This window comes from Brachyistius frenatus, unplaced genomic scaffold (assembly GCF_029030835.1).
Source record: "Brachyistius frenatus isolate BFR_SWC_R1_liver_20210118 unplaced genomic scaffold, ASM2903083v1 Contig_41, whole genome shotgun sequence".
Lineage (NCBI taxonomy): Eukaryota > Metazoa > Chordata > Actinopteri > Embiotocidae > Brachyistius > Brachyistius frenatus.
The window spans coordinates 2436982-2684135 of NW_027210640.1; the positions used below are offsets into that span (position 1 = coordinate 2436982).

At 41.0% G+C, this 247154-nt stretch overlaps 18 protein-coding genes and 2 long non-coding RNA genes across 29 annotated transcripts; 14 read left to right on the plus strand and 6 right to left on the minus strand.

Annotated features, from left to right (window-relative positions):
• Nucleotides 1-3133: 3133 nt before the first annotated feature.
• comp (cartilage oligomeric matrix protein) lies at nucleotides 3134-16420 on the minus strand. The gene is made up of 19 exons (XM_069702330.1): nucleotides 16279-16420; nucleotides 12365-12438; nucleotides 12188-12239; nucleotides 11741-11889; nucleotides 11285-11422; nucleotides 10347-10424; nucleotides 9758-9910; nucleotides 9410-9514; nucleotides 8847-8954; nucleotides 8545-8704; nucleotides 8064-8182; nucleotides 7026-7078; nucleotides 6753-6946; nucleotides 6485-6663; nucleotides 6331-6379; nucleotides 5219-5415; nucleotides 4637-4809; nucleotides 3859-3998; nucleotides 3134-3528 (listed from the first exon to the last, which is right to left on the minus strand). Exons 1-19 carry the CDS (start codon nucleotides 16343-16345, stop codon nucleotides 3470-3472), a joined length of 2247 nt encoding a protein of 748 aa, XP_069558431.1. The 5' UTR covers nucleotides 16346-16420; the 3' UTR covers nucleotides 3134-3469.
• A 3492-nt stretch (nucleotides 16421-19912) lies between these two features.
• Nucleotides 19913-27495, minus strand: tmem38a (transmembrane protein 38A). Its single transcript, XM_069702331.1, has 6 exons — nucleotides 27266-27495; nucleotides 23525-23681; nucleotides 22706-22890; nucleotides 21824-21911; nucleotides 21239-21356; nucleotides 19913-20627 (listed from the first exon to the last, which is right to left on the minus strand). Exons 1-6 carry the CDS (start codon nucleotides 27387-27389, stop codon nucleotides 20424-20426), a joined length of 876 nt encoding a protein of 291 aa, XP_069558432.1. The 5' UTR covers nucleotides 27390-27495; the 3' UTR covers nucleotides 19913-20423.
• LOC138623007 (small integral membrane protein 7-like) lies at nucleotides 27418-30756 on the minus strand. The gene is made up of 7 exons (XM_069702222.1): nucleotides 30746-30756; nucleotides 30116-30178; nucleotides 29869-29910; nucleotides 29729-29781; nucleotides 29556-29646; nucleotides 27909-29184; nucleotides 27418-27667 (listed from the first exon to the last, which is right to left on the minus strand). The coding sequence occupies exons 1-6, from the start codon at nucleotides 30754-30756 to the stop codon at nucleotides 29169-29171; spliced, it is 276 nt and encodes a 91-aa protein (XP_069558323.1). The 3' UTR covers nucleotides 27418-27667; nucleotides 27909-29168.
• On the plus strand, nucleotides 30749-32677 carry smim7 (small integral membrane protein 7). Of its 2 annotated transcripts, none has more exons than XM_069702334.1 (5): nucleotides 30749-30839; nucleotides 31098-31139; nucleotides 31231-31283; nucleotides 31377-31467; nucleotides 31859-32677. In XM_069702334.1, exons 1-5 carry the CDS (start codon nucleotides 30814-30816, stop codon nucleotides 31872-31874), a joined length of 228 nt encoding a protein of 75 aa, XP_069558435.1. In that variant the 5' UTR covers nucleotides 30749-30813; the 3' UTR covers nucleotides 31875-32677. The 2 variants fall into 2 exon arrangements, with proteins under 2 accessions (XP_069558435.1, XP_069558434.1); XM_069702333.1 differs by lacking the exon at nucleotides 31859-32677 and adding an exon at nucleotides 31628-31849.
• Nucleotides 32678-38927: 6250 nt separating this feature from the next.
• LOC138623059 (mediator of RNA polymerase II transcription subunit 26-like) lies at nucleotides 38928-44297 on the plus strand. Of its 2 annotated transcripts, none has more exons than XM_069702335.1 (3): nucleotides 38928-39266; nucleotides 40480-40557; nucleotides 40663-44297. In XM_069702335.1, the coding sequence occupies exons 1-3, from the start codon at nucleotides 39186-39188 to the stop codon at nucleotides 42220-42222; spliced, it is 1719 nt and encodes a 572-aa protein (XP_069558436.1). In that variant the 5' UTR covers nucleotides 38928-39185; the 3' UTR covers nucleotides 42223-44297. The 2 variants fall into 2 exon arrangements, with proteins under 2 accessions (XP_069558436.1, XP_069558437.1); XM_069702336.1 differs by having other exon boundaries at nucleotides 40483-40557.
• A 539-nt stretch (nucleotides 44298-44836) lies between these two features.
• slc35e1 (solute carrier family 35 member E1) lies at nucleotides 44837-54587 on the plus strand. Its single transcript, XM_069702337.1, has 6 exons — nucleotides 44837-45199; nucleotides 49057-49127; nucleotides 52186-52323; nucleotides 53145-53270; nucleotides 53399-53644; nucleotides 54161-54587. Exons 1-6 carry the CDS (start codon nucleotides 44872-44874, stop codon nucleotides 54395-54397), a joined length of 1146 nt encoding a protein of 381 aa, XP_069558438.1. The 5' UTR covers nucleotides 44837-44871; the 3' UTR covers nucleotides 54398-54587.
• Nucleotides 54588-60860: 6273 nt separating this feature from the next.
• Nucleotides 60861-63486, minus strand: LOC138623008 (prostaglandin E2 receptor EP4 subtype-like). Its single transcript, XM_069702223.1, has 2 exons — nucleotides 62554-63486; nucleotides 60861-61658 (listed from the first exon to the last, which is right to left on the minus strand). The coding sequence occupies exons 1-2, from the start codon at nucleotides 63484-63486 to the stop codon at nucleotides 61296-61298; spliced, it is 1296 nt and encodes a 431-aa protein (XP_069558324.1). The 3' UTR covers nucleotides 60861-61295.
• Nucleotides 63487-77665: 14179 nt separating this feature from the next.
• On the plus strand, nucleotides 77666-81966 carry LOC138623010 (uncharacterized). Its single transcript, XM_069702224.1, has 6 exons — nucleotides 77666-77671; nucleotides 77999-78085; nucleotides 78176-78223; nucleotides 78362-78424; nucleotides 78973-79075; nucleotides 80831-81966. Exons 1-6 carry the CDS (start codon nucleotides 77666-77668, stop codon nucleotides 81232-81234), a joined length of 711 nt encoding a protein of 236 aa, XP_069558325.1. The 3' UTR covers nucleotides 81235-81966.
• A 422-nt stretch (nucleotides 81967-82388) lies between these two features.
• LOC138623061 (FYN-binding protein 1) lies at nucleotides 82389-93746 on the plus strand. Of its 2 annotated transcripts, none has more exons than XM_069702339.1 (16): nucleotides 82389-82486; nucleotides 85487-86141; nucleotides 87042-87156; nucleotides 87984-88039; nucleotides 88224-88261; nucleotides 88616-88647; nucleotides 89162-89291; nucleotides 89445-89607; nucleotides 90440-90590; nucleotides 90796-90812; nucleotides 91272-91332; nucleotides 91563-91605; nucleotides 91871-92033; nucleotides 92463-92496; nucleotides 92842-92879; nucleotides 93007-93746. In XM_069702339.1, exons 1-16 carry the CDS (start codon nucleotides 82484-82486, stop codon nucleotides 93033-93035), a joined length of 1728 nt encoding a protein of 575 aa, XP_069558440.1. In that variant the 5' UTR covers nucleotides 82389-82483; the 3' UTR covers nucleotides 93036-93746. The 2 variants fall into 2 exon arrangements, with proteins under 2 accessions (XP_069558440.1, XP_069558439.1); XM_069702338.1 differs by lacking the exon at nucleotides 82389-82486 and adding an exon at nucleotides 84018-84038.
• Nucleotides 93747-94640: 894 nt separating this feature from the next.
• Nucleotides 94641-99270, plus strand: pex11g (peroxisomal biogenesis factor 11 gamma). The gene is made up of 5 exons (XM_069702343.1): nucleotides 94641-94795; nucleotides 95257-95454; nucleotides 96163-96341; nucleotides 97122-97184; nucleotides 97359-99270. Exons 1-5 carry the CDS (start codon nucleotides 94733-94735, stop codon nucleotides 97585-97587), a joined length of 732 nt encoding a protein of 243 aa, XP_069558444.1. The 5' UTR covers nucleotides 94641-94732; the 3' UTR covers nucleotides 97588-99270.
• Nucleotides 99271-99416: 146 nt separating this feature from the next.
• On the plus strand, nucleotides 99417-109391 carry LOC138623062 (amyloid-beta A4 precursor protein-binding family A member 3). Of its 2 annotated transcripts, none has more exons than XM_069702340.1 (11): nucleotides 99417-99851; nucleotides 100909-102042; nucleotides 102670-102700; nucleotides 102816-102961; nucleotides 103308-103394; nucleotides 104854-105033; nucleotides 105821-106000; nucleotides 106892-107104; nucleotides 107990-108109; nucleotides 108413-108553; nucleotides 108663-109391. In XM_069702340.1, the coding sequence occupies exons 2-11, from the start codon at nucleotides 101029-101031 to the stop codon at nucleotides 108732-108734; spliced, it is 2184 nt and encodes a 727-aa protein (XP_069558441.1). In that variant the 5' UTR covers nucleotides 99417-99851; nucleotides 100909-101028; the 3' UTR covers nucleotides 108735-109391. The 2 variants fall into 2 exon arrangements, with proteins under 2 accessions (XP_069558441.1, XP_069558443.1); XM_069702342.1 differs by having other exon boundaries at nucleotides 101016-102042.
• A 660-nt stretch (nucleotides 109392-110051) lies between these two features.
• On the plus strand, nucleotides 110052-139470 carry abca7 (ATP-binding cassette, sub-family A (ABC1), member 7). Of its 2 annotated transcripts, XM_069702344.1 has the most exons (50): nucleotides 110052-110134; nucleotides 111434-111532; nucleotides 111760-111853; nucleotides 112958-113099; nucleotides 114226-114350; nucleotides 115575-115693; nucleotides 116470-116667; nucleotides 116780-116872; nucleotides 117174-117411; nucleotides 117724-117863; nucleotides 118016-118132; nucleotides 118218-118415; nucleotides 118680-118885; nucleotides 119227-119403; nucleotides 120258-120480; nucleotides 120638-120859; nucleotides 121034-121238; nucleotides 121798-121911; nucleotides 122489-122660; nucleotides 122979-123110; nucleotides 124190-124329; nucleotides 124432-124569; nucleotides 124989-125233; nucleotides 125479-125536; nucleotides 125661-125863; nucleotides 128518-128647; nucleotides 128763-128786; nucleotides 129324-129469; nucleotides 129697-129821; nucleotides 129994-130101; nucleotides 130492-130684; nucleotides 130942-131036; nucleotides 131298-131330; nucleotides 131475-131580; nucleotides 131678-131752; nucleotides 131917-132086; nucleotides 132283-132460; nucleotides 132713-132828; nucleotides 132931-133075; nucleotides 133183-133306; nucleotides 133524-133653; nucleotides 134073-134199; nucleotides 134748-134810; nucleotides 135200-135306; nucleotides 135396-135537; nucleotides 135866-136000; nucleotides 136148-136251; nucleotides 136460-136552; nucleotides 137407-137656; nucleotides 138271-139470. In XM_069702344.1, the coding sequence occupies exons 2-50, from the start codon at nucleotides 111467-111469 to the stop codon at nucleotides 138745-138747; spliced, it is 7161 nt and encodes a 2386-aa protein (XP_069558445.1). In that variant the 5' UTR covers nucleotides 110052-110134; nucleotides 111434-111466; the 3' UTR covers nucleotides 138748-139470. The 2 variants fall into 2 exon arrangements, with proteins under 2 accessions (XP_069558445.1, XP_069558446.1); XM_069702345.1 differs by lacking the exon at nucleotides 128763-128786.
• A 488-nt stretch (nucleotides 139471-139958) lies between these two features.
• On the minus strand, nucleotides 139959-142810 carry LOC138623065 (uncharacterized). The gene is made up of 2 exons (XR_011311059.1): nucleotides 141889-142810; nucleotides 139959-140516 (listed from the first exon to the last, which is right to left on the minus strand). It is a non-coding gene; the product is annotated as an uncharacterized lncRNA (long non-coding RNA).
• Nucleotides 142811-144306: 1496 nt separating this feature from the next.
• r3hdm4 (R3H domain containing 4) lies at nucleotides 144307-153224 on the plus strand. 3 transcript variants are annotated; one of them, XR_011311060.1, is made up of 9 exons: nucleotides 144307-144523; nucleotides 146172-146329; nucleotides 146656-146777; nucleotides 147128-147245; nucleotides 147334-147419; nucleotides 148498-148583; nucleotides 149614-149669; nucleotides 149811-150003; nucleotides 150143-150229. XR_011311060.1 is itself a non-coding variant. In XM_069702346.1 (8 exons), the coding sequence occupies exons 1-8, from the start codon at nucleotides 144483-144485 to the stop codon at nucleotides 150244-150246; spliced, it is 771 nt and encodes a 256-aa protein (XP_069558447.1). In that variant the 5' UTR covers nucleotides 144307-144482; the 3' UTR covers nucleotides 150247-153224. The 3 variants fall into 3 exon arrangements, 2 of the variants coding, with proteins under 2 accessions (XP_069558447.1, XP_069558448.1); XM_069702346.1 differs by lacking the exon at nucleotides 149811-150003 and having other exon boundaries at nucleotides 150143-153224; XM_069702347.1 differs by having other exon boundaries at nucleotides 149811-150236.
• Nucleotides 153225-156895: 3671 nt separating this feature from the next.
• arid3a (AT-rich interactive domain 3A) lies at nucleotides 156896-195516 on the plus strand. Of its 2 annotated transcripts, none has more exons than XM_069702348.1 (9): nucleotides 156896-156983; nucleotides 170981-171755; nucleotides 171851-172133; nucleotides 189265-189337; nucleotides 191046-191229; nucleotides 191882-192129; nucleotides 192747-193037; nucleotides 194328-194417; nucleotides 194785-195516. In XM_069702348.1, exons 2-9 carry the CDS (start codon nucleotides 171421-171423, stop codon nucleotides 194931-194933), a joined length of 1653 nt encoding a protein of 550 aa, XP_069558449.1. In that variant the 5' UTR covers nucleotides 156896-156983; nucleotides 170981-171420; the 3' UTR covers nucleotides 194934-195516. The 2 variants fall into 2 exon arrangements, with proteins under 2 accessions (XP_069558449.1, XP_069558450.1); XM_069702349.1 differs by having other exon boundaries at nucleotides 192750-193037.
• Nucleotides 195517-203406: 7890 nt separating this feature from the next.
• Nucleotides 203407-212712, plus strand: ctdspl3 (CTD (carboxy-terminal domain, RNA polymerase II, polypeptide A) small phosphatase like 3). The gene is made up of 12 exons (XM_069702352.1): nucleotides 203407-203632; nucleotides 205456-205570; nucleotides 206131-206271; nucleotides 207024-207138; nucleotides 207646-207757; nucleotides 207892-207978; nucleotides 208659-208721; nucleotides 208986-209065; nucleotides 209200-209326; nucleotides 209941-210036; nucleotides 212141-212215; nucleotides 212254-212712. Exons 1-11 carry the CDS (start codon nucleotides 203498-203500, stop codon nucleotides 212204-212206), a joined length of 1137 nt encoding a protein of 378 aa, XP_069558453.1. The 5' UTR covers nucleotides 203407-203497; the 3' UTR covers nucleotides 212207-212215; nucleotides 212254-212712.
• Nucleotides 212713-214581: 1869 nt separating this feature from the next.
• Nucleotides 214582-222655, plus strand: LOC138623069 (transmembrane protein 79-like). 2 transcript variants are annotated; one of them, XM_069702350.1, is made up of 5 exons: nucleotides 214582-214809; nucleotides 217112-217399; nucleotides 218883-219449; nucleotides 220033-220246; nucleotides 221923-222655. In XM_069702350.1, the coding sequence occupies exons 2-5, from the start codon at nucleotides 217123-217125 to the stop codon at nucleotides 222176-222178; spliced, it is 1314 nt and encodes a 437-aa protein (XP_069558451.1). In that variant the 5' UTR covers nucleotides 214582-214809; nucleotides 217112-217122; the 3' UTR covers nucleotides 222179-222655. The 2 variants fall into 2 exon arrangements, with proteins under 2 accessions (XP_069558451.1, XP_069558452.1); XM_069702351.1 differs by lacking the exon at nucleotides 214582-214809 and adding an exon at nucleotides 215430-215550.
• Nucleotides 222656-224705: 2050 nt separating this feature from the next.
• On the plus strand, nucleotides 224706-230588 carry ndufs7 (NADH:ubiquinone oxidoreductase core subunit S7). The gene is made up of 8 exons (XM_069702355.1): nucleotides 224706-224749; nucleotides 225309-225345; nucleotides 225925-225996; nucleotides 226087-226204; nucleotides 226905-227084; nucleotides 227437-227483; nucleotides 229150-229238; nucleotides 230365-230588. Exons 1-8 carry the CDS (start codon nucleotides 224734-224736, stop codon nucleotides 230460-230462), a joined length of 657 nt encoding a protein of 218 aa, XP_069558456.1. The 5' UTR covers nucleotides 224706-224733; the 3' UTR covers nucleotides 230463-230588.
• Nucleotides 230589-234094: 3506 nt separating this feature from the next.
• Nucleotides 234095-238246, minus strand: gamt (guanidinoacetate N-methyltransferase). The gene is made up of 6 exons (XM_069702354.1): nucleotides 238069-238246; nucleotides 236156-236301; nucleotides 235949-236012; nucleotides 235664-235731; nucleotides 235264-235374; nucleotides 234095-234363 (listed from the first exon to the last, which is right to left on the minus strand). Exons 1-6 carry the CDS (start codon nucleotides 238244-238246, stop codon nucleotides 234223-234225), a joined length of 708 nt encoding a protein of 235 aa, XP_069558455.1. The 3' UTR covers nucleotides 234095-234222.
• Nucleotides 235370-243449, plus strand: LOC138623073 (uncharacterized). Its single transcript, XR_011311061.1, has 2 exons — nucleotides 235370-235478; nucleotides 235833-243449. It is a non-coding gene; the product is annotated as an uncharacterized lncRNA (long non-coding RNA).
• The last annotated feature ends 3705 nt before the right edge of the window (nucleotides 243450-247154 follow it).

Below are 247154 nucleotides of genomic sequence, written 5' to 3' on the forward strand. Positions count from 1 at the left end.
CAAAAAAAAAAAAAAAAAAATGCAGGATCATTTGACCGGAAGCTGTTTTCTTGACGTTGTCGCTTGACGTTGGATTTTTCCTTTAAGTCTCTGAAACAAATGTGTAGAACTTCACAGATTCGACGTCTCCGACGGTTTTAAGTGTTCAAAACCTCTTCAGTCGTGATTTCACGTCACCTCCTTCCTCACATCCCGCTGAACACTCGCCCTTCACGCTGACCTTGTACATACGCTACAGCTGAAACGAAATGCATGACTACGCCGACAGTCAGAACCTCCTAAGTGAAGGCCTTCTATAGCTCCGCAGGTTTGATTTGTGGAACATAACGCCATCACAAATTCTCAAATGGATGCATGTCTGGGTTTCTCCTGTGCGACGGCGAACTCCTGTTCTGTGACTCTGTTACCTCCATCTCTGTACAATGCTACTTCACGAATGATAAAAGAATGTATTTTCTGTGTCCTAGTTTTTAGCCTGTTGCCAAATGACCCGATGTTTTGGAGTTTTTGGTCCCGTCGCAATCGGACCAGGCTTCTTCTTCTTCTTCTTCTCCTCCTCCTTCTCCTCCTCCTCTCTGCTCTTCAGTCGGCCCTTTCCCTCCTCTGAAGAATCCGACTGTTGCTTATTCCAATCTCCCTCCTCCTCCTCCTCCTCCTCCTCCAACCGTAGCATCTCTCTCGAGTGTAAAACAGCTGATTCGCGTACAAAAAAAAAAAAAAAAAAAAAAGACCCCACAGTCGATCCTCTTCCTCCTCCTCTCCGTCAGCACAGCCTTTTTTGGCTTTCTCGAGAAAAAGGATGCAGGTTCTGTCTTGCCGAGGTTGCAGATTGCACTGATCGTTGGCATATGTGGACTTGAATCTTCTGAAGTTTCTGCGTTACGCAGTCAACTGCATGACATGATAGACACGTCGGGCGGAGTCTCCTCCCGTGTTCTGTACAGGACTCTCGCTATGCTGAAGTGGAGTGTGTTTTAAGATATCAGATATGATTGTTGGTTTTTTTTTTGTTGTTGCTGTTGTTGTTGTTGTTGTTGTTGTTGTTGCCTATCATGTCAGGTTCTGGACTGGGTAAAGTTTTTGTTTGTTTGTTTTTCGTGCAATGTTTTAGTCCACTAGTTGCTTCGCACTTTATTTGTGACTTTCTGGCTTTTTGAGCAGGGACTGTTCTGCCCGATGTGAATGCTGACTGTTTCGCACCAGATGTATAACTCCTGAGATATTTTCATGTCAGAGAAAAGATTTTCTCTATTTTTTTTTTCTTTGTAAACTACATTATAGCTCGTCTTTTTTTTTTTTTTTTTTTTTTTTTAAATCTGTGAAGATTTTAAGGGGATGCAAAACCAGAAAGGGCTTACTCCAGTGCAGCTTACACCCGTGTTGGAAAGGAACGGCGCTCTGAATGTATTTCTTTGTCGGTCATTTCTCCCCCCCACCCCCCAACGTTGAGTTTGAGCGAGTTCGTACGCTGGGTCAGATTTATTGTAGTTAATTCCAACCTCGAACACGCTCAAGTGAAAGCAGTTTGTATCTTGGCTTCAACCACACGTACTGCCACTCACAGGTGCTGCAAAAGGTCTCACTACAGGGAAGTAGCGCAAACTCTTAAATGTTTAGGTTATAACTCTTCTCCAGCACGCCGTGCTTCATCTAACACTTCCAGCCGCCCGAAACATCTGGACGAGGAGGATAAAGCGTGTCATACGGGAGAGGAGTTTTTATTTAGGTGCAGTGAAGCTCACGCTGGTCTCTTATGTACGCGTTGGAAATGAATGAATCGATGAAGGGTTTTCTAACAGCAGGTGGAACACCGGTTAAAGACTTGACTTCAAGTTAGTCTGCTAGTAAACTTCCGAATGAAGCGAGGAGTTAAAAAAAAAAAAAAAAGGCAGTTATGAGAGTAAAAAAAAAAGTAAATGTTCTTCACCAGAGTTGAGGTTAAGACTGAACTGTAAGCTGCAGGTTCATTTTTTCGAACATGAGATGCACACATCATCTGAAATGTATCCACTACGTCTTGTCGACAGCTTAGTTTTGACTCGTCTGCTCGTTTTACTCTGAGACACGACCGACTTACCTTCTCGACCCAACCTCCTTGATGTTGTGTTGAAAAGCTGAACTTCGTCTCGAGCTGAAAAGGCAGACGCTCGAACAGGAGTCCTGCGTGCAAAGGTGTGTCCTCAGTCCCAGAATAAAAGGAAAGAGCTGCTGCTCCGTCTTTACCGCTTGTTCCCAGAGTGTTTTAGGCCTGAATAAAACGTCCCTTTAAAAACATGGGTTTTGGTTTTTTTTCTTCTAAATGACTCAACCATCCACTGAAACGTGTAAACGGCTCTGGAAAACCAGTTTAAGTTCAAGCTTATAGTGAGAATAGCATTATATCACTGTTGTCCTGTAAGTCGTAGTAAAGAGATCTGTAGTTATTTCTTTGTTGCCATGTGATTCTTCTTACGTGACCATTTGTTTATAAGATGAAAGAAAAATGTCAATTAAATTGAATGTGGAAGACAGATTTTTCTCTGCACATAGTCTTTGATTTGCAGAATATGTTGATTAAGAAACTGTCCAGTGTCATTTTACAACATCGCAGCGTGTTGCTGTGGACATGCATGATGTTTCAATCCTGTTGTATATTGTCTTTGCTATCGTTTCTATTTTGTAATCTGTATTTCCAAATGCAAATTTAAAAGATTATTTTGGATATGTGCATGCTTGTGAAATGTTCAGAATGTTGATTTCCACTAAAAGATGTTGAGTTTGAAAAAAGTCACGTCTGTTACTTGAAATCAAATGGTTTGGCCTTTTGTGTGGCAGCGTTAGTATAGCGGGGCTTCATAATTCACATGTAATGATATATAATACATCTCATTAACAGAGAACTTTCCTAGAGTCTCAAAGACGCTTTTCATGACAAAATCAGGCACTTTTTTTTTTTTTTTTTTTTTTTTTTTTTTATCATCTGCATTATCAAACAGAATTTACAGGTTTAAAGAATAATTTTACCGATGCATCTGACATCTTTTAATTTAAAGCTGCTTCCAAAATAAACTATTTTACTTTTACTTAATTGTAATGAATCGATATATTTGAATCTGCACAATCATCTTTGCATCCAAAGAAAATTCACGCACAACCAGAATTTACTAAAGTCCACATTTATTTATTACTGACAGCTAAATCTTTGTAAGAGGTCTTCTTTCAAAAGTCAGAATTAAAATGTAAATATACAGCGGACAATGCTTTGTAGCAACGATATTCAAGACAGAAATTTCTGTTTGTAAACAATCCGAGCATTTCATGTCATGTTACGGCTTCTCTCTGAAGAGTTTTTACAATCTGGGAGGTTTCCTCTTTGCGCAATCAGTTTTCTTCTTTGAGAAGTTTCAAACTCGTCTGGTGGATCTTTTAATTCCTCGTTTCCATGGCGATGGTTTTCTTTGCGCGTTGGAAAGTGTTTTGTTTGTTGTCATCAGACCGCCAGCTGGACCTGCTGGGCTCTGTAGGTGTCAAAGTCCTCGGGGAGAGTGTCTGAACGGAGACACGGCAGAAAGTCAATTCACAGCTTGAAATTCATTTGTACCTTTAGCTTTTATTTACGACCTTTCCAATTAGCACAAAATCGGTGAACGCGCATGAGGTGTCATGGTAACCCTTTCGCCTTGGGGTTGCCTGTATCTGTTGGAAAACCCAAACCAGCAGCTGCCGGGCTCGTCTCATTCACCGAAGACTAACTTTGACTTTTTAAACTGGAACATCTCAAACCAGAGATAAGGTAAGGTGGCTGTGATTGATTGAATGAATGGAGAACACTTTGCGGTCACAGTTCAGCCTCTCAACCCTTTTGAACACGTCACTCACCGTTGCAGCGATAACGCAGGTTGGCCCAGATGATGTTCTCCTGGGAGAAGCAGAAGACTCCCAGTCGGCCTCCTCTCATCGTGACGTCTATGATGACGCCCGTGTCCGCCACCATCTGAGGACCCTCGAAGAAACGAACTCTGCTCACCGACAGAGAGCGGGAAGAAACATCACGGTGAGAATCATAAATTCCTTCTTCGTGAACAAATTTGGATCAGATCGCGTCTCCATTTTCTGCCGCTCTTCAGGCTTTAAACCCGTCTTTTAGTGTGCTTGTTTGGTCCAAACCAAAATATCCTGACTTTTCGATGGATGGCGTGACTTTTTAAAGGCGGTAACGTTTCCCAGAGGATGAATCCTCCTGACTTTGGTTGATCCTCTGCGAGTTTCACTCCAGCAGAGTGGTTCACATTTTGGCTTTTTCCCGAAATGTCTGAACAGCTGCAAAATGGATTGCTGTTAAATCTTCTGTGCGTATTCGTAGTGGTCAGAGGCTGAATTGTCTGGTGACCCACTAACTTTTCAAGTAGCACCATCATCAGGTCAAAATGGTTTACGAGCAAATACGCGAAACTGAAATGGTGAAAATGGATTAAATTACCGTCAGTTTGTTTTATGTTGCGCTTGTAAACATTTTTAGCATGCCGACATAAGCATTTAGCTCACTGCGCCTCAAATTCTACTGGATAAAACTGGTACTGGTCCTCTCATCTAACTCTCAACAGCGTCAAATACGTTTGCCTACATGCCTCAGTTAAAGATTGAAGTCAGTCAGTACCTGATGTATCCGTCAGCAGGCCGGTGCTGCAGGAACCAGCGGTACGAAGTCTTGTCCTTCCAGCCAACATTGCGAGCGTCCTTCCAGAGAAGTTTCACCTGGTCACCGGTGTCGCCGGTGTGCCACAGGGCGTTCCTCAGATTTTCACCTGGACCCGTGTTTGACTTTACTGCCTTTTCAAACACAACAAAGGACAAGGAGTCTGAGCGTCTGGACGGTTTTCTTGTTGTCGTCAACTTCAAAACTGCACAAAATAAATTTACAGAGCTTCTGGCTGACAGCTGGACATTGAGGTTTATTTATGAGGGTTTTGTTTAAAAAAAAAAAAAAAAAAAAAAAAAAAGGATTAATAAGCTGTAATTAAATAGTCTATATAGATCTGTTATTATGAGTAATAGACGGTGATCGGTAGCATTAAAATCTATTAATGAAGCTATCAAACTTAAAACACTGTTATACGTTTTCTTTATCCAACTGGTATTTCTTATAACTAAACTGTTCGACCACAAAGTTTAATATCTGCAAACTAAAAGTCTAAAATGTGTGTGGGGGGGGGGTTGGGTACATTTCGGAGCAAACTACCTTCAGCTGTATGCCTGGTTCTGCCACGGCTCTGAACGGGTTTGCCTGCCAGTAAATCTGCTCCACCTGCTTCCACATCACCACGTAGAAACTGGAGCTGTCCTGGTAGCCGAAGATAAATCCAGCGTAGTCGTCGTCTGTCACCGTATTAACATGAAACGTCCCTTCAAAGTCCACGCCGCTGAAAGCAGTGTAACCTGTGGGACAGACCGTTGCACACAGTAATCAGACGTGTAATGTGGAACTCGTGAAAAATATACCTTGGTGCTGGTTTAGAACAATATCGTTATCAACATTCAAGTCTATGGTGCTTATTTTAAGTTTAGTTTGTTCCCTCACCTGCTCCCAGTTCCCCAATCAGCCCCAGCTGCTGTCACTTGACAATCAACCAGCCAGTACACATACCCCCATCCTTCGGTCAAAACTAAGTCGTGAGCCTCCATGTCAACCTGTGCATGTACCGGTTTCCTCGTGTTTCGGCCTCTGCATTTCCCCTATGTGTGTCCCTAAGGCTTGAACTTCGTGTTTGACCACAACTGTAAGTAAAGTGCTTTTGTTTACCCGTAGACTGTATATAAAAGTGGACATATAGCTTCAGGGTCGGAAAAACGAGGCAGACGCGGAAGTGCCTCCAACTGCAATACCACCGAGGGCCACTAGGACATACAAGGTCAATAGATTTTAGATTAAAGTCACTCCTTCATACTCATTTTCTGGAGGTCTACCTGAAACGAATCCCATCATTTATCAGATATTAGGCTTCAAAAAGTGATATGTTTCGGGGTCGTGTCTATTTGATTGACAGGTCTGTGGTGCAGTCAGGATTCCGCTATAAGTGGGCGAAGCGTGGTGTCCTCTGAACGAGTCAGATCCTTTGCTCGCTCCTCCCCAGCTTGTCCAGGTATAAGGTCATTTCTGGCTCCAAACTAGCAAGATGGTGACGGCCAAAATCCGAATTTGAAGCTTCAAAACTGCAGTTAACAAACGGATGGTTGACATCCCGGTTGGTTGCCACTTGGTTTTACCTCATCCGTGTGTCAGTGTCATGCTCTCTAGTCCCTTTCCCTGCGAAGCCTGTCAAAACTATTACTTTAACTATGAGATGTTCTTACCAACAGCCAACCCGGGGTCACTGTTCATAGTCTGGACGATCTCTCTTCCCTGAACAAACAACAACAGTTTTAGAAGAATTTAATTTGATGGCAAACTATTTTTGGACATGAAAGTGCAACAACAAAACAAGCAAAAAAAAAGCCGTCACTTGACCTGGTTCAGCACCACCCAGTTGGGGTCGATCTGTGCGTCTCCCTCCGGGTCTAAAACGACGGTCTGGTACTCCCTGAAGTCGGTGAGGGTGACCTCAGCGTTTTCAGGACAAACGTCAATGGTGTCGACTATAGTGTCATTGTCGAAATCCTTCTCGCATACATTACCCACACCGTCCCCTGGGAGGATATATAAATAGGTCTTTTATTACATACTGGGTATAATAAGAAATTCATTTCTGCTTTAATATGTCAATGACTTTACCCACCGTCAGAGTCCTCCTGCAGGGGGTTTGGGATCAGACGACAGTTATCAGGACCGGGGGGCAGCAGGTCTGGGATGCCGTCATTATCATCGTCCTCATCGCACTCGTCACCCTTTCCGTCTTTGTCGGTGTCCAGCTGCGAGCTGTTGATGACGGCAGGGCAGTTGTCCCGAGAATCTTGATGACCATCACCATCGCTGGACGAGAAAAAAGTAGATGTTTTATGACAGATGCCACAGATAAACATATGCAATGATTGATGAGGCGACACAGTACCTGTCCTTGTTGGTGTCACAAGGGTCTCCAATCAAGTCATTGTCCGCATCCATCTGAGAAACATGACGTGAGTTGGTATTAACATGAGATTTTAGAAAGGTCTGCGCTACCTCTGACACAACAGGAAGCATCCGGGTGTCACACCACGCCATGATAATGATCATCTCAGGGGACACTATTCCAAAATGTACAGTACATTTTGTTATGTATTTAGTATTTGAGAAAGTTTCGGAGCAGTTGCAGCTGTTGTGTGATGTCAGAGAGTACTTATACACTCAGGTGTACGCTCCTACATCACTGTGACAGTGAGAAGTTAAACCACTGGAGGTCAAGACTTTTAGTTTCTGTTAAATTGCTCTTTAAGTATTTTCTGCAGATTTTGTTCAGTATTGTTTGTAATAAATTGCTTATACAGTGAACCCTCGTTTTTCGCGGGGGTTACGTTCCAAATAGAAACCGTGATAGGCGAAATCCGTGAAGTAGTAACCTTTATTTTACAATTGAAATAGATAGAACTGGACATTAAATATATCTACGTTACATATAGTCGTAATGTGATTTCAATGCATGATGCAAATCCGTGAAGCAGCGAGACCGTGAAAGGTGAACCGCGTTATAGCGAGGGTTCACTGTATTGTAGGGTTTTTTTTTCCCACCGTTTCTTACATTAATTTCCATTTGTGTTTGTATATTTGGCCAAACAGACTTGCAAATCAAAAGAATAATTTGTGTTCATTCTTATGCGACATTCATGTCATGTGCCTTAAAACCATTCATGTTCCTGGATGACTCGAGATGTTCATTGGATTACAGAGTTGGTCTTGTGAGGGTTAAATAATCTGTGCAATAATAGTTATAATCAGTCCAAAATGACGTGAAAACTGGTAAAAATAAAAAATAAAAAAAAAAAAAAATTCCTGCAACCGACAGAAACTATAACCCGAAACTCCAACCACTGTGTAAAAGAGTAGCATTGTGACCCTGTTTACAATATGAGTCGAAGAGCTGTGTATCACCGAAACAGAAGAGATTTGTCACCTGGTCGGGGTTGGGTATGTAAGGACAGCTGTCGCAGGCATCTCCCACATTGTCTCCATCTCGATCTTTCTGGTCGGCGTTGGGAACTCTTATGCAGTTGTCCAGGTTATTGGGGATTCCTGAGATTAAAGTGAACGTCAGTAGATATTGACAAGCACATGGCCTTGATTTGGTTTATGTACTCCGTGTCCACGACAGCTACGGGTGTAACTCAAATTATAAAGCTTTTTTAAATAAATATTTAGAATTAATCCAAATGTTCAGCTTTTTATTTACTTCTTAACTGACTTTAAAAATGATCACATGCTCTTCATAACTCAAAATATAAATGATTAAACTACAAACGTCATTGCTGAAGAGACAGAAGGCGATAGGAGGCTTCATTTCATCATTAAAGGTTTATTACTATTAATATTACTATTATTAATTATTACATTACTTATTACAATTCTTACTATTGTAAATGAGTCAGAGTGCTCACCATCCCCGTCAATATCTTCATCACATTCGTCGCCAAATTTGTCCACGTCTGTGTCCTTCTGGTCGTTGTTTTTGACTGCGCGGCAGTTGTCGCAGGCGTCGCCAAAGTCATCCTCATCAATGTTCCTCTGGTCCACGTTAGGCACCAGCACACAGTTGTCCTGTAAAAAAAAACGTTTTAAATGGAAATGAAATGTTTTATTTTCTGCAAGTAAAGTGACATGAAAAACAAACGCCCACACAAGTTTCTTTGATTTGTTTTAAAACTCTTTGAAACATTTTTATTGTCTTTTCTGCATGAACCTGCATGTTTAGGATCCCATCCCCATCTGCGTCTTCATCACAGGCGTCTCCAAGTCCATCACTGTCAGCGTCCTCTTGACCAGAGTTGGGCACAGTGAGACAGTTATCCTGAAAAGCAAAGCACTCATTAGTAAAGAAGATGCAATGAACTAGAGACTGCAGATCTCCCTTGGTTTGTATCTCTTTAGAGAAGTTAGTGTCTCCTCTAATAAGTAGAAAAACAATAACTATTGTGCCTTAAATTCTAATACTTTCTAAAGCAGTCTTGTCTCGTCTTAAACCTTTGGTCTGAACTGGGATGAAGATGTTCGGAACAACCTGCCTTACAAGTACCTTTTAAAAAAAAATTGTTTACAGCACTTTGTATAAAGTTTACTTTTCATGGCATTATCTTTGAAAACATCCTCACTTTACTTATAATGCCGAAACCTTTTCCTCAGAACTGTGAATCACCTTTTATCCTCAGCAGCTACATAAATTGGGATGTTTTATGCAGATTACTTTTTTTTAATATATATATCAGTAATTTACAGAGATGTCTTGCAGTCATGAAGGAGACTCACCTTGTCACAGTTCCTCTCAGGACAGCCCAGTTTGTCATCAGGGAAACCATCGATGTCAGTGTCAGGACCGCAGAGGTAGCCGTTACCAGCCCATCCAACTCCACACTGTGAGGATGGAAAATGTTTCAGTAGCTGCACAGGCTGTTTTCATTGGAAATGCTGCATCCAGTTTCAGATGAGAGTAACTGCTCCAACAGATTTCACAACATCTGGCACACAGACTCAAACATAAATGTTTCAAAGTGACAGGTCGTAAATGTTTTTAAAGGCTCAGTGAAGTGAACGTGACAGCTTTTCAGTGAGAAATATGACCCGAGGATGACAAATCGGAACATTTTATTTGCTCACCTGACACTCGATGGTCCCCTCTCGATGGACGATGCAATCGGCGCTGGCGTGGCAGGGGTTGGGTTGGCCATTCCCGCAGGCTCTCTCAGGCTTACAGCCCTGTCGTTGATCCCCAATGTAGCCTGTCTTACATGGACCACACCTGAACGAGCCCTAATGATACACAGAGGGATCAAAACCATCCCACGAGGTCACGGGGTCAGCCAGTGTTCCTACAACAGTATTATAATTATAGACCTGCAAAGGTTAGACTTGGACAGTTGTCATAGGGATTTAAAGATAAATGCTAAAATGGAGCATTAGTTATTATTAGTATATCTAGTTAATATTTGCCAAATATAAACTTCAGGGGCGGGTTTCTTACAGTTTATTGAATTCACAAAGTATCGGTTAGCATCTCAAGTAGAACTAATTTGCTCAGATGTTTGGGTAAATCAATACTTTTTTATTAAAACTAAAAAACATTGCTGGCTCTTTTTGAGTGTGCTGAAGTCTCTTTCTTATAGGTTAGGAGGTACTATATTAGCAGCAGCTTTACATAAATGTGACTATCAGTGATTTACTACAAATTCATAGTGTTGATACTCACAGGGGTGTTCATACACACAGAGTTCTCCACACAGCCTCTATTGGTGGGATCTTCACACTCATTGATATCTTTGCATACCTTGAATGGACAAACAGAAGAAACTTTGTGGGTTTCCACATTAACAGTGAAACAAGAGACAAACAAATGAGAAGTGAAGCAAAGTCAGTTCCGCAACAAGGATTAAAGTGGTGTTGAAACGGCACCCTTTGTTTGTACTACAGACAGTGAGCAGGAGTTGCTAATGGCTAAAGGAAGAAGCTGGTGAGAAGCAAAAATAAGCTTGCTTCCATTGGGAGAATTCCTTCTTCACCAAAAACTACCAACAAACTTAGAAAGGTGTGAAGATATTTTAAATGTTTCTAATTAAATCCATATCCTCCACATATTTTTCACGATATTGATTAGATGACATGATTTTTCAGGATTATTGTAGGTAAGAAAGTTCTTATAAACTTAAAAGTTCGATTTTGTGCAATTAATATTGAAATGATCCTTTGGTTTCGGTTTTCTGCTGTCCTGGTGTTAATATGAGGTAAGTTGGACGCAAAAACTCCCAAAGCTGGAAAAAATAAGAGCTTCGCCCGATGCCATGTCAGTAAATGACCATCCGAGACTATTTTCTTTTTCGATTTTAGGCCTGGTTCTTGCTCCAGTTTCAATTCCTCGATATTTGAAAGCATTCCTACAGCCGTTTATATTGCTTCATCTAGGTTTACAACCACAAACACAGTTGGAGCTACATTTTGAAACAAATCCTTGACTTCAACGCGCTTAGCCCCCCCACTTGTTTCTGATTGGTCCACCCTTCAGAGTGACTGAGTAAACCTTGATGCGAACAAGGTTTCCAGACTATAATCACTATGTTACCACTACTGAAACAATACATTATAAATAAGTAATGCAGTTTAATCAGAGTGTTTCTCATCATCAATACTGACCTGTTTATTGGCAGTAGCGTAGGTGAGGCCGAAGCCCTGGACCTGGGGGCCGGTGTATCCAGCAGGACAAAAACCACAGCGGAAACCCGGTGAGGTGTTAATGCAGCGAACACCCATGTGACAGGGCATCACAGTACACTGTCGATAACAGAGGACACACACACATAGGGACATTATCAAAGTATCAGGACCTGTCTCTTCCATCAGTTACTCAGGATTTTGCTTTCAGTTCTGTACCACACAGGTGTTTACACTTATCTTAGCTCATTAGGCCTTTGTTCAGGTACAAGTTGGGAGGATGTATGCTGGGTAAAATACGAGGCCACCAAACCTCAGAAACCAATAACAGTGACAGAAGTGCAACAAACCAAACATTAAGACATTGCTGGGAAAAAACGGGGGCTCGTCCGGGATTCGAACCCAGACTTACCCATTTAGTTTGTCAAATCTGTGTACCTCGTCCACGTCAGTGCAGTGAGTGCCGTTCCCCTCCATGCCATCAGGACAGGGTCCACACTTTATACCCTGAGGTGTCTCCATACACTTCACCCCCGGGTGGCAGGGGTTGGGCACACAGGAAGGACGAGGCTGCATACCTCCCATCCCTGAGGAGAGAGGAGATCAGCTGTCTTCTGTTTCAGTGCAGTAAGGCATCTAAAAACATTATACTGATTTCAGTTTATTCTAATGTTTCATATCTCATCCAGTTTGTTCAGATTTACAGTATATGATGATGACACTACCATCAAAATACATGACTAATACTGCAGTCTATCCTTATCACATTTTCGTATATGTATTCCTATGCAGGTCTTCAACATATGGAAAATAAGTTGTATCAGGTTCAGATGTATTTTTGGACATTTGTAAGTGAGTTATACATGAGGAGGCTGATCAACTCACCACAGGCTTCACACTCCATCACTGTGTTCTTCAGGAAAACTATCTCTTTAATCTGGAGAATACAATGGATCAATAGATTAAATTCATGTTTTGCATTCCCTCAACACTTCAGATTAGGAAAAGTCAATTTAGAAAAAAGTTACGACGTTATTTTCCTCCTAAATTAGGTAGGTTTACCTGTTGTTTGAGAAGCTCTTTAATTTCAGCCAAAGCGAGGTTAGTCATTTTAATCTGACTGATAATTTCTCCATCTAGATTAGAAAAGAAAACACAATATATTCAACCTATGGAAAATCTTTGTCATTTATCGACATGACAACATTGTAATATTATATATTGTATATTGTTACTTTGATGAGTTTCTATTTGGATTTTGGCCCAACCACAATATTGAGCGCTCCCATTAAGATATTTTTTACCTGATTCAGGTAACATTTCAGATCTGGTCTAGTTAGATTTATGTGCTTCCTTTGATACAGTGGATATAATATACTTCCACTGGACAGAACAGAAAACTGGGTCGGCCTCCATGGCCACAGTAGTGGTGTCAGCTGTGGGCTGGAGAGATGGTGGGAGTGGTTCTGGGAACAGTGCCAGGGAGGGAGATAATTAGCACAGGTGTTTCACATTGACTGATTACTCTCTCTATATATATGGGCAGCAGTGTGGTGAGACTGGTTTCTCACACACTCGTTGTCAGAAGATATCAAGAAAATGGCATGGAGAGTCTGATTAAAAGTGACCAGTTCAACTTAGTGTGTGCTCTGAAGCACACAGCTCTTTGAGTTTCTGGATTTCCCTGGTGTGTGAGTCACTAATGGTTTCTTTTATTAAACGTGTTGCACATTTTACCCAGTTGTCCTGTCTTGTACTGAGGTAAACCAAAGTAGTACTTGCAGTTTTGCTACATGTATCATCAAGACTGGAATTGTTTAGTCTTTATCCTTCTGAGCAGGTGAACATGATGTGTGGGGTTCCCCAAGGCTCAATCCTTGGACGTCTTATATTTAACATGTATTTGCAGCCATTGGGCAATTTTTAAGAAAACAACAAATTAAGTGTCATGCTTATGACATCCAAATGTACCTTTCTCTGGGACTAAAATCCCATAGATTATTACAGCAAGCGAAATGAAAAAAATACAGCATTTAATTGCCCTTGAATTAGACTAAAACTGAACAAAAAGACATCAATGCACCTCATTATGATCACACTGAAAAGCAAAACAGGCAGATAATACTGATATTATACTGAAGGTGTGAGCCTACTGTATGTAATAATAATCATTACTTTATTCAAAGGGCACCTTTGTATTTTACATTAAAAGTTAATACATATATTTAGTGCATGTGAAGACCAGTTTTGCTTCCAGATTCTTCTTTGCACCTCATCAGTTTTTTCTTGAAAGCCTTCCTGGCTGAACATCTGGACTTGAAGCTCACCGAAAAGCAAATATGGACATGTGGGGGTATCCTGTTCAACATGATCCACTGCCTCAATAATACCAGAGTCTATAATACACGGCATTCCTCAGCCACCACAGGCCTCGTTTGTATCCACGACCTACGCATTCACTGGACTCCGCGATGTTTTGATTGCAGCAGCAGAATTGACTTTCCAGATATGGAACGATACAAGATTTGCTGGAAGATACATTCTTCAAGCTCACATGCTGACAGGAATTAAACTCTGTGCACATCCTGGCGTTTCTACAGTGTAACACTGTGAGGGTTCCATGTCTGAATATCATCTGGATGTTTGATGCAGATTATCGTCTTTCAACCATCTGTTAACTATCCAACAATAACTATCCCACAAATAAAAAGAAGATTGTCTTTAAAGTTAGACTGGGAAAAGAAATTCATCCTGGGAATGATAAGTTTGATTTATACACAAGAAAAAATACAGTTGCCAGAACTCACTACTACAGTAGTTTTGCAGCTATAGTTATTACTTGGTTTGGTACAAGTTTACGTTATTGTTGTGTAACTGATATTACCGTCAGTCAAACTGCTGACTTCAGTATATGTGCTACAGACATATTTCAGTGGTTTTATAAATTTTTATCCCAGAAATTAATCTAAATTTGTTTAGTGTTATTTCTGTCTGCAAACTGTGTTTATTATATAGAACACTATCTTTACTATCCACTGTTTTATTTTTTTCTGAAATCTGAGTGAAAGTGAAATTCTTTTCACTATAAATTGCTTTTAAAATGCCTGTTGGTGATGATCTTCGATTACTTTTGATGAATAAACTATTCAGCATCTATTGACTAGAGAGCAGTGAACAAGGGAGTGATTTCAATATCCTTAAATGACAGCATAGTTCACTCTAATTCTATTTTAATGCCTCTTTCCTCTAACTGGAGACAATAAGATAAAATGAAGTGAAAACACAAGCATTTGAAGGAACAGAAATGTGACTAATAGATTACCAAAAGTCTCTCAAAAGAGTAAACTACTTGTGACTCAGTGTGGCTTGTTTGTGAGGTTTGCTGGACTTAAAACTTCAAACACAAAAGTAAAGGCTACAATAAAAGAATATTTAATTTGATGAACTTGTTAGTGAACAGTTGATTATTCACATATCCAACAGTTATGGAGGAACATTATCATTAATTTAAAGTATTGTATCATCTGATGATATCAAGTTCAATATTTATTGTCTTTTTGCTCTGTTTTTGGTCTCCACCAACTCCTGAGGGAAATAGCTGGTTCCTTGGCTCCCATCGGTGCTTCACTATGTTTACCAGATTGTTGCTAACTGTGTCTGTGTGCTGTTTGGTGCTGAGCAGATTGTGTACAGTAGGGTTTTTAGAGCTTTTGTCTGTGGAAAAAAAACCCTGCTACTTCCAGAAATGGCTGAGAGCAGTGAGGGTGAACTGAAACAGTACAGTGCAGTCGGACTGTTAAACAACAAGCTGAAAATAACTGTTAAAAGTTCATAAAGCTAAGAGGAGCTCCATAATCAGGTGACAAATTTATCTAAATCCACTTACAATGGAAATATAAGTCATAGCTGCTTTAAAAGCTCTTCAGTTACAGCAAAACGAAAACGAAAAAACACAGACATCATCATTTTTACAGATTCGGCAGATGCCACATGCATAAACCTCCACTCATGACGGGCTGTGTGAGTTCAAGTTTGGTTGTATCCTGGAGGATCATACTGCTTCTACTCATTAGACCCCAACACCCCCCCCCCTCCACACACACACACCCACACCCACACCCTCAAACCCCCTCTTTAACCAGGCACCACCACCTCCCCCAGAGGAGCTGTATGAGGGCAGAAATCTCCTGAGCCTGAAGCGCAGGAAATATGTTCTTCTCATTAGCAGCAACTCTGCTTACTGAATGAATTCCACAGCAGAGAGAAAAGATACTGGAAGTAAATCACTCTCACCGCTAATAGAGAGGAGGCTGAAACCTGGACGACAGACCTCAACAGTGATTGTGATTTCTTTCATTGTGCTAAGATTTGCACACAAAATGTCCTCTGAGCTCGTTTAGTATGTTTACAAGTCAATTTTGTGTTCCCTCAACTTGTTTATGTGATGAAATAGTTGACTAATTTTTGATAGAGAATAATTTTAAAAGTAAATGCTTCTTAAAAAATATAAGCTTTATTTGTACTAAATTTCATTCATAGCATTCATTTTGTCAATTTTTCTCTGTTTCTTTATGTTCACAACTTCTCTGCTGTATGGATTCCATCTTTGTCTCTTTTTTTTTTTTTAAAGCTGCATTCATCCTATTTGATATATTCAAACAAATAACTGAGACTGATAGCAACAACTCCAATAAAAATCTATGAAAGTAATTTCCCCTGAGGGATCAATCAGTTTTCATTTTGTTGTTTCCTGGCTGCACAGCCAAAAGCAGAAATGTATTTATACTTTTTAAATCATGTTATTTGTTGTATCTGCTGTTTCTCAACCTCAGTTCTCATGTGTTGTGTCATCTTTTGATATTTTTTTACACTGCGTGGTTAAATTTGGACAATCGAGTTCCTCACGAGCTGACTAAATAAAATTAAAAAAATCACCATTAAAAGTCAAACAGAAGAGAACAGAAGATATTTCTCACCTCTCTGTGCTGCCACCGCGTGCCCTCCCAGGCAGAGCGCACAGGTCAGCCTGACAAACCACAGCATGGTTGGATCTCTGACTCAGAAGAATCAGTTCAGGTACAGCAGGTCCGTCTCCCTCCTTCAGCTCGGCCCCAGCGCTCCTCCTGATAACCTGGTTCCAGAAGACTTCTTGGAGCGTTTCCTCCCCTGCTTTGTTTTTTATAGCCCCACTGTCAACCCCCACCCCTCTCCCGGTTTAAATCTGCATCCATTCCCCTAAAGCTACCAGAAAGGGGAAGAAGAATAGGTTTTACTGCACAGCACAATGCACTCCCACATACAGTGTAACAGAAGCATCAGTCATTGTGTTTTCATGTCACTTTGATGCTTCATTTAGTGTAAAGTGTGCAGGGGTACATGTTGCAGAACAATATGGCTTGTGTATGCTGAGCTTTAAGGTTGGTGTTAAATTTATTATGGACACTTAATGCACCATAAAACTGCCTCGAGGGTTGGTTTCCTTTTGGCTCACTGGACTGTTTTTTTCTCAGCTGGTTTTTAGTAGTTTGTTGCTTAAAACTGTCTTCTAGTGAGACATTAATATTTAACCAAAATGAGCCAATACATGTCGTGTTTCAAACTTGTGTTTAGCTGTAAAAATAGTCTCCTGTAGCATCATGTGTGAGAGGAAATAGGAAATAGAAAATAAAATCCAGACGTTAACACTTCATAATGTACATAACCTTTGATCTGCAACATTTCTAAGATTATTACTTTTTCTCTTTCATGTCTTCCCAAATATTGTGTTTGATATGCTGCCATACAACCATACAACATATTTTGTTAAATTATATTTAACTATTTAAATATAAAAGAGTTTATATGCACAACTGGACTTATTGTTATTTTACCCATGAAGTTGTGTAATTCTGATCTATGTCTTTGACTTTTTTTTTTTTTTTTTTTAATCCTATTGATTTAATATGTCAAACTGTTTTAACAACAATTTGGCAAGTAAAGTTCTGCAAAAAAAAAAAAGTATTAATCGATCCATCTATCTCATTATAAGAGATACTAGTTTTACAAAACTAATAAAAGAAATAAATCTCTTTTTTTCTTTAATGTCTAAATGAATAAAAGTGAAACTAACAGAAAAGGCTCAATTTGGTTTAAACAAAAAGAAAATAGGCTTTAGATTTCATAATAAAACCCTGTTTACCAGTTCATAAATTCATGATTACAGCTTCATTTGAATGTGAATGTGTGTGTGTGTGTCTCTAATGGGATCAGCAGATGTTGCTTGCATTCTTTGCACTCAAGGTTTTTGGGGTTTTGGTCCCGATCAGTTTGGCAAACTCTCACCACTTCCACTCCTCTGTCTTCTCTCCGCCCTCCGCCTCCTTGCTGCCTTGCCCAAAGGAGCAGGGAAGTCACAGCATGGGCCTCTGTCTGGCAAGCAAACGGCAACTCGTTTCTGTCGTCGTTTCTGGACTCATTTCTCTGTGTGTCAAAGAAATTTAAATCACATAATATTTCTGTAATTAGCTGGAAATTTGATTCGGTATTGTGTTTTATCCGGATCAAAGGAACCATTGATCAAACCTGTTAACATACATACTTGTTTCCTTTCCTTTGTTGCACCTTAAGTTGCTTTACATTGGCAAACATCATCTTATTTCAAACTGTGATTGAGGAATGGAACAAAATAATAACCCAATACTATATCTGAGTAAAAGATAAAGGTATTTGCACTTCATTTACCTTTTCACGGCACATTATATATCTACTCAATTACATTTCATGGGAAAGTAGTGTGAGGCTATAGTACGAGTTATTCTAAGACTTTTCAAATTGGATACATTGTGCAAAAATAAAACTATTCAACAGTTGCTCAAAATTTGTGCTTAAACACTCAGAAATAAAATATTCAGCAATTGTTTTGCTAATAGATCAACCATTTTTATGCAAAAAACACCAAACTGATGATGGTTTCAGCTTCTTAAATGGTGTCGAAAAGTTGATTTTCTTTGTCTTCAATTACAGTTAAATTATTTTGAGGTTTAGACTAGATGTCATTTTTACATGTCATTGGATTGGTGCCGAATATTCCCCTAAACCATCTATAAGATGTAGATATATAGATAGATAGATAGATAGATAGATAGATAGATAGATAGATAGATAGATAGATAGATAGATAGATAGATAGATAGATAGATAGATAGATAGATAGATAGATAGATAGATAGATAGATAGATAGATAGATAGATAGATAGATAGATAGATAGATAGATAGATAGATAGATAGATAGATAGATAGATAGATAGATAGATAGATAGATAGATAGATAGATAGATAGATAGATAGATAGATAGATAGATAGATAGATAGATAGATAGATAGATAGATAGATAGATAGATAGATAGATGTCATTTATCTGCATTGGATACTTCAACGTTTGATACTTAAAGAACATTTTCAGATAATACTGACATTCTTTTACTTGAGTAGCTGAAGCTTCTTGAGATCTGTAACGCTCGGCCATCAGTGCAACAAATGTAACCTGAAAATGCAGCGAACAGACACCTTCCCTGCCTAAACTTTGCTGATGTGAGGAATGTTGAAGGTTGAAGGCTGCGTGTAACAACCTCCTGCAAACTTCATTAGTGATGTTTTATTGCCTTTTTTACATGAGTCTGCGAACATGGCGGGGGGTTTCTCAGGACGTGACCTCAGGTTGACCTCCGACCTTTCCTGTCACCTTGTAGCAGCCCCAGAGTTACATAACGCCGGCTGATTCCTGCAGCAGCACGGGTGAAGCTGCTCTGAATGGAGTTTTGGTATCCATAGCTCTTATTGTAAATTTTTACGGTTAAGAATAAGAGTCTGGCTGCATTACTGCACAAGGAAGCGTCACGCTGTTACATAAAGAGGTCCGCCCCAGTCCTTAAAAATGCCCACAAAACACGAAGCAGTTCATCTGATGATGACAATCGAATACTCGTGTTGCACATGATTCTTCCAAATGTTCACTTTAACATATATGAACTATATACTACTCCTCTTCATATAGAGAAAGTACAGCAATGGCAATGACTAAATATAAAAACCTGGTCTAAACTTTCTTGCACACTGAACTATTGCTGTAATTCAGGAAATACCAACTACGTACTGGGCTTCCCGGCAGCCACCTTTGAGGGATTCTTCTTCTCTAATCTTTGCATTTGTGCGAGACAAATCTGATATTTTACTTCTTAAAATGAAACCCTGAGAGGTCTTGAGGGGAGATGGTTCAGGTATCTGAAATGTGACAAAGGGCTCCAACTAGGCACTGCTTTTATGTAACAATAACAAGCCAAAAAGGTTGGGAACCATTTAATCTTGACAATGAATTATATCTGTATGCTTTCCATGTTAAATGTTAATCTGAAAGGTTAGCTGCTTGAAAGATGGAATGTGTCTGATCCTTTTATTCTTAAAACCTAAAAATGATTTGTTTTTCATCAGCTCTCACTGTGAAAGCACTTTTTTTGCTCAATCACCTGACAGCAATTGATAGTGCTTCATCTAAAACTGTACGTAAAGCAAAGAAAAATTGTAATATCAAAGAGTAGGCAACATATAGACGACACAGACACCACCCAGACACAAAGTTTCTCTAACTTTTATTTAAAGTTTAAGTTGTTTTCATCTCAGTGGAAAAAGCAGCACTTTTTTTTCACAGTGCTTTATTCTCATTTAAATTTCTGATTCAGATGTATTTGTATTTTCTGTTTCTTTCTGATTGAAATAAGGTTTGGTGAACGAACAGAAATCGCCCTTACACCCAGTAACACAACTACTGATGTGGAGCGAAGGCCGTCCGAAGGCGACCCTGCAGCTCCTAAACGTGGATCACCACACAGCGTTGAGCACAGATGTTCACAGACACATAAATAAACAGGTTTCAAATGTCCAGGTTGGGCTGCAACGTGAAACATTTGTCATGGTATTTACAGAGTCCTCGTGCTGTGTAAAAAACACCGAAAGCACCTAATAGAAAGGGTCTCATTTGGCAAAACATCAAACTGCCCCTTTCCTTGGAGAGGAATGGGAGGTCCCATCATGCGGAGGCCATGAGGGCGAGTCAGATGCAGTTTCATCGGGGCAGCGTGGCGTCCTACTCGGCTTTCTTGGCCTTCCTCTTGCGACCGCCGTCGCTCAGCTCCTCCTTGGTTTTGAGAGGTGAAGACGGGGCGACAGCGGCGACATGGTGGTGGTCTTCCTCACCACCACCCAGAGGAGAGCCGAACAGCAGATGGCAAATCCAGGACTCGATGAGGGCGAAGGGAGAGCCGTGAGAGTGTCGGGCGGTCATCGCCACCTGAGAGGACACAAAGAGAGGCTGATGGTTAGAGAAGACTTGCCTCATTTTGGATTATTAAAAAGGCACTGAATTTATACATTGAAATCAGTTTCTTGGAAAGTCTCCACTGTGATTTGTGTTTGGGATTGAAACTGAGACTGAAAAGTGTGAGGACTTTGACACTGAACACAGTTCAGTTCAGCTCAGTTTTATCCCTCATGTAGGTTAACACAGGATCAGCGGTACCATGAGATGCATTGGACGAGAAAAGCAGGTCAGTTTAGCAATAAGAGAATTAGAAATATATACAATTTTGAATATAAAATAAAGACAGTAAAATATGAGACCACATACATGTATGAAAATGAGGATTTATTAGATCAAATTTAAAGTGAAGGGTGTAGTTGTGCATTTGCAAATGTGGATGTTTGAAAATATTTTTCCACCAGGTTTGATGTCCTGAATTCAATTACAAACTCAAGGCCACAAATCACGACAGATTTTTACCATTAATTCATCCTTTCCGTAAGTGGTATTTCGGCTGTAATCACATGACCCGCTCATAAAGTAAAAACATCCTGGTTTTAAATGAAACAAAACCAATATCAGAAATTTAGTGCTAAACATACCTTGCTTGTGGCCATGAAGAGGGTGAAGACGAGGATGAGGTTGCTCTTGGACACGGGCAGCCAGTGAGCCTCCTGCAGGGTGAAGAGGATGGCTCCGTACAGGCTGGCTTTGGTCGGGCTGCCGAGACGAAAGACAAACCATCATTAAAACACACGACGGAAGCAGAGATTAAAAGATGATAACATGAAGTCTATTTAACATTCGGTAAGAAAACCTGCGGTGCTTTATTTACATTTTCATTTCATGTGAGAGGATTGAGGATTTGATGTTCCTCTGTGGATGGAAAAATCAATGTGACAAAGATAAATAATAAATTGTTTTCGAGATAAAACTCAGACAATTTTTCTTATTAAAGATAAAAATCTGTCTTCTAGTGTCATTTTAGATGCTACCACTGGGGGGCATCAAAGTCATTAAATGTCAAATTGTATACATGATTGACCTCAACAAAGTGTTTTATGTCCTGTTTTATGTCTCTTCTGATCACAGTCACCTGATTTTGTGAATGATAGTGTTTTTTTGTGTGTTTTTTTTACACATCCAAGGTGGCAGTAATTATGAGTATATTATCACCGCACACTCACAATGACATGTTGAGGATCTCGTTGGTCTCGGGCCGCCACACACCGCGCAGCAGCTGCTCAAAATTGGAAATAAGAGCCACTCCAGATCCTGGGAGGGTAAAAATAGACAGTGGAAAAATGAGGACAAAAAAAGTCTTGTGTGTTTCGAGTCACTGCTCTTATCTTGCTGCAGCTGCCCCCCCCCTCCCCCTTCACACACACACACACTCACACACACACACACACACACACACACACACACACACACACACACAGATCTGCCTCCATAAGTTGTTGCACATGAACATTTTACTTTGTTTCTGATTTCAAACATCAGACTTGTCGAACAGTTTTATGAAATGACATCTAAAATGTTAATATATGATTTATATAAATCTAGTGAGCTACTAAGCAGTACAGATTGGTCATTGAGAACATGTGCACGTGCACGCACCACTTGAGCCTGCAGCTTTCAAAGTCCCTCCATGCACATGTGCAGCTCATTCATGTTTAAATCTGCCTGTGAACTGATGGTGTTGCTCTGCCACTGAGCGCAGCTGTCAGCTCACAGCCACAGCAAGACAAGGCTGCAGATGCACGTAGAAATACTAAAGACGGTCTTCAAGTTAAAGCAGCTGCCACAAAACAGTTGATAGATTGACCACTCAGCTGATTTTTAAAACAACTGTCAATGAACAAGTTTGTCATGTGTCACCAAATGTGTGTCTGGTCATCAGCTCACTTTCAGGTACTTTGTTGTTCGTAAACATCATAAATCTCTCATTCAGTGATGGCGTAAACAACAAAATCTGATTGCCGTGACATTTATAAGAGCCACATTTAAGGTTGATTCATTTTCAACTGTAATGCTCACACTTTAGAAACACACAAAACAACACCGACCTTTGACGTATCCAACGATCACCATGATGAAGAAGCCGTGGTGGTAGGCGTGGGAGGCGTGGTGAACACCTGCGGCGATCTTACGAGAGCGTACGACTTCCTTCAGGGCGACCAACACCAGCTTGACGGGCAGGAAAGCCACACATTTATAGAAGAGGTTCAGCGGGCAGTAAAAGATGAGGTACCTGCGTTTGTGTTTGACAGCGACACAGAGAAATGATGGAGAAATAAATATTAGATTTGATCCTGAACTTTCTATTGAACAATAAAGGGTCAGTTCACTCAAAAACTCATTTCCTCAATAATAATAGAAGCACTGTGCAAATAGATTAGACTTTACCTGCAATCCCCCTAAAAAACTGATGTGAATGGCATCTGAAAATTACATTTAAAAGCTTGAGGATATTGCTTGATTTACAGAAAACAATATTAAAGAACTTGCAATGAAAAAACTTTCTGAATGTTTGATTCAAAAGAAAATAGTTCCGAATGAAAACTGACACAGAGGATCTCAGAAAAGTGTCTCGTGACAAAGATGCCCCAAAATTTTGCTGTTAAGTAAAAACAAATACTCCTAAATCCCTCCAAAATATGCATTATCTGAGTATCCTTTCTGGTATTTGGTCTCCTGGTCACACTGCAGGTTTAAATCCTGACCTAAGTTACTACGTTTGGTCAGACTGACTGATCAAACAATCACAGAGAGGGACTACTTTATCACGACCTGAAAGCAGGTGAAAGCAGATTTATCCACGTGACCTCGAAAGAGAATCTCCTCCTCTGTGAAGGCTGAAGTTGCTCTAGGTTTCTTTTTCTCACCAGACAGCTGAGGCCAGCAGGATGTGGCTGTTGTGTTGGAAATAGTCTAGGGGGCTGCTTCCAAGCATGATGTCCGCCAAGATGTAACTACCAAAGCAGTAGAGCATGGCGCAGAGCCAGGAGGCCACGGGACTCCTGCGAGAAACCTCCACCGAGCCTGCAACAGAGCGCGCGAACTGTCAGCAACACGATAAAATGAAAGGGCGGGAAAATGAAAATATCACAGCAGGTGGACGAAAGGGACTCTAAGTTTAAGGAGGCTGATAACACTGGCACTTTGTGTGTGTGTTTGTGGTTGTGTTTGACTTATATTTTCAGTTTCCCCCATGGCACAGAGAAGCAAACAAAAACAATGCACAATTTTGTCCTGCCTTAAGGAGCTGCAGGGGCTCTAACTTATAATTAGAGGGTTGTTTTTTTTGCCCACTCGGTTGATTCATTTATAAAACAATGTATAGATGTGATTAAATGCAGGTAAATAATTCCAACGAAGAGAAGAAAAAAAAAACGTATCATTTTGGCGACTCCTAGTGGTAGGATCCAAAAGGACATGAGCAAAATGTTTTGCCTAAAATGTAATTTGAAAAAAAAGTCTGTCAGCTCCTTCAGACCAAACTGTTCCTGCTGACCTTCAGAAATGACTATCAGTGGAGACCTCCCGTGTCTGTGAGCTGTATCTTTGTCTACACCCAGTCTATCACTTCAGGTCACGCCCTGATAATACGCCTTTTTATCCTAAACTAATAATGACTGAAGACGACTCATTCACGAGTTGACAAATGAGTCTTCAAAAGACACAGACTCGAACAGCTGTTTCAACTGACTTTATGTTTTATGTCAGGTAATTTACAGTTGATTAAAAAAACAACCATACATGACGACTGACAATGTGCAACACAAGTATTTGTTAAAATTATTAATCAAACCAATTTCTAAATAAGAATGCAAAGTACAATAAACTGCAGCAGAAATGTTCAGGCTTCATGCTGTGCAACAACTAACTGCTACCGACAAACTACAGTCTGTCAAACTGACCTAAGGAAAGTGAAGTCAGCCATGTGGCTGTAGTACAAATGAGCATGCAGCAACACAGTCTGAGGCGCAGGAAGAAGAAGAATTCAGAGAAATAACTGAATAAATGTTATATTTATCTTTAAAAATATTGTCACGGCACGTTTATTTACATACTGTAGCACCATTCAGACACAAGGCAATTCAAGGTGGTTTACAGAGGCATAGAAATACAAATGTACATTAAATAATAATTTAATTCACGTAATTGTTAATTCTTTTATTTTGAAGGTGCTGGACAGCTCAGGCACATCAGGTGAAGGCAGGTGGTTTGTTATCAGGGCAAGTGAGGCAGCAGGCGCCATTGTTTTTGTTTGCTAGAAATAAACTGCATGAACCTTTATACTCGGCCGGACAAATGACTTATTTTCCCTGCGTAAGATTTATTCCTTTGTGCCTCAGTGGCTGTCTGAATCTGACTTTAATTTATTTGATTTATCATTTAGTTTGCGGACAATTGCGACTGCAATGGCATTAAATGAATATACTTAAGTTCAGTACCTCAAAATTCTACCAAGCTTGAGTGAATGTACTTTGTTACTCTCCATGAAAGTCCTGTAATTCCAATAATGTTGCATGCAACCTCTATGAACATGATAACATCAGACAAACCACACAAATGTTAAATGTTTATATGTATAAAGTATGACATAACTTAAAGACAGTATGTATATCCTGTGTGAGTACAGACTTACAACATTGTTAAACAGTAAATGGAGATGTGAGCGCAAATCTCCAACAACAGGTGGGTGAGGGTGTCGCGGCGCGACTGGCGCTCCGTTTGAAAGCAACCCGATCCTGAGGACCGTCGCCCTAAAAATACCCTCTGCTCAACTGCTCCTCCTGCCTCACAACTGTCGATCCTGCCTTAACCTTTGACCCCACACTCGCCTCTCCTTCCTCCTCCTCCTCCTCCTCCTCCTCCTCCTCACGTCACCCGATAAAAAACTCATTCATGTGCTCTCCTAGCATATGGTGTGAACTCTCTGCTCACACATGTATGCAGGGAGTGGTGAATGTAATGTTGGCAGCGTCAGTCATTTGACTGTAAAATATTAGATATGAAAATAAGACACAGTATAGCAGTTGCAGTCACGACGTCGGCCACATGCGTCACTCAGCCGGTGCTCTGATGAAACTAAAATACAGGTGAATGACCTATAACTTTAAAACAAGCATCTTCTGCGTGGTTTTGACCCGTTTGTATTTAATACAAAATGCAACAATGTGTTGACAAAAAACTGAGCCGACTACCATGATAATGTGAGCATCAGTGTAGAGATGCATCTGCTTTTTTACGCCATTAAAACGTTGACGTCGCTTGAGGCAGCAGCAGTTCGAATATGCAAATATCAGAAATGTAAATCAGATGAGTAAAATCTTTGGAGTTCCCTTTTGAAGGTGACACTGTGCACTAGCTTAGATGAAGAGATCATTTACTCCTAACCAAACCTCATTCATTATTTATTCACTTTTAACACAGTAACGTGATGACTTCGCCACAGGCCACTTAACTAATTATTGCAGATATATTGTAGATCAAAAGACTGCAGAATATCTATTAACTTTCCCTAATAAAATTGGTTTAAATCAAGTTTCCAAAAGCCAAATGGTTACATTTTGGGGGCCCAAATGGTTTTTTTTGTGACTCCTCATTGCAAAGTGACTGGAGCACCACAGTTGAGGAAAACATGGGAGATGATCAAATGAAGATTACATTTTTGCTCCAAACTACAAAATACAACTCATGTTGTATGAAGTTTTAAGGGACTCGATGGACCTCTCAGGCTCCTTTTATAACCGGTTAAGAGGCTGGGATGTGTCTCATGCTGTCTCACAAGTGACAGGAAAGTGACTGAACCTTCCTGTCACAGTGAACTTTTACCTCAGGGTGAGGAAAACGTGTTCTAATGGCTCTGATGGACCTTAATGTCATGTTCGACTGTTGGCTCAACAGCTTATTCCATGTTTCCCATGCAGCGCAAACACACCCAAACTGCAGCCTACAAGTGTGAGGCCCACTGACTCTTGTCTATTTCAGGCTCTTCTATTTATTACTTAAGTCACTGGTATGCACAGGCCGTCTCTCGGGTTTCATCCTCCTCCTTGGAGTGCGTTGCTCAAAAGACGTTAAATCTTGGAAAATATCGAGCTCCACCTAAAGCTGAGTGCCTTAATCTCCTCCAGTGATTTCCCTCAGAGTGAATGAGGTCAGGCTGCTGCAGCAACACACATTCCCCCACAGAAAGCAAAGCAGGCAGAGCTGCAGCCATGGCTTTATGTAACAGGTCATGCTTTATAAGGATAGGGCACTATAGAGATAACAGCACGGGAAAGTCCTTGTAGGGGTATCCAGGGCAATGTACAGGCTGCACAAAAATTTGATGCATAATAAAATGCACTTATTATTCAAATGACAGAGTTTCTCATCTCAGTTCATACTTCTAAGTTTTAAAGTGTTTACATGTTGTTGAAAATATGTTATTCTCGACATATTTTGACTTTGTGTTTTTATAAATAGCTGTGTTTACACACAGGTCTGTTAGTGCGAAGCATGGACCTGCCACACAGCATGCAGTATGGATTCTAATAATTATGTTGATTAAATAGTAATAAAGTGAATAGATACGCAGTGAAAGCAAACAGAAAAGTGTCAACAAACAAACTCACCCGGCTCATATTTGAGGTAGAGGATGGACACGATGTAATAAGCGAGGTCAAACACAGGAAACATTCCCATTTTGGAGAAAGCTTGGGCAAAATCGCCCAAATTAAGAACCGCCAGCACTTCCATGTTGCCTATCTGACAAGTAACGGATTAATTATTTTTTTTTAATTTTTTAATTCCTGCTGCGCAGTCTGGCTCGGAATACCCTCCAAACCCGGTCCACCGATTCTCCACCAAGCCCCCCAGTCTCGACAGTGAAAGCCTGTGACACTCAAGCTCGCCTATTAATACCACTCATCTCCACAGCCTCAGCAGCAGCATCATCATCATCGTGCCAACTGCTCCGCTTCTTTCTTTTTTTTTTCGACGGCAGGAAGGTTTCAGCTGCTTCAGCCGCTCCAAACCTGCGGAGAAAAACAAAAAGCTCGTCCGGCTGTCTTCATCGTGTTCAACTGGGTCACATGAAGACGCTGCGGGAGACGCGACAAAAGCCCCGATACACGCGTCCGCGCTTGATACGGACAAAGATTCATTCACTCGGTCATAAAATCAACAACAGCATCCCACAATCCGCATCGGATCCTGCACCGAGTCTGACTCAGACAAATGATCGCCTCTAATTCATTCCCACATTGTTTGTTTTACCTTCTTCCGGCTGCTGCAGACATGTTGAGGTGAAAGAAGCAGCAGTTTTACCAAACCTGCCGAAATAAACAGCAACCCGATATGTTTTTGTTGTTTTAAAAATGAATTAATTTTTTTTATTTTCTCCGTTTTTGCCTTTTTAATTCTCGTGATTATTAATCAAAGCAGTGACCTCTACCTCCACCAGGCGGCGTCACAGCTACACATTTAAAAACGGGTTTTCCAGGAGCAAGAAAGAAAGGTTGAAATAATAGGCTGTATATTTGTCATCTGCCGAACAACACCTACCAGTTTTTGCATCCTCATTTTAAATCTGTACCTCAGACATCGACTTGTAGTTATTAAAGTAAAAAAAATAATTTAAAAATCAATATTGGAGATGTCAAATCCTCATCACTGCTGTGAATACAGGTGAATCACTTGTTAAAGAAGTCTTTAAACTTTGCTGAAAATAAATAATTCACTTTGTAAATAGATTATTTCCTTTATTGAATATTGTTCACACTATAGAAATATAGATCCCAGTTCTTGTTGTTTTATGTTAGTCTGTTGTTAATGAGCTGGAAGAATCTTTTCATTCTGACTTCATTTTTTTCTTCTGTACTCCTGACTGCATCTGTCTATGTTAAATGATGAATGAGTCTCATACTTTGTTGTATTTTATAGAATTTTTTTTTTTTTTTTTGCTGTTGTTGTGAAGAGCAGGTCTGGAGGTGGAGCTGACAGGAGGAACAGGAAGTAGGAGGAGACTGATTAAATACAGGCTTGAGTTCACCTGCAGCAGAGCTCTGTGCTTTCCTTCTGGATACAATTGTTTGGCTGACTGAAATGTGAGTTTCTTAGTTATTAGGACATTTATATTTACAGTACTTGATAGTCAGGATGATAGTGATGGCGAGTACATTATGTTAGTTTTTCTCAAGCACCGTGTAGACAGGTATTCACTTCTTTTCTACGGTCGTATATGGTGGTGGATCGTTGTGGCCCTGCTGCCAACAAAGGGTGATTTATTATACTTTTAATATGAAAACTTATTTTTTTATTAAAAAATAATAACACATTTAAAACAAAGTGTGTTTACACTTACTTACAGCGCACTGATAGAAATATATTCATGAAGCCGGGACAGTAAACAAAAAGGATGCATACTAACAATTAAAAGGCCCAAACAGAACAGACAGTTCACATCAAGTTGACGTTGATCTCATCTGTTGTAACAAGTCAGGATCCCGGTGGAAGTCCAGCTGATGCAAACGTTGATCACGATCCAAACAATCTGCGTGGATTGAAGACATTCAGCTGGTTAGAAAAGCATCAAGTTCACAGCTCTTTTTCTTTGTAAACTCTATTTTGGAAAAATGTCAACCGCAGGACGAGACGGGATGAAGAAATGTGAGGTGGAGCTGACTTTTTTTGATGTGCTGGTAATTAAGTTTCCCACAACGATGGAGCTTTGTGACACAGAGGAAGCTTTCTGAAAATCAAGTCTTCAGCCACACAATCAAACACGCGTTAGTGGGATGGACTCGTCGTTGGTTTCAGCTCTTCGTGGTATTTACCAACATCAAGAGATGTCAACACACCGAGTCAGAAACTGTCAAAACTTAAGGTTTGTTCACTGGTATTGACGAACAAAGTCTCACTCACAGGACCATGCAGAACATGATGAAGATGTTCCACAGAGCGATGAAGATCCGGAAGTAGCGCAGGCTGAGCAGAAACTCTCTGATGTTGTCACCTGAAAGACACACCGGTTATTTGAAAACGACACACACACCGGTTTCATCTTGTTCGATCTCTTTTTCTTTTGCAACGCGCACCTGTTGTCGGTGCTCTGGACTCATCTCCAAATCCCTGCGTCGCCTTCTTTTTGCTGCAAAAAAACCCAAAACATCCACAGTTAACCTCCATCTTACTGCTCCGTTACACGGGTCGAGTTCAAAGTAGGAAACGTACTCACAGCTTGAAATTCAGCACAGCCCCTGCGTTCACCAGCAAAGTTCTGCAGAGAGAGAGAGAGAGAGAGAGAGAACACGTGTTTGTTGACAGGTAATCGTTGTGTTTACCTGCCGTGCTAACGAGCGTGACACGTTGTGCCGTTGCACCGCTATCTACCTGGAAAAAAAAAAAACAAAAAAAAACAGTTCTCAATAATCCACACACGGAACAACTCGGATAAATAATGTGTGACAAACTGAATAAATTACCCGAATATCAAAAGATCCGTGGTCGTCTTGTTCACATCGTAGAAATGGTTCAAGTCAAAGGCGCTTCACTTCCGTGTTTTGCAACGCAAGCAGGAATGTGACCAATGAGATACCAGTAACCGTGACAACGTACATGAGGGTTTTGTGACCAATGAGATACCAGTAACCGTGACAACGTACATGAATGAGGGTTTTATGCCCTGACTTTTGACTGCAGCTTACAATCTTCCCGAACAGCACCAATTGATGTGAAGGTTACGGTTAAGTGAATGAGAGGACCCGGTTTTTTTTTGGTTTTTTTGCCACACAAATGACCAGTCTGTCTTAAATTATATTTAAAAAGAAAATACTAAATGTGTCTTTGGGTTACACAATGTTTATTTTTTTTTTTTACATAATTTGTAATTTAATTTTAATGGGTATTCGTATGCTTGCTTTTGGAAACATTATTAAAAGAGAACAAAGATGGTAAGACAGACCAGCAATTTGGTGGGACTTTTCTTTCTTCTTCTTTTTTTTGTCCATCCATTAAATGAACCGGATCCGTCACAGTCGCGCTTTATTCGGGAATGTTGTAACTTGCAGTCAAAACTCAGGGCACGAAAACCCTCTTCCGGTTTGTCGGGTCACTGGTCTCCCATTGGTCACATTCTTGATTGCGTTGCCAAACACGGAAGTGGGGCGACTGTGATGTGAAGATGATCGCTGATCTGTTGATATTCGGGTAATTTATTCCGTTTGTTACACATTTGACAGAGAAACGCATTTTATTTCGCGGACGTGTTCTGCGTGCGGGTTGTCCAGAAATCAAGCAAACTGTTTTTGTTTCGTTTTATGGCGGTGCAACGGCACAACGTGTCACGCTAACTAGCTCTGTTGCTAACGCCAGCTCAGCAGCTAACGACGTTAGCACGGCAGGTAAACACAACGATTACCTGTCAACAAACACGTGTTCTCTCTCTCTCTCTCTCTCTCTCTGCAGAACTTTGCTGGTGAACGCAGGGGCTGTGCTGAATTTCAAGCTGTGAGTACGTTTCCTACTTTGAACTCGACCCGTGTAACGGAGCAGTAAGATGGAGGTTAACTGTGGATGTTTTTTTGTTTTTTTTTTGCAGCAAAAAGAAGGCGGCGCAGGGATTTGGAGATGAGTCCAGAGCACCGACAACAGGTGCGCGTTGCAAAAAAAAAAAAAAAAAAAAGAGATCGAACAAGATGAAACCGGTGTTGTGTGTCGTTTTCAAATAACCGGTGTGTCTTTCAGGTGACAACATCAGAGAGTTTCTGCTCAGCCTGCGCTACTTCCGGATCTTCATCGCTCTGTGGAACATCTTCATCATGTTCTGCATGGTCCTGTGAGTGAGACTTTGTTCGTCAATACCAGTGAACAAACCTTAAGTTTTGACAGTTTCTGACTCGGTGTGTTGACATCTCTTGATGTTGGTAAATACCACGAAGAGCTGAAACCAACGACGAGTCCATCCCACTAACGCGTGTTTGATTGTGTGGCTGAAGACTTGATTTTCAGAAAGCTTCCTCTGTGTCACAAAGCTCCATCGTTGTGGGAAACTTAATTACCAGCACATCAAAAAAAGTCAGCTCCACCTCACATTTCTTCATCCTGTCTCGTCCTGCGGTGCTGCAGCTCTGCTGCAGTTTGACATTTTTCCAAAATAGAGTTTACAAAGAAAAAGAGCTGTGAACTTGATGCTTTTCTAACCAGCTGAATGTCTTCAATCCACGCAGATTGTTTGGATCGTGATCAACGTTTTGCATCAGCTGGACTTCCACCGGGATCCTGACTTGTTACAACAGATGAGATCAACGTCAACTTGATGTGAACTGTCTGTTCTGTTTGGGCCTTTTAATTGTTAGTATGCATCCTTTTTGTTTACTGTCCCGGTTTCATTAATATATTTCTATCAGTGCAGACTTCATATATTTATTTTCTCCTTTGGAAGTCGTATTTCAGTTACGTTGTAACTGTACTGTCTTTGCTGGATACGTGTTGGTTTGTGCTTCATAATGGATCATGAGCCGTTTTCTGCAGCAGTCTGCGTGCTCGTTAAAGAAACACCAGACTCATCCTTTTATTCCTTTTATCTGCACAACCGTCAATTCAGATGGATTCAACAGAGGAGTCAATGACGTTTGTCTCTGTATGAACTCTACGTCTCGTTTGTCAGTGAGAAACGGGACAAACGCCTCCAGTTTTACTCGTCAGCTGGTACGAGTGTTGTGGGTAGTCTCTTAATCAAAACCAATCTCATTTTCTTTTATTCTGGGGAATATGTGCTGTAAGTAAATGTATATACACGGTTTTAAATGTCATAATTCTTAATAACAAAAAATAGAAAGTTGTGTATTAAAAGTTTGTTACCTGACTCTGTTGACAGTAGGGACACAACGATCCACCTCTGACCTTAATAAGTGGATCAAGTACTAACTTTATATAGTATGAAACATTTAACGTACCACTGTACAGTGTCATGTATTTTTAATATCAACATTCAATCAAACTGCTTCTGAGAATGAATAAAAAGTGGTTTCAGACATTTAACTGTTCAGCTGTAAATGCTGTCTGCTCCTTTTGTGCTTCCTGTTGATGAGATAACATTGTTCATAAACATAACTTAAGTACTGAAGTATTTCAACTAGTCAGTGGGTTGTGATGGAGTTGGTGTACACTTTAATGTCCTCCTCTGACTGGAATAACTTTGAACCCTTTTCACCTTTGGTGTGTTTGATCTTTGTATTCAGTGCCAAAAAGGAAACGCTACCCAGTTAGCAGATCATGCTCGGCTTGTCATCGTGAGCGTGGTCATCAGTGACTTTATATAAAGGTGGTAGTATGCTGATGCAACATTTAGCCCGTACTGCTGTTCATCAGTGCAGCCTCACTACAGCCTCTTGGTTTTATCTGAATGTTTTCAGCATTAACATCTAACTTTTATGCAGGCTATTAGGAAGGAGGCAGATATTTGAGAGGTTTGAATTTCAAAACTTGTCCAGAGTAATAACTCAAAGATCACTTCAGTCTTTAACCCTGTAATGTGTTACAGTTTGTCACAGTGACCACAAGAGGTCAATATATTTCTTTATTGTGATATTTCTTGTCAGATTTAATACCAGAAAAATTCTATTAATAAACTTTAAAAGAGAAAATTGATCATTAAAATTAAGCAATAATAATATTTATTTGCTGACAGACATGGACATGTTTCACAGGCTTATACAAGAGCAGTTTTACCGGCACATGAAAGAAAGCAGCCTGTAAATCTTTTCTTTCTCTTACATAAAATAAAGAAAAAGACTCATTCATCATTCAAACATACAGTTTGCAGATTCAGTCAAGAATACAGAAGAGAAACTCACGTCAGACTGAAAAGATTCTTCCAGCTCATAAAACAACAAGTACTGGGACTATATATTACTATAGTGTCAACAGTATTCAACAAAGGAAAAAACATGTATTCATAAGCAAAGTTTATCAGTGACCTTTAACAAGTGATTCACATGTATTCACAGAGCAGTGATGAGGACTTAATCTGCCACAATTTACTTAGTGGTCGAAATTTAATTTGAATATTTGAAGAAATTTCCCCTCGGGGATTAATAAAGTGTATAAAATCAAAATCAAATAAAAAAAATTTTTTTTTACAGAAGTGTGAAAGTTTCCTGACACAAGAGGAAATCTTAAAACAAACACAGACAAACGTGAGCAGATTGAGGCCAAACTCCAGGTAGAAACTTTGCAGTGGAGGCGGATCAGCGAGTCAGAACTGCAGAAAGACAACTGCCAGTGAGTCCACTTACACAGAGAGTCAGAGGAGAAGGAGGAGGACGAGTTCTCTGGAACACAATATAATTTGACCTGTTTCTCGAATAAGAAATTCAAATTAAATTCAATAGCATTTTACACATTGTAACGTTTAGATTGAATTGACTGCATTACCTGATTGTCTTGTATTGTCAACAACAACAAAAATCATAAAACTAAGGCAAAGCTGGCACCAATGAAAGATTGCCCGATGGCCTAATAGCTTCACACTTAACACTTTATTGATGAGTAAATGGATTTTGATTCAATTTGAACATCTGAAAATTTGAATTAGAATTGAAAAAAAAAAAAAAAGTGTGGCTGGGTGTGTGGGCGTGGCCTAATGTAGGGTTTGTAAGGAGGCGTGGCTAATGGGGTGTGTTTACTTTATAGTGTGGGCGTGGCCTTGTGTGGGTGTGGCTCTATGGAATGTCTTCATCTGTGATGTCATAAGTCTCAAATAGCATAGATAGAATCTTGGAGACATTCAGTTTTCATTCTTGACAGTAAAACACAACCACAGTAACAATTAAGACACTCAGAGCATTTACAGAAGTTCAAGAAGAAAATCAACCCCACGAAAGAAAGGAAAAATGTCTGCGATGGAGCAAATCCAGTTGGCCGTTGACTCCACCCTTATCTCCTGGAAGAACCTGCAGCCCATCGTCAACAAACATTTGGAAAGAATCTCTGAAGCACAATGGGGCATGCTAACTACAGGGAACTGCGAGTCGGACACAGCCGCCACACTGGCTGATATGATCACTGATATCATACACACTTTCTCCACAGACACCCTGAACATTGTCCTTCCAATGTTTCATGAGAGTATGATTTGTAGCAAGTCTAAGACTGACTTACCTATGAAGAGTCTCGCCGTATCCCTGGGAGGTTCTCTTTCTTCCAGCTTTGCTGTTGCTCTCCATGTCCCAGAAGAGAAATGTGAGAGTGTTGTAGCGCTGACAGCACTGGTTGAGAAGGAAGTTTCACACAAGGTAAATGCCGTCCTATCTTACGCCATAGACAGCCGTGCCTGGCCCTTTGATTCAGCCATTCACGTCAGTGGCTCCACGTCCGACATCAAATCTATGAATCGCATGGTGTTTCACGCTACCACATGTCTTCGAATGTATGTCGGTAAACTGAAATTCAAGTGCATAGGGTGGCGGCGGCCAAAAACAAATCAGAACATCGAGTCTCAGATCTCTGTGCACTCAGCAATAAAAGCTGTGGGTGAAATTCTCCTCAAATATTCTGGAGAGTCACCGGACATCACAGAAGGGGCTTTTCTCCTGTCTGAGTCCTTTGAGGCTTGTCAGGTAGCATCTGACATTGTCAACACTGTAATTAGTGACCTGCCTTACTGTGACTCTGCAGATCTTGCGGAATCTAATGGGAGAAGTAGACCTCACTTTAGATGGATGCCGATAGTTAATAAGCTGAAAAACTTTTTCAGCTCACAGTCTGTAGCTTCAGGAGACACCAACAAAACAGTTTGTAAAAACGACTTTTTCAAGTTTGCCCAAAATCAATTTGAAAACATGAAGACAGAGCTGGAGACGGCATTAGAGACAAGAGAAACAAATTTCCTGTTGAACCTCAAACAGGGTTTAGGATCATCTAAGTTTATCGAGGAAATTTCTGAAGATTGTCTGCCAGGATGTGTTCCAGAGACTCCCAAGTCCAAAGCTTGCAGTCTGTTCGACATGCCGACACTGACACCGATGAGCAAACTTAAATCCTCCACGTTTGATTTTCACACCATCAAACCTGATGTGGACAGGTTGTTTGATCACCTAAAACTGCTGGATCAACCTGCGGATTACGTCAGCAAAATACTGGAAAGCAAGAGCAGCGGCCAAATTAGGACGTTTTCACAGGAACTTACCGATAAAATGTACGATCATCTGATGCCTGGTCTCAGATATCTACTTCCTGTTCCTAAAATGAGAAAGTGTCTTTCTGACTCAGTCATCCTTATAAAGAGGAAGGCTCGCAGCACTCAGTTTGACCTTTCTCCTGAAGTCGTGTACACCATGACAGAGGACGCAGTGGGAAAGTTCCTGCAGCAGGTGCTCCTTTGGATTGAGATGGAGCAGACGGATAAAACGAGTCACATTGAGAAACTGTCTGGTGCAGTAATGGAAATCGAAAAAATACTTCAAACAATACTGTCTTCAGAAGAAGACTATTTAGACTCCTCCGAAACCGACGAGGAATTAACAAATCTCTCTTGGTCTCCTGTATCAGATTTGAATAATGCTGAATACGAGGAACCAGAGGAAGTCACCGTCATCAGGACAGAGTCCCCTAGAGTCATCATCAAGAAGTTGAACACACAATCTTTCCCAACTCCTGTTCATCTTTTTAACGTTGCTGAAACCAAAAAGGAAATAAAAGGAGATGCCATCATCAGGACAGAGTCCCCTAGAGTCATCTTCAGAAAGTTGAACACACAATCTTGCCCAACTCCTGTTCATCTTTCTGACGTTGCTGTACCCAAAAAGGCAAAAGGAGATGCCATTATCAGGACAGAGTCCCCTAGAGTCATCTTCAGAAAGTTGAACACACAATCTTGCCCAACTCCTGTTCATCTTTTTAACGTTGCTGTACCCGAAAAGGAACCAAAAGGAGATGCCATCATCAGGACAGAGTCCCCTAGAGTCATCTTCAAGAAGTCGAACACACAATCTTGCTCAACTCCTGTTCATCTTTTTAACGTTGCTGTACCCGAGAAGGAACCAAAAGGAGATGCCATCATCAGGACAGAGTCCCGTAGAGTCATCTTCAAGAAGTCGAACACACAATCTTGCTCAACTCCTGTTCATCTTTTTAATGTAGCTGTATGTAAGGAGAAACCAAAAGAAGATGCATCGCCACCGTCAGCTGGTAGTCCGTCTCCTGCAACTGTGAAAATGATCAGCGACCTCATTGATGCTCTATTAATACAAATACTCTTCAAATCCCCAGAGGAAAGCGTCAAGGACTCTACTGGCAACATTAACGATGACAAGGAAAAAATCAGCAAGGCCATATTTAATGACCTTTGTAAGGAGTTTGGATCTCCAGAAAAACTGCTGGAGTCTGCAATGGCATCAGATGCATATTTTAATGATGCTGTTGTGAAGTCTCTGAGAAGCCATCTGCCTTTGATTGTCCGGCCAGCCAAAAAGAAGTCCACAGTTTCCAGGTTCTTTTCAGCTGTGGGAAAAGGTTTTCAGTCATTTCTCTACTGCTTCAGCGAGTGACTGAATTAACTTTAAATCTCCCTGTGCTTACATGGGTTTTCTCCGGGTACTCCGGTTTCCTCCCACCGTCCAAACACCTCCATCTTAGGTTAATTGGCAAAAAAAAAAATTCCACCTTGAAAAATTGAAGTATTTTATCACAGAGGTAAATAAACTGTGGCCTCAAGCAAGAAGTATCGCGTCCGAAACCTCGGCTGGAGCCTTTCTGTGTGGATTTGCTCCCCCTGCGCATTTGTGGGTTTTCTCCGGGTACTCCGGTTTCCTCCCACCGTCCAAAAATCAATAAAATAAAATTTAAAAACCAATATATATGTTTGAATGTATTTCTATTGTGGTTATTTTTAATCTGCTGTTACATCTCGCTAAAGCCAGGTTGACTGTGAAACAAAATGTTACATGTTTAAAAATACTGTTACTCATAAGTTGGCGAAAGGTTCATGTAATTCTGAGAATATTTTGGGGTGGTTATAAATCATCACTATACATGTACTTGAGAGAGCAGGGTGTTGGCGCTCTCTGATTTAATGTAATAATCATGAGTTTGAATTTAAATGGTTTTTTTTTCCAACAAAGTATTTTGGAAAACCTTGTGTTGAAATTCCACAGGAGATCTAACGAATCAAAATTTGAGATTCTTTTTCAGAAGTCATGGATGCTGCATTCTCCGGGCTAAAGAGAGGAGCTTGTTATCAGCGCACAGTTCAAAAGCCAGCATCCATGATGGTATGGGGGTGCATTAGTGCACATGGTATGGGTAGCTTGCATATTTGTGAAGGAACCATTAATGCTGAAGGACATATGCAGGTTTTGGAGTAGCATATGCTGCCAACCAGACAACGTCAGGAAAGGCCTTACTTATTTTCGCAAAACAATGTCAAACCGCATTCTGCACGTATCACAACAGCATGGCTCTGTAGTAGACGAGTCCGGTTGATAAACTGGCCTGCCTGCAGTCCCGACCTGTCACCCATTAAAAACATTTAGCGAATCATGAGTAAAAAAAAAAAATAAAATAAAAATACAACAAAGGAAACCCCGAAATGTTGAGAAGCTAAAATTCTATATCGGGTAAAAAAAAAAAAAAATGGGACAACATTTCACTTCCAAAACTCCAGCAACTATGAGCAAGTTCAACATAACCAGGCTTTCTTTGTCTAAGATGGCTCGAGAAAGCTGATTTGAACTCCGATTTGATTGTAGGCGGCGGAGGCATACAACCATGGTGGTAATTTTGGTATTAATTCAATTCAGAGCAGCCAAATCTGGGGCCCGCAGTCCAAGTTTGACCCAAACCTTCTTTGTTTTGCCCCCATCACGGCATTGGATAACCTTGTGCTTATTCTCCTTATTCTTAAATGGCTTGAAATGCAAACCATTTTAGGGGAAAAGAATTTGCGGAACTTTGTATTAAATTGACAAGGTTTTTTTTTCTTCTATTTTTAAACAAACTTTGTTGCAAATCTCGTGAGAACAACACCATTAATATTAAATGTATCTGCCAAGGGCAAAAGAAAGTTCAGCATTTCAGACAATTAAACAGTTTACCAGAACTAACAGTAGCCTGTTCATGGATCTGGGGTTTGTAAAGTGTTGAATGGTTTGTAGTATTAATTATTGACATCTCGTGAGCGGCACGCGGAATTGACGCAAACCGACGCCGGTTGCGTAAAAGTCTCCCATCATGCTCTTCGCGAGCGCTTGACGAAAAAAAAAAAAAAAAAAACCGAAAAAAAAAACCCCGATGAAAAGGCCGAGGAGGAGGAGGCTACCAGCCGAGGGGGGGTAGCCGATTCCCGGAGAGGGTTTTTCTGTCCTCGTCGTCCACATTAACAAGGTACTTGACGGGCGACGAAAGAAAACAAAGATAAAAGCATCATAAAACATGATGCCCGCTCCAACAGAAGATCTTCCGTCGGGCCTGTGAGTGTCGGCCGGTTCGCCACCGCCGCCTCTTCGGGGGATTCTGCTGTCTTGAGTCCGTCCCGACCCGCGACACTGCCAGGCGATGACAGCCGCCCCAGCCGCTCCAGCCACTCCGCAGGTGATGAGAGACCGGCTGCTGCAGGCCATCGACGGCCAGAGCAATGTGAGTACGCCCGCCAGTGTTTAAGAGGGAACGACGCGGGTGGAGAGCGTGAGACAATAAAGCCGAGCCGGCCTCAGGTTGTCACGGAGGGGGTCGAGCAAGTCGAGCCGACTTATTATTATTGTTTGCCTGCTAATTAGCTGGCTAACAAGTCTCGTCAGCAAAAGTAACTACTACCAGGGATACCGGAGCCCCGGGCTAACTGGGTGCTGTTGGCTGATGTCGGTGTAGTCAAGGTACCTTATTTGTGTACATTTAAGTGCCTTCAGGAGTGGAGACTTGCTCAACTGAGCTACCAGGTAGCAAATGGAAAAACTGTAGGCAAAGTGTGCCCCAGTGGCGAAGAGGTTTCAAATGAAATGAAAAGACTGCTTCATGTTGATTTTTTTTTAATTTTTTTAATTTTTTTTTTTTACACACCTTTCAGGAGCATGCTGAGATTTCTTTGGGCATTTTTCCCCAAAGATCTTTTACACTGCATCCCTTGCCTTTACTTAACATGAGTGATGACACTACCATCGTGTGTTACAGCACTGGAAAGATCCAGTACAGAAGTGTAACACTGATATTATAGTTATTCTGCACAAGTGGCATTGCCAAGTATTGAATAAACCACCAGCTTCTTGCTAAAGCCAGAGATGATATTTGCTTACGTTAGGAAATCCAAGTTAACTTCTGCAATACATCACTGTCATCCTTTGTCAGAAGGTTTAAACAGATGAAATCTTTATTCCTGGATGTTGCATGTGTAATCTTGTACGCAGAGGCAAACAACTCTACAAACAATGCAATTTAAATCTTGTCCTGTTAATAAGCACACAAATTGCCTGTATTGCATTAAAAGTCAACACACAAATTAAGGACAATAGTATTCTTCTGTGTTCTTGTGGTATTAAAATGGCACATTTGCATCAACTCTCAGTTTGTCACATTGAGCCTGAAACCATCATTTCCAGACATGCAGGTGCAGATTTGAGAGTGTATTCAAATGATGTCTTGTCCTTTTATTAGCCTATCTTTCTCCCTCTATTGAACCTTTACATAGTTGTCCTATTAAATGTTGGGCCATATTTGCAAAAACAGATGTGTTTACTGAAAAGATTCTGAATGGTACCATCCGTGTACACAACTCTACGTGGACACTGTTATTGTAATTCTGACAACAACTATAATATCTCTGGATTGTGATTTACAAACCATTGTGTATTTTCAGCAGATATGCAACATGGTGGTCGTTGTGGAGGTGATCTCTTTTTTGGAGAAATATCCTATCACCAAAGAGGCACTGGAGGTAGGTTTCATTAAGACGTGCAATCAAAATGTAATGTAGTGGAAGTCTTGCATCTCAGAAGTCAAGCTGCAGCTGCTGTTAAACATCAATCGTATCTTCTTAAAGGAAACGCGTCTTGGAAAGCTCATCAACGATGTCCGGAAAAAAACCAAGAACGAGGACCTCGCAAAAAGGGCCAAGAAGCTCCTGCGAAATTGGCAGAAGCTAATTGAGCCAGGGAAGGGTGAAGTGTTGTCCAAAGGACTCACTGGTGCATCATGGTCTTCCATTGGTGGTGCTCATCCCTGCATCGGCACTCCAGCTGCCACCCCACCATCAGGTAAAACAGGTCCCGAGCTGAAGAACAGAAATGATTTCAACAACTGCTCCCCACGACGGGAAAAGGCGAGCAGCAGGAAACGGAAGGGTGACCAGAAGGACGGACAGCTCTTACCAGCCAAGATATCCAAAACGACTCTTCATGATAAAATACAGAACTCGAAACAGCTGCCAACCAATGGCATTGGTGGCGTCTCTGAAATTTTTACAGATGCTCGTGCGCGCCAGCCTTTAGACAGGGAGATTTCTGAGCCTTTGGACGGTGACATGCCGAATAAAATCCCTGTCAATGCTGTAAAACCTCATTCAAGTGCCCCGGGATACAGCAAGCCTCCTAGCACTTCTTCTTTGCTTAAAGCATCAGTTCTGCAGCAGCAAGCCAGACAGGAGCAAGCCGCCTCTGGGGGGCAGTATCGACCCAGAAGCCCACGCTGCTCCTTGCACAGTCCTCAGAGTCCAAAGCAGGAAGCGGTTGTCAAACAAACTGCACCCCAAGCACAGAGTATTTCTAGCTCCAGTGCGAGGCCTGGGACTGCGGACACCTCTGGGCTGGGTCCGTCTCCGCAGCCATTCAATGTTTGTGTTCAGGGTTTTCACACTGATGGTTCATGGTCTACAGATCTGGACTCTCAAAGCAGGCCTCCCAATACTTCACTTCACAACTCAACTGCCTCCCCCTGCAGTGACACGGTCAGTTTGGAAGATGAGGGTCCTGCAAGCAATACAGGGAAAAGACAAAAATACAGGCCGAAGGATTATGTGGTAAATTTAGATGGACAGACTGTAGAAGACGGCACTAAACCAGTCAGGTTAAAAGACAGGAGACTGACTTTTGACCCCGTAACGGGACAGATCAAAACCTCCTTTCAGAAGGACTCTCTCCAGGAGGGGGGGGTCAGACTGGCTGGTCAGTGGTCTGAACAGCCGAAGCAGAATCCACCAGTTCCTCCCAGTCCCTTCCAGCAGACAGAGTGGAAAGAGCTGTCGAGGAGCGAAATCATCAAGTCGTACCTTAGCCAGCAAAGCAATGTGCTGTCATCATCGGGTGCCCACACGTCCGGCGCACATTTTTTCATGACAGAGTTCTTGAAAAAGGAGGAACACAGGTGTAAAGATGCCAAGAAAACACACGCGTTGGCTTCAGACGTCCCAACTAGGGAGCTACCGGGAGTTAGCAGGGAGGTCAGCAATGAAGACCTGAGCAGATTAAACACACAACACTGGTCTGGGGTTAACGGTTGCTACGACACAAAGGGTAGCTGGTACGACTGGACACAGTGCATCTCCTTAGACCCGCATGGAGATGAGAGCAGGTTAAACATACTGCCCTACGTCTGTCTAGACTGAAACTGAAGGCAAGTGTCTGATTTGGGAAGTTGTAACTTGCCTTCGCCGTGCAGCAGCGCTGCTGCTTCATACCGTAGGTGGAAATGAAATAAATATGCTGCCTGCTCGTGTGCGCGTGTTGGAGCACAGAGGGTGTTGATTAGTGTTTTTCTAAGTGGGTGAACATTGTGTGTGGACAGGGCGGAGGGGAAAGGCTATGCATTTTCTGACCTTTTTCGTTATTAGTGTTTTAATAACTGTACAGAGTAAGTTTACGAAGCCAACAGAAGAGCAGCTCCAATACCCGCCATGTTTTAAATGGGAGAGATCGTACACGGATTCATTTTAAGTTAATCTCCTGTCTCGTGGAATGTGACTTTACCGAACCTCCTGCATCCAGTCACGTTCAGTTGACAGTACAGTATTTTTTAATTTACATTTTATGTATCAAAAACTGTGACCTAATCAGCTGTCCTTTTACAGCGTACAGTTGTAAGCTGAATAATCGGAGCAGACATCCGATGATACGTCCGCTGGGGTGGTTTTCGTTCGCATTAGCTTCCGCATCATGAACAAGGAAATTTAGCCGTTAAAGCTTAAATAAATGCCCTCCTCATTACCAATGTTATTACCAAATTATCAGCTGTTAGTTCTGTGAAAAACATGTATCATTGCCTCTTCTTGAACTGCTGTCCCCATGTTGCATGCCTGCCTCAGTGACTTTTAGTAGAATGAAAAACTGACAGATGAGTTTTAAAACATTTGAATATTTTTCTCGTTTGCTGTTGGAGTGACATGATGCCAGATGTGACAGCAGATTGAGCCAAAAGGAGAAAAAAAAAAAAAGCGGGGAAGAACCATTACAGCTAATACAGAAATGTGGCTGTCGTGTATGATATTTATTTACATATTCATTTTTTTTTTTTAGGATTTGCATACATGTTCCGGGTACCTGAAATCATCTTTTGTTGGATTTCTTTGTTCAGATTTGGTTCAGTGATGCAGCAGTGACTTTCCAGATTTTGCCTGCTGGTATACTAACCTACTCTGTGTTGCACAGAAAACAAAACAAAAACTCCAGAATGACACATTTTTATACTGATTTTATTTTAAACTTGCCTTTTCCCTTTACTGTGTATCTAGGTTGTAAAATATGAATCGGAACAGCACGGCAGATCATGCTTAAAGCTTGCATCTTTGTACTGTCAGGAAGAAGTGAAGAATAAATTGACATGCTGGATAAAGTACTTAAAAGCATTCCTTTAGATATTGTTTGCCTTATGGAAATCTGTGTTTTCCCTAAAGACAGAGCCTTAGTGAATGTACAGGTATTAGCCTTTTGCGTTCAGTCGAATGCAGAAGAGAACATATTTGCTACCTAGTCCTTTAAGTGGACATGTTAATATGTGTTAATAAAAAAAACTGAAGGAAGGATTTATGATTATTTGTCTTCTCTTTAGGTGTTTCGAGGGAATCTTTACAGATTGCAATTAATCACAATACTCCCAACAGAAAGATGAATGTCCACCGTGAAGGATCTGTGCTGGTTCTGCACATGATTCACTCTTCTCTGAATTTTCTTTCATGCTCAGGATGTGGAGAATTTGGAGGAAAACAAGATTCCCATGCTAATGACAAAACTGAACAATTACCAATGCACTCTTGGATGCCTTTTTTCTGGTGTAAATGCAATTGGAGCTGATTTAATGACTTAATCAAGCTTAATGTTGAACTGAAAAAACACAATTGTTGACAACTTTTTTTTAAAATAATTGTCATTTTTCAGAAAAAAAAAATGCCCAAAATACACAATATCTGAAGAGTGTGTTTTTTGGATTGTTTTTAGACACTGAATGGACTAAACGCTTAATTTAGTTAATTGCAGGTCAAAATTGCCTTTAGGCCTTTTCCTATCTTGTGTATGAGAGTTAATCAAATTCTGTTTTAAGGTCTGAGCATGTGAGCATGAATGAATGTTCAAAGTGCTCAGTTCCCATTTTAGGTCATTCAAACTGAAACTACAGTCCGTTACACAGCTAGCTCCACCCCTGCTCATTTTGCAATTGCTTTGTAATGAAACGTGGCATTATGAAATAAAAAATAAATCATAATAAATGGTCATTAGTTGGTGTGACATGAAAACAGACTTTGCAAAGATGATATTTTTCAAGACAAAGCTGGGATGAAATAAAAAAAATGCAGTAAACTCAGAAGAAACCAGCTGAAATAACATTTTATAATAGTTTTAAGAATGTCTCGGGGTTATTTTACCCTACTATGGTACATATTTAATTGGATTTGTTATTTTATACCTTGTTTTTAGTTTATTTAACTACATTACTTTAATATTCAGCGAACGGGTCTGTCCAAAAGAAAATTGCTTTTTTTTGTGTGCACTTCTTGCTGTGGTGAGTTTTTGTAAAGTTTTGAAGCTTTTGATGAAATTTTAAAATGGTAAGATTTTACATTTCCAATTCCAGTTCATAAACGCACGTTCACGTGGGCACTTTTTTTATTATTATTTTGAAGGGGGGGGGGGGGTTAACCGGAAGCGGCGCGCTTCACTCTCCCGTTGTTCGGCTTTGACGACCTGACTGGGGGAAGCAGCGCCGCCCTCCCCCCGGCGCAGGCACGACGCACACCGCCGCTGACTCGTCACTCCGCTGGAAGATGGCTGCGGTGGAGCGGACCCCGGTCAGGGAAGGGATCCGGATAGTGTCGCTGTGCGTGTGCTGGTACACGGTCAGCTCGGGGGGCAACATCGTGAACAAAATCATCCTCAATGGATTCCCGTACCCGGTCACGGTCTCTCTGTTCCACATCATCTCCATCGTCGTCTTCCTCCCGCCGCTGCTGCGGGCTTGGGGAGTCCCCAAAACAGAACTGCCGAACAGGTACTACCGGTGGTACATCCTGCCTTTAGCTTTCGGGAAATACTTCGCGTCGGTGTCGGCTCACTTCAGCATATGGAAAGTGCCCGTGTCGTACGCGCACACCGGTGAGTACTACGGCGGCTTCTGTGTGAATGTGGTGGGAGAAAAAAAACAAAAAAACCCGCGCGGCCACCGGAGAGCCCGCCGGCGGCAACTTGATGATGTGTCTCCCCGTCAGCTGACGTTAGCTCCGCGGCTAGCAGCTAACGCTGGGCATTTAACTAGCTCGTGGGCCACGGGTGGATTTGTCCTTCAGCTCGTGGACAGACGGGCTTTCATGGGAGTCATTAATTATTTTATTTTTTTTACCTCGTGTCCTTTTTTTAGCTATAAATTGCTGCGCTTTTAGACTCCTCCTTTTTAGAGGAACTAAGTGACTCCTGTTAGCTAGCTAGCCAACTTAATTACACGGCCGGTGGGGAGGGGGGGGAATAAAGGGGGTGGGGGGTCCATGTCCGCCGGATAAAATCACATCACTGATCCTCGTGTAATTGATTTTCCTCCACGTGGAAACAGTTTTGAAGTTACCTACTGACGAATTCAGTTAAGTAACCCCCACATATACAAGAGTCCTTTGATAAATCCTTTTTATTTATTTTATTTATTTTTTTTAATCAAGAGTTTTAACCTTCAGAGGTGGAAGACGCAACAACAGTGTAGAAATACAAGTGAAGCTCCTGCATTTAAAGTTTTCTATTTAAGTAAAAGCATCCAAATATTATTAAAAGTAAATTAACCCCTTATGCATAGCTGCTCATTTAAGAATAAATTAAATTTAAAAGGATTAATTTCTGCATTATTTTTGGTAAATGTTTGGGTAACTTTAACAGCTGTTACCCAGTTGCTTAATCTGCACGTTATAATTTATTCAGTCATACATATATAGTGATACGGTGTGTTGTATCAAGTTGAGTTTTATTTATTTATTTGACTCAAATATTGTACGAAGTACAGACGGAACCAAAACAAATCATACTTGAAACCAATTAAGCTATTAGAAATGTATTAAGCCCTGAAACAATTAAGCAATAAGAACAATATCCAGCAAAAAATAACACATGGGGATATACATTAGCAGCAATTAATATTAAAATTCATAATAAAAATGGATTTAAAATTAGAATCGGCCCGAATCAAGAAACGCCAAGTACGTTTTCAGTCTAGTTTTGAACATTGGTGGAAAAGTTGATGACCTGATCTGAAGCTGGAGGCAGATCCAAAGTTAAGCTGGGGCTGCTCGATTTTAGCACTTATACACAAACAATAAAATCTTGAAATGAATATGAGATAGATAAGGCTATTGAGACCAGCGAAAATTCACATGACATCAGCATAAAAGTGGGAAACGGAAGGGATAAATACATTTCAAGAAATATAAATACTAACTCTCGAAAATTATATACACTTGTCAAATTAACGCAAATATTTAAAACAGGACGGCGGCAACAGTGTTAAAGTAAGCGATTACTTCTCTGATAAACGTGGTGTAGTTAAAAGTACATCACTCCCTCAATAATGTAGAAATATAAAGTAGTATACTAACTGCAGTAGTTCAGTAAATCTACAGTTACTTTTAGTTCAATGTTTGTTCTTGTTGGAATAGATCAACTTTGATTACATCAGCAATGGTAAACTTGATGAATAAAATGCCTCATGCCTAAAATGTGATATAAATGACGGTCTTCAGAATCTGCACATTAGCGGCTTGAAGAACAACCGATCATGAATGAATGTCATCGTGTTTCTCGCAGGCTGCTGTTAGTCTGCATCACCTAATAAGAGGTATCCGACTCTATAGTAAGACCTGCGAGTAAAACAGTTCTCATAACTATTGATTTATTTTGATCCCTTTTATCCACTACATCTTCCGGAGATCCACACAACCAAACATTACATCATGCAAACCTCATGATAATCTCAAATCATCCGTGTTGCCCTGAAATAGAAGTACGTACACCTGAAAAGACAAAACTTTTTTGCAGGTCGGACCTCCTCTTAACCAAAGATCCGGTTGTGTTTTAAGAGCATCCAGCAGCCACTAGATTTACGGCAGGGCTGTTATCTTTAACTTCATGTACCTAAATAAACCCACTGTTTACTAATGCCAGTACTTTGTTTTGAACTCAAATCATGTAAGATACCTTGAAATCGGGCTGTGCGACGTGGACAGAATCAAACGTTCTTTAACAAATATCTCGAATTTTGATTTTGCGGCAAAATTTTAGGAATGACAGCCGGTGCTTTTTTTTTTTTTAAATAAAATATTGGCACAATGATTGTTTGATTAATAATCAACAGTAAAATGGATAAACACAACTAACGGAAGAACTAGAGCAGTCTGGTCAGTTTAGAAAAGGACATCACTTTTTTATTGTAATGCAGCCTTAAAGAAAAAGACAACACTAATACACGTCACGATGATTCCCATGATTTAAGACTTTTCCAGTCTCATATCACGATATCGATATAATGTCAATATACTGGCCAGCCCTAACTTGAAATGAAACTCATTTTTCTCATTGTGAGCCTCTTGTCACGCCACTTTATTTTTGTACCCAATTTGAGAACAATATCTGTCAACAAAAACAAATTCCATTTGTGATCATGGGCTAGCGTCTCCTCTCACTCCTTTAACTGGTTTTGCCGGATTGTTCTAGTTACCTCGATAAATCCCATCTGGGCCGATTCAGCTGCATACAGTCCTGCAGTAACGCCGACCTTCATGGAGGATATAATGCTCCCGTTTGTTGTCTGAGAGAGGTTTTGATTCAAGGGGTACAACTTTCGGTGCTAATGAAGTGTTGCATTTTATAGTGAGAGGTGTTTCACATGAAGTGTACCCTTAAGTTGACCAGCTGCCAAGCGCCTCCAAATTGATCAAGGTGGTGAAATAACGCCTCTAAAATAACAGAAACTGAACATTTAAAGCATTCAAATTTACTACATTTGGTCCAGACAGATGTAGCTACTTGAACTTGAAACTGAGTGTTTGGTCAAATCTGTAAATAAAATGTCCGTCTGCTCTTCTAATAGTTTGTTCTGACTTCAACTCAAAGTAAACTTTAAATGAAACTATTCCACATCTGTTCAGACCTCGAAACTATTTCAAAGGTTGTCTGATTTGGGCGCCACAGCAGCCATGTCAAGGTCATTACAGCCTGAAAGTCCTTGTTTTACTTTAGTGACTCTCCTCTGTCTTCGTGCTCTTAACAGTGCTGACTCGACGGGACGTCACAATCTTAACTATTAATAATCATTCCAAATATTTGCGATTAACGATCTTATGGTGTTTTTTAAAATGATTTTTATGCCACTGTTAAACATTAAGAGAAAAAAAAGAAGACATTTATTGGCATTGAACATTGAAATATATAAGTACAAATTTCTTTGTAAACAAAAATTGCACAGGTCAGATATGACTTCAAGAACTGTGGTGTACAGTTAATACATACAAACATAAAACATGACGTTTCTGTTTGTTTCAATCAGCCATTTTAATACAAATGAACAGAAACAATTCTGATTTTGATTGATATAGTTGCCGTCTGCTCCCGTAATTGCGATTATGTTAATAATTGTGACGGGCTTAGCTGACTCCAGTTGTGCTAGTTTTAAAGTACGTACGTACGTGTTGATCATTAAAAGTACTTTGCATATCTCCGCTGTCGAGTCATCGTCTTGCGTTATTCATGGCACACGCAGGGACAAACCTAATCGTACGTCAGTCGCCGCTCAAATGAAGCACCAGTAGAAGAGCTGTGTTGACAAGTGGAGTGTTTGACAGAGGCGTGTGCCCTGCCCTGACGCAGGAGCCTTTTACAGTTCAAGACTTTTATTCTGCACCTGCCGCTGTTGGCTTGTTTGTTCAAGAAAACACACTGACACTGTCTCTTTTTTTCCCCGTCTCTTGTTACTTTCACAGTCAAAGCCACAATGCCAATATGGGTTGTGCTGCTATCGAGAATAATCATGAAGGAGAAGCAGACCACAAAGGTGAGTAGGTCCAACACGGCAAACACAGCACAAGGCCCCCTCTGTTTCAGCCCGTGTCCGAGACTCAGCAGTGGTGATGTGGCACAGCGTTGCGCCTCCGCTGCAGCTCGTATTACGGCCATCTGCAGGGGCTTTTGTCCCTGGAGTTGATGGGACGTCCTGTGGGAGAACTTTGTATTTACACCAGCCGGCCGCTTGATAAATCCCCATGTTAACGGACTGCTTTTTATATTTTAGGGGGCAGTTTGTGTTTATGCATGTCTGTTATCTGTCATGCATAGTGTGATGGTATGCAGTTGTGCGGGTGGCTTAATATTTCCAGAGCAGCTGGCACAGTTCTGTGAGAACCAGAGGGAGAGCTAGCTTCCACTTTCTGGCTGAAGGGTCCGGTGTTATATGCAACTATACTCCTCCACAAACAAAAGGCAACACTGTGGGAGGAATTTGCGGTTGATGAACAGGTAGTTCAACTTGAATGATTGTAATTAAGCCATTTTGTTAGCAAGACATATTTGTTACATGGTTATGTGGACAGTATTGAAATGATATTGCTGGATTGTGTTGCTCTGCAGCTAAAGATTTTTTTTTTTTTACTGTTTTGCCGGTTATTTTCTCAACTAATCAATTGTTTGTGTCAATAAAGTGTAAGATAAAAGTGAGAAATGTCCATCACAATTACCAATACCCTGAGGTGATGTCATCTCTTTGGACTGTCATCTCTCATCATAATAAAACAACAAACACTCAGAGGAGAGGCTGGAAGAAATCAATATTTGGATTGTTTTTTTTCTTTAAACTAACACCAATTAAGAAACCTTACAAGTTAATTGACAAACTATGATGAACATCCACTGTAGTATTCTGTCAGACTGTTGATCATAATGTAGTTCTACATTTATTCGAAGTCGTTTTTATTGAGGTAGTTAGTTATTGGTTTCATGCTGAGGGTAAATGCCCAGGCCACCTGGAGACACCCGAACACCCAGTAGCAGTGTGATACATTAGTCGCACATAAACAAGAACAACACTTCTTACATTATATCGCAGACCAAGAGCTCCGAATCTCTTTTCCTGTCTGTACAGCATATAACACCCTCTGACTTTAGACTGTGCCGTTATAACGTCTATAAAAAAAATTGACCCGGACTATTATTGATGAATCAGTGTTTCAAACAAAAACAAAAAAACCTCATTGGGGCCCGGGGCAACTAAAATATCAGACACATCTGAGGTGTCACTTCATTTTCGGTCCTGACGGGGGAAGATTTGAGAGTCTGTGTTTGCTCAATGTGAATGAGGAGACTGAGAGACTAACATCAGCTTGTCATGTTTGCCTGACAGTTGAGCGGTCAGACAGGACGGGCCCACAGGCAGCAGCAGGTTACACTGTACCACACTGAGAAACCTGAAGGTGTATGAAACGCATAAGAACATGTGACAGACTAAGTATGCACTTAACCAAATTATTGAAACTCAAATTAGTGTCTATATATACATGACTCACCTTTACCAGGCACACATGTACAATCTAATGCAGTCCAATATAACTGCTCAGCCACAACATCTATCCTTATGACACTCTTTATGTTGATTTTTTTTTTTCAATATGCAAATTGAAATACATGAATTATATGTTTTCTATAGAGTTATTTGTTGAACATGGTGGACTGTTTGATATTGCCGGTGTTTCCAATTTCCTCCCTCCATCAGGGAGGAGATTGGAAACCCCTTAGTCCAATACAGTGAAGTACAACAGCAAAGAGCTAAAACATGCCATTTAATTATTATCTAATGTACCCAATAAAATGGGCCCTAGGTCCGTTTGATTGAATATTATCCTTCTCAAATGCACTTGTTTCAGCTGCACCTTTTCCTTCTTCAGTGCAGAAAACCTTCAGGAGGAACTTTTCAAAATAAGTCTGATCGTCTAAAATGGGTCAGAAATGTAGGTCTCTACCGAAATAGACGAGGCCTCTCCTGTTGTTCAGGGTTGCCAGCCTTCGTGTTCTTGTCTTATAACAATAAGTGGATTGGCATTCATTGGATACGGCAGCATGTTTGGTGTGTAGACGGAAGATAATCCTGTTAACGTTTGAACATGTTGCTCCAGGAAGCTGCTTCCTTGTCGCGCGTCCCGTTAACAGACTGTTTAAAGGGTCAGTGGTTTTGTGTTCCAGTCAGTACTGCCTGGGTGACAATAAATACTTGTATTTTGGGGGAAGAGGGGGGTGAGGGGGCGTTGGGCCCAATTTCTGTCTGCCAACCTGCTTTTTCTTTCTTTTTTTTTTTTTTTGTCCGTCTGACTCGTGTTGTTTTATGATTCTCAGCTTTTTGCAAGTACGAAAGGAATAACCTGAACAATGAAACTGTGAGAGTTGAATCATTTGAGGGCTTTAAATTGGTGCTCTGCACTGTAATTTCTCACTTTCACGCTGAGTGGTTGGTTGAGTAGAGCAGTGGGTGCACAAGTGGGTTTCATAACAAATGCAGGTCACTTCTCATGATCCAACAATTTCTACATGCAAATTAAACTGGCATCTCCACCTGTTAGTTTAATTTCCAGGAATGTCTAACAGAGAAAAGCAAATCATCAGGAATTATAAGCTTGAATAAGAGCGTTTGTGGAAAGATCTAGCACCATTTGCACCAGGTGCAATTGCACCATTGTTTAGGTGTATATATGTATATATTCATTCATTTCTAGGCTGTAAATATGTCTGTTTATGTTTTATATGTCTATTTATGTCTTGTCTGTTTTGTTTTGGACGCTGAGAGCGAAGCTACAACCGGAGTCACATTCCTTGTATGTGTTAACATACCTGGCCAATAAAGCGATTCTGATTCTGAAAACAATTAAGTAATTGACGAATCACTGCAGCTCTACACTTCAGTATAATAACCACCTGGGTCTTTCTTGGACTACAGATTGGGAAACACTGTCAGCAGCAGGAAGTGATATTTGACGAGTAAACTGCCTTTAGAAATAAGCACCTTAAGGTGCTGTATGTATTTGTTTCTGCTGACTCGGCCCTCTGTCTCTGTGCGGTCCTGGTCGTAGGTGTACGTCTCGCTCATCCCCATCATCGGTGGAGTGCTGCTGGCCACCGTGACCGAGCTGTCCTTCGATGTTTCGGGACTGATCAGCGCTCTGGCCGCCACCCTCTGCTTCTCTCTACAGAACATCTTCTCAAAAAAGGTAAATCACCCTCATGTTGACATGCGCCACGTGATCAGCATCTTCCTCACGGCCCCGTTACAACTCGTTGTTTTTGGGTTTTTTTTCCCCTGGAGAAAATCATAATCAATCAGCAACAATTGGAACAGACATGCCAATTCTTTTGTGCAGATCAGACAGATCACACAGTTTCACCGACCATGTTCTGTGTCTCCCTCATGGAGCTCCAAGCTCAACTTTGGGCTGCTGTTGCAACTCTTCTACAAAGGGATCAGGTTCCAGTCGCACCGGGATTGGCGGGTTTCACAATCAACTTTGTGTCTTTCGCATAGAGCCGTTTTGAAGCTTGTTTTCAGTGTAGTCAATGTGTGTTTCTCCGTGGCCCACTAGCCACATAGATTGTCCATGACTAAAGAGGGACAGTCCTACTTGCTTACATCCTCATATGTCTATGGTTCAGACATCTGAAGCTCAAAGATGTTTAACTGAGCTTTATCCATCATGTCACACGCACGGCAGGCAGCCTCTTGTGGGCTATAAAAACATTGAAAAGGTTGATATCTGGCCAACTGACTGCCAGTTTAACAGGGGCGGGTCAAGTTGACTCATTTTCTGGTCCACATGTTAATAGTTAGTTTTTTCCCCCCCATTTATTTGCCAAAATAATTGTTCTTTTTCTGCTAAAACACTTGCCCTCTTTGATTTTATTACTTTCAATATGTCTATAGAGGACAACAGAAAGATCCAACACTTAAAATAACCATTACATCTATTTTATGTGAGTCTTATTTATTCTTTCACCACCTTTTTTTTTTTCTAACTGATTGTTTTTCCTTTTGAAGGTACTGCGTGACACAAGGATCCACCACCTGAGACTCCTCAACATCCTGGGCTTTAATGCTGTGATCTTCATGCTTCCCACCTGGGTTCTGGTGGACCTCTCTGTGTTTCTGGTCAACGGGGACCTGGTGAGTTGCAGTAAAAATTATTTTAGTATTGGTATATGTTTTGGTGGCTGAGTGCAGCAGCTTATAAACTTTTTTTTTTTTTTTTTAATGACTGTGAACGCTGTCTTTAAGTAACTTCTCCTTTTCAGTCTGAAGTCTCAGAATGGACGGGCACCTTCGTCCTCCTGCTCATCAGCGGCTTCTGCAACTTTGCCCAGAACGTCATCGCCTTCAGCGTGCTCAACCTCGTCAGTCCGCTCAGCTACGCCGTCGCCAACGCCACCAAGAGGATCATGGTCATCAGCATCTCGCTGTTTATGCTGCGCAACCCCGTCACCCTCACAAATGTCCTGGGTATGATGACGGCTATAGTCGGGGTGTTCCTGTACAACAAGGTGAGTGTCCCCGACCACTGGATGTTAACTGGTAAGGCTGGGATTAAGGAAGAGGAACACATGAGACGAAGAGCTTAGAATTAGAGGGAAGGTGTCGCGGGGAAATGTTGGCGAGACGGCAAAGAAAAACTCACCTGTTGGTCCTTTACATGAAACCTCTTTCTTTTGCAGCACGAGCTCATTGACTTTCTTCAGCTAACGTTAAATGCAGTGTGTTTTAAATATAGATATTCCTCTTGAAACGCCACAACACAGATGTTGTTCTCCGTACTGAGTCTACATGGTTGTGATCTGCTTCTTTACCGGCCTTTAGGTCCCTGTGCGCCCCTTATTGTGATTGTAGCTGCTCTTCATTGGCTTTAATATAAATTGGGACTTTATTTACCCACTTGGAGAATTGTTTGAGCCACCCAGACTCTTCAGGGTCAATGGGCTGCCACAGTGCAGCGCCAGAGGAACAACATTAAAGACACCCAGTCATTTAAAACCCATTTGCCCTTCTCCTCTGCCAAACAGGCCAAGTTTGACGCCAACAGGCAGAAGAAGCTGCTGCCGAGCGACAAGCAGGACCTGATGTCCTTTGACAACCCGGCGCTGGAGAAGATCCAGGCCAACGGGTCAGTGCCTTTCTCCCACGGCTCAGAGCAGCAGCAGCAGCAGCACAACTGGAACAACGTGCTGACCGACCACTTCCAGTACAGCCGGCAGGCCTACACGACAAACTCCAGCAGCAACCACCAGTACGTGGTGTAAAGGTGGAGTCGTCCTCGCTGCGGGTAGCTGTCATAGACATTACTGTGTGTAGCCGCCCTCTCTGCAGCAGGTCTTCACCGCCCGCTCACAACCCGAGACTGAAGGCAAGTGCTGTTTGTTCTGGATATTAAGAAAGAGTCGGTCATGACGGGCCAGAGATGTGACCTCTGCCACCACCACCACCACCACCCCCACCCACACACACACACACACACACACACACACACACACCTCCCTCTGAAATTTATTTTCTGACAGCTTTGCTGCATGTCACTGTTTATTTATTACTTTGGTACCGACAGTATGGGATGGTTTGAGAGAAAACAAAACTTAGATAAGCCATTTTCAGACACGTTGATACGGATTAAGCCATGATATGCAGACACAGAAGTGTGCCACAGCAGGTAGACGCATGGAAGGCAGGTGAAAAACCTTTTCCACGTAACTGTCTGGAAATGTTTGAGTTTTGTTTTCACATCCAGCCGGGATTTGTTTCGGGGTTATTTTGTTAACTTTCAGAGGAAAAGGCTGTCATCTGTAGAATCAGTCGGGTCATGTTCGGTAAAAGGCCTTCCATGTTTTTGGGTTTTGGCATTTTATGTTCAGGATATCATCATTTTTCTTCATCGGGCACTTGTCATGATTTGAGGAGAAACAAACTGTTCACACTGTCCTCAGTGAATAAACGTTTAGGCCTGAGGCTGACGGTCAGGTTTAGTAGATTCGGTTAGAAAACCCACAAACCATTTTTTTCCCCACCACAAAATGAAGTACTTTAAACCTGTAATACTTCTTTATGCTGAATTTGAAAAAAAATAAAATGTTTTTTTTACATTTTTCTAGTGAGAATGGTTTAGTAGTGACAGCTTGCATTAAAAAAAAAAAAAAAAAAAGGCTGTTGCTACACGTAAAATATGTACAAACTCACCTCGAAATGTTCTGAAATGCTGAAAACCTCGATTAGGCACCTGAAATTATATAAGCAACAGATATTTTTTTGCATGGGATCTTGGTGAGCCAGTGTTATTTGATCAGAGGCGGCAGCGTGGCTCGACAGACGCAACTGTCAGTCGGGTCGCTGTTTTGGTCCCGAATGAAATGTATTCACATCAACTTGAATGCATTATTACCATGAGACGTGGCACTTGCGCTCATGTCTCTGCTTCAGATGACTTCTAATAACTTTGGTGATTCCTTTTTAAATCTAATCAGGCCAAACTTGACATTTGTCTCTTATTTTGGTTTGTGACTAAAAAAAAAAACTACGTAAAGCATTTCTTATCTGCTTCAGCTGTACTTTCTTTCGTGCTAATTAGCCAATGCTAACATGGTGAACATTATACTTTAATAAATCTCGACACGTTAGCGTTGCCATTGTGAGCGTTTTAGCATGCTAATATTAGCCATGATAAAACACAAGTTCAGCCTTCGAGCCCTCTTGCTTGGCCGTAGACTGTCGACACGAGACGCAACTGCTGATGTGACTTTGACCGCTGCAACCCAATAAACGCTCTGGCATTACAAGCTCGTTCACAAATGCAAGTGCCTGATGAACAAAAAAAAAAAATCTGTTCACCGCGTCTGCCAGAAGCGGATGCTCGTGAACGTTTTTGCACATGCAGACAGAAAACACACACTACGCGTCCACGTCTTTGATACGAGAGCGAGACCAGATAGGCTGTCCAGAAAGGTCAATGACCTCTTCCACATCTGTTGTTTCCTCCAATGAAACAACAAAAGTCATTTCCGGTTATCAGGAAGTGTAAATGTAAAAAGTTTGGTTTTTAAACTAGATTCTCCAGAACAACGACTCTGCAGCAGCTGCATACAGCAGGGATGCCCTTTTGTTTCATCTTTGCCAGCCGGCCTAACCATGTAAAAGAAATTGAGATGTTAAAATTGATTATTTTGTTGTCATAGTTTGGAGGTAAAGACTTGATTTACAAACGATGCACAGTGGGGTTTTTTTTTTTTTTTTTAAATGGATTATTGGTATTTATTTATCTGTGAAGCTTCCCAGGCGGAGTAACATTTCCAGTCCTGTCAGGTGACTTTTTTTTTTTTTTTTTTTTTCAGCCTGAACCAAAGCTGCTCTGTCATCTTTCTGTTTTTGTTATTTTATTTGTATTTTTTTTTTAAACAGAGGCTTGCGTCTAGTTTGCGCATAATGAAACAACTAAATGTGTTTTGCAGATTTTGACGGGTCTGTCGAGTGACCGCACTGTAACGGTGTCAGAGAGTCACCGGACAAACATGCATGAAGTCAAGAGGTTGCAATTAAAAAAAAATAAAAAATTCAACCGTTCATTTCAGGTGGGCTTCATTATCGTCATCGATTGCAAGGTCAGCTAAATTTATATCTATAATCCTGTTTTTTTTTTAAGATAATTTCTGCTGCTTGAAAAAAACGATTTGATATAGGAAATACTGCTCACTTGTATTTTCTCCTTGCAGGATAGCTTGTGCTTTCTCTAATGCACAATGATCCTCTCACTGCAGCAATATCAAGTTTGTATCTTTTTTTTTCTTTTTTTTTGTGACTCCGTGCTTCAGCATCAAGCGCCAGTTGTAGCCTGAGAGCTTGTTTTCTCAGCTGTAATCCCCTCGTGGATGTGTGTGAGGGGGTAGTGTGGTCTAATAACACGCTTTTTGTGTACTATTTGCCTTTTTTTTTTTTTTTTTTTTTTTTTTAACATTTAAAACACTGTCACAGTATTTAGTCTGAAGAAAAACCCCTGAATGTTCTGCGAGGGGCTCTGAGGGGACACAAACTGCTGTCTCAAATAATTGTCTGTTTACTCCTCTATGGATTCACGGAGACAAGCTTTTACTTCTGACAAATGAGAGGTTGGTTAAGAAAAAGATATGAAGCTGACTATTTTACATTGATCGACCAGAGAAGTAGAAACACCTGTGTGATGAAGAGAAATTTAACGATGCTGGAATAGTTACTATTTTACTCGTATGTCTTTTATTTTTTAATTTTTTTTAATTTTGTTTTTAATATATTTTTATTATTTAGACTCACACTGTAGTTATTTGTGTTTTCATTTTTGGTCCCTTTGAGGCTGTATTTTGTTGCGATTGGGCTGCTTTAGATTAAAACATAACAGCAGAAGTAACAAACGGCTAATCAGTCAGATATTTCCTGAGGAGGAGGTGGAGCCCAAAGCAGAGCTTAACGACGAGTGGAATTCATTCGACAGGTGGCAAGAAACATTTATTATTTCGCTGTAACATGTTCCCAGTTTCTACCACTGTTATATGAGGACCTGAATATATCTAAAAGACTGATTTTCTGATGTATAACTAAACTCTTAATCTTGTGCAATCAGAATGTAAACGCACAGGACTTCAGCTCTAAATCTTATATTTAATTTTTTTTTTCAAACGTTTTTGCAACCTACAAATTTGCAGACTTTAACGTAGTAAGAGGATTTTCAATCAGACCAGCTTTGTAAATAGGAAAAGGGAAATCTCCACCTCTTTAAAACAAAATGCTTTTGGAAACGGATGATTTCAAATGAAAATTTTGCTAATGCAGGATTATCACTGCTCCTCTCGGCCCAATCTTTGCTCAGATGCCGGAAACTTTATTAAAAGTGATACACTGCACGGATCTAAGTGTGCTGATATCTACCAAGTCCAAATTTGCTCAAATAAAATACACGGGTGAAATGCGACGGCTCGTGCACTCTCGGGTGATTAGATAAACATTTTACGTCGGGAGCAGAGGAAAATCCATTATCAAGTTGTGAAGGCTGACTTGATTAACAAAATAAAAGGATATCAACTGCCGAGAAATACGATGAACAGTAGTCTGCGACTGAACTAAAACTATTCAACAAAGAAACATCACGATCACGTCACGGTTTAAGAATATCTGGATGGGAGTCTGCGTCTCAAAAGTTGTATTTTCTGCGGTTCTATCCAGAGTTTTGGATGCAGCTTTATGTGAAGCTGATGGACTAAAGCCCTCAACTTCACAGTATTTGGGAGACTTGAATTACAGCCACGTTTTTAATTTCTCATGATCAATCATACCGTCTACAGCCGCAGCTAATGTTTTTTATACTGTCTGGAGTTTCTTCTTGTTCTCATTCATGTCCTCCGTCATGTTGCCAAAAGCAAAGTGTAACCCCTTCTTGATGCTCCGCAGGATAGAGGCCTTGTTTTCAGGTTGTAGGAAAAGGTAATAGTTGTTTTCTTTGTCACGCTGGGTGTTTGTTTGTGTACAGCGAGCTAACTGGCGGGACATTTTAGGGAAGGGTTGATGTAGACGTTGGTTCTCTGTTGTAAAGCTTTTCACTGGGATGTAAATGTTAATGAGCGGAGAAAGGGGAGAATACTTTGTAAAACTTGTACAATTATTATTTTTGTGTGTCTTTAATGGATCTTGAGACAGAATTTTTACTTAACCGATGTTTCTAGATTTTTATTTATGGTGTCAAGGTACAAAAATGTTGTACAGAGGTGCAGCTATGCACAGTCTTGTCTGCTTCTGTTTAGTAAATGCTATTTTTAAATGTTGGGGGGGGGGGAATAAATGCATTATGGAATACTGAAATAACATGAATGTCTTTTCTCTTGACTGATAATTAGCGGTGGAAACTACTCGCATCCTTTCTTAATTAAATACGACAAAGTAAATGGTTGTGAAAGTGAGGTTTTCCATAAAATCCGAACTGAATAAAAATACACAACTATTATCAGCTAAATATGTTTAAAAGTAGCACAAATAAGGAGTCCTAGATGCGTCTAGTTTTATTGTTGTTCATATTGTTCGGTAATTAAGTCTAGTGGTTTCCAACCAAGAGGTCGGGCCCCAGCAAAGGGTCACAAAACAAGCCTGCGGGCTCTTGTGAAGATTAATTGCAAAATACAGAAACAACATTTTTGAAAGCGTTTTGCTTTCTTGTGAAATATTGGGATTAGTCGGCCTTAAACATTTATTTGAATGAAAACTTCTGAGGAGTTTAAAGGCATAATGTCATTTTAGTAGAACTAAAAACAACGCATACATGTCTGAAACATGACAACTAGGCAGTGTTTCTCGTTGATGATATTCATATGGTTGTCAAGGGATTTTTTTTTTTTTTTTTTTTTTTAGGTTGTATGCCCCCTAGTGGCCACAAATCGATTGATGGAGCATAAATGCAAGTATTATTCAGGTGGGTGTAGAGAATTCAATTCCAGCACATTTTTTGTAGATTTGTAAGAGCTTTGGTGCATGTTTGTTTTCACGAGCTGTGTTTACAATGACTTCTCTGTCAATTACATATAATCTTCTCCAAATCTTTTACCGAAAGATGTTTTCAGTGGGCTGCATCTTCCATATAATCTTTCCGGGAAGGAGAACCATCTGCAAAATGAGGAGTCCTGGAAAGAAACTCTCAGCTCAGTCACCGTCTCTATTCTGCTTGCATGGGACACACTCAATTTTACTTGTATGCTGTCCCCCTGCATGGTCAACACATGAACCACTGCTACTCCAACTCTCCCGGTGGTTTTATACACAGGGGTGTTCAACAATTACAAGGTAGAAGTGTTTCATTTGCATAAAGATAATCACCTTAAGTGCCCTGCAACTGGCTGCTTACGAGCTGAGATTTAGATTTGTTTGACTTCATTTGACACCGTAAGAGAGAAAACTGGCCAACAGAAGTTTTAAATATAAATGTTTGTTTGAACCATTATAAATTCAATTTGAATTTATCTGCTAAAGCATACATTTTCACATAGAGCTCAAAAATAGTTTTACATGAATTTGAACAGGTCAATGTTAACAATTCAGAGTGCAAATAGGGGGGGGGGGAATTGTTTGCAGAGCAACACTGGGATAAAGAAATTATCTGGAATCGTGACAACCACTTTAGCTGAATGTAAACTAGACAAACATGGTTCTGAAGCCCTGACCAGGGTCAAATGAGGTCGAGACCAACAGAGATAGGAGCCGTGTGAGTTCAATTCAAGACAAAAACAGTCAAATAAATACTACAAGACACACAGCTAGGCTTACTGCATGAATGAATCTTTAATACAAACATCACCAGCATATTTTGGTTGGTGCTTTATTTCGTTCATATTTTTAAAAATGTCTCCAAATGTAAAAAGGACTCCAGGGGATTTTCCCATGGACACCGATGTAAATAAAAGAAAGGGTCCAAGATCACCTATTCACCACATGAAACGTGTCTTAAAGGAGCAGTATTTAGACACAAATAGTGGTGAATCTGCAGATTGTAACCAACTGAACACCCCTCACCTCATACGATTCTTAGTTTAAGGTGATTTTATACTGATGAAAATATAATTGTGAATATTATGTTCTGTTTCTGCCAATAGATCCCCATAAATTCTGCACACTGAACCTTTAAAAACATTTTTACTTTAAAATAATTTTTTGATGTCCATATACAGTTATTACTGTTAAATGGAAAACATGACTTTTAATAGTGTAATAACTAAGTTTCAATCGGCAGGATCAGTAACTGGTGGAAGCAGGAGCTGAGGGTGGAGGTCAGCTCCATGAGAGATAACCGAGAGAGCGCATTGAAAAAAAAAATGTACCTGGAGAAAAAGTGTGGCAGTAAGGCGGAAGTCTGGAGGAGAGGGTGGACAACTCTGAAAGGCACAAAGTAAAGGCTCAGTCGTGTCTTGTTATTGCACTTCAGTAACAACATCAGAGTCCGTTTTTTCTCATCAGTCCTGTATGCTGGAGGTGTCTGCTGGAATCACAGCCCTCCTCTACTTTCACGTAATAAATAATCCTCTGAGGGTCCCATCCAGATGTGGGTCCACAAAGTTGTCACCGTCTTTCCTTCTCAGCTGCTCTGAAAACAGAATCTGTGGCCTGCAGATGCTTTCAGCACGAGAGAGCAGCAAACATTCATAGATGTCAAATATGCGCTGCATCCGCAACATTTTTTAAAGTCTGCCGGAGGCTCTCTGTATCGTACGGAGTGAATTTGACAGTAGCCGGCAACTGACTGATGAGGTTTGTGTTGCACATCAGCTGGGTGAACACATGGCTGTCCCTCATGATATCAGGACAAAACAGATTCCCTTGTGGTGAAGGAGGGGAGCTTCTGCGAGTGCTGCTGCATCGCCTGGATAAACTGAGTATCCGTCGGAACAGGGACCTCCGCAGGAGGATGTAGATCCAGGGGTCAAGAATGGGATTCACTGAGGCGATCCTGATGGCAGTCAGGTCTGCTTTGAGGTCATTTTTCAGAATGAAGCGGTTGGCAAACACTCGCACCTTCAAAGGAAAAACAAGTTACAACTCGCGTCTTTATATTAATAAAGTTTTAAAAATGCAGCAACGTGGTGCAGGTATACGTCTTCTATTTCAGTATTTTTTTTTTAGTTTGTATGACTCAAACAGTTATCATTTCCAAATGTAAGAAGTATATTAAGTTAAAAGTTTTGTGGGCAGCAAAGAAAAATGTTCCCTTCAAAAATGATTACATTTAAAAAATATTTTGGAGGTCTTAAAGGGCAAAACTAAAGTGTTTACCTACAGAGATCACTATGTATCAGTATCATAACAATAGGGAGAGCGGATTTGATTAAAAAATACAAGAAGCTAAGTCTTTTTCATCTCAATCTAGCATGCAAAGAAATAATGTTGGTAAAATGTCGTAAATGTAACACTAAACTGTAGGCATACAATTCCAGTAGTAACCCCTTTTAATATTATTTTTATTACACGCCAACATGGATTTTAGTTTCACTCTGTCTATTGGTCTCCTGAAGCAAACAATCCCACTTTTTATTTTATTTCTGGTGGGCAGGGTTCAGTTGAAAGAGGTTTTAACCAAAAGCAACTATTATGGTAAAATATAATACCTATACAAGTACAAAAGAAGGAGTTTTGAGGAAACCTGCTTACTTTTTTTTTTTTTTTTACATCGTTTTAACAACCCAGGATACAAAGTCGGGGAAACTGGCTCCAGCAACAACCTACAGTCTATGGCAACAGACACATTAAAGCATCTGTATCAAACAAAGCCCCCCCCCCCCTCCCCTCCCCTCCCATGTGCTTCACGAATAGTTGCACCTGCATAAATTTGTTCAAGCAACAAGAATTGTAAGAAACAAAATCAACCATTATAAACCAGTTAGGCTACTGTTTAATTGATTAATTGACTCACCACTAGTGGGGCTGAACATGTCAGAACCACCGCGGAGGTCATCACCAGCACCGCGATCATCTGCGTCTCCGCGGCTGACGACAGAGCCCTCCACCTCTCCCGGACGCTGGCTCTGGTGGCGGATCGCTGCACGGTCCTCTGCCGCATCAGCAGCAGCGATCCGCACACGGCCAGGTTCAGCACGATGGTGCCCAGGATGAGCAGCAGGCTGAGGACGCCGTACAGGACGGTGTACGCGGTGGCCACCGGCTCGTGTGTCCTCCAGTCGATGAAGCACCAGGTCCTGGACGTCTGTAGCTTGCTGCTCGCCATGCCCGTCATCGGGAGGCAGCAGAAGAGAATGTGACTGATGTAAATAAAGAAAAAGAACTTTTGCGCAAAGCGTCGGTCCACTCCCCACCTCTGGTAGGTGTAAGGGCAGCATATAGCCAGGTAGCGCTCTGCTGCCATGGTGCATATGATGCTCAGTCCGGCTAAACCGAAAAACAATAGCAAGAAGGACTGAAACTCACAGACATGTCGGTTCTTCAGCACATTCTGGTCCAGGTAGTTGGCTATAGTGAGCGGACTGGCCAGGCAGGTGCCCAGCAGGTCGGTCACTGCCAGGCCACACACCAGCGTGTAGAAAGCGGAAGACTTTTTCGCCTGTCTTGGAACTGAAAGAACAATTATTGCAATTAAATTCCCAACGGCGCCCCCAGCAAACATAAAAATCGGTAAAGCGATTGCTGTCTCGACCCTGGTTGCTTGTGAATGCAGAGCCACCGTCTCGTTTATGGAAACAGATCCGTGCGTAAAGTTATGCCTTTCCATCGCCAAAAACACCCACACGCCGGCGTTTGTTAGGGAGACGTCCTTTGCTCTGTTTTGGGTTTGCGAGCGCTTTTCCTCTTCAGCCCCCTGCAGCAGAATATAAGGAGTCAGCAGGGGCATGTTCTCTGCAGTCTCATCCCCTCAGCGTTCCAGTAATCCAGAAGTCAACCAGAGGTCGTGGCGTGAGCTGAGAGGTGGGCTGGCACTACTGAAACACCCTGAAGACTAACAGGACAGATGGAAGGGATGGGTGCTCTGAGCTACACGAGCAGAAGAAAAAAAAAAAAAGATGCTGGTTTCTCACAATTTCCCCTTCGTCATCACAGACGTGTTTCTGGCAGCAGTATCTGGAGTTCAACTGGACTGGCCGGTGAGTAAACGACAGGGAGGCAGAATCAATTTCAACTGATTTTGTTTCTCTAATTTGAGTCATGTTTGGACGCTAAACATTAGATCGATTTCTCAGCTGACTCAGATGTTTGGATGGGAAGATGATGAAAAATAAATAAATCATAATGAAGGAATGGATTTTATGCACACAAACAAAATCCATCAAGTTTGCTCCAAAGTTGAAAGTTTTGAAATGGAGAGGTCTGTCATTCAACAACAGTTTTATGTTTTAATATGAATAACTTTTGTTGAATGTGCGCTTCATAAAAATTACAACAGATTTGGTTTCATTTGCTCAGGAGTTGAGATATTCGTCTTTAAATCGTTGCCACCACACCTGTAAGAGGATGGTGAGTGGTGCGAGCTGGCGCATTTCATTCAAAGAAATGCCACAACAAATACATACATTTCACTGTGAACACTTTTTACTGAAACAACAGTGCATCCTGTGGATTACCCAGAACACTGCGGGAAAAAAACCTGCAAAAAAAAAGAAAAAAGGTCATTGATGAATTTCTTTAAATCAAATTGCCACTTCTTGCAGTAAAATTGTCAGACATTTAAGTAAAATAGTTTGCATGCAGTGAACTCTTCCTCAACGATGCAGAAAACTCCATGAATGTTGTAAAAATCTCCAAATAAAACAAACTATAAATTGATTCCACTCGTGCATAATCCGGATTTGGAGACAAACCATATCACCTGTTCACTTTTTAAAATTTGAGTTTCGAACACCATGTCACAAAGCTCGTGCAGTGCTGTTTTTGTCACCTTCGAAATATCTCAAAAATCTGTCCTATTTAGGCATTTGATGATGCTGAGAACATTATACATGCCTTCATCTCCTCACGCCTAGACTACTGCAACAGCCTCTTCACCTGCCTCAATTAAAAAGCCATCAATCGACTTCAAACTTCAGAACTCAGCTGCCAGACTTTTAACTAAAACCAGGAAAAGGGACCACGTCACACCCGTTTTAGCCCCCTTGTGTTGGCTCCCAGTATGTTTTAGAATTGATTTTAAGATTTTACTGGTGATTTTTAAGACACTTCACAGCCTCTGTCCCTCCTATTTAGCTGACCTGATTGTCCCGTACAAGCCTGCCCATAATCTGAGATCCTCAGACAAAAAACGTTGATCTGTTCCGGAGACGCGTCTTAAAACTAAAGGTGACAAAGCATTTTCAGTCAGAGACCCCAAATAATGGAGCGAGCTGCCTGAGGAAATAAGGTCTGCGGGGTCAGTGACGTCTTTTTAAGTCTCTTCTTAAAACATACTTTTATCGGAGAGCCTTTGCTGATTTTAGTTGATTTTAATGATCAACTCTTATTTCTTATATACCCTGTTTTAATTTGTTTTTAATTTGTTTTTATGGTTGTTTTATACGATCATTGTGTTGTTAAAACTCGTTAGAATTCACTTGTTGTTGGTTTTTTTTAATGGCTTATTTTATGTGAAGCATTTTGTAAGTTTAGAAAAATGCTATACAAATAAAGTTTATTATTATTATTATTATTATTATTATTATTATTATTATTATTATTATTATTATTATTATTCCCAGATAGATCTCTCTTTCCAGAAACCGGGTGCACAATGTTTTATTTCATGTGTAGTTTGATTAATTCCAGTGTATGAGGGCGGAAATTGGAATTGTGTCAGGAAGGTTGTCATACTACCCTAATGTAATAAAACCAGTGTTGACTGCAAATAAGAAGCAGCATCAAAACATATAAATACAGAAAAATGAGTTGCAGATCTGCATCGCTTCTGTTTCCATTTTTCTTGACTAAACTAAGGATAAAGTCCCCGTTTCTTCATGCTTATGTCTTTCTTCAACAATGGTAAAAACTATCTGAATGTTACATCAAGCGCAAAAGCTTTCCTCCATTGTGCTGTTGTGGTTGATATTTTCCCGGTGACCATCCTCTGTGTTCAAACTGCAGCACACAAACGTGGATGACTGTAAATGGTTGTGAGGAACAACAAAGGGCTGATGGACACAGAGGAACACTCAGTGCACTTTGCCTGCTCCGACTCTTGGCGGTCACACATTCATTACAGTGTGACTTATGTTTACAGAGAGGAGCAGCGGAGAGGGGTCTCTGTCTGCAGCCAACCTTTAAAGACAAAACACAACACCTCTCCGAAAGGTAAACCATAGTCACTGCTCATCTCTGCTGCAGATGAAAAGGAGCTGGCAGACTGCAGAAACAATAAGTTGCTTAAGTGATGCCAGGCTTGGAAACGCCAACTCCAACTCCAACTCCAACCGGAATGTCCTTCAGTTCACCGTGAATTACGGGATGTTTTAGTTCTCGCTGCGTGGTTTATAGTGCTCTTCAGATTCCTGTGCAGTTAATGCATTTATTGCAAATACACCTAAAATACGTTATCTCAGTCTGTGGTCTCAGCTGTGGTCTCAAGCTATAAAAATGTCTGTGACTTTACCGTATGACTAATCAGCCAAAAAGAACTTGTCTCAATATATCCCTAAAAGGTCAATATCTAGAGTTTTTCCTGGTCACTAACCTGTCACTACACTCCTCTGACCAGTGAGTCAGCACGTAAAGTCAGCCTCTGTTCTAAAAACATTTAATGTTGATGACGTTACAGATCGCTGATAAAATATCAGATCTTTTCAACAGTCTCGTTCAACTTAGTTCCCGTTGAACACTGTACTTTGAGAAGTTATTTCAGCCCTGTTCCCAAATTGGTGACGTCAGTGAAGCTCTAAACACAGGTGTTTGTGCAGCCCAAAATCACTGGGATGAGACACTGAGACCAACCAGGCCTCAGGATAACTGCCTTCATTGTTGCTCGCTTAAATGTCCAAACATTTTGAAAACTGTCCAACACAGTATTTCAGTGACCATGTTGATCTCTTTAAATTGCTTGTTTTTGTCCAATCAACTGTATGAGAACATCTCACTTCTGATGTATTTCTGAAATACACTAGGTTGAATCATTAACAATTTGTTCTTTGATATAAATGAGAAACAAAAACACTTTAACCCAATATTGAATTGTAAAGTTACCACAATTTGAAGACTTGCATCAAGTCACGCATGTAAATTGTACAACACTTTAAAATATACAGTAATTACAATATGAGAATACAAATCTTTTACCAAATCTGAAACATTTCAATTTTGAAAAATGTTGGAGGTCTGACCCCTGATTAAGACCAAAAGAGGTATAAACAACAGCCATAGAGCGGTCCAAGCATTTCTATATCGATCTTTCCTGTAACTGTAAATAGTATAACATATTTCTCATATCCATGTCGTTGTATACATTGCACTCTGGATAAGTTAAGAAAATATTTTTAATCTAGAGCAACAGATTAGGATAAAACCTGTTGCTGAATCTCCAAATGTTGGTCTTTTTGTTCCATGTCAAGCTGTTTGAAAGATATTCTAAGAGATGGGATGATATTAGTTATATATATATATATCATATAGATAGAAACTTCATCCCCATCTTCTGGGTAATCCATCGACTTCCAGAGGGTGGCTCCGTGACTTGGCAAATATTGACCCGTTGGGATTTATATTGTGGTAACCTGCAAGACCTGGGTTTCTGTTGTTATTTGATAATGGCTGTGAGGATGTGTGTGCACTTACCGGACATAGCATCTTATCAAACATTATATTACGCACCGTATTGGGATTTATTTTCAAATTAATTTCCGCTGATGAAGTTGGAGCTGCTGTGGACCGATTATTGCTGCTCTTAAAAACTGATGAAATTGAAAGCACTGAAGAAGCACTGATGAAATTGAAAGCACTCTATACAGGGGATTTTCTCCCAATGTAAGGGTTTGTTTATGGTCGTAAAGAGTCATAGGAGCTTGGCATTCAGCAACACTGTTCCTGTTTACCTTCACCCACTGTGGTATTTACAAGCCAGTCAGATTGTTCATATAATGTACCTGCAAAACTGAGCAGGTGATTATAAATGCTTTTAAATCACATTCACGGTCATTTATGACAATATGATGGACACCAAATAGGCCCTGTGGCTTTAGTACAGAAATATGAAGGGAAAAAAAATGCTCTTAACGTGGACATTTTAAAAAACAATATTAACAAAAAGGAAAAAAATATACGTACATTTTAACGTGTGAAAATGTGTCTCTTTGGGTAACCACCAAACGTCAGAGAAACCGAGCCTCGTGTTTAGCTTGATCACAGAGCAATGTTTTAGTTTATCCAGAGGTCATACGGTTTCCACAACACACACACAAGAACATGTAATCCTTCAGTTTAACTTTGAATATGAAACACGCAACTGCAGCAGAGTTATTGTCCCTCACGACATGAAGTGGGATGTGGGAAACACTTAACCGCAGTGGTTGGAGTAATCCTACTGAAGCTCATGCAGATCCAGATGTTAGAAAGTTCCTGGTGTATTTGTTATCATCATTCATGCTTTTGAGGTCAAAGTTAATTATTTGGAAAATAATCTATCTGCATTTATACTGATCATCTTCACATGACATTACAGGTTACATTACTGACACTGACCACTAAAAGTAGAAAAACAAACTGGGGGATGAAAAATGTCTCGCTGAGTCAGTGTGATTGTTGCAGATTCTTGATGCTTTCTCACCATCAGACAAAATTTGATTCAATTCAAATTCATCTCGCTATCATTGTGTGCAAATGTTTGGAGAAACTGTATTTTGGCGTTTGGCAACGTTGTTTTTGAAACTTTTATGCCAAGTCCTTTGAAATAAATTAAACAGTACAGTGTAAGTCGGCTTTGGCTCATAAATGGCATTTCAATTCAGGGGTACTTTATTGCCAAACTGCACCGGTCCGACACTGGAATCATTCAGGTGGAGAATCCACTCCATTCGGCAGCACATGGGTTAAATTTAGACCAGTGTCTAACTCTTCTGGTGAGTCAGTCATCACGCGCCTGGCATTTATATCAATTTGGACACCGAGGTCTTGTACTCAGTCAGTTTATGTTTTTGTTTTTTTTCATGTTGCTGTTGGCAGCGAGATGGATGGTACAGTTAAGATATTACACATGGTGGGTATTTTTTTAATTTTTTTTTTATAAAAAGGAAACGAGGGTTCACCTTCCTGCTGTGCAAGATGTACATCAGACTAACTGGCTTGACTCCAAAATCAGCCAGCTGATGGCAAAGCAACCCAAACATTATAAATCCTTGACACAATGCATGGCAGTAAATCCTCCCACAGCCCAGCCCTGCTGTCTGTGTGGTTCTTTCTCAAATATCTTTTGACTTTTTCACCGTCACTGTTGGGAAATGTGAGCGTAACGGGTATCCCCCACTTGTTCTTGTTTAAAAGGAAACTTGAGGCGCCGTAGGTGCTGCGATGACAGCGTTCTGCATAACCTTTGGTGCTTTCTGCAGATTGGCTCGTAAAGTTGATTAAATCTGGTATTTAATGTCCTCTGGTTATGGAAGTCTCTACCGCTCTGCCAAATCTGTCATTCTGACCTAAATATTCTGTGCTTGTCTATTATTTTGACTTAAAATGAATCCCTCTCATTTAGAAGAGATGTTAGGGAAGCTGTGCCTAATCTGATATGAAACGCTTCCTGTTTCTGGGGATTTTCAGGAAATTAGCTCCCTGAGAAAATGTTTGTGTATTCAGAAAAGACTTTTTTAACAAAACTATCATGTCACGAGTGACCTGGGCCATAAATATTTACTTCAGAAAATGCATCATTTGCATTTTGAACTCTCCTACCAGGAGGTGGGCCTTGCAGTTTAAGAGAAAGCATTATTACTGAGACCTGTCAGGTTTTCTTTGGAAAAACAGCCACTTTCCTCTCGGTAACATTTCTGAGTATGTTGGAAACGTAAAAACAGCAATAGAAAAATATTGTACTCGGATTCTTTTTAATCAGTGAAAATGTGTAATCACAACTCGAATGTAATAAAAATACAAATAATATACTATTGACTACATACATATAAAGTAATTATCAGTAAGCACATGAGAGAATGTGTCTATTTACACTCCAGATTTCATTGGTTATATTTTCAAGAAGATATCTGCATGCGCAGTGTGTCTCTCAACAAGCATTCCTGAGTGAGTGGACAGTCAGTATTGCTTTTAAGGATTCCACGTGGTGTTTAGTTTACTCATCAACAGCCGTACTCCTCGGCTTGTGAAAACAGTTGCGTAATATCCCCTGTGACACAAGAGGAGATACATCCAGTCTGAGAAAATAACCCTGATGATGTCCCGGTGATGTCATCAGGTTTATCTTGACTTCAGTTTGAGATCTTGGCTGTTCACTTATTCATTGCTTCCTGTATAACGTACACATGCATATAGTTTCCTCAATAGAGAGCCGGGGTGAAACCAGAACTTGAATTGAATTTCCCGTAAGCGCTAAAAGTTCATTGGCTAAAGGTCGCAGCTCGACAGAAGCAGAGAGATCATGAATGAGTTGAGGGGTCGCAGCTAATTCATATGTGTGTAATAGAGAGGAGTGAACTCTGTGGAAGTTGTTGTCATTCGTTAATTGACTATATGAGGGTGTTGTTGAAAGGAAGATGGATGAAAGAAATGCTAAATGAGAGTCGGCACAGATTTATTGGGTTCTCTCTCCTGCTGCTGTGAATACAAAACGTGACAGATGTCATGACTTCGACTCTGTCGGGATCAGTATGAATGCAGATGTTGGACACTTCGTAATCATCATCATTTTGCGTCATTGCCACCAGCAGTTGAATTGTGCAAATGTAATTTAAAATCTATAAAATGCCAGGCATTGCATTGTGGGATTGTGAGCAGAAGATCGCACATGGCATGTATTCTTGGGCTTTTTTTTTTTTTGCCCCATTGTGGACATTTTTAGGGCAAACAATAAATTGTGTACACCACATAGTAAGGAATGATTTTACTTCATACTGCGTCATGAAAGTGAACAGTTAACTGAAATATCACAAAACCTATTTGACAGATTGCCATGAACATGAATGAAGTACAGATATTCATGTTCCCAAGAGGATGAATCCTAATTGCTTTGGTGAGCCCCTGACATCTCCTGCAGTGGCATTAACTGGTCAAAATTTGTATTATTCAGTGAAATATTTTTATCTAACGGGTGGATGTGTGCAAGACTTTGCACAGACATTCATGGTTTACAGAGGCTGTATCACACTGACTTTTCTTCTCCTGGTTTTGAGAGAAATGTCCCAAAATGCTGATGTTAGCATTTAGCTGTAAACTCATGTTTTAATCTGATACATGCATAATGAAATGCAAAGTTCTTCCTGTCAGATCCACACTACAGTTTATCACCAACCAATTAAAAGTCGTATTTAAAGTGTGGCACATGAGTAATTACATAACATCGTTATCAAGTGCAGTTATTTCTGGAGTGAGGTGTTCTGTCTCTCTTTGATGTGTTCATGAAGTGTTGTGTATCAAATCCTCAAAATTCTTTTCAAATGATTTATTAGCTGTCGTTTTCTTATATAGAACTTGTTCTGTTGTCTATTTTTCCGCTATCGCTCTTATTTTTAAGACACTTGTAGTAATCCAGCTGTTATTTCCATAAACTACCACCCAAAGCCTGTCATGACCTCACATTCTTCCAGGGAAAGCGACATGCACTTTCTATCCCTTATGTTAGAGCCTCTTCAGTCTCCCGCTAAGAGTTCCCATGTATTCGGTCCTCCCAGCGGACGTTAATATATTACTAGTGAGTCTGCAGCCTGACCTTTGACTCTGAGAAATTAAGGATAATAGTCAAACGCAGCAGAGCAGCTGGATCAGAGCAGAGACAGGTGAGGCGGATGAAACAACTTCTCTCCTACCTTTTAGACAATACAAATACAAAGTCCTTTTAGAACTTTTGATGTTTTTTTTCTTGCTGTTTAATCTGATATTCATTGATATTTTTTTGTTTCAACCTACTCAACTGATGCTGCATTCTCTTTTGCAGCCAACAAGTGACAGCCTTATTGTGTCCACGGGATCCCTGAGCCCCCTCAGCCCTGAATTTTCAAACAGACGTTATCATGATGGAGACGGAGCAAACAGCTGGAAGTTATCCTGCACCGGTCCAAACAGCTGCCAGAACCTGGCTGCCCTCCAACGCTAGAGGTATGAATGCTTGGCCACTGATCTCTCAGAAAACAATAAATTCAGAGTTGTTTGACTAATGTCAGTGGGAAAAGTTCCCTCCAAACTGAATAGAGGTTCAGACAGAAAGCAAAGACGGTTTGCACCTTGCGTCAGTTGTCCATATTTAAATGCCGGACACACCGTGCAGTCTGTGTTTATTTGCCTCTAACTGAACTCACCAGACTCTTTATGTTATTTTCCTGCAGGCTCGCCCCTGTTTCTCCTCAACTCTGCAAATCTGACACAAATGCATAAAGCACAGACATAAAAAAAACATAAAGTTGAAACTTTTTCGAGTCATGTCAGTTCATGTCATACAAGTGGATGCACATCTAACTTTTACACTGATATTGTCACACTGGACACAGTCCAGTAAAAGTTAAGATCTCTTGGGCTCTGTCCATTAACTTTATTGAAAGTCAATACTAAACAGCTGTAGTAATAATTAGTATAAATAGATTACATTAAATCATTCAATCCTGTTAAAGCAAAGAAACACCATTATTTTAACCACATTAGAACAAATGATGTTTTTATTGGCAAGAGTGCTGATACAGTACAGTTTGTCCAGGAGTCAGCTGTGGGACAGTAAATTAACATCTGATGGGAAATTAGATGTTTTCAGGTGTTTGTTTTGTGTTTCTTCTGTGTTCTTCCTTCTGGAATGTGTTCAGCTGTTCCAGCTATTTTAGAAACACAATTGATGTCACTTGTTGACTTTGACATGTAACACACTTCCAACCCTGACAAACTTTCATGTCTGTTTATCTGGTGTAAACTTTCCATTTAACAAAAATAGCTGTTGAATCAACAAACTGATGGATTGTTGGTGAAACTTGTAAAGTGTAATTCTTACATATTACTTTTTATAATCCTCTTTGACATGTCAAACATTAACCATTATGAGCAATGATGGTTTTATGAGAACGTGATTGCTTCATATTCAGGTTCTCTGCCTATAAAAACAAAAGTGCACCTTCAGGAGTCACACTTTTATGATAAAGGACTGGAGCAAGGATTGTAAAATCTTTTAAAACCTTGAATCTGAAGTTTTGTTCTCATCGTTGGCTGTTTTTTTTTTTTAGTTTAGACCAAAGTAAAACGTAAAATAAGTCATATTTTCAATGTTACAATTGTATTTTCATTTAAGGTAATGAGAAGACCTGGTCATTTTTTATATTTGCGAAGTCTCACAAAGGTAGCTACTGAACAGATCTGTTATTTTTTATTTTTTCTGATAAAACATCTGATCTTGCGGTTTAATATTCACTTGTCATGACTACTACACTTTTTTATGCTTGTGTTTAAGCACTCACGGCAGTTTGTTAAGGTTATGGAAAGATTTAACAAAAGCCGTGATCTTTGATTATTCAAAAGTGCCTTTGCTGCCTAAACCAAATCACAGACAGGACTCCGGATTTTAACTCTGGTCTCTGGTGCGACATTGATGCGCTTTGTACAACCATCAACCATCACAACCACCTCCTGCTGATGGTTCATAATTATAGGGCTCATGTGAAGGTTTCCAACCTCACAACACAAAATAGTTAACAAGAGTGAAAATCTCCAAACGACTTACACAAAAAGATGGATTGGATGCTGCTCATTAATCTTAAATTATAAAATATGTTTTTAGATTTAAAAAAAAAAAGTTCAGTAGGAGTGATTTTTAATGTTCAATTGTCACAACACAAAAGATAGTCACAAAAGGTACGATCTGCTCGAGCTTTAAGTCTGGAGCAAGGTGTAACAAACAAGAAGATCAACGAGCCACTTAAATCTTCAGTCTGCTGTAAATGACATTTATATACAATAAATGTGCAACAGTAGTTTCAGAGAAATGCAATGCTACCTGGATAATTTTTTAATCTAAAGAATGAGCTGTTGAATCAACTAAATGAAGGTATTTGATAAGATGCAAAAATATACATTAACCAACATAATTTTATTTTCTACGTGTCCATTCTTGTGACGTGTCCACTCATAAATACTAAAGCATGATTCACAGCACTTGTGAAAAGATTGTCGTCGATATTGTGAAATATTGATGAGTAAAAATGACCTACAGAGCACAGACAGGAACCGTTTCATACAGTGGGTACGGAAAGTATTCAGACCCCTTTACATTTTTCACTCTTTGTTTCACTGCAGCCATTTGCTAAAATCAAAAAAGTTCATTTTATTTCTCATTAATGTACACTCAGCACCCCATCTTGACAGAAAAAAACAGAAATGTAGAAATTTGTGCAAATTTATTAATTTAGCGGAAATCAGTCTGGACCACTTGTTGGTTCAGGGATGTGTGCTGCTTGAGCCAAGTCAAACTTCTCTGTTTATAATTCCTGACTTTATCCAACTCTCTTTTTTTAACTCTGACATGATGAGAAAATACCAGTGTCAGTATCATATGAGGGACTGCTTTGCCCTAGTTTGGTTTGGTTTTTGGAAAATATCCTTGGCTATTTGTAAAATAGATCAGACTTTCTCTACGATAGAAAGGCTGAGTTGTGTCAGATGTCAAACTAAACAGTGACTAAAAGCCCATAAACTGTTGCATGAGGCAAGTGAAGCTGTTTAAGAGTCGACCTTTGCTTCAACAACATCCTGACATTTCCATAATCGCTGAATTACCTGTTTTCATTCCAGGAAATGAGATGAAACATTTACTAAGGATCATGCAAGGGCTCATTCAGCAATTTGCTTACACACACAAAACACGCATTCAATGCATTCCTGTGCAGATTAGTCATTTAGAAACATACACACAAATATTTACTCATATTAGCACACAAAACCACATGTATTACACGTTGTGCAAACACAGACACACAAACAGATGCAATTACAATTAAAGACGTGCAAACTAATTCAGTGCATAAATACACAAATAGTTTATGACACACAAACATGAACAAACATCTAATTAAACCAAATATACACAGAACTCCTCACTCTCACAGATTCCCACACCACACTCATGCAGATTTATCATCTTGGTTTGACCTCCTCTCTTCGTGTTTCCCAGGAGCCTCCAGAGCACTGACTGACACTGTGTCCCGTTTCCATGGGGACGGGGTTCGCTACAAGGCCAAGCTGATCGGCATGGACCCGGTACTCGATGCCCAGGGAGAGAAGATGTGCTGGGACTCTATGATGAAGCTGAAGGTAGTCTGTCCTAAATTCGCCAAAATAAATGTACCTCAGGTTTTTCATGATTAAAGATGCTTAATTATCTGTGAGATAGATATTCTTGTCCTCAGCAGTCATGTGAGAACAAATTCAAAATAATCACCGGGCGTCTCATATCAAATGACGAGTGACATTATAATCTGTCATCAATGGATGTTATGACTTTAAGTGACTCCATATCAGAGACCAATGTTTTATTCAGACCTTCACAATAAAAGGCTTTTTTATCAAAAGGAGTAAAAAAAATTTTTTTTAAAAAACCTGCTTACAGCTCTAAGGATGACAATCCAACAGTCTGACTGTACACTTCAGTCCACACTCACACATCTCAATGATAATGGATAGAATGATTGCTCCCCTAACCTTTTATCTGCCTCCATCATCAGGTCCATGTTTTACATTTGTTCTTTATGTTTGTTCTGGTACAAAAACATGTGACAGGATTTGTAGAGCAGTCTGCTGCCAGATCTTCAGTCTTTGCTGTACACTCAATCAGTGTGTTGTTAAGTGTATTTACTCAGTTGAGAGGTCAATGCTCCACCCAGACTTTTAAAGACTTTCAAAAGTGTTTTTGTTGATGAAAACTATCTTCATGTGTAGTTTGTTGGTTCTTGGTAGGTTTTAGCTGGTCTTAAGGTTTGATGAAGCTTTATTCTTGAACATCAAAACAATATAAACCATGAGGTACCCCCTACAGCGTACAGGAGTCAGAGCTTTGGTGAAGGAACTGGTTTTCTCAGATAAGAAAAGAGTTGTGGGAAAATTCCTGCTGTGGAAAATTATCTTTTGATGTGTCTGACATCCTGCTGACTCCTGACATGTCAATGACTTCAGACCCTGTAATCTCTCTGGACTTTATATGATCCAGTGAGAGCTCATATCTATCAATCGGCAACAACTTCAAAATAGGACAACAACAAAACATAACAAAACAATAACAAACAATATAACAGTCATGGTCTACAGAAGCCGAGTTAGGGTCATTGAAAAATATAGCCATAGCTGTGTAACTCTTGTAAACATGTCGTACATCAGTATGAATTCATGCTGGTCCCACAGTAGCATCTCTGCCTCAAACTCTCTGGACATTAATTTGATAGATTTGTTTCAGCTTCTCATTGGAATAATATGTTTTTAATATAATGTTTACTTTTTATTCCTGTCACCTGCACTGTGTGTGTGTGTGTGTGTGTGTGTGTGTGTGTGTGTGTGTGTGTGTGTGCGTGCGTGTGTGCGTGCGTGTGTGTGTGTGTGTGTGTGTGTTGAAGGGCTTCGAGCAAGCAGCGAGGAGACAGGGGAAACACAAGCAGAGAGTTTGGTTGAAAATTTGCTCCAGCGGCTTGAAGATTGTGGATGAGAGGACTGGGGTGAGTCACTCGGTTTACAACTGTCCCAACTGTCTCTCTCCTCATTGTGTTGTCCTGAAGTTGTAGCACCCCCTTCAAGTTAATCTTGTCCACAAAATTGGACAATTCTTAGGATTCCTTCAGGAGGTGAAGCTGATATTTATGACGCTCTTAAACGCCTTCTGAGTGCCAATCTACAAATACAATTAAATCATCCCGCCTTAGTTAAAGGTTAAAGACTGTATTTTGTTCAGCATTTAAGACAGTTTTGTTTTCTGATAAAAATCTGTCAAACGGTTTCTTAAAAGTGGTGGAGGAGGACGCAGCATTTGCAATGTAAAATGAAAGCTGTGCTTTTTGTGGAAGTTGGTGTTTTGAGATGATTTTAGTTTTGGTTCCACATCTTCCCTTATTTAAGTCCCATTTTTTGTTTCAGTTTCTTGCAGCGACACCAAGAACACACTCAAACATTAACAATGCTGTGTTGTACTGGCAACTTCAACAAGATTCACTTTAGAAAATTGATTTTCTCCCTCTGCAAACATAAAGCAGTCCTTCTCGCTGTTGTTTTGAGGCCTGGAATCAATGATCACATTAATGATGAAGAAATAACAGAAACAAAACGCAAAAAACAAATGTTCCTCCACAAAATTGTAAAAACAGAAAATAGGCTGACTGCCTTTTATGGCCATGATATCTTATTATTTGTTTTTTTTTCTTGCAGTAATTATAGTTTTCTGTTTAACCATCAGTGTATTTATAACTGAATGTTGGTGTAGTGGTTAACTATTCCTATATGTTGTTGTTATACGTTTTTTTTGTGAAGCACATTTTAACGACAAGACGTTTCAAAGTGGTTTACATGAAACATAACATGTATCAAGACAAAACTAAAGGCTGGAATCCTTTTATGTATCCCGTGTTTCAGGCAGTCATTCATGACCACGAAAGGAGCAGTATCAGCTCTTTAACAAAAGATGAGACCGACTCAAGAGCTCTGGCCTACGTTTACCAATACCAAGACACCCACATCCTGTTCTACATCAAGACAGCCAATCTGGTAACAACACACAATACTTAGAGGGAAACATGTCTTATTAACATATGAGTACTGTTATTCATAAAGATTTGCAATGGTTATTTGGTAACACTTAAGAGCAGTGCTCAGCAATGTATAGCTATTTGATACATGGTTTATAACACTGTCACATCAAGTAGTTATAATAATGGTATAATCTGTATATAAAAATGGATGTAGACTCTGGGTTTGAAAAGTAAAACCAGTGTCTTGGAGTGCAGTACCACTCAGGGCCACTAGGGGCTGGCTTAAAAACACAACAACCTCTGGCTCCAATTGACTTCTATTCAAAAAGCATCAACTTCTCTCTTGAAATACAAAATGAATATTTTTTTTCCCACAAATCATTATGGTGTTCTTGGCCATATTCACTCGTTCTGATCATTGTTCTGGTGGTTTGTTTGAAATAATTCCATAATTGATTAGATGTTAGGCTTCAAAGAGAGGTATGTCTGCCACCCTGCAGATTGTGTGTTTAATGTGATGTTTTGTTTTTCTATCAGGCAGATCCGGTCCTACTTGACATCAAGGAGGTTTGTCAGGGTGTGGACCAAGAGGCACTTCAGGAAACGGCAGAGACACCGACACAAGTCAGAGAAAACCTTCACAGGTCTTTGTCAGTGTGTTATTGGTTTATTTGTTTATTTGCTGTCTATACTGTTTGTTTGTTTGGTTTTCAGAGTGCTTCCTTACTGGCTCTAGATGACAGTTCAGCCTCTCCAACCGAGGTAATAAATAATCACAGTTTTAGTCCTAAATGTTGAAGAAAACTTTTGAAAAACTGCAATCTTTTTCATCACCATTCAACAAGTTTTTATCTAATTTCTTTAAATTGTGGAAGTCACATCTCACCTGTTTTATTTCAGGGACCAGCTCTTAAAGATGTGTTCAGCCCACAACTGGACTCTTCATCAGGACAATCAAACCAGGTACACTACAACACAATATTCATACATGTGGGTGTTTTGCTGCACGGTGACGCACAGCACCACAATGGTGCAGCTCTGAACAACTCAAACCATAGCAGTCAAGGTTTCCTGCTGTACTGACAACAACAAGAACATAAATAACAATAGGGGTTTCGCACCATCGGTGCTCGGGCCCTAATTAATTAGTATTTCAGAAATTATTTTGTCTCTCTCGGAATGTATACGTTATCCCAGAAATGAAAGATAATTATTTTTAAAGATAGAATGAGGTTTATGGATATAAAGTGAACTAGTTAGATGTTCATCTTCTAAGATGTGAAATATGAATAGAAATGAGTTACGCAGTATTTCTGTTTAAGTTAGATTTGTTTTTATCATTAGAATATACAGTACCAAAGCTTTGTCATTCATGATGTTATCCAATCAACTATCGTGGTTCTTCCTCAAAGTCCCCCACTATAACTGAGCTCCAGCTAAAAGAGTCTGTTGGTTAAACTGTAGGTGAGACATTGAAATGCATCTTCTGTTGTTGTTTTTTCTGTCCACAGGCCTCTTCCACTAGTGATCTGATGGAAGTGTTTTCCATCAAGTTAGAGGACTCTCTGACACCAACCCAGAGCTCACCGGTCCCACCACCAACCTGTCCGCCAGGTTAGTGGTAACACATGAATGTTTTATTTTTCCTGAGCAAAGTCAAACAGGTTTTTTCTTAAAATCAGCTGATTTGGTGGAGTAACACTTGACTCTGGTTGAGTTAACTTGCTTGCCATCATATACTGTATATTAGAACATTAAAATTGTATTCAAATACACACAGCACCAAACATATTAGGGATAAGCTTAACACCATTTACCTTACAATTTACAATTCCGCAATCAAACAACACAAACATCTTTTCAATTTTTTTTATAAATAAATGCAAAACCACCCAGAGAATCCAAAACTTACCATCACATGTTTACCGTTGATGATTCAAGTTTGAAGAGGTTCTGCTTTAAAATAGTCGGCTGAATCTCCTCCTCTCTCATGTTTTATTAATTGAGAGCATCCACATCTCTATGCTGTGTTAAAACACATCATACTGTGTAGTTCAAACTGTGCTCGGTGAAGTGATGTGCAGTCTCCATTGACATGTTTATTGAAAATCAAAGGGCTGTGTTTCAGTCTTCAGCAGACTAAATTTAAACCCTTTTTCTTCACCCAAATATAATATTGGAAAACCTGTTATTTGCAATGAAACCCATTATGTCTCGTTGCAGTTGAGGTCTGTAGACACCAGTGGGCGTGACAAATGAATGACATGAAAATGTTAAATACTCGCCGCTGGATGTTTTGCAAGAAAACTATTCTTAACAGCAGCGATGCAAATTTGCAGACAGTAAAAAAAAAATACAAAAGAGAGTTCGATACATTTGCATTAGCACATTTTTCAGAATAAACTCACACTAAATAAAAGCGCCTGAGTGTGTAAAAATTTTTATACATAATTATTAAGACAAAGAAGGCACTACAACTACTCTGATATAAACAGCAATACATCTCGATCAATTCAAAAGATCAGGCTGCAGGATAAATCATTTAATTTATATACAAGCGTGATTCCGCAGCTTTTGCTTTGTCACTGACATCTGACCTTTGACCTAGAGGTCCAAGAGAAATGACTGTGTTCCCCGAGTGTACATGGAGTATGTTCCCATGATAGCTCTGTGTAAGTTCATGACATTTTTAATGGTGACAATACCGTAATTCCCAGAGCGCTGCTGATAAAGAGACGAGTTTCAGTCATGTTTGATATTTTATACAAGACAAATGTGGAGGGTTTGTGCTGTGTATGAGTCTCTCATATCGTCTATCAGATAATCACTGCCTCACAGCAATCTTTCCCTGATCCCAAACAAGTGATTTTAGTTCAGATCTTTATCGTCCAAAATTATCTTTGGCCTCAGCACATAGCGTTAAAACGGTACGAACACTGGGTAACGAAAAATACATGACAAGGGTGAAGACAAGTGATGGGAGCTCAGGAGCAGATTACTGGCTCAGTGTCACTAACTTATTTGTATCTTTCAGTATTAGGCTTTGTATACTTAAGTTGTTATTTATCTCATATCTGCCCTGTGCAGAGACTCCAGGAAGCGCTGCAGAAATGATTCGATTGACCAAACAACTAGCTGACTAATTTCTTTGGCACCACCATCAAAGTTTTGTATTTGGAAACGGTTGTGACAGATAATCTGCAAAGGTTGCCTTGAATAGTTTTTCTTTTTTAATTAACAGGAACAACTTAAATCAAAACTTGCTTCTGAAACAGCACCAATTAAAATCGTACACTTGGCAGGATTATTTTTGTTGGGTTCAGATTTAAAGTTTCACCTCACTTTATTTCCCTTCTTCTTCTCTGTCAGAGCCGACACTCTCCACCTCTCAGATTCTCTCCATGTTCCCCACACAGCCAGCAGGGGGTTCTCCGTACTGCTCCCCCCCATACTCTCCCAACAATATGCCCTGGGGCCAGCCGGGGATCCTGGGTAACCAGTGGGCAGCTCCCTGGCCCACCATGCCCGGCAATATGTCTGCTTGGGCACAGCCAGGTGTCACGGCGCACCTTCCAGGAAGTCAGACTCAGGCTCACAGCGTGGTGAGCCCTCAGCTCGGGGTCACAATGGGAGGAAACACAGCGGGCTTCCTTGCTCCACCCTCTGCTCTTAACGGGTACCCGCCCCCTGCAAACTACCTCTCCCATCCTACTGGATCAACCGGAGGACTGCAGTCAGCGTCCCCCACCACAGATAACCCCTCCCTCCTGTGATGAACTGGTTAAAATGGGAAATCTCAGAATTTATACAACTCTTATTTTTTGTCATTCATTCGAGAATGAGCCTGTTTCCAACATGACCACTGAAAAAAATTCTCAACTCTGATTGGCTAGGAGATTTATTATAACTTTAAATAATTGGACAATATTACTGCACGGCAAAGTTCAAAATTAGTGCAATATTATTATTATTATTATAAACTATATTGGTAAAAACAGCAGCAGTGAGCGTTAAATCAAGCTCTCGAATGTGAAAACTAAAAAATTCTGTAAATAGCTGCACTTAAAAAAAAAAGACACAAATTTAATTTCAGATGTTTTAAATTTATATGAATCCAGACATTTACTTTTTGTTTGCTGTGAACATATTCTCAGATATATGTACTGTCTTAAAAGGAACCTGGAAAATTAAAACACGTCATCAACTCTCATAAAATGAATCCACAGTTTTAATTCATAAATTGCAAAGTAATTTTGATAATTATATCAGCAGCTGATACGAATCACATTTTAGTTTTCCTGCTCATTTACTTGATCCATTGTGTTCGGTTATTTTGAATGTGTCTTTCACTTTCTTCGTTTGGTTTCTGCTAGTTACTAAACTTGACATTAAATCACTGTGCTACTACTACAAAAACCCAAGAATATCTGCTAAACAAACTGTGAAGTCCCTCAGGCAATTTTGTGATTTGTGATATTGAGTTATAAAGAGTTTACTTCACTTGTATGGACAAAATAAAGACCATAACATACGAGGAAAAATATTTGACCTCACTTCACTTTTCCTTAACTATATTTTTCTTCAGACCCTCACTTCGTCTTGTGTTTTCTAAATTAAGTTTTTTCATTCTTTTTTGCTCCCGTTTCTGCACTCAGACATACAGATAATAAAATACACTAATGACAGAGAACTACTGAACTACTACCCAATGGGACTTTCAGGATTATTTTTGCTCCGCTTGAAATGTGCACATTATCAGACAAACAATGAAAAACGTGACCTTTTTAAGGAGAAATGAAACAAACTGTGACATCATGTTAACGTTTCTGTTGTTAACCCCGTGTTGCGTCGCCGTCAGGTGCCCACATTGAATTACTGAGCATTTCCTCATTTGCAGTAAGTTTAGTAGCAGGTGTCATGCAGCAGCGGCAGCAGCAGCGGCAGCGGCAGCGTGGATACTGAGGACAGAACCACTGGACATGGAGTACTTTATCCGCCAATAGAACATCACTCAAGGCAAACATGGTAAGACATTGTTATTTACTATCTTATTCAGAAAGTTTGTTGTTGTTTTAAATATATTAATCAATGAACTGACTAACTTGTCTACAGCCTTCACAGCTTTTCTTGTGCTCTCTCATCATTTCCTCCTGACCACTGAAGAGTTTAAAAATTACCAGATTTTTCTAGAAAGAGCCTCAGCAGGTTTTGTTGTTTCACTGTAGCTTATGGTTTCCTTCCTCCTGGGTTCCTTCCCATGTACCATAACTATAACAAAACTCCCTGAAACAACTGTAATACTTTTCAACTTGGTTCACAACTCACATCTCGAAACGATGTATCCACAAATTCAGTAAGATATTCATGTCCTCAGTGACACTTGCGCTTTATCTCGATCATTTAGACAGTTTTCATTGGAAAAAGGGGAAGTTGGAGTTTAGAAAAATGAATATTCATGCTGACACTGATGAAAGAAAGCTTTATTACACAGCTATCACTGGTTAATGATTCACAGTGTCATTAATGCCGCTTTATTTTTACTCGCCCGTTGTGGTATTTCCTTCTCATATATCCTAAATCATACATGTCAACAGTATTTTAAGACCTTTTTTAAATAGAAAAAGGTCACTGTTTGCTGATAATTTGTTTTTAAAATGTAAAGGATCCTCCATGTCCTCCAGGTTTTTCTTTTCATTAGGATGAATATAAACTTTTGATTATCATGACTCCTGTGGCACCACTGAAACCAGACTAAATATTTGATTTTTGTCAGCTGTTGAACACAGCAACAATTAAGTCAATTAATTACCACCAATGTCTTCTTTCTGCAGCAGAGCCTTGCTGCTACCTAATATCTGATAATAGGCTGTTTTAACCTACTTTAGTCAATCAAACTTTTTTTTTTAATACCACCTTTTGTTCATGTTAGTGCAGTTCATGTTAGTGCAGTTCAAAGCTGATTTAGGACAATACAAACGAAAACGGTTGGTTCCCTGGTTATCTGTGTAGCCTTAATATTAACAGACATTATCAAAGTTGCACAATATACCAGAAAACTGACTTTATCACACCAAACATATTTAAAGGAATTGTACAGAGTATCTCTGCAAATGATTGCAATGTACTTTCCCTGCAGCACATCTGTACAGCTACAGTCTGTGGTGAGAATGTTTTAAAACATTGGGTGAGTCGTGTGTCGCTGTGCGAAAACTCTTTTGCACACACACGCACACACGCACACGCACACACACACACACACACACACACACACACACACACACACACACACACACACACACACACACACACACACACACACACACACACACACACACACACACACACACACACACACACACACACACACACACAGTTTCTGTGCTGCAGGCGCTCTCTGACTGAAAGTGGAACCCCGTATCTGTGTTTTGTGGTGTAGAGAAAAAAAAAATGTTGTCAGCTTCCTTTGTTCCGTGTAATGAGAGACAGCGACCCAGTCAAAAGAGAGCTTGCAGCTTATTGCTGCAGGATTGGTGACAGGGGGTGTTTCTATGGCAACCGGTGCAGGATGCTGGCTGAGGTACGGAGATGTGTGGTTGGGAGTACTTCCTGCTCATCATCTTCTGTTTGACTTCATGAAGGTGACAGCTTTAAGTGTTCCAACAACAGATGGTGGGAGACTCTGTTTTCATTTTGTCAAAAGATTATCAGAGATGTTTATTCGTCATGTTTCACAGCACTCCAAATTCATGGTTGCTTCATCGCTCTCTTGATGCTGATGACGTTTAGAAATCAGCTAACTAGTGCTCTGAAAAAGAGTTCTCTGACTCCACCTGCTAAAGATTTATTTTATTTTATTTAGTCAGACATATAGTCCGACAATATGTGAAATATGGACTCATCATCACATTTACATACAGTATGTCATATGTTTTAAAACTCAATGATGTCCTAATAAATCCAAAATCCTTTAAATGAAACCAAAGGAACTTGAATTGTTGCCCTGATATCATATATTATATATGGTGCCAGAATGATGCATGGACATTTTTAGGGGAACATACTTAGCCTTAGTTACATTTAGCATGAGATGTGATTGATTTAGTCCTGTTGTAATATAGCTCATTGTGTGAGTGAGATTGGGGGCGATTGTGGCTCAGATGTTGCCAACTAAGCCCCGGGTCCTCCTGTCCACATCCCAAAAGGTCTTTGGTTAAGACACTCAACCCCAAGTTACTCCTGGAAGGCGAGCGCCTTGCATGGCAGCTCTGTCGCCACTGATGTGTGAATGGCAGGCAAACTGTAAAGGGCTTTGAGACCCCTGAAGTGATAAAGTTTATTATAAATGCAGACTATTTACCCTTTACCGCGATTGGAAGATGCATGGTTTGTGCAACTATGCACATAAATCACTGTATTGTCAGCATAATGCTCGATTTCTACTGTTTCAAAAATGTTAGGTGCGTAACAACACATCCTTACAAGCTTTGATAAAAATGACAATTAAAATAAAAGAAACTGATTTTTACAGGTGTCAGATTGGGACTTGGCATTAGAAGCTACTATGCTATGTTTTTGGATAGAAAAGGCAGGATTGGTTCATCCTTACTTTTGTTTCTATGAAAATTGTTAGTAAAACAAAATTAGTAATTACCTGTTTTAAAAAAATTATATATTTTTAATGTGCAACTGTATACTTTGTGACGATTTGACTTGGTTTTATCTTATAAATCCTATCTCTAAAAAGAGTTATAATTACTAATTGCTGGTTTTAGTTCATTGCTGTTTAGAGAGCCACGAGAAGATTTGTGTGTCTGTGTAGACGCTCGTCTGCTCTGTGAAGATCAAAACAACCAGGAAACTGTGTTGTTGCACGCTGCATTCTCACTTTGTAAAGATAGCATGAGGTTTTGATGAGCGGGTGTTTGTGAGCGTGGGGGGTATGCCTTGCTGTATGCTCTGCTGCTAACTTCCTGTTTCTAAAGCAGAGTAGCTGCAGCTGAGTGTGTGCTCCTGTGCTTTTTTCAGGAGGAGAGCATTGATGTGAAGGGTCTGAGGGCCCGGTTCATCAACAACACCTGCACCTCGGACACCAGCAGCCGAGACAGCAACTCACCTAAATCTCCACGACCTGGGTTCGGGAGGCCGTTCGTCCCGATGTCAGATAATGAGCTGGATCACAGACTGGCTCCCACATTTCCTCCTCCTTCGGCTAGCCCTGGCCTGATGAGGTTCCCGAGGGCAGAGCCGATGGCAGCCCCCATCCACTCCAAACCTGCGTCCTTCCCTCGACTGCCTCCCACTTCTAGAGTCAGAGTATCCATCCAGCCGGTAGACACCAGCACGGTCAGGCAGAAAGGGGAGATGCTACAGAACATGATGGTGAGGCAGCAGAAGCCTCCAGGTGTCCAACTGCCCCCAGCTCTGGTACCAGCTTTGGCACCAGCTCTGGCTCCGTCTACGGCTCTAGCTAAGGTTCCAGCTAAGGCTCCCATCTCCACCCATCTTCAATTCAGAAATCAGTCCCGACAAAGCAGCACAGGAGATGTAACGCCGCTGAGGAAGGCCTTGCCCCCTGAAGGGCCCTTGCCTTTGAAACCCAAACGGCCCCCCACCGTCAACCTGGAGCCCTTCTTGAGGGTCAAGCGAGGACCTGTCTTACCTGCCCTGAGAAAAAGTGACGGTACGTCCCTCTGGCTTATTATCGCTCCGTTTTTTAATGGAGTACAGCTCACCTAATTAGTTCGGAGGTTTCTGCATTCAGGCCTGTGCTGAAATGTCTTTGCTTTTATCTCTCTGACTTCATGTTTTTTGTTTTGATGCAGATTCAGGTTGTTTCTGTTTGAAAATAATTGGCCCAACGAAACCATGACAGTGTCCTTTGTTACTGGGAGATCAGTCAATGTCACTCAAGGACAAACTAATTTATTTCCTGTCCTGCAATTATTTTGTCATGTCAGTTGGAAACGAAGGTGGAGATAATAAAGCTAATGATGACTGAGTCCTTTTTATGGACTACATCTGAAGGGTTCTGGTGTTGGTCACACTGTCATGACTCACTGGGACACTTTAATGTAGCAGAGCCATTTGTCCATGTTTTTAGAAACACCTTTAATTGTCTGCTGTGAAACAGGCCGAGGAAATCATACATGTTATCGTGTTGTCCATGTGGAATAATCTTTTTGTGTTATTGTATCCAAGTCTTTTTAAATCACTAACCCCTGGTGCAATTTTTATTATGTGCTTGTAATATTTCTTTAATGTCAGGGATGGAATTTAAAATGGAGAGGTAAGTGCATTAATTGATAGATTTTTCAGATGTAAATGTTGCTGACAGCTTATCAAATACCAGAAAGAGAGTCCTTTCATTTTTCAGAGCGAATCTTGTAAGAATTGTTTCATCAGACTCTATAAGAAAAGTCGTGTCACTGACTAGCCGCAGTGAGCTTCGTCTTTGTGCGAAAATGTGCAAACAAACAAATATAACTATTGAAAAAAAGGAAAAGGTTTCAGCATGTCTTTCATGACATGATTCGTCTCATTTTGCTTCTTCATATAAAGACGTTCTCTTTGCTTCTCACAGCAGGTTCGCCAGGCTCAGCACACAGAAGGATTTTTTCACCAGAAGTGATCAGTCCTCCAAAACCTCCACAAAGATCCAGCAAACCCAGCCGACTGCCGCGCCAGATCGCCTCCGTGTGAGTATTTACAAGTTAACAGCATTGTGTCCTCAAAGAAGACCCGACATGTCAGTTCTGTTAAATCTTTAAATACACAACCAGCTTCTTATTTAAGAGTCGTATTTACTGCTGCAATGACGGCAGTCAGGAAATGGAGTGAGAATAAACTGAGACTAATTTACAGAAACAGTAAACATTTTTCACAATTGTTACAGTATCCAGGTATCAAGTGGTCTCAGATCCATGTTGGGTAACCATGACGTCTGACAGTTCCAACTATCTAATGGAGGAAAACTGGAACCGTCACGCTTTTATCATACTTTCATTTTCATGATCTTAAGCTTTTTCAGTCTGTCAGAAGTTTCTCTATAATTACACTGAATGAAATGTCTTGCATGTTGCGGCAATTTGAGGAGGGGTTTTTAAAAAGAATGAAACATAAAAAATAAAAAAAAAGTTAGTCAGTTCTACTGACTGAAAACAAAGAATTCAAGTAAAGACGTAATGTCATAGGAAATACCGATGTGTTGTAGGGAATAAATCGGATGTTTTGTTGTCTGTTTGCTACATGTTCTGTTGGTTTTGTGTCTTTCGTTCCTGTTTTTGTCTCTAATATAAGCACGGCAGTGCTGTATCATAAAGTTTATATACAAATAATCTGCTACTCCAAATATAATCTTAAATAAGCATAATGCTGCCCGGATGATAATTATATCAACATTTTTGGAGATTAGGTTGAGCATTTTGAATTTTCAACATTTATAAAGGAAAATAAAAAAAAATAAAAATAAAAAAATAAGATGTTGAATAATGACCAGGGAAACATGTCTGTTTATTGTTTGCAGCGACATTGACGATGAACAGGACCCCTACGATGATATCGCAAGTTTTGATAAAAATGGTAAAAAAAAAAAACAATCACAACTTGTTTTGTTCTTAAAGCTCTTCTGACACCAAATGTTTTAAGGAATTAACATTTCATATTCATTATTTTTGTTTGTGATACTAATTGATATGTATTTTGTGGAACAATATAGTTTATTTTAATTTTTTTTAAAACATCTGTATATCATGTGACTTTACAGAGTCGTGCAGTGACCACAGCTCACAGTGTATGGACGGGGTAAGTACAGAAAAATAAAACTGAAATCTAACTTATTCTGTCAGGAGAATGCTACACATGATAAGAAGCCCAGACCACGTGGCTCCTATTGAGAGAACATGTTGCACCTTTTCCTAAATTATGAATAAAGGTTGCTGGAATACCAACTTGATATTGGTACAGCCAATGAAAATGTAACTTCAGTCTGTATCTGCATGTTTTATTTGATTTAATCTTTGAGAAGTATTGATTTGTTTATTAGGGGACTTCAAAGTATAACAAGTAAATTCAAACACTGGGTGGTGAAACCCATTGATTTAATCATGCTGTATATCTGACAGTTTTTCAGTGCAAATAAAACCTTTTCTCTTGTAGGACTGTGATGACGTGTACGAGTTTATTGATGAGTAAGTATAAAGTTTCTGCAACTACCATTAAACCTGTCATGTGTCTGTATTTATTGAACACTGTATTGGCCTGCTGCTGTTGTTACCCACCGCTCACAACACTGCTACTGAAAATAGTCACTAAAAAGCCTGTTGATTCTCTCACTTGTACAGCAGGTGGTGTTGCATTTATTACACAGTGCTACAAATGATGAAGTAAAATTACATCTGCTTCTGTAGTTATCATTTTCTATAAACAGTTAGTTATTACAGTATTTCCTGTTAAAGCAGGATACTGTGACAAACCTCAGGGATGGGCTGCAGAAATGTGGGCAAGATGGAAAATAATCAAAGGTTATGTTCAGCTTTTACAGTATATTACATAAACTGGTGATTTAATATAAACAGTTGAATTATGCGCCAGTAAAGTAGACCTTTTAGAGGAATTTAAAGTGAGGAAACGTCAATAGAAAACTAAACATGGAGCCACTGAATAGGTGACAACTCTATTTCAATTTTCATTGCTGCTTCGTAGGGACCTGTTGGAGTTGAACCGCAGCAGTGCTGAGAAGAACAAGAAAGAATCAAAGAGGCAACAGGAGCAGGAGAAGAAAGAGCAGCTGGAGCATCAGAAAAAACTGAATGAGTTGGGGAAGAACTTTCAGGTAAGACAGTAAAAATGCCTGTCCACCAAGAAAGCAGAGTAGAAAATAGAACTTTCAGTTTATCCTAACCCAAAATACATCTGCTCACTCATCTTCGGCCACGTTTTTTTCAATTATATCAACTGTTACAGCTTTATTTCTGTTTCTCTGTAGCTGCAGGGCGAGGTGGAGGTTCTTCATACAGCCAGAGCCCGACAAGACTGGATGGGAGAAGGAAAACTGGACCTCAGTGTCCGACAAGGAGACAGCGTGGAGATCCTCCGTGTGAAGAACAACCCAGGAGGCAAATGGTTGGCTCGCTCTCTGAATGGAAACTGTGAGTTTCAATTTAAGTTTCAATCAACTGCGAATAGAAAACTCAAAATCTGAACCATTGTTTTGTAACCTTCCAGCAAATCCACTTACCCACATCAAGCTGGTAGACAAAGCAAAGCAAAGTCTGTGAATATAAAGGCTAGACAGTTTAAAGTTTCCATCTGATATGCTGGCTCTTGTTGCTGTTATGATATTCTGCCTTTCAAATGTGGAAAACGGGGATGTCATTATTTCAAATATCCAGCAGCGTTTTGTGTGCGTGTGGCAGACATCACCATACCTTGAGTTTCTGTCCACCTATTTGATCTTTTTTTTCTTCTTTCATTTTGTCTAATAAGAAGTCGGGCGGAAATACTGGAAATTGACAAAAGAAAAGCTGAGAGATTGGATTTTTCATACTTGGTTTGGGGAGACAGGTTTTCATATCAACAAATGAAAACATACCTTTTTTTTCATATATGCCTTAACGCTGCAGTAGCTTCTCCTGATTGTTGGGCTTTTATCTTCTCTGTGTTCTTGTAAGTACGACATCCAATTTAAGCTTACATTTTCAGAGTTTCTTCTTGAAATAACTGTGGTTACAGTTTAAACTTAAAGATAAAACGTATCATGTTATGCAGATGATGCTCAGCTCTGCCTGTAAGATGACGAAACCTTGGTGGCTTTGTGTCTCTACCATAAACCAAAGCAGAGCAGCATTATACTTAATGTGTTGGGGTTTTTTCTGCACTAATACTGATTGTCGTTCTGAGTGTTGGACATTTCTGTGTTGACAAACTGAATTATCATGATATAGCCACAGAACCTCATTGTGTCAATGTGTTTCGTTTCAGACGGCTACATCAGCAACACGTGTGTGGACATTGACTACGAGGCAGTGAAGCGAAAAATGCTGCAGTCCAAAAAAATTGACAGATCGCCGTTACCTCCACCACCTCCGGACCCCCCACTGAAGTTAAATGTGGAATCCAACAACAGAGACAGGTACAGGACAACAGACTATGTCAACACTCTACTAAATGTATGTAATTATTTCACTGTGAGAAAATTGTTTTAGCACTTTTCTTTCAAAGTCTTTAAAGCTGTGTTGAGTGTATCAATGATTTGTTGCTCTGTAGCTGTAGCTTTATTTTTCAGTTTCACTTACGTCTGTTCCAACTAACACGTTTGTGTTTCCACTCATTTGCAGCATGCTTGAAGATGACGGTAAGTGGCATCACACTGCACGGAAACATTAGGATCAATACCAAGTAATATCTCACAATTCTTATACCTTTATCAGTTGTAACTTTATTATTATTATTTTTATTATTATAATATTATAGCTATTTATTATTTCGCTGTATGGATTTTTTTTTGTTTTATTAGAATAATTAAATAGTTAAAAAAGAATTCACTGTAAGGATAGTGGAGTTTTGAAGAAAAATACATTAATAAATAGTTATTGTTCATAATTTATTTTGGTGAACATTTCTGTAAAAAAAAAAAAAAAAAAAAGGCTGGCTCATAGTTTGTCTCTCCTGTGTTAGTTGTTTATTTCATTCTTTATTCTCACAACTTTTAATGATGATTGTTTTGAGCTGTTTATTTCAACAGATAAATGTAAGTGCTTGTTATCTACCTGCAAGAAGAGACTCTTTAAAGTACCTTTTGTCTTTTCCCCAGATGACTACGATGACGTTCAACCAATAACTGAAGATTTTCCTCCTCCACCACCTGAAATCAGGTATTTATTTCCATCTGCTCACTGAAACAGAAGAAGAGGTCGACATATTCACAGCTAAATGTATCTCTGTAATGTAAAGCTTTAATTATATGGACTGGTAAGTGCTGTTCAAATAGAATAAAACATGAGCTCCTTAAATTTATTTCAATGATCTAAATGAGAAAATGTGTTGTTAATATATGTGTTTGCATGCTACTTGATTAACTGTGAAATTGTCTTGGTTTTTCCAGCATAGATCCCAAAGTGGAGAAGGAGCTAAAAAAAAAATTTAAGGTAAACACATTTCCTTCACACCATTTTTGGGGGTTTGAGTGGAAAATAAAGCAGCGTGTCATCTGCATAGCAGTACATTCAGATGTTTAGGCTGTTTGTTTGTCACGGTGTTTGTTTCTTAATCACCTGTCTAATGGGAAACATACCTTAGGTTTTATAGGAGGAAAAGAACAGGACCCAGTATTGATTCCTGAGGAATTTCATATACAGCTCATGCATCATAACTGCATTGGTATATTTCATGAATTGACCTGTTGTTTGCCAGTTTGAAGGGCCTCTCAGGGTGCTGCACTCCATGATGGTGGATCCTAACAGTGACATAAAGAAACCAGGGGGGAAAGATCTGCACATCACTCAGGGAGAGGTCGTGGACGTCATCCAGATCTACAACAGCAAGAAAGCTCTGTGTTGCAACAGGTTTGGAAAATGTACGTACAGATTAATGTTATTTTTGCAGTATGCATGCGAATATAATTCTACACAGGTTTTGTCTACACAGAGATATCACTGGCACATACAGATCCATAATCTTCTATCTATTGAAGGCAGAAGCGTTTCTGCCTGCAGCTTTTACCCACAATGAGTTTTGATCTTTGCCACAACGGTGCACTCGATACAGTGGTAAACATTTGGAGCTGTGCTGCTGCTACTTTTCCCTTCACTTGTAGTGTTTACTTGTTTGTGTGATCTGACATTGATAAAGACTCCTTGTAAGCCTCTAAAACGCAGTGTGGGTAATTTGCCGTGACTAGCATTTGTCATATAATATCACAATAACCATTACAGATATTGGAGTCATAAATTCAGCAAAAGCTGTATTATGTTATTGATTATCTATTTTTTCCTCTGTCTCACAGATGGTTATGTGAACAGATCTCTTCTTCTTCCGATGTAAGTGAATCCTCCTCAGTTCATGTCTGGCACCGTGAGCATTTCTTTAATTTAGTCTCTTTACGCCGTAACTGAATAACAAATAACCCTTCTGTAAACATGTGTTGTATGTTGTTACGGTAACAGATCGTATGTAACTTTTATTTTATTGAAGATTTTGTATTTTGCTTAGTAGTTTCCATCAAGAGAGACATTTATTCAACAAAGTAAATAAGCAAAAGGATATATAAATATGAAAGATTCACAAAATATTGATGAATATTGACATAGTTTCTGTATACCCTGTGCAAACACATAGGACATACTGTATGTTATAATATATTTAACTTGAATCTTACTTTGCAGGGAAGGAGACATTTATGATGATGTCGACTACGTAGATGGTGAGATTGAAATTTCCTGATCTGCAATCAAATTGATGCAAATTTTACACCTGTAAATTCATCTGAAATATTCACCCTTGTGTTTGTATTTCAATTACATATATTTTTCTTTTTTTTTCTTTTTCAGATGTCTACGACAACGACTCTCCACGCTGATTATTAAAACATGTCAAACTAAACACACACAGTCAGATAGAGAGAAATAAACTAAAAACTTGAGCTGAATAAAACTGTCACTAAAACTAAATGCCAAAAACCTGAAAATCAAGTTAAGAGAGAGATCTGTCTGGATAAAAATACTTTATTTAATTCCAGAAGTTGCATCCAAGTGTAGAAAACTCAAAGATTCACCGAGGTTATGTGGATTTTGATGCTTTACAGATGAGAAGAAGATCATTTCTGTCCAGGTCTCAAACAAAAAACAAACTGACTTGGCTGTACAAAAACTCAAACTAAATACAACTAAACAAAAAGGCAGAAATGAGTGTGAACAATAGAAAGTATAGAGAGATCCATGTGGACACACACTCAGTCATGTTTCCATCATTTCAGAGGACATTATATTAATTTCCTGGAGACTTTCCCTAAACATAAAGTCTTGACTCTTAAATTTAATGATTAATGTGGACTTGTGGTTATTTCTGTCCCCAACAGGGAATCAGGTCCCCATATTGTTAACAGATGTATGTCCCCACAAGATAATACAACACCAACACACATAGTGTATACAGATAAGGCCTGTGCTGAGAATAACAAACATGTTGTCATTGCATTCTTTGTCAAACTGCTTGTATAGAAAATGAATACACTATAACTATTGCTTTGTGTGTTTCTCAGTCTTTGAGATAATTTTGAATAAATAAAATGCTTTCTCTGATCATTTTGTCCCAGCTCTTTTTTTTACATCCCTGGAAGTTCAGTAAAGTGGGAGGAGGAATATTGTTCTATATGGAGGTGATTAGACAATATTACAAACGGTGGTGTTATTAAAAAAAAAAAAAAAAAAGTTTTTTTTAAAATTAGACTTAGTATGCTGGTAAGCCAAAAGAGAACCATGTTTGACAGATGAGATGGTGTGTTTCCTTTCTTTGGCCACTGCTTTCTTCCTTCTCATTTTTCCTTATCAATAATTTTGATGAAGATTGATTTTTGATCAGTCAATACAATTATGTTCCACAACTCAACTGCCAGTCTCTTTTTGTGAGTTTAATGGCAACCTAATCTTTATATTTTTGAGACTTATCAAGGGGTTTACATCTTGCTGTGAATCCTCTAAAGTTTAAACATCCAGTAGGTAAATATCAATTTACTGTTGAACCCTGCATGTTGTGTATTACATATTAAGAGGTCTGTCACCCACACAGTTCTTCCAGTACTGGTGTAAATCTCAAAATAAAGCTGATAATTGCCACTGTGGTATGGCATCAGATGCCAAATTAAATTTCCCGGAGCAAAGAGGCACAAAAAAAAAATCCAAACCAACATGCATAAATACTAATATATACAATATTTATGGTCTAAACTGTATATAGTGAGCCAGTATTATTGTCGAGGCTTTAATTAACGTTGCTCTAACTGAGGAGGACAGCAGCGTGCTCAGTCCGCATAAAGAAGAGAAGAAGAAGAAGAAGAAGAAGAAGAAGAAGAAGAAGAAGAAGAAGAAGAAGAAGAAGAAGAAGAAGAAGAAGAAGAAGAAGAAGCTCGACGAATCGATGATCGTTTACTTAAGTCTACTTTGTGCACTTCCTGTTTCAAAGTCCAGCTGAGAGCTGGTGCAGTAATGAAGCTCAGACTGGAGATGTTGAGCAGAAGCTTCACAGATTAGTATTTTTTTTTATTGACGTACCACCAACATGCAGGAGTCTGTGGACTCTCTGGTCCGCCTGCTGGAGTCCTACAGAGGAAGAGACAAAGCTGTGAGTGTTTACGTTCATCTTCGGGGCTGTAAATAAACACCCAGCTGCTGTTCCTCTGCAATGTGTTGAAGTTATTAAATGGATTTAAATGGATGCTCTGCAGCTCTCTGCCAGCGGTTAAGTGGTCATATTGAAACCCAATTTGTTTCCTGAAAAGCTGTGATAAATAATCTGTGAACTCTGATACAGACATTAATCAATATTACGAATCCAAAATGAAGTTTTCAACGGGTGATTTTCTAAACATTTCAAATACAAGTTAGTAATGTGTTGAAAGTATTTTTCTCTGTACGATATCATTTCAGAAATATTGCAATGTTTGCATAATTGCTGCATGCTATTATTATTATTACTATTATAATATTAAATGCATTTGCATTTCCGAGAGCAAAGTCTCCTCTTTGAAAAACACTCCTGACCCCTAGAAGCACCTCACGTCTCCCCCTCTGTTGTCTCTGCAGATCAGGACGGTCTGTTATGGCTCTCAGCTGGTCGGAGGAGTTCTTTCTCGGAAAGCAGATCCAGACGCTTCGTCCCAGCAGCTCGGGAAAAGTCTGCTGCTGTTCTCTGCTCAGCTCAGCCACTGCAGGACGATGCTGAGGCTGTTTGATGACCTCTCCATGCTGGCCTACTCCCACAGCTACGGGCTGGGAGCCGGGGTAACTGACAGGACAACACACTGCTCACATGGCGTCCCCCCCCCCCCTCACAAGTCTGATTAGTGTTAATAGTTCAATCAGACAGGGGCGGATTAATGCATATTATGAAGTCAAAACATTGATTATTTTGATTACACAGCTACGGTTCAATCCATGACTCAAGCTTTATTTATATAGTACTTTTCATGATTGACGTGCCTATAATAAGACAGATGTGTAGATTTGAAAAGGAAATTACAAACAATCTAAGAAAAAGTTAAAAAACGATTTAAGACCAATGCACACAAGAAGATACAGATGATATGAATATAAGAGATATATTTAAAAGTTAAATAACAGTAAGAGTAGTAAAAAAAAAAGAGTGTCATAAAAATTAGATTGAGAAACCAAAAATAGATTAAAAAAATAAAACAAAAATTAAATGCATAAGGGAGATAAATAAATAATACCAATAAGTTAAAGTTAAAAAGGAGCTGTGATAAAATATTAGAATAGACGAGAGCAATAAAAAAAAAAATGTAAATGTAATTAAAAGAAAGTTAAAATAAGATATTAAAATGCGAATAAAATAAGTTTTGACAGTGGCTCTGTTTGCTAAGACTTACATTCATCAACATTTTTCATTCATTCAACAAAATAATAACTGCTTTTAATCATGTCACTTATTGTGTTTTCTGTAAATAACAATCGGTGCTCGTCCGCCAAAAGGAGGAAGACGCAGGCGTTCGCTGCATCTCAGTGCTGACCAACGTGGCGGACCAGCTGTACTACCCCTGTGAGCACATCGCCTGGGCGGCCGACGCCGAGCTCATCAAAGTAAAGTCTGATAAGTGGTGGCTGTTGAGCACGATGCTGTGGGGAAGCTCGCTGCTGCTGGGGATCCTCAAGTGAGATAATCATCAACATGAACTGAATGACATGAATTAGATGATGATCCAAATGTTCGTGAAACTGAATTATTATCATCCTAAAGCTAACGATTCGTTTAATTTTAAACAGATATTTCCTGTATCGAAGCCTGATATGTTTTATTTCTGTGCCGCAGAGATCTATTGCGCTCCAAAAACATGCCAAAGAGCCACAATGTTGAGTTTTAGCAGCACATATTAATCCTCACTTTAAAGTAGTCCCCGTAAAATGCACCTGTTTGAATAATTTTTGCTAAAAACTGCAATACTGAGCGGTTAAAGGAAATAATGTACTCTCTTTTCAAATTAAATGAAGTATTTATGACTTGTTTTTAAAGTCTCGTGTCGTCAGTAGGAACTGAAAGGGCCGGAGGGTGAGGGCCAAAGACAGGCTGGTGTTTTTTGGGGGTTTTTTTGTGCGCTTCATGTTTTGGTGCATGTGTTCGTTGTAATAATAAGTTGCATTGGGACCATGCTCCACGGTGATTTTGCTCTGTAAATAGAGTTGAAGAGAATTGATAACAATAAGCTAAATCTAGAATTGTATCAGGTTAATTTAATAAACTGTATTTATCAATATCCAAAATACCAAAATCGAAAGAGTATTTCATTTTGCAGACAGTTTTATTTTTTTTTATTCTCATTTTCCAGATGACAATTATATTAAAAAGTTAATATAGCGTGAGGCGTTTTGTTATTTTTTTTAACACTTATTGACCATCTTCAGTGTGAGTTTCATGTGAATCTTGTATTCTTCAGATCAGTCCGAGTTCTGATGCTACTGAAGAGGAAGCTGAAGAAATACGAGCGGGACAGAAACAGGTGTTTCATGTGCAGCCTTCTTCATACAAGTCTTGTGTCTTTGCAGTTTACGTGGAGAGAGGTTATGGTGACATTGTTCTGTGGAAGAAAAGTCACAGGTTCAAACCTTACAGACACATTTTTTTCCAGCCTTAAACTTCATGTCCTGATAAACGTCTGCGTCTTCTCCTGCAGTCGCTCTCGGCTCTGCCGGCAGATGCGAGGGGAGCTGCTCTCCATCCTCAGCAGCGCCGCTGACCTCAGCAACGCCATCCACTGGATGCCGCCCGGCTTCCTGTGGGCGGGACGTTTCCCCAACTGGCTGGTGGGGCTGCTGGGCACCACGTCCTCTCTGATCGGTTTGATCCAGATGAACACCGGCGACAGTGACGAGGCAGACGGCATGTCGTCTTCACCACAGTGAGATCTGACTCTTTGACCAGCACCAAGCGGTTGATGGACATCGATGGAGGATGCTGAGAGAAAGGATTCACAGCAGGTCTTTGATTTGATCCGACTACAGTCAGACGGTCTGCAAGGATTCATTTCAGCCTTGTAGCTCGTAGCCAAAAACACAAAAAATAAAAATCATGTGGACCTATTACTGCAGAGTAAATATAATAGAGTTGTAGACGATCCTCCAAAATGACATGTAAATTCAAGCCTCACCAGTTTAGTGGCTATTTTAATATATTTGGACATTTTAATCGGTTGGCAGACAATCGAGAGCAACATTAAATGATAAGATTAATCAAATTTTGTTATTTTGCTCTTATTTGTTTTTAGCAAACTGATTATTATTTTTAATTTAATGGTCTTTATCTGCAGATTAAAGTATTTAGGTGTCAGTTTAGTGAAGTGTAGAGGTTGTCAGAAAAAAGGATTTAGGTCCTACGTGATAGTTCGAGCCCTAATGACACTGGAAGCATCTTCTGGTGTAAATCATCTTTGTGTTTAGCACACATTTATCCTGCCTGAGGAGTACGAAACACTCTTAAAACAGTGTGCCCGCTTGTTTGTCAGCGCGCAAAGTCATTTTGAGACTGCATCCTCTTAACGGCTGGTCGTAGATTGGTTCTTTTAACAAACTGTTTGACAAACTGACTTTTAGGCTCCACTTGTTCTGTCAATCATCCTAAAAGATCAAGTGCAGAGTTTGTACAGTCACACTCTGGAATCACAAGTACATTATTGCCTTAGAGACTCATTCCACACAGCTGGTTTTAAGTCTTGATTCATTGATCCATTCAGTGATTCGTAAACTGTAAATTCGTTGTTATGACTGTGATAACCGGGCTGCTAGAATCCTTCATCTTCAGTCACGTAATGTTAAAAGACCAACTCAGGGTTTGCTTAAAGCATGTAATGTCCTCAAGCTGAAGAAACGGACTTGTTAACGAGCCCCTCGGGCTTTGAAGTTGTCTTAACTGATGGAATTAGCTGCAGAAAAGAAAGAACCAGCACGAAACAGGCAACAGACAAACGAAAGACTTTTGAATGAAGCGCGGTTTGCTTACTGATGACGTTTTTCATGGAAACCATCTTTATTGAACCAACAGGAAAGAATCTGCCTGAAATGCAAATCGAATTGAATGTAGAATAATTTTAAATAATGTAAAGGTAATAATAATAATAATAATAAATAAGCTGTTGAATTATATGTCCTCTCTTGGATGATGTGAGTACACAATGCACAGGGGTTTAGTCATTAGCCAGAAGATTTGAATAGAGTGAAAAAATAATTGTTCAATGTTGTTCAATGCTTTTGGAATAAAGTCTAATCATCTCCAGATAACTGACTACTTTTTACACTGCAAAAGTCTGTACTGTAAAAAAAAATGGGGCCAAATCTACTTTAAATGTAAAATGATTAAACATAAACTAATTTTATGTTTTATTTAAAATAATGACCATAAATTGGTGTCTCTTTCTCGATCAAACTATCGATGTTTGATTGAGCGGGACTTGAACGTTCAACACGTTGGCGGTGACGTCGGCGGTTGTTGCCTTCAAGTGCCCACGACCGTATCGTAATCGAGGGATAGTTGAGAAGTAATAACCTCATAAAAGATGCAAGACCTCTTTTCATTCCACCGGAGTAGGTGGTAAGACCTTATTTTAATTTTTATTAACTGTCACAATACACACATTAGTAGGAAAGCGACATTATTTATAAATAAAATGTTGGTAATAGGTTGCTGTTGTTTTTTAAATGCCACACGTGTTTGATTTGGATCAAATAAATACGGGGTTTGTTACTAACAGGGGATTTGAAAAAAAAATAAAAAATCTGTGAGTCGTTTGTGGCTCGGTCGTGTGTACAGAGAAGAGGAACAAGAAACCAAAAGACTGATCATGATTAGGTCAATTTCGACATCGACGGGAGTACGTGAACGCAGCACGACTACAGAGCGAGCCCATAAATAAAAGGTGTCAGTCGACAACAGCAGCAACAAAGAGTGGGAAAAAAAAAACAACAACCTCAAATTCACACCGTGATCGTTACCTACCTGCTGATTATGTGACATTAATACATTTAACAGTGCTGCTGTTGATAGTATGACGAACAAAACAAAAGCAAAGTTTTGGAAAAGGTTCAAATTCCGCACCACGTCCTCTCATCTGTCGTGTCTCCCTCGAGAGTCTCCGTCTGGATACAAGGAAACCGAGAAACGTTTGAAACGTCGGGTGAGTGCTCCTCTTTTCAACCCGCTGAGTTTTAAAAGTCCAATTTAATCCCCGTGTCCCGTTCAATGCGGCTGCAGCCGTAGTCGGCCACCAGCAGAGAGAAGCGGTTCCCTCCGAGCTACTTGAACTGCTAACTTTGGTTAGCCAAACTCGGCTGTCTTCACTCACAGAGTGAAATTATTTAAGGATTTAGTATTTATTTATCCTTTTCCTCTTTTTTTTCTGCGTTTACCTTTCCTGTGATGTCAGCCCTGTAGCTGTAATTACCTCTTTTAGGTGCTCTTGTTCTTTGTAATGAGAGGTATGCACCTATTCCAGCTCCCATTAAGATTTCCTCTATTTTAGGTTTCACTGTTGTTTAACGTGGCTGCAGCCATGAAAGCCACCGGCTCCGATAACGTTATCTAAACTATTCATTATAGCCACTAAACAGATCCGAGCAAACGTGCTTATCTGTACGATGTGCCGCATAATGTCTGGTTTTCTGGATGTCTTTGCTGTGAACTTTGTCAGCACATCATTGCGTATGAAGAAGTGATGTGTTTTTGTAAAACTCTGCGCTGCCTGGCGGGTTAATTTGTATTTGCTGAATTGACTAAAACACCTGAATTTAGAAGATAAATGAGTCTTCAGTTTTGCTTGACAATACCACATTTTCTTGGAGGCACCATATCCTAAAATGCAACATTTTTGGAGTGAAGTTTGGTATGCTTTATCTTACATGGTTGCACCGCTCTCCAGGATTAAGGATATATGAATACACATGCAAAAATAACTGAATGAGCTGTATAAAAACACATTTCTTGGGTAAAAACAGGTGACGCCTGATGTACTCTGGGTTGCACACTTTATATTGCACACATTGTTCGTGTACTTTGAGCTTTAGGCTGTTTAGGCCCTATCTTGATGATCAGAGGGCAATGAGGAGGAGGGCTGATGATTCATATAACGCTGCGGTCATCTGATGCGACCATCTCTACAAACACTGAACGCACTGTTAGTCTTTCGCTCTGCTGGGATCAATAATAATTGTTTTCTTTTTCATATTTAATTTCAGTGTCATTCAGGTGGTTGGAAACCCTGTGAACCCAATTCCTGATAATCCTGCTGCACCGTGACCTCAACAGGGGGACAAGAACAGTAATGCCAGTTTTCCTGTGACAGGTTTGCTCATAAAATGGAGTCCGGCGGCTGTCCTGTTGATCAGTCAGCCTCTGCACCTGCAGGCCTCCTGTCGTCTGACTCGGTCTCTGTTCATGGAGTCTCGGCTGAAGTCAGCTGTCTCGCTATGAAAGCTCCGCCAGGTTCAGAGGCAGAAGAGCTGGACTCCTACAACCTGATCGAGCCTCCTCCATTAGACTGGAGGTCGGACTCCTCGAGTGAAGCAGCTTCAGCAGATGACCTGGATGACCCCAGCCTGCTTCCCTCAGCTGACAGTCTGGACAAAACAAGTCTGGGTGAGTCAGTGTTGCTACCTTTGGACATGAGAGAAATTTTGACTCCATGTGTGGACGTGAACCAGAAGGAGCTTGTTGGAAATGTGGCCGAGCCAGTCCAGGATGTTGAGGTGCAATTGGAGGAAAAGTATGGGGTCGTTGAGGAGGAGGAAGAGGAAAGGGCGGAGGGGTCGGAAGGTGAAGACGAAGTCCAAGAGGAGGTGACCTTTACGGACGTTGAGAATAGGGTCAGTGAAGAGGAAGTTGAGGTTGCCAATAGAAGATCAGGTGATGAAGACCACAGCCGCATCCACACCCTGCTCAGCCAGCTCCAGCTGATGGGTGAAGAGCCTCATCCCAGTCCTTGGACTGCGCCTCGCCGTCACTACTCCAGCCAGTCTGAGCTGGAAGCATGCGCTCCCTCCCTGTTAACCGACGACAGCGCAGAAACCACGGGACTGCTGTTCTCCGAGAGCCACCACAGAGACCTGCTGGGGCTGCTGCAGTGCACGGAGATCAGCGCTGCGCCCCGCCCCACCTGTCTGCCCCACACAGGGGAGGTGGACGCCGTGGTGTCTGTTTCCTACAGCCAGGAGGACGCCCGGAAGTTCTGGCGGCGTTATGGAAACGGTCAACAGCAGCGGCACAGGGACGACTCCATCGCCTCCCTGCCTGATGATGAGTATCCAGAGCCAGTATGGATGAAGCTGGGGGAGGAGCCTCCAGAGGAAGAAGCTGCTGCAGAGAGCGAGCAGGTCGGTGCTCTTACTGGAATCAGCCGAAATGCAAATTAGTTAGTGTTAAAGTAAATTTATTAATTGAATTTGCTACAGATGATCATTTTCTTGATGTGATCACGAGTTTCAAACAATCCAGATTAATGTATGCTTTAAATTTGTGTGCAAAAGATTTGTGTCAACTTTAAGACAAAAAGTAGAATTCAATTGAAGGAAATAAAATCTGTATTTGTCCTCTGTCATATTGAAGTTTGAACAATTTTAGCATGTAGTTGTCATCTGTAGCTTTTTGACAAGTTGATTAATACAGTATTTACTTTTCTTCTTTTTTTTTTTTTTTACTTTTCATCATTTAATTAAATGTACATAATGTCAAAACTAAGAAAGAGAGACTTAAAGTAGTTATTTAATAATGCTACAACCCAAGGAGAGTGAGATATCTTTCATTTTGGGTTTGTAAAATTACAACCAGCAAATGAGAGCAGCTTCCTTTGATCTTGTAATCAACTTTGACTAAAATTATTGAAAATCAGAAGTTATCTTTTAAAGGTGTGAGGATCAACTACACTTGTGTTGTTGTTTTTTTACCACGTGATTGAGTCTCGACCTGAATTCATCTGTTTGATCTTCATGCTGTCATTGTAGAGTGCTGATGACCATCCTTCGTATAAAGATGGTGAGTCACTTCAGCGCGTTTCTTTTTTCACTGAAAAATGATCCATTATTATCCATCCAATACCTCGTTGATAACAGAAATCTTTTTAATGATACTGTCGTGTGTTACTTCTTAGTGCCTGGTCCCTGTGACCCTGAGGACCTGTTGGATGGGGTAATATTTGGTGCCAAGTATCTGGGCTCAACTCAGATCAAGTCAGTGAAGAACCCGTCAACAAACGCTCGTATGGCTCAGGCTCAGGAGGCCGTGGACCGAATAAAGGTACATTAAATTAAATAAAAAAGATGCATCAAACCATCGGCCTAAATAACAGAAGCACACCACCTCAACATACCAACTGTGACAAAACGGAAACAAAACACACCAACTGCTGTGCATCGATAGTTTTTCTGCGTGGTTTTGTTGCAGTAAATATATATTTTTCCTACTAAAAGTACCGAGATTGAAGTCTAAATTCTTTTACCATGAAATATGAGTCTGCTGGGGTGTTTCCAGTAGATTAAAGATACGCATGTCATGTACTCATCTCTCTGAGAGAAACTAAAATGTTTCCTGTGATACTCAACTCGGTGTTGTCGTGACTCTGGATGCACTGTGTCTCTTTCAGGCTCCAGAGGGAGAGTCTCAGCCAATGACAGAGGTGGATCTGTTCATCTCCACTCAGCGAATCAAAGTGCTCACTGCCGACACACAGGTACTGTAACTTCATCAAACTCATCCAAGCGCATACATTTATGTATACTATACTGGGTTATACCGAGAGATGTTCCTAATATTTTTGTCTACCCCATTAATTTAAATGGTAGGAACAAAATATTAGGAACACCTCTTAGTAACACCCTGTGCAGTTCAACAGCACCACAAATTACAGTTTCCAAAAGTGACCTTTTAAAATAAATCAACACCTCTCCATCAGATTGAATAACAACTGAACATTTGAATCCTCATGAAGGGAGGATTTGCTGCTGGTCTGTTGTATTATAGATCTCTGTTGTTGCTAGCGTGTCTCTATTGTGTATTTTCCTGATTAAGTGTCCCTGTCTGCATGAACGTCAGTTAAATGTCATTGAACTCATGGTTATATTTATTTTCTAAGGCAGCTTTGCACTTCTAAATGTTCACCTTCAAGCTGAGTTCTCAGCAGGAAATCTTAATATAGAACTTAGTGGTGATTTAATATGAGGCCTCTGCAGTAATGTTGCAGTAAAACTGGAGTCTATTTTTCTCCGCTGTCTGGTTGAATTGTCAGGAGAGTAAAAGTGGGTCATCTACCATCATCACCCACTTTGCATGGCTGGGTGAAACTTACATAAACAGTTTCTTCTTTTTTTTTTTTCTTTTGACATTTCTGTTTACAAATAGTATTCTTACTGTAAGAGCCACATAGTTTTAATTTTGCTTTTTGCATCACATATCTGTGTCCGGGTTTACCTTTAAAGTGAAAATTGCTTTTATAAACTATTCTATCACAAAAATAATTTGAAAGAAGATTTAGCAAATTCTTCCTTATGTTGCATTTAAAGGACTCTTTAACCTCTAATATTCAGTAGTCAGTTGCTTAACAGCACCATTTCCAACACAAGAAAAGTCACAAAATCTTTTTTATGACGTTCATCATGTCCACCGTTACACTTTTTTTTTTTTTTTTTGTCAATGCAGCTCGTCAGTTCAGTTCGTCAGGGGTTTTCTTTTGGTCAAAATAAGTCATGAAAAAATATTCTCTGTATTTTTTCCTGTTGGCCTGCTTGGTCAGAAGTTTAAAGCAACATGTTCACTTCCCACAAATCATACTGGAAATAGTGTAAACCACTTTGCTTTGCTTTTAGACAGTGGTCAGTGGACTACTCTGATTTTTTTTTTTTTTTAAATGTGGAGAGTAGACTAATAAAAGCCCAGGTCTCCACTGGGACCAGAACTTCCTGTAAATAAATCATGGAAGATTTTTGGAAATGATCTCTGCTTGAAAGTACATTACCAGGCAGTAATAACCAACTGACTGTAAGAAAGAAAAAAAAAGGTGGGGCATTGCTCATTGTGTTCAGTGGATTAATTTTCTTTCTCAAGTTTCAAGTCTCTGCAGGTTGGGAACCAGACCTTTCTGTCTTCTGTGTTTCTAATCAAATTAACCCCCTCATGTCCTTTTTTCCACTCAGGAGGCCATGATGGATCACGCTCTGCAGATGATCTCTTACATTGCTGACATTGGCGACATCGTGGTCCTGATGGCACGCAGGAAACGTAAAGGGCAAGATAGTGACTCTTCCTCTTCATCGTCCTCCTCGGGGCCTCAGAAGAATTGCTTAATGGTCTGCCATGTCTTCTCCTCCGAGGACGTGAGTTGGTGAACTAAAGTGTTTACATAGTGAAGAAAGCTTAGGATCAGCGTGACGTGTTTCTTCTTAGCTCTTATGAAGGTCACAAACAGTGTCTTCTCTTTTCATCCAACATAATGTAAACAGGCTGACGGGTCAAGACAATATTACTGGTGTCGCTTGCGCTGCACACTGTTGCAGCTCACATTAAATGTGCTGTTTTGTGCTGGACAACAGTTTCAGCTTCTGCCTGGCCTGGTTTCCTTCCTCCAGACTGCCAGTGAGCTCTCCTGAATGTAAAAATGGTCTGGCTGTTGTCCCAGTTTCCCATAGTTGGCAACACTGAATAGGAGGAAGAAGAGTTTCTTTTAGCAACTAATTAGCTGCGGGATACTGAAGGCCATGAGGCCTCTGCAGACAGGATTTCACAGCTAAACTCATTTAATATGAAAAGTTTCGTTTATAATAAGTTTATGGAAATATTTTAAACAAGGTTTACAGTTGGAAAGGATATGGGAATATACAAAATAACTATTGAAACAGAAAATAAGGAACTTTGAACTTCTTCATGATGTTCTATTTCTGCAGATGCCTCAGTTTCAGATGTGTTTTTGGTCTCAGCTGTACTGTTTAGTCTTTTGCAAATGAACCCATTTGCTTTGATTTGTTCATATGGAAATTAAGGATATAAAAAGGGTAGGAAGAAAATGTATTTAACAAACGCCCTTACTATTCAAATATAAAGTCTCTCCGTAGACATGAATGTAACAACAATGTTTTGTCTCCTCCCTCCGGTCGCTCCGTCCAGGCTCAGACCATCGCCCAGGCCATCGGGCAGGCGTTCGGAGTGGCTTACCAGCAGTTCCTCCAGGCCAACGGCATCAAGGCCAGCGATCTGAGGCCGGGCGAGTACAGTGACTACCTGGAAAGTCAGGAGCTCTACAACGGAGACCTGGCCCACTTCTCCGACTCTCAGAACCTCCGAGATGTAAGCAGAGTGATTGTGACCACATGTCTCCACACATGAAGTCACTGTGTGGTGATGGTTTCTTATCCACACAGGCATGTATGTGTCAGAGACTGGTGGCAAGTGTAGCTGCACAATGCAAGACAATATTCACTTATATTAATCTTAAATCATGGTTTAGCTTTTCTACAAAGACTCGTGTAAAAACATATTGTGTCTTGTAAAACCCATAGTGGAAGAGCGTCTAGTCCAGGTCTTGTTTGTTGGACATAAAGAATATACAGTCCTGCGCTTCTCCATCTAATGTTCCTGTCACAGTACGTCTCAGTTTAAGCGATGAATTCCTCAGTGCGTGCTACGTTGACCAAGAGAGCTGAGTCTTTATAAGTTGTCCTGCTGGCAGAGCCGTGCTGCCAGTGACTATATGTATCAGGTCACATTGCGTGTGCGCTTCTGACCCTGAACTCCCAAATCCTTCAGTTCCCTGATGAAAAAACAAACAATAAACAGCCATTATTGATATTGTTTTCAGAGAACAACAGACAGAAAAGAAGGTGAATATTCTTTTTAACTCCAAAACACATAAGAAAGTTGAGTATATGTTCTGCATCTTGACAGCTACAAACATCTGCAAAGGCCATCCAAAGACAAACACTGACAACTGGATATGTGGCAGATAACCAGATATCATGCTTGTCTCTTATGTACCGCTTTGGTTTTGAAAGTGCATCTGGGGCTTAACTTTTTTCAATCCAAACAGTCTATGGTGATCACACACAGCTTTGCAAAGAGAATTTTTTTTTTTTTTTTTACAAAGGAATACAAGCACACAGTAAAACAAATAATGATACCAGTGTAGATAACTGTGGTGAAAACACTGGTTAACCAAGCCTCCATGTGTCTGCGGTTCAGGTGGTCATCACCAAGGCTCCTGGGGAGATCTTGGGGCTGGCGGTGGTGGAGTCAGGCTGGGGCTCCATCCTGCCCACCGTGGTGGTGGCCAACCTTCTTCATGGAGGCCCAGCGGAGCGCTGTGGTGAGCTCAGCATCGGTGACCGCATCATGTCCGTCAACAGCACCAGCATGGTGGGTCTGCCCATCACCACCTGCCAGAACATTATCCGGGTAAGAAGGGAACACGGAGCACAAACGTATAATCCTAGTGATAATAATGATGGTAACAATATCAACATATAAAAATGATATTAAAGTCGCATTATGCTCTGATGGCTTCAGATGCTTCTCGTGAATGTCTTTTTCACAGCCGTCGTAAGGATGCACTAGGTGGCACTGTGGTTCCATGTAGTAATGTGGATTCTGATATTATTTTGGTTTTCAGGACCAAAATCAGTGTTAATCAACTGACGGACACCTGCACATCACAGAAAATCAGTTATCATATGAACTATTGTGATCAAATACATTTTTAATGTAATTTTACGTTACTTACTTAGAATTTGAGCATATTTTGGTATTTTCCTCTCTCGGGTTTAAATTTAAGTTTTGATAATTTAGCTGGTCACATTTCTAGTTAGAGCTGAAGTGGGATGTTTGACCTTATGTGATCCCAATGTGACCTTTAACCTCTGTCTGTTAATGTTTACCTTATTATTAATAATACGCTATTCAATTTTGTGGTTCATTTCATTGTTCACCTTATGTTTTCAGCGAATGCAGAGACCCTCTGGTACTCATTATTCATACTTCCTTCATAAAACGTATACTTTGGTGAATGAATAAATTAACTATGCCTCTGTTTAGTCCACTTCAGTATCACACCATTAATGATTTGTTAGATGGGTGTATATGGAAATTAATGTGCTTAATTAACAGATTCACAAAAAAATTCAGGCATAAATTATTAGTCTCTCACAGACTGAAGAGAAGACGAGTGTCAATCCACTCAGGATGACTAAAACGCCGGCAGAAAAACATGATTTGTCAGTTATATGAATAACAAGTTTGTAATGCTTTTTTTGTTGTTGTTGCTTTTTTTTTTTTCCGATTCAGGACCTGAAAAGTCAAAAGTATGTGAAGCTCAGCATCGTCCACTGCCCTCCGGTCACCATGGCGATTATAAGGAGACCAGATCCCAAGTTTCAGCTGGGCTTCAGTGTGGAGGACGGCATTGTGTGTGAATATTCATATTTTCAGCCTGTCTTTTATAAAACTCCCTTCAGCTTTTTAACTGGTCCTTTAACCCTTCAGTGGCCAACAGTAGATGATGACAATGGTTTTTACTGGCCAGATTGCAGGTGCTTAACTTTGGGTGTTTCGATAAAAGAGCCCTGTGCACTTAGTCAACTTTCCCTTGAAAGAAGAAAGAGAGTTTATTTTACCTGGGAATTTAACCAAACAAACTTATCGGACAAATAAAGCACATAGCAGGTCTTTTGTTTTGAAATGAAGAAAGTTTCTGTCTTCCAATTGCAGATCTGCAGTCTGATGCGGGGTGGTATAGCGGAGAGAGGAGGAATCCGTGTCGGTCATCGCATCATTGAAATCAACGGGCAGAGTGTTGTTGCAACGCCGCACGACAAGATCATCCAGACCCTGACAAATGCTGTCGGAGAGGTGAGAAGTGATGAAATACTTTCAACTAAATACAGTGTTTGGCATCCGACTCAAAGTTTGTTTTACATTTTTGAATGAACGTTGTTTTCGTTTTTCTCTCTCTGGACAGATTCATTTGAAGACGATGCCAGCCTCAACGTATCGACTCTTAACAGGACAGGAGCAGCCCGTGTTTCTTTGAGCGCTTCCTGCTTCACAAAGACAAAAATACTGCACAGTGTACAAGCTACATGAGCTTCTGCCAAACTCAAAAAAATATTATGCAATTGATCCTACAGAGTATTCTAGGCTGTTGTCACACCACTGAATACCATAAACTAGACAGGTTATATATTTTGAAGATGTACAGAACATTTGAATATGAAAGCATAATTTAAAATGACAGGGATAGATGATAGCTCTCCTTTTATATTTATCAGATATTTAACAATTCAGGCAGTAGTTGAAATGCCTAAGAGCAATCTTTTTTTGACTTCACTAACTTACACGGTGGTGAAAATCATCAAATATCCTGTGCTTCATGAGTCTTCCAGCCTGGTGTGTGCTGCTAGTGTGCCTGAGGTTACAATGCTTGAAGGGGGGGACCCTTATTGAATCAAGACATTATGATGTACTTTCAGTCTGTCATGTACACGTACATATCAGCAAGTGTCTGCCACAAGCTTCAGAGACTATTTACAGCAGCACTCTGGTTTATTTGTACAATAGTTCACTGACTGTGCCTCACATGAAGCAGATATAATGCACATTTAAGGTAATGGCCTTATTTGATAGAGAGATGCTTATATTTTTAAGAATTTGCTGTCTTGGATGTTCATTAAAATGATCTGTAAGATGGCTTGATGTTATTTATTGAGCCATTGGTTGCTGTATGTTTCAGATGCAAAGTTACTTTTTGTACTCTTGACCATATATACATTTTAATATTTTGAAAACAAATGACATGCTTTATACAGCTGAGCTGCGTTGGAGATGTTTTTTAGAATAATGATGTAACAATTGCATATATCATTTTATTTTTTTTATTTTTTTTATTTTTTATTTCACTTTATTAATCCCGAGGGGAAATTTCGTCGCTACAGCAGGGGGGGAGATGCTGCAACAGGCTGCCACTAGCGCGGCGCCAGGTAACCTGACCTGAGGTGCATGTTTTTTTGGATCATGTAATTGATATTGCTACTGGTTTTTTTTTTTTTTTTTTTATTTTTTTTTTTAACTAGTTACAGGTATATTACATAATGCTGCACAGCTTGTAATAATAAATAATGTTTTCTTTTATTACCACTTGAATACAAGATTTCTTACCTAAGGCACAGTGGGTCTCACGGTTCACTGTCAAAGCCTGGCCAATCAACTTCTCTTCAGCTACCAAAACATAAACATCAACCAATGAGATTCCTGACCGGCATTCACGACCCCGCCTCCGTGAACGTACTTTGGCCAATCAGCTTCGGTTGTGGGCGGGACTCGGGTTCCGCTTACACTTGCTGTCATAAACGTTGGAGAGTCAATGTCAAGCTCCCGGCCGTCGGTGTGTCTGAAACGGACAGAGGAGTTTTTATTCACCTTCATCACAGACAGGTAATCATTAACAACCGATTTAGGCTTAGTAGAGCATTACGTTTGTTTACTGTTTTTACAATGAGCCCGTGTGCCCAATGCCAGCATCACTGTGTGAAGATGCTAAGACAAGGAAGCTAACGTTACATCTGAATATTTTTCACTGTTGTCTGTATTAATGCAGCATTGACTTAGATCATTGTTTACATTAGGTACTTAAATGACCAGTTTGCTTGTTGGTTAGGAGCTAAGAGCAGCATTTGTATTATTATTTTTACTTTGCAATTTGTTTGAATAAGTTGCTTCCAAAATGTATTGTTGAAATGCCTTCCTATTATTTAAACAGTCCTAAGCTGTAAGTTATTTAATTGCCTTTTTTTTTTTTTTTTTTTTTTTTCATTACATTAGCTTGCTATGTCAACAGACAAATATATCACATTGCAGTAATAGCCTGCTAATGATTTCCTGATGCAGGCAGGGTTCTGAATCAGGAAATGCAAATACTTCAGAGAACAAAACAGAAGAGGTTCAAATGTCAGAAGTTAATACGCTTCAGTGGTTTTAAAAAAAAATAAATAAATAAATAAAAATCCTACGCCTTCACTGACACCTGCAACACATATGAATGCAGATCCTTTGGTATATTTGCAAACAAACCCTGGAGCCTCAGACTGTTTACTACAAGAGGCCATATTCTGGAGGCACCAGCAGAGCAAATGTGAATGTCTTAGAGTGAAACAGGTAAGCTGTGTGGATCAGGAGGATTTCAGGATAAAGCAGGGGATTGTCTGTCTTGAGCAGATCACAGCGGGGGCAAAAAAACAACCTTCACCCACAACACACACAAAAAGACACTATTGGATCTGTCTCACGCAGATAACTTTCTCTTATTTCTGTAAAAAAAAAAAAAAAAAAAGTTCGTGATCAGGTTTTTTTCTGTGCAGACGAAGCTCAACAGTATGCAGTTTCAAATGCATAAATAAATGAATTATAACACTTTAAAACAGCTAAATAGACATTAATGTAAAAGGGAAAATGCTGTCTAAAAGAATAGCAGACATTAACCTCAAGAAATTTGACATTTATTTCTGTTTTGAATGATTACACAAACTATTTTCTGACCCTTTCTTTTCTTATTTGCCTACATCTGACATTATAGAGGGTCCGAACAAGACAGGAAACAGCAAAATAGGAAATGCAATAGATATCTCCAGCTTTCTCTGAAGTGGGGACACCGCACCCACACCTGTCCTCGACAACTTAGCAACAAGAATGCGGTGCTGAATTTGTATTTTTCTCACTGCGTTTTGCATTTCCCAGGATCGCATCATGGCCAGGTAGCTTCTGGAAACAATGGGTTTTTTCAGACAGCTCTACCTCCTGCTCTGGAAGAACATCATATACCGCAGAAGAAACAAGGTGCCCACATTTTCACTTCCCAGACAGAAGAAAATCGGGGTTTTTTTTAGTCTGGAAACATATAATATGAGACACAGACTGTGAAACCAACACAGTGAAGTTTTATGCAGAAATTACTTTTATTTGTGTGTGTGTGTGTTACATCGGAGCCCATAGTCAGTTGTCAATGAAGGTCATACATTTTTCTCATGCACCGTTAAAACCTCCCGTCTTCTCCTCCTGTGCAGATCCAGCTGATCATCGAACTCCTCTGGCCGCTCTTCCTCTTCGTCATCCTCATATCTGTTCGTCATTCACACCCTCCTTACAAACAGAGCCAATGTGAGTGGCATTATGCAACGTGTGTCTTTTCACACTCACACACTTACAGGTCTGTAAAATGGCCTTTTGCCAACCAGCTAAAGAGGATTAACTCACTGAGGGTGATTCTTGTGTCACGCACACACATTCGCGTCCCTAACTGGCTGTGTTCTTGTCCGTTTTTGAGAAGTCCTACATTAGTGCGAGGTCATATTACATGACATGTTATCAGAAGAAAAATCTTCATGGTACAGTGTTGGCCAGCCTTGTATTTTCTGTTCACGATAAAGCTGCAACTTGGTAACTTTATCTTTGCAGAAGAAAGTTTTTCAAGGTCCCATTTTCTTTGCAGTTTTATTTACAGTCACAATGTCCAAAAGAAATATTTTTGCACCAAAAACCTTTCCAATATAGTTTTACATCTCCTCTCTAAAGCTTCTATTGATAGATCTATCAAGAACAGGCTGTTTTGTGTCTGTGTTTTTAAGATGCGTTGATATCAATGACCTTCTCTGGCTCTTTTCTGAGTGACACACATCCAGGCCAATCACAGGTAGCCCGTTAGCTCTGTGACAGAAGGATTCCTCTGTGTTTTCTTCCACATAAATGTTTGGTTAGTGGGTCTTGCTGAGGGTGGACATACAGCATGACCAGGAGTTTGTGTCACCACAAGTTTACGCAAGTCCAAACGACACAGTAGCTGAAAACGGACTGTGCGCATGAACTGAGTGTTTTGACACTTTCACAGTGTTTATAGCACCTTGACCTGCTTTATAAAAAAGAAAAATAAATGGAAATCAGAATTTTTACAATATGGGACCTTTAATTATTCAGTGCCAGGGGTGTAAAAAAAGATTTTGATACACTTGAGTATTGCGTTTTGTAGATTAGATGTATTTACTGTGTGTGTTTCTAGATATTTTGTACATCATGGCAAAATGTTTTTAGATCAGTTTTGCATGTACAAAAAAAAAAAAAAAACACAATAATTGTTCACATAATGGCATCTTCAGTTATGCTATAATTATTGTTCAGTCAGTGCTTATAGATTGTATTTCAGTCGCTCACACAGTATTTTCAGTCTCTCAGGCTGTTTATGTTTGTTTCTCTTTCCTTTGCTTGTAGGTCACTTTCCAAACAAAGCCTTGCCTTCAGCAGGCACCTTGCCCTGGATTCAGGGCATCATCTGCAACATCAACAACCCCTGCTTCCACAGCCCGACCCCAGGGGAGACACCGGGCCAAGCTGGCAACTTTGACAACTCCATGTAGGTAGACTGGCGGTAAAAACTTGGTCGGCTGTCAGGACCGGTAGAGCTTAAAGGAGGATTATTGCTTATAAAACATAGGAGTCATTTTGATAAACAGACAAACTGTTAGAAAAAATGTGCAATCAAAATTAAGATGAAATTTCAGTCTGTTGCTATTTAATCTTGTTGTTGTAAGTCTGTTTATTACATCAAAGATGCTGTAGATCAGACTGCGGTGCTGCAACACAGATTATACGGTGGACTTACAGTGAGATCTGCAGGCTAATGACACACACACACACACACACACACACACACACACACACACACACACACACACACACACACACACACACACACACACACACACACACACACACCAATGTGTTCCCTTTGAAGATGATGCCATCATTTTTCAGGGTAGGAAGTCATTAACTGGAGTACGACCATACAGTACCTGTGCTGCCGCATGTTCTGATGAGCAACAATTTGCATCCTCTGCATTACTTCATGTGTCTTTAAAGGAGTAATTTGACTTGAAAATACCATCTCACCAATAATTAAATGAGAAGATTGATACCAGTGTTATGTTTGTATGTTAAATATGATGCTGCAGCTCAGCTCAGCAAAGAAACTGAGAAAAGCAGAAATGGTTAGTTTAGCTCTTTCTGAAGGTAATATAATGTGTACACCACCACCTCTTAAGGTCATCAATGATCACATTATTTTTCATTTGATTATTTGCACAAATCCTGTTGGGTAAAAGTAATTTGTGGTGGTTTTACGGGGGTTGCATGCTGGACTATTTCTTGACCAGGCACAGGGTCTGTCTGGAGTTTTATTTTTACAGACAGAAACTTTTCCTTACTTTCCAGGCAACAGTTGTTGTTTTTTTCATGCCATTGGGGTTACAAAATAATTTTAAACTTAAGAAATCCAACACAGTTAACACCTAGGCTTTCTTACTCCTTCATTCATGGATTTATTTATTTCAAAGTTACATTATTGTGATGATGAGACGCTGAAGACTACTTGCTGTTTTCAAATGCTATTGGGAAATTCAGATATATGAGTCAGAACAGAAAACTCTATAATTAAGAAAAGCTTGTTTGTAAAGATTGCTCTCGTTGTCCTTCTCCTCCAGACTATCTCGTTTCTTCGTGGACGCCCAGACTGTTCTCTCCTACAGTGGAAACCAGAGCTTCTCTGGCTTTCAGGACCTAATGGGGAGCGTTCGTAAGCTGGGAGAAAGACAAGGAGCCTGGCCAAGTACTGCAGCTTGTTTGAATCTTTTCTTCCACTGATCTTAATGAAAACATCACCAATCTGACACGGTAACACTAAAACACAGTGGGGGAACACTTTGTAGAGTGACACCTTTTTCAGATGAGAATTTTTGTCCAATTTCCAACATGGGAGGGCACTATTTTCCAGAAAGTTACGAGTAATGAATAAGTCTGTTCATTGTTGCAGGGAAAACACACAGAAAATGGATGTGAGTTTATCCATAAAGTGAACTTGTATTTTAAGTTTACTTTCCACGTATAAGAGTAAAATATGTGGATGAAGAAACCCGATACAGCCCTGCATTCTTCCAGAGAGAGAGAAATAGAGAGTGTTAGTGTGGTTTAAACATGGTCATTGTGTGGAAGAGGACAGGAAGTCAAGATGAAAACAATGTTTGAATCAGAGAAAACAACATAAAGAATGATTTGCCTTTAACATTAGAGCAATAATTACAGCACGGTTTGTCATGTAGCTGAAATTCTCTGCAACACATTAACGTAGGCTTAAATGTTTCAATTACTACATGAAATAACGGCCACACCTTCTCTTTTTATGGATTTATTTTTAAAAACACAAGCATGTATTCAAAGAATGGAAGTAAAATAGGATGGGGTCGCTGCAGCCCATTTAAAACAAGAGAACCTAGAAGCACATTCAGATTGTTTTATCCATTTCTGTTCCCAGACTCTGAGCAGGACTGAGAGGCTAGAGTAGCTGATGTGTATGAACGGCTTCAAACAGGTGTTAAGCGAGCAGCTGAATGTGTGGTACTGCTGCTGTAAAAGCAGCACCCACTCTGTTCAGTTCCTCCCTGCTGGGGCCAGATTGAGTTACATGACTGCTCCTGACAAACAATCGAGTGAGTGAAAGCAGGTTTTTCCCCATATTAATGTGCTGACTGAAAATCCACTGATAACATAATATAAAGAACCTACTATCCAGGGCTTTTTTGTTGTTGTTGTAACTTTAACACCAAGCTCTTCTTAATTAAAGCAGATTTCATTTTTGTTGAAGTCAATTTTTCTAGGGGTTCAAAAAGTATTACTTTTATAAAAATGGGAAAAAAGGGAGAAATACCTTTTAATAGTTTAGTTAAAGCTCACAGGGGAAGAGAGAAAGATAAAGTTTCTCTTTCTGATCATGTTTTATGCAGATGTCCAGTTCAAAACCACAAAATTTAAGATACTCTGTGTGTTTCCACTGCAGACCTCCCAGTAAGCGAATGCCTGAGAGCCAATGAGACATTCTCCACCTTCCTCCTGACCAATGGCAGCCTGTCGCCTGCAAGTATGGACCAGCTGCTGAAGGCTCGTCTTAATTTGCAGGTCAGGTGGTGACTTTAATCCTTGTTTATAAAACTTGACCAATATCTGCTGTGTAGAATAAATACTCAATAAAACCCTGAGAATCAAGCTTTTGTTAAAGTGGTTAATGTGTTCTGGTACAAGATGGAAAACCATTTAAAATGTATTATAGTGAATAAGAGGCAACAAACAACCATCTTAGTTTTTAAATGGTAGCAAAACAGGATGAATTGAAGCAGCACACACTCTGTTCAGCTCCTCCCTGCTGGGGCCAGATTGAGTTACATAACTGTTCCTGACAAACAATCGATTGTTGATTTAATTTGTTTGGTTAAAAAAATAATAATTCAGATTTAGTGAATGGAAAAGAAGGAATAAGTAGCAATGAAAATGCAGAGAATAATTTGGATTAAGGAAATGTTATACAACGATGTTAACTGTTTGTCCACTAATGACAGCAACTAAATATCATCAAGACTGAAAACCTGGTTGATATCATCAACAAGTCCTCTAATTGTTTGTTGACAACTGTAAACTCTTTACCAGATTACAACTACTAAAGTAGTCAACGTGTTTCTGAGCTGTCATGAAAACATGCCTTGCTATAGTTCAAAGCAGGTCTTGCTGTAAAAAAAAAATCAAAGGTTTCCTTTTCAATGTGAACTGGTAGTACAGAGTTTAGAGCTTAATTTTTTATTCCAGGTCAGAAACGAGCATTCTCCTTCGTTATGTATTATTTATATCAAAGCCCAACACTGTTAAAGGTAAATGTGTGCCTCTGATGTTGCCCCTTCCAGCCTTTAGTGACTGGACTGCAGATGCAGCCGAAGGACTTGGTGTGCAATGCGAGCTTGCTGGGACAACTGCTGATCGTGGATGGAGGTGAAGCCGCCATGACTGATCTGCAGACTGAGCTGTGTGACGCACCGGCTGACGTCCTGCAGGAGGTCGAGCGCCTCTTCCTCACTCAGCTCGACTTGACCAAGTTCTTAACGGTAGATATCAATTTACCAAAATTCACTGAATCAAAAGAGTTTTCTGTGACTCTTGAGTTGCTTGTGTATCTGATGAGAATCAGTAAACGTGTCCGTCTCTCCTCCCCATCAGAGAGACAGTCTGATGGCCAACGCCGGCGTCCTGAGGCTCATCAGTCAGGCCGTGACCTCACTTGCCCGGGAGCTGGCTGGCCTCATGGATGATGTAAGAACACACCTGACTTCTGTCTTCCTCGGTCTCTACGTCACTCAAACGAGACATCATTTGATGCTGAACATTTGCACTTCTGTCAATAGGTCACTCAAAATGAATCCAACCAAACATGCAGCTTTAAGTTTTTGGTATTTTTGTAGACGTCATCCATTTTTCCTGTTAGTATTGTTGTTACTCTGGTTTTGTGTTGTTCTCTGTCTGTGCTTACACAATGTTTTTTCTGATTTTCTGACTGACTGCACTGCTTCTCTTGTTTGCTTGCTCTTTCTCTCACTTCTCTGTCTCCCCTCAGCTCTCCTCCCTGTCCAGTTTTGCAGAGATGAGTGCAGCTCTTCGTCTTCTGTCTCCAGAAAATAGCACGGCTGTGCCCAGAGAGAGCTTCAGAGCTTTTTCGAGGGTCATGTGCGGTCACCCTGAGATCGGTGGCGAGCGCATCCCATCGCTCAACTGGTACGAAGACAATGACATCAAGTCTTTCTTGGGCAAAAACGGCACCGAAGACGTGGACCTGGACCGCGACAACAACACGAGTACGATTTTGTGTTAATGTTTCAATGCGAGATATGAATGGAAATCTTTGCAGACAGGTTCAAGTAGTTTTGCTGTGAAGTTATGCACATGTAAATAAATGAGTTTGTAATTTGCTTCAGAATTAAAACCTGCCAACTGCTCTTTGTCATTTCTACTTTTTAGGTAGCTTGGATATTGCAAATTCCCAGTAACAAAACAAAAACTTTACAATGACACCAAAAATCTGCCACGAAGAATCTAATTCCTGCTGTTTAATGCTGTTTGTATTGATTTAGATTTGTCCTGTTTCATTGATTCTTTTCTCCCTGCAGCTCCGTTCTGTAAAAGTTTGATTCACGGTCTGGAGTCCAACCCTCTGTCTCGCATTGTGTGGCGAGGAATCAAACCTCTGTTCATCGGGAAACTGCTGTACACACCAGACACTCCTGCAGTACAGCAAGTCATGAAAGAGGTACAAAAAACCAGCAGACGCTCTCTGAGCATTGTCACTCGACCTGTTTTTTGAAGTAAAGATGTAATCACACAAATAATTTCACCTTTGTCTGCTGTTGTACTTGTAAGACTTGTCTGTTTAAGTTGACTTGAAGTTGTTTGCGTGTGAAGGTGAACAAGACTTTTGAAGACCTGCAGATCCTGCAGGAGCTGAATGAAGCGTGGATGGAGGTGGGACCACGAATCAAGAACTACATGGAGAGCAGTGTGGAAATTCAGCTGCTGCAGGTGTGACTCACCGGCTGCTTTCGCACACATTTGATGTTTGAAAAATTTCCGGTACAATGTCTGCGTGTGTATGTGTGTGAAACAGGATTTGTTGAGGCGTCCTGAGATTGCAGTACTGGTCAATCTGCAATTGGGAAACACACCCTGGACCGCCTCACGGATCGCTCGTTTCCTGTCCACCCCGTCACCAAACACCCCAAGAAATCCTGGAGCGCCACATACCTGGCTGGACGTCTACAACGACTTCAGCCACACCATCACTACTCTTGCAGAAATCACAGAGGTCCTCCTCTTTTGTTCTTGTTCATTTTTTTTTTTTTAATGAAAACATACGTAAAGTTAGAAATTTCAGCCTTTTAGTTGGAATAAGTGCAACAATTAATTATTTTTATGAAAATAACTCGAATACTTTCAAGTTTTTGCTTTCAACAAACACCCATGTGGAAAATATAATCAGTGAATCTGTGCTTTAACTGTTACAGTTTCATGATTTATTGTTGTTCTTCCTTGTCATTTACCATTCATATGCTTCACACACTGCCTGCAGTGTTTCTCCCTGAACAAACTGGAGGGGCTGGAGTCTGAAGGTCAGCTGATTGACAGAGCTCTGGAGCTGCTGGAGGATAGGCAGTTCTGGGCCGGTGTGGTTTTCCTGCTGCCCAACACGTCCTCACCTGAGCTGCCCCCCCACGTCACCTACAAGATCCGAATGGACATTGATGATGTGACCCGAACCAACAAGATGAAGGACAGGTACTGAGGATTATCCAGTCGTCTTGCTTTTTACACATCTCAAATAAACAAGAAGAAGCAAAAAAGTTCAGGCTTTAAGATATTTTAGGATTAGGTATGTATAGATTCTTCTTTGGGTCGTGTCATTTCTTTTACATTATCATGTTTCATTTCTGTTGAGAGAATGACCCTCTGTTTTGATTATACACTGCTCTTGGGTTTATAAAATTCAATAAATGTCTTTTTTTTTTCGCCCAATTTTTACTCAGCAGCACAGAGATTGTTTTTCTCCAACATTTAATCTAGGAAGACAATTTGCATATTTATTTAGTTTTAACTGTATGTTGTTTTTTTTTTTTCAGGTTTTGGGATCCTGGTCCAGCTGCTGACCCGTTCAGCGACATGCGCTACATTTGGGGCGGCTTTGTCTACGTGCAGGACCTGGTGGAGAGAGCTGTGAGCCGCGTGCTCACTGGAGTGCAGCAGACTACCGGCATCTACATCCAGCAGATGCCCTACCCCTGTTATGTGGACGATGTGTGAGTGACATGTATCGAACAGCTTGTGTGTGCCAGGTGTAGATGAGGCAAGTGAGTCACTCTGGATCTGAACAGAAGTGAGAGACCTCTGTTTCACCTCTCGGATTTGTTTCTGTGGTTTTCTGAACTCATTCTGGGGTCCTTGAGGGGAAACAATGAGTCACTATCAAAATGATGAAAAGCTGGGCATGCAGTTGTACTTTTACCCTCTGCAGTCCTCAGGAGGTAGATGGAAAGATTTTGAATTAGTTCAGCTAAATAAAAAAAAGCTCAAAGTTATAATTTGATATAAAAAAAAACATATATCATACATACACATATTATCCATCCATGTAGGAGGAAAATAAACATTCATACAGGATTACAACTTGCTGTAAGGGCTGATCATTGGTAGATTTATTGCCTCAGCAACCAATGAAAGACCAGTTAACCCGCAACAGTGTGTTACAACCAGTGTGATCAACCTGCTGCTGTTGAGTTTGTGAAATAGATCCAGGTATTAAAAAGTGTTAACGCGTCCAGCCTCTAGTACACACATAGTAGTAGTATATCTGTAAAACAAACATACTGAATAAAGGAGACCAAGCTTAAACATGGACAACTGTAATAATACAGTATCATCTTCTGTATAATGAACTCTGTTAAATTATACACTGTTTAAAATCAGTTTGAATGAAGATGTTTGGAACATGACAAATTAACTTGAGTTCACCTGACAAGGTTGTGGGAGCATCACAGATCAAACAGATTAAGAACCTGTTAGATTCGTGTTTATTATCTGCTCCTGTCACCCACCACTGCTTGATTATTTTGCCTGAACACATAAATTGAATTTCTGTTTATCTTCCACACAGTTTCCTTCGAGTGCTGAACCGCTCCCTGCCGCTCTTCATGACTCTGGCCTGGATCTACTCGGTGGCCATGATCATCAAAGGTGTGGTGTATGAGAAGGAGGCGAGGCTCAAGGAAACCATGAGGATTATGGGTCTCGGAACGGGAACACTGTGGCTGAGCTGGTTCATCAGCAGCTTGGTTCCTTTCCTGTTCTCCGCAGTGCTTCTCATTGCCCTGCTCAAGGCAAGACGACCACTTGCTCTGCGCAAAACATAGGGGATGAATACGCAGTAGATTACAAACATAGTGATACTGCAGTTAATGTTCAAAGTATAGCTAAACCATTTGTCTCTTGTAGTCAACCCCTTCACTGATTATTCTTCCCCTTCCTTCTCTTCAGTGGGGTGACATCTTGCCGTACAGCAACCCGGCTGTTGTCTTTTTCTTTCTCGTGGCGTTTGCCACCAGCACGATCATGCAGTGTTTCCTCATCAGCACCTTCTTCTCCAAAGCCAACCTGGCTGCTGCCTGTGGAGGGCTCATCTACTTTGGCCTCTACCTGCCCTACGTTCTGTGTGTCGCCTGGAGAGACCGCCTCAACACTACAATCCGAGTCTTCGCTGTGAGTAAAATATTACAGAGTCAAAAAGTTCAATTCAGGAAGTTCATTTCTCGGAAATTAACTTGTAATTTTCCATTTTAGATCATTAAATGAGTCATGAATTTGAAGTTCAACCAAATGTATGAACGTCAGTACAGTAATGCACCATATATTGTAATGGTTTGTTTCCCTCAGAGTTTCCTCTCTCCGGTGGCCTTTGGCTTCGGCTGTGAGTATTTCTCTCAGTATGAGGAGCAGGGTGTGGGCATCCAGTGGACCAACCTGCAGTCCAGCCCTGTGGAGGGAGACTCGTACAGCTTCAGTACCTCCATTATTATGCTTTATGTGGACGCCTTCATCTACGCCATCGCAGCTTGGTACATCGAAGCAGTGTTTCCTGGTACGACACCCGGAGCTTTATCTGACCTCTAAATATTGGCAGTGTGGCTAGACGCAGCGTCTAGCCACACTGCAAGATGACCACAGTCTGCTGTCCTGTGTAGAACACTGCAACCTTTTAGTATATGTGTCACTTTTTGTGTTGGACTTGGCTTTTAGTTTGCAGACACAGGGCTAGAGATGCAAGTTGAAAGACAGCTATTTCATTAAGACAGAAAGTTTATTAAAATTTGAAAGTTACAACTTGAACCTTTGGATTTTATGTCGTGAAAAAAGATTTTGATGTTTTGTATTTTACCTTAGTCAGTCCTAGACCCCATTTAATGTTTGAGTTTGTTGTTTTTCCATTTCTTTTTTGCTAATGTTCTGAGAATTTCCAGCCGTGTAAAGAAACATTTTGTAGGTTACAGAACATTATAATCACCACTGGTATCTCAGTGACGCAGATTTTAGTGCTTTGCTAAAAACAGCCTAACAGGCAGTTAAAAAAAAATTTTTTTTAAATACCAACATTTTCCTTTAGTTGAATGTTTGCATATGTCTGTGTTTTTTTACACCAGGTGAGTATGGGATCCCCAGGCCCTGGTACTTCATCTTTCAGAGCAACTACTGGGGTGGAGTTCCTCTTGAGGTGGGCATGCCGATCCCACCTGCACCGAGAGAGGAAGCTGAAGGTACGTGAAGCTGCTGCACATCTGCTGCACATCTGCAGATGTTTCTGTTTCTCCTCTGAGTTACTCTTTTCTGTTACAGTCTTCTAAAGGGAAAATCATAACTACAGTTTGTAAATATAAGTCACATGACTGAGAAGTAGCTTGTTTATTGGACTGAATTTGAGTAATATGTCATCCGGCCCAGGAACAGATTTTAATTTAGGATTGAAGGCTGTCCGCCGACTTCAAGTCTTCTCTTTATGCTAGTCGAAAGACCGTACTGGCAGGTTTTAATCTTAAAACCATTAACTACAAATAAAGTTAACAAGATGAGACTTTATGATGATTAATTACAAGATATTTTTTTTTAAAACAAGGAAGCCAAAGTTCAGTTTGAGTGTCTGTCTAGACTTCACTTCGTTCTGTTTACTCGGGGGTCTGATTCCTGTTACCCAAAATCCCTTTCATTTTGGAGTTTTTGTCTTGCATTTATTTGAAGAATTGAAATTGTGAGCATTTCTGCTGACTTACTACCTTTTATTAATGATAACTGATCATTTTAGAGCATAATGATATTGGTCATTATGTCTGCAATCAGATCACATTGAACCTGAACCCACTAATGTGCCGCTGGGCGTGAGCATTAGAAATCTGGTGAAAATCTACAAGAAGGGAGCGAAACTCGCCGTCAACCACCTCAACATGAAGTTCTACGAGGGACAGATCACGTCTTTCCTCGGCCACAACGGAGCCGGCAAAACCACCACCATGTAAGAGCTTAAAGATGAAATCAGCACTGTTGTCTTCTGCCATTATTTGTTTCAGGGCAGGTTGATGTTTACAGACAAGATAAAATGTAGAAGTAATCTGAGTGGTTGAGTAAGACTTCTCGTGTTAAATAACGGTCACTGTTAGTGGGATCACACACATTTTGTAGCTTTATTTACTGTTATGTTGGTGGATCGCAGTAAGCCAGTATCAGCACTCCTTCAGTTACAATGTAACAGGAGATTGATAAATAATAATACAATTCCAATAATTGGTAAATTCAACAAATCCTTTCTTTGAATGTATCTGATGTTTGTCAGATCTGTCCTGACGGGCCTGTTCCCACCCACCTCTGGGACCGTGTACATCAAGGGGATGGACATCCGCAATGACATGGACATCATCAGAAGGACGCTGGGAGTTTGTCCGCAGCACAATGTCCTGTTTGACATGTAAGGCTCATCAAAATCTCTGCCAACAAGCTGTGATGGCACGTTGTACTTGACTTACTCTGGTTTTATTTGATGGCTTTAATTGTGTATCCACTGTGGTTCACACTTAAGACGTCATCGATCATGTATTGAAATTTGGCACACAAGTCTTGGTATTACAAATAAACATCTAGATTATCTGCTTTTAACTGATGCTAACCTGAAAATACACAGATTTACAGCACATGAATTTTTTGCACTTTATTTTATTTTAACTGAATAAACAAAAAATGTTTTCCCCCCATCAATCTATATTTAACCTATACTGACAAAGTCAAAACATGTTTTTAGAAATTTTAAGAATCGAAGATTTTAATTTCTAAAAGTATTCAGACCCTTTGCTGTGGCTCCAAATTGTGTGTCAGGTTTGAAAACACACACACACCTGTGTATATAAATTGGATCGCCCAATTCACTCCGCATGTCAGGACAGAAACTAAGAGACCTGAGACTGGGGTGACGGTTCACCTTCCAGCACAACAATGCCTGATAGCAAGACAACACTGGAGTGGCTTTAGGACAAGTCTGACTGTCCCTGCGTGGCCCAGCTAAAGAAGACTTAAACCCCTTGAGCATCTGTGGACAGACTTGCAGAAGACCTCATGCTTCCATCCAATTTGACGTGTTACGCAGCTTGAGAGGATCTGACACCAAGAATGAGATAAACTGACCAAATCCAGGTGTGCAAAGCTTGTGTAGACTTAACTAAGAAGACTAGGAGCTTTACTGCTGCCAAAGGAGCTTCTACAGAGTACTCAATTAAGGGTCTGATTACTTTTGTAAATGAGCGATTTTCCTTTATTGAATTTGAAGAAATTTGCAAAATTTGCAAAAACATGTTTCCACTTTGTCATTGTGGGTTATTAACTGTTGATTGATGGGGAAAATGTCAACTTTATTTATTTGAAATTAAATTTACAACACCCTAAAGTGTTCATAAAGTAGACTAAATGCTCCCTGACGTGACTGTATTTGAAGGAATAGATTAATTTGACAGATTTTCATATTTTCTCTCTGCGTCTTTCATTTCTCTCACTCAGACTAACAGTGGAGGAGCATGTGTGGTTTTATGGAAGTCTGAAGGGTTTGTCTGGAGAAGAGGTGAGGGCTGAGCTCGACACTTTGCTGGAGGACGTCGGCCTCCTGCACAAACGACATGAACAGACCAAAAACCTCTCCGGTAAAGTCACTAGTTTAACTTCAGTGTGTGAAACAGTATGCAGGTGAAGGGACCAGGTTTGTTTTTTGTAAATTTGAAACCTTCCCTCCATCTGTTTGTCAGGTGGCATGCAGAGGAAGCTTTCTGTGGCGATAGCGTTTGTTGGAGGCTCCAAGGTGGTCGTCCTGGATGAACCTACAGCTGGCGTTGACCCCTACTCCCGCAGAGGGATCTGGGACCTGCTGCTCAAATACCGCAAAGGTCCCGTGGACTCATGGATCTTGTGTTTTCTGAATGGGGGGCATTAGAAGAAAGCACATTTTAAAGGGCCACAAGCCAAATAGCCACCAGCTACAATAGGTGCTCTAATTGAAAGGCATGTCAGCTTGGATAGACAAACCAACAACACGGTTTTGGGGTGTCAACCTTTTATTATCTTTACTTGCATTGAAATATGTCAAAATTAGATAAGAGTTTCCCTGTTCTGCATCGCTGCAAAACCTGGGTATGCTTTTCTTTTTAGAAATGTTGCATCTTATTTAAAGACTGGTAGAAAAGAACTCCAATTCGACCTGGAAAAAAAAAAAGACAAACATAAGAGCAAAAAAATATCCAAAGGACAAGATAAAAAGTGGTTACTAAGTTTGTTTTTGTGCGCATGTGCCATCTCTCTCCATCAGACCGGACCATCATCTTGTCAACACACTACATGGATGAGGCGGAGTTGCTAGGTGACCGGATTGCCATCATCTCCCAGGGGAGGCTGTGCTGCTGCGGCTCACCACTCTTCCTGAAGTCCCGGCTGGGATCCGGATACTACCTCACTGTGGTGAAGAGGGAAGGTTTGGACATCCACACCCCCAGTGGTTACAGTATCTGCACCAGTACCAGCACCAGCACCAACAAGCTGCCTCCTTTTCCCAAGGTTTGCTTTTATTTTCACAGTTTCAGTACAAAATTTAACACAGAGCAATGTTCAGCTTCAAATATGTTTACTTTAGAGGACAGCAACAAATTGTCAGTTGAGTTGTTGTTGTTGTTGTTGTTTTACATCAACTTGTTCGATATTAAGAACCATGCAGGAGTGAAACAAAGTACTTTTACATGTTGACAAGATCGATTTTTATACATAAATAATAAAAACGTGGTGATCTCTACTTTGTTATTCAGGACAGTGAGTCATCGCTGAGTGAAGATACTGGGCTGGGAAGTGAGGAGAGCAACTCATGTGAGTGTTTAACTTCTGTAAGACCTCGACTGAGCTCAAGTGGTTCAGTGTTAATAAAGAGTTAGTATTCACATTTTCTACAAGATCCAGTTTAATGTCGGACTCCTCCTCATCTCCACGGTAGACCTGGCAGCTTTGCTCTCCCTGGTGCAGCACCACATCCCGGGTGCGAGGCTGGTGGAGGAGTCGAGGCGCGAGGCGGTGATCAACCTGCCGCAGACTGCCGCCAAGGACAGCAGCCTGGGGGTTTTCCTGAATGCACTGGATCAGAGACTGGCGGAGCTGGGCATCAGCAGCTATGGGCTGTCAGACAGCACACTAGAGGAGGTGGGATACAGCTACATTTACATGTCACAAGACGGAAAGAAGTATAAAATTAAAACTGCAAGCAGTGATATGCGGGCCCTCGCAGCTTCACGTCGGGGATCCAGTGGGTCGGGGCCGCTGGCTCCCCGACGTGCAGCACGCGAGGGTCGGGATATTCCCGCTTGCAGTTTTATTTTTTTCTCGATCTTGTTCCATGTTCTTCTTTTTAAAAAAAGGCTTTTTTAGCGGCTTTAACAGCTTCAAAAACTCGTGAAAGTTGGTGCCTGACGCAAGTTTCATGAGGTTTGGAGCACCGTTTGACTTTAAACATCAACTTCCTATGTCACGGCGAAACATCAAACTTAGCCGCATTGCCCTGGCTATACTATATACTGTATGCTATATACAATATACTATATACGAATATAGTCTATACTCTATACTCTATACTATATACTCTATACTATATGCTCTATACAATATACTCTATACTCTGTACTAAAATGAATTTTGGGTCACTTTTTGGACGACATGCTATGACTTTTCTTTGAATGTTTTGGACAACATACTTTGGATATTTTGGATGACTTTTCATGACTTTTTGGAGTATGACCTTTTTCTGAACTGACATGCATGCCTCAAGTTACTTCTCAATGTGAGGCAACTGCTCTGAAAACCAGTGTCATACTCTATCATGTCCGAAATATGAAAAAGAAAAGTCATTTTTGGATTTGTATTTTTTATTTAGTTTTGTATTGTTGTTGACCTTTGGAAGTTGAAACGTTTGGAAAAATTGAAAAAGTTTTGCATACACTACACATTACAGGAATATATTTAATATTACTGCAGACCCCCTTGAAAACATGTATATCTACTATCCAAAGAATGTCTGTGGCAATTTTGGTCGCATTTGAATGAATATTTGTGTAAGGTGGAGTTTTAGGTTGCAGTGAGCCAAAGATTTGTCACAATGCTGTCTAAGTCCTGGGAAGATTGGTGGTGCAGTAGTTAGCACTGCTGCCTGTCAGCCAGACGGTTTGGGGTTCCATTCCCCCCCTTTGTCATGACTTAAAAAAAAAAAAATCATAATTTATTTTTTACTTTAAAAATGCCAGTCATTTTTTGCATGACTTTTGGGTCACTTTTTGGCCGCCACGCCACGGGCACACCGATCGAAGAAAACAAATTCTTACGATAACTTTTAATTCCAAACATGTTAAGAGGGCACAGACTCAATTTCAAGTCGGTGCGACAAAATCTGAAGGAATTTCTTAAAGTACAACATGTGCGAATCGCCGAAAATGGCAACTAAATTCAAAATGGCGGACTTCCTGCTGAGTTGACGTAATGGTGCAATGTAACTTTTTTGTACGTCTAAGTGTGATACACATGTCCACCGAATTTCGTGCATGTAGGTAAATGGAGTGGCCGGGACATCTGTTTAGGGGCGCCAGCGAGTCATTTGGCCACGCCCACTCGCGATTCCACTAAAATACCACATTTTTCGCTGGGAGAGACAGATGTACCAACTTTCATGAGTTTTTGAATATTATAAAGCCTCCAAAAATGCAGTTGTTTACAGAGAATCATAATAATCGCTTGGATAACAATAGGGCTTTTGCACCATCGGTGCTCGGGTCTTAATTACAGAACAGATACCAGACTCAGTCAGTCAGTTTTTATATATAATAATATATGCATAATACCTCTTTCACTTATACATTTAGATACATATAGATGCCTAGTTAAAGTGAAATCCTTCTGAGTTTTTACTGGAAGCAATTTTGAAGATGTGAAAAGGATATTTGATCAAATACATCAAATTTAACAATACTATCTGGCAGCTTGTAAAGGCCAGCTTGGTTAGCAGTAGACTGATAGCAAAAAATGTAATTAAAAAATTGTAAATCAACAATCCTAACACAGCTGTAAGAAAAAAAAAAATCTGTGAAATACTACCTATTTATCATACTGTGCACCAAATTTATTGTCAGCTAGTTTATTTGAGTGCTTGAATTCTGACTATGTAAATATCCATGTCATGTCCAAAAGCATGCGCAACTCTCTGCTAACATTAAGTGTCTAAAATCTGAATTTACTACTCAGTAGATTAAAATATTCAGTGTACGTTTTATAGTAAAATAGTGAATGAAGTGTGAGTGAAGGGTGTGTGGGTGTGTGTGTGTGTGAGGCATTAGTCATCGCTGTGATTCCCAGTAGATTTAGCAGGTCTTTTCAGGAAGGCTGGGTATTTGTGGAGCAGCCACGCTCATAATGGGCTTAGCATTAGCATCAGATTAGCACTGATAGCAGACTTTTCAGACCTGATAGATTTGCTCTGTGGGAATTAGCCACACACTCTGTGCTCTTTTGACCTCTGAGTAAAGCCACAGGATGACTTCTTCGCTGCCACCTGCTGTCTGCAGGACCAGACAGTGCCTCAGTTTGAACAGGAAGCTGCATTAGTTGACAGTTTTATTAGAAATGTCTCCGTCTTGGGCCTGCAACAGCGAAAGTATCATGTCTCTTTTAAGTGAGGCCGTGTAGATTTACCCAAATATAATTCTTCATTGTCAGGAAGTGAATTTTTCTTTTCACACTCCTTCAAAAAGCACCTTATTGTGTTCGTAAAGAGGAATTAATTCTTTCACCCTGACCATCCTGTTCCTTTCCAGATCTTTCTGCGGGTAGCGGAGGAAACTGGTGTGGACGCTGAACCAGAGCTGCAGGCTGAACCTCCTAACAACCAGCCGCAGCCTTCAGGGCAGAGAGCTGAGGGGCAACCTGCTGAAGAACCAGAGACAGGTGTGCACACACACTCAGACGCATACTGTAGCTTTGTGTGGATACCGCTCATCATGTACAGCTCGTCTCTTGTTTCATGTCCCATTGTGACTGTTTGTTTCCATAATGCTGCCAGGAGGGAAAAGGCTTCGTAAACAAGGTACCTTCAGCTCACCACCTGCTGAAAATAATCATTAGACAGAAAGAATACGTGTTTTTATTTCTCCCCAAGATTAAATTCACAATACTTGTAAAATGTATGTTCTTGTACTTCCTAGTTTTGACTCTCAAAGAATTATGGGTTAATAGAAACTTAACACAGAAATTTGAATTCCAAATTTTACATGCATTCAGGGTTTCTCTCTTAAATCTAAAGACTGAAAATCCATAAGGCATAAACACTCCACTGAAATTAGATATTTAAATGTCAGTAGCTGTTTAGGCTAGATTGAGGCACCACACACCACAGCTATTCACTAGCAGTAGGTTAAATAATTAAATGCAAAAGTTGATAAATAGGCAAATTGTAAAATCCATAACAATGTGTCGGTCAGCTGTTATGTCACGTTTCTACTGTAGTTTTCTGTGGTTGTGATCTGAGAGGAATCTCCATCATATCAAAGGTGTCCATGTCATGTCTCGCTCCATGCCAACTGTATCGGTGTAAGTTCTCACACTGTGTTTATCGGGCCTGCAGAACCTCAGGAGACAGACCTGCTGAGTGGAGACGGTCGAGGTGGGGTTCCTCTGACCGGCTGGTGGCTGACGTGGCAGCAGCTGAGAGCTCTCTTCATCAAACGCTGGCTCTACGCTCGGAGGAGCCGCAGGGGGTTCTTCGCTCAGGTGCGTCCAAAGACCATCTGCCAGCAGAGGATTATGGTTCCCATAATGTCCACCCAGTTTAATCAGTTGATTTTGTCAACTGAAAATGTTTTGCTCGTGGACTCCTCAAGTTTTTGTAGTTTATTTTTCTGTAGAAAAGTGTATCTATATGTCATTAGACACAGACAATAAGAGTTGAATCTTCTCTTCAAGTTGATCCTGTGAAGTGACAGTGATTTGTGCTTCAGATTGTTCTGCCTGCTGTGTTCGTGCTGGTCGCCCTGCTCTTCAGCCTTATTGTTCCTCCATTCGGGAAGTACCCCAATCTGCAGTTGCAGCCCTGGATGTACGGAGAGCAGTACACCTTCTTCAGGTAGGACTGCACCCAAACACTCTCCAATTACCTTAGTCTGCACTGTTTCCTCTGTTGTGAATTAGTCTGATCTGCTCTGTCACTCGGACAGAGGTTACAAGCTACAAACTGCTGGTCGTTTACTCACTTAATGTTGTTACAGTTTCCCTTACCTATGGTTTAATATTGACAGCAACGACGCCCCTGGGAGCCCAGCCATGGAGAACCTGCTGGAAGCTCTGCTGGACCGCCCAGGCTTTGGTACCAAGTGCATGGAGAAAGAGGAGGAGGACAACAGCAAGTAAGACCATCTGTGCAAAGACAAGACTTTGTCTCAGTTTGAGTAGTGAAGGGAGTAGTAAAGGAAGTGGGACACATGGTTCTGAGACATCAGGATCTTCAACATAGTACAAAAAAAAGTATGAAAAACATGATAGAAGGTAGATGGTAGAAATAAAACCACCTTTTCTGGGTTTTTCTCAAAGTGTAATTTTTTGATTGAGAGTATTAAACAATATGTGACCTCCACTGGTAGAAGTAGTAGTATCAGCATATTTCAACATCCGCTATAAGCTAATTTATGGGTTTGGGAGAATCTGTATTCCTTTTAAATATATTCATTGGTTTAATGCACTTGAACGTGATACCAGACATTCGTAAAGTGTTCAGTGATTGAACCTTCTCCCTGCAGGAGCCCCCAGTGTGAAGCTGAGCGGAGTGGCCTGTTCACGAGGCCACAGTTATCCTACGCCACCTGGCAGATGTTTAACAGAGGCAACTGGAGCAAAGACAGACCTTCACCTGATTGTCAGTGCAGCACAGAGAAGGTCCGCCGGATGCTGCCCGACTGCCCGCAGGGTGCTGGTGGGATTCCTCCTCCGCAGGTCAGTGTGGTGTCAGATCCGGCTGATTTACTACGAATGTTCTGGATTCTGCTTCAGAGGTTTCAGATTGGACTGAAAATATTACCAGTTAACTGAAAACTGATCTAAAGGCAAAACACAGCTAAAATTATCTGAAGCCTGATGACATTTTTTATTGACGGTTCACTTGTTTATGTTATTATATAGTGTAATATGCTGTAGCGTGTGTCTGTATTGAATTGGGCCCTACTAGACCATTTCAATTTGTTAATTTTCAGATGAAGAGGGTGACTGGAGACATCCTTCAAAATCTGACAAGTTATAACATCTCTGATTACCTGGTGAAGACCTACTCTCAAATCCTCAAGAAAAGGTACCTTATGAACTCAACACAATAAGGTGCATTATTTATTGTATTTGTTACCTATGTTCAACAGTGTGTGTTTTTGTTTTAAAGCAGATTGTTGGACATTTAAATATAGTTTTGATTTATTTGCATCCCAATAAAGATAATGCTTCACCATAATCATATATGCTATTTGACTGTGTAAACTCTCCTTGATTGACATTTTTCTGTCATTTTTGAAGCCCAATTACATAATGATCTTAAACTTTTTTCCTCTGTGATAAACAGCCTAAAAACCAAGAAGTGGGTGAATGAGTTCAGGTAAGTTGCATCTAAAATATCTGCAGTACTCATTCTGTAGCTGTGATTTGTGTCAATTAACTATCATACTTGTTTTAAGTTTACTCTGCTGAAAGACTGTTATAATAGTTCTAAAAGTTATTTACAGTTTAACTTCTGTTGCAGATATGGAGGCTTCTCTCTCGGCGGCAGTGCCACGCAGACTGTATCACAGGTTCATCATCTCCAAGACTCCGTCATGGCAATCAGGACTCGTTACCGAGTCCCACAGGTACAGTAAGATCTGAAGGTTGTTTAGCAACACTGATGTCTCCTTAATGTTTGTGACTTCATGTTTTGATGCCTTCATTTTCTTTTGTTCATCACAGAACAGTTCACTGGATCATCTGCTAAACAGACTGCCAGAGTTTGTGGGAGGACTAAACAGTCAAAACAATGTCAAGGTAAATGGTTGTCAAGTCCAGTGTATTATTTTTCTGCTTCTTTGCCAAATGAAGAAAATCAGACTTTGTGTTTGAATATTTCCAGCAGCTCCGACAGCATTTCAGTTACTTTGGTCAGAGCTCTTTTCCATTTTAAATGTCATTTCTGTATTTGCTGTACTCAGGTGTGGTACAACAACAAAGGTTGGCACTCCATGGTGTCTTTTGTCAACGTGATGAACAACGGGCTGCTGAGAGCGAGCCTCCCGCCTGGTCCAGAGAGGAGAAGACACGGCATCACGGCCTACAATCACCCACTCAACCTCACCAAGGAGCAACTCACTGAAATGGCCATGTGAGTTCACTGTACTGGAGATTTAGGTTTAGATTTTCCATATTCTTTGAAAAGGGAAAGCAGTGATGCAAATATGTAGTAAATGCACCAAAATGTTTAAAAACAAATCAAAACAATTGTCAGGCAGTATTTTGTTTTTTCACAAAATATCTTTTCTTGTATTTTAATGTGTGTTTCCGCCTGCTTTCTCTTCCAGGATGACCACATCAGTAGATGTTCTGGTTTCCATCTGTGTGATCTTTGCCATGTCCTTCGTACCGGCCAGTTTCATCCTTTTTCTGATTGAGGAGCGAGTCAGCAAAGCCAAACACCTGCAGTTTGTCAGCGGGGTCAAACCCATCCTCTACTGGCTGGCCAACTTTCTCTGGGACATGGTCAGTATTCAAAAGGAAGGAGAAGAGACATCTTTGTCACTCCAGCAGGCACACAACCTGAAACAGAAACCGCACACTTTCTCTTATATTCAAGCACTGTCAGGCTTATCATGTTTAGAAGGTGTAAGATCTCCCCCCCAGTTTTTCAGTCGATGATCTGCATTACTTTATCAACAGCAGAGATTAATATTCACTGGCTCGTATACAACATGAGGCTCTTTTTACTGAATTTTATTGTTGTCATTTTCTCAGTTAAACTACACCGTCCCGGCCACCATGGTGGTGCTGATCTTCATCAGTTTCCAGCAGCAGTCGTACGTCTCTGAGACCAACCTGCCGGCTCTCGTCCTCCTCCTCCTGCTCTACGGGTGCGTTTCAGCAGTGTGTCACACTTCTAAGATCTCTTATCTTAAATAAGGAAATAAGTGTGTCTGTCTTTTCTGATTGGATAACCTAATGATCCTTTCTAGGTGGTCCATAACCCCTCTGATGTACCCAGCATCCTTTTTGTTCTCCGTGCCGAGCACAGCTTATGTGGTGCTGACCTCCATCAACCTCTTCATTGGAATCAACGGCAGCGTCGCCACCTTCGTCCTTGAGCTGTTTGTAGATGAGGTATAAACTAATCCAGCCGGAGTATACGACATCATAAAAATAAGCAATCATTTGAATGAATGCTCCTTTAACTGGTACATGCTTTGTGGATGATTTTGTCTTTCTAGCATCTCAATGAAGTCAACAGGATCCTGAAGAAGGTGTTTTTAATCTTCCCTCATTTCTGCTTGGGACGAGGACTCATCGACATGGCCAAAAACCAGGCCATGGCAGACGCCTTCCAGAGACTCGGTACCTGAATGTCAGCCTCTAAAAAGATATCTGCCTTTACCTCAGGACACTGTAAAGTTGTTTGTTTTCATTCTTGCTGCTCATTTTTGTTTTTGTAGACAAAAGAAGATTTTCATCAGGAGTGTATACAAACACTTGACCTGCATGTTAGACACGGCATTAAATATATACAAGAAGACATATGTGTAAATAAAGAATGTGTCTGTGTCCTCTGCAGGCACCAAACAGACTCTGGACCCTCTTCAGTGGGACTTTGTCGGGAAGAACCTGTTCGCCATGGCAGCTGAAGGTGTTATCTTCTTCATCTTCACTATTCTCCTGCAGTACAAGTTCTTCATTCGCTTCAGGTATGTTTAACTATCTCCCCCTTTTCTTTTTCCAGTTTTTTTTTTTTCATCTCAGAACTTCTCTACCATTCATCAGATGATACACAGTGTTTGAACATTATTAATGTTTCAGCACAGTGGCAGTAACCATTGACGTGTTCAGTTATGGTTATTTTTTTTCTTTACTTAGATCTCCTGCAGGAGTTTAAAGCATAACGTACCATTGCAATTTGTTTATGTCATCATGAATGTTTGTCAGATGAATGAATAAAAATCCGACTAAATAAATCATGAATTAATTAGACAAATTTTGTAGTTTGTAGATGAGATAAATGAACGTGTCTGTCTGTGTTGAAACCGGACACAGATTGTTTTCATAGTTACACCATTCCACAGTAGCAGAGCTTTATAATACAGAGGGATGTTTTCTCTTTCTTCAGGCCATGGTGGACAAATCCTGTGATGCCTCCTCTCGGTCCGGAGGACGAGGACGTTGCCAGGGAGAGAGAGAGGGTCAAACGTGGTAGAGCCCAGTTCGACATTCTCACCATGTTTGACCTGAGCAAGGTATAAAGATAAACAGTACAACTGGAACTGTGTGTCATCGTCCTCCTCTCCAACACTGTTGTGGCTGAATCTCTGCTTTTAGCTGACTTTGATGAAATGACAACGCTTACAAATGATTTACACTTCTTATTTAAATCCTGTTTGTAAGAACTGGATGTGTATTCTTGTTTGTTTGTCTGCCATCATACCTACAACTGTAAACCAATGCATAAATTGTCACAGAATCACAACAAAAAGGCACATTTCTGTTAACTGACAACTACTTTATTGGCCAATTTATTTATCATACAGTTGCTTCACAATAAAAGCCCGTTTTCTCCTCGGATACATACTGACGTCCGCTCTTATACAGATAATAACTTGTGCAACTCAATATAATGCAACCAGTGCAGGTTTTTTTTAATATCTGAAACATCTTTTTGCACCCACACATGCGTTCAGTCACACCGATGAGCTCTCTCCTCTACTTCTGGTCCGACACTGACATACTGCTGCTCTCCACGACTGCATCACTGTGAAGTCACATTTGATAACTTTTTGTCTTTCAGGTTTATAAATCAGGCAGAAAGCCGGCGGTAGATCGTCTTTGTCTCGGGATTCCCCGCGGTGAGGTGAGAGTTACACACCAAATGATCACGTCGCAGTGCAGTGACGACAGACACACGTTTGTAACTTCCAGCTCTGTCTTTGTCATCTGTTCAGTCAATATCTGAGATCTTTGCTAGTTTGCTCAGTTCAGGTGATGTATCATAATGGTTATTTTATTACTGGTACTGTTATTATTTCTACTTTAGCTGCTGCTTCTACAGCTACTGTTAATACTTCTACAAGTAGTGCTGCAGTTTCTACAAATACTGTAACTTCTTACTCCTGCTGCTAATACTGCTCCTACTGTTTCAGCTCCTACTATAGCTACTACAAGCTTATGCTGCTTAAAGGTTATGTTAAGTGGGAATAAAATATGTTTGTAAAATGGTGTTGTTCTGTGTCTTCCCTCCAGTGTTTCGGCCTGCTCGGGGTGAACGGAGCAGGGAAGACTTCTACATTTCGTATGCTGACTGGTGATACACCCATCACACACGGAAAGGCTTTCCTCAGTAACCACAGGTAAGAAACTTGGTCACAGCTGCAGTGACTTCAACCTCCACAAAAGCTTTGTATTACTAAATCCCTGATATCATCTGTTTGGTTCTCAGTGTTCTGACAGACATGGAGCAAGTCCACCAGCTGATGGGTTACTGTCCGCAGTTTGACGCCATCAGTGACCTGCTGACGGGTCGGGAACATTTGGAGCTGTACGCCCGCCTGCGGGGAGTGCCAGAGGTGTCTGTCACCAAGGTAACTTCACGTAAAGATAAGCCTGAAGGTACAATGAATGAAGAAAGATGCAGTGAAGAGTTGTTGTCTTTATATAAAACGTCTTATGTTACCTTGAGAGGTCAAAGGTCGGGGCAACCCGGTAGCTGAGTGGTAAGGGCTCGTACCACATGCAGCGAGTCCTCTGGCCGGATATTTACTGCATGTTTTTCCCCTGTTCCCTTCCGCCACTTTTCTTCTCTGTCTACTCAGCGCTATCTTGACAAAGTCAAAAATGGATTTGGGCCAGTTGTTTACACTGAACATGCTGCTCTGTCTCAGTGATGTATGTCACTCTGCTGCTCTGTAGGTGGCGCAGTGGGGGGTAAAGAGGCTGGGGCTGACCCAGTATGCAGAGCAGGAGGCCGGAGGCTACAGCGGAGGCAACAAGAGGAAACTCTCCACGGCCATCTCCCTCATCGGTGCTCCACCTGTTATATTCCTGGTGAGGATTAAACAGAACAGCTGGAGAGCAAAAGCTTGATTCACGAAACCAAGGATGAACCTCTCAGAAATGAGTGACCTCGATCCATAACGCACATTATCTTAACTCACATATTGCTCTTTGTTTCCTTCCTTCGCCTGCTGTCAGGATGAGCCCACCACTGGTATGGACCCAAAAGCCAAAAGGTTTTTGTGGAACTGCATCCTCAGCGTCACCAAAGAGGGAAGAGCTGTAGTTCTCACCTCCCACAGGTAGGAGGAGATGGACTCTGAATTATCATGTACAAACCCAAGAGAAAGGGATTTTAGTCCAAGACAGGGGATGACACAACTCACTTCTCCATCACACCACACAAACATGATGCAAAGAAAAAAAAAATCATCTACTGCTGTATTTGCAGCTAAAGCTTTATTTAGAGTGTAAATGTTAATGTGTTTTACTCTGTGTCTGTTTGGTCAGTATGGAGGAGTGTGAGGCTCTCTGCACCAGGATGGCCATCATGGTCAACGGCAGGTTTCAGTGTCTCGGATCTGTACAACACCTGAAGAACAGGTAACCACACACTACACTCCTTCCCGGTTTAATGTTTATGTATTCAGTCTACATTGTGCATTCATTCAGTCGTGCATTCCCCCTCCTCGGCTGTATCAATCTCTAAATTAACACTGGGCTTTTTGAAAACAAAGTTTGCCTCGTGAGATTCTCCTCTGAGGTGAAGAGGTCCGTGAAGGATCGTGTCTGTGCTGATATCTGTGAGAGTTTAGCGCCACACTAAAACGGGCTGATTCGGTCACTTGATGAGGTTTACAGTCATGAGACGACAGAAAACTGAAGCAATCAGGCTCTGAACTGTGATGTCAAAGAAAACATGATTTCAACATGATTTGACTAAAGTTACGGATCATCAATTCACCATTAGTGCCATGGAAAACAATACAGTTTAGATCCGGGTCATAAATGATCATAAAATCCTAAAGCTATAAATTACCATCAAATTCTTTTAGATGAGATGATAAAGATATAAAATGTTTTGGTGTTTGTCATTCAGATGATTTTTTTTAACCTGCTGGAACATGTATAGCTTCTTCCTTAGTATTTCTGGTTGTATTGGACCAATCAGGAAGCAGGACTGGTTCATGGCAGAGTTGGATTTGTTACATATAAATGCATGGGTTTTCTTTCTCTACTCCGGCTTCCTCTCACAGTCCAAAGACATGCATGTTAGGTTAATTAGTGATTCTAAATTGGCTGCAGGTGTGAATGTGAGTGTGAATGGTTGTCTCTGTCTTGCCCTGTGATGGACTGCAACCTGTCACGTACAGCACGCTCCATTTTTTTTTAACTGTATTGATGTGAAGGTGACATGTTGAATCTTGACTTTTGTTTCCATCCAACCCGTCTTTCAGGTTCGGCGACGGCTACACCATCATCCTCCGTTTGGGGGACACCAAATCCGACCCCGACTCGTCTCTCGTCAGCACCTACATGCAGAAGTCTTTTCCCAGCATCGAGCTGAAGGAGCAGCACCAGAACGTGCTGCAGTACCAGCTGCCCTCGCACACCTGCTCCCTGGCTCGGGTCTTTGACGTGCTGGCCAACAACTACGAGGAGCTGGACATCGTCGACTTCTCCGTCTCACAGACCACGCTGGACCAGGTGAGGGCGACGATGCGGCTGCGATGAAACCATTCAAACCTCTCCAGCGTGTTAACTGATAAACATTTCTGCAAAAGGTGGTGTGATTGTCCTGATCTGGGATCTAGTGCATCCAGTCCTTTATTCTCAGGAAGACAACAAGAATTGAAGTGTCTTTGAATGAATAGCTAATAAGAATACTAAGGTGGATGAAAAAGTTCAGAGAAGCTGTAATCTCCGTGAATCAGTACTCCAAATTGTGTTCTTTGATTTACTTGACAATAATAACAAAATAAACTGAGGGTTGGGTCAATAAGGGGAAAGGTATTGAGAATCCCACCCATTGATCTGAATCTACCTAAGTTCTTTATGCATTTATACATGTTACTCTGAAATGTTACAAATGTTTAAACTGCGGATTTGACTTTTAGCTTTAAGGTATTTAATGTTGCTGACTCTTAGTTATTCTGAAAAAGCAGCTACAAGCCAGCACGAATGCTTCTACTGGATATATTAGCATGCATGCAAAGATGTGTTCACAACAAGAAAGCAAGCAATAGCTGAATCTTAATGGATGGAAAAACAATCATATGGATATGAATCGATGTGACACTAAAGCGCCTTTGTTTCTGTAGGTGTTTGTCAGCTTTGCTAAAGAGCAGACTGATGACGACCATCTCACAGATGTGGTCGTCAGCAATGGGACGGTCCAACCGAACCCGCCCGCCCAAATAAACCCTCCCGAAACCATCATCCAACCACAACCACCGGTCAAACCTCCTCAGCCGAGCAAAGCTCCGCAGCCGCCGGGGAAGTCATCGGACAGCAATCCAAAAGCAGGTAAACCAAAAAAGGCAAAAGCTAGCAAGGGGAAATCTACCGCAGAGAAGAGCAGCGGTGTGGCGATGAGCAGATTGTCCCAGCCGGAGGAAAAGGGACTGGAGTCAACTCAGACGAGCCGCAGGGGCAGCAGCGCGTCCAGCAGCAGCAGTAGTGGTGTTCAGAGAGGAACCACTCAACCTCAAATGTCCAAACACAGAGCAGAGAGCTCCAGCAAAGATCCCTCTGCTCTCTTTATAGTCGGCAGCAACTTACAGGACAGCGCACTCTGAAGTGGACTGGTGCAACACGAACGGACCAAAGACAGACAGAAGCTTTTTATTACTCCCTGTATGTTCATGTGAAAGATGCACAGTGTGACAACAACATGAATCACCTGAGCTCTTTAAGACAGACAAAAAAAAAAAGGACTAAAGTGTTACTGTGGGGGAAAAATTAGTCTTTAGAGTTACAGTAATTTATCTTCTGAAGAACGAACCAAAAGTCCTTCCTCATAACGGCTTTGGTGCCTTGTTCACCTGTTCACTTTATATGGGCTGATAAATCTTCCACTGTGTCTTCTCTCCAAAGCAACGGCTTATTTCCCCTGGATGAGTATTAGGCAGGGCTCAGTGTGAAAACAGTGAGAGGTGTTCCTCAGGACTCAATCAGTGGACCTCTTACAGTCTCATCTTTATGTTCCAGAAAGCACTTTAAAAAAGAAAATGCTGCAAACACTCAGACAGTCGCTGACATACATGTGTTTACATGTAACTATGAACTCGTATTTATAGCTCAGAAAGCATTTGAGAGGCTGTTTCAGGACAATATACAATATATCTGTTACAGGGTGAGAATTCTATTGCAAGTTTATTGTTGAATACCTCTTAAATCTTTATTGAAGAACTTTTCAGCTGTTGTTGTTTTGTAAATTTCAACTTTATTTTTCCTTTTGTCTGTCAAAATGTTTTTTTTTTTGTATATATTTTGTGTGGTTTGTCATTGGCCAACAGTGTCACTGTCCAGTGGAGGGTATTATGTATGATGGGGAGGAGTCTGCCTGGTTTCTTTTTGTATTAATGAAGTTATGTCTTGCTTTCCATCTTTCTGTATGTCATGTTTGGGAATCAGACTAGCGGGATTCCTGAGCGGTCCTGGAAAGTTCTGGAAATCTCATTTAATTACGAAAATATGAAACGACAGACTCGGGCTCAAGTTTCAGCTGTATTTTAAATTGAAACGCAAGATGCCAAACTCTCCAAATTAAATTAAAGACATCATAATATATCAAAGATGAAACAATCCAAGACATTTTAACTTTACCTTCAACAGTTGTTTTTACGATAGACACTTTATTTATTTGTTGTCAAACAAATGACACGACTGCTGAATGTTACTGCACTGTTAGATATGTACAAGATATTATATTACTATAGTAAATACAGGCATGAGACAAACATAAAGTATCAGAAGGGTTTCATTCCAAAATGCAAACTGTTTTAAAAAAAAGATAAAATGATAAAAGGCGACCTCGTGGCCGAGCGGTTCGGACTTCTCACTCTCCTGCTCTTTGCCACATTTCCTGTCTGTCTCTGAAAAATAAAGCAAAACGACTGAAAAATCATCTTCAGTTAAATGTTTTGAAATATACTGAAATAATTTAAAACCTGAACTTGAAGCTGGACGTCTCATTTTGGAATGAAAGTCTGTTCTACTGAATGTACAGTTCTACTTGAACTTTAATTTATATTTGCATCCGCTGCGAGATGATCGTTATATCCTGAAAGTATGCTACCATAGAGGAAAACAATGTCTGTTGTAAAGGTTTTGTCCTGAAAGAAAATAAATATATGATTTCCAGTACCATTTTTAAAACACTGTGCTGCATGTTGTGAGTCCAGTCTGTTGGTTTTTGACGAGTCACTGCAGATTGTTGGATGTCAGGAGGTTCATCTTCGTCATGGTGAAGATGAGTGTGGGTTTGGGTGGAGAAGAAAGTGGAGGGAGTCTCATCTGTCCGTCTCCTGCGCAGCCACCTGCTGATGTTCCCGTTACTGTTCCTCTGTTTAAAGGAAAAAAGACAAAACAGAACTGAAGTCTTTTATTTGATGCTGTTGTTCATGTACGAGTTCGTTTTACTCTATGTTCACTGAAAACATTTTTACTAGTAGGGTATACACTTGGGTTCAAGGATTCAGTAATAATATGTTTAGACTTAAGTCATCGATATTGTAATTGTAATTTAATATCTTTAAATTAGATTTTTTTTTTTTAAACATATAAAAGATTCTAGTAATTTCAGGTTTGAAAAATGGGGCGAATGCAAAAGTACCGTAAACTGTGATACCACTGAGGGCCACTAGGGGTTGGCTCCAAATTGGCTTTGGCTGCATAGACTCTCATTAAATTTCTCTCTTGAAATACAAAGTCAATCCATTTTTTTTTTGTACAAGTCATAACTGTATCTTTCACTAAAGTCACTCCTTATCAGTTTTCTGGCGGTCCATCTGAAAATAATCCAGTCATTAATTAGATATTAGACCTCAAAAAGCAGTATGTTTTGGTGGCGTGTCTGTTTGATTGACAGACCGGTGGGGCAGTCAGGTTTCAGCTGCAGGTGGGCGGGATGTAGTGTCCTCAAGTTATCAATCAGATCTAGCCAGCTCGTTTAAATATGGTCACTTCTGGCTCCAAAATAATAAGATGGCGACGGCTGAAAGGCCGAATTCGAGGCTTCATAACAGTAGTTCACAAACCAATGAGTGACATCAGGCTGCTTGATTACATCTAACTGAATTCTCCGCATGGTGGCTTTCAATATAACATAAAAGTCCTCGTCTGGGGTCGGTGTTTCTGTTTGCTTTGTCCCTTCTGGGCTACTTGAGAAGCATGACGAGCTACATGGTGGGAGACACGCTCCCCTGTGGTAGATATGAAGATCTCATTATAAAGTAACAAAAACACAATGATTCTTAGTTTCATGTGATTAAACACTAATGAAAAATATATTTATGAATATTATATTCCATTTCGGACAATAAATCCTCCCAAATCCTACACACTGGCCCTTTTAATCACACATTAACATACAGTATTTACACCTCTCTGTTTAAATAATGTGCCAGACATCGACATCCTGTTTTGACATTTGGAAAACTACACCAACACCTGCATTCGCAACAATTGTTCTACATGCGCCAATGTCTTGTCATGTAATGTCATTTAAATAATGAATAATAAAATGTGCAAAGAAAATTCCTTCAGATACTCTGTAGATGGTCTGACAGGATCCAACACTGAGGACGTATAATTAAATATGGATGATGCTGTACTCTAATAAACTCTAATAGTGAACTTACCTTTTGCTCTACGACTAAGAATACATTTTTATATTCTGTAAAAGATTTTACCCAAATCTACCAAACATAGCCTACATGTTGGACATGTTTCCATCCTGCTGCCTGACACTCGTGAGCACATGGTCGGACTGTACTCGTCTCCATGGTGCTTCATCGCCGCCTGTCTTGTCCCTCCTCAATTTCTCTGTGACTGTCTGCAGCAGGGCGTCCAAGCTGGACAGGGAGATGTCGGCAAGACGAAACTCGGCCGATCTCTGCACAGACAAGAGTGAAGTCTAAACAGGAGACAAAAATGTTCCCAAATTCTGTCCGCCCAGAGACTCTCGATCCTGTTTCCCATACTACAACTGCCAAAGTCTTTAAACACTCCTTCACCACTTAGTAGGATCTTTAAGAGCAGATGTCTGCAATAATAAAAATGTCCCTAAACACTACGAGTCGTCACGTTTTGAAGTTAACTCACACTGTTGGAGCACGGGGGATTGTCCGACACCTGCCTTGTAACTGGTGCATCGCCTCCACAGACTTTTCTTGTAAAGTCTGGAGAGCTGATTGTTTCCTGCTGACATAAAGTGATGGAAGGCAGAGGCGTGCGGCACCTCTGGGTCTTCTGACAATCACACCTCCCAGGAGCTGGTTTTAGTTCAGTAATAGGCGGAAACACAAACCGAGGACTCTGTGGTTGCTTGGGTTTTGTTGCTCTCTCTGAAGTTAATCCTAACTGACAATCACCTGAGTTGAATGTCTGTTTCGGTGATTTACACACAGATGTGTTGTTTCTGCTGCCGTTTTCTGGTTTGTTTTGACTTGTACAGATGTCATTTTCTTCTTCCTCCTCTCCCTCCTCCACAGGAGCTTGTTTTATTTGAGTAATAGGCGGAAACACAAACCAAGGACTCTGTGGTTGCTTGGGTTTTGTTGCTCTCTCTGAAGTTAATCCTAACTGACAATCACCTGAGCTCCATGTCTGTTTCAAGAAATTACACACAGATGTGTTGTTTCTGCTGCTGTTGTTTTCTGGTTTGTTTTGACTTGTATAGATGTAATTTTCTTCTCCCTCCTCTTCCTCCTCCACAGGCTCCTTGGCTGAAGCCAGAACAGGCATCAAGTTGACACGCAGCCTCATTATGTTCCCTGATGTCTCACATGCAGTCTTACCCTTGTCCGTCGCGGACCTGCTGTCCGACGTGGTCTCTTTCGTCCTCTCCTTTGACTTCACAGTTCTCATGCTGCGAACTGATTTCTTAATTTCACACACAATCAGTGGGAAAGCGTCAGGTTCAGGCTTTTCTAACTTCGGTATCCTCGTCTTCTTCTCTTTCTCCATTCCAAAATACACACGAGAACAAATCCAAGAATCTTCTCTGATATTGTCCAAACATTTCTCAGAAAACGTTGTGAAATTACTAGAAAAAACTTTCCTCTCCGATCCAACAGAATTTCTGCAGCAGCTGAGAAAACGACTGGAAACCGTTGATGTGACTCGACAGAGGGCCAATTAAACCTGCTGTTATGGTAACATGCACACAAACTCCATTACCCCTTAATGAGTAGAAAAACGTCAACTTGAATTAAAGCGCAAATAATGTCGGAGCCACAAAAAAAAACAAATAAAACAACTTTAAGATGACGGATTTGAAAGATTTATGAACTTTATTTTGAAGATAGAACAGGAATTTGTGTTTCCTAAGGTTGTACGACGATTGTCTATTAGCGAGATGACCCGCTCGGGAGATTGAAATCCCCGTTGCGCGCTCTGCTCATGCAAATTTGTTTCTGTTTACTTTCTCTTTGTGTTTATTATTAGTAAGACATAAGGAGATTCTTTTCCGCAAATATGATCAGTTGTTGTTGCAAAAATATTGAATTTAGATTAATTATTCAGCAAAAAAAACACAACTCCAAATGAACGGTAAAGGTTACTGCTTGTTGCACATCCAACATATCATTTTTATAACCTCACAATATTCACAGGGCTAAAAAAAAAAAAAAAATTAAGTGTAACGCGTAATAATCATAGTAATAGAGTGAAATAAAAATGATTGAAATATTCTGTGGTCGCTGTAGGCCACACCTTTTATTTGTCTTCCGACTACAACAATAATGTTTCCAATAAATATAACAACTGATCACTAAAAATGCCAATGTCGATATTGTGTACAGGTCTGTAATTTGTTTTTAGGATGTAGTCCAAAAAATATGCTTTCTAGTAGTAATAGTTAGAATGTGTTTTAGTACAACTGTGTATTTAACCTTCATTACAAGTATTATTATTATTATTATACTATTCATGCATAATATGTTAAACGTATTTTCTTGCAATCTAAATTCAAACGTAACAAATTAAAATTACATTAATTTCTAAAAGGAAATATAACCTTTTATATTTTAAACCTATATATTTTCTCTCCTCTATTTACAGACGAAGTGAGCACTCTCGCATTTTCACCCCTCTTTGTTTGTGTGGAGGACAACGGCTATTTTTGTTCTCTTGGCTCCGCCCACTGTCAAAGCTCGTTTACCTGCTAATCTGCCAAACAAACACTCGCACTGTTGTTGTTTTTTTAACTTTTGTCTTTCGCACCAGCTAATATTTTATTTATTCCCCCCCCACGTTCCGTAAAAGCGCACTCGGTGTGGTCTCTCCGTCTCTTTCCGCCCTGACTAAGATGGTCGTTTTGACAAATAACAATGAAGAGCAGGATTATATGTGAGTAAAGATCGACGGGTCTGTTACGTCATCGAGCTTGTGAGCATTAACCGGAATTACAAATCAAGTTAAAAGTAAACGTCTAGCTTTATCTTCAAATACTTGTTTGTTGAAGCTCAACTTAATCCCCGCAAGCGAATCAACAAAACTCCGGAAAGTCCCGGTCGGCATTTTAGTTATTAGTTTAATTCCTTGTTAGCCTTTTTTAGCAGCTAACTAAATAGCCTACATGTTTATGTGGGTTGTCGTGGAGGCCATTTAAATCGATAGACTTTCAAATCCTAGTTAACGCAGGCACAGGTGAAATCATATTATACTGCTAATAAAATTTAAAAAAAAAAAAAAATTAAATTAAAAAAGGCATCAGCTGAGCAAGCTGGCAGCAGAGGCCTCCTCCTCAGTTTACACCCACTGACCCACATCTGAAGAAGCTGCAGGATCTGATCCATATAAAACCACCGCAGAGATGATCAAGAGAGCATTACTCATCATCCTGCCAGTTACTGATCATCAGCTTTCATGCTTGTTGGATGTTATTTATCTTTGTTATTTCCTGGATCGTAATGGCCCAGTATTCACGCAGCAGGTAAGGTGTTGCTGAGATTAGTCAATTAATGAATTGGTTGATGGAGAGAAAAAAAAAAAACCCAACCTATTTTGATAGTCATTTAATCATCTGGAGTCATTTTATTTTCAAGAAAAAGATTCTACATTTCTGTGATTTCTGCTTCTTAATTAGGAATTCTTTTATTTATTTATTTATTTATGTATTTATTTTTTTGGTGCTCTTTTAGTCCTCCATGATATTAAACTGAATATCTTTTGGTTTTGGACTGTTGGTTGGGACAAAATGAGACATTTCAGGCTGCACCTTCCGCTTTAAGAAACAGTGGTTAACCATTGATTGACTAATTGAGATGATAATCAACACATTTATTGTTAATGAAAATAATTGCTATTTGAAGTCCTCGTTGACTTCAAAACAACAATAACTGTGATCTTAAGAAAATGCAGCAACACATGATGTGACATGAATAACAACTTAAATACCAGACTATTACTGAAATATCAAAGAAATGACTGACAATCACAGGGACCAAAATAAACAATGCACCATGGTGGTGTTAATTCTCCTTTCATGTGCCATATAAACTATAATAGAAGAAGGAGGTGCAACGAGATAACGTCATTAAAGGAGCGCCACTTCGATGGTGGAAAACAATGAATATGACATTTGTGTTATTTTCATCCAGCTGTTTTCATACAGAGCAATCGGGAACGGTTCTAAAGAGTATGCAAAATAATTGCGGTCAGCCCAAGTAATCAGGTTCAGGCGATAATGTAATAATTGCAGCAGACCTACTCAAACAACAAACTGATTTCATTCTACCATCTCATTGACGTGAATGCTCACAAGTCGTTTACATGGGGATGGTTTCCATCTCTCCTGTGCATATTCATACGATATGAACCCGACTACTTGTGCATATAAACCAGCGCTGTGTGTATGCCTGTACTTACACAAGTTGTAGTTAAAAGTATTTTAGGAAATTGAGGAATAACCAGAGCAGCGAGAAGTTGCTAGTTTCCCTTAAAGGTTTGTGCGACTGAAATCGACTACATCTATGTCCTGTCCTGTGTTTTCCAGCCTGGTAGAGGAGCGTAAGTGCACCTCACTGCCGAGCTCTCCTGCCAAGAGAGTGTCTCCTTCCAAAAAGAAGCAGTTCTACATCAACCAAGCCATCCGCAACTCCGAACTCATTCCCCGGGCCAAAGGCAAGAAGAGCCTTCGCCGACAGGAGAACAGTAAGTTTCCATTTCACATGATCAGATTATCAGATGCTGTCATTCACTGCAGGCTGAGCAGTGCTGGGAAAGCATCGAAAGGGGAACTCCACAGATTTCACACCTTTAAAGTCGGTTTACAGGTCTGCAAAAATGTTTTCTAAAGCCTTTCGTGGCTCCTCGTGGTCCAGGACCAAGTCTGAACAATTGTGAAAAAGACTATTTACATTGAATTAGTGAATGCTATAAAAAAAAATGCAGATGCTCCAGTTGTAAGGTTAACATTAACTCTTTACATTCATAACACCGCAGTCATCCTCTCTCTGCTCTTCTCCTCTGAAAATCAGCGAGCTACCTTACGAATCTTCTCGAGAAGGATGAATGCTCCAAAGATTATCTGGAGGTTTGCAGTAACCCCGCCATCCCATCCATGTTCACTGAAGCCTGGACCAACAGAAACTACATCGAGGTACACATCTGCCCGGCTCATTAGTGGCCTTTGGCTGCAGACTTGACGCCTTTCTTTCCAGTACTACATACAGTTCAGGTAAAAACATACCGTATGCTGTCAGTGTGTAACGTGTTGTGTATTTAACTCCTACAGAAAGATCAGCGTGTGTGTTGATCCTCAAGAAACTGCTTTAAAATTGTGTTTGCAGTTTTAAAGATAGTCCTGAATCGGATTTGTTTTCTTCTCAGTCTTGCCTGAGGTTTTGTCCACTTCGGCCTTGTTTGTTTATCAGCCTGCACGAATGGGGCGTCCAACAGAGACCGTAGTTTTTAAAGTAACCGGTGTTATTTGTTGTGCTGTTGTTTTAGCGGTGGAATGACTTCATGAGTTGCTCCGGTGAGGAGCAGGAGAAGCTGCTGTCTCTGTTGGAGAAGGAGGAGGCCAAGACCAAATGCATCAACCGGCTCCTCAAAGACCAGAGGAATGGTGAGCGTCTCAGTTTGCGTTTTGTTTGTCGGCTGCTGTTTTTTTTAAGTACAGCTGTTTGGATGACTCCGCACTCATCTCTCTGCAGTAAATCTAGCCTTCAGTGCTCAGGACTGCTTTCAGAGAATCGATCGCCGGCTGCGAACGACTCTGAGGCGGAAACAAATCCCCATGGTGAGTGTCTTCTCTTCAAATCTCTCACTGTGCTTGGAAACTACGCGTTTGGTTACCGATTGCTTCAGCTGTGTGTGTGCGTGTGTGCGTGTGTGCGTGTGCGTGTGTGTGTGTGTGTGTATGAACTTTTGGATACAATAGAAGCCAATGTATGCACAGTCATTTCAAGTTTGACAGCAGCAAACCCCAACACAAGTCATCTCGGGGAACTTAACGTAGTTATGTCTTGACAACACAACCTGAAAACATTGTAGAAATAAACTATAGCTGGGAGGAAAAACTCCCTTTTAACAGGAAGAAAACAACCTTGTTTTAGTTTTTTGTCTGTACAATCGCGATAACAGTTTGAAGACATGTTCTCGGGAGTAGTTGCCACATTTTAACTAGTCTGTTCTCTGATCCTGCTGTGTATCAAACCCAGAGATTTGTCTCTTGGTCACCATTGAAAAAGTATTTTCTTCTTTCCCTGAGGGAAACAGCTTTTATTTTAGTTTTGAATAATCTGCAAATTGTTGTCAGTAATCAGTAGTGCCTTTTGTTTAAAAAACTGTTTGAAAATTTTGGAAAATGTTCTTCTTAGTTTTCCAGAACCCAAAGTCTCAGCTTTTGTGCTTTGTAATAATGATATAGTTGCAGATTCCTTTTCTGTCGTTCAACTAATCAATCTTTTGCCTGATCGGATTGTTTCAACTCTACTTTGGCTGTTTTTGTGCCGTTTAGGAAACAGTATGTAAAACAGGTTTGACCACAGCACCAGATGTTGTGGGGCAGATGTTTTATTGACCAGATTTACCCTCTGATTGTCAGTCAGGGACTGTTGGAGGTTAATTACTAATCTGTAATCTGAATGTGGCCAATGAAAAGAAGAAAACCCCAAAATACACTTGCGCCCAATTGTTATCAATGATGAAAGATAATAAACAGAGATGCGAGAACAGGGAGGAAACCTGGACTAGCCGAGGTTTCCTGATGAAGTTTAGTATTTTTCTCCTGAAGCACAAGCCAGGATTGTTTTGGAGATGAAAACTCTCACCTCTCTATCTCCTGACACCTTTTATGTTTATTTTCGTCCTCCCAGGGAACGCTGGAAGTTCTCGAGGAAAACCTTCTGAGCTTCTTCAACGCTCAACCTCACTCTGTTTACAAAACCAACCTCACCAGCAGGTAGGAAGTCTCCTCGATAGTCAAATTATCGACAGCTCTCCACAAGCATTTATTTTTATTGAAAAAGACGTAGAGGGTATTATCTCTGGATTTCAGGAAGCTGCATCATCAGACCTGAAGAAAATAACGGGAAATATAGTTGATTTTTGCTAGAACATAAATATGTGAACGAAATTATATTTTTAATTCATCCGTTCAGGTCCAGGTCACAATAACGTAGTTAACTCATTAGTACTAGTTTTCATTTTAGAAATTAGTTATATTCTGCTGCACAAAATGGGATATAACACGAACGTTTGTCCCCTCTGATTTTCCTTTATACTTGTACTGGTATGACTGTGAAACAGGTATCCAATTTAATTTAAAAGGTATTTTAAAAAGTACACAGTTCACTTAAAGGCTTCCTCTCTACACAAATATTCATTTTTATACAGAGGGAATTTTTGAAAACATAAATTGAAGGTTTGAGAAAATGTTTTTCAGAAGTTAGTTGTGGAGGTCCTGACAGTAAGACTTCTAGAGGATGTTTGAGTCCGTGTGCTCACCGTGAGCCTCGGCCTCAAGCGGTGGCGAGGACGAGGATGTAAAACCCCCGAGCAGTGCTTCGGCGCCTTCAAACTCAATAACGTGTTACTCATACTGTCTCCCCGGATCATCTTCCGTGTCTCATCGGTGGCTGAAATCACACAACCCCACCACCGCACCTCTTTAACACACTTTTATGTCCTCGGTCTTCGACAAATATGCAGGTTGAAAGTCCAAACTGATGGATCCCGATTACATTTTCCAGTTTATATCAGATTACGTGAAATCTGTATGAGCCACACTTGGATGTGGAGTTACTGCAGCGGCAGGAAAACAACACAGACAAAAACAGGATGTCAGAAAACGGCAAATAAATCCCCTTAAACACTCTTATAGACTGACGTGCAAAGTCATACTCGGCTTGAATCAAGTTGATTGCAAATGATTGGAGGATGCCAAGGAGGAGCGGAGAGTCACGTCTGTGTTGTTTGTGTTTGTGAATCAGCTTTGAGAGACTGCTGCTTCACGCCATCTGCCAGTACATGGACCTCATCTCTGCAAGTGAGTGGAAGTGACACATACCAGACACACCGGATCTATATGTCCGACTAGTCAGCGCTTTACACTTTTAAATATGTTAATATGTCCTTTTGAATGTTCAGAGATGCATTTTGTGAATTCATTCTCGATTTTCTCTTGCAGTTCATTTCTGTTTATGGCTTATTTTAAACGCCTTCTTCACTGTGATGATGAGAAAATATCAAGACTAGGATATACCTTTTGAAAACTTTGTGTAAAAAAATTAAAGCGGGCAACATCCGTTAATCATTTGAGAAATATTGTCATCTGTGTCGGCCATCAAAAGCTCGGAGACAGAGACCCAGAACGCAAACAGGTCTATTAAAGATTTTTAACCATTTTTATCGACGCTTCTCTGTTTACATAATCCTGTTTACACAGCCTGGTTGCACCTACCCAGCCGGTGTAATGTGTTTCAGGCACACGAGAGCGATCAAAGTCTGTTTGTTGTTCAGGTACCGACTTCAACGGGTCACGTCAGACTGAGGTGGTGAACAAACGAGAGGAGTTCCTGCCTCCTCAACCGCTGCTGTCCGCCTACCTGCAGCAGACGAGCTGAGACCAGGACCTCGTCTCCCTCTCGACCTCCCCCCGACCTCCCACCCCCCGTCTCCTCCACACACGAGGTCCGGAAACGTCCTCCCGGCTCAGAGAAGATGCCTGCCTCACTTGTCTCTGGTTGGTCTCTGGTTTCCGAAGTGAATTTTCCATTAATTCTATCCGTAAACACATCATAACTCGTCAATGCAGTGTGTAAAAATTAAAATAAAATTAAAATAAATAAAAAAAGAAAGAGTAGTGAATGCTAAAAGTTAACATATAAGCATGCTAAGTGTAGGATTGTTAAAATGTCACGGTTAGCATGCAACTCGAAGCACAGCGGAGCCTGAACACGCGAGGCTGACGAAGCAACGCTGAAAGCAGCGCCCAGCACTCAAGAGTGCAGCGTTCATGTCGGTAACTCGACCTCACGCGCCATCCTCTGGCAACACTTTACATTTTCCACCTCCCTGTTGAAGATATAAAAATAGCGGCGATGTCGCGTCATTCATTTATCCACCAACCAATGTTTTCTGGTTTCTAATCAGAAGTACGGAACTGGGGAAGGAAAACAAATTTTTGTTTCCCAAAGTTTTTGGGTTTGCTCATTCATATATCACGAGTACAATGGAGATCACTCGTTCTTACCTTTGGGACAAAGTAATAGTAATCTCATGCAAATTACACCCAAATTCATTTGGATTGGTTGTGGCGTTGCATCAGGACTGATGTATGAAACTGTAAATCCTTGAAGCAGGAGGGAAATAAACAGGCGGTCCATGTTGTCCCTTTTCACAGTGCTAATAGGAAGCGACACAACATGAAACATTTAATTTGCATAAAAGTACTGTTCTGTCAGACGAGCGTCCCATTCCACCTTTTAATGAGTTTACTTCCTGAGATGTATCGTCTGCTATCTCACAGTGTAGGCAGCTGCTCGACTAATGGAAATAATGGAAAATTGACCGTGAGCTCTGAGATCTGCTGTTGTGTCCGGGCAGGTGAAGAGCCTGCGGTGCTGATAGCAGATGACGGCGTGTTAACGGTGCCAAGACCCCTCTTTCTCTCTCTCTCTCTCTCAACGCATCACTGCCTGAACCACTAGCCCAGGGGTGTCAAACATACGGCCCGCGGGCCGCATTCCGGCCCGCCAGGGGGTCCAGCTCGGCCCGCCGGATGACTTTGCTAAGTGTGAAAATTACAGAAAGACATAAATTGCATTTCTATGAGAATATGGAGGTTTATGAGTACAAACGTTTTGTAATTTTTTTTTTTTTTTTTTTAATCGATCCAGTAATCGCTTCAAAAACAGCGTAAGTGCGACGTCTGCTCCGGAGGCAGCAGCGCTCGCTGCTAGGGAATCTGCAGAGGAGAGCCCAGGCGGATAAACAGCGGGCTGATGTCTTGAGTTTTTGGTCTTCATGTTTCTAGTTTATTGTAGAAAGACCTTAAAATAGGGTTTATCATCCAAAAACCTTCACCAATGATTTAAACAAGAGAGAAATATTGTCGTTATGTATGCGTTATTATGCCATGATTTTATTGGTCTGGCCCACTTGAGATCAAAGTGGGCAGTATGTGGCCCCTTAACTAAAATGAGTTTGACACCCCTGCACTAGCCTGTTGGATCTGTGTTTGTAGGGAGGTGTGAAGCGTGAATATTAGTCTCTCTGTCTGCAAAGACACACCACTCATAGGTGACGATGTCTGTCATCGTTACTTGGGAAGCAAAGTTACTCTTTCACAATCGTCCCTCTGGTGTAGAAGAGCCTCCAAAGGAGACGGAGGAGGTTTGTTTTTGTTTTTGTTGTTGTTTTTTATTTCCGCCAGCTCAAACTCTGCCCGATGCATCCGACGCCGCGTCCACACCGGGCGTGTTCCAGTCGTCATTCAACATACGATACGCTTGAAGTTTAACCGATGACGCCGTCTTTATTCACCGAGTAACAACTGCGAAACGACTGTGTAACAACTTTAAGCACTGCGGCCCGAAACGCTGCAACATGTGAGCATTATTTTCTTTTTCAAAACGCCTCTTGAGTGCGTCGCTGCCCAGCGGTGTAGAAACGTGTTGGTGTTACGTCGGTAAAGGTCATCATTCAAACATAAGGAACTTTTATTCGTGTTAAAAAAAAAAAAGTGTTCTCGTACATTTAGATGTATTCCAGCACAGTGCTCTCAGTTTACACCCAGTTACCACTTTTAAAGCCTACTTTTACATTGTTCTCGTTTTAAAAGTATACTGTACGTGCAGTAGATGTGTTAGACTGACAGAAAAATATTTGAGGTTCACTGTTGGTAGAAAACCTGCGGAGCGCTTCCTCTCGGGTGCGTTTCATGTCGATGTTACTATTTACAAGCCTGGAAAAGCACTTCTGCCTTACGAACACGAGGTCCTCTGTTTGTTCTGTACATAAATTTCTACATTTGTACTTGACTGCATTTTGGAAACGTGTATCTAGGTTATTTAAGAAAAAAAAGAAAATTCTTATCCCGGATGTTTTTTTTTTCACCGTCGTGGGGTAGTGTAACAAAACTTGACCTGTTGGTGCATTTTGTCAACAACCAAAGTTTGTGCGTTTATTGGAAATTCAACTTCTCAGGCTTTGAACTTGTCACTCTGAATGTCATGTAGTGATTTCACCCCGTGTCAATTTCTGTCTGTTGAGATGAACTTGTTTGGATCATGTTCGCCCCGGCGCCCTGGGGTGCTTGCCAACCTTTTATTACGTAGCAGTTGTGCTGTAAATATTAAACTTGGTTAACGAACCCGTGCCAACGATGATAGAGTGATAGTCCAAGAGCTTTAATCACTAACTGAAACATCCGTGTGTGTGTGTGTGTGTGTGTGTGTGTGTGTGTGTGTGTGTGTGTGTGTGTGTGTGTGTGTGTGTGTGTGTGTGTGTGTGTGTGTGTGTGTGTGTGTGTGTGTGTGTATGATGTCTGCGTATTTATAATTATCACTGCAACTATTAAAGGATTTAAGATATTTTTCCACGCTTTTCTCATTTTATTGTTAACTTTATTCTATAAAACTCCTACAGCCACGTCTGGTGGTGTTTCTAATAAATGTCCGTTTAACTCCCATTTCACCTTAATAATTCAGTCTTTATATTTTCTGACTTGACTTCACCTTCGCGTAGTTGACATCAGACCCGCGACAGTCCAACTAGGTACTCGCTAAACTTCTCTGTGTAATAAACATTTGAGACTGAATGGCAGAAATGTTAAATTGTAAAACTTTACAGAACAAATCAAACAGTACGAGACATTTTAGGTGAATTGTGCCTGTAAAGACTTTGAAAAGTTCCACAAACATTTTTTTTTTGACATGGTCCACTAGGTGGCGGTATAGTACAAAGAAACAGGACATTATTGATCACGTTGAAATTCACAAATTCAAGATTACAAAGAGGCAGAGGCATCATTTTTTTGATACGTCTACAGAGCAGCAAAAACATGCTAAGAGGAACAAACTATGTTATTTACCAAAATACAAAACTGTTCCTCTGACGCGGGAGCAGAACATGACAACAGCATGAATGAAGCTGATGTGAGCAGCAGCTTCTTTAAGTATTTTATTTTTTTCTTAGTTTTAAAGTCTTTCGTGTGATGTGTTCATTTTGTTGATTCCCTGCACTGAGCCTGAAAATAGAAACAAGAATATTCTGAGAAATTTGTCCAAAACAAATCAGTTCATGATGAAAGCATGAGTCAGAGACATGTCAGCAAGAACTCCAGACTGTCAAACTGTCTTTATATTTGCTGGTTAAACACCGAGTCACACAAAGTCATAACACTCACTATTTACATGAAAACAGGAACATGAAAAAAAAAAAAGTCCATTGTGTTCTTTGTAATGTAATCTACTGTCAGAAAATATTACAGCTTTATGTTTCATCTGGTTGCTTGATTATTTGTAATTGATGTTTTGCTTGTTGTTTTTATCAGCTATTTGTTTCATTTACGTCTTTGTAATGGCCACGTCATTTCCTGTGACCCCGCCAAGAGGTTCATTTGAGCTAAAATGCAACTGTCATCTTTAATTATTTTGGTATCGAGCGTGAAATTACAGTTGTCATTGCCCCTCTTCATTTTAATTTTATCTCTCACTGTGTCGGGGGCAATGAGCACACTTCAACACTTGTATCCCAGATCCTGTTTCATCTGATGAGGCAGATGGAGGATCGGTTTTCTGTTTTAAATATCTCAAGCTCTTCATTTTAGTTAACAGCTGCAGCCAGCTACTGACCGGTCAGCACTCGCTGATCTGTTTGTTCGAGGGTGAAATAAGATGTGGCTTTTGGAAAACTGTCAACCATTCAGAGACGAGGACGGAGAAGACTGTTTCCTTCAGGGAGTTTATTTATGTGGCTGAAGGGTTTATTTTCCCTGCTTGTAGTCCAAATGTGCAGTTTTTGCCACATGGTTAGGTCTGGGTGAACGCACCAATACCTTGTTTACACTGTGGTTTATCATTTGTCCGTTCTCAGTGGCTGTCAGCATGTTTCACACACCGGCTGTTAGTATGTGTCACCTAAACACCGGGATTTTAAGCAGGAAGAGGCTTAAATGTAATATTGGAGTTGTGTCACTTCACAGCTGCTTCGAGGATTCTCGCATCTAAAACAATGATTTGCTCTGAAGTGAATAAATATAATAAAAGGGTAAAGACGTTTGAAATTAGTTTAATTCGGTTTCTTCAACTTTCAGCTTTTCAAAAGTGATATAATGTGATATTTATCATATTTAAGTCTTCACATCTGTGTGAAATACAGCCATCAGTTTCCATCAGTGAGACAATATCACACGATTTCATGTGTTCATAGTACATTTATCTCAGTGTAACTCATTCATTCGGCTCAGAGAGCTCCATGTGTGAGCTCACAGTTTAAGGTGATTTACTAAATATCAACACATGTATACACACAATTTACCACCAAATTTAAAGATATGTGTTGTTTATATTGTGCAAATTTGTTTTCAAAAAGAATATTCCAAACTCCATGCTGCAAATAAAGTGACTTTGATCAAGATTTACCCGGACCATCTCCACATTATATTTCAGTTTGTGAGTCCACGTCTACTTGCGTTGCCTCCAGTTTGTAGCTTGTCAGCAGTTATACAAAGCTGAATTTTTTTCTTCAAAAATAATTTTATTTTGATGGACTTTTAGGGGGTCGAAGATGCAAAAATAACCAGAATTTCTTCAGAAAACAGAAAAACTTTGAAGCGCTGCAACTAATGACTACTTTATTCATTGATTTCCAGATTATTTAGATGAAGAATCTAATGATGCTTGCTCTATAATGTGTCAGAAAATTGTGGAAAAAAAAAAAAAAAAAAAGCCTGTAAAAAAACTGAAAACAGATTTGTGGATCAGAACGTAGTTTTTTCTTCTTTCCTCTCCCAGTAATCGTCTGACGACCCCTCACATTTATCTGCTGTATATTAAACTGGATATAAAGTAGATCAAAATTAAAGTAGCTACAACTTCAACATGCTGCTGACACACTGATTATTCAGTATTAATATTTTAATGATGTCATATATAATAATATATCAGAGAGACAAAACCAGTACCATAACTATTTCGCTTACACGTGTACTTTTACTAAAGGGAGATTTTTCATACAGGACTTCTACTTGTTTTTGAGTATTTTACATTGCTGTATTTGTACTTTTACTTTAAAGGATCTGGATACTTTTCCCACCTCTGAGTATTTTATTTATTGTATTTTGTTATTTTTATTGTACTACATTATTCGGCCTACAGTATATCAAATCACCCAACAGTGTTTGGCTTTGACTTTTCTTCCTGTATTATGCGCTTATTTGATTTATTTTTATTTTTTTAAATTCTAAAATAAGATTATTATTTTTTTTATATCGATCTTATTTCCTATATCTCATAAGTATTTGTAAATTTGTTGATATTGTGTGCACTTTTTGTTTTGTTTTTGTCTTTCTCTATGCTGCTGTGACGAGTAAATTTCCCCGCTGTGGGATTAATAAAGTCTAAATCTAAATCTGCACAGTTACTTTGCGTTTCGCCTCTGGGTGGTCTGCTTTACAACATCAGTGTTCTTCTGTGAAATCCTGCAGGGAGACAAAATGCAAAAGTGTGTTTGAGCTCTGCATCGCCTGCCTCTCTCTCTCTCTCTCTCGCTCTGCTGAACAAGCCCCGGTTTATAGTTCACACCATGGCACTTACCGACATCCCCAGCAGCAGCAGCAGCAGGGTGGAGGTGGAGGTGGAGGTGGTGGTGGAGGGTGCACGGGAGAGAGAGAGAGAGAGAGAGACGGGGGGAGGAGGAGGAGGAGGAGGGGGAGGGGGGCTGGCCCCTGCTGATTCAGAGGTTAGGAATTTGCATCTGATTGCTGTTTGTCAACCAATGATGTGACCGTGCAGGCAAGGAGAGTCTCTCCACGCCTCTCTCGCGCTCGTGTGCTTTCTGTCTCGAAGCGACACGCTCGAGCTCCGAAAACACAAGTTACACACGCGAGAGCCGAGTGCGCGTGGGATATCATGCAGTCACATGAAACCACTTTATTTCTAGCAGATAAACACACGAAGCAGCTCTCCTCGTCCTCGTTTCGGTGCGTTTTTCTCCGCGTGTAATCAGAAGAGCGAGGAGAGGAGAGGAGAGGAGAGGAGAGGAGGTGGGGGGGGGAGAGACTCTGGATTCAGAGACGGGGAGAACAGGAATGTTTCTTCCGGTTCCAGAGTGTGAAAACCGAACGGAAGCCGATGCGGTGAGTTCATATATCTCTTGTTTTTTAATTATTTTAATTTTTTTTTTTTTCCCCTTTTGCTGTATTTACGCACGTTACTGCCTTTTTAAAAATCGTTTTCAGTTGTGTGACTTCCTCGTTTTTTTGTTTTTTTTTTCTCTCCTGCCTGTGTTTCACGAGTCCCTTAAAGCTTTTCTTTTTTTTTTTTTTTTTCCTTTACATCGATGTGACATTATCAAATCGCTTGATCGATACCGAAGGCGGCGGATGGACTCAACCGCCGTAAGTCGCCCGACGAACGTGTGTTAACCTCCGCCGAGTGGAGCGGTCCTATTTTCTTGTGTCAAAATCTTAACAGGACACGGTTTATGTTGTTGTTGTTGTTTTTTTTGTGGGGGGGGGGGGTCGAGGGGAGGTTCGCAGGGTTTTTGATCGATTTTTTTTTTTTTTTAACCGAATATTGACAGTACAAATAACCCCCCAAAAAAAGAAAAAAAGTGAGCGTTTATAAGCTAGCACGGTTCGTTAACCATTGAACTTAATAACGGCTTTCGTTCAAATCCAATTTGTTTTCCCGAAAACACCGTCACACGTTCAAACGTGATAACTTACCAGCTGGTTAAGTTATCATCACGGGAAGGAATATTTATCCTCCTGTGTTTGCTTGTCAAAGATTTCTGGACAAAACTGCAAATTAAAGCGATTTTTTTTTTGTGTGTGTGTGTGTGTGTGTGTGTGTGTGTGTCCCTCTACAAGCTGAACCCACCATTTTACAACGCCATTAAACATTCACTCTGTGATTGTGTAACATAAGTACATCCCACTGCCCTTTACGTTGTGTATAAGAGCCAGTGCATGTGACTGCATCTACAGCTGGGCCTTACAGGAAAGTTTGGCCCTGACCAGAATGACACGCTGGGGGTCACCAGCCGCAGCAAGGGAGCTCAAGGTTTTTTTTGTTTTTTTTGTTTGTTTTTTATGAATGAATTGTAGGTTTGTTTTGCATGCTGACTTTAAAATAACAGCAAACAAAAGTGGCCATGTCCAACTAAAGCCACAGCAGATAAATCCTGTTCAAACGCACATATTGACACAGTCAACATGTATTTTGAAGTAACCGGAGCTGCAAAAATGACAGAAAATGATCGTCGGCTATTTTGATAATTGCTTAATAATTTCAGTCATTTGTAATGGAAAAAGTGCACAAAATTTTGGATTTTAGCTTCTTAAATGTGAATATTTTCCCGGTTCTTTTAGTAGTTCGTGATAATAAACGGAATATATTTTGGTTGGGACAAAACGACACATTTTAGACTGCACCTCGGGTGTTGATATTTTTGCACCAACTAATTGATTAATGAAGAAAATAATCAGCGGATTAATCGTTAATGTAGACGTTGCAGTCCTAAAAGGAACTAAACACGGAGACATCTGAAAAATATGATTTGACAAAACGTTTGGCAGCTCGTAGGTGAAATCTCCTAAATTGTCGCCTTTATATGGAAGTGCAAAACACAGGTGGAGTAGGTGGATAAAAGAGCCTGTCAGCACATTTTAGTGGCTGAGATCAAGACCGGTCAAGTCAGAACATATAGAGGGACAAGTCCAGCATAGGGACACAATGAGCTGCCTTCAACACTACAGCGGGGTGGTGGGAAAATCCACCCTACATAATAAGACGTGTATGTTCCTCTGTGTGATGTCAGCTGACGTGAAAAGGAGGCACTAAATGTCTTAAAAGGAGCTCCGGAGGTCCATGTACTGTATTTTGTCAGGAGGGTCCGCTTGGTTGTGCAACGCTGATAAACCTCACAGCCACAATCAAAACTCACTGGCATTTGGGTGGTGGTTCGTGTTAAAGTTTCTCACCAGAGGAGTGGGGGTGGGGAAAACAGGCACAGGAAGTAGGTTTTATTTTAAAGACACGTAGAGTGCTTTGCCTTAATGACCTTAAACATATGTTCTGAAAACAAAAAGTCTGGTTTCAGTGGAGTTTTTCATTGTCCTGGTTTCATCTAAATGTGGTTTGCCATCCCGTCAAGATGTCAAACTTTTGGTAAATATGAGAATGTGCCCATTTTTAGTGTCAAAATAATGACCTTTACGTAAGACTGCAACTTATGGGCCTGTATGCTGCATTGTGTGGTTGATATCACAGGAACACAACTCGTGTCATTCTGCAACGTCAGAATGCACAAATCTTTTTCTTCTGAAATTGTGGTTAGCAAATTCAAAGAAAGTGTGAGGTGATAACAGAAATGACAGCACCTTAAGAGAGATTTCCGGAGTCGCCCCCCCCCCCCCCCCAGCCCCTCCCTTCCCTCGTGCTTCAATCACCTTAGAAAAATTGCCACACTAATCTGTTTGGTCCAATCTGGCATATGGTATCCTCTGACCTGCGCCCGGGTGTCCAGTGGGAAGAAATACTGCTTGCAGCGAGGGGTTAGAGGGTTCTCTCGTCTCTGACGTGATTGGCCGATTGTGGATTAGAAACGTATGGCAGGCGATCAAGTTCAGGTCTTAAAAAGCTTCCCTTTTGCTTTTGTATAATGTAGGCTGGACCTAATGAGTACACTCCTTGTTATTAAATGTGGTTCACATAAAGACTCTTGTTTTGAAGAACTAACCCCCATGTGGTGTTTTCTGTAGAAACCTCTGTCCTTTCTCATCAAAGGGACGTGTTGAAATAGTGGCAGAGCTTCACCTGATATATCAATACATAAAACTGACATTGCGATTCCTCAAACTGCAGGATTCTCAGGTATTAAAGTATTACAGTTAAAATGTTTATTTTTGTTGTGCAATGTGGGCCTCTGAAGTAGCACAGCTGATGTGGATGGACGTCTACTTGATCGCCCTATTTCAAGCGAGTGTAGTGCCTAGATACATTTTAGCTTGTCAACGTTGACCGCTTTAGACTGTTGTTGGCAAATAGCTGATGTAGATAAGTAATTGCCTCAATAAAAAGGTTCCTGTCTCGAACATTTCCGCTAACAGTTCACACATTACTAGAAAGAAACCTGAACTGAACAAAGAGGTGCTGCAATAAAATTAATTCATGGACATTTAACGCAGTGATGAAATAGTTTTTGTTTTACCAAAAGTTAATCAATAACTTGTGTAATAAATAATTAGCAGCATCTGCCCTCCTATTTGAGAGGTTTTGCTGCTGTAGCTATTATTGTTAATGGAACATTTTTAACATGGCGGTGTGTGGTGAAGCTTTGGTGTTCCCAATGAAGCCTGATTTCCATAACCAGTGGCGAAAAGAGTCTCGGTGTGTATCACTATGGCTGAATGTCAGTGGCTTAGACATGAGGGCAGCCTTTTGAATATAACTGGCTCTCAAAGCAGCCCCACCTTTAATCAGAGCAGAACTTTAAGCTTTAATACAACATAACTCATTTATAGAAACATTCACTAGGTAACCTATCCATGGAGACCAAAACCAAATTTTGTACCTGGCTGTAAACATGTTTTTTGCTATTGTAAAGGACTGATTCGCATTTGGAGCAAGCCTCAGGTGGCCACTCGAGGAACTGAGGGTCTTGGCACTTCCTCAAACGTTGCCACTTTGGTTTTTAACTATTGGTCAAATGAAACGAGGAATTTAATAACGTTACTTTGAAATTTGCGCCAACGGTTTAGAGGCTAAATTGATGAGCTCTATAAAAACATAATTAAAAGGATACATCAATAATGAAAATAACTCTTAGTTGCAGCCCTTACTATGATTCTCATTTGTTGTTTTCCAAGCCGGCGATAAACACCCATCATGAAAGCCCTCTCTGACCCTGATATTGGTGTTTCTATGGGTGACACACGCATTGCTTCTTGGGCACGTCTGTCCCCTCGTAGCTGCGGTGTCTGGCTGTATGTCGACTTTTTGTTTCATTGATATTGTGCATTCTTGAAACCAGCCCAGGCCCACACAAAGACCTCGTGCGTTAGTCATGTTCATGCCGTGTCGTGCGGGAGTTGTGCTTGATGTCTGCTTGGAGTTTGTAGATTCACACCTCACTGAGTTTCGGTTTGCTCCACGTACACATGAAGACGTGAGGCTGGCCGTGTTGTCATTTACAAGCAGATATCCACACAGCTTCCTGTCATCGCAGATGCCTGATCTCAGCCCAAGGGTATTTGAAGAGCATATGGACGCAGCAAGTGTATTACGCAAATAGCCCGGCTGAGTCTGCCTCCAAGCATTATGGCTGAGTGACTGTCAGTCCCTGGCAGTTGGCCACTGAACTGGTTAGTGGCTTTGAATTAATGACAGACAAACATGCACGGACAAGACAGACAGGTCCGACTCTCATTGTTTTCTTATGATCAAACAATAATCTTTTGCAGGTTGTTTCTTATGTTGTCACTCCATTCAATTGTCCCTTCCCCAAGGCTTAAGGGTATGGACTTTGACTTAAGACCTTCATTGTGCTACTTGTGGCACTAATATCCCACCTGCAAATCAGCACGGATTGTATCGCAGCGAGCACGAGCGCTGTCTGCACACCACGAGCTTTCCTTCCATTTAAAGTGGGAGGCAGCGTGGCTTGGCTGCCTTTCAGCTGTTCTTGTGCCAAAAGCTACGTTTCTGAATGCTCCGTACGCCACGTGGGGCTTTGGCTCTGTTATCCAGCCAAAAAATGCAGAAACAAAAAAAAAAGAAAAGAAAAAAGAAACCTCGCAAGTTACTTCATTCATTCCTTGGGTTGGAGTCAAGGGGGGGAATCCCAGCAGGGCTTGACGGTGACGCAGGTGAATGGAAGGGTCTGAGGTTTTGGGATGCCCCGCAGTTCCTGAACCCGGCTGCTAAGAAAGCTGTCTGCCCTGCGTAGTCATTCGGCGGCTGACGCCGGGTTCAGTGTCAGCCAGTGTGGGCTGCTCCAGTTCTTCTCTGCCTGGATACCGGCACACAGCTGCGACATGCTGACATGTCCGTCAAACCCGAAGCATTCGCGTTTTATACGCGACAGCTGGCACCGGCAGCCCCGCACACAAGTAATCAAACGCTTATCAAATCAGATCCGTATCTCATGGCCCGATCAAGCTGCCTAAGGTTTTATTAGGCGGAGCGCTTGCACGTGAAACTTTTAATCCGCGTCCGACACACGAGTGGGCATTTTTTTTTTTTTTTGGTGCTGGATGTCTCCGTCTACGGCGCGCGCGACTCTTTAGCTAAGATTCCTGCTCGTCCATCGCCTCTGCGCGGACAAAAGGCTTGATTGTTGAAGATCACAATGCAATGAGGTGACTGCGCAGTCACTGTATAAACCAACAAGTTAATCCAGTTTTCATGCCATTCAGTGAAAAATGCCCCCCTCGACATCCCTCCCTCCCCCCACACACACACACACACACACACACACACACACACACACACACACACACACACACACACACACACACACACACACACACACACACACACACACACACACCACCTCTCCCGCACTGGACCGAACTATCATCATGCTATCGGTCTAGAGTTACAATAGCAGAGGACTGAACTCTGCGAGCTGCAACATGCAGCCCGTCTCCTGAATCTACGCTTTTTCCTGCAAAGTCGGGGCGCTCGCAGGAATTCAAACTCGGTAGCTCGCTTTCACAACGAGGCGCGAAAACGGCACAGTCGCAGAGATACTGAAGTCGTTTAATATAAGCAGTGCAAATAGTTCATTCAGTAAATTTGGTTGTTCTGCTCTCAGGATTGTTTCCGAAAAGAGTTTTCTGAACCTGGGGTTCATTTTAGCTGGACTAAAAATGACCATTCAGGCAGAGCAGAGTTAAACAAGAAAAACTGATGTCGTTTTTCTGCTTTCGTGATCACAACTGCGATGGCCTCCTTTTTAAGAATGTGCTGCGCTTCCCCACCAGGGCTGTCATCACATGAGATTTATGTTTGCTCCCATAATACTACAGTCTCCATGTGAAGCCATAGGTAGGGTTGTAACATGGCCAGGTCAATATCCACGAGTGAGGCGTTTCAGCTGAATCAGCAGACTTTTTTTTTTTTTTTTTTTTTTTTTTTCCATATAAGTCTTCAGCTGATTTTCCACGCTGGTTGCTCTGCCTTTACCTAGCGCTCATCTAACATGCATTACTATATGAACTTTTCAACATACACAGGAACATGTTTCACATGTGTTCTGCAGAAGAGTTTTTAAGGCTGAATTTCTTCCAGCTTTATCGGGTTTTCACAGCGGAAATGAAGTCGCTCAGACTAGCAGCGCTGTGTAAATTCCCAAATCCTCAATAATGGGTTTGCTAATAATATAATTCTGATATTGTACTTGGCGTAAAGTACTCTAAATATCATTAGACATTCCAACAAAGAGAGATTTATTTTAGTTTTAGTTTTTTGTGAAAAACAGGCAAAGACCGTGTTGGTCATTTAATGTGGATCACTCGCGTGTCTTTTGGTGATGTCAGGAAATAACTATTTTGGAAAGTGCTATGTGACGTGTTACAACAAATTACTTGGATATAACATCCCTTCGGGGTGCAGGTTTCTTTATCTTTGTCATTTCACTGAAGAAAGTGGAACAGGAAGCGACATATTTGGTGTTCGTAGCATGTAAAAACTATTACGAGGGATTGGGGGAAGGTAGATCCACCAACAAAGGATCAATGAATGACTTATCGTGGAAGAAATGCACTCGGTGGAAAAGCCAACTCGTATATTTTGACTACAAAAGGCGCAACTGGATGAAAAGTGGATGAAATGGACAGGATGCAAGACGAACAGTATTTCTACTCTGTTCCTGACCCTGTTAGTGTGACCGATCTTTAGTTAATAAAGATTAAATGTGGAGGAAAAAAACTATAAACATTTTGAAAAACACTTGAATCCAGGCTTGCAGATCCTTCATGTGGTTACAGCAGTGACGGGAAATCACTTTTATCCTCGCTCAGTTTAAATCCCGCATCTTGATGCGTGGCCGCAGACTTCCCTGCTGGATTATTTTTTTTGCTATATATACCCACTTCATTTATGCCATAGCTGAGGCTAATCAGATTTGACTTGCTGTATTGCTTCTGCTTGCTGGAAGAGGTCAGTGGAAAATGCGTGACCAGCCTGTGCGACACTTCCTCAATGATCTTGTTGTTGGTGCCGTGGGCCTCAATGGAGCCTGTGTTATTGCCTTGCGAGGTAATACTGCAAGGAATGTGAGAGAGCATAATCAAGACCAGCACCACTAACCGACTTCTTGCTTTTATGCTTCTTTTTCCCCCCTTTTTTTTATTTTTTATCTACAAATAATCTTGAATGGCTACTGTTGGGCGACTCCCTTCATCTTGTAACTTTTGTCGTTTTAAATGTAATCCTGTGTTTATGTAAAGGGAATAAACAAAGCTATTTTAAAACGAATAACTGCAACATTTAATCTCTTTTAATGTACATAATGGAAACAATTTAAGTAAATCATGCTGGAAATCAAGTAAATTGACAGCTTTTTTTTGTTAATATGTTAATTGATTTATGTTTTGTTACGGTGCTACGTTTGTTGCAACAGGGATATTTCGTTTTTTCTTGCGGTCTTGGTGTCGTGATTTTGCCAGGGGAAGAGCTCAAAGCTGTTAATTGGAGCAAATCATTTCTTTGCGTAAAGCAAACAACTTTCAGTTTGTCGCTGGCAGACAGTTTTCCTTTTGGAGATGTAACGCCACAAAAGCAGTTTATATGTAAAAATATTTTTAACACGTGGAAACAGAAATTGACTTACACGCCTAACGACTTTGAAGTAGAGAGAATGTAGCTGCGTTTTTTCCCCCCGAGGCTTTAAGTATCTTTTATTGTGCAATCACTCAACGTGCAAAAAAGTATTAATACTGATATTCTATTATAACTGTATGAAGCTGATCATTTCAGGTGTCTGGTTCGGCTGAGATTCAGAAGGGGTTATCAGTATTACAAAATTAGACGCGGACTAAAAAACTATTCAGGCACTGCAGGTCAGGAAACGGCTGCAGATGTACTGTATTTTTCCTATTATGTGTTTGTTGATAACATCAGTACAGAGCCTGTTTCACGACCAACATGACTGTATAGTGCACAATAGATGCACAATGCATGATAGCAGCGCTGGATGATAATATAATAGAAACTGACAACAGATTTCCGTCCACCGATAAACTGCACATCGATAGAAATCTTCTGCAGGCTTGGTTTGAGTCTTTTATTCAAAGTGCAGCATGATCGCATATTGGATAAAGAAGAGCACAAAATGTGCCACCTACTTAAGCAGCCCGAACCAAAGTGAGACGTTATTGCATCAGCCACACTGATAATGGAGAGCAGAAACCCCGGCGTGCGCTGAGAGATGGACATAAAAAAATGGGTTACCAAGTTAAGAATCTTGATCCTCCGGTTTTCAGTTGAGCAGTACAGACAGACGTTCAGTTTAATAGTTTCAGGTCCTAAGAAAGACCTCCCTCTGCTCATCTCTAACCGCACAGCTTTATCGGGCACAGGTGGGTTTGATCTCTCGGTACATAAAAGGAAATGAGGACTTTTATTTCAACTGTTGAAGTGCACAGTAAAGAGCTGCAGTGACGTAGGCGCAAGAACAAAAGACGCCCCACCGAGGAAATACCCCGGTGTATTAAAGCATGTTTTCTTTCTTCTTCTTCTTCTTCTTGTTTTTTTTTTTTTTTTTTCCTCATTGCGACACACATGTTGAAAACACCACGCGTGCCTTTGTGAACGGATCCCACAGTGCTTCAGTGGTTGTTAATGGGTTCTGGAGACAAGGCCACGAAGACGAATTCCTTCACATTCACTGCGCTGGGGATTGTGATGCTCTTATATTAAGCAGGCGATGTAGCCGTTCGTATGCACACGCGTAAGTGAATGCATGCGAGGCGGAGTGGGTCTCTTTATCTCGTTGGAATTAGACCCTTCGCTCTTGTTCTTATCACTCTGTCCTGTTTGCTCAGGCCTTGCAATCTTCTACCTCTCAAATGTGGGTTTTGAAAAAAAAAAAAAAAAGAGGATTAACCCATTAGCGTTCATCATTTCTTCTTTATCCTTCATTTAGCCAACTCCTCAAGGTCCTATGCAAGTGTCTCCTCCCCCAACATGGGCTCTTTCCACCAATCCCAGCAGGTGGTCTCTCTTTAGCCAATTAAGGTGTTAAATAAGCCCTGGTGGCTTTACAGTCCACCATGTAATCTGAGGGATTGTCTTTTTTTATGTTGTGTAACGGCAACAGGTGACACAATTTCTTGATCCGCTCGGAGTAAAAACTCCAGTACTGAGCCCTAGTCCTGAATGCAAGTTTGGATTCAGTGCGTGGATTAATCAGCAGTGATGGATGAAATACTCAGATCTTTTAATTCAGAAAAAGTAGAGATACCACAATGTAAAAAATAGTTCAAATAATTAGTAATACTTCGTCAACTGTTTAACATGCCGGAAGTAAAACGCAGTCATTATGCAACATGGCTCATTTGGTTCATAATTTAACATGTAGAAGACCTTCATAGTAAAGCCTGCAAAGGTGGGGCTGATTTGAATTACTTCATGTAATGCTGCGTAGTATTCACCTTTTAATAATTCTCATAATGCATTTGTTGATTATATTTTGTATTATTAAAGTGCAAAGCATAAAGTATGACATGAAGAGGACAATATTTGCCTCTGAATTATTTTAGTGGCACAGAAGCATAAAGCAGTCAAATGAATAGTACAGGACTAGTTCCTCAGCTTTAAACAGATTCTCCCCAGTTGAAGTCATCTTGCTGCCCCTGAATTCTGTCATCGAATGCAGATCTAAGTGATACGGGGAAGGAAATGTGCACGAGAGAGAAGGACGACATGTCGGGCAGGAAACAAAACAGGCAGTGTTGAGGTGGCGTAACAATCACACAGAGAACTCTTCAATCAAACCGGGCTGTTTGAAACGTTATTGTTTTTGCACAAAGAGTGCTCCTCACAGTCACTAAGCCATATATCAACCAGTACTGCAGGATTGGTCTTTGGTAAAGGATTTCCTGTCAACATTTCCTCAGCTACAAGAATCCCTTTACCCCCGATACTCCCAGTCGATGTTACCCAGTGATGGAGACAAAACCGTGATGTGATTTGTTTTCTGTGAGTGAGTTTCTTAAGCATTTTGACTGACACCTGGCAAGCCTGTTTGTTCCCTGACTAAAGTAACTTACTCTCAGGGTTTTGTGAATGGCTGCTGTTCAGTCTGCTCTGCTGCTGGTTTCACAGAGAGTTGCGATCGAGACATTAAATGCCTTATCACTCGAAGCCAAGGTCCGATTATTAATGTGGGAATGAGATACCAGAGGAAGCCTCCAGCCATTTTGCAGCAGCAGAGCTATAAGTGCATCAACTCTTTCAAACACCTGAAAAATCCTGTTGTTAATCAGTAACTCGCTTTATGACTATTAACCAGTAGGTCTCTGCTCCCTGACCAGTATCCAGAGCTGGTCGTCTCGGGATCACTCATTATTTCGGAACGCAAACAAAATGAAGTTTCTATTGCAAGGACAGCATCAGCAAATGTTGCATGGCAGCGTGTGCTAATGTGGAAGATTTTGTTGTTGTTGTTGGCAGACAGGAACGACAACAGACAGGTTCCCTTAAATAGCAGGGACGTACATTACATTCTGCAGGCAACATTATGCTGGTCACACTCCCCATTACACACATGCAAAAGCATGACAACATGTTTTTGGAGCACAGTTGTGGAATGCCGTTGCTCTTATTTATTGAACACGAGCGTGGTGTAAGGAATCAGGTTCAAGGTGTGCTGAAGGGCGTCGCGTTTGGATTGAATAAAAATCCTGCAGTCTTTGGTTTGGTTATTGTCGCTGAACGTAATTGAAAACAACTCGACTACCTTCAGTCGGTCATCATCCGTCTGGGCAGGATACCTGTTCACAGAGTTACAGTACATCTTGTACCACAATATATTCTCGTCAACACATGAACTTTATTGCCGTCATGTAAAAAGTTGTAATAAGCGTCAGACTTAGCTCCTCGTTTTGGGGAAGCGGAGGGGACCATGTGTAGTGGTGCAATGCATTTTGCGCCATCGAGCATGTCGGAAATCATAATGCCTATGATCGACAGTGGCATGAAACAGAGAGACCACTTCTGCTTCCCTCTGCACAGGAAGAGTCAACAGAAGAGCTTTCCTGTAATCACTTCTGTCTTTGACATTACATATATGACACGCGCAGTGAGAGCTGGTGCCACAGGCAGCGCTGCTTTTGGCCCAAACCTGAGTGGTCATTGCGTGACTGTGTTAAAATGTTGAGTAATGCGTACTTTAAATAACATGGTCTCCCCATAGTGTGGGTGTGTGTTAATGCAAAATTTGTTCTTGCCAGTAATTCTTGGTGTGTTTCCTCTCGGAGCCCACTGCCATGTTTTGTTCTGTATGTTGGAACAGAGACAAGTTGTTTCACATCCACTGAGCTAAAATGCTTTAACCCTTCTAATACTGCTGCTGTTGTCCGTCTGACAACTGCGCCTGTTCAGTTGTGCCTCTATTGCCCTTTAAAGAATGTAATGAATCAATATTGAATATCTGTCGGCTGCATCTGCTCCGTCAGTTGTTACTTCCTTCACCCTGTGAAGAAACACAGGCGAGTTTCACAGCTCTCGTTTCCTTGCGTAACATTTCTCTTAACGTATAGAGCCATAGGGGGTTGTTGCTTGAAAGTGTCAGTCTGATGTAACCTTTCGTTGATATGTTGCATTTTATCCAACACCTGTGTGACGCAACTTTGTACTTTTGCTGTAAATTTTGTGGCTGGAAAATTTGACCCGCTTACTTGAAATGGTTTCAATGTATAATCAAGAAAAACTACAACTGAGGCCAATTGTCTTGTGATTTAGATCCCGACTTTCCAACTATATCTTTTCATGACCACAAATTGTGCTTCTCGTTCCACCTGACTGGAGGTTACGCTGCAATTTTTTTTTTTTTTAGAGGCACAATTGCGCAAGTAGCGCATTAAGATATATTTCTAAGAGGGCAGTTCAATTTAAGCATTGACAAATCTGCCTGATCTGGTTGAAGTTGATCTGTCAGATGAGTCAGACCTGTGCTGTGTTGCACAAGCCGTTCTTTTCCATTTGGATCTCATATTGAGTTACTGGCTGATTAAAGAACACATCGCGTGGTTGAATCATCTGCTTACAGAATAACCACGTCATGACCCTGATGCTTGTTGGTGCCGTTTCCCATTAGGTATTAATGACCATGTAAGACGTGAAAAATAATCGTTTTTCCTGTGAATGTAATCTTAATTCCTCGAGAACTTCAACTGCCAGGTTACCGTTGTTCCCCCTCCTGTGCTCTGAACACGCCTACATGTATTTATACCCATTAAACTCTGTCATTCCTCTGCGCCACAATTAGGTGAAAAAAACAACAACCCCTCCTGTAATGATGAGGTATACTGTGGCCAAGGATTGCTGTGTTGGCCATATTTTTCTGCTTTGGCTGAATGTAGAGGTACTTTGTATTATCTTACCTTGAAAACCTGCTGACTCAAAAAATCTTTAATAAGCATGTTTCATGAATATGGTCAGCTGTAATAATGACAATATCTGTCGAAAATAGCGGCTATTAAAGACCAATAATTTCTGTGGAGCAACAGTGTACTCTTACTGTATATAACTATTTAAGTAGTATTGAATTTTGGTCCAGACTTACTGTCTTTGACTAAAAACAAAATATCAGTACATGGTTGTGGGGCTGCTTGTAATATAGAACATAGCCAGAAAATACCCAATTAATGAGTTCAATGCAAACTAGAAGTTTGGGAAAGTGGTGGTGGTTACGGAGGTCCGTCTCTTCATGAATTAGTCAGCACTGTTGAATGAGTGATGGTGTACAGTCACCACCGCTGCCTGTCATGACTGGTTCTTCAGCGTGTCCAGCACCTGCACTGGAATTTAATTTTCCCACATGCTGTTGACTTTGTGTGCTGCTCTTATCAGTGGCTCACCGATCTGAACACAGCCTCCCCCAAACCAAGACTTCGGGAACATTTTTGAGGATGTTCTGGGTAAATGGAGAGCCGGTGGGATCATGTTTTATTGAAACAGTTGACACAAGGGAGCAGACGTTGTGGAGAATGTTGAGGCCCAGAGCCGAGACTGCTTTGCATGGGCTCATTTTGGAGCAGGTGTTTAGGAGAACTATTACCACCCACACAAGTTACAGAAAAAACTCCCCATTGTGTCTCTTACTCGCAATAAAAAAAAAAAATGTAATAAGGGGAAAACACACCAGTCAAACCTGAATATTAATTGTGTGTTTTAACAAATCGGAGACAATGCTGGTGGTACAGTGTTGCGTGTTGCTCATTTCTTCTGCTGCTACGCTGAGCCGAGCATGCGACGAAAGCGACGGTCCTTCCTGTGATTTGACTTCTTCTCGTTGTTGAGGTTAAAACATTTTGTCCCCTGTGAGCAGCTCATCTGGTCTGTTTTGTTCTGAGTAATCCTGCACATGTGGCACAACGGACATCAACTCTGGGACTGTATCTCAGTTTCTCAGGGATTTCAGATTGAAATTTGCATTTCTGTGTGTGAAATTGAGCATTATCTTCTCTGTCACATTTTCTTCACTCGTGTTTTGAGCTGACAAGGGCGGCTCTGTAGTCATCGCTGTAGTTGTCTGCTCCTCAGCAAATCACATCATCGATAGACGTGACTCTGAAAATAATGCTGGACTTCTTCTTGCAGTATCATCCATTAAATTTATTCATCACTTACTCTTGATGAAATATATCGGTTGCAAAACAGGGGACAGAACATGTGCAAATATATTACAACACAACCAAAATCAGAATGCGATTCTTTGTTTATCAGATCAGTGACTAAGTCAAAAGCCGAATGAGGGACGGAGGATTTTTGAAGATCAATATATATCTGGCCGATCAGACACTTTGAGTAAAGTTCTGGCGCTGCTTTACCGAAGGCGCTGATGTAAACAGACAGCAGGGAAGTAGCAGTCTGACACCTTGCTGTTCTTTCTCTCCCTCAGGTATTTGTAGTCTGTCTGCGAAGTCTCATACTCCCACCTTCACTTCCACTGCTCGTGCCTCATTGAACGCAGTGTGACTCAGCTCTGCTACCGGCTCTGGTTTCCCCTCAGCTGCAGGAAAAACCATTGAGACAAGAGAAAGGCCTCTGTCTCCAGAACTGCAGCCGACCTCTGACTGCATGTCTCAGAGATATTACCGACCCCCCCTCCTCTTTTTCTTCCACCCACTCCTCCTCAAAAACCCAAATTTCCACGTAACCGTAACCTCCGAACCTTCAGCCCGCTGCTAGCTGCTTCACCACAGCTGCGGTTGGCGACTGCCCACCCTTGGAAGAAGGCTCGACCGTCGTCCCCCGACTGGCCCCCATCTGGTGCTCCTTCGGCGGGGGAGGGAGGGGCAGGAAGGAAGGCCGCTGAACGCCGTGCCACTTTCCCTGGAGATGAAGCTGCAGGCTGTCATGGAGAACCTGCACAGGCAGCAGAGGGCCAAGCTGCTGATGGAGCAGCAGCTACAGCAGCAAGCCGCCGCACAGCACACTCAGAGCCGCACAGGTGGAGCGGATGAGCCGATGGGGAGCCCGGCCCCCGAGGCGGAGCAGGCCCAGATGGCAGCGCTGGCAGCCATGCGTGCTGTGGCAGCCGGACTGCAGAGGGTGTCGGACAGCCCGATGTCAGAGCGCAGCAGCGACGGGGAGGAGGAAGGTGACGATGACGACAACAATAACAGGAAGGAGCAGTACAAGGACATGATGGGCTCAGACGAGGAGGAGCAGATGTAAGTACAGAATTTATTTGATCAAGTTTTACAGAAACAACTGTCATTTGTGTCTAAATGTTTTAAGCAATATTACAATATAAACCCACACACAGCAAACAGAAATGGGATGAGGAGGACTTTGAAGGTGAGATGGAAGAAGACTTTGACGACGACCTGGCAGACGAAGGTCTGCCGACGGGCCACGATGCCGTGGCCCCCGGGAAGGGCATCCTCCTGCTGCCTCACCGCCAGCTCCACCCCAATTCCCAGCTGTTGAAGGTCCGTCCGAGCGTCGAGCAGGAGACCCGCGTAGCCATCCTACCTCCCCACGCCACACACAGCCATCTGGTGGGGCAGGACCACGGAGAATGGACCTACGAGGAGCAGTTCAGACAGGTAGGATCACACTCGGGACTGAGTGGATGTGGCTGGACGTAGCTGTTGGAGATTCAGAGTGTCATTTGAAGTCTTGTCAAGATCTGCAGCTTGAGCTCCTGCTGTTAGTACTGCTGCCTGACTGAAGATCATCGTCTTCCTGGAGTAGTTGTGGACAACCTTGTCAGCTAAATTCCTAAAATATCCTAAAGTCAGCTGCTGTAGCAAACCCAGGAAGTACATAAGTCTGTAATGTTGGTTGTTGACCAGCGAGTCACATCTGGCCTTCACACCTCTCACATCAAAACTGCGTGGCATTTTCTCAGCAGCACATGATGTAATCCGACCAGGGTGGGAAATTAACACCAGCCACCGGCCAAATGTTGACAATGCCTAAGTTGAGGGTTTTTTTGAGTTTTTGTTTGCCACCTGACATTCTGGCGAGTGTTAAAAGTTCTGGCCTGGAGCAGCTGAGTGCCCGGTGAGATGTGGCATTTGATGACTAATGTGGCCTACGAGTTAAAAAAATAAAAAATAAAAATGGTTGTTGAATAGGAGTGAGAGTTGAGGGGAGAGGCTCAGCGGAGAAAGGAGGGGCAGTGGTGGATTTAAAGGCATGCTATAACAACTTTACCATGCTGTAAACATTTACTGTAAACATGCCAGTGGGCTGAATATTATGAGGGAGGCCCTGGTGGAATACGATGGGCTGTTTACGTGGAGAGATTTCCGACTGTCAACAGCTAAGTTTAGATTTAGGGCTGCTGTCGATTAAAAACACAAAGAGTGAGGAATAATGTACAATCCACTCAGAGATGACCTCCAAGGATATAAAACTACTTTCTTTATAATTAAATAACACATTTTATTGCATTTTTGACTAATTTCCCACACAAAATGATGCAGAGAAAAATACTTTACATGGATACATACAAATATGATTGTTACCCACTACTAGAGTAGTATGAATTATAATGAAACTTTTCCTTTTGGCAAAATTGGATCATAACAGTAAACTTTTTTTTATTAAATTTTTTTTTTAAGAAGATGAAATTCACTCAGAGGAAGAATCATATTTCCGGGCATGAAGGAGAGCAGGTCCCTGACAATCCCTGAAATTATTAGTCTACTAATCTCTTGACTTTACAAGCCCACTCATTACCCGTCCTTTCAGAATTATATGATTTAAGAGATGACAAAAGATTATGTATTTTACAGATGTAAAGCAGGAACATTGAGTCGTGTTTTAGGACTCTGAAATGAATGTACGAGTGAAACACCGTCCATGTGCCTCCACCTTTGCACTGTGTAAAACCCAAAGGTGGTTTTACTAGTATTAAAGCATGATGAACAGCCACTGTTGCAATGCAAACACACTCATAGTCTGTAGCAATATTTTAAACCATAAAACGGGAAGAAACAGTGTGAGCAGCAGCTTGTCTTTTATCTGAGATTAAAAAAGGAAAAACTGGTTTGCTAATTGTCAGAGGAAATGTTGTTTTTCTTGATGCCTTCAGTCGGTTGGAAGTCAATTATCTTTGCCACATTACACCCAGCCTGCTTTATTTTTAAGCCTAACTATAGATTCTGTAATTTAAGGCCTATTTCTTGTAATTACAGAGCGTATGGAATAAAACTCCCCTTAAACCTATACTCTGCTTCTCTAAATAGTCCACCCCTCCCTCTGCCAAGCTTTGTGTGAATTACTTGAATTGATACTCTTAGTTGGTGGTTTTCATGAGTCAGGTAGGAGACGGTCAATTTTTTTTTTTTTTTTTTTTTTAGGCGCGACATATCATTCAGCAGTGGCTCAGGCAAGCTCGCATTTAATGCTGCTGACAGTTATACAATCAAGACCGCCAGTATCTTGGCTGTTAAGATAGTGTTACCCAATCTATTGTTGATTAAAACATATGTCACGCCTACACTACATGAAGCTGAGCATAGAGACGGAGGCGGAGGAAGGACTGCTGTCATTTAAAACCTCGACATTTCAACATGTTATAGGGACTGGAGCAACAGCGGTCATATCTGTGTGCAGGGCGTCATGGCTCAAACATCCTGCCTGCTGATAGCCTAGAATATTGTGAATCCAGGATCAGGATTTTAGTCTTCCAGGATGATGATAGTGATTAGTGAGAATTGCAGCTATGGTCTGCTACGAAGAAGACAGACTGTCTCCTGTTAATTCTAAACTAATGCAAATCAAAATTGGTGATTTCAGTTTGTATGCGCCGGGTGCCATTATCTTCAGTACCCGACATTTGTGGTTTCTCCGTGTCGTGTGAAAAGTAGTTCAATCTACACACCACAGTTTTTATTGCAGTTTCTGTGCAAACGTCCAGCTTCTCTTTGCTTGATCAAGACTTTATGAATTGTATGTTAAATAGAGCAAGTAGACTTCAGGCAATGTTTTGGTGTCTGATAATCCTTCAAATTCATAATCTGTTTTTCAGACTGGACTTTAATGATTATAATTCATTGTGTCACTGCCTTAAGCAGCACGCCACCATTGTATTGTTTTAACGTACAGCTGTTTGCCTGCTTATAAGCCTGCATGTTTTAGACAAAGGCATCTGTTTTTTATAATGATAATTTATCTAATATTATAATTAAATTATGAAAAATGATACTTTATATGTAAACCTTTTTTTTATTGCAAGTACACGCAGATAAAACTTGACTTTTCTCATTATATGAACTGTGCTCTAATGATCACATCGTGTTTTTTTCTGCCTACTAAACAATATGAAAAGCAATAAATCGTTTTTCTATTCAAAATATGTGTTTAATCAGCACAGGAGAAACTAAAGACATGAGTTCTGAGTGAATACCATGTGATTCTCATTTTTACCAGAATTGTAAAATCCCATAACTTCGACCAACACGTGTTTTGCTGTGTAATCGTGTGCAGATTGAGTGTGTTGCAAGACACTGGGTGGGGAGGAAAGGGTTAAGAGTGTACAGTTTATTTTGGGCAGGTGGGTGGAGGCTGTTGGAATGTGCCTGATGGAGGGTGATAATGTGGCCACTGGGAACCTCAGATCCTCAGCAGAAACTTTGCATGCCTCTATCAGTCTGGAGCAGTTAGAGTTCCCCCAAACTGAAAACTGTCCTTTTGCTCCCTCATGTTTAAGTTGTGCCATTGGCACAGACTCATAATGTCTCAGTGTGGCATCACGAGCCCACAGCAGCGGCTCTTGACCCAGCCCAGGGTAAAACTAACCTCAGGGATGAAAGAGAATACACTGTATACAAAAACTGCAAAGGTTGTGTTCAGGCTTCGTCGGCTCAAAACATCTACAATACGAGTTTAATAGACCAGTAGAATAAGTCTTAAGACAGGGATCCAGTGAAATAAAATAGTTCACACCCGTCTGTGTCCTCGGTGCAATGAAGTGGAGGAAAGACGCACACTAACCCGGATCTCAGTTGGGGTTTGCCTTTAGGCCGTGTGTGGCTAAGCTATATCAGCAAAGCCCAGCCTGCATTCCTGGTGGATCACCCTGCCACCGTCTTCCTCTCGCCTCGCTCTCATCTGAAAGGTCAGACTAAATCAGGCCAAGGGGTGCTGTCTTGGTCAGATGTCGATTCCGCTGTGGTTTTAATTGAATTAATTAAACTATCAAGGCGCCTCTCCATCAGTGTCAGATATAAAATTATGCCAACGTTGTTGGGTTTTATTTGTGTATGAAACTGACTTGTGAGTCCGGTGGAGTTATTTCAGTGAAACCCCCTTCCATATTGCATGACAACCTCCCCACCCCCATAAATCTGATCCTCAAACTATCCCTATCGGTTTCATCAGGCATTTTTATTTCTAGGAGAGCGTTGGCCCCCCTTTTTAAGTTGCAAGCAGCCTATAGCCAATAGGCTTGCACACATCTGTTCCTATCAGCCACCAGTAAAATTCTGGAAAGGTTTGGCCGTGTTTATTCAGGCACCCAACTCATATTTAAATGTTGAACAAGTGTAAAGTAGTGACTTCAGTTTGACAGAATGAATACTGTCCTAGTTTTATGTGGCGTGGATTGTTTTTCTGAAAAGTCGGGTTGCGCTTGGGAGTTTTTAAATTTTCTTACCTTTTAGCAGAAAAGAGAGTGATACCTCTCAAATCGACTATCTGTGTGGTGAGATTAATAGATTTCCACCAGTACATGGCAAAAAATATATATATATATTTTTTAAACTGCTTCAAAGTGTAGAAGAAGCTGTCTCAATTTGAGTTGTGGAATAGATAATAACTCATTGCAGCTGTGGTAGCCTACTTCTTAATTGTATCAAATTGTAAAAAGGTTGAATGCAAAGTAATTCAGTGGTAATAAGCTTTACTTCATGTCGTCTCCATCTTCATACAAACTAAGAAGCCTACCATTTTACCCTAGCTACGTTAGCTATTCGTGCTAGCTGGGCAGCTTGTTTTTCAAACATACTTGTGTGACAGATGGAAGGAATGAGAAACAAAAAATTGAAAACCTATGTATTTGTATTGACTTACATTTTTGAGGCTACCTAATTTCACTGATCTTTGTCTTCTTTTTTTTTTTTTTATTTGCTCTTAAAGACAAGTTATTTACTTCAGCTCTTTGTCCGCAAAATATTTGTGAATGTACAATTCGAACCAATAATTATATTCTTGTTTTGTCTCTTCAGTGCTGTGGTATTCATATAGCTATAACTCGGCTGCCCTGCCTCTATTATAAACAATATCTTCCTCAGGCCAGAACTGGTCCAGAGGCCACGCAGAGCCTTTGAAGTCTCCTCTCCTGTGTCTCTGTCTGCTTTAAACACCAGCAGCTGGGCAGATGGAGCCCACATGGACAGTAAAGTAGGGATGTCTTTAAAAATTCATGGCACTCACCATGATCGGGGTGAATGGAGGGGATTTCGCATTAAACATTAAATGACACACACACACACACACACACACACACACACACACACACACACACACGCGCGCGCACACACATTAGTCGGGGGAGGGGCTGTGAGTCACTACAGGAAGTGCGGCTTGAACGAGAGCCAATTGGGAGTGACACTTATTGGGATTGCCCATCAGGTTTGTGCTGATACAGCTGTTTCATAAGTGCTCATTGGGTTTATATTCCACTGCAGAGAACCTTTTTGATCTGTGCTGTAGCATTGTATGAAGAGGTTTTCTTTTCATTTTATAGGAACTTGAAAGGCAAAACTGACTGCTGTGAAAAGTATTTCAAATTTCGAAATGTTCTTCGTCACTGTTTTTGCATCTCCGCTCACATGACACATTGTTAATAGTTTTATGAAGAAGTGCAGTGAAATAGTACTTAAAACTCAGCTTATTGCACTTCCTGGATCCCCAAATCCGCTGGTCTTTTTACTGTTAATGAATAACTGATTATCTGACTGTGTCTTTGCACGGTTTGATCAATATTTTACACACTATTGACCTTTTAAAATCTATTTGTTTGGATTTAAACCATTATTATTTAAGAATACAGTAATTCCAGAGCACCAAAGTATCTTGAATTTTTATAAATCGGTGAATTGCAACCCCTAGTCCGATACTGAGCAGAGTCTGTAACCCCCCGCAGACTCATTATAACTCTAGTCTGCAAAGGTTGGATAAATCAGCGCAGCAAAGTTTTCATTTAATTAGTTTTGGTACGCTTGGAGAAGCCTCTGTGTGCAGAGATCTGTGTGTAACAAATCGACAGCGCAAGGTCAATGGGTCCTGTTCATGTCATGAAAACAAAAGGCAACAAGAAAGCCGAGGCAGCCCTGTTAAAGTCTCCCTGTCGAGAGGAAGAGGGCCGGCACAGGAGGGGAAAGGGTAGGTATGACTGAGGGGAACAGGAAAAAGTCAGTCAGTTAGCGCTGTGCTCTTGAACCACTGCCAAGTGGAGCTTGTAGTAAATGCTCATTTTGACTGCAGAGCATTTGAATCGTGTCCAACTCCTAGCGTGCTGCATGGAGCTGATGTCAGAAACAGTCCAGCCATTGGGATTCTGAAAACTGGCAGGCACTCAATACAGAGGAGGAGAGGGGGCTGGAGCAGGAATGTAAACAAAGATTGTGTAAAGGCTGAGGCAAGCTCTTTCATCCTGTCTTTTTCTTCGGCTGTTTGATGGAGATTATTCATTTTATTTTAAAATTCAAAAGGACAGGTTCCCTGATTACGCGTATGATTACTCCCTCAAGCCTCCTCATGACTTTTAAGCCTTATGAGGAAATGATTCATGTAAGCTGGGAAACTCAAACAAATGCCTCACATTCTTCATTGGCTTTGCCACCATTATGTTGGAATCTATTTTCTGATCTCTCCCTTTTTCCTTTCTAAAGGAACAATACCATACCATCTCATTCTTTTTCTTTTTGTCCCTGTATAGGGAACCTTGTGTCTCAGTGTAAGTGGAGACATCGAAAAACGCGCTGAATGGTTCGAGCTGTCAGCAAACAAAACCCTAAGTGACATGTTTTCATACAGGGACCCAGTGGCAGGCATTCATTGAAACAAAAGCAGTGCATTTAGCGCTTTTGCCATCAGATCCCTCCGAAAAGGTAGTGCGTGTTGAAAGCTTTCATTCTTGGAAGAATCAATTATGAAATAGGTCAAACGTAGATAAGGATACTTAGCCGCACATTTTCAAGGTCTGAGTTGCTCTTTGTCCCGCTGTGAAATAAAACTGGACTGGTAAGCGGTGGAAAAATAGACCTGCATGTTTTGAAATGTGCGGTCAATAGGTTAGACCTGCAGAAAAGCGTGGCACCCTTCTCTACCACTGTATCATAAAAGGCTTTGTTAGTGCTTGGATCCATGATGTCCCATTTGGCCCTGGTGACAGCACTTGAGCTGCCCTGTATGTCTGTACGAGATGAGCCAACCTTGATTCTGATTGTGTGGGCACGGCAGGAAGTCGTGTTTGCTCACACCACAGACTCAAATGATCATTCTTGATTGACAGTTTACACCAAACTGCTAATGGACCTTTTTCACTGCTGATATTTTCACGTCATAGACAGAAGCACAAAGATAACATTTAGATGTAATTCCAGAGTTCTGGTGTGGTGCACGCTAATATGCTTAAATGGGAATTGAGCCAACACGAGTGTTATTATTACTCATGTTTTACCTGAGTGTTAATGCGTGACAGTGTTAACAATGTTTCTGCTCTTGCACAAACAGGATGTATTCTGTATAATCATGCTTGTGCTGGCTAACAAACATGGATGTCCAGTGTGTGTGTGTTTTAAATTCTTCCAAAAGTCAGATCCGTAAATATTTACAGTGGAAGAAAGAGCTGCTCCATGCAGGGTACAACCTCAGGGGTTGCTCCGGCCCATCCACATATTGACAGCATCTCTGATGAGACCCATGGACAGCTATCTTGCTCTCCGTGGCGCTGGGTGGGCCCGATATGTTTTTGTTTTTAAGGCCACCGTTGTTAACCATTAAACCTGTTGCCCTGGTCATCCATCACTCTGATTGACGGTGCAAGCATCCAATCACGTGTCTTCGCCTCTTCACAACAAGGTGCTCCACACTGAGGAGCAGCAGCGTGGCCGGAGGTTCATTTGTAGTCCTCACAGGCCAGCTTAAGGATCTTCTTTGTCTTGTTTGTATACAAGCACGGTTATAAACCCTCCTCTAAAGCTTCAGCTACCCTCCTATCTCTGTCTTCATCTCCCTGGCTTCAGACGCAAACGTTATCACGGCATCGGGTCTGGTGCTGAAGAAATGCCTCCAGTTCTCACACAGACTGTGGTTAGATGATTATGTAGGTCAGCCTTTCTGTCATTTTTAGGGAAAGGCGGACTTACAGATACACATTTTATATGAAGATACCTCACAGAGAAATAACACCGGAAACCACCAAATGACTGACACTGTGTGTGGTACGAGTTATTTAGCTGCCTCCTTTCGTCGTGTCATTTTATGATCTTAAATTGGTGCTACACCCATATCCCCTCCTTCTCCCTTCTCCGTCTGTTCAGCGTTGCCTTACACAGTTTGGGCATCCATCATCGAGATACTACTCATTAGCTGTGCGGTAAGAACAGATTGCTCACAGCTAGATATGTCAGACTCTCGAGGGCCCTGGGAAAGCTGACCGCTATTTCTGATTCTTATCCAGATCTCTAAGCCGTGGCAGCTGACCCGACGATAGCTGGCAGGAACCGAGTGTGCATGTAATAGTGGGTTAGTGCTCATTCTGGTTTAATGTTCCGTCTCCATCAACTGGTTCTCACCTTTTTCTCATATTAGCAGGGGGATACTGTGGATCCAGTTCTATCCAGCAAATGCTGAGCACAAAAATCCTTTGGAAGACTGAGACCTCACTCACAACCTCTCACCATAAAGAAACAATGTCCTCTGTGATCATTGAATTTCTGGCACGTCTTTGAATGCCTTGAGGTGTTTGCCAGCACAAAGAAAGTTATGTCACCTGGAAATAAAAGGGAAACCTCTTGTTTATGGCAAAATAGAATTTACATGGTGATGTGTTTCACTCTCATAATATCTCTGCTCAGACCAGGATAGAGTTAAAGTTTGTAGATCATAAACCTGATTTGTTTGAGGCATGGAAAATATTACAAAAGTTCCTGAAGTCTTTAAATCAAGCCCATGTATTATTAACAAATTGTAGCCGAAGGGTAGTTATGAATCACCTCTGCTTGGTACGCTGCCGCAGTCGACTCATTCAAACGTGGTTCAACTTGCGTGTCACTCTCAGTCTCTTTTTCCCAACTTGCTTATCATTTCTGTCATTTGCAGGGTGAATGTGACAGTTGCAGATAATGCGACATCAGTTACAGTCGGTGTGGTTTGTGTCGGCAGGCTGCTGGCTCCTCATCCTCGATCGATGGAGCTGAATTTACGAGGTCAGCCGGTCAGTCAGGATTATGATGTTTGATCCCGGTTGTCAATAAAACACTGTTCAGGGCATCGGCAGTCGGACAGCTCTATTGTTGCTGTTAATCGTGTTCTGGTGGGGGAGGAGCAGGGAGGAGCAGGGAGGAGAGCAGAGAGCACAAAGATGGATTCATTGAAGATGTCACTTTCTGGAGACGTGTTGGTGCAGTTTCTGTCACGCTGCTGTCAACTGTCACCTGACTGGATTAAGTTGTTTCCCAGATGACTATAAAACTCACATGGAAGCAACGTAATATCAGACCAAATGGTGGTGGTTCGTTTCCACTGCATTTAAACTGTTCAGCACAAATGCATAACATTATTATTATTTGCATGGTCTTTGCAAGGAAAACTACTTATTGTTACCCTGATGGATTTCGGCAGTCGGCCGTGCTAAACAGGATCCGGGATCTATACTGTCAATCATGTGTCCTCATCTCTAGAAAAAAAAGCTTGATCGAAGTAGGGTGTGATGTTTGTTAGGTTATTTGTCTGACTGTCTTGTGGCCTCAATACATCTTGGTCCACTGTGAGTGTTAAATAGACATCTTTCTTACTCAATTTAGATTTCTCCCTGTATCACTGACTATCACTGACCTCAGTGTTATATGTCTTTTTCAGTTCGATGCAATTCAAATTTGTTAAATGCAAAGCACATAGCAAATAGCTTCTTTCTTTGTTTTTTTAAACAAAGCTTTAATCATTCATATGTAAATAGTTGAAAAAAAAAAAAAAAAAAGTCCAACTGTCCACAGAAGCGCAAAGAAAGGAGACGTCACAGTTGTGCTCACATTTTTTATTAGCAGATGATATCTTGAGGGTGTCGTGCAAAACAGAATCCCAAACAACAAAGAAAAAGAAAAACAAGAACACTTCAGGAATCTGATTCATTTTGATTAAATGTGAAGCGGAACGAACAGATCAGAAATCAGCTGGTGTGTCATTTTCATGTTTGTTTCTCACCCATCCCTCCTCAATTTAGAGGACGACTTGATAAGAAAATGAAGACTTACTGTTCACAGTATTTGGATTAATTTTCTAAAACATTCCAGTCATTAAAAGTACTCTAATTCTGTCACGAGAGATTTAATCTCAGCAAAATCTGTAAAACGGTTACCCTAAAATATAATAGGCTCAATATAATGATCCTTAAAAGGACAAATATGGCCAGTCTGAGCCTCCTCTCGTCCTCTACTGCACCACATCATGTGTTTTGTAAATCAGGTTTGAATGTCACAGTGTCTCGTGCCTTCGATCTGAATCTCTTGACGGGGCACAAAGACATTTGGCTGCCTGAAATAGTAAGAAGATTCAGCAGTACCCTGGCTATGTTTACTTCGCTATCAACTCAGTTTATGACCTGCCTGTGATGGCGGTAATCGGATAATCTCTTCAATAGTCCGAGTATTTCCTTCATTACAGTAAAACTGACTTACGGGCTTGCATGTAAGTCCAATCTGGGAAATTTCGTCTGTATACAGAAGAAACTTAGTTTTTACTGAGGTCACACTTTCTTGAACTCACAGCTGATAAACCACATTTATAAACCAGGAATCAAGTTAGCCTTAACCCTCTTCTGGTAGCCACTGTGGATTTCTGTTCACTGCAGCTAACAAAACAAAACATCTAATGGTGTTAAAACAGCTGGAAATAAACTGATACTGGAAGTAGTTGTTAGTTTCAGCCCTATTCTCATGCTATTGGGATATTAAAATATCCTCCGGCTTTACAAAATAGTGAAAACACACACCTATAAGTAAACAGTTGAAGGATGAGAGTAAATAAGAACCAACCAATCAAGTGTTCAGTGTCCCCCCACCCCTCATTCATATTCATTATATGATAATCGCATGTCAGTTAGTGAGAAGTAAGTCGGAGTTGGGCACTTCATAAATCACCCGTCACTTAGTGTTACGTAATTTACTGAAACAAAGGTGGAGCATTGCATCGTGTGTAATGTATTGAATATGCAGCAACGTACCGTATTCTCATTGCGAGAAAACATTGTGAAGCGATCCCGTCCTGCTGGTTGGGTTTGCTTTGGTGCGTTAATGACACTTGTAAAGGGGCTTTGGTGTGGAACAATGCCATGTTTGAATGTGGCTGATCATGTGTTTGTGTGTCCCCCCTCAACTCTCTATTCCCCACTGTCATGTGTGTGTGTGTGTGTGTGTGTGTGTGTGTGTGTGTGTGTGTGTGTGTGTGTGTGTGTGTGTGTGTGTGTTAAAATTAACCAAAGGACCTGGGTTTATATGATGTGAAACTGCTCATTCAGTATTGGGTTAAAGGGGAATTATTTTCAGTGTAATCCTGGTTGTCTATAGATACAGACAAAACATTTCCACTAAATATATGCCTTAGCGTTGTCCGTCTGTGGGCTTCTGAACAGCCTAATCACATTCAAGGTGGGTTCGTAAGCCTCTGTAGTTTCCTGCAGTAACAAAATCAAACAGCCCTGTTCATCCTCACCGGCTCCTTGACGTAATATAATAACAATAAAAGGTCAATTCAACCCTCCGTGCCCACAATGCATCACACAATCAGTGTTTAAAAAAGAAAAACAAGTATAAATAGCCTAAAGAAAGAGTTGAGCCCTCCCACCATGTCTGACTTGTTGCACATGTGACTGCTGTGTGGAAATTGAGTCAAAAGCCCCTTTTTCACAGCCTGTTCAAGGCGGGAATGTTGCGCCATTATTCCGCCTCACCGTCCCGAATAAAAGGTACAACACAGAATGAGGGAGAGCTCATTGTTGTTGCGCCATTAAACCGCCAGTGGTAGTACTCACAGATCCGAATCCAAACGTCACACCTCTGATTGTGGAAAGCCAGCATGCTGTCTTAACCCACACACAGGGGCGCCATTATGTCTGCTTGGTTTGGTTACGTGTGAAAAATAAAACACGACAACTTGATGGGTGTTCTTTGCAGCAATATTAGTGAATCTGTGTTTAAGATAGGTGAAAGAACTAAATTAAGTGCAGCTGAAATATGCGGTAAGTTAAGACAGTGTATGTCGTAAAGTTTGCAGTTTTATAAATGTTTTTGTGAGACATTTTTATTTGGAAGATTAACAATAAAACAGACCGAGACAATAATGAAGAGTCATCCGGTCCTGAAATACCTTGCGAGCATGAATTTGGGCTTAAAGAGTGAAAGCAGAGTTTCAGGCATTACTTTATTTCTTTTTTCCTTTGAGCTTGTGTATGTTTACAAGTGCATACAAGTTTGTGTGTGTGTGTCAGACTTACCTCAAGGTGAACAAGGTAATTGGCAGTTGTAAGGGAACATGTAGTCGATACCCCAGTCTTCTCTCAGTTTTGGTTTTCAATTGCAAAGCCTCTATTATGTGCTATGTGACACTTGTGTGCCAGCACAACTGACTGCCATTTTCATTAACAGTTTCGAGCTGCCCCACCCCCAACTCCCAAACACACACACACACACACACACACACACACACACACACACACACACAAAACATCCACTCTGTGTCTACAGCGTTCTCCTCCACCACCACCACCACCACCACTTTGTCGGCTGCTCTTTGGTTCCTGATTATTTGCAGTATAAAACCACTTTGTTTTTTGTGTCTAAGGCCTGTTTATAATTTATCTGCAGACAGGCTGTCGCTGACCTACATACAGCCGGGGTGGAAAACTATCACACAACAGTCAAACATTAAATACCTGTTCACCTGGGTTTATGAAGTCTGATATCGTCATACTTAAGCACTTAACCAGACAGCATTTGGTTAACTTTCCACTGTCACCTTTTGCCCCGACAACAACACTCAACAGATTTAGTGATAATTGTAAGTTTACTACTACAAATAGATCTATTCCAACTCATCACACAATTTTATAATTTATGATACTTGTTTTGAAGAGCTTAAAAACCTTCTGGTGTTTTGTGAAGTAAAGTTTAAAAGAACAGAAAAATAAATCACGTTCTAGTAAGCGCTGCAGTTTTAAGTTATTTTGCTCCACAGGATTTGGACAAGGGGCGTGAACCCTGCGTTACCAGTTGGCCCAGTTTCGAGTGGTTTATCTAGTTCCTTGGTGTTTATCTGAGTAGCATAGCTTTAATCCAGGAGGGGCCCCTACCCCAGCACACATACTATAGAAGTGGAAACCTATATAAGCCTAAAACAACCACACCCTCCTCAGCCTGATAAAGTCTGCATGTAAGGGGGAGGGTGCATGGTAGTGGCAGGGGTGGGGGAGGTGGTCATAATGTACACAAGGGTTGTATACATGGAGCTAAGAAAGGACAAGACGCAAACAGAGCGAGAAGGAAGCTGATAGAAGTCGGGGGACAAATGGAAAGACGATAAAGTGGAGTGAAAAACAGATGCAACAGAGGCAGGGTTGGTTCTAGATTGGATCAGATGCGGGCGCTTTGCTGTGATTGTTTTTTACGTTGTGAGGCGACAGACAATTTAACGCACTTTGTGCGTAAAAGTGTCAAACAAGACACTCTTGTCCACCCAGTATTAAACAAAAGAAGTCAAAGATGGTCAAACCTGACAAAGTTTGACTCTTTTATTGAAGGAGTGGATGAGAAAGTAAACATGATTCATGATATAATTTTGTCTGTCTATAAAGCAGCTGATTCATTAGTTTTCTTGTTTAAAAAAAATCATCGCTGAAAATAAATGCTGCTGTCTCATAATTGTCTTATAGTATATTAAATGTCTATTAACCCTATTAATGCACTTAGTTGCCTGCAGTTTTCTTTTAGGTAGGCACATAGACCTGCGGTAACCATTCATGTTCGAATCAGGAGTGTAAAATCAAAACTACCCGTCAGCAGCAAAGCAGTTTCACAAACAATACAGCTGCCGCGAGACCTTCTGAATGCCCAGAGTGTCATCAGTTGCCTGATAGTGAAACAACCAATCACAGCAGAGTAGCGCTTCCGTACGGCTGATCCGGGGGTCCCACCAACCCAGAGGCAGTGGTCTTGCCGTTTGGACAGGGTCCTGATTGGCTGCCTTCTGTCAATCAGGTGTCCCCATCTAATGATGTCACCTCTGCAGTAGCTGCTCAGGACTAAAACACCAGACCCGCAACTGTTTGCATCTGTTTCTCTCCACAATGGAGCTCCATTAACAACCGCAGGTTGACGTGTTTAAAATGACGTATTGTATGAGGAGTGATGTGGAAATGTGCAGCAGCTGGACAAACACAGTGTAGTGCAGTTTTTCTTACATTTTCATAAATCGTTTGATTTTCCTAGCAAGAATAGTTCTTTACCTGCTGCAGCCTCATCAGCTTGTTAAAGCACCAGTTTATGTTTGACTTCACTCCCAGCCTTTCTGCCAATATAGTGCTAACATAGATTATCTACCCTCATGACCATTTTGTCATAAATACTGTGCTTCCAGCAGTTCTTTTTACAGCTGTTCACCTGAGCACATTTAGATGGATGAGCATTCAGCACTGTGATTGTTGCATGAATCCTGCTATGAGCTGCGAGTTACAGTAAAATCTGACACACACACGTGATTTAAAGTATAAAAAGGACTTCAACGATTTGATTAAACCTTCATCATTAATTTATTATTGCTCTTTATTATAATCTTATTCCAGTTACAGTAGTTCAAACATGATATTGAAAAGCCAGTTTCTTATTTGAAGGGTCAGCTGTTAGGATTAGTTAAAGAGTATTGGAGCTCCTGTGAACATAATCAATGACTCGTGCACACCAATAGTCCATATAATGACACAGTGACTTATATTTGGCTATATAGGTTAAAAATTGTACTGCTCATAGAAACCAGGACAAATTATTATCCTTGAAAAAACTTAAATATGCTGAGTCGCATTACTTGATAATGTGATCACTGGATCTTGGATATTCACAGGCAAACGTCAAGAATAGAAATATATGTGTCAAATGTTCGCTGATACAAATCAGGATAGTGAGCCCACGTCTGTTAACGGAGAACACCGAATGACACCTGAAACTGGATATGCATTAGTAAGACTTCTTATGCTTTACTATTTATATATTACACTTCATTAACACAGTTCACACTTCTCTGTAAACTGTCAGTTCCTCCAGTCGTTTCAGGGTGAAAGTGAACAGTGAAAGTAACCAGCCCGCTGCCTCTCGACACCAAAACTCTGCAGATAGACATCTTTTAAACGGCCGTGAAGGAACAATCATCTCACGAAAAACTCCGCTGAAGCCCTCCCCATTTTTTTTGTTTTTGTTTTTTTTTGTTATGTATTGTGTACATAAAAGAATCCTACCATTTATTTTAGAGATTTCCGGGATCCTGCTACGTTGAGGAGTGGAGGCAGTGGTGACCTGAGTGCTCCCACCACACCACCAGGGAAATATTTATTGGTCTGATTAGGGCAGAGAGAGCGAGAGAGGCATAGAGAGCAAATAAAGCAACACGAGGGGGATGGGAGCCGGGGAGGGGGTAATTTCTAAGATTTATGGCGCGGCACTTCACGAAATGCATGCATCCTGTAATTAAAACTCCCCCTTGCTTCCAGCAGGCGGTACATTAGCTGGCATCCCCCACCGCAGCATCCACCTCAAACCTCTTCACCCCGAGAGCCCCCGCCCCTCTGCTCTCCCACTGCCAACGAGATAATGAGATCCTATGGCAGCTTGGCGTCACTAATGATGGCTGAATGCCACAGTGAAGGACAGTCTGTTAGTGGTAGCGGCCCACTTCTGTCGCCACCGTGTGACGAGCCCATCATTTGTGTTTTCTCTGAGCGGGTGCCGAAAGAAAAAGCCGACATTTTTCACAACCAAACTGCAGTTTCTGGTCGCTAAAGGCCTTTTGCTCACTTTCAGTGTTAATACGGTGGCAGAGTAGCTTCGCAGTTAGTTGGTTAGTAAGACTGAATCAGATTCAGTGTGCAAACGACGGGCTATTTTCTATCACTGGACTCCTCGAATGGGTTTTAACACTTAGGAGTGTTAATTGAAAATTTGATGTCATGGAAACACGGCTTACGGGATAACAATGAAAAGTCTTCATATTACAGTAAACTGAATATTACCAGCTTTTGTATATCGGAGTGCAACTATCGATTATATTTCCTTAATATCTGAATCATTTGGTTAACTGCTCGCTGGATGAAACAATGGAAAATAATGGGGAAAAAGGTCGTCACAATTTTTCTAATTCACTCTTATGGTGTTTTTATTTAGTCTGTGAGACACTGTAAGCATGTGTATCCAGTGGTATACATTTTATCTGGTTTGTGGTACTGATAACATCCCTGTCTCCTTATTCCTTTTTTTGTGACGTTAGAGTTATTGGTTGTATTTTCAAAACTCCGAACAGATGCAGTTTAATATCGCACAAAAACAAAAAAGATATTCCTCCTGCTTGCTATTTGCATCCGTTTTGTGCCGAGTTGAGTGATTTGCTGATGTGATATCAAGCGCTCTACACTGGAGTGTGTCGCATGACGGTAAGTAGTGGCTTTGTTGCTGGCTGTGGGCTGTTATGATTGCTGTGTAGTAACAATACGCTGCATTGGTTCTGTTTTCGGTGGTTTTGTTTGGTAGTGCTTAGTTGTACATTGTGTTTCACAGCCTTCTATTTTCAATAACACGTTATGAAACTGCATGACCTCACTAAGGCACTGTTTGATGTGCAGTTTTTGATACTCTTATGTTTGATATAGGCTTGTTGATAGACGTGTGAACCCAACTGAAGATCCTGAAACTGAACTGCTGCTTGCTCACATACGAGGAAGTAAATGTTGGCAATAAGTGTGAATAGAAAGACACGATTTCATTCTCGCACTGGCAAACTAGGCTGAAAAAAAACAACCACAAGCTCAATGGCCTCACTGTACTCCCCTGAGTGGGCGCCTCACTTTTACTGCTAACTTTCACTGAACTTTCCGGAGCCCCGGGCCCCGCTAGCAGCTGGACCCACATCAGGTTCTCATCAAACCTTCACCGCTCCACAGCGTTCCTCTATTTTTCTCTCCGTCATCTTTTCTTATGATCAGAAGCTGAATGACCAGATTTTGTTTTGTTTAGAAAATGTAGTGATCTTACTCTCGCGCGTTGCGGCACTGGTTGTCGCAGCAACAGCGAGATTATTTTCAATTCGGTGGTCGATGCATCTTTGTGTATTGATATTTGATGTTGTGATAGCAGAACACCCTGGTCTCAGTATTACTATGTTGTTTTTACAAATGTTTGTTGCTCCCTGATTTATACAAAAGATTCCTGCAAATTCATCTTGTCTCCCTCCTCTTCCTCTCCACAGCTGTATGAACTGGATGGAGACCCAAAGAGAAAGGAGTTCCTGGATGACCTCTTCAGCTTCATGCAAAAAAGAGGTATGTCACTGCGCATGTTTTTGAGACCCTAAACACTGCCGCAGTGTATCACATTCGATCGCACTCATTAAAGTGCACCCTATCCATTCAAATTCTTACCGTGCTCTATTATATCTCCGCTCTTTATCTTCAGCCTGTGTCATAGGCAGCTCCGAATAGTTGGATAAAGAGAGGATGATCACCCACCCCCATCTCTCTCTGACATATGACACAGCACCATCTACTCATCTTTCACTCACATGGGTGGGGTCTTTATTCATTTCAGAGATGATTACTTTATGGTCACACAACCCCTCGTCGTTCCCAGGCTATAACGAGAAGGTACACGTTGTATCAATGCCCGGGGATGGATTGGTTTACCTTCCCATCCTCATGGCCGTGCCAACATTTATAATACCCCCCCTCCCCCCCACGCTACGCATTTCTCTCATCTAGAAACTTCATTGGAAATTGTGGATTGTTTGTATTTGCTCATGTTGGGTACACAAAAGCCAAACTGATCAGCCGGGAGCCAAACTGGCTATTCAAGAGGATTCATCTCTGGAAGCGTTGCTGGTTTCACGGCTTGCCTCCCGGCTGATCTAATCAGATCAGCGAGCCAACGGCCAGCATGGGAGACAGCAGACATGTGCTCACAACTGAAAAAGCAGTACTAGATGTTTACAGTGTCAGAGCCACTGCTATTGGGTGGGTCTGCCAAGTCTTCTCTGAATATCTGAGAGCGCCATCTGTAGGCCACACTGATAAGTGACCTTAATATGAAAAATAAGGACGTTGAAGGTGGGACTCTGCTTTATTGTTTAGTGCTTTATTTAGAATCACGTATTGTTGCGATATGATGATAAACAGATTAATAAAGGCTTTGAGTATCCTTGCTGGGACAAATCAGTACATTGATCATCAATACAAACATTATATTATTGTGTATCATAAATCATTTGCACTCGTGTTCTCCAGTTTAAGACCAGAAAACAGCCAAATGCTCATTTGTGTTAGTCAAACACTCTAAATATTTTCCTCTACTGACCAAAATTATTAAAGTTTCATGAAGAAAAGTTAAAATAGCCATCAGATGTACTATGTATTATTATCCAGAAGTTTTCAGCTCTCTCTTCCTCAATTGAAAGGTTTCTTTCAACAACCCATAAATGAGTTTAAATGAGTCAAATCTCTGAATTTTGATCAATTCTTCCACTGAAGGTCACACTAGTTTCCTTTTTGCCATGTGTGCTTTCTCAAACTTTACCATTCTCCAACTTTTTTTGTCCATTGGAAGACAAAGACAGTTTTCTTGGTGTGAACGAAGCAACTGCATCAGCCTTGTTTCGGATGATGTTGAATGTCATTACATGTCAGCACCATCAATCTGATCCGCTGTGGTTCGTTGATAAAAAAATAGTTAAATCAGCTTGTTGTTCATTTTTAAGAGTAAACGACATGGTGGCCTGAAGTGCGCTCTTTTCTTAAAATGTCAAAAACTAAAGAAACGAGCAGGAAATGGTTCAAGAACAGTTGAATATCTGATGTCACGAGTGCGACAGTGTACAGCCATTTAATTGTTGGAGAGATATAACACCTGTTGTGTGTATTGTATTTTTTTTGTCTCTTGACCTGTCCCCTGTGTGTGTGTGTGTGTGTGTGTGTGTGTGTGTGTGTGTGTGTGTGTGTGTGTGTGTGTGTGTGTGTGTGTGTGTGTGTGTTGTTACAGGAACTCCGGTGAATCGTATTCCCATCATGGCCAAGCAGGTCCTGGATCTGTACATGCTCTACAGGCTGGTGACCGAGAAGGGCGGCCTGGTGGAGGTCATCAACAAGAAACTGTGGAGGGAGATCACCAAAGGACTCAACTTGCCTACCTCAATCACCAGTGCAGCCTTCACCCTCCGGACACAGTCAGTACACACACACAACACACACACACACACACACACACACACACACACACACACACACACACACACACACACACACACACACACACACACACACACACACACACACACACACACACACACACACACCGACCGTCATGATCACACCCTCTGTTGCTTTGGTTTGGTTTGAATTATAGATACAATATTTCTTTGTTAGATTCTTGTTTTTAGTTTGTTTGCATCCGCACTGGTTGCTATTACAAAAGCTACATGGAACTTGTTCATTGGACAGATCCGGTAACCATAGTGATCAACACAATTCAAGTTTTTATAGCTGAAGGTAGCTCTAATGCTTTTGTTCTCTGTGTGGGACAATGTGTGGCACTGCTGGCTATCAAATGTCTACAACCATCTTGTTTTACAGAACAACCCTTATGTGTCGAAATCATTTCTTTCATTGGTTCAGATCGCAGGACGTTCTCCCTCCTAGTTAGCTTAAGATCAGACCTCTTCTTCATTTCTTCTTCATCTCTTCTTACAGGAAGGAGGTTTACAATTTGTATACGTTTTTGATATTTTCAGCTGTCGGCTGAACTTCTAATACACTCAGCACAGGATGTTTTTATATCAAGAAGTGTTTATTTAGATACACAAACTGTGTCGATTTCAGATACATGAAGTACCTGTACCCGTATGAATGTGATAAGAGGGGTCTGAGCAACCCCAACGAGCTTCAGGCAGCCATCGACAGTAATCGACGGGAAGGACGACGACAGAGCTTCGGCAGCTCCCTCTTCACCTACTCACCCAATGGGACACCCACCATGCTGTCCTCGCCAAAGCTCCCCACGCCCAGTATGGGCCTGACCATGGGCACCAACGGGGCCTCGCTCACCCCCATCCAGAAGATCAAGAAAGGTGAGATTTGTTCATCATGCTGTTCTCGGTTCAAATGCAGTAAACTCCTGCAGGGAGGTTTTGTTGGAACTGATTTCAAAGTGGGAATAGTTTTCAGCGGTTATTGACTCATTTCATCTTTGATTAACACACATGAATGTGGCCGTGATATTCACATCAAATCTAAAATATTCAAAGAATTTTAATCAAAATGACAAACACAGTAAGTTGATGGGTTTGTCTTGACAAAGGCTTAGAAATCATTCAAATTTATGCGCATCATTTGAGGTGAATACTTAACATAAAAATAGATACTTCCTCTGTGAATAAATCACAGCGAAGGTTCAAATAGAGCTCCAATGCAGAACCTTGATCTGCTAAGAAGTACATTTAGTGCAAGAATCAGGTCCGACGAAGGCTATTTTTTTGAGAAGAAACTCCAATCTTCATCTGTCAAATTTAAGAGATGGCAGCCAATTCAAATTTGTGGTCGTCCCTGTTGTCCCATGCTGTGCTTCTCAGACCACGGTTTAACCGTTTGTTTTACATCTCGGCTGGATAACGCATCATATTTGGTTGTATACGAGTTTGCCAGACTTTAACCTCCCCGCGTCTCCCTCTCTGTGCTGTCCGACCAGAAGAGGAGGGAGGCCAGGGGCTGCTGGGGATCGGACTCCCTCGATTGCCAGTGGGGGCCTTGGCGGGTCACTCGGTGGCTACTGTGCAGGCAGCAGCAGCCCAGGCAGCGATGGCGGCTCAGGTGGCAGCTCTGGAGCAGCTGAGGGACAGACTGGAGGCCGGTGAGCCGCCAGAGAAGAAGATGGCGCTGCCGGCCGAGGAACACCACCGACTGCTACAGAGAGCGCTGCAACACAACTTGCTGGCCATGACCGCTCAGATACCCATGAACATCCGCATCAACAACCAAGGTACCGATCACACTGTGGGGTTTCTGACATGTTCAGCTAACGTGAGAGGAACAAAACAACCAGTCAGGCATTATTTTTTAGGTTTTCCCATCCGTTGCCCTGCCAGGGGAGGAAATTCCTCCTTTATCTAACCAACATGAGAAGAAATTGTGAACGAGCTTTTTTGCATCTGCTGAGTCTCGAGCGCTCAAACGTTTGAGGTTTGTGAGGCGGAAAAACAGATTTTGTCACTCGTGAAATTAAACTGTTATTTCCAAATCAATACTAACTCCCCAGTCTGGATAAAAATCTGATTATCGTAATTTTTAATTAGTATTGATCTTTGATGGAAGTATTCACTTTCTTACATTTTAGAGTGACAGGTTGCAGCAGATAGGAACAGGATCATTTGGTTCAACAGACATCAATATATGCAAACACCCGAGAGAAAATTAAAATGTAACCCGGGGTGATGAATGCCACTGCCTCAAGGTAAATGGATAATAGAAGAGACTATCGGATGCTGCCTTAAAGAATTTGGAAATCCATATTCATGTTTTCAAAATTAAAACAATCAATCAGCACAAAGAAGCTAGAAGCTCTTTCATAGATTTACCTGCATCTCAGACCAGAATATCTTAACCTGCTCTAAATGTAAAATCATTCCAAACCTCGTTCAGCTCAGCTGTCCTTCGCTTAAGATCCAATTAGATTCCTTTTTTTTTTTTTTTTTTTTTTTTTCATTATTTTGGATCACTACGAATCTTAATCACATTAAGGTACATCACAGTGGCTGTGGGCAACATTTTTCATTTTGAATTTTAGTGTCATGTGTGTGATCTAGATTTCACACATCGATAGTTCGTATTTCTATTCATTCTCATCTTTTTTTTTTTAATTTTTTTTTTTTTACCTCAAACCACAGCAGCCAACAGTGAGAAAGTAACCCACAGCAGATCTAGTGGTTGATCTGTTTAGCCTATAGATTCAGCATGTATGCATGCGTGCATGCATAAAACACTGTATATTGTCTGTGTGGGGATTCCCTCCTGCAAACAGACTTTGATCTTATAGCAGCGTTTGTCTTGGTTGCTCTCTATCTGATGGAGCATGCAAACTGTTTCTCAGTAAGTGATAATAAAAGGGACTTCACGGAAATGTTCTGTTGGACTTTTTTGAGAAATTCACATACAATGTTGCTTTAGCTGAGAAATTGTGAAATACGTTTTCTCATTTGGTTTAAGGAAGGTGCAAAAACAAGTGAAAAAAAAGAAAGAAAAAAAAAGATGAAAACTGTTGTCTTCCTGACAGATGGCAGGCAAGACTCGGCTCTGAACCTCACCACCAACGGCACGAGCAGCATCAGCATGTCAGTGGAGCTTAATGGAGTGGTGTACGCTGGTGAGTAGCACTTTCATAAGGCACAGGAAGTCCAGCTTATCACATTCTTCTTTATCAACATATTTAATTCAATATTTAAACAGGAAAAGTTCAACATTTTTCTGAAATGCTCAAATTTGGGGGGTTTTGTATTTCTTGGCGAACAACAACCAGCTGCTGTGACTTCTCGCGGTAACGTTGCCAGGTTTGGTTGACGCCACTGTGCCTGTTAAGCTAGGCTAATCGTCTCATGGCTCCAGCTGCGTGCTTAATACAAACAGTGCTGTTGGTCTTTTCATCAACTGAGTATATCGGCCTCAAAATAGAGATGAAATTAAACGGATGCTCCTTTCATTTGTTTTGATTTCCCGTATCTTTGTCTGTCCAGGCGTTCTTTTTGCTCAGGCAGCAGCAGGGTCGGCCTCCTCTGGTGCTTCTGCGTCGTCCGTCTCCAACAAGGCTGCCAGCAGTCGCGTCGCTCCTCAGCAGCAGCATCAGAACACACCTACCTCAACTTCCAGCAACCCATTGTCTTAACAAACTCCCAGCCTTTCCTCTTTGTTTTTGTTTTTGTTTTTTTTAATTACCACGCTAACTAAAGCCAAAAAGCAACCTCATTTTCTATATCATCTATGCCAAAAACAAAGAGAAGAACCATCAACAGTACAGAAAGACACAAACTGAAACTCAGTTCACTTGAAGTACACTATCTCAGGTTTTCTCTCACAAACTCACCTCTTTTGTTCTTCATCGCCAAAACGATTTAGGAAAGGAAAAAAAAAAAAGAAACTTCCCAACTGAGAGCCAGTATATGCTAAACAAAAACGTATGCACAACCTGTGAATTATTTATTTCTGCATAAATGTAATAAAAGAGAAGGTAATAACTAGGAAGGGTAATGCACAAACACAGCTACTGACTGACAATGATGTTTTATCCTCTAGGGGAGAGAGTTTTTAAAATTTTATTTTAACTTTTCATTGTCATTATCATCATTATTGTTATTCTCTTTATCGTGTTTTATCATTTAAATCTTTAACAATTCTCTCGCTGCAGGAAAAAAAAAATCTATATTTAGAATTCTATATAAAAAAAAAAAAGAGAAAGAAATATGAATATCCTCTATTTTTAATCAGAAAAGCTTTAAAGGTATGTGTTGTTTCTTCAGGGCATATAACAATGTACCGTCGTGACCTCATTTTGTGTAAAACCTTTTAACCTTATTCACATGGCAGCCATTTTGGATAAGAGGAAGAACAAGTCCAGTGCAGCTCTGCGCTCCGGTTGTGTAACGAGCTACACACAGCTTTGTGAAATACAAATGTGAAGGATCTGAATGGGTCTTTTTATTCACTTTGTAATATAGTTGGTTCATTATTAATTGCTACCATCCTCTAGGTTGTAGTTAATTACAGTGCGACATGGCTGTTACAGGTATTGCAGTTGTCCTTCCTGAGAGAGCTGGTTAATTCAGATCTACAATCCTCAGCTGTTTGTTGTTGACATAAGCCCAGTTCAAGTCATATTTATGCCCAAATTTGCAGGTAGTTTGTCAAGCTTAGTGTTCAAAATGGCTGCTTGTAGGAGTAAGGTCAGTTGTGCAGGTGGTAAAATGAATTCTTTCACCTCGCTGCACTTCAACACGCCGGACGCTCGGAGTCTCGGCGGCGTCCACGCCGACTGTTCCTGTTCTTGTTTAGGGTTCTGGCTTCATGGGAATAACTTAAGTTTTCACAATTTTTCTCAGGTGTCTCATCGCTTTGTACAATATCCCGTAATCTTTTATTACACTTGACAGAGCAGTGCTTTCCCGCCTCTTTCTCTGCCGTCAGAGCCGTTTTTAATCTTCTTTCTAACTTGGCCTTCTTATGGAGTGATTGTCTTAAGGTCAAATGCATGCATGTATTTGTAGATAAAAGCCCTTCGCCGTTCAGAACCAAGTGATTTCCTGTCTTAAATTCACAGCAGTTGAGTGTCCACGAAATCTCTATTATTGGTAGGACACTCACCTGGACAATCAGGTGTCAGGAGATACTACCTGGGCTTCAGAAGGAAACCCGACAGGTATTTCAGCTCATATCTGACATCGTGTTGTTTTTTTTTTTTTTTTTTGTATTATAGATTACAGATGCTATTATTTTTTTTGTTTCAGCTTTGTGTTTTGCATGACTTAGTGCTTCTTCTAATCCAAGTGCTTCTTATCCTGTGCTGCGACGTGGACAGGGTCTACTTGAGACGAGCTCGCCACCCGTCTAGGATATAACACAGAAGGACTTGTGATCCTCGGACTGTTCAGCTGTTGCTTACTTGGAGCTTCTGTTAACGAGAGCCGAGCGGTTCATCTCCGCGTTCGCTTTGTGTCTTGGTGTTTGTACAAACTCTCGAGTTAGATTTCTAAAAAGTTGAACGTGCCACACGGGGACATACGACGTCACTTCGCGAGCAGTTGTGTTTTCTGCATTTTGAAGTGGATCAATCATTCAGCTTTTTGAACTTCAACCTTATGTTACATCTGTGGACCCTAGGCTGTTAAAGATTGTTACCCACCGCTGCGCAAAGCAGCCTCGTTCCTACTGACTTTAGGAAGTAAATCAAGCTTTGTACGTGGGTTGTGTTCTGAGGCCTTAACACAGCGTGAGATGACCAGAGAGCGAGCTGTACCTCCGTCTAATCAGTTTTTTTTTTTTTTTTTTTTTACTGTTCCAGTCAAATATCACCAGACGGCTGTCGTGGCTTTGATTCTGGATTCGCCTCTCGGTGGAAAATCACCACCAGCTGCTACACAAACACTGGTCAGAGTTGAAAAGTACTCTTCATACTCAACGAAGGTGCATGCAATCGTCCCAATGCTGTTCTTTCAAGTTTAGTGAAATAGAGAGAGACCTCGCAGGCAACTGAACTTGTATTAACAGCGCGTAGAGAGAAAAGAAAAGTGGAGCGCGAGTTGGATTTCAAAAGATGTGTCAGAATCGAAGGTTCTTCGGAAGCAGAATAGGATCTCTGGTTGAGTTTAATCTCAAACCCAGCTTACTGGTGCTGAAGAGCAAGTTTATTCAAAATGAAATTTGAACGTGAAGCAGCTAAAGGACCTTACGTAAAGCTTAAAAAAAAAGAAAAGAAAAGAAACATTTACATACTGATAATACGCTCTATGTTTGGACAATCAAAAGGGAAAACGCAGTATCTACAGATAAAATGTTTGAGAAATTATTCTTTAACTAAATATATTATGAAAGTGTGATTTAAAGATAGTTATGACTTTAACTAGAATCAGAGGCTACTGAGATGGAAAGCTAGTTAGCATTTAGACTGTTGTATCTGGTGTTTCATTTTTTTTTTCCTCCATTATGATATAAGATTTTGTATTATTTATTCGGTTTGGCAAGCTCGATTACTAAGATTTCCGAGCATCAAGGATCATTTACTAAATTCAGGAAACAGGAACGTGTAAATTAGCTTCAGCTGAGGCTCCCTCGCCAGCCAGTGACCCAGAGTGTCGTTGTTGTAGTCGGATTTCTACCTTTTGTTATTTTTCCCATCCTGTTGTTGTTTTTTTTCCGGATTCATAATGTCTGTGGGTATGCAAGATGTCAGAAAGTCAGATTTTGGTCTTCACTTAGTTTTGACCAAATGTGTTGTTGGTTTTTCTGAAGAGCGGCCTGCCCCCCCCCCCCCCCGGACAGGAACGGTGTCGTATGCATGCTGTGCTGATCTGTAGGTACACTTAGGGGCTCCAGCTGTGACAAACACACCCAGAGGAAAGGATGTCTCCTTGAAACGCATTTACATTTCAAAGGCTCTCTCGCATGTCCCTTCCTCCTCGTTTCCTCTGCGTTGGCCGACAACAGATATTTTGACGGGGAAGTAGGTTTTAGCTCGTTTTAGCCGGTGTGACGGCTCACGGAAAGCTCGGTATGTCTCTCTTCATGTCCTCTCTATGAGTAGCAGATGTCACCGCTGCTGGTAATGGCTGACAATCAAGAGGCGCGCTGCAGTTGAAAGCATCGGTTTGTGGGGGGAAGGGGATCCTGGAGGAGGCTAAATTCAATCAATCCTGATCTTTTTTAGATTTGACCCCTCCCCCCTGACCTTTTGGCCTCCCCGAGGCAACATTCAAGCACCTGCACCCCCCCCCCTTCAATGGATCCATGTTTATCTTGTATCTATTGATCGGTCCGGAGGGATATTTGCATTTGAACAGTGGCGGTACTGCAGCTCTCTTTCTCTCTCTCTGTGTGTGTGTGTGTGTGTGTGTGTGTGTGTGTGTGTGTGCGTGCGTGTGCATGTGTGTGTGCATGGCTGCATTTTTTTAAGGGATGTTGGGCATGTTTTTAATTGCGTGGTGGCGACAATCAGGAGAAGTTAGGACAACACTGTATACCTCCCGAACACTGACATCCCTTCAACCACAATCAAGCCCCGTTTCTACCTCAAAGACGAAAGCTTTGGCAGATTTCTTCAAAGGCGGCCGTGTTCATGCAGGGAAACTGGATCAAAAATGACGCCGGTTTCACGAAGACTATGAAAGAGATTGCAGTGACAGCAGACAATCAGATATCTGCTCAAATGTGACTCTCTCGCCTTTGATCAAATAACCGAGTTGGGTAAACTAGGGGAATCAGGGAGGTCATAGTTGAGGAACCGGCCGAAGCCTCGGCGTCTGTGGTAAGAGCTCCCCTCAGTGGAAGGTTTTGTTACGACGCCCAATCGGCTCAGTTTTCCCGATTTGGAAACGCAAAAGGGTTTTAACGTCTTCAAAGATTCGGTTTACGTCAGAGAAAATCCAAACTTTCAGCGTTTCTATCTTAATTTCCTTCCGGTGTTTCCAGAGTTTTAGCGTTGTTGGGGGTGTAAAAGCCTTTAAATCGGCATTCAGATGATCATCATGCAACACTAAGACTCCCATTAAAACCAGACTCGCAGAGACAGTAAGGCATTCAAATTCACCCAGAAAGAAGAAACACAATCAGCATACCGATCAATCAAACCTGCCTCTTTCTCTGGAGCTGTGGTCAATTGGGTCCTCCACATCGGAGGGAGCTGATTCCTCATATTTTAAGTCGCACCGAGTTTAAAAAAAAAAAAAAAAAAAAAAAGCAGATTGTGCTTCAGACCGGTTTCTATATTATTTCTGAAGGCTGCGTGTCTGTAGGCGCTTCCACTCATAGAGCCTGCGGGTGGTTTTCGTCGTTCGATTAGACAATGCTCGCACAAGACTTTGGCTTTATTTCTGCGTCAGAGTTGCATCTTTGTTGTGTGGTAATGCAGTTCAAAGCTTGGATTGATTTCAAAAGTCAGCTTGTTTTATGCAGCTGTACAGATTGGAACAATGACCAAGCCGAATATCATTTTCCTCGCGCGCTCAATTTACCGCATTGTGTTTGTATTGGAGTTTAATTTCCTGATAATGTAATAATATCAGCACAAACCCTGAGAGTCTATTTTGATTGGCAAACCTTTTAACGTAACAACATCAAAACTACAGTATTTTACCTTGAACCATTGCTGCTTTTATTCCCACTCGTTAAAATTTGACCTGGTCCGCAGTTACGGGTTAAGGTGCATGTGGGCTTTTGACTGGATTTCACCACTGACTTGACCTCCTATCATGTGGACAGGGGAAGTGATGATGACAAAATGACCAGGTGCCTTCTGCTGTGACAATTGTATCAATTAACCTGTATTACTAAAATTCATTCAATTAGACTATTTCAGAAATATGGCTTTTTAGGGCTATGGATTATAACATGCTTATATTCTTTTTTTTTTTTTTTTTTTTTTTTGGGGGGGGGGGGGGGCGGGGGGGCATGCTGTAGCAACCCCCCCGACACACAGAGATTACTTCTAGAGCAGATTTATGAATACAGCGATAATAATGATAATAATGTGATTATTTTAGGGAAGCATGTAATGTGTGCGCGCGTGTGTGTGTGTGTGTGTGTGCGCGCGCGAGCGTGTGAGCTTCACTTGTCTTCGAGTATCTTCAGAACGGAAACAAGGCTCTGTCTCTCGTCTCTTACAACTTCTCAGGAAAATCTACCTCTACCTCCAGTTCGATGCATTTAACCCAGTGAGGGCTCAAGTTACAGTTTAGCAGGAAGAGGGCACGAAGGGGCGAGCACCGGGGTCCGAGATCAACTTCGACAAGCCGGGTCAGAGATGAACGCTGTTTTCTGACTCTACAAAGTCGGGCCCGTTTGTTTTATGATCTCAGCGGATGTCTTGTCCTTCTGGTTAGGAGGTTCATTTCAAACACTTGAGATATGTTCTCCCTCCGTGTCTGTTCCCCTTTGTTGTCATTACACGTTCGTAACACTTCTGCTGTTTCGTTTATTTGAGCACCAACAACAGGGAACCTCCAGCACAACAGCTAACTACTACTAGTACTACTACGAGTACTGCTTCTTGTACCACTGTCAATACGGCAAGTCTGTTTTCAACTCTTTCAGTCTGCTCTATTAATGTGTGCTATATTCCTCCTTTTTTTTTTTTCTTTTCTATAAATGATTACATTTTTGATGAATGGGATGTTTCCCGGTAACCATGGCAACGGTGAAGTGGCAGCGGGCAATGCAACTGTTTATTGTTTTCTTTTCTTTTTTTTTTTTGAAGGATGAAGAGTTATTCTTGCCTATTTACTCAGTATGTGTTTGTGTGAATACTTTTATTTTGAATCTGAAATTAATAAAAAATATCACCTTTCTTAAATGTCAACAGAGTGTTGGAGGTTATTTAATAACCTGTATTCTCAGATTAGGCAGCCCGTTGGTCAGTACAGTCACTAATCAGTTATTTTATCCCAGATTTACCTTGTTAACTCAAACAACCAGAAGCATCTACGGACAAGACATGACCAGGTGCAATTTCATTTCACACGAAAACTTTTAAAGTACTTACAATTGCCAAAAGTAAGGGAGGGATAGATGTACGTGTTCCAATCTCAGGAGTATTTTGTATATTAGTGTATCGTTAATGGAAGATAGTGGGGGATTTAATTATGCAAATCCTTTAATTAAGTAAAAGTAGCTTAGTAATACTGCATCATGAAGTAGGTAGGTAGGTACTTTATTAATCCCCAAGGGGAATTTTTTTTTCGCTACAGCAGCATTTATAGATACAGGAAATCAATAAAATAACAGTAAAAAATATTAAATATAAAAATGCACAGTATATACAGTACTGTGTGTATATATATATATATATATATTTTTTTATATATATATATATATTTAAACAAACAAACACAGTCAACAGTGTTATTGTACTGTGATGGATTTTGCCAGAGGTGAGTTATTGTCCAGTCTTATTGCGGTCGGCAGGAATGATCTCCTGTATCTGTCCTTGTGACAGCGGAGCTGGACGAGTCTTTTGGAGAACGTCCTCCTCTGTCCCTGCAGCAGGTGGTGGAGAGGGTGGACAGGATTATCCAATATGGATAACAGTTTGTTCAGCGTCCTCCTCTCCACCACCTTTTCCAGGCTGTCCAGTTTGCAGCCGATGATGGAGCCGGCCTTCTTAACCAGTTTGTTAAGTCTGTTGGTGTCTCCGGCTCCAACGCTGCTCCCCCAGCAGACCACAGCGAGGTACAAAGCACTGGCCACAACAGATGGTAGAACATCTCCAGCATCTCGCTGCACACATTGAAGGATCGAAGTTTCCTCAAGAAAAAGAGTCGACTCATCCCCTTCTTGTGGACAGCGTTGATGTTGGTCTTCCAGTTCAGTCTGTTGTCGATGGACACACCCAGGTACTTGTCCTCCTCCACCGTGTCCACCTCCTCTCCCAGAACTCTCAGCGGTTGTGGAGCCGTCGTCTTCCTCCTGAAGTCGACCACCGTCAGGGCAGTAGCACCGTATGCATCCATGGCATTAGCATACAGTAGGTCCAGGGTTTTATTGTTCCGGGTGGGGCAGTTCACATACTGGTGCAAAGTTGGCAGAGCTTTATCCAGACTGGTTAAAGTCTCCAGTAACTGCCAAAAATACACCGGGATGCTTCGTCTGCAGTTTGGACACAGTGGAGTGGATGGTGTCCACTGCTGCCTCTGCGTCAGCTGATGGGGGAACGTACACAGCGATGACAATGGCGGACGAGAACTCCCTCGGCAAATAATACGTTCCCCATTAAGATCGCCGGTACCGATGGTTTATATTTCCTCCTCTTCGCCTTCAGCTGAGCTCCAGCTCTGCAACCCCGACGTCTTCTCCGAAGTTCGTCCTGGATTTCAGGCCTCGCTCCGGGGGCAGCAGCAGTGGAGGCCTGCTCGGCGCGATCAGCTGATCACGAGAGTAAAAGTCCTGCATTCAAAAATATACTTAAAACAACAAAATCTTTATAAATGTTACAGATAGACACTTTATTAATCCCCAAGGGGAAATTCTTTTATTGTTTTTTTCTTTTATACCCCTGTCAGTGATTTATCATATGGATATTCATTTATTATTGTCACAGAGAAATCTAATTTGACAAAGTTAAGATCATTGTACATATTAGACTGTTGGCTGGTTTAAATAAGTAAATAAATAAGATAAACAGTTCCTTCAGACAGGGGTTTTGATTTAGGGGCCCCCCTGACACTTTGGGGGGGGGGCCCCGGGGCCTGCTCAGTAATCCCTCCACGGTTGTTGAGGTGTAATCTCTTTATATAAAATGTTTGGCCCTTTTAAAATCTATCTGGCTCCTTCAGTGTACTTTTCTGTTTTATTATGTGGACAAATAAATAAAACTAAACTAATTAAAAAAAAAAACAACAACAAAAAAACACTGCTGTATTTAAACGAGGTTTCTGTGTCGATCCAGATGTTGCCCCCCCCCCCCCCCCCTCCTCTTTTACAACGTGACTGGCGCCTCCCGTTTAACGCTGGAGTTTTCTGAAGCACCGCCCAATAAGAGCGTCCGCTGTCATGAACCTATCGCACCCCGGCAGATTTAAACACTCATTGATTCGAGGAAGACGCGGCGGATGAGCGGGGCGGAGCTAAACCAGCTAAACCAGCTGGAGGAGGAGGAGGAGGAGGAGGAGGAAGAAGTGTCGATCACCTCCATTACAGCGGGAAGTGTTTACGTGTAGATGATTACAAACTACCGCATAAAGAAGAAAAATGAGACTGAGGTCTCAGAAGACCTTGACGGCGTGTTCGGAGACGCCGACGACCAGACGGCGACGGTCCGACAAAGCGACGCCGAAACGAGCGCGCCTGTCGGTTTCGGTGACCGAAAGGCCGCTTCCACACAAGGTAAACCCCGTTGTTTGCTGCCGTTGTCCCCCCCACCTCCCTCCTCCCTCTCTCTCCCTCCTCCCGCCCCCGGTCGGTAGCGTGGTGCTTTCTCGACAGTAAACGCCGTGCTCGTTAACGGACCCGGTAGTGTACGGAATAGTCTCGGGTGTTGTGATGCTAAGCTAGTTAGCCGGCCGTTTGGTTCGGCGAGTTTGGAATTGTCGTAAAGTGTCGTAACTTGTCGTAAAGTGTCGTAACGTCGGCTGGTGGCGTGTTGGGGAGCAGCAGCGGCTCGCCGCCTCTGGGCTCCACTCACATTTTCTGTCGTGTTTCAACAACGATTCGTGGCTAGGTTGGTTATTTATTTATTTAATAATGTGAAAGGGGTTTGAAAGACATAAGGTGCACTAAAAAATAACACCAAAATATGCAACCGATCGTTCAGCTTTTGTTTACGCTGCTGTAGAAAGCTGAGGACTCAACCTCACGCTCATTTTGGATGCTTCAGCGTGTTATTTTCATTATAAATAATCATATTTTAACACTTACCTGCAGCACCCAAAGCCGCTTTCACAGCCCTTCACTATCAACTCAGTTTGACCAGTGATTGGGGGGGATTATTACTTCTCTGGCGGACAGTGCATTTTTTTTTTTTAAATTTATTATTATTTATTTTTTTAAATCAACTCACACTAATTTATATAACACCTTTCATACAAGGATGCAGCCCAAAGTGCTTCACGTTTAGAGCAAGAGCAGACAGCACACCTGGGAGAAAAATATAAATGAAGACTTTACAATCAAGGTGATAAACAGCACTCCAGATTAAAAATCCAGATTAAAAAGAGGTTTTTTTTTTTTTTTTTTTTTTTCTTCCTTTTTAAAAATACAGACCAAAAAAAAAATAATGAGGGGGGGATATTTGCGGGACGCATTTTAAATAAATATTGTCATGATAGCAATCCAACGTTGTGTCAAAATGCATAGTTTTATATCAAATAACTACCGACCACAGTCCCAAAGCTCCCCACAAGCCAAAGGGCAACTCTTGTTCATTCATTTAAGCCATAAACTCATTTTTTTCTAGCTTTGAGTATTTGAAATGTCTGAGGGCGGTGAAAATGCTGCCCCGAAACCTGATGATCTTCGACGTACAACAGAGAAAACCGAGCAAGTCCAGCTGCTAACATCAGCTGTTGTTGTTGAAAGTGACTGAAACCACTGCATGTTAAAGTGTCATCTTTTTTTGGGCTTCATTTTGTGTTTGTTTTAGAGGAGAAAATGATCCTGGGCAAAGTGAACTATCTCTTTCACGTTCAACATTCGACTACAGAACCTTTGAAGTCATTGTGCTGCTTAAACTCCGCAACCTGTAGACATCTTGTTGACAACCAACAGTATTGTGGTGCTTTTCCTCTGCAGAGACATTTGAACCGTGGAACTTGTTCTTCTTCATCACAGTGAAGCCTTTTGTCTTAATGTGTGAAATTAGCATTTGAATAATCGCTTAATTGACCAATAAATCACATCACACCTACCTACCTTACTGAAGTGCCAAAGAAATGTTGTCCGGTCACGTAGAGACAGTTCCCCCAGAGAGTTTATTTTTAACTATATGTTGTGATCACATTAAAAAAAAAAAACAACAACAACAAGAAGGCTTTAGAGGACGTATGAAGGTTTTCTGTGTAAAGATGGATATCAAGTGAGAAATCCTCCCCAAAGTATTGTGACACTGGGTTTTGTAAATCTCAACTGGGAATGGATCTTCAAACGTCCGTTCCTCCAGACTGAACGCAGCGATACTTTAATTTTAGTTTTCAATCTGTTCTACCGTGCAGGTTGAGGAGGCCTCGGATAGCGACTCGGACGATGAAGTTCCCACCATGACGAGGCGACAGCTGCCTCGCGGCCGGGCGAGGAAGAGGGCCATCGCCGTCGAGGACAGAGAATCGGGTATTCTGTCGCCATCGGTAGATTTCGCTCTGCGACAGGATCACAAATCCCTTTGTGATTGGGGGGGAGGCGGGGAGAGAGAGATTTGTCTCTTCCTCTTGTTTGCATCGTGGCTCCGGAAAGTCTCTTGTAAAGAAGGCTCCGAAAAGTCTCTTTTGTTCTCTCTCTTATTTGCAAGTGATTCCTTTTTGTTTTACTTTCCACATCTGATTGACTCAGTGACTGTTGACCTACACCCAACTCAGTATTACCATACGAAAGCAGATACAAAGGGAATGGGGTGGGGGGGGGGGTGGGGGGGGTGACTGTCAGCTTACCAAGGAGGAGATCTGGGAGCAATGCAGGAGACACCTCTCTTTTGAGGGTGGCATGTATTTGCTCCTCCTTGCAAAATGAAATGTCCGATCTGTTTGATTTTGAACCAAAGCCTCTAGGAGTAATTTTTCTAACACTTTGTTACATCCCAGGAAGCTCGTATCTGTTTTGCCACGTTGTTTCCCGGAGTGTGAAATTCATACGCCGCTCCGCTCTTGTGTCCTATTTTCCGAGCCATCTTCTAGATTTGGCCTTTAAGACGCCACTCAGGCCCGTCGTGCGACACCAGCGCATCCTGTCGGAGATCGACCCGGTGTCTCCTCGTAACGCGACGGCCAGAAACATCTACTCGCCCATCATGCGTTTCCTCACGCCCAGCAAAGAGAGTGAGTACGGGTTACCGCCGTTTTCATCAATACCAGGCTTGGCCTCCTTTTGGGGGACACCCCCGGCCGTCCCGCCCGACGCTCCTTTTGTCTCCTCGTGACGAAAGTGGCTGGTGGAGGAAACTCTCTCGCCAACCGCAGGATAAATGTACCGGCGGCTTTTGTCGCTGCTGGAAATAAATCCCCCCCCCCCCCCCCCTCGGTGCGTCACATTGAAGCGGCAGGCTCGAGCTGAGGATTAATGTGGCGTGCTGCCAGTTGGTATTTATTTCACCATTTAAAGGTATCACCATTTTGTATCGGATGCATTACGAGTTATTACCGCGGCCCTCCGAAAAGTCATAAACATTGTAAATGAGCCTCTTGTGTTGTGGTTGGTGCTCCAGTTACGTCCATGTTGTGGTCACTTATGGAATTTTTTTTTATTTTTTTAATTTTTTTAAATGGGCTTCATTTAGCAATGTCATTCTTTTGATATTTAGTTCATTACACTTTGTCATGTCGCACTAAATAAATCCTCGGAGCTTCCCGTCATTTAAAAAAAAAAAAAACAAGTCAAACTTTGACTGGATTTACGTGTCTCGTTTCCTCTCGTCCGTCCAGCAGGCCTGTTCCGCTGAACAAATCTGCGCGGCGCGGAGGAAAGGGAACCGTCGGGGGTCTCGTCGAGTGACCGTACACAAGTATTCAGGTCCCCCGGTCACTCAGACCCTCGTTGCTTACAGCTGGTGTATTTATTTGTCTCGCTCCAGATTTGAAGTGTGCAGGAACTGGGGACAACGTGTTGATGAGCCCGGAACAAGGCGTGTTTGATTTTGGCTCCGTTGACCTTCTGGCTGGAGACGAGGACGACGAAGTCTTCAACCCGTGAGCATTTCTATCGGAGACGGAGCCTTCTGCCGTTATTGTACACTCAACCCCCGACATTAGGAGCGGCAGAACATCAGTTCACATGGGATCTGCAAACCTACTGTTATGATGCAATTGACAAATAAAAAAACTTTTCGACATTTCACTTTAGTCACGTGATGTTGATCCTGGGGGAAAAAAAAGACAAAAAAAATTCCAGCAGAACTCCAGTTCAAATGCGCAGTGAGCACACATTTTAGATTTGATAACTTAAAAGTTGGCTTTCGCAAAATGAAAGTGAAATATTTTGTTAAACCTTCAGGCAGCTCTAGCCGGAGATCAAACTGCAACGCTAGCAACGAAACCCACCAGCTCACACACACACACAACAGAAACACACACACACACACACACACACACACCGGGCAGGTGCAGAAAATATCTCCGCTTATAGTCTTGATTCATTGCGAAAGACTGCTGTTATTATTTCAGTTCTGAGGGCTTCGTTGTCTTTTTTGTTTTCAGACTTACTTTCATCAAGAACATCCCGTCGCAGTCTCAGTATTCCCGACCCTGTCTCCGAGACATTCCCCCCAAGACCAGGAGCACCCCGGAGGCCACGCTGGTGGTCGACCTGGTGAGTCGAATCCCCCTCATTTACTGCAGACGAATGAACATCTCGACGCGGCACGTGAATTCGTAACGTCTCTGTGCCGTTCGGAGAGGGGCGGGAAGAGTGTAACCCGGGTTGTTTGCTGCGTGCGCCTCCAGGAGGAGACCCTGATGTTCGGCTCTCTGAACGTGATCGAGGACGCAGAGTTCACCTTCCACACCGCTTTCCAGGACCATTGGTACAAGGTGACGAGCTGCGCTTGCCACTCGGCATCTGCGCCGTGATGTCGTTTTATTTCATTTGATCGGTTTGAATGAATCGGCGACTTGAGGTTTAGGTTCAGCATGTTTGTGAAAATAGGAACTTTTAAATTGTGCACGTTTGAGTTTTGCAGAAGCTGTTTTGATGGCTGCAACTAATAATCATTTTTTGTATTTTTTTTGCTTTAAAGTTAGTGAAACTACGGCCTGCTGATCAGTTTATCTTGCAGCTCGAGGCCGTTTTGAGAATTCCGTTGTGGCTCATTCATGCGCACCTCAAACATACCTGGATTGACAGACTGCTGGAAAGCATTTTGAAGCTGTAACATATCTGTAAAGTGATTATTAATTTTTTTAAAAAATTATTATTATTATTATTCTCTCTGGCATCCTAAAATGGAAACACTAGTTTTAGAAAATGGGTTCTCCATTCAGCTCCTAAGTAAACTACTAAAAGTAAATGAGTTTTATTATTGTGCAGTTTGCCCACTCTGACTGCTGAGACTTTGAAAAAGCACATTTTTAGTTGACTACCTGCTACAGAATAAGTCATATATATGGTTAAAAAAAAAAAAAAAGTACCTGTTTGACAGAACATCTGGATTATTCAATGGAAACTGTATTGACTCGCTCATTTGTTTTGTCCTCCTCTCTGTTGTCAACAGGTGTACGTGATCCTGCGACCACACGTGAAGGAGTTTCTGCAGGCCATGTCAAAAATCTACGAGGTGCGTGTTCACAAATGAGTAAATTAAAGAAATCAAATTGTTCGGTTGTTCGTTAAGCGCCGTGGTATTTTAGACAAACTGCCGTCCGCGCTCGACAAGTTTAAAATCTTTTCTGTGAAGTCAAAACTCGTCACCAAGCTTTCCAAACGGGCCCAGCCGCCTCCGCACGCACCGGGCCGGTCGTATAACGGATCGGTAAGCCCCCGATTGGTGACGTCTCCGGTCCGTGTTGACTTCCCGCTGCCGTCTTGTGTTCCGTTCCAGCTGTTTGTTTACACGTGTGCAAAGAAGGAATACGGCGAGAAGATCCTGGACATCCTGGACCCGCAGAGAAAGCTGTTCCGGTACGTTTCATGAAGTCTTTCGTTTGACCGGGCTCATCGGCCTCGGCTCGTGAGTGATGCAGGTGGTGAGTTTTCCCACGTGGCTGATTCCCCTCTCTCCCTCCCCCTCCACCGCTCCCCTCCCGTCCCCGCAGACACCGGCTGTATCAGGACGACTGTGCCTGCGTCCTCGGCCACTACATCAAAGACCTGAGCATCATCGGGAGGGATTTCTCCAAGACGGTGGTCCTTGACAACGCACCCCACACGTATCCCTACCATGTAAGTTCTCCGGAGCCGAGTTTAACCCCGCGAGATCGACGGCATCCTCGGCTTGCGTGCGCCCTTGTTTTATTTTAATTTTTTTTTTTAAAGACGGGATACGACGTGAGCACGTTTTAAATGATGTCGTCGGACTTTATTTGCCATCCGTGGCTGCCGACGGCGCAACACACCCGAGTGTGAAGCTACGCCGTCGGTCAGCAAAATACCACAGCTTCCGTTTTAGTATTGATTTAGTATTTAGTATTGACCGTTTGGTATCGGTTTTAGTGGACGCTGACAGTTCTGTCACGTTTTCAGAAACACCTCCGCTTTTAGGAGGCTGTTTTCAAGCGACGCCTTTGGGGCCCACGATGCGTTTTAGAGGGTGCCTTGGATCACAGCGGGGTGAAAATATAACGTATCATTTCCATTGTTTGTTGACGGAGTAGGCTGATGACATTTTGCGAGTGTAGAATTATGAGCGAATCCCGTCAGAAGACTAAAAACCAACAACTCCATCTACCCGTCATCTACTCCTCTCAGTACTGTGCCTTTTGAGGTGTTTTCCTACTTCTCGGACTGCGGTTTTATCTTCAGCTGCGCAGTTCATCACGTTTCTGGTGTTTTTGCAGCTGATGAACATGATTCCTATCAAGAGCTGGAACGGAGAGTCTCAGGACCGAGAACTGCAGAAGCTCATCCCCTACATGGAGAAACTGTCTGCAGCTGTAAGTCTGCATCACGTCTTCTGTCTTTATCACACCTTTGTTTTACAGATGTTTTGGTTGTTGTGTCCCCCCCCCCCCCCCCCTCCGGTATGAGCAGCTATTCATATTTTCCCCTTTTCGTTTTACTAAAACTCACCATAAAAGCGGCCAAGATTGATATTTTTTAGAGTGACACTGCTTCAAATGACAGTACGGTTGACCAAGATGCAGGTGATTGCGGCTTAGATCTGCAGCTGCCCTCAGCCGGACAGTTTAATGTTGAGTTTTATCTCATTATTCAACTGACCCACTTCAGTTTTCACTCGCTGCTCTCATATCGGCGTTTTCAGCCGCAGCAGGAAACTGTTTACAGAGAAAAATACCCTACCTGCTGAGCGCCGAACAGCAGACACAATTACCAACGCGCACAGTGGAGCACGCGGACAGAACGGATCTTAAGAGTGAATTATTCAACGTGCATTGGTCCGGTGGACACAAATACAACTTTAAGTGAAAGATAATGTTGCCCCCATAGCAGCTGGATGTGTGATTGAGTTGACTTAACAAGTTCATTATATCAAATCAAACGGTGATGGCGTGTCGGCGTCGTGTTCATGACTTGATTTTGCTGCCACCTAGTGGCCGCACAACCCGTTACCGCAGGTTTAAATTTCACAAACTAAAAGAAGACCGTCGGCCGAGTGTGAGATTATTAACCGTTACCATGATCTTCTTTTGATGCCAACTCGTGTGGGAATTCAGAACTGGGGCTGTGAGTGAAGTTATTGATTATTAGAAGCAAAATGTGCAGAAGTGCTGCAGTACAGTGAGCTGAAGGGACAGCATGACTGTTACTTTTTTTTTTTTTTTTTTTTAAACATACAATTTAGTACAAGTTATATTGAGGCATAATGAACATCAGATTTGACTACTGTTATCATAATTAAAACCGATTCCAGTGATTTCCATGCAGGGACACAAGCAGACATTTAGAGCTGCAACAAGTATTGAATTATTGATAAGTAAATTATTGGCATCAGTGTTTTTGAACAATCATTAGTTAATAGGTTTCAAACAAAACTCTCGTCCATGTGATGGTTCCTGCAAAAATGTGTGGCATTTATATATATATATATATATTTTTTTAATGATAATTAATGGGACTTTTTTATTCATTTTATTTTTTACCAGAATAAACAAGACATATTATGACATCATCACGTGTTTGAGGACATGGTTGATGGGCATTTTTCAGTTTCTGACTGGACCTCTACAACGGTGTCGGGCCTGTAAAAACAATGTCTGTCACTGGGCGGTCGGACGAATTCTCCAACTTCCTGTATCGGTTTCAAATTAAAATCCCAGTCGTGTTTGTTACGTGGTTCGGACATGCGCTCGCTTCTAACCCGGTCTTGTCTGATATATGTCGTGCGGCTACAACTAATGATAATTGTCATTATTGATCAGTGGGATCTTATTATATCTCGGATTAATCATTTTGTCTCTTAACATGTTTTCACATGTTTATTTCATGCAACCAACAGACCAACACCACAAAGATATTCCATTAACAGGACACGCAACAAAGAAATGCATCGAACGCTCAAACCAGAATCCGCAAATGTTCAGTATTTTTTTATTAAAGACAAATAACTGAAATGATGATCCGATTATCAAAATTTGAGTTGACTGTCTCCAATTCATCGACTGATATATCTCTTAATACACAAGCCGGGAGAAAATAATTGTTTGTTGCCCTACAAATGTTTTAAATCTGAGAGAAAGACAACTCTGACATCGTATCGGTGATTATTAGAAAACACTCTTTGAGTTGAGCTGTGGGACTCCCGATCAGAAGACAATATATGTATTGATCCATGAATCTGTGGGACGTGTCTCCTGGAGCTTCACACTGTTGGGAGTCCTGAAGTGCTGAAGATTCATTCGTGTGTCGGTTTCACGGAGCGGCCGGTGGATTGTTTGAGTTTTTTCCCGCAGTCGGATGTGAATGAAAAAGGCCGGTTATCTACAGCAGCATCTGCCTGCTATCCCCCCCCCCCACCCTCCCCACCCCCACCCCCGGTCTCACGGTCGGGCCTGAATATCTCCCGCTGTGTTTTTTCAGGAGGATTTTCAGGAGGTGCTGAAGAAGAGGAAGGATCACTTCCACCGGCTGCTGTCGGAGGACTGACTGGACCCCCCCCCCCCCCACACACACACACACACACACACACCCCACCCCCACCCCTCGCTTTAAGTACTTTACGTGACTTTCATAGCTCGTGTTTGCTTTCTTTTTTTTTTGCTTTGGCTTAAAAAAGCACAATCCAGTTGGAACTAGCTAACCTGCAGACTGCCAGTCTTGCGGTGGACCTGCTCGCCCTCCTCCGTAAAGACGTCCGGGAGTGACGCCTTTACGGGACTTCAGATCGGTATTTCAAACGTGCTGCTGGTCGTTCATCACCAAAAAAAAAAAAAAAACGTTTTCTCCAAGACTCATTCCACAAGCAATAAACTGCTGTCCAGTCTGTGTATATATTTACAAGACAAAATGTCACATGTTGTTTATAGTCATAATTTTTTTTTTAATTTATTGATTATATTGCTAATCAACTTCTGTTATATCTGTATATTTTCACAGTTTTTTTTTTTTTTTATGCAAATAAATGACCCTAATAATAAAGGAGGAAAATATAACTCGTGTCGGTTATATTGGCTTTACTTCAGCAGACCGTGTTTAAATGGCTTCAGCTCTGTGACGTTGGATTTCATACTACATCTGTCATTGCTGTGAACGTTTTGACATTATCGTCGCTCTGGATGGATGCAGATTTCTCCGAGGAGGCTTTTAGTGTCATCAGTGATGCTGCAGAATGAACCTCGCTGTGAAAGTCATGACATTGTAAAAATGAACCTTCCTGTTTTTTTTGGATGCAGAGCAGATGTGGGTGGTCTTGGACAAGAAAAGCCAGGAAAACTTCAAAAAATAATTTTGCTATACTTAAAATCCCACTTTTTGTGAGCGTATATACCTCCCTTCTTTTAAAGGATTTTTTTTTTTTTTTTTTTTCCATAATGGCCTAAATGGAGCTCATCATATCGTGGTGGGAGGATTCCCTCTGAGCAGCGTTTTGTAATAGTTTTCCTTCTTTGTGGCTGTAAAAATATGAATATCCATCTCGCTTTTACTTCAGGGATATTTTCAAAATACAAATATGAAACATCTGATTTCACGTCCAGAATGTTTGACCATTAACCCCTGAACCCTTTGGACACCCAACTCCACCGATGTTTTTCTTCAGAGTTGGGACACTTCAGTCGGGTATTTGTCACGTTTTCCTCCTTTTAATTATTGACACCTTCTCTGGGTTTGCAGCCGATTATCAGAAGTGTTACAGCAGTGCTAAAACAAACCTCATCACTTCCTGTGCAGCAGGAAAGAGAGATGGTTTCACAAGAGCAAGTGGAAAAGAATAATGACATAGAAAATGGTGGAATCTCTCAGGTAGAGTACAAGTCAACCGTGTATTCATGCGGGAATGTTGCATCATGTTGACTGAGGTCCAAACTTGTGTGACACTTCTGATTCCACAAAAACAAATGAAGAAGGGAACAGTTCCAGTTTTTTTTTTTTCTCACAAATTGTATTTGATTATAAAAATGAAAAACAAAACTGTAGAACTGTATTGAACAGATTTATGATTCATATAGGGATAACAGAAATGTCTTAAACACAATTTGGCTGAGACTAAAGGTTATTTTCACATTTAATTGATCTTTATGAAGATCGCAAGCTATTTAAATAAAAAGTCGTACGTGTTCCCTTTACAGGGACATCAAACACACACAAGCAGGAAAGCCTTACATTTGAACAGTTTATTAAATCTATATCAGGGACCACGAACAAAATAGGTTCATTTCAAAAAGAGATTGCTGCTTTGTTCCAGATTTAGCTTTAATTACCATCTGCAGTCAGGAGGCAGGTGAGGAAACAATTACACCTCATTAAATGTTCTGCATTTGTGCTTCATGAATAACTGAAACAAATTGACTGAACTCCTGGAACAATTACACCACAAACAAAACGAGACAGGGCGCTGTAGGAATATTAGAAACCCATGAAATAAAACCAACTGCATGAAACACCATATCTGTCTTATTGGTTGTTTTAGATGAACAATCATGATATCGTGAAATGATATCACCTCTCTGTACACGTATATAAACGATTGATCTGGATTTAATAGAAATCATCAGTGAGTACATAAGCACAATAAAATCTCCTGTGTATAAGGTGGCAATGATATATGAGTAATAATTCAAATAGTTCTGCAGCAGTACACACATCTTTTGCAGGAGTTTAGTCTCGGTGTAAATGTTTCCTGTCCTGTTTAGATAAACTTGTGTTTGTGATGGATGTGACTGTTGATGTTGAATCTGAAGGTAAACTGAAAGTAAGTGCTGCCCTCTCCTCCTCCTCCTCCTCCTCCTCCTCCTCTTCCTCCTCTCCTCCTCCTCCTCCTGCTGCTGCTGCTGCTGCTCTGGCTTTATTTGCTCCATATGGTGTTTGACATGGTACCTCGGAAGAAGAAGAAAAAAAACGAAGAGGAAAAAAAAAAAAAAAAAAAACGTGTGTGGGCGGAGGAAAAGCCTAGTATTTTGTCCGAGCTGAAATTTGATTCAGAAGTTCAGGATCCTGGAAGACAAAAAGCAAACGGAGGGGGAGGGAAGAAAGGCAGAGAAGGAGAAGAAGAGAGTAAACTCACCAAAAATACTCTGCAGCCTCCGACTAAAGTAAGTTCATTTATACCGAGTCATGTTTCTAATTCAATAAAACCCTTAGCCAGGCATTTTTTTTTTGGGGGGGGGGGGGGGAGCCATATCACGTCACGTTTGTCTGTGAAATATAAACAGTTAATTGCTGCTGAATGATCAGTAAATAGAAGATTTCTGAATGACTCGTGTGTCCTTTACGCGCAGCTTCACGCGGGTCGGGCGCGTTTTGGCCTCATTTGATTTATTTATCAGTAAATGAGGTATTTCCTGCAGCCCCCGACACCAAACCAGACGGGACCAGAGTTCCCTTGCTTTGTGGAGGAGGGAATTGTATAGTTTGTGTTTGAGAGTTGCTCAGCAGCGGGGGCCAAAGTTATTTTTCAACGGGGAGTAAAAAGGCACGTTGCACCCCCCCCCTCCCTCTCTTCTCTTCCCCTACGCGCTTTTCTACCATCCATTCCAGCTCCGATAACCACCGAGATTTATCCACCCCCCCCCCCCTCCCCAACCGACCTCCAAGCCCGACGGCAACTAATTGCGCTCTATACAAGGTAAAACCCGCATTTGTTTGGAGAGATCGTCTCCGCGGAGTTTTGCGTGTCGACTCTGCGCCACAGTTGGATGTGCGCCAGAAAAAAAAAAAAAATCCAGAAGAAAATGATCCAAATTCAATCTGCAGATGTAACGAAGCATTTGAAACTGATCTAACACGGACAGTCCGAGAAAAGCGCAGGATTGGTGGTATTTTTGCTCTATTCAGTAAGTGCATTTTTACTCGTTTTTGGGACCGAAAAACTCTTATATAGAAAGTAGTTTAAAAAAATATTCCGATCATTTACTTGAGTAAAAGCAAAATAAAGGTAACAAATGGCAGCAGAATTAAGGAAAAGTAGGCTACTCATTATGCATTGTGGTCCCTGTCAGATTTGTTGAATTAGCCTACATTAGGTTCCTTGTTTTTGCATATTCTTTACAATTAATCATATTAAATACAAATAAAAATCTGATCGTTTAGTATCAAAACCCAAAAAATATTTAATGCTGACAGAGCGAGCAATATTTGCCAAAACATTGTTTGATACTTTGGTTTATTTGCTTGTTTCTTTCTGAAATTAGAATATTGCTTCCATTCATTCTGCAGTAGGAAACTGGAGAGTTAAGTTAAGCTTGTCTTAGTTTAGCATAAAGACTAGAAACAGAGGGAGACTAACTGACTGTTTGCTATTATGTCATATTTAACAGATAGATTGGAGAGTTGTTTTTGTTTTCAAAAATGTTGAACTATTCTCACTATTATAACCTTTTTTTTTTTAAGGTAAAAAACAGGTATGAAAGGTGCTCTGTCAGCAGAACACCACCTGACTTTTGCTGCGCTTCATATTTTATCGGCCTGATTCATCGTCAAATTTAATTTATTCGCAGCCTTAAAAATACCCTTCGTGAATCATCTTTTAATTGTAGAATATAAAATCTACAGAAAAAGACACAACTTCAGTGTCCTGACTGCGTCATCAAATCTTTACGCGTGCAGGATCTTTAGGACACCGGGTTTTAAAGGTGTACCAGCCTGTTTCTGGACTGTAAAGGTGCAGTCGGTCTACAGGAAAAGACCAGAGAAAACACATTTCAAACCTACTGAGACAGTGTGACCTCGCAGGGGAAGATAAACTTTAACATCCTGTCAGAGGGGATTATTGTAGAACCACGTGCATAAACTCAGAACATTGATTTCCTTTATTCCCAAAAAAAAGCCCATTTCCTCACAAATTGTAATCAGTGTGACCTCAATCCACATGAAGCTTCACTTCTGCTTCCCTAAGTTCGAAGGTCAGGGATGTCCTCGTCATCGCAAACAAACTTTTAAAAGAGACGCTATAAAAGTGCTTTACAGGTGGAGGAAAATGGCAAAGAGGATCATAAAAGAGACAACAACTTGCAAAATCAAAGTTATAAATTCCAGAAAAAAAAAAGAAGCAAACAAACATTTTGAAATATGGATTTGTCCTCTCCTCCTCCATTGCTTCATTATATTTTAGGGGGAAGTCCATATTTTAATCTTCTTGTATTTCACCTTTTTAATGACCTTAAATAACCTGTCAGGGTTTATGTTAATGTGGCATCTTTCTGCACTGAAGTGACACCATACGCTTGAAAAACAAGGGAAGAACCGACAGCGTTTGATAGAAAGTACAGATGAAACACTGTGTTGTTTTTGATACTTCGAGATGAGTATTAATTTGCTTCTGTTGGAGGATGGAGGCGGTTTTATTTCTCTCACGTCGCCCTGGTTTTTATCTGGACCTCTTCTCGCTCCTCTCAGGCTGAGTGACTATGAGCACCTCGGGGCCTCAGGCCACGAACCGGCAGAACGTGAAGGAGCTCGACAGCATGAAGGAATCCATCAGCGACATCATCAACCAGCTCCAGGACATCGACCCGGCCCGGCTCTCCTTCTCCCCCTTCCTGGACCTGGACACTCAGATCTCCTTGGCTCCGGTGTCAGACAGCCCCGAGTCTTCGGTGGAGGAGCTGCACTCGTCCTCCCACTCCGTCTCCGGCTCCCAGCGTTCGCTGGAACCGCCACCAGCGGCTGATCATCAGCCAAGGAGTGAGTTATTACCGCTGCTTTTTACAGTCTGCCTGTCGGAGCTGCAGAATTTTGGGAGGCCAGAGTAAATTAGCAAAAGTTTTGAGTCCAGGCTGGATCTGAAGGGAGTCTAGGCTGATTAAAGCAGAGTAACAGTTAACAAGCAGTACACACATCTTTCCAGCTTTTTAAAATAGTCCCCAGGGAGTTTTTTTGTTTTTGTTTTAAGGTTGAGCAGATGTGTAGATTTACCTGCATCAGCTCTGGATGAAACCAACATCCAGGCCATCAGTGCATACATTTTTTTTTTAGAGCCTTCAAATCCTTGCACAGGTTTAAGAAGTGGTTTGTAGCGCTGGGGAAGACATAAAATCAGTATGTGGTGGGAAAAACACTGTTTACTTTAGCCAACTTTCATCCCGTTAGCTGGAGAAACAGGCTTTGAAGATCATTTAGAGCCTCACTTTTTAGCAAAATATTGCGCACGCGTTCTTTTGGATGAAAGATTATTATTAAAAAAAAAAAAAAAACTTGAGCTGTGTTCGAGGAAAGGGACTTACAGGAGCTCATAACAGGAGACGTAGTTTGTTGTTAACATGTAATTTCACATTATAAAAAGTTTTCTTCTTGCAGTTTTGAGGTTTTGAGGAAGAATACGCGAGACAGAAAGTTCAAGATGTGAGAGAAGCAATTAAAGTGCTGCTGGAAGGCGACTCCATCTAAAATGTGAAGTGGGTGAATGTTTGTAACCCTCCTCAGTGGAAATGTTCCTGTCAGCTCCTGGTGTTTAGTGGATGATGTTCTGTTGATCTGCAGCAACAAGAGCGTCTGGATATTTTTACATTTCGGTTCAAACCATTTTCTGATTCTGGATTTTCTCTTGTTGATGATCCTGTCAAACGCTTGAAATAAAGTTAATAATTAATTTTAATGATCTCAAGATGTAACGTTGTTATATCAACTTTCTGCCTGGTGATTTCTCTTATTGTCAACAAATCCCACATAAAGACCAAAAACAAGTGTTTCCTTCTGAAGACTGTACATCTTTAAAACCAGGTCACATCTTTAAAGTTTTATTTTCCAAAAAAGGACTCTAGTTTTGATCAAACTTCTGTCTATCAGGACAAACCATTGGTTGGGGTCTTTTTTCAGCTGAGGATTAACACACATTTTGTAGGTGAAGTGCGGCGCCTTTTTTCATTTTAATGGAAGAAAACATGTCACTATCGCAGCTCATTTATGGGTCTTAAATAGTTTTTGGACAACTATGAAGGATGAAACTACCATCAAGATTTTACTGTGCAGGAAATACTCGATGCTCATTTTTAATAGGATTTTTTTCACTGTAAAATAGATAATAATAATAGATAATTTATCCCCAAATTAATCTTGAGAGAAGCGTCATGCATATCTCTCCAACAGTTTGAATGATTCGAGTCTGTAGTTGATTGCTTTCCGTGTCTGGTTTTGGATTCTTTATTCAAATGTGCTCTGATCCGAACAGGTTCTGCTCCCTGCCACCAGCAGCCCAGCGTCAGCCTCCCGGTGGAGCCTGGATCAGATCAGACGAAGGAGGGGGAGCTGGATCAAACTCTTTCCAGTCCGATCATCCCGGCGCACAATTTGGACACCACCACGGAAAACTGCATCAGCCCTCCAACCCCGGCCTCTCAGGGAGACATTCCCAACGGCACAGACACACCGAGATGGAGTCCAGAATCCACCAATCTGGACTCCACAGCGGACGAGGGTCGGCCTCTGATAGGCCCGCCGCCAGAGAGCGTGGAGCTGGCTGTGTGGAACTCGGAGGAGCGGGCAGAGACTTGCGAGGCCGCAGAGGTGGCTTCGGATCGGGGACGCTGCTGCTGCCGCTGCTGCCAGTGTAGATGCTGTCAGAGCGGCCGAGTTCCCGCTTTCCTCTCAGTCCTGGCCTCTCTCCTGTGTGCGGCCGGGATCCTCTATGCACTCTATTTCTATGTCCCCATCAGACCCCCCGACTGCCCCGACATAAGCAGCCGCATCGTTTTCACCCTCTGCTGCTGTGTGGTGGCCGCGTTCCCCATCCTGCTCGGTACGCTTCAAACACCTGCACGCTGACGTTCAAAAACAGCCGTGTGAGCAAGTCAAATGAAAGATAAAGATTAAGAGAGGATTTGGTTTGTCTGGCTGCCTCGTCTTGGAATGTTTCAATGTCTCCTGTCCCCTTTAATTTCGTGCGCTTTCAACCTCAGTGCAGCAGACGTCTCCCGGGGCCTCTGGAGAGAAGCATAATTTCCTTCTCCTTCACATAGCTTTAAATGGAAACTACAATAAGAGGTTGGCTACGTCTTTCGTCTCCGAGGTTGTAGCCTAATTGTTTCAGAACATTTTAATCACTTCCCAACCTGGGTGACGAGGAACGAGAGGGCAGGTGGCAAAGACATCCAAACCAAATCCAGTCCAGATCATTTTCCTCCCACGTATTTTGTCAAGTTGATGGCAGTGAGGAGGATTTGCATGTGGCCCATTCTGCTGGCAGCTGCTGTGTTCAGATGAAGAAATTACAAAAACAAAGTGTGCCGTCAGACACGCTTGCCTAAAGTTGAGAGTTGTTTGTGGAAAGAGGGCTGAGATTCAAGATGTTAACTGAATTATTGCTCTTTTATCCCTCGCAGCGATGATCGTGGGTGCAGCGTGTCAGTTCTGCTCCGGCTCCTTCAATCTGCAGGAGTCGTTTCCTAGAAGACGGGCGGTTCAGCAGCTGTTCGTCACGGCGTCCTTGGAACAGTTAGTCCTCTACATCCTCAACCTCGTCGTTATGGCCGCTTTGCTGCCTCAAGACCAGCTGAAGTTGGTGCCCATACTGGTGGCCATGTTCATCTTCGGAAGGTGAGATTTCAAACCGGAGAGGGCTCGTAAAGGTGACTGGCCCGTGACAAAACCATTAAAAAAAAAACTTCTCAAAGCTAATGAGGACGTTGTTACACAGACCTGAAACACTGATCGCATTGACTGATGCACAATAAAGTAAACTTGACACCTAAAGACAAAACTGTGACGTTCACAACCACAGAGAAGCAACATTTAATACAAAAATATTATAGCCACAACAGTCTACAGTCATGTCAGCAGCTACGCACAAAAGTTATTTGAGCTAAATGCTAATTATCGGCATGCCAACATTTGGTGGTAAACACAAAGTACAGCTGAGGTCCAGGTCGCTGCTCTTTTTTGTCGTTCCGAGCGCAGACACGGAAGTGCTTTAAACTGCAATACCACCGAACGCCACTCAGGGTTGGCTCCATAAAGTCCATACATTTCTTCCACAAGTCACTGTGGTGTCGTGGGCTAAAGTCGCTCCTTCTTAGTTTTCTGGCAGACCATCTCGAAATATTCCTGTCATTAATTAGATATGAGGCCTCAAAAAGTTGTTTGTTTGATTTACAGTAAATGTCTGTTAAAAAATGTGCCAATTCTTCCAGTAGATGTGGAGATATTTCATTTGATAATGATAATAGTAAGAAATGAAACAATGAACCTGCTGGTGACGCAAATTGTCACCAATTGTCACGAGTATTCAAAAATTATTTCACAGCGAGAAAATAAATCTTTGGCTTTTTTTTTTTTTTCCCACAACGAAGCGCGTAGTACACCCGCCAGCCCACCGTAGGACGTGTTAGTGTTACATTTGCTTCGCCTGTCTTAGGGTTAGCCTCCAAAAAAAAAATGACATGGTTAGGTTGGAAAAATAATTCTTTGACGAGATCCACGTCTTTCTCAGACTCGAACCCTGGACTCCTGGGTGACACTCCTGGGTTTTATCCATCTGACCACTCCTATCTTAACTGCTTGAACTTCATCTCTTTTTTTTTTTCTTTTGTCACATGACCTCTTCTTCATGCATACAATTTCATGCCTAAGAGAGGCAATACATGCCACTGAGATGGTATCCTCTAGTGGACTGATGGGTGACTTAAGAGCGGAAAAATCCAAACTGTGATCTGAAAGACGCCATAAAACTCCTTTGAGCTGTTTGCTTTCTGTCATTGTGTTTGTGGGTTTGTCACTTCAAGCGACCGCTCAAATAAAACAGTTGATATATGATCCATTGCTAATATTAAAACTTTGATTATGGTCACAGTAATTACAGTGTATGCAGTTTATATTTTTATGGAGCAGACTGAAATAGCTCCGTTCTTAAAGATGCAGTAAGTACAGCTCATGTCAAAATGTGATGAGTTGGACTTGAACTGCAGGCTGCAAAAGTAAAGAGGAACATTTAGGGAGGGAACACTGTTTTAGGCCGGCACGTTGATTGTAGCTCTGCTTTATCTTAAAAACTAACTAGACCAGGATCAGGTTAGTCTGGAGGAGGGGACAAACCTCCATGACAAATTCATTTAAACCGCCTTTATGAAACATAATTTCCTGAAAATAATCCTGACTGCCTGAAGTGAGGATGCTTCAACTTGTAACCACCACCCATCTCTGAGCCTGCGAGTGTTTATTATAGACGTATGAACTCAATCTGATTTGGTCTTCGGTGTTTTCTTGATCCTCCGTAGGCTTGTTTACTGGGTCAGCCTGAATGCGTGCAGCTCCTGGCGAGGCTTCGGCTCCGGCCTGACCGTCTTCCCGCTCATCGCCATGGTGGCTCTCAATCTGTTCCTCATGTACATCCTCAATCTCAGACAGCTTCTTTTTGGCTCTCAGGACGTCCTCTATAATCAGGTCACCCCCTCTTCCTGGTCAGGGGACACATCACAGAGCCCGAGCGGCAAACCAGACATCCTACCCACAGACATCCTGGACGCTCAGTGAGGAGGCGAGCTGCGCTTTCTTCTCTTAAGAGGAGGAGATCTTTCCAAAAATAGGCCATTCCTGTGGTCTGCAGCTCAGCACAGCTACACACATGCTGCCACTATAACCTCCAACTCTGTGACGGCTTCACTTGTGTTTTTGCTCCTCCTATACACAACCTTTTTTATGTGGATTCATGCTTATTATCTGAAATGCAAGAGCCCTGCCTGCTAGTGGCTGCGGACGCCTTTGAACAATGCTGTAGTCATAAAACATTTGTCCTTTCAAGCTGTTCCAGTGCCTATATTTAATGTTTTGAACTCTTAAGTACTTAAAAAGCTCTGCTATAAATGTGGCTGAATTTGGTTTGACCTTAAAAAAAAAAAAAAAAAAAACACACGAGCAAAGCAGCTGTACAGTTGTCAAACTTTATTATTATTTCAACTGTCCAAAAGGTTTGTACATGATAAAGGCAGAATAAAATCCATTTGTTAAAAACGCCTCTTCATCTCTTCCAGTCCGTTTTTCGTTTACCAGTTGTTACTCTCGCCTGGACGGAGCAGCTATTCCTGGAGAGACAGCGGAGCTTGTTTTCTGGGCCGGGACTGTCATTATATGATAACATGCTCTCCGCGTTGCGCTCCGTCTCCACCCTGCTGGCGTCCTCACTGCTGCAGATGAACTCGCTCGGTTTGCGGCACCAAAATGAGGCCAAAACAAAAACAGAATAAGACATAAAATGGACTTAGTTTTGTGTCAACGGGAGATTAATGAGCTTTTCAGATTACTATAATTAAAGGCAACTCATCAACTAAAGGTATTCATTAAGTTAAAATAAACACTTTAGGCTCAAACACTAAGATTTATTAGGGTTTTTTTCTCCAAATTAACTACAGTAAAGTCTTGCACGAGTCTTGAATAAACTCCGGTGTACAGTTTTATTGATATAACACCAAGATAACATTTCAAAAGTAGAGCAGTTCCCACTAAGTAATCATGTTTAATGGTTCAAATCTAAAGAGAAAACTGAGAAATATTTACATTTTTTTACAAAGTGTCTCAAACTAGAGACCTGAAAGACAATTATTTAAGGCCCCGCTGCATGTTTACAGTTTGTCATTTAATTTCATGACATTTTTTTTCCATTCTGAGGTTTTCCTCAGTGTTTCTCTGGAACTTTTTCTTTATTTTAATCATTTGATTTACCAATAAAGTTGCGAAATCTGATCTTATTATTATTATTTTAGATGAAACATTTAGCAAGTTGTTCCTACATGTGCAACTCGTTCCAGTGAGAGAAACATTTTAGCTGTGGTCAAATCCAACCACATTAAATCAGAAAGAAGTTTATTATGTTTTGGTTAGTGGTGCATCGAGCTGTGACCAGAAGGACATACAATGATGCAGAAATAAAGTAAATGTGAATGTTATCCTTTTAAACCTATAACCAAGGTTCTCCTGTACAGTGTAATGTGAATACTTCCTGTCCCACTTTCTTCCTTGATCCAGAAAATGCATTACATACAACTTTATTATGTATTGCAGAGCAGTTTGACAGTTAGGACAGAGAAGAGAGGGAAGGACACGTGACTTTATTTTCAGCAGGTAGAGAGTTTTTCATAATGAGGGGCTCATAAATCACCCTCAAGTGACAGGTGAGGTTAATTTTGAATCTGATGTGTGCGAATAAATATGTGGATTTGTAATGACAACACGTCTGAATGCAGCTCCACCAGCAGAGCCAGGCTGCTGCTGCTGCTGTTACGATTTAATGATCTGTCCCACAAACTCCAGTCTTAAACTCAAATTGAAACAACAAAAGGAAAATCAGATGATTTGAAGTTGATAAGGGTTATAACATAAATGAAATGAAATGAAATGAAAGAGCCTGTTTTATTGATGAAAATGATAAGTCTTGAATGATGGATATGTGCGTATGTATTTTTTCTGGGAGTTTAAGACGCACAATTTTAAGAAAAGAAAGAAAATGAAAAGAAAAATCATCTAAATATGATTATATTTTAGAAAGCAAACAAAAATAGCTGACTCATTATTTTCCAACCAGACATTTATTCCAGACAATATGGAAAAGGTTTACAAAGACATTTAGATCTTAATAAAAAAAAAAACAAAAAAAACCCACTTAAACTAAAAAAACAAACATTTTTTTTGTTTCTGGTTGTGATTTTCTGAGAGAACAGAACATTTGGAAGGATTTGGACTCCTTATTCTTAAGCGTGGCTTTATTGACATGCATTTTAATCTCAGTATTACATTTTGTGTATTGTATAAGTGTACAGTATTGTGTTTTCGGGGTTTATAGTCAATGTCAAGTCTGCCGAATTGATCCGGTTTCACTGGAAGATTAAACGTCCCGTGAAGCTCTAAAATAATCAGACCACCTTTCACAGCCCAAAGCTTTCGAGGTCGAAAGAACCACCGTTATTTGGTCGGTATATGTCCGTATACAGTTTGACCTCATTCACTTCAGATCAACGAGTTTGCAGCAGCGCCCTCCGCAGCCCTCGCGCTCACACGGGCACCGGAAGCAGTCTGACGTCACCAGAATCCCAAAGATGGCGGCGGTAGTAGGTGAGTGATGTTTTTGACTGAAATGATACGCTTTTTTTTTAAATTATTTTTAATTTTTTTTAAATAGCGTGGCATTCAGAGTATTTAGAAAATAAGTGCACGGAATTGTACCAGCCAGTGGTTCGGCCCTGTGTCGGGAATCTGGTTCGTAACTTTTTTGTTGTTGTTTTTTTGTGAGTGCGCACGCTGACCTTAGCATAGCGGCTAACCGCAGCTACAAATGTCACACTTAACTATTCGCAGTGGCGTTTTTAATTATTATTTAAAAAAAAAAAATTATTATTAAGCTTTCGTTTGCTTTGTTTATACGTGAACTACACCGAGATGCGTCGATATCCCGGGTGCGCCGTCACCTGCGCTCTTGATTGTTCAACCCCGTGACGAACTCCGCCTGTTCACGGTTCTCGCCTGCAGACACCGTCTCGGTGTCGTCGGGAGAATCAGTTCAGGACTTTAGGGAGTCACCGAGATCCACTCTGTGAGCCCTTTCATTAGTTAATAAGTTATCTCCATTATTGTCAGTTTCCTCAGTGTGTGTGTATTTGCTGTTGTTTTGCAGCGCCACGTCTGGCCGCGTTTGGCTCTTTTTCAACAAGGTAAGAACCTTTTTTTTTTTTTTTTAAATCCTGTTCCTGGTTTTGAAACTCATTTTAATCCGACTTTATATTTAATCCGACTTTATTCTGCTGACTACAGCTGCTACGATACCGTGCACTTTTTTCGTTCAGGCATCCGAAGTAACTAAAAAGAATCAACTCCTTTCTAACCACCCAAATTTAATCCTCTACATTTTTAATTTTTTTTAATTTCTCATCTCTCACCAAGATGAAACAATAAGCAATGAAAAAAAATATACTGGCTGAAAAAGTGTTCTGTTGGTTTTTGTTTTGCTTTCAGCTTGCCTGCTGTTCAGAGGAACAGTCAAGTTAATCCTTTAAGGCGTCATCAAGTTTGGGAGGCTTAGACAAAAATCAAAGAAATCCATCTGTCGGTCTCACGCAAGAGCATCAAAACAATCAAATTTCACATCTTATTATTAACATATTGTGGAAGTCGCCGTTTTCCGTTGCTTTCCGCTGGCTTGTCTTAACTTGTAGATATCTTAAGATCACGTCAGTCTCCTTCGCTCGTCATCTTTCATTCTTACCATAGTTCTCTCTCTCTCCATCCGACAGGCCCATTTCATTTCTTGCTATTCGACAGAAGAGTCTGCTCGGCAGTGCTAGAAGTGACAATACCAGCACGAGGTGAGTTTACGAGGCAGACTGTGTTGTAATTGACTCCCAGTAAACACTGTGCACGTGGCAAAGCAGCGCTCCCTCCTCCCTCTGTTGCAGTGTGGTGCCAGTGAGAGAGAGGAGCACGGCGGCGGCGGCCAAACCGGCTGCGGTCGCCAGCAGCAAGGGGGAGTATGTTGTCACCAAGCTGGATGACCTGGTGAACTGGGCACGCAGGGTGAGTGGATGAGAGGCTGTAAAACATCCAACGTGTGTGGTTTAGATTTAGTAGTGCGCGCAGTGTTTTTCTTTATAGCCCACCTGTGAATGAGGCCGTTTAATATCCAGTCATACAGCTGCCGACAGGTGACGTGACTCCGTTGACCCGTGTGACTGTCAAGGTGCTGGTATGAAATGTCACATGGGTGGTGGTGTTGCCTTTTATAAATGTATCTCTGCGGTATCTGGGTCTCAAATTGCCCCTCTGCAGTCTTGACAAATCGTCACGCACGCACACGCGTGTGACTGAGTTACGTTTTTGTTAAGCTTTCAGGGCAACAAAAGGAAACTTGAAGACACGGGGACAGACCAGAGTTGTGGCCTTACCATTGAGGCATTAGTCATGTAGACAACTCGACACACACGAAGACAGTCAACGTCCCACAAATCATGAAATCATGAAAAATGGGTCCCAAAGTAGACTCTGGCTGAAACACTGACTGATAGGCGGTTGTGCGTGATTAGCTAGCAGCTCCACAAACGATCACTTCCATCTCACGGACTACAAACCCTAAGCTGTTTTTTTTTTTTTTTTAACTGTTTGAACAAGATGTTTAACCAATAATTTACAAGGATGTGTTTTGGATCGGAACCATCAGCACCTCTATCTCTCCCGTTCAGTGTTATTTTGGCTTATCGCTGCTGTGCCTCTTCCTCAGAGCTCTCTGTGGCCTATGACCTTCGGGCTGGCATGCTGTGCGGTGGAGATGATGCACATGGCGGCTCCCCGTTACGACATGGATCGCTTCGGCGTCGTGTTCAGAGCGAGTCCCCGACAGGCTGACGTCATGATCGTGGCAGGGACGCTGACCAATAAGATGGCTCCAGCTCTGCGGAAGGTGAGAGGAGGGACAGGGCTGATGTAATAGTAGCTGAGGCGGCTGTGCAGTTCATTTCATGATGCGTAAACACAGAGACCACTTCAGGTCTGATTCCCAGGCTGGGAAATGGTGGAAGAATGATGGAAGGATGTTGTTTTTGTGCACAGCCTGTTAAAAACTGTCAGTGCTGTCTGTCAGACCTTCCTGTCTGCAGGATGGAAGCGCTGAGAACAGTATAGCTGTGTAAACGCCAGCTGGATTATGACAAGCCTGACAGGGGATTGGTAGACTGGCACGAAGCCTTTCTCCAGCTGAACCTACAGATTAGCTGTTAGTCAGACGTTATATAACTGCTTCTTCCATCCAACAGGTGTATGACCAGATGCCTGAGCCCAGATATGTCATTTCCATGGGAAGGTGAGTCAACACCTGAACAGATTTCCTCTAAGCTTTTTATTCCAACAGGGGATGTACTGATCAAGTTTTTTTTGGCCCTGATTTGAGTCCTTTTAATGTTGGGCTGCTCTGATACAGAGACTTGATCAAAAATTTCAAGCTCCTGATTTCAAACTATGAAGCTGTTCATCTTAAATTACTTATTATATTTAGAAAAGTTTAACTTAAAAAAAATAAACTCCTAAAATTGACACAGAGTGATCATCTATGCAGAAGATGCATCACTCTGTTGAAGTTGTTGGGACCACAGAAACACTTTCACACTTGTACAGTGGAGTCGCGGTTCTTCTTACGCAAACAATCTTTGTCTGCAACAACAGACAAGTTTATTTTTGATCTGCCATCAACTTACTCATGAATTAACTCGAATTAGTTGGAGCTGAAAATAATGTGCAGATGGACTCCGTTGACTAAAACTGCTGCTTCACCGATGTGTTCTCACTGATCTTTGGTAATGAGAGGAAAGAGCACTGAGTCAGATTATCATCAGGCCGAGAAGACTCAAATAGGTTTTCACATTCACACTTATTTTCACTCTCGCATGCAGTGAAATGCTCGCAGTGTCGAGTTAGGCTGTCTCTAATGAGAGCCGCGCTGCATCACAAAAGACCAGCGAGGAAACAAAGATGGGATTTTGTTCTGCTTTATTTGAGCTGGTGTCCTTTAAAACATTGTGACACCTGTAGTCCAGATTTATATCAGGCATCTTGATGATCTTTTAATCTATACGTGTTGCAGCCCAGCTCTGCTAGGGAAAAGGAAGCAACATAAAACTCGATGGATATGGTTTAGCAAGGTTGCTTGTTGCTTTGTGGTTTTCAAAAGGTAAACAAAAGAAGCAACGTGTACATGGGGCTGCGGGTGCTGCCACACGAAAGAATACAATCAAGAGGACTTTCTGAGTGAACTACAGTAAAAAAAAAAAAAAAAATCACAACTCTACTCCTGACTCAAACTGAACTCATTATCAGCAGCACCGCTGCTTCTTAACCGTGTTCAAATAACAATGTACGTGTGCATGTGTGAAGGTAAACCGAGCCGGGCACGATCTCCAGGTAGTTAAGTGAGTGCATCGTGTCAGTGAGTTAAAACACGCATTACTAAAACAGGATTATCAACAAAACGAACAAGAAGAAAAGTGTCAAGAAAAGTCACAGCCGCACTGAGTGACGTCTGCGCTGCGTATAAACTAGAGCGACGATTGGAGAGTTGCAGCTCCAGTCAGTCTTCAGAGAGCAGCCGGGAAGCGGACTGGGCAGCGCAATCACGCGTCAAGAGACACACCGTCGTCTGCAGTGCGAAAGGTCAAGCACACGTTGGTTTGGACCGTAACAATTCTGTATTATTATGCATCCATCATTCAGAACCTCCACATGGTCGTGTCGACTGTGTTTCTGAACTTTCAGCTGAGCGGTTTGTGTTTACTCCTGATTTCCTCCTTTATGTTGGTCTAACTGTGACTCTTGCTGTCAGAAGTGAAGCTAGGTCTCAAAAGTCGGATGCAGGATTGGTTTCATGGTGTTCCAGTTTTATAGCCATCTGTGTACAGATTTAGAGATGGGGGGTGTAAACATTCAGCCCAGGTGTCTTATCCACCAGAAGTGTCCTCATCATTTTCCTCTTCCAGCTGCGCTAATGGAGGAGGCTACTACCACTACTCCTACGCTGTCGTCAGAGGCTGCGACCGAATCGTACCGGTGGACATTTATGTTCCAGGTAGGCTTCACTGGGCTCCCTGTGGCGGGTAAAACACGCACACAATTTATTGATGGAAAATACAAAGGTGGATTAAAAAGTTCAGAGACGGCTCCCGTTGCGCGCGAACGATGAGCAGCACCGCGACGTGCACGGAGAACAGAGAAGCTGTAACCTTTTGCGAGAAGCTATTCCAAGTGTCATTGCTTGATCAACATCGGCACCCGAGTTGCACATGATTTTGTAATCGCCGGTTCGGCACATTTGCGATTTCTCCTCGCGCCTGAAACTGGAGCAGAGAGCGGAACGTCAAAGTTTGAGGCAAATTGCTGAGGAACAGAAAGAAATAGCAGGGAGCCAAATCAAATCTGCTGGTGGGGAGGTACGATCGTGTTGCTGAGGGCGAGAAACTTGTTCGTTTCAATGGGCTTTGAGTGGGCGCACTGTTATGTTGGAGAACCGAAGTGCCACCTCGCCACAGCTCAGGTCGGTTGCGGAAAACGTTTTCCCTCAGACGCCTCAGAGCGTCCCAGTGGAGCTCTTGTGTTGACAGTCAAAAAAAAAATATGTCCTTCAACTGCTTCTTGGCATGCTGGACCAGCTTGAATGAAGAAAAAAAAGAAAGTTAACCTGGTAAAAAAAAAAAAAGAATATAAATAAATCGGACCGAGTCACTGCACAACCCCGCGAATGTCTAAGTTACTATATACTTGGTCGTTAAGGTTACAGCTTCTCTGTGCTCCGTTTACATGCACCAGCAGCAGTCGCAGAGCTTTTTGAGCCGCTCTTTGTATTCGGGGAAAAGAAGTAGTTGTAGATGCAGGTTTCACAGTGGCAGAAATATTTTAGGCAGAAGTACTACTAACTGTGTCATCAGCAGCTGTAATGCAGCACCAGTGCATACACGTGTCTTACCAGCAGCACACCAAACACCTGTGTTCTAGATAAACACGGGCAGTATAAGTGATGTTTATTGCTTCAGTAGTAGATAAAGTTGTAGTCTTGCCGCAGTTGCTGTTAGCATGTAACACGATACTTGACGTAGTTCAGCCCGTCATCGTAGACGGGTCACCGTGTTGCATCATGAACAGATAAATGACGAGGTGGAGAGTTAAGATTTGTTGTGTTTTTGCCTCCCTGTCGTCAGGTTGTCCTCCCACCGCTGAGGCGCTCCTCTACGGGACTCTACAGCTGCAGAAGAAAATCAAGCGGGAGAAGAAGATAAGCATCTGGTATCGGAAGTGAATGCGTGATATGTTTGTGTGTATATCTGGTATGTAAATGTTGTATTTCGGGCTGCATTTGGAGCGTCGCTCCTCCTCCACGTAGAGCTGCAGGAACCAACTTCAATAAAGTCACTATTGTAATTTACACACTGTTGCTGATTTTTCAACCAAACCCAGCAGGTCAGCGCTAATATTCCATAACCATAACATTTAAAAGTTTTAAATTAAGTTCATCGGTATTAAAGTAGTCACATGCAGTCTAGTTCTCATTTATCAAACTCTTCATTAGTCATAAACGGAGCGTACGAGTGAATCTTAAATGTTATTTTCAATAAACTGAGCCTACATGAAAATCCCTTCCTGCTGGTCGTTGGTGTAGTCTGAGCCACCAGGTGGCTCCTGTGATCACAGCTCTGACCTTCACTGGTCCTTGTGTGGACACTCAGCAGTGGTTGGAAGCAAAATGCATTTTTAAAATTGTTTTATTGTGTGTTAACTGTTTCACTGACGAAACGCAACACAAACCCACCAAGTGGACACCGGTTTGTCGAAAAAGCAGGTGCAGTTTGTATGTTGAGCTCGAGCTGACTCCCCGCATACATAACGACTGTAAACCGGCTACAATAATTATGTATGCAGAGATTCTTTCATGCAGCTCAAGTGTGAAGCAACAGAATCACAGGTCCTCTCTGCTGCTGCTGATTTCCTGAGCGAGACGTTTTATTGCTGCTTTTTGTCTCAAGTCGCTCCGGATAACGGAGTGCATCGAGATGGAAAACGCGTCCTGCCAAACGTCTGGTTAAAGTAAATGTTTTATATGTAATGTTTACACGCGGAGTTAAACATTAAAGCAGCAGCTGGAGTCACCTGCATGTGCTGAATGTGCTGCATTATTAGATCTCTGGCTGAAACACAAGCTCATCTAACGGAGGCTGAAATTTGACAGCTTTGAAATTGATCAGATGTTTATAGACCTAAGCCAATATTCATTTCTGGAAGAATCTATTTGGATTTTTTTTTTTTTTTTTATAAGGATCCCTTAAATACAGTGATTACATGGAGCTGTGATCAATATTTGTACTTGGGTGAAACATCTGCAGTAGAAAGTCTTTAATTAGCAAACTACGTCAAACTTTCCCAGAAAATGTCTGTAGTTTCTTATTAGTTGTCAACAGTACAAATACATCTGTGCCAAGTTAAAGTTGTCTAATGGTATTAGCCATTCAGATGTATTGATTGGGCTTCACTGCTCACATAAACACGAGCCTTCATTTAATTTTCAAGGAAAGGCCTCAGATTAGTTTATTATGTGCAGTGCAGGAGGGAAACACCTCTGCATCAATCTACCGGTGTCAGTGTATCATCGCAGAGCCTAAATCACAATTATATACATGTAATCAGATCAGTGGTGTCTGAGCCTGCAGCTCATTCGTGATCTCATTCATAAAATTTAAATAGAATATATTGATTAATATTATATAATTAGGAAAGCCCAAAGAGGCCTCTACATCTTTAAAAAAAAAAAAAAAAAAAAAAATCTGACCAATAGTATACAACCTATATTCATAGGTTCATATTTATATTGTTGTATACGACAAAACGAAGGAAAAAAATATTCATATTTTATAGGCTGAGATAAGGTGATGTTTGGATTTTATTTTGCTTCGACAGATTAAATGCTGATCAAGTTTCCGTCGTTCAACCAGTTGAACTAATTATTTCGGTCCCGTTGGCCACCTTACCGTACGAGCTCGGATTTTCTGCCTCTCCTTGTATCTTTATGCGCGAGCGTGGACTATAACTCCCTAAAATATGATATCACAGGGAGATGTGCCAGCTGCTGTTGTTTCCCACCTGACCGCAGCCTGGTGTTGCATCATCCGTCCGCCTAATGATTAATGTGTCCTCGCCAGGTGGTAACTTGTTCCCACGTGTTCGGATAACATGCACCGTTATCTACAACCATGAATTGAAACATGCACACTGTATTCTGTGATGCACTTTAACAGTTGATATATGTTTTAGATGAAAGTCAAGAGAGCTCAACATTAAACATGTTAAAGGTGTTTTTACACCAGTGACTCTTGCTGTTAGTTATTGTCGGTAGTCTTAATTATTGTTTTGCAATAACTCTTTAAAAAGAATTCAAATGAATTTGATCAGTTAATCTGCTCAGTTTTCTGAAATTTCCGTTCCTTCACTGTTCGTTCTTTTTGCTAGTTGTGAACAGCGTATTAAGAAGCCTACATTTACTCCAGTAGAAATTTTATGGACTGTAGTATTTTCTTTTCAACAAAACAAAACATCTCAGAGGAAAATAATGTGCTTACAATGTAATATAATGTATAATGTGTGACAGCTTTAGTTATAAATGATTTTAGCAAAATATGTAAAGAGCGTATAAAATATGAGGCTTTATTATAGATTTAACTTTATAACTTTATTATAGCTTTAACTTTATTATTGATTTAAGTATCTACATTATATATATATATATATAAACAAAACTCACAATTATTATTATTATTATTTATATATATATTATATATATATATGTATATACTTATATATATGTATATATCTATATTTATATATACATAAACAAAACTTGATATGACTAAAAGACCATTAATAGACAGCAACTTTTTAAACAAATGCCAGAATATTTTTTTCCATGTAAAATTGACAAACATTTTATGGTTCCACGTCCTTTCCTAAATGTGATGATTTCTTTTCTTTTTTTAAAACAATTCTAATAATGATGAATTATTTAATTAATTTCGAGGTTTAGACTGTTAGACTAAACAAACATTGAGAGGGTGTTACTTTGGGTTCTGGGAAACTTCTTCTGACTGTTTACAAACTAAATGATTAACAAACATTTAATTGAACAAATAATCAGCAGATTGAGCCTGTATGAAAAGAAAGTTCATAGTCAGTCTTCCACACAGTAAAATGCTGCTTATACACAAATGCACGAGTAATAATAATGAGATTATGTAATATATTACAATACAACAATGACGGAGGCCATTCTTTGCATTGAGCCTTTCTGCTTTTGATACTTTAAGTGTCTTTTCCGGTTTTGTAGTTTCATATTTGAGTGACATTTTCCATGTTTGTAATAGAGTATTTTGGCAGCATGGCATTAGTATTTTTACTTCAGTAAAGGATCCGAATAGTTCCTCCTCCACTGGCTATGAAAATCACACTCCTTGCATACACACCGCAGATTTGTCAATTTATAGTCCGATTTTCACACAAACAATATGAGTATGCAGAGTCTCAAAGTGAAAAGCCATATTCCGCTAAGTTTATTACAAAGCGTTTATTTGAACATGCAGTGATGTATTTACTGCCTGGTCTATAACTGGGCTATGCTTCAGTGGAAAAGGACCTGAACCAGGTAAAGTCTCAGTAGGCTGTGAATGCATTGTTTTGGTGCTTTCAGGTCTGCTGTTGTCTCATGTTTGTTACTGAATTATATCAGTGAACACATAAAGCACAGTCTTCTGGAGCAGAGCAGGGACATGACTAATCTGACCTCCAAAACAGCAACACACATAAACACATTAGTTCATAAACTGCCTGAAACTTAACAAAACGAAATGTATAATATATATATATATATATATTGAGCTGTAAACTGAGTCAGGATGGAGTTTGATTTATTTAAAACATGGCAGAGTGAAATAAACAAAATAGAGAGGGTTTGAAGAGAAAGCACATTTGAGTAAAAAAAAAAAAAAAAAAAAAGGTTGCAGCAGCGTCTTTGGACTTCACCCCTTGACTATGGTGGGTGTGATCATCTTCGTGAAGGAGTAGTATTTGCATTCAGTGGGTGGTACAATGTCCATGGTGGTGGTGCTAATCTTCTCTTTCTTGAAGTCGGCTTGGAGCAGATGAGGCACCTGTGTCTCCTGCAAATCATTAATGGAGAGAGACGGTCAATGTGAGGCAGGTCGCAGCTTTATCAGTCTCTACGGCCCGATCCTGTTTACCATTAACCCCCGAAATGATCGCGGCACGTAATTCGGGTGTGCACTCTGTGATAAATGCTGCCAAGGAGTAGATGTTGCAGGAATGGAAGAACAAATCCAGCTGTGACTAAATGATTGTACTGATATTTATTCTGATTCGGTGCTCAGGAAGTCTCATTATTTCTCTCTTTATGACCCCAAAATTACAAAATAAAAACCTATAGACTTCAGACACCCTAAACTTTCTTTCTTCAGCTACTAAAACTCCAAACATTTGTGGTGCATCCAGATCATAATCTTAACATTACAAAGCATTTTAGTTTTCTGGACTTTGTGCAAATATCAAAGAGTGGAAAAAGCAGTGTCCCAATTCTTCATTCTTTGATTTAAGCATGTAACGCATTCACAGTGCAAAAGGGCCACTGAAAAAGTATGTATTTTAAAAAAACACTTGATTTTTGAGTGAGTTGTTGATTCCCCCACGATGCACTGTAGGAAGGAAATGGAGGAGCTGCTCACAGCTGTAATACATTATAATAAATTGGTGCTGAAATGGGTCCATGAAAATATGTAATGTTTGTAAAGACACTGAATACAGAATCAAACCATTTTTTTTTATTGAATTCTGGCAGTACAAGTGTTGGATCCTTTCCTTGTTTGTACAAACCAGTAAAACATGGATTTTTTTTGAACATGTTTCTGTTGTGTCAGGGAATTCTAGAAAGTAACTTAAAAAGACAGATCACCCTTCAGTATAGCAGAAGTAAAACTGTCTAATTTTAGATAAATCAAGGCTAACTTGGATTATTTGTCCCTGTTTGGATCATGACGGTGACCAACCTCGAACATTTTCTCGATGTTGTCGTATTTGGTCTTGAGCAGCTCGCCCCACGAGGTCAGGTTGCAGTAGGTGAGGACGCCGCTGGATTTCAGCAGCCTGTGAGCGTGACCCTGCAGAGAAACACACAAAAACAACAACAACAAAAAACCCTGTCAGTCCTTCAGCTCCAGATGTGTCCAGGTGAAATGGGACCTCAAGAGGACAGACAGGTCTGGTGAGTCCCTGTTCAAACTGCAGCTGGACTGATGTGGGTTTGTAAAACTAAGCTCTTTACACTAAAGTACCTTTTCCCCCTCCTTTATTGCAAACAGTTCAGTATTCAGGAATTATCCCTCTCCGTTTTAATCCTTTCATTTTCCTCCTCTGTGTAATGTACTGAAGTGTATTTTAACTGCCCACCTTGATGAAGTCAAACTGGTGAGTGTGCCATGTCTCCTCTGACAGCGGATATGTGTCATACAGGATACCTGCAGAGGAGGGACACAGTGTTAGCAGTGAGCAATCAGCAGCTGAATCAGTCACATTTCAACTCTTTTTTTTTTTTTTTTTTCCTTTCTTTTTTTTACAGCTACTTTGAGTCCGTTTGTCATCCAAGCAGTGAAATGTGAAAATGTCTGTTGCAGCATTTCATAGTTTGAACTACGAGCTGACCAAAGTTTCCCCACGACTGGTTTCGTTTCTTACCATCAAAGTGGTTGTCTGGCAGGGTGGGAACAACGTTCTCCCAGAGGCCCTTCAGAGGGACGACCTGCGGCAGCATGAAACACTGGTCAACACCTTCACGTTCAAAACAATAAGAGTCGCACATGCAGGTGTACCGGCTTCCACACATACACTGCAGCAAGTATCAGCAGACGGTGACTGATGTATCAGGAGTGTGGACTGACTGACCTTATGTGGCTGAGACTTGGCCCAGTTCTCGAGTCGTGCGAAGACACCGTCGTTGCACTCGATGATCCAGTGCTCCTCGATGGGGAAAGACTCGACTTTGGTGGCGGCGATGGCCATGCCGAAACCAATCTCCAGAACCCGACCGCCTGCCAGACAAATCACAACGAAACAGAAAAGGTTTACCTACTAAAGCTTTCCAGGGTTCAGTGTGGGGGTATTTCTCTCTACGTGTACATGGTTGTAGTGTCAGTGTTTCAGTGTGTTTTGACAAAGTTTTAAAACAAAAGAAACATTTTATTGGATCCAGCAAGGTCTTTTGAGTTTCCAGTCCTCCAGTCTCACCTCCACTGAAACTGGTTGTGTGAGGCTCATTAACGCAGTTTGAGAAATGACTCTTACTTCCTCTCACTTGCTTTCCCTCAACAAATCAACTCCCTGATACGACTGCAGTGTAACACAGATTTTCAGGGTTAGACTCAAGCTTTCTCCTTCTGTGGTTGTGAGGAGGCCAGTTGGTTGGAACATGTGATTGAACAGAAAGGCCAAAGGGGTTCATTTCCTTTCAGAGTAGAATATAAATAGATGAGAGGTAAAGGCTGCTCGTGATTGCTTGACCCTTGATTTCTTTGATCTTTTAACTGCTGTCAGACAAGCTCAGTGTAATAGACACATTTTTTTTTTACATTTCTTCACTTTTGTGTAGTCTCTGGAAATTTGTGTAAATAAGGAAAAACATTTCCAAAAAAGACTGAGATTTCACAGGTGAATGAAAAGTATTTCAACACCTGTCCATGTCAAAACCCTTTTTGATTTGACTTGTGAGGACCAGCAAAAAATATAAGCAAAAAAGGAAAAAAAAAAAATCAATTAAATTCTTAGGTTTAATAAACTATCACATTCAGTCAAATGTAATGTAGCAAAATAACTTATAAACTCATGCAATGGGAGTGGCCGGCATTCAAAGTGCCATTCAGAAATGCTGAATTTTAGTGGATAACGTAAATAATATGGAAAAAAGAAATGCATTTTCACTCTAAAAAAAAAAAATCTAAACATAACAACATGCACGTTATTTAAATCAAAATTTTTAAATCAACAATTTCAAGTGTAAGAAACTGGCATTGTGCAAACTGTTTTAGTGCACATGCTTGCTTTCAGCATGTCTGTGAGGGTGTGTGGATCGGTCTATTTTCACATAAAGCTAAAAGCAGATGAGCTATTTCCCCCTGCAGATTTCTTGGCCGGTTCCCAAGAGTGAAGTAACAGCTGTTGTAGTACTCACCCAGCACTGAGCACCATGCTGCTCACACTCACACATGTCGGCGATTGTAAATGAAGGGACAAGCTCAAAATAAAAAATTACCCCAGTGAAAAAAAATTCCTCATTACATATTTCAGTAAACCGTAGTAGAAGAGTAGAAATGAAAAAAAAAGAAGGTATATTCAATTCTAAAACATATTTTCTTTGTTTGTTTATTATATTTTTTCCTATTAAAAAGGAAACATCATAAAATGTTTAACTCTGATGTTTTAGACAACACTAACTATATTGCCACAATAACATGCTGATTTAATGTAAAACTTGCAAATAATAGACTACTTTATTGTTTTCTGTTTTGAGTTCATATTCACTTGACAACACAATTTTATTTGATATAGTAACACATACATGGCATATAACTGATTTATAACTGTCTCCAAAACTAATATTTTTGACACTCAGCTGCATTAAGTTATTGTTATTTTTGTAAGTAATCACAAACGTGTCTGTTGAGTTGTCATCGTCATAATACCTCATTTTGATCCAGTCAACATGTCAGGCTGTAACATGAGTCCATTATCGGACAAGTCCGCCTCATCGCGTACGGTGTCCGACGAAGGACGGTCGATTTCCTAAAAACCATTTCTTTTACCTTTAGAGGCAGCAACAGTCGCCAGTGAGTGCATGTACGGGGTCTCCCAGCGCTCCATCACTGGCTTGCCCATGATCTCGAGGTGTGTGTCGGTCTCATTGTAGCCGGCGCTCGCGTCGTGCCAGGAGAGCTTGCAGTCCTCTCCCTTGGAGAAAATGGGCTGTTCAGCGGTGGTCATTTTGTTTTGTTGTTTGTGTGGTTCTGGTGAAACGGTTTGGCAGACTGTGACTCCACACAAGAAGAGGGTGAGAAGCTGGACGGGGTTGGTTTATATCGACCTCACGACTGCTGACACAGCGGGAGTGTCACTGTGGGTCAAACACATTCCGAGATCCTCTGTAAACGGGAGGGATCACTCAGTGGTGAAATAACAAGCTCACTTTACAAGTCCCTCTCACCAACTTGTAAGTTTTTGAACGTTTTTTTTTTTTTTTGGACAATGCTGGAGTAGTGTGAACATGAGGCGTAATTGTAGTAAAAGTTACATGTTTTAGTGTTGCTGTATATAAAAGTGGACGAAGGTCTTGTAGATCTCAAAAGTGAGGCCAGTACAGAAGTGCCTTTAACTGCAAAACCACTCGATGGCCACTAGGGGCTGGGCTCCAAAAAAAACAACAACCTCTGGCTCCATAGACTCCCATTAAACCTCTCATGAAATACAAAGTCAAGAATTTGTTTTCCATACATACTTTTTTTTTTTATTACATTATAACATTAAACGTCTCATGTTATAATGCAATAATTAATGCCGAGATTATGATATTATTATTATTTTGAAAAGTGTGCGTCCACTAAGGCTGGGGACATTTAAACTACTTTTAATAGCGAATGATGGCTGCCTCGCGTATCCTGCGTCTGTTCGCAGCGTAGGTTGTCCTCAGAAATTAAAGCAACCCGATCGCATGCTGCCAAAATACACACGAGCAGTGAGGGCGGTGTATACGGGCACTATGGAGATGTGACCGTGTGAGGGACCTGCAAAACCAAATAGAAACAAGTTTGAGACCATTACGTCCGTGCACAGCGGGAAATAATGAAAATATTAATTTACGACTGTCGCAAATGTTTATTGCCGTCATCATGTTTATTGTTTACATCAGATACATCAGGATGTTCTGATGTTGTCCTTGTTTCTCCGGCGGGCCCTCTGGTGGAGTCCCCCCCCCCCCAGTAACTCAGTACAGAGGTAAGTACGTGAGCAGTAAAGTTCACGACGCAGATTGGTTATCAACGCGAACTTGTGGTTCAAAATCAAGCATTTCGTCGGCCAAACATTTGCCAGGAGGCACCAACATTCCTCCCTTCCTGTTTTGGAGTAGACTGGACAGTTTGTTCGGTGCCCATAACTAGCAGCAGAGTGAGACGTCTTAGTTTCTTCTGCTCTCTGAATGTTTGCATGGACAGCTGAGGTCAACCATTGAGTCTTACTCACACATGTTGTCCCCTGTTGTATAACCTCTGATTTGCTGGATGTAGCATGAAAAGAGACTTTAAGAGCTCCCTTTCTTATGAACAACGCTATACAACTGCATCGCCACCCTAAGGTCCGATTTGCAGGCTGAACGCTACAAATGCAGAATTAATTATAGTTCACAGTTTAAATGAAGTGGAAATGGTCTCCAGTTGTTTTGAGTGCCACTTCATGTCCTTCTGCATTCAAAAGATATTTAGGGCCCGAGCATCGGTGCGAAAGCCCTATTGTTTTTCGTAAAGATCTTCTTCTTCTTCTTCTTCTCCTTACGTAAAGTGATTTGCCTTTTTGGAGGCTTTATCATATTCAAAAACTCATGAAAGTGGATACACATGTCTCTCCCGGCGAAAAATTTCGTATTCTAGTGGAGTCGCGAGTGGGCGCGGCCAAATGGCTCGAGAGCGCCCCCTGAAGAGATGCCCCGGCCTCGGACTGACTTGAATTTAGGTTCTATGGATAGAAAACATGTTTGGGATTAAATCTTCTTAAAATAATTCGTTTTTGTGTTTGTTTTGGATTGATATTATTCATGCAAGAATATTATAGTCCTAATTCTCACATTAGCTGAGGTAAAATCACTGTAAATTAAACAACTGATTAACACAAACACTTCACGTCTCTATTGGTGTATTATGAGTATAATAATGACACCAGAATACAAATTAACATTAAGACATAATTAATGCATGTAAAAAAAAAATATAGGAATTTTGTATTTAGAGCTGAAGCAGTGAGTTGATTTACAAATTAAACTGTAACTGTTGTGGTAGTTGGTTTAAAGAAAAGTTAAAAATGGCAGGAATTTCCTGGTTCCATGCGCATGTGAGAGTATTTTCAGTCTGACTTGGTCTTTAACTTTATATTTTGTTCTGTTCATCAAACAAAGCAATATATTGTAGGGGCAGTGAAGACAATCAATAAATGAGAATTAGTAGTGGCAGCTCGGACTCATGAATATGCACATGGTAATCTTCGAGGGGAATAGTAGCATATGTTTTTCCTTTCTCATTTAGGAAGTCAAACTTAACGGTGACGAGGAGCCTGAAAGTGAAGCCCACTCTCCCCACCTGCGGCCGTAAATTCCCCGTTATTCGGTGTCACTTAGCCTTTTCCTGTGGGTGATGTGACTCACAGCACAGTGCGACAGACTGACAGTCAAAAATGGATCATCTGATCATCTTCTCAGCCCCTCTGGCCCCCGGTTACCCATCATCCACTTCACTCCCATTAGGTGAAGCTGAGTGGGACCGGCTCCTCGGTGAGGGTCCTCATCCCGCCGCGGCTTTTCATCCACCTACCACTCTTACATGAGGCACTTAATTCGCACTGCCTTTGAATAATACTTATTCCCACAGAGGCTCACATTCATGCAAAAATTGCAGCACATGTGAAACGATAAACCATTACTCTTCTTCTTCAGCTATCAGACGTTGTCCTGTCATAGACCCAGAGAAGCTCATCTGGGACCATTTAATTAGATTTAACTCCTGCTGTGGTTGGACAGTGTAGCCATTGAGTGTTTCACAATTTGGATAACTTCCAATGAAGTCAGTTACAGTAGTTTCAGTTAAATCCAGTGCATTATATGACTTATTAACCATTACACAGCTGCTAACCCTTCACAGGGATCATTAACTGGTCCGGCGTCTGAACTCAGACCTAAAGGTGAACATGCGTGTGCTGCTGTTCTGTCTCTGCTGTGGATTAGCCTTTCTTTAAGCCACACGACCACGAAATTGCGGCAAAGTCTTCTAAAAGCTTATTAAGAAGGAGATGTTCATTGTTGTTCATGAAACTGTGTTAAAAATACTGTCCTGTCTTTCATCACAAGTTATTCATCCATTAAAAGATGGATATCATAGTGCTCCCATCTAAAATGTAAGCACAAAACATTAAAAAAAAAAACCTTTAAAAAAATACAACATCATAAAAACTACAATTAAACCGGGTCCCAAAGGTCTAGGAAAGTTTCCCAGGCCTGGAAAATGTTTAGAATCAATGAGAGTTTTGGAAAAGTTTTGAATATGCACTGTTTTGGTATACGTTTTAAAATATGTTCATAAAAATCCCAACGCTTCACGGGCTGTGGGAGAAGCCCTCTGCATACACTCTAAACTCTACGCTGCTGTAATTGGTCGTGTTGCTGTCAGTCAATTGGTTCCTAATCAATCAATCCTGACCCTCATCATAACCCTGTCAACGTTGCAACTGATCACAGGTGCTGAGCCTGGGCATGCACCTCCTTCCTATTTCAAACAATGTAGATAAAGTCATAGAAATTGGGTAAAATATTTTGGAAATGTTTTGAAAATTTGGGGTGAAAATTTGTGGGGAACCCTGAATAACTTAAAGTGTTTTAAATGTTGCTTGCTAATAATGATCAAATTCCCTTTTAACTCCAGAAACCTACTAAAGAACTGTTTGAAGGCTGCTGACACACATACAGGGTCTGTTCAGTAACTCCTATACAATGTTAATCAATACTGTATGATCAATAATCAGTCAAATATACTTTATATTTACTTAAATGACATCAACAGCATTTATAGTTTCTTATTCTAATCGTCCACTGTTGCCTCGTTTCCAACATGCACTTTAAAATGCCGCCTCTAAATGTCTCATTCAATATTAAAGCCAATGACTTTACTTCATCATGTGGCCTTTTCCATCACATTTCTCCTGTGTTGCTCTTTCCTTCTTTTGTCATTGATACATAACACGTCGCCCTCGGCTCTCTCAGGCTCAGACCGAAGGTGACTTCCAGTAGTCCGAGTCAAAGGGCAGGAAATGGACCGACGTCTACAAGCCTGCCACATAATCCCTTATTTCATTATCTGTCGGTGCAGAGGTCCTCTTCTGTTTTTCAATTCACATTCCAACAGATTTCTTCCACACAAAGAAACAAAAAGAAAATGTAAGTTACATCTTCCGGAACATATGACTTTGGGCCCAAAATGAGATATTTATCTTTTCAACAATGCGTCCTTTAAGGAGAAAGCCTTGTGCAAGGTGACAGAAATTTTTTTTAGTGAAGGGTTAGACTGTGTGAGACTTTCATAAAGAAAAAGTAGTGTTGGAGTTTGCATTTGGTTTTGCAGTTTTTTTTATTTATTGTGTTTTGTTTACTGTAACAGTGTGTTTTTAGCAGCTAAATGAGGTTCGACAGTTTAATAACTCTGGAGGAGAGTTAACATTGTTGTTTTTATTCATGGGACTGACTTTAACTGTCCATCTGGGTAATTAAACTTATTACACATTTACGTCACCAGCTGGAAAAAAAAAACGTGGACACTAGCCCCCTGGTGGCAGTCAATATTAATTCATGGGTTTCACAGCATTTCTCCCTTTTGGCTTCACAAATATAGAACATGTGTCTCAACAGCCTGTGATGGTGGCGACAATCCATCAAATACAAGAAATTCGAAATAATCTGGCAAAGGTTGGATTCAGGTTGAGTGCGACTGAAGGATAGTTTACTGTGTAAGTGTTTACACAGTCAGTCACTTCATCTGTCCTTGTGTTACTGCTGTAATATCTACTGGACTATAAACAGATATCTTGTGGTCATGGAGTCACTTTTGAAATCCTCATCCAGCAAACCTCATAGAAAACCTGGTGACAAAAGGACGCTTGTTTGAAATGATGCTATAACGAAGAAAAACGAGGAATGCTTAAGCTGTTAAATGTATTCGAATACTATGCAATATGTCGTACGAGACGTATACCGGCTGTGCAATATTTTTTTTTTTTAAGGAACTATACACTTCATAGTTTTTAAGCTGTGAAGTGTAGTCTCATTTGTGCAATATAACCTTAGTGTTGGAATGTAATGTCTATTTTTATGTGAAGTGTTGTCTCTCTATGTTGACATAAGTTGTGTTGTGCAATTTTAAGTAAATCATGTCGTCAATGTCGTTTTGTACCGTAAAATTCTGTGTTTGGGTGAACTGATCCTGTACTTCTCTGAAATTTATGCTGGCACCTATGATAGCACTTTAACTACAGAGTTACCATAGCAACCCTGTAGCAACTCTGCTGTATAACCCATGGTCACCCCGTCGTACCAAAGCCAAGCAGGGTCCCATTGGCAAACACCAATGAGAAACAGGTATGAAGACACAGTTTTATAACAAAACGTGATGGTCAGCTGAGATTTAGGGAGAAATCTGCCGGGTTGCAGTGCAGCAGATGGCAGGAAGAGGGTGCTGTTTTTACAGAGTCAGAGGAACCTCATCTTGAGAACGAACTATTGGCTCTGTCCGGTCTGTCTGTGGCTTCATGGTATTATGATTATTGTCTCAAATAGTTGATGCAAGAGGAGTCTTTCCATTCAAACGGCAGCGCTTCAAAGCTGCCTGCTGGTCCAACATCAAAGGATCCGATTTGAACAGTTTCAACTTATCAGATTGGAATTTTAAAAAAATGTGACCCGCTAATTAGAAAACATTTGGATTTATGTCATATGTGAGGAGAAATATCTGACCTGGCTCAAAGTCATATGACATAAAGAGCTGCGGTTCTAACTGTAGCCTTAAAGCCACATTGAGGAGTTAGCTGAGAGCGACATAGCTCAGTACCCAACTGAATTTGCATTGTACATTCTGGCTATTAATATTTTAATGGTAGTTTGACACTTCTGAGCAATGACTGATTACTGCTCTAATTTGACTTAACAACTAAAACAGAGAAAAGTCTGAGGCCGAGCAGGCTATAACATCTCTTTAACAAAACTGGACCCATTTCAAGCGAGTCGATTTCCTCTGAGGAACATGAGCGAGCTGTTTTCCCCACGCTTGTTGTAATTTGAAAAAAAAGAAAAAAGAAAAAGAGTTGGCTTCAGTCCCAGCGGAGACTCTGTAGTACATCTTGACATACTGATGTGTGACCTCAGTTTGTCCTCCAAAAATGATATTAAAGAGATAAAGAGAAACATCTTGCGGGGACAAACATTACGCTGAGTGAGAAGGTAAATCTCGTTCTGACTTTCATAAGTCCCGCTGGGAGCTTTATGAAAGCTCAGGGGAATACTATCAGAGAGGATGTGTGTACTTCTACTTTTATTGTTAATTAGTTCTACAATTACAGCATGAGGTAAGCCACATGCTTGACTTTGTAAATGCCTTAAATGAAACTCTACAATTTGACAGAAAGTCAAATATATGAATGTGGTGAACTAGCTTGCACAATTAGATGATGCACGAGGTATTGTTATATTATATTTTATCATCTCAAAGATCTTGTGGTTTTTTTTTTTTCCAGCTGGCAGAACATTTCTCCATAGAATCTGATATGACTTGAATACAGGGATTGTCGAGCCTTCAGGAAGTGTTGCGGGTTTCATTCAGTAATAAATCTGTGAGTTAAACACGTCAACACTTCTGCGCTCTAAAATATACAATCTGATTTCCTAAAACAATAAAAATGTTCCTCTCCTGTAAAACACTGTTTTACCCTGAAAATGACAGCCTCACTGTTTGTGTGTATTTTCTACACCTGAGAGGCTTGAATGGGACATAAAGGTTCAGTCTATATTTAATTTTTGTTGTCGTAAAATATATTAAATTGATTACTGATAAGTGAAGATACAACTTTTATGATCCTCCTGGAAAAATGACATCATTGCGGCATCAAATATTATGTGCGACTCTTAAACAAAGAGAATATAAATACAGATAGTAAAAGTAAGTAATTAGGGCTATAAATAACCACAAATGCCAATACGTCATATGTCATAGGGCGGAACAAGTATTTAAACTAAAATATGTAGTGGGGGTAAAAGTAGTAGTACCACTTTGTATTGTGCAGAACACTAAGACTTCAACAGCTGTTCATGTCCTCACTGCTTATTTTTAAATGAAAATGTATATGCATTAGACCTGAAAGTTGTTCTTTTCATATTACGTTGTGTGCCACCTCTGTCACTCAGATTTGCATTTTCTGCTTTAAGTGTCACTTTTCACTTCTCGTCACTTGCGTGATGTTTTATATAAACTCATCCGAAGAGTGGTTGACCATCATCTGCACTGTTTGTCAGCAACCGAGACAGATCCAGCTCATCTATGATGCTGCTGCCTGGATGCAAAGTCTTTCAGAGAATCCATTTCAAAACCCTTCTGTTTGTCCACAAATCCCTGTCCAAGATATTAATTCGATTATTAATTGTCTAATCCAACATGAACCTGCAGACCTCCGAGATCACTTGGTTCTGGATCACTGGCTGTTCCCAGGGTGAAATCTAGACATGAAGTTGCTTTTAGGTTAGGTTAGGTTAGTTACTTTATTAATCCCCGAGGGGAAATTTTTTTTCGCTACAGCAGCATACAGAAGCAATAAGATAATAATAGAACAATAGAAAAGCAATAAAATAGCAGTAGAAAACATAAAATATAAAATGCACAGTATATACAGTACAGTATATATCTATATATATTATATACAAACAACCAAGAAACACAGTCAACAGTGTTATTGTTATGTGATGGATTTTGCCAGAGGTGAGTTATTGTCTAGTCTTATTGCGGTCGGCAGGAATGATCTCCTGTATCTGTCCTCGTGACAGCTTCTATACCACTAGAAGATAAGACTTGAGACAATGGTGACCCCTTTAAATCTAAAGACATACAGGTTTCCGCTCCTTTATTGACACTGTTTTTCATTGTTTAATTTTATTGTCTGTTTTCGATTGTGCTTTTTTTTTTTTTTTTAATAGTTTCCCCCACACATGTTTCCCTTCCATTCAGTAAAGCACTGTGTTGCCTGGAGGCATGAAAATGTGCTATACAAACAAATTGCGTCTCAAGTGGGCTGTTTCTTGTCCGGGTTGGCCCGATCAGAATGGTTAATACAGGAGATCATTCCTGCCGACCGCAGTTAGACTGTACATCTGACTCACATCTGGCAAAAATCCATCACATAACAACAACACTGTTGACTGTGTTTCTTGGTTGTTTGTATATAACATATATAGATATATACTGTACTGTATATACTGTGCATTTTATATTGTATATTTTCTACTGCTATTTTATTGCTTTTCTATTGTTCTATTATTATCTTTTTGCTTCTGTATGCTGCTGTAGCGAAAAAAAATGTCCCCTCGGGGATTAATAAAGTAACTAACCTAACCTATTAAATAAATATATATATATATATGTTAAAAAAAAAAAAAAAAAGACATCTGTGTGGAAAGCATTGCCCACCCCCTCCTCCCCCCCCCCCCCAAATGGGATGATTAGGTAGGTAGGTAGGTAGGTAGGTATTTGCTTTATTAATCCCCGAGGGGAATTTTTTTTCCGCTACAGCAGCATACAGAAGCAATAAGATAATAATAGAAATAATAGAATAAAATAATCGAATAGAATATAATAATAGAAAAGCAATAAAATAGCAGTAATAGCAGTAAAAATAAATAAATAAATATATAAAATGCACAGTATATACAGTACATTATATATCTATATATATTATATACAAACAAACCAAGAAACACAGTCAACATATACATATATATATATATAGGTAGGTAGGTAGGTATTTACTTTATTAATCCCCGAGGGGAAATTTATTTCGCTACAGCAGCATACATACAGAAGCAATAAGACAATAATAGAAACAA

Excerpts from the sequence above, each read along its gene's own strand:
- LOC138623059 (XM_069702335.1), top strand. The coding sequence starts at position 39,186 with ATGACAGCCGCCCCAGCCGCTCCAGCCACTCCGCAGGTGATGAGAGAC. Across the intron at positions 39,267-40,479 it reads CCATCGACGGCCAGAGCAAT|CAGATATGCAACATGGTGGT; the intron begins GTGAGTACGCCC and ends GTGTATTTTCAG. Across the intron at positions 40,558-40,662 it reads TCACCAAAGAGGCACTGGAG|GAAACGCGTCTTGGAAAGCT; the intron begins GTAGGTTTCATT and ends ATCTTCTTAAAG.
- LOC138623062 (XM_069702340.1), top strand. The coding sequence starts at position 101,029 with ATGGAGTCCGGCGGCTGTCCTGTTGATCAGTCAGCCTCTGCACCTGCA. Across the intron at positions 102,962-103,307 it reads AGGCCGTGGACCGAATAAAG|GCTCCAGAGGGAGAGTCTCA; the intron begins GTACATTAAATT and ends TGTCTCTTTCAG. Across the intron at positions 106,001-106,891 it reads ACTCTCAGAACCTCCGAGAT|GTGGTCATCACCAAGGCTCC; the intron begins GTAAGCAGAGTG and ends TCTGCGGTTCAG.
- LOC138623069 (XM_069702350.1), top strand. The coding sequence starts at position 217,123 with ATGAGCACCTCGGGGCCTCAGGCCACGAACCGGCAGAACGTGAAGGAG. Across the intron at positions 217,400-218,882 it reads GGCTGATCATCAGCCAAGGA|GTTCTGCTCCCTGCCACCAG; the intron begins GTGAGTTATTAC and ends TGATCCGAACAG. Across the intron at positions 220,247-221,922 it reads GCCATGTTCATCTTCGGAAG|GCTTGTTTACTGGGTCAGCC; the intron begins GTGAGATTTCAA and ends GATCCTCCGTAG.
- LOC138623008 (XM_069702223.1), bottom strand. The coding sequence starts at position 63,486 with ATGCCCCTGCTGACTCCTTATATTCTGCTGCAGGGGGCTGAAGAGGAA. Across the intron at positions 61,659-62,553 it reads CATGTTCAGCCCCACTAGTG|GTGCGAGTGTTTGCCAACCG; the intron begins GTGAGTCAATTA and ends TTTCCTTTGAAG.
- pex11g (XM_069702343.1), top strand. The coding sequence starts at position 94,733 with ATGCAGGAGTCTGTGGACTCTCTGGTCCGCCTGCTGGAGTCCTACAGA. Across the intron at positions 96,342-97,121 it reads CTGCTGCTGGGGATCCTCAA|ATCAGTCCGAGTTCTGATGC; the intron begins GTGAGATAATCA and ends TGTATTCTTCAG. Across the intron at positions 97,185-97,358 it reads TACGAGCGGGACAGAAACAG|TCGCTCTCGGCTCTGCCGGC; the intron begins GTGTTTCATGTG and ends CTTCTCCTGCAG.
- r3hdm4 (XM_069702346.1), top strand. The coding sequence starts at position 144,483 with ATGGTCGTTTTGACAAATAACAATGAAGAGCAGGATTATAT. Across the intron at positions 147,246-147,333 it reads CCTCAAAGACCAGAGGAATG|TAAATCTAGCCTTCAGTGCT; the intron begins GTGAGCGTCTCA and ends ATCTCTCTGCAG. Across the intron at positions 147,420-148,497 it reads GGCGGAAACAAATCCCCATG|GGAACGCTGGAAGTTCTCGA; the intron begins GTGAGTGTCTTC and ends TCGTCCTCCCAG.
- tmem38a (XM_069702331.1), bottom strand. The coding sequence starts at position 27,389 with ATGGAAGTGCTGGCGGTTCTTAATTTGGGCGATTTTGCCCAAGCTTTC. Across the intron at positions 21,912-22,705 it reads GATCGTTGGATACGTCAAAG|GATCTGGAGTGGCTCTTATT; the intron begins GTCGGTGTTGTT and ends TTACCCTCCCAG. Across the intron at positions 20,628-21,238 it reads TCTTCATGGCCACAAGCAAG|GTGGCGATGACCGCCCGACA; the intron begins GTATGTTTAGCA and ends GTGTCCTCTCAG.
- comp (XM_069702330.1), bottom strand. The coding sequence starts at position 16,345 with ATGCTGTGGTTTGTCAGGCTGACCTGTGCGCTCTGCCTGGGAGGGCAC. Across the intron at positions 9,911-10,346 it reads CTGTGTGTATGAACACCCCT|GGCTCGTTCAGGTGTGGTCC; the intron begins GTGAGTATCAAC and ends GTGTATCATTAG. Across the intron at positions 5,416-6,330 it reads TGACCCCGGGTTGGCTGTTG|GTTACACTGCTTTCAGCGGC; the intron begins GTAAGAACATCT and ends TCTGTCCCACAG.
- gamt (XM_069702354.1), bottom strand. The coding sequence starts at position 238,246 with ATGACCACCGCTGAACAGCCCATTTTCTCCAAGGGAGAGGACTGCAAG. Across the intron at positions 235,375-235,663 it reads ACCAGTTTGACTTCATCAAG|GGTCACGCTCACAGGCTGCT; the intron begins GTGGGCAGTTAA and ends GTTTCTCTGCAG. Across the intron at positions 234,364-235,263 it reads ACATCGAGAAAATGTTCGAG|GAGACACAGGTGCCTCATCT; the intron begins GTTGGTCACCGT and ends AATGATTTGCAG.
- abca7 (XM_069702344.1), top strand. The coding sequence starts at position 111,467 with ATGGGTTTTTTCAGACAGCTCTACCTCCTGCTCTGGAAGAACATCATA. Across the intron at positions 125,234-125,478 it reads AGCTGCCTCCTTTTCCCAAG|GACAGTGAGTCATCGCTGAG; the intron begins GTTTGCTTTTAT and ends TTTGTTATTCAG. Across the intron at positions 125,864-128,517 it reads CAGACAGCACACTAGAGGAG|ATCTTTCTGCGGGTAGCGGA; the intron begins GTGGGATACAGC and ends GTTCCTTTCCAG.
- LOC138623007 (XM_069702222.1), bottom strand. Across the intron at positions 29,782-29,868 it reads GCTGTGCTGAATTTCAAGCT|CAAAAAGAAGGCGACGCAGG; the intron begins GTGAGTACGTTT and ends GTTTTTTTGCAG. Across the intron at positions 29,647-29,728 it reads GTCCAGAGCACCGACAACAG|GTGACAACATCAGAGAGTTT; the intron begins GTGCGCGTTGCA and ends TGTGTCTTTCAG.
- LOC138623061 (XM_069702338.1), top strand. Across the intron at positions 88,648-89,161 it reads GTGTACGAGTTTATTGATGA|GGACCTGTTGGAGTTGAACC; the intron begins GTAAGTATAAAG and ends GCTGCTTCGTAG. Across the intron at positions 89,292-89,444 it reads AGTTGGGGAAGAACTTTCAG|CTGCAGGGCGAGGTGGAGGT; the intron begins GTAAGACAGTAA and ends GTTTCTCTGTAG.
- arid3a (XM_069702348.1), top strand. The coding sequence starts at position 171,421 with ATGAAGCTGCAGGCTGTCATGGAGAACCTGCACAGGCAGCAGAGGGCC. Across the intron at positions 189,338-191,045 it reads CAGCTTCATGCAAAAAAGAG|GAACTCCGGTGAATCGTATT; the intron begins GTATGTCACTGC and ends GTGTTGTTACAG. Across the intron at positions 193,038-194,327 it reads CATCCGCATCAACAACCAAG|ATGGCAGGCAAGACTCGGCT; the intron begins GTACCGATCACA and ends TCTTCCTGACAG.
- slc35e1 (XM_069702337.1), top strand. The coding sequence starts at position 44,872 with ATGGCTGCGGTGGAGCGGACCCCGGTCAGGGAAGGGATCCGGATAGTG. Across the intron at positions 49,128-52,185 it reads AGGAGAAGCAGACCACAAAG|GTGTACGTCTCGCTCATCCC; the intron begins GTGAGTAGGTCC and ends TCCTGGTCGTAG. Across the intron at positions 53,645-54,160 it reads GGGTGTTCCTGTACAACAAG|GCCAAGTTTGACGCCAACAG; the intron begins GTGAGTGTCCCC and ends TCTGCCAAACAG.
- smim7 (XM_069702333.1), top strand. The coding sequence starts at position 30,814 with ATGATCGCTGATCTGTTGATATTCGG. Across the intron at positions 31,140-31,230 it reads GCTGTGCTGAATTTCAAGCT|CAAAAAGAAGGCGGCGCAGG; the intron begins GTGAGTACGTTT and ends TTTTTTTTGCAG. Across the intron at positions 31,468-31,627 it reads ATCATGTTCTGCATGGTCCT|ACTTGATTTTCAGAAAGCTT; the intron begins GTGAGTGAGACT and ends GTGTGGCTGAAG.
- ctdspl3 (XM_069702352.1), top strand. The coding sequence starts at position 203,498 with ATGAGACTGAGGTCTCAGAAGACCTTGACGGCGTGTTCGGAGACGCCG. Across the intron at positions 206,272-207,023 it reads CCTCACGCCCAGCAAAGAGA|ATTTGAAGTGTGCAGGAACT; the intron begins GTGAGTACGGGT and ends GTCTCGCTCCAG. Across the intron at positions 209,066-209,199 it reads CCGCAGAGAAAGCTGTTCCG|ACACCGGCTGTATCAGGACG; the intron begins GTACGTTTCATG and ends CCGTCCCCGCAG.
- ndufs7 (XM_069702355.1), top strand. Across the intron at positions 225,346-225,924 it reads TTTGGCTCTTTTTCAACAAG|GCCCATTTCATTTCTTGCTA; the intron begins GTAAGAACCTTT and ends TCCATCCGACAG. Across the intron at positions 227,085-227,436 it reads TGGCTCCAGCTCTGCGGAAG|GTGTATGACCAGATGCCTGA; the intron begins GTGAGAGGAGGG and ends TCCATCCAACAG.
- LOC138623010 (XM_069702224.1), top strand. Across the intron at positions 78,086-78,175 it reads CGGCAGAGACACCGACACAA|AGTGCTTCCTTACTGGCTCT; the intron begins GTCAGAGAAAAC and ends TTTGGTTTTCAG. Across the intron at positions 79,076-80,830 it reads ACCACCAACCTGTCCGCCAG|AGCCGACACTCTCCACCTCT; the intron begins GTTAGTGGTAAC and ends CTTCTCTGTCAG.